The sequence below is a fragment of the Lepidochelys olivacea genome (genome assembly GCF_965140295.1).
Source record: "Lepidochelys olivacea isolate rLepOli2 genome assembly, chromosome: 10".
NCBI classification, from domain to species: Eukaryota; Metazoa; Chordata; order Testudines; family Cheloniidae; genus Lepidochelys; species Lepidochelys olivacea.
The window spans coordinates 45,433,807-45,721,578 of record NC_140420.1 but is presented as its reverse complement, the minus strand read 5'-3'; the positions used below and the strand labels follow the sequence as shown (position 1 = coordinate 45,721,578).

The 287,772-nt window shown below is 50.5% G+C and overlaps 3 protein-coding genes across 5 annotated transcripts; 1 reads left to right on the top strand and 2 right to left on the bottom strand.

The window, feature by feature from the left end:
• Positions 1 to 27,964: 27,964 nt before the first annotated feature.
• OAZ2 (ornithine decarboxylase antizyme 2) lies at positions 27,965 to 56,222 on the top strand (the record flags this gene model as incomplete). The annotated part of the gene is given in 6 exon segments (XM_084640357.1): positions 27,965 to 28,308; positions 38,382 to 38,457; positions 38,459 to 38,530; positions 49,409 to 49,584; positions 51,862 to 51,947; positions 54,523 to 56,222. Coding segments are annotated over 6 exon segments (888 nt in total). The 3' UTR covers positions 54,657 to 56,222.
• Positions 56,223 to 70,578: 14,356 nt separating this feature from the next.
• On the bottom strand, positions 70,579 to 191,973 carry ZNF609 (zinc finger protein 609). Of its 3 annotated transcripts, none has more exons than XM_084641166.1 (10): positions 191,800 to 191,973; positions 171,389 to 172,267; positions 106,705 to 106,930; positions 85,752 to 85,839; positions 82,102 to 84,454; positions 77,634 to 78,000; positions 76,666 to 76,841; positions 75,279 to 75,495; positions 74,625 to 74,703; positions 70,579 to 74,161 (listed from the first exon to the last, which is right to left on the bottom strand). In XM_084641166.1, exons 2-9 carry the CDS (start codon positions 172,133 to 172,135, stop codon positions 74,630 to 74,632), a joined length of 4,248 nt encoding a protein of 1,415 aa, XP_084497292.1. In that variant the 5' UTR covers positions 172,136 to 172,267; positions 191,800 to 191,973; the 3' UTR covers positions 70,579 to 74,161; positions 74,625 to 74,629. The 3 variants fall into 3 exon arrangements, with proteins under 3 accessions (XP_084497292.1, XP_084497294.1, XP_084497293.1); XM_084641168.1 differs by lacking the exon at positions 191,800 to 191,973 and adding an exon at positions 177,759 to 177,930; XM_084641167.1 differs by lacking the exon at positions 191,800 to 191,973 and adding an exon at positions 173,072 to 173,598.
• Positions 191,974 to 233,090: 41,117 nt separating this feature from the next.
• Positions 233,091 to 284,454, bottom strand: TRIP4 (thyroid hormone receptor interactor 4). Its single transcript, XM_084641453.1, has 13 exons — positions 284,047 to 284,454; positions 281,383 to 281,549; positions 281,007 to 281,143; positions 272,153 to 272,383; positions 269,969 to 270,047; positions 267,292 to 267,421; positions 264,237 to 264,452; positions 262,599 to 262,725; positions 261,020 to 261,207; positions 259,967 to 260,091; positions 258,480 to 258,571; positions 240,235 to 240,337; positions 233,091 to 233,346 (listed from the first exon to the last, which is right to left on the bottom strand). The coding sequence occupies exons 1-13, from the start codon at positions 284,130 to 284,132 to the stop codon at positions 233,279 to 233,281; spliced, it is 1,749 nt and encodes a 582-aa protein (XP_084497579.1). The 5' UTR covers positions 284,133 to 284,454; the 3' UTR covers positions 233,091 to 233,278.
• Positions 284,455 to 287,772: the final 3,318 nt, after the last annotated feature.

Below are 287,772 nucleotides of genomic sequence, written 5' to 3'. Positions count from 1 at the left end.
GATGCTACTGCAGCGGCTATTGAAGACAAAACAATGCAGCATTTCAGCCAGCGTGGTAACCCAAACAGTGTCATTTCAGACAATGGACCCCAGTTTACTTACAGTGACTGTGCAATTTACCTGCCAATGAGAATTCAGTCATGTCATATCATCACCATATCACATCAAATGATCATGCCAAATGGATAGTTAAAATCATTAAGGGTATATCTGCACAGCATCTTGGGGGAGGGAGGGGTAGTTTCCAGCTTGGGTAGACATACCCACACTAGCTCTGCGTGAGCTAGCACCTAAAAATAGCAGTGTGGTCGTGGCAGCATGGGTGGTGGCTCAGTCTAGCTGTTGAGTACAATCCTACTCAACCCCCTGGGTACATACTTGGGTGGCTAATCTATCCCGCTGCGACCACACTGCTATTTTTAGATCCTAGCTTAAACAGACTGAGCATGTGTATGTCTTCCTGAGCAGGGAATTACACCTCCAGCTGCTGCATAGACGTACCCTAAGCCTCAAAGCTGCAAAAAGCAAAGAAAATATGTGGCAAGCCACGCTGGAATGGACAAAGCCTCCCACAGAATTCCTTAATAGCAGCCTTGATGTCGAGGCACACGCATGGTGTGGTGCCTACAGCCCCAGTATTGCTACAGCCAGCTGTGATGGAAGTTGTAGCAGACAAAAAGGAAGAAAGATGTGTAAAGTCCAAGGCTTACTATGGCCAACAAGCTAAAGACCTCCCAGCACTACAACCTGGAGACGCTGTAGGCATCTAACTGTTTTCTCAGGACAAATCACGCACTTGGAGGCAAACTACATGACCAGATAAGCCCTCATTATTCTAATGTAGCAATGGATGGGGTTATGTCTCATTGAAACTGCAAATGCACTTGCTCACTATGAACACAAGACAAAAACATGGTTGTGGAGGACCTCCACTGAGAATTGATCAGCAAGATATTTGGAAAGTACATGGGCCAAAGAGATACTGATATAGATGGGAACAGACTCTCAAAACACCACCCCATCAGCAGAACCAAGGGCCAGGTGGTCTTCTGTGGTCACGAGAGTCTCTCTCGCTACTACGTCAAACTGCCTGCCAGGAATACACGATATTAGCTAAAACATGAAAGTGGGGAAAAAACAAAACCCAGAGGAAAAGATCTCAGTTGCCAAGCAAGTTAAGAAAAAAGTCAATTTAAAAAAAAAGAGTTGGTGTTAAGTTACATCTATGATGAGATGGACCCTAAGGGAGTGTAACAGAATGTTAATGATGGAAGCCTTTGAGGGAATTCATGTTTAATTTTGCTTTCTCAAATAAATGTGTGAAAAGGGATTGGCAGACGACAGAACAAGGAGCAATGGTCTCAAGTCGCAGTGGGGAAGGTCTAGGTTGGATATTAGGAAACACTATTTCACTGGGAGGGTGGTGAAGCACTGGAATGGGTTCCCTAGGGAGGTGGTGGAATCTCCATCTGTAGAGGTTTTTAAGGTCAGGCTTGACAAAGCCCTGGCTGGGATGATTTAGTTGGGATCGGTCCTGCTTCGAGCAGGGGGTTGGACTAGATGACCGCCTGAGGTCTCTTCCAACCCTGATATTCTATGATTCCATATGATTCTATGTTACAATAGATCAGTGGGGAGCGGGGAGGGAACACCACACTTCCAGCCCTGCTCTGCCCCCAGCCCAGCTCTGCCTTTATTCCCTCCCCACTTCCAAAACCAGCTCTGCCTCTAGCCCTAGCTCCTCCCCCCATCCCCAGTTCCGCCCCCAGCTCCGCCTTCCGCCCAAGCTCGGGTGCTGAGGAAGCCCTGGCTGTGCAGTAACGGGGGAGGTGGGGGTGGACAGATTCTGTTACTGGTAGGCCAGGGGCACGACTGGAAAAGTCTGAGCACCACTGCAATAGGTAACAACTTCCAGGGGGTGCTGTAGTATGATGGTTTGCTTATGTCTAGGGCATTTCAAACTGTTCAGACTGCATCCCCCTTTTCAAATAACATAGACTACAGCATCCCCCTATCTGAGATAGGGTCACAACATACCTATGAAAAGAGGGGGAAAAGGTCTGTAAGGGATAATGCAGTGCGTTATCCACCATTGCAAGCTGTCGTAAATATAAAGGGAAGGGTAAACACCTTTAAAATCCCACCTGGCCAGAGGAAAAACCCTTTCATCTGTAAAGGGTTAAGAAGCTAGGATAAGCTCGCTGGCACCTGACCAAAATGACCAATGAGGAGACAAGATACTTTCAAAGCTGGAGGGGGAGAGAAACAAAGGCTCTGTGGGTGTGTGTGTGTGATGCTTTTACTGGGAACAGAACAGGAATGGAGTCTTAGAACTTAGTAAGTAATCTAGCTAGATATGCGTTAGATTCTGATTTCTTTAAATGGCTGAGAAAATAAGCTGTGCTGAATGGAATGGAGATTCCTGTTTTTGTGTCTTTTTGTAACTTAAGGTTTTGCCTAGAGGGATTCTCTATGTTTTGAATCTAATTATCCTGGAAGGTATTTACCATCCTGATTTTACAGAGGTGATTCTTTTACTTTTTCTTCTATTAAAATTCTTCTTTTAAGAACCTTATTGCTTTTTCATTGTTCTTAAGATCCAAGGGATTGGGTCTGTGTTCACCTATGCAAATTGGTGAGGATTTTTATCAAGCCTTCCCCAGGAAAGGGGGTGTAGGGTTTGGGGAGGATTTTAGAGGGAAAGACATTTCCACGCAAGCTCTTTCCCGGTTATATATCTGTTAGACGTTTGGTGGTAGCAGCGATAAAGTCCAAGGGAAAAAGGTAAAATAGTTTGTACCTTGAGGAAGTTTTAACCTAAGCTGGTAAAACCTTAGGGGGTTTTCATGCAGGTCCCCACCTCTGTACCCTAGAGTTCAGAGTGGGGAAGGAACCTTGATGCAAGCGTTTTCCCCCATACCCCTGACAAGAGCTCAGTCTGAAAACCATTGGCCTAGGGTAACAGCTAGGAACTGAGGCCCAGCTAGTCACAGGTATTTGGGCACCAACTTCCGCCGATTTCACTGGCACTCACTCCATTTCAACTGGAGTTGGTGCCTAAACACCTCTGAGACCCCTCGAGAACTCTGCCTTTGGGAAGTGTCTGAGTGAGGTCGGCACACGTGGGGGAAGGACTCATGCCTGAATGTCGCGCTGCCTTGGCTTTCTCTCTGGCTAGGCTCAAACGCTGAAGCCCAGAAGCTAAGCAGTTCTCACTGTGCTGTCTGCTGTGCACTGAGCCTCTGACACACAGCCCTGCCACTCCGAGGGCGGCACACACTGTAGGTTAGGAAGCAAAGGTCTCCAACGTCTGTGCCACTCTGCCCAGTGTAGTCCCGGTCTGTGTCTCCCCCTGGGGACCTCTGATCCAGCCTGTGCTACATTTCACCTCTGCTCGCTCACTCCAGAGGGTTGTCTCTCCAGCTGGAGATGGTGTTGTGATCAGAGGGTTTAAGCTTGAGGAGGGAAGGGGGGGTATTTATTTATTTGAGCCATTTGGCCCTGGTGTCCATCGTGGCAAATATTCATAGGGTTCTGACCCCTGGACAGGCTTCCAAACAGGGTGTGAACTGGGGAACTGACCTCAGAGCGATGGCATCCTAGTGGGGGGGAAATGCTCCTCTTGCCATTCTTTAAATGAAATGTGCCCATGTGGCTGTGTGAGCTGTGTGTGTGTGGCGGTGTGTGTGTGTGCGTGGTGTGTGTGCCATGTGTGGCGGTGTGTGTGTGTGGTGTGTGTGCCATGTGTGGCGGTGTGTGTGTGCATGGTGGTTCTGTGTGTGTGTGTGTGTACGTGTGGTGGCTATGTGTGCATGGTGGTTCTGTGTGTGTGTGTGCAGTTGCTGTATGTGCGGGGGGGGTGCACGCGGGGTGTGTGTGTCTCTGCGTATGTGCATGGTGGCTCAGTGTGTGTGTGTGTGTGTGCACGCATGCGGTGGCTTTGTGTGTGTGTGTGTGTGTGTTCGTCCTGGGCTCCCAGCATTGTTTCTCACTTCCTCGCCCTCCCAATGCTGGGGCGGGCGGAAGGCAAATGCGACGGGGAGGGAGTGGGAAGGGACGGCTGTGTGCTGACTTTGCTCATGCTGCTGCAGAGAGCTCCTTGTTCAGCGTTGGTTCCCACGACCTGCTGCACTTCCTGTCGCTCGCTGGCCTTGCCAGGCCTTTGGCGAAGGCTTCCGGAAGTGTTGGGGGTGGGGAGGGGGCAGCGTTTCAATCCTTTTGGAACAAGCAACAGCCCCGTCCAAGAGCCGGCTCTGCAGTGGGAAAAGCCTGTGTGCGGAGTTCTCTCCGGCGAGGTGCCCGAGCCACTTGCCGAGCCGTGGCAGCTGGGATGAGCGCCAAGACATCTGGAGGCAGGTTCCGCTTCAGCCCCTCTGATTGTTCTGCTCCACCCCTTCTGCTAACTTAGAGCAAGAGCACCCCAGGCAGTGCGTGGCCAGAGTTGCAGGCCCTGCGGAGGGATCCCAGAGCCCTGTGCCCCTTGGCAGTCTCTGTATTACAGGAGCCAAGGGGAGTCTTCGAAGGAGTCTCAGAGAGAATCTCGCTGCAGGTCTTCTGCCCCTGCCGGCTAATGCGCAGGCAGGGCGTACGCACAGGAATATGCCCTGGTGACAGCAGGTGCTGCGGCATCTTCCCCAGCCCTGTGCTGTTAGCAGCACTCATCCGAAGGAGGAGAGCAGGGCCCCATCGAATTGCTTGTGGGGAAAACAGGAGGGAGGTGTTGGATCTCCAAGCATCCTGGGGATGGGTGAGTTTGTTGCCGGCTAGTGGCTGGCTGCAGCCTACCCTGAAGATAGAAGTGGAGATCACCCTGCAGCAGACGGAGGAGAGGCCTGTGTTTCCATGGGCACGTGAGTGTGTTCTTGGTGTCTATAGCGCAACGACACCAGCATCAGCAGCAGACAGTGCCTCTGCTGAGCAGCCGAGGAGGCTTGGGGCTGGTCAGAGCACAGGCAATACATGCGACCCCTGGGCCCCACACTGACTCCGCAACACACACCCTCCTGCAGCAATGCCCGGCCTGATTACCTGCTCCATTCACTCCAGTCTCCTCCTGCATCCCTCCGTGCTCCCTCCGCACTACCGCCCCATTCCTCCTCATGCATCACGTACCTCAGACTTCCCTCTCCCACAGCTGATCACTCTTGTTGCTGTGCTGCCCGTGGTACCGGAGGGCTGCGCGCACACACCTGGCTCTGGTTCCCCAGACAGACGAGCGGTGTGTTTAGTACTGTGGGAATGCTCTGGCAAGGCCAATGGGGCCTGATCTTCTGTTCCATTGTGCTCTGTAGGCCTGGGGAGAGCACAGTGCCCTGCTCCAACCCATCCCTTTCTTGAGGCGGCTCCCTGTTCCCCACCAGGAGCACAGTTCTGGCAGATGGAGAGCATTCTCAAGACAGCCCAGGTCCAGCGCACTGAGCACCAGGATTCTGGTAGCCATGGGGGCCAGGGCCATGGCTGGAACACTGGGCAGATGTGCTCACAATGGCTCTTGTTGCTCAGCAGGTGCCTGGGAGGCCACGTTCTGAGCTAGCCGGGGTATTCGCCAGGCCTGTGTTTGCACCCAGGTACAGTGTGTCCATTCAGCCTGGAAGGCAGGAATACATGTGTGACATTGCACTCCATATGCTTTATGAAAATATGCTTATGAATATGACATAACTGGAATATGCTTTACGCTAAATACCCCTTGTATGGTATCATTAGAATCATAGAATATCAGGGTTGGAAGGGACCCCAGAAGGTCATCTAGTCCAACCCCCTGCTCGAAGCAGGACCAATTCCCAGTTAAATCATCCCAGCCAGGGCTTTGTCAAGCCTGACCTTAAAAACCTCTAAGGAAGGAGATTCTACCACCTCCCTAGGTAACGCATTCCAGTGTTTCACCACCCTCTTAGTGAAAAAGTTTTTCCTAATATCCAATCTAGACCTCCCCCACTGCAACTTGAAAGCTTGTAATCAACTGAGTGTGGTCATCCTATTTGTTTGCATGTATTATTTCTATGTCTGGAGTTAGGAGAATAAGATATAAACTTGTATCACTGGTATAAACATATTAAGTGGAAGCCATTAAGGTGCTCCAGAAACAGTTGTAAATGGCCTTAATTACTTGAAAGCCTTCCTGTATACCTGTGGGCCAGCCCATGGGGCATGGAAACTAGGGGTCTTACAGTGACATGTGGCCATGCCACCTGATAATGAAATCCATCTTAAATCTGGTACTTTTCAATTTAGAAGGATGGGTGGGGACCCAGAGAGACAAAAGATTCCCACCTTGTGCCAAAGCTATGAAAGCGGGTGGAGCAGGACAAAAGGGGCTGCCAGTCATGAGAAAAGCCCAGCTTACCACCTGAGATGTCTGCTGGAACTAACAAGGACTGTACCAGGGGAAAGGATTGGGCTCAGACTAGGAAGGCATCTAGTCTGTGAAAGAAGCTCATTGGAACATTTTTGAGGGTGAGATATTAACTGTAATCAGTTTCTTAATGTGTTAGGCTTAGACCTGAGTGTTTTTGCTGTATGTTGGATAGTGACTTACTTTGTTCTGTCTGTTATTACTTGAAACCACTTAAATCCTACTTTTTATACTTAATAAAATCATTTTGTTTATTAATAAACCCAGAGAAAGGATTAATACCTGGGGGAACAAACAGCTATACATATCTCTCTATCAGTGTTATAGAGGGTGGACAATTTATGAGTTTACCCTGTATAAACTTTATATAGAGTAAAATGGATTTCTTTGGGGTTTGGATTCCATTGGCAGATGGGTGTTTGGGTGCTGGAGACAGGTAACCTGCTGAGCTGTTTTTGGTTAAGTCTTCAGCTTTGGGGGTGTGGCCCAGACCTGGGTCTGTGTTGCAGCAGACTAGCGTGTCTTGCTCAACATGGCAGGGTTCTGGAGTCCTAAGCTGGCAGGGAAAATGGGCTCAGAGGTAATTTCAGCACATCAGGTGACAGTCCCAAGAGGGTCTCTGTGACCTTATCCCATCACAACATGCATCACTGAGGCCAAACCCAGACCAAATTCTCTTTGGGCCGCCTGAGTGGTGCAAAGAAGCCAAACTCCATTTTAGACTCCAGCACTATATGTATATTTCCAATAGCAAGGCACTCATGCTAAATAACAGCCCCTGAGCACTGGCTCTAAGCTTAGTCCAAGAATAACACCTCTGTTCAGCTCAGAAATTTGCCCCTGCAGTCTGTCTGCTCATTCCGCAGGACCAGAAAGGTTACTGGGAGAAGAGGGAGGTTACTAGTGGGACCATGGTGAGTACATTAGAAATAGAGCATGCCATGACAGCTAAGGATCTCACCAAGCCCTACAGACATTGTTGAATTAAGCTTCCTCGCATCCCTGTGAGTTAGAGGAGAGGTCTGTAGGAAGAGAGGTTGAAAAGTCAGGAACTGTTTCATTTAGAGAGGAGGCAAATAAGAGGAAGCATGCTAGAGGAAATAAGGACGGGGCAGAGAAGGTAGATTGGGGACATCTCCTCACCCTGTCTCATAACACAACAGTGAAACTGAAAGGCAGTGCGCCTAACACTACTAACGGGAAATCCTTTTTACACAAGGCATGATTAGCCGGCGGAACTCACTGCCACAAGACAGCACTGAGGCCAAGAGCTAAGTCCAGTTCCAGAAAGGATTGGACATTGATATGGGTAATGAGAATAAGACTAAGAAACGAGGAGGGATGTAAACCATCCCCCATTAGAGCCTCAGCTTAGTGAGAAAGTGTCCCCGTGGGCAGGTTATGCTATGATTATCCAGTGAAGGGTCCTCCCACCTTCCTTGGGGGCATCTAGTGCTGGACCCTATCAGAGACAGAAGACTGGCCCAGAGGGACCCTGCTCTGATCCAGTCCAGCAGTGGTATGGTTCTGTCTCCCAGCTGTTTGGAACAACTTACCCAGGGTCATAATGGAGTCTCCATCACTGACAATTTTTTAAATCAGGATTCGATGTTTTTCTAAAAGATAGTCCCCCCGAATTACTGTGGGGCAGGTCTCTGGCCTGTGCTGTACAGGACATCAGACTAGGTAAGCGCAATGGTCCCTTCTGCCCTTAGGATCTACAGATCTATCACCCCATCTTACAGATGGAGAAATCAAGCCAGTGGTTAAGTGACTCAGCGGAGAGGCCCAGGACTGAGTGGGCCCAGGGATTTGAATTCACCTCTCCTGTGCCCTCTTGTGGCCCCGGCCAGCAGGGCCATCCCTAGGGGGTGTGGGGCCCAGGACATAGGCGCCAAGTTTCTAAGCTACTAGGGGGTGCTCCCCCCCGGCTCTGCCCAGGCCCTGCCCCCATTCCACCCATTCCCCCAAGGACCCCTGCTTCTTCCCACTCCCTCCCCACCCAGTTCCACCCCCTTTCCTGAGTGTGCTGCACCCTCGCTCCTTTCCCCTCCCGCCAGCACCTCCTGACACAGCAAAACATCTGATCCATGGCAGGCAGTAGACGCTGAGAGGGAGGGGGAGGCGCTGATCAGCAGGGCCTGCCAGCAGGCAGGAGACACTAGGGGGCAGGGGGAGGTTCTGATAGGTGGGCTCCTTGCCCCCACCTCCCCACCTGCAGCTTGCCTCCCTATTTGCCTCCTTGCCCTGTTTGCCTCCTCACCCTGCTCACCTGCCTCACGTCCCTGCCCACCTCCTCATGATTTTATTGCAGGGCCCCCAAAGCACGGGGGCCCCCAAAGAGCAGGGCCTGGAGTGGTTGCCCCGATTCGCCTTACCCAAGGGACGGCTCTTCCAGCCAGTATCCAGCAGGCAGGATACACCGGCACTGCAGCAAGGCTGCAGGGAGGCTCCCCAGAGATGGCCATTCAGCACCTTTGGCCAGTGCAGAATCCGCTGGGAATGGGGAAAGCACGCTCTTCTGGATGCAGGCCCAGCCACAGCCCCAACCAGTGGGTTAGGTCAGTGTCCCTGACACAGCCTTCTGCTCCTTGCGCTGGTGTGTGCCTTTCCTTGCCCCTCACTCCATGCTTGCTCCTGCTTGAGCAGCACCCAGAGTTCATGGCTGTCACACACGATACACAAGCTGCAGTGACAGCTACATGCTGACAAAAACTTGTCAGGCAAAACACCTCCCCGAGGCGGCACTTCCAGAGCTGGCAAGCCTGCTGATGCAGGGACCATGTAACACTCTCTGCTTGCCTTGCAGCCTCCACTGCGATTGGCTGTGGGGGTGTCAGTTGCTAGGAGACAGGCTTGGTTGTATCTCTCCAGAACTGGTGGACAGTATCAGTGACATGTTCAGCTATTATAAATAAGCTGTGGGAAGGCTGGGGAGAGATGCTCTCAGGTTGATTCTCTTTGGAGTTGCTCTGTCCAAAGCTGGGCTGACCACTCACTGGCTCTAAACTGCTGTTATAACATTTTCTTTGCAAAGCACCTCCCAGGCCAGGATGCCCAAGTATTTTTTACAGATCCTAACTTAGCTTCATAGCATGCTGGGATGGGGTAAGTATCACAACAAAAGCCCTTGGCCACCAAGGAGCTTCACCACAACATGCTTGTGATGGGGTGTTTACCCCACATGTGCCCGGAAAGGGTTAAGGCAGAGTGAGGGGGGCTAATGAACCCAACAAGCCACAGCTGAGGGGAATCAGGTGGCCAAGCAATCCCCTGAGGGAGCCAAGCTGAGGAGGAACCATCTGGGCTGGGACTAAAAAGACAGGAAATTAGCAGCAGAAGGGGCTGCTGGAAAAGGCTGCAATCACTGCTTGGGAGAAGGGAGGTGCATTTGGGCTGGCAAACCCTGAGGGGGATTGCGAGCTAAGAAGGTAGGACAGGGCTCAGGGGAAGGCAATGAAGTCTAGGAGGGAATAGACCTTGACTGCTGGCTGGAGGGTCCCTGAGCAAGAACCTGGAACAGAGGGTGGGCCTGGGTTCCCCTGCCAGCCACTGAGGGAGTGGCACCAGAAGGGTAGTGAAAAGGAAGACTGCCTAGGACTGCTGGCTTTATCATGAGCAATCCTTGGCTGTTGTCTTAAAATTACTCCAGCCATTATTACTGGCTTTGGAAAGTATCTACCAAGATGGGATGGATCTAAGTAGTGAGGCTGGTGGATTACTTTTGCTACTACGTTCAGAGAAGACTATTGCCATTCTCTCTCTTGTAAGTCTACTGTTGAAACCACTTGGATCATTAAACAATGTCATCCAGGCATCTGCTACAACAGTAGTAGATCTTTCTCCAGCAATAGAAGCTACATTTGGATCAGAGAGCTATCCATTGAAAAAGTACTGGAAGAAGCAAAGACTTCAGTCCAGAAGTTGACTAATGAAGGCATTTATATTGAATCCTTAAGTGAAGAGGATAAGAAGTGTTTGTTAAGACAACTGAAAAAGTACAGACTTGATTCTTAAAAATCTACAACAGTGATTTTTAGATTCTACTCAGCCTCTATGTAGCTTTTACAGATCCCTGTCCTATAAAACACCGACAGCTGAGTGGAGTGAGGCACTACCAGCAATGGGGCTGCCATGTGCTCAGGACAGAATAGAGAATTTGAACACAGAGTGGAATATCCTATGACGAATGAAGATTTGACTTCAACTTCTTTTTTATCATCACTAGTGGCTTGAACAGATCTTTGTGTTTATGTTTCCTGGGATGAAAGATGTAGGAATTCATCTCTTGCTACTCCCAGTCACAACAGCTACAGTTGAGCGTTCTTTTTCATCATTGAATAGAATTTTGTGTTCTGAAAGAAGTCGCCTTCTGCCTGATCATGTGAATGAACTAATGAGCATATCAGTTGAAGGAATGGAAGTACCAGACACACGAGAAGCCACCGAAGATGAATGCATTGCATTCAAGAAGTTCATTAACAGAGTTGTGCAAAATTTTAACAAGAAACCAAGAAGGATGTAGATGCAGTGCTTCATAGAAGGCTTGAGTAGCCAACTTTAATTGGTGTGATGATTTTAAAACATGAGTTAATCTCATAAAATAGTCAAACATTTTTCAGTTTTTACTATTGTGCCATACAGCCAACCATCACCCTCACGGTCTCACCCCTCATCGGACCTAAACCCCCCCATTTCAATTCCTGGGGAGAACACTGGTTCCCCTACAATCCACTGGGGAAGTGGCACAGTCAGGGCAGTAGATTTGGAAGCCACCTGGGATGGTTCATTCTGTGGGACTTTGTGGAAAGCACACAGTGACCTGGCCTGAGGGCCAAGCCATGAAGAGAGAGCGCCCTGAGTCGCGCAGGGGGAGGGGTGGCAGGGTGCACAAACAAGTGACAGAAGTGGGTGTCTGACATGGAAGGAGCTAATCCCTAGAGCAGACAGGAGGAAGTGCCGTGGCAGTGAGAGTACCCCATGACAAACGACCATACTGGGTCAGACCAATTGTCCATCTAGCCCAGTGGACGGTGCCAGAGGCTTCAGAGGGAATGAACAGAACAGAGCAATTTCAAGTGATCCATCCCCTGTTGTCCAATCCCAGCTTCTGACAGTCAGAGACCTAGCCCTGGTCTACACTAGGACTTTAGGTCGAATTTAGCAGCGTTAAATTGATGTAAACCTGCACCTGTCCACACGATGAAGCCCTTTATTTCGACTTAAAGGGCTCTTAAAATCGATTTCCTTACTCCACCCCTGACAAGTGGATTAGCGCTTAAATCAGCCTTGCAGGGTCGCATTTGGGGTACTGTGGACACAATTCAATGGTATTGGCCTCCGGGAGCTATCCCAGAGTGCTCCATTGTGACTGCTCTGGACAGCACTCTCAACTCAGACGCACGATTGTTTGCCGTTGCTCTGATGCAGGGAGGGGTGACTGACAACACGGCTTACAGGGTTGGCTTACAGGGAGCTAAAATCAACAAAGGGGGTGGCTTTACATCAAGGAGTATTTCAGGCAGGACTTCACGGCGGGTTCCAATAAGAAATGGTGCACCTAAGTTATTGTTCTTATTGGAACAAGGAGGTTAGTCTGGCCTCTGATTGATACATGGCTAGATTTACCTCACTGCACCTTCTCCGTGAGTGACTGCAGTTTGACCTAGAGGAATGAAGTCCCCTAGACGGGGGGTGGGGGGGGTTGCAAATGAGTACTAAACAAATCTGGTCTATTTCTTGTTTTGATCCACTCCATCTATCTTTTACATCTTTGGCTGGCAGCAGACGGTGCAGAAGGACTGCATGCCAGCCTCATCTCATGGCTGCTCGGCAGAAGATGGTGCAATAGGACTGCTAGCAATCCGTATCACCTGCCTGCTCACCATAAGATGGTTCAATAGGACTGACTGTTGGACTAAAGAGAATGACTTGATCAAGTCACTCCAAATTTAGTCCCTGCGCCCAAGTCTGCCCAGGCGCTCCTGATCGACCTCACACAGGCGACCAGGAGCACCTCGGACAGGACGATGACGGCTACCAGTCCTTTGCACCGTCTGCTGCCACAAGGCAATGGGTTGCTGCTGCTGTGTAGCAATGCAGTACCGCATCTGCCAGCACCCAGGAGACATACGGTGACAGTGAGCTGAGCGGGCTCCATGCTTGCTGTGGTATGGCATCTGCACAGGTAACTCAGGAAAAAAGGCGCGAAACGATTGCCTGCCCTTGCTTTCACAGAGGGAGGGAGGGAACGGGGGCCTGACGATATGTACCCAGAACCACCCGTGACAATGTTTTAGCCCCATCAGGCATTGGGATCTCAACCCAGAATTCCAATGGGCAGTGGAGACTGCAGGAACTGTGCGATAGCTACCCACAGTGCAACACTCCGGAAGTCGACTCTAGCCTCGGTACTGTGGAAGCACTCTGCCGAGTTAATGCACTTAGAGCATTTTCTGTGGGGACACACACACTCGAATATATAAAACCGATTTCTAAAAAACAGACTTCTATAAATTCGACCTAATTTCGTAGTGTAGACATACCCTTAGAGACGCCCAGAGCCTGGGGTTACATCCCTGACTGTCTTGGCTAATAGCTGTTAATGGACCTATCCTCCAGGAACTTATCTACCTCTTCTTTGAAACCCAGTTGTACTTTTGACCTTCACAACAACCCCTGGCAACTAGTTCCACAGGTTGACTGTGTGTTGTGTGAGGTACATCCTTAAACCTGCTGCCTATTAATTTCATGGGTGGTTCCTAGTTGTTTTAGGTGAAGGGGTAAAGAACACATCCTTAGTCACTTTCTCCGCACCAGTCAGGATTGTATAGACCTCTGTCGTATCCCCTCTTCCTCCTCCCTTTTCTAAGCTGAACAGTCCCAGTCTTTTTAATCGCTCCTTCTATGGAAGCTGTTCCATCCCCTCATCATTTTTGTTGCCCTTCTCTACACCTTTTCCAGTGCTGTCATAAATATAAAGGGAAGGGTAAACCCCTTTAAAATCCCTCCTGGCCAGAGGAAAAATCCTCTCACCTGTTAAGGGTTAAGAAGCTAGGATAACCTCACTGGCACCTGACCAAAATGACCAATGAGGGGACAAGATACTTTCAAAAGCTGGGAGGAGGGAGAAAAACAAAGGGTCTGTGTCTGTCTGTGTGATGCTTTTGCCAAGGACAGAACAGGAATGGAGTCTTAGAACTTAGTAAATAATCTAGCTAGGTATGTATTAGATTATGATTTCTTTAAATGGCTGAGAAAATAGCTGTGCTGAATAGAATGAATATTCCTGTTTGTGTGTCTTTTTTGTAACTTAAGGTTTTGCCTAGAGGGATTCTCTATGTTCTGAATCTAATTACCCTGTAAGATATCTACCATCCTGATTTTACAGAGGTGATTCTTTTTACTGTTTCTTCTATTAAAATGTTTCTTTTCAAGAACTGAATGCTTTTTTCATTGTTCTAAGATCCAAGGGTTTGAGTCTGTGGTCACCTATGCAAATTGGTGAGGATTTTTACCAAACCTTCCCCAGGAAGTGGGGTGCAAGGGTTGGGAGGATTTTGGGGGGAAAGACGTTTCCAAACAACATTTTCCCAATACACCCAGATAAACGTTTGGTGGTGGCAGTGGAAGTCCAAGGGTAAAACAGTTTGTACCTTGGGGAAGTTTTAACCTAAGCTGGTAAAAGTAAGTTTAGGAGGTTTTCATACAGGTCCCCACATCTGTACCCTAGAGTTCAGAGTGGGGAAGGAACCTTGACAAGTGCTATTATCTTTTTCAAGATGTGGTGACTAGAACTGCACTCAGTATTCAATGTGTGAGCGTACCACGGATTTATATAGTAGCATTATAATATTTTCTGTTTTATTATCTATCACTTTCCTAATGGTTCCTAACATTCTGTTAGCTTTTTTGACTGCTGCTGCACATTGAGCAGATGTTTTCAGAGAACTATCCACAATGACTGAGAGTTTTCATGAATGGTAACAGATAATTTAGAGCCCATCATTTTGTATGTATAGCTGGAATTATTTTTTCCAATGTGAATTACTTTGCACTTAATGAATTTCATCTGCCATTTTGTTGTCCAGTCACCCAGTTTTGTGAGATCCCTTTGTAACTCTTTGCAGTCAGCTTTGGACTTAATTATCTTGAGTAATTTTGTACTGTCTCCAAATTTGCCACCTCACCTTTTCCAGATCATGAATGATTATGTTGAAGAGCATTCATCCTAGTACTGACCCTTTTGGGACACCACTATTTATCTCTGTCCACTGTGATAACTGACTACTTATTCCTACCCTTGGTTTCCTATCTTTGAACCACTTAGTGATCCTTGAGAGGACCTTCCCTCTTATCCCATGACTCCTTACTCTGCTTAAGAGCCTTTGGTGAGGGACTTTCTGAAAGTCCAAGTAAACTATAGCCACTGGAGCACTCTCGTCCACACACACTCAAAGAACTCTAATAGATTGGTGAGATGTGATTTCCCTTTACAAAAGCCAAGCTGACTCTTCTCCTACAAATTGTGTTATTCTCTGTGTCCGACAATTCTGTTCTTTACTATAGTTTCATCCAATTTGCCTAGTACTGAAGTTAGGCTTGAATCACTAAGGGCCAAATCCGAGCTCCTCTTGCTCACATTCAGTCATATCTTACTCCCCGGGCAGTCCTACTGACTTCAGTGAAGTGAAGTGCTACTCAAGGGTGTCGGCATCCAGCTCATGGTGTCTTCAAGGAAATTTCATTGGGGATACATGGAATCCTGAAGCAAAATGAATAGGCTTATCGAATCAATTTGCCATGGAATCAAGTCCTGTGCTTCCATGTATGTCCACTGTATAATAGTGGATGAAACATTCTGACTCCCTGCTCTCCCTCCCAGCGTACCTCTGGGCTTGAATGACACTGCAGATCTCTGCTTTTTTTTTTTTACTAAGATTAAGTACCACTCATACAGAAGAGTGAAATAATGTCCCTTCTCTACACTGCAGAACGAAGAAGCTATTCTGTATCTCTTGCATCCTTCCTGTATTCCTTCTCTACCTGCCTCCTGATTCTAGGCTTCTAAAGCATTTTTTATTAACTCTACTTAACTCAGAGCTCGATATATATTGAAACAAAACTTTTGTTACTCAATTTTCCTCTGACTATTCATTCAAATACAGCAGGCTTTTGACTTAGTGCATTCATTAGATCTGTGCTTGCAGGGCTTAATGTCTGATTCACAAATCCTGAAAAATCTCTAATTTTCTTTAAATATGGGTGAATTAAAGCTCATGAAAGTTCGATATTTGATTCCTAGCTTCATGTAGTTCTGTCAGTGAACCTTCAGAGCCATACATATAACCAACATGAGTGACGATACACAGCTCTACTGAAATCCTCAGAGCTAATTGAGGTTGTTAATCTAATGCTGATTAATTGGAAATACTGAATTTGTGCACCATCCGCAGTGTAGTAATACTTTGCAGTTCCTTAGCACTCTTCATTTTCAAGGGCCTGTATGGACAGTAACTAATTACCCTCACGAGACAGGTAAGCATCATTATCCTGTTTTTTCCATATGGGGAAACTGAGGCACACAGGTTACGTGACCTGTTGAGCACCACACAGTGATCCAGGAACAAAGCTGGTATACGATCTCTGGAGCTCCCAGTTCCCAGTGATGAGTGCTATAGATCAGACCATGCTTTCCTTTGTGTACAGTTAGTCCACCCTCAATTAGGGTGTCTCTTGTCTTGTATATCTGTGACAAAGACATACCCAGGCAGGTATATTATCCTTATGTCTGACCAACTTCTCAATAGCTCACTGAAATGGATCATCTGTGGTCTCTGCCCAAAGCTAAGAACTAGATGACTGTTGTGATTATTGCAAGATGTTTGTAGGTGTAAGGGCACTGTTGGCCCCTTACTGAAATTTAGTGGAGTTTTTTGGTTGGCTAGCTCCCAGTACCAAAAGAAAGGGGAAGGGTCAATGGGAAATCAGGACCCTGAGACTGACAGTCCCCAGTAGCAATGGGGAGAGGCCAATGCTCCAGGTCAGCCGGATTGACAGGGCAGGTAGGCTAATGAGAGAGTCAGGAGGCCAGGATGGGTCCCGTCCTCCTTGTGAGCTGGAATTGCCTGGAACAGAGGGCCCGAGCACAGGAGAGAGCAGGGGTCTGTGCTAAACTGGGGAGCCAGGCCATGCTGGCCAGAGAGAACCACAGAAGCAGCCCAGGGAGAAGGTCAGTGCTGGGAGCAGTCCAGGGAGCAGACCTGTGCTGGGAGCAGAGCTGCAGCAACCAGAGCCAGAGGGGCCAGAGGAGCAGCCCAGGGGGCTGGAGGCAGAGGAGCAGCAGTGCCGAGGCAGAGTGGAGCTGGGGCTGGAGCAGTTTGGAGCTAGGTGTGATGAGCAGCTGGGGAGAGTGAGAGGGACCTTGAGTGGTGGGCTGAGTGCAGGGAGACGCCCCCAGCCAAGATGCCCCTTGCCTTGCAGACTGAACTGGAAGAGGGATCATAACCCGACAGAGGCTGCGGGGGCGATGCTGGGAAGAAGGGTCCTGCCACCTAGAGCCTGAAGGCATGTGGCCACTGCCAGAGCAAGTGTCCTACCTGCAGCAATTCTGCAGCACAGCCAGGGCCTGAGCAGGAGGCCTGGGACATGTGGGGGACAGACTGTGAACTGCCCTGACATTCCAGTGATGGCCGGTTGCGATGTCCCCGTGCCACAGAACAGGGTGACGGGTTTTCCTTTAACCTTTCCCATTCTTTTCCTTATTTTTTTTTTCAAATTGATTGGTCTTTAATAAATTGTATTTGCTTTGAACTCTAGGCAATGATCAGTGGGTCAGGGACGTGTCCAGAGTGGAGAGAGTACCCCAGAGTGGGGATACCCTAGCCCCTGCCCTAATTGACCACGATAAGGTTCGGGGTTGAGCACCCCAGGAATCCTGGGCCAAGCCTTGTTGGGGTTATGAGGACTCTGCCACACAGGAGAGTGGAAGGGGAGTCCTTGAGGTCAGGCAGGTCTCCGGGTAAAGGGAGTGGCAACGAGGATTCAGATCATTTCACTAGCCAATTCCACTGGGTAATTTATAAGTCAGAAAAGTTCCCCACAGTAGCGGGACCATTCTCCCGCTTACATAAGGGAAATGATTTAAGAGCTATGTGAAATATAGAGTATTAGGCAGCAAACCTGTTGAAGTGACACTGGTCACCTGAGGCTAGGCAGGATCTAGGAGCTAACTCAATCAACACAGAACAATATACACCAGTGGAGACAGCACTTGGTTTACCATCTGGACCAGGTGGAGCCTTGAGCATTTACACAGACAACCGAAGCCCACAAGAGCTCTCTGAAGGACTTGTTAATAAGTGTCAGAGTAGCAGCCGTGTTAGTCTGTTTCCGCAAAAGGAAAAGGAGTACTTGATCCGATGAAGTGAGCTGTAGCTCACGAAAGCTTAAGCTCAAACAAATTTGTTAGTCTCTAAGGTGCCACAAGTCCTCCTGTTCTTTTTGTTAATAAGTGTAGGCTCTAGTTTATGGTTGTTTTTTTCTTTTACCTGTAACCTGACATAAGCAGGGTCTGAATGTGCTCTCCCTTGACATCTAGAGATGTGTTTACCTTGGCATAGACATGCCTACTTTGCCTAGGTGCACAGCATGATGGAGTAGCTTTGCCCAAATGATCACTTTTGGCTGGGGTTGGATTGTTAGTCATTTCATTACTGGGTGCAGAGTAGTAAAGTGTCACCCTTGTGTGACTAAAGAAAGGGCAGCAGAACTGTGCTTGGCATTCCCTGATTGAGGGGGGTCACACTCAGCTGAACTGCACTTGCTAAGCAGAGGGTAGGGGTGTCAAAGCTCAGTGGAGATGAGGGTGGGAACAGGTGTTTTTTGCCCAGCGGCATGGGCTCTGCCTAAGGGCCCTAGGCACCATTGACACCCCTCCCTCCTCCATTTAAGGACAGACCTGATTAAGACTCACTGAAGAGTCTTTTGTTGTGGGCACATGTAAGAGGCTGGGGGAGGCTAAGCCTCCCCCAAAAAAGGCTGGCCATGCAGGAGGGCAAATGCCCCAGAAGCAGCACAGGTCACCTTCTTTTGGCGGCGCACTGACCCGCTGCCTTTGGAGCGCCAGAAGCGAACCTTAGAAATGGGGGGTCTCGGCCTCTTCCCAAGCGGCCCTGCCCCTCCTGCCACGGAGAGGAATGGGCAGGCCTCGGGGGAAGAGGCGGAGAAAGATGGTCAAGGGCAGGGCCTCGGGGGGCGGAGAGGGGAAACCACAGTCCAAGCACCGGTGGCCCCTCACCCCTGGGGAGCTTCTGGGGCTCATGCGTAAGCCTCCGAAACTGAAGACTTATGCTCCGCCTACGGTTGTGGATCAGTAGAGCTGAAATCATGGATTCAGTGCTAAACCGTAGGCCTGTTTATGGGACAGTGTCTCTGGTGAACGAGACTGCCCACCCTGCACTAGCTGTGAGGCTCCCCCTCAACCACTGAAATCACCGAGAACTGAGATTGCTGAGAATTGTGATGCGTGGTGGGATCTCAAGACCTCCTAGAGGCTGCAGTAGAGAGACTGGTGGTGGAGTGAGCAGCCAGCAGCAGAGTGAACAGTGTGGCAGCAGCAACTGAGGCATTGCTCGGGGCCTTTCCTCACCCACCCGGGGTGGGAGGTGAACTCACGCAAACGCATCTCTGACCTCTGGGTCATTGCTGAACAAGGACAGCAACTGTGAGTGGGGTGCGGTGGAAAGAGGGGGGAGCGGTGTCCTTATTTGTTGGACTTTCACACCACAAGGGGTGAGAGTGAGCAAAGGACACTGCCCAGAATACTCTGGGCTGGGTGTTTTGCTCATGGTCATGTTTTCAAATCATGCTTGTGTTTTCCCAAATTAATGTTGTGTTCCTTTCCTCTTTTATTAAAAGTTTTCTTTTCCACACACAGACTCAGTGTTTGCGAGTGAGGAAGTGTTGCCTCTTAAAGGCACTTGGGGTGGTGTGTAATTTTCCCAGATTACTGGGTGGCAGCTCGAGCCGGTTCTGTGTTGTGTTGACAAAAGGGAACCCCGAGATATTGAACCCAGCCCTCATTGCTGCCGACTCCACTTGGCAAAAGGGTTACGCTTATGTTTCCAAATGCTTTTACTTGCTTTTCTTTAAATCTTTCTTTCAAGCGCTGTTTGAAAATTCTTCAGTTTAGTTTTACTATAGCCCTGGCTAAGTGCCTTGTGCTCAGGAGAGTTAAAGTAAAACCAGTGGGGTGTTTTTATGGAGGCAGCAGATAGGTGCAGGCTGCGGATGTCTCGGAGATCAGGGCCTGAATACCGGAGTGTACTGAAATGGGGTATGGAAATTGCTAGCCTACAGGCTCGGGGAGCCCAGAGCAGAGCGCTTGTGTTACCAGCAGCTGGTAGTTGGGGAAGGTTTCCCCTGGAGGACACAGGCAAGAGGGCCCAGAGCAAATGCATTCAGAATAGCCAGTAGCTAGCCCTACTACATCAATGGCAGGGAAAGGCATGACAGACATATCCAGGAAGTATATTACCCTGCGTCCTACCATCTTCTACATATTGCATCAAAGGGGATCTCTGCCAAAAGCTAAGAACTAGCTGTTTGTCATGGTTATCGTGAGATGTTTGTACAAGAAAGAGTTTGAGACATGGAAAATGTTGAGTATTGGCTGCAGAACTGTTGACTCTTCACCTGAGGCAAGGCGGGATCCGCTTGGGTGTATATATACTCCGCACCAGCAAGGAAGGGGTTAAAGAGCAGCTGTGGGTGGGAGGTGCCTCACCCCTCCACATCTGCAAAACATGCCAGGACTGGAGGAGAAGTTAAATGGTGGAAACTCAGCTCAGATGGGAGCAGCCCTGGGAAGGGAGCAGGCTGTTGTGCTTCCTAGTGAGAGAGGCTGACAGCTAGTCAAGCACAGCCCCTGCCCTCACAGACCAGGAACACAGAGCCCCAGGCTAAGAAGGTGTGACTCTTTCTCAGGACACCCAGGATTTTGAGTCACTTTATAACCCCTCCCCTTCCTCAGCGAGAGAAAGACCTGCTTGTGCTAAACTGGGTGTCAGCTCCCGGGAACGCCAGTCTGTTAGCCACCCAGACAATCAACCTGCAAAGCAAAGTAAAGGTTAACTTTAGATGCACCCCAAACCCCATTGAAGAGTGTTGCCCTGTAGAATCCAGCCCCTATCACAGGACACTCACCAAAACTACCACGTTTGCTACTTCCAAAGAGACAGTGTACACAAGAGCCTGCTTGGTTCAGCTGAGGAGTCACACTTTACTTCCTCTAACATCAGTGAGATTAATTTATAATAAAATCAAGAATAAGTTAATTAACAAGGAACAGAGATGGAAGTGATACCAAGTAAGGATAGTGGAAACAAAATTGATTACAAATACACCCAAAGTATAACATATGTGACAAAGCTCTGTCCTTGCCTCCCTGGGTCCCGCGTTTCCTGGAGGATTTCACTAGCCTCAGAGGCTCACTGTGACCCTGCACGTAACCCTTCTCTCTCTAGAGACAAGGGTCACAGTCTACTGAGCCATTTTCATCATAAGCCAGTGAGGGAGATGAGGAGAAGTTATCCTTCCTTTCACAGTCTCTGTTGTCTCCCAGTCTCCATGATTAATCAGGGGGCAAAGGTTGGGGGGGGAGCCCGGGCCCACCCTCTACTCCGGGCTCCAGCCCAGGGACCCTAATAGTATCAGCTGTGGTAGCTGACCTTTTAGAAACATGACATATACAATTCCCTGGGCTACTTCCCCCACAGCAGCCCTCACTTCCTCAAGCTCCACTTCACCCTTACCTCAGGGCCTCCTTCCTTGTGCCTGATATGGTGTGTATTACTCAGCCTCTCCAACAGCACAACTTCCTCCCACAGCTCCTGACGTGCACACCCTCCTGACTGACTGGGAGGCTTTTAACTAGTTTCAGCCAGCCCCTGATTGGCTTCAGGTGTCCCAATCAACCTAGCCTTCTCTCTGCCTTCTGGAAAGTTCTTAATTGGCCCCAAGTGTCTTAATTGACCTGGAGCAGCTGCCATTTCACTTATCCTGGTACCAGGGATTTGTTTAGCCTGGAGCTAATATATCTATCTCCCACTACTTTTCCATAGCCATCTGGCCTTGCCCCATCACACATGCTTCTAAGAGCAGGTCAGAGGCCTTGGCTAAAGCAGTTCCTCATGCCCAAAGTCTATCTGCAGAACTTGCTTGTTTTCAGTTATAACCAGGATACATAATGGCCATGAATCACTCCCCTCCGCCAAGAGTGCTCCTCAGTGACATCAATAACAAAATATCTTCTTACTTCTCCTTATATTCCCCCAAACTGATTGCTTTGACCTCAGAGACAAGACAACCCCCTTGTGGTTTTAGTCTTTGATGTCTTCCCATGCCAATTTCACATCCCGCCCGCTCCTGTCAACCTGGCTTTTCCTACTGACTTGCGTACAAATGCAGCTCCCATTATGGTTTGGCTTTTACGATGCTAGATTTACATCGGAGACCTATGCAGACAGGTAAATCAACATTCCTTTGTCTAGAACAAACTTGTTTTCATCTCTGCCTGGTCACATGCTTTCAATATATTTTTAGTAAATACATTTAACTTCTTAATGATCACCCGTGCATACACCACCCAACACTTACAGTGACCATGTGATATAAACTTCTATTTGATTCTTCACATGACCTTCTGACAGGCAAATACCATGACTGCAATGCGTTAGATTTAATGAGTTTGTCAGGCCTGATAGGCCTTGCTGACACAGAGTAGTGACCCGCCAGTGGGTCTCTGTGCCGTAGAAGGGGAATGAGATTGAGACTTGTACTGGAAACTAGTGAACTCTGAAGGGGACTGTGATACGTCCAAGGCCCTCGGAAGTAAGAGAGGCACCATCGTGACTGAACCTGTCTATGGGTTTTTTCATGCTTTTATTTAACCTTGGTTTGCTGGCTGCGTGGACTGTTTTGTTTTCTTCACCTGGGACCTTGAGAGGGGAAGAAACAGTCAGGAGGCCATGACTGGAGAGTTGAGTGTCAATTTGCTAGGATGCATAGGCACCGACTTTCTAATTTCCCCAGGGGTGCTCCACCCCACCTCTGCCCCAGGCCCTGCCTCTTCCTGCCCCGTTCCTCCCCCAAGTTCACACTGCCCTTCTCTGGCTATTTCTGCCCCCACTTCTCCCCTCCCTCCCTCCCCCCCCCCCCGTGCCTCCTGCACACCCCTGAATAGCTGACCACCAGCAGGCTGGAGGTGCTGGGGGGAAGGGGGAGGAGCTGATCTGTGGGGCCCACTGGGGGGGAGCGGGAGAGCTGATTGGTGGGGCCCGCTGGCAGGGAGGGGGAGGAGCTGATCGGTGGGGCCCGCTGGGGGGGGAGCGGGAGAGCTGATTGGTGGGGCCGCCGGTGGGTTCTGAGCACCCACTATTTTTTTCCAATGGGTACTCCAGCCCTGGCACACCCACGGAAACAGCATCTATGCTGTTAACAGGATGGAGATAATTGAACCCACATGTTTGCACTCCACACATCTCCTAAAGGGGGCACACTGCCAAGGACAGATTTGTGACATGGTGTCTCAGGGACAGCTCCATCAATGTTGAGAACAATGGACATCCGTGGAGACAGCACTTGATTTACTATCTGGACCAGGTGGAGACTGGGGCATTTACAAAGATAAACCCCAGAAGAGCTCTTTGAAGAGTGGGGCTCCCTGCGCTAAGAAACAATAAACTGTAGCTGTATAAGAGCAGAAGAAACAGCCCAAGAGAAGAAACTCTGCCAGCGGTGGGGTGGGGTGTCATAAAAGGTGGATCCTAGCTCTTTAAACTGGACCCTCACTGCAAAGACTGAACTGTGGATGAGAGAGACCTTATTAGACAGGAAAGGAATTTGTTAATAAATGTAGGTTATAGTTTGTGTTTTATGTTTTTCCTTTACCTGTAACCTTACGTTTCCAAATGCTTTTACTTGAATCTTTTTCTCAAGCTCTGTAAAATAAACTTGAATTTGGTTTTACAATAGCTCTGTCTAAGTGCCTTGTGCTCAGGAGAATGTTAAACTAAGTTAAAACCAGTGGGGTGTTTTTAGAGAGGCAGCAGATTGGTGCCCGCTGTGGATGTCCAGGAGATAAGGGCACCCAAGTGTAACTAAGTGGGGTGTGGAAATTGCTAACAGGAAACAATGGGGCTCACAGATGGCTTGTGTTGCTAGCACCGGGTAGTTGGGAAAGGTTTTCCCTGGAGGCCACAAAGCTCTCGCACACTGTAAGCAGGTGGCAGCAATTCATCCCGGACACCTCAAATAACCCCCCAAAGTGTCACAATATCACCATCACAGACACAACGAGGGGATTGCTGCTGGGTGGGACTATTAGAGACTGCACCACTGTGGGACATGGTGCTAATGACTGGATTAGTACTGGGCAGAGCACCAGGGGCCCGGGCCACTGCTTGGTGGGATGTGTGATGTGGAGAAATCCAAACCTACAAGTTTTATCTCCTAAAACCCAATTTATAAATAAGCTTTCCCTTTCACTTCCAAGCAGTTAACAGCAGCAACCCTCGTTTTCCCCTGCTCAGTCTGGGAACTGGGACTTTCCACATGAAAGGGAACATGGGACTTTCCACATGAAAGGGAACATACCCAGACTCCTACCTCTCAACACACACACACACAAGGACTTGCTGCTGCGGCTGTGTCTCTAGATGCATTCCCTACTTGTCTCTCTCTAAGGGACTAATCCAAAGCCCTGGAAATCAACAGACAGCCCCCCCTGATTTCAGCAGGCTGTGGGGCTAGCCCTGAGAGCCCTGGTACTAACAGCTCTTCTCAGCAGACCAGAACCAGCCAGCAGCTCCCAGTCAGCACAGCCCATGACTTCCACCACCAACAGCCCTGACTGCTGCTCCCAGCTGCCACAGCTCCTACCATTTCCAGTACACCTTCCCTTCCCCTGCTAATGGGGCATTAGTCCAGTCACTCCCTTGCAGTCTGAACACAAGCTCAAAGGGAAAGACTGTTGCTTTTCCCATTTTGTCCTTTATGTCTCTGGAGCCACCTAGCTCCAGTGTGAACACTTGTCCAGAAGGAACTAGCCTGGAGAGTGTTTCACCACTGCGCCAAATCTGTCCCCACTCTGGAGTCTCGAAAAGATGCTCCCCCTGACCCTGTTGGGTGGCTGATGAGAAATGAGTTGACTACCCCAGCCCCCTAAACAGTGTCAGATGGGAACGTCTTGCCGATATGCCCCTTCCCAGTCCCCTGAACCAGCCAGCCTCTCTCATCATCCCATACATCTCCCCATCTAAGGGTTTTATACTGCTGTCATCCCTGCAGCATCTGGGCACCTTCCATGTAAAATCAGTAGCAAAGTCCCTTGTGAACTTCATGGAGTCTCCTGTCCTGCTCAGTATGCTGAACCAGTCTGAGCTGGTGCATCGCCCTGTGGGTGCTACACGCCCAGCACCTGGGCGCACAGCAGATTTCCTGTGCTGTTTAGTTGGGTTTGTTTTTCTAGGTTCGTTTACATGGTTTCTTTTGTTGTCCTTTTTGGCCCTTGTTTCTAGGACGGGGATAGGCTCCTCTGATGGGAAAGGGGAACACAGATCTAAAGCAGAGACTCCAAGCCTCTCTCAGGAATTGCTTGGCACATCTGCCTTTTGGGCTGACCCCTCCCATCACTGCCCTTCTCTAGCACCTCCCAGCTGAGGATCTTAAAGCACTAATGAATCTTCCCAACTGCCACCTGTGAGGGAGAGGCATGTCATCCCCTTTTTACTTATAGGGAAGCTGAAGTCCAGAGAAATGAAGTAACCTCAAGGTCAGAAATATCAAATCAATGGCAAAGACAGTAATAGAACCTTGGCATACCTGGTCCCAGTCCCTTTCTCTAAACAGAGCACCCAGGATGCGTGAGTCTCATTCTTCTGCTCTACTCCCTGGAACACACTCCTGTCCAGAGCATGGAACAGCCCAAAAGGCCTGACTCCCATGTTTCTGCTCTAACAACTAGACCATGTGCTCCCTCTCCCCCTCTTTCAAAGCAACCATGCACATGTCCTTCTAAGCCAGTTTCTGAGAGGCAGCTGGTAAAACCCCCTGAGAACTACAACTAGAAAAGAGACAGCATGCCTAGTGTGCTTCCCTTGGCCTGGATAGGAACACGGAGTGACATGCGGTAAAGCCCTTTTCTCATGGGGATACAAAAATAATACCCAGTACATTCCAGCTTCCCCAATAACAATCAGCGTGAGAAGCAGGCACCGTGGGAAAGGCTCTGTTTGTTTTTCCTGAGTATTATAAATAGCATTCCGGCTGCAGACATGACATTAAATGAGGAGGAAGCGGGGAGGGCCATAATGGGCTCTGTTTGAAGTAGGACTCTGATTAGATTTCAACTTCCTGCACAGTTGCTGGTCACTTCCTGCTGGGTGAATGCAAAAGTGCTGCTGGGGAGGAGCCAGCAGGTCCCAGGCCCAGCAGTCAGCTATGGGAACCTGGAGTCCTTTGGGAGCAGTACAGTAGATATTGTCTGAGTTGTCACGTGCTCTGAGCACTTGGGAGTCTATTTGATTCCCATCTCCGCTACTGCCTTGCTTTGTGATTTTGGGATAGCAACAGGGTTGGATACTTTCCATCTTCTGAAGGTGGACCACTTCAATACTCATGAAGGCATCTCTGCTTCTACCGCATCATAGTTCTGCTGCCAAGGTCTGTACCTCTGACTTCAGCACCACCTCTGCATCAAGAACCTTTCTCTGAAATCCCACAAGATTCAGTTTAGGCCTTTTCCAGTTTGCTTGTTACCTTTTGTCTGGGTCACCATTAACTTTATAATTATTACCCAGGTTACATTAATGGTCCTCAGTTGTACATAATATATATACATAAGCTGTAAGAATGGGGTTAACACCCCCTCCCCACACACACACACAAATTTAAAAAAACATTATGGTTGCAAAGTCAAGCACTCCTAAATTAGGAAATGCCAAAATGAAGGCTGCCCATGCAACATTATTTCAGTCCCCTGTTGCATTACGATAGTCATTAATTACATGATCACATATTGTTTTCCACAGACCCCTACATCACTAGCACACAGGATGTTTGGTGCTCACTCAATGAGTAGCTGTTCAATATTTTATTTTCGCCTCATAATCCAATACGTGGCCCAATGCATCATTTACTGCACTCTATTCAAACCGTGCACTGAATGCAAAAGTAGTGATCTATCCTGGGCTTTTCTATGGCATGCATGACTATAGCATATGAGTGCTTTGCAAACATTAGTGAATTTATTTTCACACAAAGGCTAGAAAGCTTACTCTTGATTTTAAACAAAAGCTGTGATTCGCACTCAATCTCTTCTTTCCAGCATCTGGGATTTGAAGAAAAGATGCAAATATGGTGAGAGTCTTGGGACTTGGTAACACTCAAATCTTATTGCTTTAGGTCCTGTACCTGCAATTGAATCCCCATAAACTGCATGGGTCTGCTGGGGTAGAGCAGCTTGCAGCTTACAAAATACTCCAGCTCAACCAGAAGTTCTATGCTTGATGCAGGAGTCTGGGTGAGGTTCTCTGGACCATGTTATGCTAGGGGCCAGACTAGAAGATGATCACTATACTCACTTCTGGGCTGAAAATTGATGAATCAGTTTCTTAGCTTGTGTGAAAGCCTAGCTCACAGTTGCGCTGGCAGCCCAAATTCTGTCATCGATTAGAGTAAAAAACCAGGATAGGAAGCAGACAGGTTCACCAGAGCTCAGCACAAATCATTAAGGGCTGAACACCTGTCAGAGAGGCCCCAAGTGCTATCTGTGGGGCACACACCAGCCACAAATAGAAAATATGTGGTCTATAACTTTTACTCATCTCTTCAAATACTAGAAAGCTGGAACAAAGCAGAGAAAAGGTGCTCCAACAGCTAGGATGTTAGTCTGGCCGTCAGAAGTCCTGGGTCAGCTTCTTTGTTCTGCAACAGGCTTCTTGTGCAACCTAGGGCAAGTCACTTGCTGTCTCTGGAGCTCAGTTCTCCATCTGTACAAGGGGGATAGGAGCAGTGCCCTACCTCACAGGTGTTGAGAAGTGCTCAAAACCCATAGTAATGGGGGCAGACAGTTGGTCATATAGGTAGGTCACATCTGCAAGCCTGGCCCTGGACCGCATCATTGCCTGTGCTTTAGATATTTGGCGTTCTTAAGCCCCAGCTCCTGGAGTCACGTTATCACATGAGCATCTCTCAGCTGCCATTGGTTACAAAGTGCCTAGCCCTGGTGATTCTGCAGCAACACGTGAAGCCACAAACCCTGAGGGCTCGTATCCCCGCAGGCAGCTCACGGCACCCCGCAAACATTGGTTTTGCAGCCTCACTGGGAAAAAGCCAGCCTGGGGGTTCGGGCCTGCGCTGGGTGCTCACGCACCAGAGCTACACCCCCGGGCGGGCACGGTGGCGCAGGGCGCGCGCGCGCACACCCCGACTCCGCCCCTCGCCCTCGCTGCTGACACTGGCTGAACTCCCCCACAGCGCGCAGCAGCCCGGGGAGCTCGGCGCGTGCGCAGCACACGGAAAAGATGGACGAGGGGGCGGAGCGCAGCGATGCCTTTGTTTAGGCCGCGGTTTCCCAGGCGCCCCGGCGGCGGGGGCGGGGCCAGGCGGCGGGGGGGCGTGGTCGCGGCGCCGCGCGGCTCAGTCGGAGCTCGGCGCTCGGAGCGGGAGGAGCTGGCGTGCGGCCTGTGCGCGGAGCGGCCCGAGACCCAGCGCGAGCACACAGCAGCCCGGCACGTCGGCCGGCCCCACAGGAGGAGGAGGAGCCGCCGCACAGAGCCCGCGCCGCGCGGAGCCGCCGAGGATGATAAACACGCAGGACAGGTACCGGCCGCGGGCGCCCTGCGGGACAGGCCCGGGCCCTCCGCGCCAGCTCGGGGGGTTCCCGGGCTCTGGTAACCCCGGTGGGGCCTGCGCCGGGGAGCGCCGGCCCGGCGGAGGAAGCAGCGGGCCCGGGGAGCCCGCCTGTGCAGCGTGACACCTCCTCGGGGTGCGGGCTCGCAGCGGGGGCCGGACTGGGCCTGCTAGAGCTGAGGGGCCGGAGCCCGGGCTTGCCATTGGGCCGCGGTGCGAAGGGCCGCCTTTCCGAGCCCTGACATCGAGGGGGCGTTTTAGGGGTGGGTTTGCTCGCGAGGTGGATCTGGCTTGGGGGAGCCCAGGTTGGGAAGTGTACCCGGCGCTCGGCCTCTCGGTGGGGCTTGGAATTGGTGCCATCAAACTGAATCGTGCCCCGGTTTTGAAAGAGGCGTTAGAGAGACTCGCCTTTCCCCCAAGCAAAGCGTGAACTCTTTCGGGTTGAGGTTTGGGAAGGGGCTAGCAGGAACGCCGCTCGAATGGCCTGTCTGTGGGGGCCGGCTTATCGCTTTCACTGGAAACCAAACGTCACAGGCGCTTTTAAACATATACTGGATATTTGGCAAAACAGGAAGGCTTTTTGTTTCTGAATGTTCCCCTCAAGTAATTCTTAGCTGTTACCTAAGCTGAATGCTGAGTCGGCAGTATTAAGGGGATCTCACCTTTTTGCTGCCTCTGACTGCAAACTGATAATAAAGTGTCACTAATTTACATCTTAGGAAAATGATCTGACTACAATTCAATACCCTGCTTTTTGGTAAAATCAGAGTAGACTCCCGGAAGCAGCTGAGCATTCCAATAAAAAAGGACAACTTCTCCTTGTTTTTCTGATACAGACTAACACAGCTACCACTCTGAAACCTGTCACCATACTAAACTAAAGTGTTCTGCAGTATTAGTATGTATTCTTCCATTACATTGGGGGGGGGGGCTGGATAAGTGGTTTCTAAACATAAAAAAGTGTAATAAAACCAAAATGACTTTGTATATGAGACTTCTCATCACAGGGCTTTTGGAAAAAACCCTGAAGGCCTTTAAGTGTTACGTAAACAATAAAGTAATTCCATCCAGGGACCTAGAAATCAGGTCAGCAGTGAGGTGGTGATCTTTGCTTGCATCCACTAGAATTAGACATGAACAATTAGTCTAGCTTTTGAGTGTTCACAAAGTGAAATAATTAATTGTAAGTCTTTTATTTTCAGTCATATGTAAGGCATGAGAAATGTCATGTTGTTGTTCACACATTTTTAAAGGCTTGTTCCTTAGTGTTTCTTAATGTCTCGCATTCCTTTTAAACTTAACTCAAAAAATTTAACACAGTAATTTACCTATATAGTCATCCTGCTTATACATTATCTGTCCTGAAGATATAACCCAGTTCAAGGGATTATAAAAACTACATCTAGAAAAGATTTATAGGGCCATATTTTCAAAGTCATGCCCAGGCAATTTACGTTTGTGTGCCAGGCTAATGTGCCCATGCACGTCAGGTTACTTGTGTATGCAGTGTTACTGTAGTCGTGTTGGTCCCAGGATTTTAGAGACAAGGTGAGTGAGGTAATATCTTTTATTGGACCAACTTCTGTTGGTGAGAGAGACGAGCTCTTTGTCAGCTCCAAATCTTGTCTCTCACCAACAGAAGTTGGTCCAATAAAAGACATTACCTCACCCAATTTGTGTCTCTGAGATATATGTGTGCAAGTTAATATGCCTAAATCTGAAATTCTGATCTGGTAGGTGATCCTGTCCACTCCTTACAGAAGCAGAATTTACCCTTCAGTAATTTTCTTATGAGAGCTGTTTCTTACAGCTGAATGACTTAGTCTCTGTAATATCTAGAAACAGGTGTTTACTAATGTGAAGCTGATAGTGATAAGTGGAAAACAAAATGATGTATCCACTATTTAACACTTTCCCTTAGTCTTTCCTGTTTTTCAAAAATTGATCTTCCATTAGGTGAACATCCTTTATAAAACTACCGTATAGTATTCTTTTTGTATCCTGAGACTTGAATCTCTGGATTTCTTGTTAAACCTCAGTCACCTTAAAATGCTTTTGTGGTATTGTCTGTCATGGGGTGGGCATTGTGGATCACCAGAGAGGGTATTCCTGTTTCCTGGGAGCATCTTATGTGTATGAGAAAAAAGGGAAGTGTTCAAACCTTTCACTAATGGTGATTGCTTATGTTGATGTGGGAAAAGTGGAGGCTTCCCACAGAGGCATTAATGTGACACAGGAATGAGTTTTACTTCTGCCCAACACAGTGTGTACAGTGAGTTGACTGTCATATGACTCTCCCCTGGCAAGTAATGAAAACTAGAGAGTATTAAGCCTTTGGTAGTCTTAAAAAAAGAGCTGATGTTAAAAAAACACAGCTTTACAAAACAGAATTAGGGCTGCTTCAGAGTAGGCAATTCTTTCCTCTGCAAATTTGGGATAAACTTATTTTATGCATGGATTATTCCTGCATGTTAGGTGAGAACATATGGAGAATACAGTGTATGTATATTTCAACCAGTGGTTTTAGTGAGATGATACAATTAACTTTCACACTTGAATGATATACAGGGTACTGCATGTCCCTAGAAAAGGCTGTCATTTTTCTGGTCATATTGCATTCTAAACTAGATATGAAATGGTGTTGTTTTATTTTGTTTTTTAAACTAATTCTCTTTTATGCAGTTTTTTTCCACTTCTGGTGTGAAGATTATAATGCAGATCTAGGCATTATCTTTTAGTTAGCAATTCTTGTTGACCTAGTTAAATTTTACTTGTTAGTTGGTGAATAAAGCTGAAACTCAGAGCAATTCTTAACTTCTGAAGGAGCTTCTAAAGAGAAGCAATTTTCAAGCCTCATTTGTAGAGCCCTGTGCCACAGATTTGCAGGGCTCTACTCATCCAGTGAATAAAGATTGATCGTATTGTCAGCTGACAAAAGTTCATAATCAGTAGTGATACATTTGCCCAACCATATCTTCAAGAGTAGTGGTTTCTTTTTCAGCAAGGATATTTTATTGCTTGGATCGGTTGATAGTTTTGAGTCCTGAATAAACTGTGTATTGGTTCTTAAGATTATCAGAATTGTGCAGACAATAACAGGGACTGGAGGATGCATCTGACTTATTTTCTGTGTCATGTGTTTTGAAGAGACATTCTATGAACATGGTATATCTTTTTAATATTTAGAGACAAATAAGACACTTTATGAACTGACTTAAGTTAGTCCGTTACTCAACCCTGTCGTCTTTGTTAGGAGCGTGTTCAAAAATGAACACTCCCATATCTACTCAGAACCTGTTATGTGCAGTTTAAAAGAAATCTCCATGGTTAATTCTACCATAGTGATGTGGGAATTGAAATGGAATCTTTTCCATTTTGAAATCCATGTGAGATATATATATATATATTATACATTCCAGAGCCAAACAGATATCTTGGTGATGGCCATGGATTAGAAAGCAACTTAGCCCTGGTCTACACTACGAGTTTAGGTTGAATTTAGCAGTGTTAGATGATTTAACCCTGCATCCATCCACACGACACAGCCATTTTTGTTGACTTAAAGGGATCTTAAAATCGATTTCTATACTCCTCCCTGACAAGGGGATTAGCGCTGAAATTGACATCCCTGGGTCGAATTTGGGGTAGTGTGGATGCAATTCGACAGTATTGGCCATTGTGACCACTCTGTACAGCACTTTCAACTCAGATGCATTAGCCAGGTACACAGGAAAAGCCCCAGAAACTTTTGAATTTCATTTCCTGTTTGTCCAGCGTGGCGAGCTCATCAGCACAGGTGACCATACAGTTCCAGAATAGCAAAAGAGCTCCAGCATGGACCGAATGGGAGGTACTGAATCTAATCGCTGTATGGGGAGACGAATCCATGCTATCAGAACTCCGTTCCAAAAGATGAAATGCCAATATATTTGCCAAAATCTCCAAGGGCATGATGGACAGAGGCTACAACAGGGACCCACAACAGGGACCCGCAGCAGTGCTGTGTGAAAATTAAGGAGCTCAGGCAAGCCTACCAAAGAGGCAAACGGTCGCTCCGGATCACAGCCCCAGACATGCTGCCTGTATAACTGCCCGCCCTCTACCCAAGTTCTATAGCCTCCTCACCCAGATGCCCAAGAACGTGGGGTGGGGGGCCTCTGGGCACTCAACCACTCCACCCCAGAGGACTCACCAAGCAACAGAAGGCTGGCATTCAATAAGTTTTGAAGTGTAGTGTGGCCTTGTCCTTCCCTCCTCTCCTCATCCACCACCCCACCCGTTGCTTCCCTCCTCCCCCACCCCTCCTGGGCTACCTTGGCAGTTATTCCCCTATTTGTGTGATTGAATTAATAAAGAATGCATGATTTTGAAACAACAATGACTTTATTGCCTCTGCAAGTGGTGATCGAAGGGGGGAGTGCAGTTGGCTTACAGGGAAGTAGCGTGAACGCAGTTGGCTTACAGAGAAGTAGCGTGAACCAAGTGGGCGGGTTTTCATCAAGGAGAAACAAACAGAACTGTCACACGGTAGCCTGGCCAGTCATGAAACTGGTTTTCAAAGCTTCTCTGATGCGCAGTGTGCCCTGCTGTGCTCTTCTAATCATCCTGGTGTCTGGCTGCGTGTAATCAGCGGCCAGGTGATTTGCCTCAACCTCCCACCCCGCCATAAACGTCTCCCCCTTACTCCCTCAGATATTGTGGAGCACACAGCAAGCAGCGATAACAATGGGAATATTGGTTTCGCTGAGGTCTAACAGAGTCAGTAAACTGCGCCAGCATGCTTTTAAACGTACAAATGCACATTCTACCACCATTCTGCTCTTGTGCGGCCTGTAGTTGAACAGCTCCTGACTACTGTCCAGGGTGCCTTTGTATGGCTTCATGAGCCACGGCATTAAGGAGTAGGCTGGGTCCCCAAGGATAACTGTAGGCATTTCAACATCCCCAACAGTTATTTTCTGGTCTGAGAAGTAAGTCCCTTCCTGCAGCTGTTCAAACAGACCAGAGTTCCTGAAGATGCGAGCGTCATGTACCTTTCCCAGTCATCCCACGATGATGTCAGTGGAACATCCCTTGTGATCCACCAGTGCTTGCAACACCATTGAAAAGTACCCCTGCTGCCAAGGTGGTCTGGTCCCAAGGTAGGGATATGCGTTCTGTCTATCATCCCACCACAGTTAGGGAATCCCATTGCAGCAAGGCCATCCACTATGACCTGCACATTTCCCAGAGTCACTACCCTTGATAGCAGCAGCTCAGTGATTGCGTTGGCTACTTGGATCACAGCAGCCCCCACAGTCAATTTGCCCACTCCAAATTGATTCCAGAGGGCTATCGACACTTGCTTCTGAACTGTGAGGGCTGCTTTCATCTTGGTGGTATTGCACTTCAGGGCAGGGAAAAGCAAGTCACGAAGTTTCATGGAAGTGCCCTTACGCATGCGAAAGTTTCACAGCCACTGGGAATCATCCTAGACCCACAACACTATGTGGTCCCACCAGTCTGTGCTTGTTTCCCGGGCCCGGAATCGGCGTTCTGTGGCATGAGCCTGCCCCATTGCCACCAGGATGTCCAAATTGTCGGGGCCCATGCTTTGAGAGAAGTCTGTGTCCATGTTCTCATCACTCTCATCACCGCGCTGCCGTCGCCTCCTTTTGTAGGTTCTGGTCCTGCATACACTGCAGGATAATGCACGTGGTGTTTACAATGCTCATAACTGCCGTGGTGATCTGAGTGGGCTCCATGCTTGCCATGGTATGGCATCTGCAGGAGAGCAGAGTTGCCGTGGAGGCGGTGGCTAAAGACGGGTGCCCCAAGAATAGATATTTATAGAGAGCGACAAGAGGATCTGCGAGGTGGATTCATGAGAGCAGAGTTGCAGTGGAAGCTGTGTATGACGACGGTTAGCATCACCCAGGAGGACCAGAACGGATCCCCCAAGCTGCAGGAGAGCAGAGTTGCAGCGGAAGCGGTGGGTGACGATGGTTAGCAGACCTACTGCACCATCTACTGCCAGCAGCACCCGGGACATAACAGCGACAGCATCACTGAGTTGAGCGGGCTGCACGCTTGCCGTGGTATGGCCTCTGCACGGAAAGAGGGCGTGAAACGATTGTCTGCCGTTGCTTTCATGGTGGGGAAGGCGGCTGACATACCCAAAACCACCCGCAACAATGTTTTTGCTGCATCAGGCATTGGGAGCTTAACTCAGAATTCCAGTGGGCGGTGGAGACTGCGAGAACTGTGAGATAGCTACCCACAGTGCACTGCTCCGTAAGTCAATGCTAGCCCCAGTAGTGAGGACACACTCCGCTGACTTAATGCACTTAGTGTGGACATATGCAACTGATTGTATAAAACAGATTTCTAAAAATCGACTTCCATAATATCAACCTAATTTCGTAGTGTAGACATACCCTTAGGCACGTATGCTTCTGGTGCAATGGATCCCTAGACACACTGTGGAGTTGACTCAGTCTGGGATCAGGAGTTGATGAACTCTCACACCAAATGCCTCCCTGTTGTCCAGGCCAAAGAAGCTTGGGGGAGACTGGTAGCCAAAATGCCAGTGGGACAGTAATTTGGGATATCTAAAGGTTTAGCAGGATAAAATGATGTCCACTACACACAATGCACGCTTGAAAATAGCTCATATTTGGCATGGGACTTAACACAAGGAAGTTTATACTTAAGAGTTAGAGAATACATGATGTATGCTTTTTAGACAATCTAGTGTCTTTATTTATTGACCTAAAGCCTTTTAACTAAAAAACAACTGTATGTTGTAACTGAAGGAGTGCAGCTTTTTACCAAAAAAAGAGCTAGCACCAGGAAAAGAGAAGGAGAAAGGCAGAAGCAATAGAGAAGAGGATAATCTTCATAGTGTACAGTAAATGAATGCAAAGGGGAAATGTGAGAGGTTTAAGTAGTATATAAAAACATTGTTGATCATAAGTGCCAGGAGCAAGACTGTATGTTTCTCAGATGGTTTGAGGCTAAGATTTATATACCGTTCCTTCCAAGGCTGCCATTGGTACAGATTTGTGAAAGTGGGCAGATACTTCTTAATCTGCTCCTTCCACATCTACTTCCCCTACAAGGAGAGCTGAGTTGCCCCATAGTACTAACTCTGCATGTAGCATGAGGTACAGCTTTTGGACCCTGGCTAGATTGGTTTGGGTCTTTTTCTGGGGGCATAAATAGAGAGGATGGAGGGTGGCAGTAGTATGCAGGTCCAAGGAAACATAGCAATGGAAGAGGTCTAATAAACTGCTGTTCTGTAAACACTTTGGCTGAGCTTTCTGGGTCCAAGCTGTGGATGCTAGTGAAGGGCCTGGCATAGCATAAAGGATTCATAATACAGCTTATGGTTAGGAAGTATGACTATCCCCTGTATAATAAATTCCACACTTACCAAGAAAAATGAAATTAGGAAATGTTTCATGTGAGCTACTTTAGGTGAAAATATTTGGTTTTCATCACTTCGCTTCATTATTCAGCTTTTTGAAGCAATGATCATGACTTGAATGGGGAGTTCTCAGTGCTGCGCTGTTCACTGGTGTGTGTGTGTGTGTGTGTGTGTGTTTGGGAGGGGTAACAAAGCTGTCAACAGCTTTCTTTGTGGGAGGGAATGGGTGATGCACTGCAAAGCGTCTTGTCATGCAGCTCTATGCCATTAGCCACTAGAGAGGGGTGACAACCAATCGATTGCTCTGGTGATGTGGGTCATGAGGAAGGACCAGGTTTAATACAAAACGCAACTGGGCATGTGTGTAGAGGAGCCTGCCATACGTCACTGCTTTTTATCTAGTACCAGACAGTCTGTTGAAAGGGAGTAATGCCCCTTCAGAATAGTGCCAAAGCATGTTGTATGTTAGAATATTTGAAATGGCAGAGGGGAAGAAGATTTAAATTCTGCAGTATTGTAGTAGTACTGTAGCTAGAGTGTTTCAGTCTGTATTTTGCCAGAGTGTTTACAGTTGCCTTCACAAGTTAAAATTTGGCTCTTTTGTAAACGTTTCATCAGTCACTTGGTATTCAAACAATCCCCTTTCATGCAAACAAACTGGTTTGGGCAGCCCTGATGTAGAGGATCATTCAGGACTCAATCCTTGAAAACTTAAATGATTCTTGCATAGCACAGAGGGGGAAAAAAGTTCTGGAAAACATTACTTTACAACTAGATTAATCTGTACAAAAAGTGTACAAAAGGTGCAGGAGTACCTGCTGTAAACTTAGGATCTTTAATGTGGATGCTGCTTTTTGCGTTTTTAATGTGTTGTGTTCCTTACTGACTGTCCCTCTCTGAGAGCTACTTAGAACACCATTGTTTTAAGTGGAACTATGAAGGTGGTATTTATATAATCGTATATATAATATATAAACCTCATACTGAGGTTTTTCATAACAGGAATCGTAAAGAATGACCACCTGCTTCTTTCCATGGTTTCTGCAGGTTTTGTTAGTGTAATGTTGCTAAGCAGTGTCCCAGTAAAAGGAGCTATTACAGTGCTAGTGAAAGAACCAACGCTCCAGAAGTAAAATAGTTTCCCTCATTGACTTGCTAGAGGTCTTGGAATATCAGGTGGAGTGTAAAAGAGACTTAGGCTATGTCTGTGTATTACAGCTTATGTCGTTCAGGGGTGTGACTGAACCACCCCTCTGAGCGACATAAGTTACAGTGACATAAGTGCTGGTGTGGATAGCGCTATGTTGGCGGTAGCAAGGGCTGGAGTAGTTAAGCTGATGGGAAAGTGCTCTCCTGTCGGTTTAGGCCAGGGATCTCAAACTCAGATCACCAGGAGGGCCACATGAGGACTAGTATGTTGGCCCAAGGACAGCATCACTGACCTATGCTGCCCCCACTCCACCCATTCCATGAGGCTCCGCCCCTTCCCCAAATCACCACCTCTTCTCCGCCTCCTTCCCTGAGCGTGTGGCTCCCCGCTCCTCCCCCATCCTTCCTGGCAAGTGCTAAGCGGCAGGAAGCACCAGAAGGTAGGCAGAGGAGCGCAGACGCGACGCGCTGTGGGGGAAAGGGAGGTGGCGGGAGAGGGGAGCTTGGCGGCTGCCAGAAATAACTCGGAGGACGCAGGGAGCTTGGCAGGCCGCAGCAAATAACTCCGCGGGCCATGTGTTTGAGACCCCTGGCTTAGGCCATGCCTATACATGCTGTGATGTTGTAGCGTGTCCGGTGAAGACGCTCTATGGCGACAGGAAGAGAGCTCTCTCGTTGGAATAATAAAACCACCTCCACAAATGACAGTAGCTAAGTTGACAGGAGATGCTCTCCTGCTAATATTCACGCTCCGAAATGCGACATAAGTTATGCCAATATAAGCTTTAGTGTAGACATAGCCTTAGAGCAGCTACACAAAGTTTACAGCAGCACAGCTGCATTGGTGCAGGTGCACCGTTGTAAACTTCGTAGTATAGCCATGCCCTTAGTCTTTGCTTCAGTGACCCTCTGGCTATGTATTAAAGCATGAACTGTAAGGGAAGCTTTCTTAACCCAAGTAAGCTTCTGAATTCTCTACTCTCTCTTGTGCTCGCCCCACAAGAAATCAACAACATTTAGGGCACAAGTGCATGTGGAAAACTTTGTAAGTATCCTTCAGCCTGACATTGGATCTCACATGAGGCTTTATTGGAATATGAAAATGTCAACATCTTAAACATTTTATAGTGCACTTATGCTGTTTTGAGAATTAGCGCCCTCGTTCCTCCTCCTTCTTTGAAAATGTGAAATTTAAACCTCCCTGTTCTAGATCCTATTTATTTGTAGGTGTTTGTTTATAGAAAATGTGTACTCATGTGGTCCTGCCTTTCCAGCCATCTGCTATTGGCAGTTTTCCAAACCTCCCTTATTGGTGGGAGGATGCTGAGCACACTCCCAACTTTTACAAGAAGCCCCTCCTCAGTTTCAAATAACACTACAGTTTTTCTGATAAAACAGAGCTCAGGTATCTTTGATTTACACATCCAAGTGCTAGAAACATGAAATTTGTCAGTGACGTTCTATCACGAGTGTTCTCGAATTGTCATTTGGAGTCTTGACAGCTGAACCACTAAACATTTGCTAATATAACTTTGTGCTGTTCTTTCTCTTTTGCAGTAGTATTTTACCTTTGAGTAACAGTCCCCAGCTACCATGCTCCAGGCACATTGTTCCAGGGCCTCTGTGGTGCTCCTGATGCCCCTCACCCACTGTCGAAGATCCCCGGTGGGCGAGGGTGTGGCAGGGATCCTTCTCTGATATATAAGGTGAGCCTGACTCAATATGTAGAGAACGAATTGCCTGTTTGTTTTTTTATAACTGAGAGCTCTGTGTTCTCCTGTGCACTTAAAGAAATGCTACTGTTTTGTTATAAGCAATGCTCAGACTGGGGGGCTGGGGCTGCCTTACTACTTCTAGGGGCCACCCTATTTCCGATTTAATCAAAGGTGCGGGGGGGGTACTGTTTTGGCCCTTCTCCCTGTGCAGCCAGGAGCAGGGCGTGGTGCTGCAGAGAGATCAGCAGGTGCCCCTGCCTCATGGCAGCAGGAGCTGGGGCACCACAAGGGGATGGTCTGGAAAGAGACTGGGAGGCTTTCCTGGGTGATCAGGGCCCCGGTGCCACCACTCTGTTTGCAGGAGATCCCCCCGCACACAAAGCAGGTCCTGCTGCCCAGGCTCAGTGCTTCACTGGGGTCTCTCAGGCTCCAACGCTCTCCTCTAGAGAAGCCCCTTCGTCCTGGCAGGAAGCGAGAGGTGCGGTCCAGCACCCTGGCCAGCTGCTTGGCAGAAATCAGAGTAAGCCTGCCGAGTCCTGTCCCAACCGCTCCTCTGGCCATGGGCTGTGAAGAGATGGGAAAGGGGGATGGGTGCAATTGCACAAGCCAGGAACCCTACAAGAGGGAAAGAGCAGAAAACGGGAGCTGCTACCACAGCAGATGAGGGGGGCAAAGGTCAAATCCTGTCCCTTTTAGGAGCTACACATTGGGAGAAGCATGGGTGGAGTGGGGAATCGAAGTGGAATGGAGAATCCATAGACAGAGCTTGGGGAGCTAGGAGCAGTTGGGTGGGTGCAGAGCCTTGGGAAGTCAAGGGCAGTAGGTGAGGTCAAAAGTCAGATGGGATGTAAGTGGTAGTGGCAGGTAGAAGGGATTTTGGTTGGCGCAGAAGGGGGAGTTATGATTGTGGGAAGAGGGCGGGGCAGAAGGTTGGCAGTAACAGGTAGGGGTGATGGTGGAGTTAGGGGTAGGGCAGTTTGGGGTGGAGGAACGGCAGTTGAGGTTAGGAGAAGAGGCAGGGCAGAAAGCAGGGGATGGTGAAGGCAGAGGGGGAAAGGCAGTCTTGTGCAGCTGAGTTTGGCTTGGCAGTGCAGAGGATGCCAGCACAGGAGCAGGCCAAGGAATACCCTGGCATCTCACTTGCTGTGGCATCCAGCACCATCCATTAATGACTACCCTACTTCTTTCCATTATAATTCAAGCACTGGTTATAAGGTAACTAGACTAGATAAATAAGGTAAGACCCTTAAACTTAAGTGACACTGCCAAGTTAATCAAGTAGAAACACTGGCCTGAATGCGGTTTTGTTTAAAGAAAAAAATACCACCTACTAATTGAGAAATAAGTGAGTTCTCCATGCTGGTCTGCTTTGAATAATTAACTCACCAATACTATTCCCAGAGCTCTGTGTTCCTTGGGGTATCCATGAGGCTGGTGTGTAAACACATGAAGTAACTTTCTAAACATCTTCTGAACAATAGGAAGTAGGGACCAAAAAGATAAAATGCTAAACCGGAGTGGCTGACAGTCTTACAGGTTAGACAGGAATGCTGTGTCCTAGAGATTACTGATGATAGCAGTATGGAAGGGTGCGGGCTGCTTCCCCACTTTCAACCCCTACCATAGGTATTGTTTGAAATGTATATAGGAGGAGAACGCATAGTAAAATGCCTTCAGCTGGAGCTTTTGTTTTAAAGCAATTTCGGAACCATTAGCGATTCTCTCCAAGAACTCATGGAGGACGGTCTAGGTCCCAGAATACTAGAGAAGGTTGCACATAGTTCCTTTTTTAAGAATGGGAACAAGGAGGACCTGGGGAATTATAAATCAGTCAGCCTAACTTCAGTACCTGGAAAAAGTTATTAAACAATCAATTTGTAACATTTAGAGGATAATAGGGTTATAAGGAATAGCCAACATGGATTTGTCAAGAGTAAATCATGCCAAACCAACCTAATTTCCTTCTTTGACAGGGTTACTGGCCTAGTGGATGGGGGGAAGCAGTAGATGTGATATATCTTGATTTTAGTTAGGCTTTTGACCCAGTCCCACATGACATTCTCATAAGCAAACTAAGGAATTGTGGTCTAGATTTAATTACTATAAGGTAGGTGCACTACTGCTTGGAAAGACCATACTCACAGTATGCTACCAAATTGGGGGATAATATCTAGTGGGGTCCCTCAGGGGGCAGTCGTGGGTCTGGTACTAGTCAGAGGTTTCATTATTGCCTTAGATAATGAAGTGGAGAGTGTGCTTAGAAAGTCTGCAGATGACAGTGAGCTGGGAGGAGTTACAGGCACTTCGGAGGACAGGATTAGAATTCAAAAGGACCCTGATGAATTGGTCTGAAATCAGCAAGATGGAAATTCAGTAAAAACAAGTGCAAAGTACAGTACTTGGAAACAAAGAATCAAATGCGCAACTACAAATTGGGAAATACTCGCTAGGTTGTAGTACTGCTGAAAAGGACGTGGGTGTTATAGTGGGCCACAAATTGAATGGGTCAGCAATGTGTTACAGTTGTGAAAAAGGCTAATATCATTCTGGCATGTATTAACAAGAGTGTTCAATGCAAGACATAGGAGGTAGCTGTCCCACTGTACTCAGCACTGGTGAGGCCTCAAATGAAGTACTGTGTCCAGTGGAAAGATGTGGACTAATTGGAGATAGGTCAGGTTTTCTAAACTTTTTATCATTTTTGTTGCTCTCTTCTGGACTATCGAGAGAGGCTGAAAAAACTGGGCATGTTTAGTCTTGAGAAAAGCGTACCAAGGTGGGACCCAATAAGCCTTTAAATATGTTAAGGACTGTTATAAAGAGGAGTGTAAACAATTGTTCTCCATGTCCACTGAAAGTAGGACAGGAAGTAATGGGCTTCATCTGCAGCAAGCAAGATTTTTAGGTTAGATACGAGGGAAAATTTTTGAATAATAAGAATAGTTAAATCCTGGATTAGGCTCCCAAAGGGGATTGTGGAATCCCCTTCACTGGAAGTTTCTAAACAGGATAGACAAAACCCAGTCAAGGATGGTCTAGGTTTACAATACATGGTCCTGCCTCAGTATAGGGGACTGAACTTTATGACCTCTCAAGGTCCCGTCCAGCCATAAATCCGTCTGTACCTTTCTTTGTTTTTTGCCCTCAGTTCTGTTTTTTTCCCTTCAGCTTCCAGCCATTGAGAATTGTCTGTCTCTTCCTACAAAGTCCATCAGTAGCACACTCCTTAATAGTTTAATGGGGTTATCTTTGAGTGACAAATGTTTCTCCTTCATGGGATAATCTGCCACAAGACCTCTCCCATCAGCCCAAGGAGTAAGGATCTGTTAGTGATTGGAACCCTGATGGCATGTTGTGCCTACCAATTCAGAAATGTTTGATTTGTCCTTTGTGCTAGACAGATATTTAACTGTGCACTCTTTAGGCAACATCTACTTTGACTGGGGGGGTGGGAGGGAATAGGCCCTGTAGCGTCACAGTCACAAAAATATCCTGCTGGAATCTTTGAGAGTATAAGACACTTCAGTCATTTTATCTGACCTATTTTGGGGATGACTTTTCTTTTAATTTGAGCACAGTGAACTTTTTAGTTTTTTCTTTTTTGTTCTGGCAGGAGGAGTTTTTTGTGGTTTAAACACTGTGCTGTGCTATAAATGTCAGCTTTGGTACGCTATATAGCCCTTTGGTACTTGCAGAGAAGGCAACATAATCCTTGCTAGGATTATTAATCCAGTGGTATGAGTGATTCCTGTGGGCCATGTCTATTGCAGCTACCTTTAAATAGTTAACATAAGAGTAACAGTTGATATCAGTTTGGAGAGAGGAAGAGAAAAATGGTAGGGCATCAGTAGTGGACTTTGGAGGAATTCTTGAGTCACCTAGAAAACAATGGGTAGAGATCGGGGGCTCTGAAGAGCGTTCACTTCGCCAACCTCATTGTCATTCATTCACTAATCTGACTCAAGTTTTTTTGTGTATTCCACTGACACAATCACTTGGAATGAAGTCCCCTCTGGAGAAGACACTTTTGAAAAATATAATGGCTTTGGGGGGCCTCTCGTTTAGAATTGCTCTCGCCTACCACTGACACTGAAAAGATTTCCAGCAGGGGTGTTGGCATTAATTGCTGTCTAAGAATACAGTGTCCCAAATAACATAAAAACCGGCATACTGGGTCAGACCAAAGGGCCATCTAGCCCAGGATCCTGTCTTCCGACAGTGGCCAATGCCAGGTGCCCAGAAGGAATGAACAGAACAGGTAATCATCAAGTGATTCATCATCCCCTGTTGCCCAATCCCAGCTTCTGGCGAACAGAGGCTAGGGACATCATTCCTGCCCATCCTGGCTAATCAATGGACCTATCCTCCATGAACTTACCTAGTTCTTTTTTGAACTGTGTTATGGTCTTGGCCTTCACGACATCCTCTGGCAAAGAGTTCCACAGGTTGACTGCATTGTGTGGAAAAAATACTTCCTTTTGTTTGTTTTAAACTTGCTCCCTATTAATTTCATTTGGTGACCCCTAGTTCTTGTACCTGTATTAAGTTTAATTCCTTGGGTGCTGTTGGCAAAAATCCATTTAATCTTTGCCCCTATGGGTTGTCACAGGGCCTCCATTGAAAGCAAGTAATTCCTTATTAACATAATTTATTCCAGTATGGCACCTGGTTTGGTGCAAAGCAGCTGTAAATGAAATGTTAACTTCTGATCCTGGGCATCTGTTCCTTAGAATCTGTCTCCCTCCCTCCCCCCCCCCCCCCATTTGAGACTAGAATATTAAACACATGGTATTTGTTTCCAGCAGTATTATAAATTGAACGGGTTGGGTTGCCTTTCTTTATTGCCATTTTTTATGTTAAGAAACTTAAAAGATTCAGCTCTTCAATTAAGAGAGCTTTACTGCACAACATAGTCTGTGGTCAGAGCTGGTATTGTATTGCAGACAGGGACTTGTGCTGAAGTACGTGCTCTGGGTGGGTAAACTTGGCAGGAGGCTGCGGGTGCTGTACATGCCAAGAGGAAACTGCACACATGGGGTTCTCAAGTCATTTGGCTCTGGTGGATCATAACATCCTTTTTCCCCAATAAACTGTCAGTACACATGGTCCTTCCTGCTGTTCCTCTTGGATTAATTAAGAAATATAACCAGATTAGATGTCTCGTGCACAGTAAATTTTCACTAAAATGGAAATTTGTCCTTGAGCGTCTAATCTGAGAGATTTAGTTCAAGACTGTAATAACATGAGGTAAAGGTTTTGTCTTTAAAAACGTCACTATCTTGACACCTTCTCCTCTAACGCTCATTTGCATGTATCCTGCTGAGTTGACCTGAAACCAAACTTTAGGTCATAAATAGAACTTCTTTGAGCAGATTTCAGAAGTCTCCTGATCTGCTTCCCATTCCTGGAAACCGACTTTTCTTCCCGACTCCATGTTTTTGAGCTGGGGAGATAGTGGTTTAATTGTATTTCAATATACATCGATAAAGAAACAGCCACCTGAGAGAGGGCTTGTATAAAACTTGTTTCCCCCAATTGTTTGGGAATTAGGCCCAAGGTTAATCCATGTAGTTACGCTGCTCTATTGTCATAACCTGGCCCAGTTTATTCCAATAGAGTGTGGGGATAGGGGTTCTTTGGCAGGAAAGAAACTTAAGTAGCTGTGATGAGGTTTGGGGGGAGGGAGAACCCTCACACATGCATATCTACTCCGAGCAGAAAGGACAGGACAGATACGGGCAGCTTTTCCCCTATCCTGTAACACTCTGCCATCCTTTCTGTGTAGATGCATATATAGACCTCCCTTTTCAATCTGTCAGTCCCAGCCCACTGCTTTCTCCCTTCCTGGTCCTAGTTTTTTGCCTTCTGAAACATTCTGTGTCGTCTTCTTTTTTTTAATCTCACCCTCAAGCATAACAGTGGAAACAGAAGATCTTCCTGAAACTAAGGCCCTTTCTGCGCTACAGAAACAAGAGCACCATGAAAGTACTGTGTATACCTCCTATTGAGGAATCTGATTGGCTAGTATGCATAGAGCCAAACAGTTTTAATGATCTCTTTTTAAAAATACACTTCTGTAGCTCAGGATTATCCTTGGGCTAAGGCATGACTTTTAAAACTGACTCTGTCCCAGCTGTTATAACCTGGCTTGGCCACAACAGCTGTTACCCCCAGTAGTTTTGTTAAGGTTGATGGTTTGAAGCTATAGTAAATACAGTGAGTGTGCGGAACCATGCAAGCTCCCTTCATACCTAATGAATAAACCTGTTCCCCACAGGAAAAGTCAACCCATTTTTCAGCACTGCTATTCTGTGTTTTGTGCGTTCAGAACAGATGGCAACTTCTCTTGCTCAAGTTAGCAAACCCAAAACAGTCTGATTAGATGTGAGAGGCTACCTAATCCAGCATTGGACATTATAAACAAGTACAATCCTCTGAGTTTTAATAGAATCAAACACCGGTGATCTGATCTTAATACCATCTTAGAGCAGAAGCTGACTAGTCAGGATGTAAACTTGAGGCTGACACTCCTCAAATCCATCTGTAAACAAAGGCTCAGTGCAGTTGCGTTATAGCTGTAGCATCCACCTTACTGTAACACTTAGGCCTGGGCCATTCTTTGGTTGAAACTGTGCTAGCAAGACATCTGAACGGTGGCTAGCACAGGCATGCTGAGGAATGCAGACAGTTTTTTTTTCTGGCAACTGTTAAAACTTGGCTACCGGGGAGATTAGTCTGAACCATAGTTTGGCTTCCGTAGTTATGTGGAGGTGGAGAATATCCCAGTCCTCGTTGGTTCTAAACTATATTAGCACTTAAAATTGGTTGTCAACCGCATAGTTGCCACTGTAATGTGGGCTTATTGGCTAGAATAGATGCATGCTACTCATAATACTTTTTTTTTTATAATGGCTGTTTTCACAAGATGGTGTTCGTCTGTAGCAGTGTTCCTGTTGCATTGCCGTGTGCGCTGTATTAGGTCTGGCTAATAGAATAAAATGAATCAGCAGCAGGTGGGAGTTCTAGTACTGATTTGGTGAAGTAATCTGACATTTTAAAAATAAGATTTCAGCATAAATTATGATATTGGCAGTGGGTTTTTTCACTTCAAGTTACATCTTCCGAGAACTATGCGCTTTGTTGATTGACTGAATGGTCTCGAAGTTTGCTTTTCTAACTCTACACTATCATCCATTGATACCATCAGGGAGTGAGGGGGCATAAGTCTGTATGGGAGTCTTTTTTTTTTTTTTTTCCCCTTCCCCTCCCCCTCCTCCTTCCGTGATTCAGCAGCAGATTTATCCCTAGAGTCTGCCCCCTAAATTAGAAGTTGGCTGCAGATTCTAAATGCTTTTCCAGATGAGATTTTAGCCATTGGGGTTGCACAGATAATATCCATCAGTCACGTTTGCAATGTTTTTGTCTTCCTGAGCCTGTAACTGGACAAACTGAAGCAATAACCCTGAGAGCTGTGAGTGGCACTATTTGTCTCCAAGGATTGTTGACTCAGAAACCTAATGATGACTTCAGTGCCATCCTATTTTAAAGCTGATTATTTAGAAAAGTGCGGCTACAGTGGTTATCTGACAGTTGGGTTGAAGAAGTGATTAGGGTTGGGGACCATGGAGCAGCTGGTTGCTGTTGAGAGTTGCTGGGTGGGAACGGAGTTGAATTCCCATTTAAAAAACAAACTGAATATCCGATCTCCTCCTGTGCGCAAGGGAGATGAGAAAGATACCTTCCCGAATTCCCCAATATTCCTCTGTCTCCTGGGTGCTTAAAATAGCTTCACTAGCTGAGAATGCTTTTTACCTTCTACCCTTGGCCAGGACCATTCCTTGTGGTTGTGGGACCTCTCCAGGGTAATCCATGCCTTGTCACTGCCAGACTGGATCACTATCATGTGCTCCAGATGGTGCTGTGCACTAACATGAATCCATCAGCTGCTTGCTTTCTTGATGGTGCTTGAAAACCGCATGTGACGCCTGTATTCCATAATCAACACAGCTTCCCGTTAATGTTTGGGTACAGTACAGTGTTGGTTTTAAGCCATTTAGGGTTATACAGGTTAAGTCCCTCAGAGACCATCTCTTACGTGAGGAGAATCAGTTGAGAGCAGCTGAGGCACTTGGGTGGAGTCAGCTGGCTTAGTTGGGAGGGTTCTTGAGACAGTTTGGAGAGGAGGGTCTTTCAGAACCCAAATTTGCTGACCATTCAATCATGTCGCAAAACTAGCGCTTTCCCCCAGTCTTTTGCTAGGAAAGTATTAGGTGGGGTGACAGCTTGGGAGGATTTCCTACTTTGCAGACTGCTTCCAATTTTTTTATTAAATGTTGTTCATGTGTACATGCTTCAGGTGGGAACACTTTCAAAATAAATTTCATTAAATAAAACCCCAAACAGATGCCCATCTCTTCCCAGTGGCCAAAGCCCCAGCTGCCCCTCTGCTCACTTGTCAAAACTCCAGCTTCCCCACTGATTTCTAGCGCATCTGCATTGTCCACACGAAGCAACTGTTTGAAGCTGAGAATGCAAGGCAGAGTAAAACCGAAGACTCAAAGCGAGTTTTTGAAGTTAGTATCAAAATAACCTGAGGACTAGTGGAAGTGATTAATATAATCATTACATATGTAACTCAGTAAAAAATCCACTTTTGACCCACTACCACCAGGAGTTTCAGTGTGCTGTAGAAAGCAGCACTGCTGTGTTGTAGAACCTCACTGATGAACGTGAGTCCAACGTGCTGTAGGGTGAACAGAACCTGCCATTGAAACATTCCTCTTCATAAAAGCCTTTCTTTCTTGTAAGGGGTGGTATCACAAATGTTCTTCCCAGGCATGCTACCTTCTGGTTGAGGAGTGCTGGATGCTGTTTCCTTCTAGCCAGTCAGTTCTCCTGGATCAGCTAGCAGGAGTCTTTTAGCAATGCAGTGTTCCCAGGCCTTGCCATAGCCTCACTTTCAAAACTGATGCTGTCTTTCTACTTGTTGGCATCTCTGACTTCATTAGTCTTGGATGACTTAAGCTGTTCTTGGTGTTTCCCCAGAGATTTTTCTTAAGCAAAATCCAAAGAAAGCAATACTGTCATCTCTTTCATGCTACAGTAACTATAACTGTAATAGAGAGGAACCATGAATGTCAATTTTCAGCCGCAGGAAAGTCCTTAAGACAAATAGGCCATTAATAATTAAAATTCTGTTATTCATTTTGTTTACAACTGTAACTGGCAGCTGATATATTTGAAATGGCATCTTTTTGGACATACATTTGAAATGTAGAATGCATCCAAATAGTGTTTCTGACCTGACATCTTTGTCAGTGAGACGTCACTAAACATGAGTTCTGATAGCCTGCCTTTCATTACCACTTCAGTTCAATTTGACTGCTAAAGACTTCTGTCTGCTGTTTAATACTCATTTGATGCCTCCTGCTTTGGCAGTAAGTTCTGGGAAATGCTCTTGAGTTCATTCACTCATGTTTTATGCAAGAACATGAATTCAGAGAACCCCAACAAAGAGAGACCACCAGATCCATGTGCACTGGAATTGGCTAGTGGCTGCAATAGCTTCAGATTTAGGAGCTGTAAATCTGACTTTGGGCAAATGCTTTGGAATGCCATTAGGCACAGAACTGGTCAGACCTTAGTGGATACCCTGTACTACTAAGTGAGTATTGGAACTGAAGACAGCTGTGTTCTCTGGGACATAGTTAATTGTACAGATTGGTCAGTGTAACCTGTTGTGGAATGAAATGGCGTTACTGCTGTTCACGCATGTAATTCTGAACACGTGGTATCAGCAAAACAAGTTATAATTGAACTGGAGGGAATTTGAATGAGGAAACTTGAGTTCTCTTTACGGTGATCGTTATGGTATGACAACACACTGTCTACTCTAGGATCAGACAATGTTTTAAAAAAAAAAACACCCTAAAAATAGTGGATTTTTAGTTGCATGTTCTTTACCTATTTATAGGCGTCAGTTGCCAAAGTGACTGTTTTGTATCTGTTTGAGTTTTTAATTATTCTTTCCTAATTAAAATTTCACGTTTTACTTCGCATTTCTTAGGAGTAGAAAAAACCCTTTATTAAATGTTCATCTTTCTGAAGTTCATATTTTAGGCTAGATTGAAAATAGAATATTCTACAAAAGCATTGGATAGGTGTTTTTAGGCTTTAAAGTGTCTAGGAGAGCTTTAAACATAGCTAAAGTATTGATCTCTCGTATGTTTGATTGGTCATGGTCTGGGCACACGCAATCATAGCTAATACAACTTTTCAGTGGAAGACTCGAATCTTCTAGCAAATTCTCTGTAGTTAGGACTAAGCACATGTTTACCAAGGAGTTTGGCAAATTAATTAACTTACTTACACTGTGCTAGATGAATGTAGATCCTTAGAACTCTTTGGCCTTAATGTCTCAATGTGACTAGTAATCCTGGGTGTCTGTTCTCACAGGTGGGTACTAGCATGTCAGGCCTTTATTTTTAGAGTTAAAGGGAGTGGTGAAGTCTTGTGGGGGGGGGAAGGAATCCTGTCTGGAAAGAATTTGGAGCCAAACAGTTTTAGTATTTTGTTCTTTGTTCTGTAGCAATTTGTAAAATTTAAGCAAGACCCATTCAGTCAGTTCCAAAAAAGCATTTCTATTTTAGTTCATTATAAATGTTAATTTAAAATTGCACTAACACAAATTTTCAAATCAGGCTATGGCTTGTAAAACTGTTCTAAATCATAGGTATTTTTTCCTAAATGGAACCCCACAGGTGGCACCGACATTACCTAGTGTTGAAGGACATTGAAATAACTGAATTTATTTTAGTAGCTCAGACTGTATTTCACTCTTCCTTTTTTTCCCCCCATCAAAATCTGAAGGACGAGAAGCTCACTGTTAACCAAGATGTCCCAGTGCATGAAGGGAAACCTCACATTGTCCACTTCCAGTACAAGATTACGGAAGTGAAGATCTCCTCCTGGGATGCAGTGCTTTCCAATCAGAGCCTTTTTGTGGAAATCCCTGATGGCTTATTAGCTGACGGGAGCAAAGAAGGGTAAGATCCTAAAGCTGTGTGAGTGCCATATGCAGGGTTAACTGCCTGTGGAAGAAGGTATGGCTTGTAGCCAATGTGACATGGGGGATTGCTTTGACAGGATAAAGGGGGAAGGGATTTATTCTATACCTCCATTCTTAGATTGTAAATATAAATATTCCATTATTCCCTTCTACACCAAAGCTTCCGTATTTTTGTGGTTCTGTGTGTATTTTTTTTCTTCCCCCCTGGGGATCAAGAGACATTTGCCCTTCTCCTTTTTAGCATAAGAATTCAAATAGTGTAAAGGGTCAACGTGATTATTTGGTACATAGTATTTCCCATTCCAGGTCAGACCAGTAGTGATCTTGCTCTGGTAATCTGCCTCTAGCAAGGGCTGGTGACTAAATGCTTATGGAGAAGGGGTTATCTCCTCAAATTTTTCTCTTGACCAATTAGACAAGCTTTTGGGGGTGAGCATTTTTATTTCCCTACAGATAATTACATTGTTCCAAAGCATAATTTTCCTTTGTCATCAGTTTGAGTTAGCCTGCTCTTAGTGGAGCTGTCTGTTCTCCTGTAGCCATCCCAGAACCCTTTAAAGTATCTCTGAACTCTGAGATCCCATAACTTCATGTTGAAGTGGACAACACAGATTAATTATAAATGTTGTGTGTAAATTTCATTGGGCCCTTATCAGGCAACATGTCAGGATCTCCCTTTCACCTCTATATCCTTCCATAGTCATTTGCCTTTCCACTTCTTTTGTTTGATCCCAAATGTAGATTTGTGTGCCTTTAAAAATTTGATCCAACTTCATATGGTACCTAAATATGTTGGTACACACGCTAGCAGAATATTCAGTGTACACCTGCACTGTACTTCATATTGCACAAACAGGATCTGGAGAAATCCTTGTATTTTTCTGTAGTTCATAAATATTCCAGCTCTCCCAACTCCCCCAGGCACTGATTCTTCTCTGAGGGTATTTGTCTGCCCAAGTCACCACAATTTCGTAACAGATTATTTTTAGTTAGGTAAAATAAGCCTTGGAAGTTATAATTAAAATCGATGATTATCATATTAACAAAATCCCTTCCAATCCCTAGGTGTTCTCCAATCTTGCTGGCTGCTGTTTAATTAGGTCTTGAAATTCCTATTAGTAAATGTTCTTGTGGTACTGTACTCAAGTCTCAGGTCAGTGACTGGTGGTAGAGCCCAGACTAAACTGATCAGTGGGGTGTGGTACTTGGGATCAGTGCAATTTATGTTTTACTAGTTGGTAGAAAATATTTCAGATGTTTTCTGCCACCTCGCCATGATGCATTGATGGAAAATTGCATCATGAGCAGGAGACCTGTTCTGTGAAACAATATGCAAAAATTCTCACTGGCTCACCTAGGCAATTTTTCCTCTTTGCCTCCTTCCCTTCCTCCCCCCTCCTTTTTTATAAGGGAAACGTAACAAATCATTTAAAGGTTAAGTGGGGCACAGGTTAGATCAATAGCATTTTATGAACTGTTGCTTCTGAAATACGGAGCTCTTGGTTACCAACCATTTCTCTGCCAGCTCAGACTAAAGGCATGTCTGAACCATGTCAGCATGTCTGTGCTGGCAAACCCTCGTAGCATAGAGGCAGCCTACACCGGACAGAAGGCTTTTCCTGTTGGTGTAGAAACACCAGTTCCATGAATGAAGTTAGCTATGTCCTCTTCCATGGACACAGCTGTGTCCACCGGGGATGGGCAGGGCGGGATTGGCATAGCTGCATCAGTCAGGGGCTGGCTTTTTTTCACCCCTCTGACTGAGGTACCTTTGCTGATGCAACTTTTCAATGTAGATCAGGCCTACCTCCCAGACTTCAGCAGTTGTTATGGTGGGACAGATATCCATGCCTAGCGCACTGGCATGAATGTGGGAGAGCTCACCCTGTCTAGTGCCAAGGAAATTCTTGAACACTTTCCTCATGTGCAATGAAACGGCTGGAAGACTCACTCAGTGACTCATATATTATTAACGTGTATTACTGTGGTGACTAGTTATGGCTCAGGACCCCATTAAGCTAGGGGCAATAAAACAACAAAAAGACAGGCCCTGCCTCAACAGGGCTTTGTTGCAAGATTTCTTCCTCCAGTGTTAACCAAAGTGCATAATTCCCATGTGTCAGTGTGGATGCATCTCTTGTGCCTCAGAACACCTTAGCAATTCCTCCTCATAAGTCAGGCTGACAGCGCCCAGCCACTTCCTTGGGACTGATCGCTTGGTGTAACTAATGTGCCCTTTCCTCCTCCCTGACAGATTGCTAGCGCTGTTGGAATTTGCTGAAGAGAAAATGAAAGCAAACTACGTCTTTATTTGCTTCAGAAAAAGTAGAGAAGACAGAGGTGAGAACTTTCGCCTCTGTGTGGTTTTTTCCTCCCTCAGAATAGAGTGAAGCAGCTGTTGCTCTGCAGAGTACTGTCCTTTGCAGGGCTTCACCAGGCCACTTCCGCCGGTAGGAAGTTTCCTGTTTTGATCTCTGCACAACAAGCACTGTCATAATTAGCTTTCTTGCAAATTACTTGCCCAGTCAGAAATTATTTTGGTTGACTTATATGAATGCCTGATTATTGCTTGTAAAGAAGGGATATTGGACGTCTCTGTGGCTGGATGTCCAAAGTAACTTGCATCAGTAGGAATTGAGCTGTTGGACAGTAAGGCTGCCATGCAGAGAAGTGCCCTTTCCCTACTACTTCAGTAGCAATGCAGGATCTCTAATATCTTTAGTCAGGACTCATTTAATGTTTCCTCTCAGCAAGAAATGAAACTGCAAGGTTCACATGATTTGTAGTGGGGTGGCTGTCCTACCCCACGGGGGAACTAAAACACTTTTAGTGATGGTTGCGCCTGGCTCTGTGCCCTGGTGTTGATCCCTTTCATCGTTTCTGAGCAGATGTTTGACCAGTTGATCTCCCAGCACTTCTGTTTTCTTCCAGACCTGTGGGTAATACTTATCCTGCCTGTAGGTGCTCATGACTTAAGAGGGATATGCTAGTATCTAAAGATAGATGTATCAGATAGGTGATTAGAACAAGGAAGCCTGAGGGAATTTATGGCAAAGCACAAGGTTATGAATAAGCCAGTATTAAATTTGACAAGATGTGAGTGAATATCTGGTAATCAAACAACCTTGTGATGGTAGAAGTGATTAATAGATGCAACAAAATTCTTCTTACGGATCTAATGTTAGCCCTCTGCTTCTCAAAAAAAGGATTATTCTGTGTCTTCATGCATCACTGTTTTATCTTCAGATCGGTAGGAGCTCCTCACTTGCACTAAACACAGGAAAATATTTTTAAAAATCGGTTAGCTGGACAGTGTCTTTCTGGAAGTGAGAAATTTTTGTTCTCATGAATAGAAAGCTGGCAGCACACTTGAGTTACCCACTGTGGCAGCCAGTAATAGCTGGTTTCTGGGAGATGTGTACAAAGGCAACTAAAATTACTTTACCTTGCAGTGAAATTTCTTACCTGCTGCTGAAACAATTGACTGTCAGTGTTCAAACCCTTTCTTCCTCATGATCTGGAGCTCACATTCCAGTTGCTAAATACTTCAGTACACAGAACAAATCTGCCACAATGAGTGGACACTTCCTTGTTCTCTTCCCCTCTCCCTTCTAGCACTGGCTGCCATCATTAGTCCCTAACTGCTACTGAGTGAGTGTGACCTTCATCATCTGGGCCCAAAGGCTTTCACCATGGTCAAGCCCACCAAGTGTGTGTTAAGTGCCCACATCCCCGCAAGAATGCTGTTGGCTGGTTAAGCTTATTTTTATGTAATCCTTTGGCACTGACAGTTCATGCCATTGCTCCCCAGCTCAAATTTGCATCTGCCAGGGAAGATGTATTCAGACTCCCAATTAAGTCTAGTCTACAAATAATATTGTACCTAGTGGTGTGGAGTGAGTCCACAATAGTGTCTTACAGGCAGCTGGAAGAAGCAAGTTAGACACAAGTTGGGTGGGGTAACAGAAGCTGATCCAATAAAATATATTACCTCACCACCTTGTCTCTTTGTTACCCTGGGAACAACATGACTACAACAACACTGCACACCTGAATTTGTTAGCATTGAATGTGTGGCTTACAAAGTCCACAACGGATGTTGGGAGGCTTGTCCTTGTTACATATTAAGTATGTGAGATAAAATGATCAGGGACTGACCCAATGCCCCTTCTGCAGAGGATAAAAGGATTTCTTGTACGACACCCACTGCTTTCATAGGTGATGTAAGAAGGTCACACTTTGTTAGGGTGTATACTACACTTTACAGATTCTACCAATAGATGTAGGATGGTCTTGTGTCTAAGAGCACTGGACTTGGAGCTCTGGGGAATTTGTGACTGCCATAGACTCTGTGTAACCTTGAGCAAGTCACTTAATCTTCCTGGGCCTCACTTGCCCATCTGTAAATGTTTCTCACAGCATCCCTGGGAGATAAGGGCTAGTTCATTGTGAGGTGCTTAGGTGCTGCTGTGATTTTTACCAATCTTCCTATTTGGTGTCCACATTTTCTGCAACTGTGTATTGCATTGGCATCTAGAGGCCCCAGTCAGGATCCTGGCCTTGTTGTGCTAAGCACTGTACACTCGGACAGTCCCTGCCTCAATGAGCTCTAGACAAGATACCCAAAGGAGTGGAGGAAGCAGGGGGAGGGAAATGGAGATACAGCATAAAGAACAGACAAGATACAGGTGAAGAAAAAGACATAGGGAAAGGACAAGGTAACCACGAATCTTTGAGTTTAAAAGGTCAGCCCACCTAAAACTTCCTTTTTTGATGTGCAGTGCAGCCCTGAAAATGTGGAGTTTGCCCATGTGCATATTGATTCCCCACCTGGACTTTGTGCTGGGGAATACAGCTAACAAGGCATTTCATTCCTGAGGTTAACAGTATCTCTCTCTTCCCTCCCCTTGGGTAGCTCCACTTCTGAAGACATTCAGTTTCTTGGGCTTTGAGATTGTGAGGCCTGGCCACCCCTGCGTTCCATCGCAACCCGACGTGATGTTCATGGTGTACTCTCTGGATCAGAACTCTTCCTCTGATGAAGAATAGCCCCTGTGGAGTACGACAGCGTGACCTGAAGATGCTTTTGAGAGGAGAAGGGGTTAAATCTCCTTTCATGCGGAAAGGGAAAACAAGCTTCTGTTGGACTGAAACTGCATTTCTCATTGTTAGATTGGCCTGTATATCCTCAGAGTTGACTTTTCATTGAAATGTGTTACATAGAGAACTATATATCTATATCTATATATATACACACACACACGTAATCTCCAAATAGTAAATGGAAGATGTTTATGAACTGACATAGAAGCTCTTTAAATACAGTTGTGTGGTATACTTGTTAGCCTAGCAGTGCCTCATGCTTGGGCTGTGAATGGAAGCCTGGCATGCCAGGGGGAACGCCGTGGCTAGAAGCAGTATCAGTTTCTTGACGTTTTCAATCAGTGTTTTTTTTTTTTTTTTTCCTGATCACCGGATGTGTGGCACACATTTTAAAGACTTGTCTATTTTTATGTTCACTCAGACTCTTAAATGTAAGGCATGTTTTGGGTGTAGACACACAGAAGGGATGTGCTTGAGTTAACTCTTAATGACACTACATTTAAAACCTTATATGTTTCTGCACTGGGGTAACCAATGCTATATACAGCTTACCCCAGCTTGCTCTTCCAGCTTTGGTTTAAGCAGTCTTACTCTGTTCAAGGTCAGCACTGCGCTATGGCAGCATTCAACAAAGGAGCATTCAGGTTACCTTTACCCAGCGGGTGCTTTATTTTAGAAGAAGAGCCTTTGCCTAGGCCTCTGGCAGTGTTGCAGTGGTACTCTCCCTAAATTGAATAAAAGGAGCATTGGAGCACTACCTCTGGTTCAGGTGAGCTCTTTGGCTGCTCGTGTGTTAGTTGTGTGGAGCGGTTGGGAGTCCTTAGGAAAGGTGTGAGCTATCCTGGTCTGAATGTGGGTCACTGGCTTTAAAGTCTCTGGTGAGACTGGTTAAGGAGGCTTTAGTTTTTAATTCATCACTTCCTTCATGATCTTCCTCATCTCAAAGCAGAGGTCCATGCCTCTGTTACCAGCTCCACAGAGAGGCCCTTGGAGACTTCAAACGCTGCTGAGACAGGCTCTGTATCAAACCCCAAAGGGAGCGGAATGCAGCACAGCAGGACCAGGATGGTGAAGGAGACTCCATCTGTACTGCCTTCCTCCTCAGATCTATTCTGCAATTCTCCCTCCCTGTGACTGTCAGTGGGGATGGGACAGGATGGGAGGAGGGTGGAACTGCTGGCTGTCGTTTGTGTCTTTCTGCATCACTTCTAATATTCGAGAAAAGAGTTAAGCTCTTCTGTTGATGCCATTTGGTTTTAATCTTTCTTTGACTGCTACATGAGAAATATATATTTATAAATCCTCCATTGGGGATGCATTGTGAGCTCTCTTGCTGACCTGGCTGCCTTATCCATTGCATTGTCCTTGTATGCTTTGTTCTGCTTTCATGTTTATGTGGAGGATGTTGTCTGAAAGCTGAAGCCATTCCATAGACTTTCATAGTCACTGTTTATTTTGGGGAGGGGTTGGGTCACATGTTGTTAGTGTGTGAATAAATGATTTTAAAGTTGGCGTCTGTCTCCCTCATTCCCCTCCCCCCAAGATGGAAGTATTTGGTTGCTGGCTTGGATGTCCAAGCCTCCCATGGCAGGGTGTGGATTGACTGAGTTTCAGTATTGACAAGGGATAGGGGATACTTCCACATATCTCTATAATGTAGCCAGGGCTGAGCTGAATATGAGACTTTTGAAAGGTATTTAACCATCATCCTCTAATCTATATTTTACAGTAAAATGGTTCTGTTTAGTCTGGTCTTATGAGATTTCCTTCCAGGGCAACTTACAAAGCTGTGAAATAGTCCCATCAAGACAGTGGTAGGAGCTGCAAAACTAAACTCACTGAAATATACTGAAGAGACTAACCTTGCACTGTCCCTGTTAAGACTGACTGGCTGATCTCCTGGATGAGCAGGCAGAGCAGTTTAATATGTAGTGGAATTCCCTGCTGTATGTATTGGCACACCAACAATGTATTTGTCTTGCAGATTTTCTTGAGTAATGAGATTGGAGAGAAATCTGCAAAACCTAAAATTCTCCAATGTTAAAAGTATCTTACATTTATTCATATAGCGTGAGATGTGGCAGCTTTTTAAATGTTGTTGTTTTTCGTGCTACTTAGATGGTTTTCTCTAAATCTTGATAACATTGCTTGGTAACTTCCTATGCAAAGTTATATTGTGATGGATGGGTGTCACCCAACAATTAGGTGTGAATAGTGCAGCATCCAAGTTTGGAGCAGTTAGCAGTGATGTTTGGCCATGTGTGATTGTTCTAATATTACCTTCAAAGAGCTGGAAGATAAACTGCACCTTAAGGCCTTGTCTCCTCTGACTTTTGTTGACAAAAGTTAAGCTGACACTCAAAAAACAGTATAATTCTGTCGCTTGTGCATGTTCACACAACCCTCCTTTTGTCAGCAGAGTGCTTTCACAGTTGGTGCTCTAGCATTGACAGTGAGAGCAGTGCATTGTGGGTAGCTATCCCACTGTGCTACTTACCCCCTTCTGAAGCTAGGAAGGTGGAGTGGATCACAGTCCATCATGGGTTTGGACTCTGTCCCATGATGCAGTTCTTTCCATCCCAGCATTCCATGGACTTCCACCTGTGTTTTGCAACATTTTTCAATGTGCCTCTCTTTACTGTGCACATACCATCTCTGTCTGAAAGGCTGAATCCCGCATTGCTGTCTACTGTTGTGGTCACTGTTATCAGCACATTGCGGTTGGTCATGCAGTCTATAATGAGCTCTGAATCTGAATAGGAATCAGAGTTACCTTACCTGCTGTGTGCAATGGAAAGAAACAACCCTAGGTTACTTTTAGCATTCACTGAGCAGTTGCATACAGTAGACCATCGCTTTTGGGCTTGGGAAACTAACAATGAGTGGTGGGATTGGATCACTATGCAAGTCTGGGATGATGAGCAGTGCCTGCAGAAGTTTGGGATATAGAAAGCCACCTTCCAGGAACTGTACACAGCACAAGGACACCAAAATGAGAGCTGCCTTCTCCGTGGAGAAGTGTGTGGCGATCACTGTGTGGAAGCTGGCGACTGCAGACTGCTACTGGTCGGTTGTAAATCAGTTTGGAGTTGGGAGGTTGACTATTGGGGCTGCATTAACGTAAGTGTGCAGAGCCATTAATCGCATCCTGCTATGAAGGACTGTGACTCTTGGCTATGTGCATGAGATAGTGAATGGCTTTGCAGCAGTGGGATTCCCTAAGTGCGGAGGGGTGATAGATTGCATGTGTATTCCAATTTTGGCCTTGGACCATCTTGTGATGGAGTACATCAATAGAATGGAGTACTTCTCTATGATATTGCAAGTGTTTGTGGATCACTGTAGCCATTTCACTGATCTCAGTGTGGGGTGATCCGGAAAGATGCATGCCGAACGCATCTTCAGGAGCACTGACCTGTACAGAAAGCTCCAAGCAGGAACTTTCTTTCCAGACCAGAAGATTCCAGTGGGGGATGTTGAAATGCCCATAGTGATCCTGGAAGATCCAGCATATCCCTTAATCACATAGCTCATGAAGCCTTACACAGGAAACCTGGATAGCAGCAAGGAGCGATTCAACAATAGGCTGAGCAGGTGCAGAATGACCAGAGAATGTGCCTTTGGCAGATTAAAAACACACTGGCGCTGTCTTTATGGCAAGTTAGACCTAAATGAGGAAAATATTCCTATGGTCATAGCAGCCTGGTGCGTGCTCCATAATATTTTGTGAGGCTAAATGTGAAAAGTTTTCCCTAGGGTGGATTGCCTGGCTGCCGAATCTGAGCAGCCAGATATGAGGGCTATTTGAGGGGGGCACAGTGTGGGGGAGGGGGGCTATTCAAATCAGGGATGCTTTGAGGCAGCATTTTGACAATGCGCATCAGTCATGTGTCTATCTGTACAGCACTCTGCCATGCTTCGTTAACTTCCATGCCTTGCATGGAAATTGTGGTGATTCCTGACCGGGATTTGAAGTCAGCAAATGATCCACTATGTATGTACCATGGAGCTGAGCAGCTGCATAAGTAAGTTGACTGGGAAGGAGGACTCAGAGTAGAATCCAGGGGAAAAGGGGTAGAGTTGTGGAGACCTCCCATTCTCACAGCAGCCTGGAGATGTGCGGGGCAGTGAGGAAGATGGCCGCCTTCCTTCCAGTAACTGGTAGGTGTTTGACCCTTGCCATACCTCCTAGCCAGAGGCTGAGGTAAAACATGGAGCTGCTAAGCAGGGTCTTGAAGAACTCCTTTCACACAATGGTGGCAGAAGACTTGATTTGAGGGTTGCTCCCGGACAGTCCCATGGACCAAACCTCTTCTATCTGTCTTCTGCTTGCTCCTTTGGAAAAGGTGTCTGATAAAATGCCCACATCCTAGGGGAAATGGGTGTGTGTAATGGGCTAAACTAGAAAAGTCCAGTAGAAATTAGGGAATGTAGATGGGGAGAAATCATGAGAGGAGGTAGAGAACACACTGTGGGGAAAGAGAAGAGAGTGATGACAACATAGGGAAAGATCTATTAGAGAAGAAAACATAGAAAAACAGCAGGGAGGGAAAGCTGGAGTCTGTTCTCTCTTTCGCTCCCCGCCCCCATGCAAAGGAATAAATCTGCAGGCATTCACCCTGATTAGTAGGCTTTAATCCTCAGGCCAGTGGTGATTCAGTACCTTCTTTTTCCAGCTTTCAAGCCAAGAGAAATAATGGTTCCCTGCAGCTTGGGCTCAATGTGCCTTATTTCTAAGCTGCTATCAAAACATGATCTGGGTCGTAGAGGCTGCAGCATGGTTTCCCCAACCTTTGTATTGTGACAATTCAATAGTAACTGGCTCTAAACCAAGAGCTTTCAGGGCTGGACAGCTCAGCTGAAAGCCATGGACTGAGGGCACCTCTCATGCAGGGAATAGGGGGGTAGTGGTTGTGGGGTGCTGTTTTAGAGGTGTGCCTAAGCCCACTGGGCTTTGGGAAAATTCAAACTGGGAAAATTCGGTGGCTCAGGTCCATCAGACTTCCCTGGCCTGGGTTGTTAGGCAAGGCAAAACATGCTTTTGTATCTGGCAGCTTTGAATCACCTTGTGACAAACAAGACCAGAAACTGGGGTTGCTTGTAAAATCACACAGAGCTGGAAGGATGGATGGGCTGCTAGATTCCACGATCGGCTTCCTCAGGGTCAAGCTGCTTGACTTCCCTGCATGTAAAGTTCTGGCTGTTGATTGACTGGCACATGCCACCTGAGGCTGAAATAAGAACTAGCTTCTGCTACCTTGCAAACACTACTGCATGGTGGTGATGCCTGGGGGTGCCCTGCCTGCAGTATCCCTGCCCAGCGGCAGCCAGCAGGAACATCTAGCAGCATCACTAGACAAAGATCACATCTTGTCTGTTTACTGTGGAGGGAAGTGTAAGGAGGCAGTTTAATGTTCAGTGAAGTCCTGTGGCCTGTATCATACTAGGGGCAGGGGGCTGGTCAGACTACATGATTGCAGTGGTCCTTTTTGACCTTGGAATCTATGAATACTCTGCATCTTTGCACAGCAGTAGCTTGCCCAGTGAGCAGTCAGTAACTTGAGCAGGCATGCAACAGCCTGCTGGAGCTCAGGTTGTAAAGCTGTCTGGGGTTCAGTATTCATAACTTGCTGAAAGTGTCCCTAGTTCCCCCTCACTGTCAGAATTTGACTGACTTCAAAATGTAGCGTAAATAAAGCTTTTGGAGGGAGGTGGGGTTGGTTGGTTGAGCATTCAGCGGGGGGAAATTTTCCCCCTCATTTAAAAAAAAAATTGACTTTGGCCTGGAGCTAGGCTTTAGAGGATCAGTGCATGGCCCTTGTTGGGAGGAAATGACTGAGGACAGTACATTAGAGGGTTTGCAGAAATTGCACCACTGTGTTTTTGGAGCTTAGCAAAGTAAAGTAGTCTTTCTAAGGAATGATGCTGTGCAAAGGGGAGCTCATTTACCTGTGCATTTAGCTGCGCCATCCTCTGAATAGTTACAAACTAGCCGTGGGGAGCATTTCAGCTCATGCAGCTAAACTCCAGCTTAAACCCCTGCAGTAGGAGGAAAATGAAGTTCTGTCTACAGGAGCTTGGCCCCTCTGCACTGAGCTGTGTAGGCAGAATATGTGCAGGTTTCATAACTCCTACTCCCGTCCTACATCCTTGCTAGCACTTGGTGTGGTTGTATCAAGCCTGGAAACAGCTGCTGTGGCTTTATTCCTCCATGCCACAGCCCTGGATGAAACAAGGGACATGGAATTCATACACTATTTAAGAACCTTACACCTAAAGCAGGATTTTTGGACAAATTAAAGAGCAACTTTGTCCCCTTGTGCATATACATTACCATGTTGCATGTAAGGAAAGGGTTATATACTAGCTTCTCAATATAGTACTTCATAGTCTTTCTGCAAGCTGAAGGTAAATACAAAGCAGCTTGTAACTCATTAGGCTTACTGAATCAGCATGACTGTGACAATAGGTCATGGTTAACAGCTGCTCTCAGGGGTAAGGAGCCGTACCCCTGCTGGCTGCTATTGGAATGGGGTGTTGGAACATAAATGGCAAGAACTTCTCACCTCAGTGAGTGTCAGGCACTTGGTCTGTATCCAGCAATGCAGCCATTCCAAAGGTGCATTTCATGGTAGGAGGTGCTTCATGAAGCTAGCTTAGCTGTTCACATAGGCTATGCACAGCACAGCCTTGGGCTACAATGCAGGCCCACTAACGAGGCCAGTAACCTAGTTGTGAATTTAGATGACCTGTATGAAAGGGAGTTTAGCGCTGCTGCTTTTCAAAAACTGGCAGTAGGGTGGCACTATAGATAACTTGTACCCTGGGACTGGCCTGTCTTACGTACTACTGGAAGACTGCATCAGGAGCCCCCTCTCCTGTAAAGGGTAGAAGTTTCCTGCCTTCACCTTTCCAATTTAAATTGAAGCTAAATTTGGCCAAATCCTAATTGCATTTACAGTAACAATCTGTGGAGCAGCTACAGCCCAGCTAAAGGGTCTGTGCTTGGTGTCATCTCCCATGGTGCATGCCATCTTTGGCTGCTGAATAACTCCAGAAAGTGCTTGTGATTAACAGTGAGGTGTCTTCCACTGTCCACCAGGCTATGGAGTTGTCTGGAGCTTCTCCCCTCCTTGGCCCATGTGCGCTGATGCTAGACTCTGTGGAATACAGCTACAGGCGTTCAGCCCTCAAAACTACTCCAAACCCATCAGCTCTCTGAGAGCAAAACACATAAAGAGACTGTTGCTGCAGTACACAACGGTTCATGGCTCACCACGCTCCAGTCAAAACAGGCTTTCAACTGAATCGGCTCTTGCCCTTCTAACCGCGGATAGTTCCATAGCTACAGGGCTGTTTAAAGAGGTCCCAGGTATCGTGTTACAATGCAGAAACACATCTCCTCTCCCTGTTCCCATTGTCCTATTCAAAAAATAGCAGGACTGTGAGCACTCCAGCTTCCAACACCCAGAAATCTCATGCTCAGGGAGGGTGAGGGCTTGGCTGGAGTAAGGGGGTTGGTGCTGATATAACTGACTACAGCGAGAGCTGTCCCGAAGGGAGAGAGATTGCAAGAGGGTGATAGCTTTCATGAGCTACAGCTCACTTCATCGGATGCTGTAGCTCACGAAAGGGCTCAAATTAATGCTCAAATCAATTTGTTAGTCTCTAAGGTGCCCCAAGGCCTCCTCCTCTTTTTGCGGATACAGACTAACACGGCTGTTACTCTGAAACTGTTATGTCTACACTGCGCTCCTTAACTCAGCAGAGCTGAGCTGCTGCAGCCGTGCCATTGTAGGGGGCGTTGAGTGGCTGCTCTTTCCTGGGGAAGAGAGCTCTCCCGGGGACAAAATAAAACCACTTCCACCCAGGGGCGGTAGCTTTGTCGCCAGGCGAGCCGGCTTCTCGTCTCCCACCAGTTGACAAGTGATTTGGTGAAAAGGGGGTCAGCAAAAAAAAACCCAAAAACCCTCAAGTGTTAAATGGTTGAACTAACCAGCCTTTCCTTTCCATGCCCCAGGCTGCACTTGGAGTGCATCAAGGAGGGGGAGTTGGGGGTGGGGACTAGGAGAATTAGACACCCACTTCCTGCTCAGTGGTGATAGGGTTTGGAGACCTAACTCCAGTGAGCCCCTTGAAAATTCCAGTCTACAGCTGTTTTTTCTAGGGAGTATCAAATTCACACTATGCTTGTTAAAGTGACAAGGCAGCACGAATGACAGGAGACCAGCACAGGGGAGAAAAGTATTTTCCTTCCCTATCTATGCTGGTTTCGGGCGGTGGAGGAGTTTTTTTTCTCCCCTTACCACGCATTGCTTGTGCACTGGTCATGCTGGTAGCCAAAGTCCTGGCAAAACTCTGCGGTGGCAGGTCTGCTGAGCCTCCTGGGCCCATATTGGCCCCAATCGTATCAGGGGGAGTCTGGTCTCCAGATCATCTCCCAGCACCACCACACTTCACGGCAGGCCTGTGAGGGTGGTTCCTCTGCTATCTCCCAAAAGGCTCTATGCCTCCAAGCGAAAAAGACTGCCTATGGATTCAAGCCGGCCTGAGTTACCTTTCCCCTGAGTGTCTCACTGCAGCCAGCAGCTATTCTAGGGGAACAGAAACAGGTGAAAGGCAGACCAGGGCCACTGCAGCCCCTGGGTGGGGCTTGAAATGTATTAAAGTCCCCCCTGTGCCTTGAGCTATTTGGGCTCCTTGTGAAGCATGCAGTGAAGGGAGTCTCGGTCTTTCCAGGGACGACTGTTTTTCTAGCGAGGGTGACTTTTGCTCACAGAGCTAGTGAGTTTCAGGCTATAGTGACTGATCCACCATGCACCTGGCTCTGTGAGGCCTCCGCTGAGAAGCCTGGGAGTATGTTAGTTCCACCGCTGTGAGCCTGTTGGCATCCTGACGGCACTGCCCCTGCCCGTGCCCCAGGGGCTATTTAGGGCCACTAGTTAAAGCCCTCAGAACAGCCCTCACTCACTGGCCTGTGCTGACACCAATCTGTGGGGCAGCACTGCTCCTAAGGGGATGTTGGCATGCCTTAGCGTCCTCCAGCGTCTGGCAGTGAAAGAGCTATGGGAGTTGTGCCTGATTAGCACTGAGGGACATCAGGCACCAGACTCAGACTCCTGCAAGGTGGGACCTTCAGAGAAATGGCCTGTCCAGTGGAAAACCTCCCCTTGCAGAGTCCTTCACCTCATCAGCACATCACGGGGAGGTAGACTGGGCCAGGAGTGTCAGGTCCTGAAGCTGCAGGGAAGGCAGTCCTGTGCAGAAGTTGAGGGCTGAGTGGCTGCCGTTAGTGTGTGCAGGAACAGGACTGCTTGTCCTAGCCAGTAACAACTGCCGGGAAAACAGGAGCTCGTTGATCCCGTGTGGCTTTAATCCGCCTCCCACTGCTCAAACCAAGGTGCTTATTGCAACAGCACTTCATCTTCTACTGCCTCTTCCTCTGCTGCAGCTTGGGTCCTTCTCCTCACACCCCAGGCTCACTCAGGATTGCTGAGCTTCCCTCTGGTTGGGTCCTGGTGGGGTTCTTGGGTAGGCAGTACACGAGCTGCTAGGGTGAACTAGTAGGAACAACAGCAGCCAAACTTTGGTCACCTAAAGCTCCATGATGAAATCCCAGGTCCACGATCACTCCAAACCGTCCTGGCTACAGGACCTGTGGCGTGGAGTCCTGAATCCAGCTGCTCCTCGCCCACCTGGTGCAGTGGCTCCTGAGGGTCTGTGAAAAGTGCCGACGGGGTTCAGTTGTGATAGTTCCCAGCTGGGAAGTGGTGTCGTGCGTGAGGAGCTTGCTTTCTGCATGTATTCCTCTGTGTGCTGAGCCTAACCTCTCGGAAGCATGGGGTGGGTGCTTCTCTTTAATGGCACTAGCTCTACCATGGTACTGGGCGTTAGATGCTAATATCTCGCTGGACCTGGTGCACATCTATCTGGCTGCACCCCTAGCTGTGACCAGGCGCTCTGGGGGGGAGAGGGCTGGCACACCCCTGCTGCCCCCACGGGGGCATGAGCAGCAAAGATACAGGAATAAAGGGCAGTGGCAGAGTTAAGTCACAATAACCCTGCCTGTCCTCCTCCCCCAGCACTCCTGGGGAGCGGCTACCAATTGGAGGCCGCACGGCTAGAGCCGCGCTGCCAGCCCGCCAGGCGATCCCCTCCCGTACCCCAGGGAGTGACACCTCCAGCTCGCCAGCAAGGGGCGAGGGCAAGGTGCCCAGCCTACAGCACACAGGGGCGAGGGGGGTGCAGAGGCTCAGAGATGCTGCCAAAGGGGCACTGTGGGGGGAGCCCTGAGGGCACAGCGAGGAGAACATGCAGAGTGAAGCCTCTAGTCCTCTGGCACAGACTCGACCCTCACCCTCTGTGTTGGGCTGTGATGAAACCATTCTCGGGTGCCCTTCTCCCTGCCCGCTGGCTTGGCACACTGGATGGGGGCTGGGCAGGAACACCCCAGGACTGCTCTGACCAGGCTGGTGCTTCCACAGCTGCCCAGAGTGGCCAACTGGCCGGTTTTTCCATTGTCTTGCTGGCTGCAACGTTCCCTTTGTCCCCACCTGTAAGCCATGTGCATGCATTGAGGGGGAGGGGGCGCAAGGGGGCACCCAGCAATCATGTCAGGACCATGCACAGGTCACATGGCTGGGAGCCCTGCCCTGCAGCACCCTGGTCTTGCCCCTCAACATGCTGAAACCATCCTCCAGCCTGCTCCGTGGTTCCCTTCAGCAGGAGCACCCGGGGTGCTGCCTGCTGGGAGCTGACCCCCAACTCCAGCAGGGCAGGGCTTGGATGCCCCTGTGAAGTATGGCATAAGCACAGGCCCTCCCTCCCAGTGCTGCAATGGCGCCAGCTGAACCGGAGTGAGAAGCACAGAGGGTGTCCGGGGCTGTGCGCCACGGACAGATGTAGGCGGGTGGGCGAGCGGCTGGCCTCAGCCCGTTACGCAATTCTAGGTAAGCGCCTTAATTACTCTATGTCCTCTTCCATGGATGAGCCGCAGCCAGTGCTATCCCTTTAACGGGATTGCCAGCCCACTAAGCCTTGCTGCAGACGTCACCAAACCCTCTTAACCTTTGCACTCCTGCCTGGCGGAGTCCTGCCTGTGCTCTGGGTCAGCAGGGGCTGGACAGCACGTTGGGCCGTGGGCCGGCCAGTCACTGAGCAGAGCCACAGGGCCCTGGATGGCACCCGGCGTCGCTGACTGGGTAGGAGGCAGAGCCCATGTGATTACAGGTCCATGCACCACTCACCCTACCGCATGGCGGGGGAGGGAGCCTAGAGACGCAGGGAAAATAGTGGCACCAGGGTGGGCATCTGAACTGGGGCACAAACCAAGCGGCCCAGGGCGGGTCTGTGCATCCTCCACCTCCCCACAGCATGTTGGGCCCAACACCTGGCAAAGCATGAGGGTGGAGGATGGGCCGGAGGGGCGCTCAGACCAGGGCCGCAATGGGACCTGGGCACATGAGCACTGCGACATGCCTGGGGCAGGTGCTCAACTTCCATCACACCTATGGTTCGTCTCCCAGCCTGCCCTGCCAATGGCCCCCGTGCTCAGCCCCGCCGGGAGTGGCCTCACTGGCAGAAAAGGGCTGCAACGGCATGGCTGTCGTCCGCCCCACCAGCCCTAGGTCTTCAGCGGACTTGGCAAGGGGGCCCAGTGGCCTGACCCTGGACCACAGGGAGCAACTCTACCTGGCTCCCAGCACCCAGGATTTATTTGTCTCCCAAAAGCCCCCGGGGACTGACTGAGGGACCTGAGGACAGATGGTGGCAGGGACCATTTTGCCAGGCCCTTTCCAGCCCAGCCCCAGGGCACGGTGCCCGCACTGCACCGGGCTGGGCCACAGGCCATGTGGCAGCAGTGGGAGGCGGCCAGAGCGGGGACACAGTGTCCACGAAGCAGCAGAGTGCTAATAGCAACCCCCAGCCCTGCGGCAAAGCAGGACATGGCCCCCCTCCCTGCTCCATGGCACAGTTCATGTGTAGCTCCCCAGCCCCTACGGGCTCACAGCTGAAACTACGCCCTGACGTACCGTTCTAGGAGGGTTATGGGTGAAAAGGGATTTTTTTCTATAGCTGCATGCACCCGTTCCGGAGGCCCCAGCCATTGCAAAGCTGGCCCATCAGCCCAGCGCCAGCCCACACGCCTCCCACCCCCCCCCCCCGGCGTGCCAAGTAATTGTGGGCAGCTTCAGCAGGTCAGATTCACCGGGCCCTACACGGCACCTGCTGCTCGAACTGCCCACATGCCCCATCTGCACTTCTGGTGCCCCCCCACCCCAGTCCTGACTGCTTGGGCCCTTAGCCCCATGGAGCAGGGCAAAGGGCCTGCACTGGGATCCACGGTGCTCTGCCTTGTGGGGAAAGGTGCAGAGGAAGAGAGACCTGCAGGCAGGGCCTGGCCCTGGTGGTACACTTCATGCTAGGTGCAGGGACATAATGGACTCGGAGCGAACACTGGGAAACGCCACAGTTCACAGCTGCACAATTACCACATGTGGCCCCTTGCATGAGCTGGCGGGCCGGTCATTCCGCTCAGCCAGCGTTTCGCTGCAGGCGTTTACACGGGCCTCGGGTACACTTAGGTCGCGGTCAGTGACGGTTTTTTCTTTACAGACCAGCTAGACCTGATGTTTTGTTTGGTTTTTTTAAATTAAAGCTGAGATTCTGATGCAAATGCCATGATCAGACCAGCTGGGTGAGGTCAGAGCCTTTACTGGCCCAACGCCTGCTGGTGACAGGGCCTAGCCTCCGAGGGACACAGCTCGTGCTCAGGTCGGGAAGCCGTGGCACATGAAAGCTTGGCAATGTCCCCAGCAGAAGCTGGGCCAATAAAGGCTGTTACCTCCCCCACCCACCCAGCCCTAGGCTGTCCGGGACTCCAGGGCTCCAGCACCCCCATGCTTGCGGCATGGCAGAACGCACAGGGGTACACACAGACCAGCGCATGTAGCTCTCATACCTCTAGCACCATGGTGCTGACCTCCCGTGGTCCCAGCCCCAATGACACTGGCCCCCCTGGGCCCCAACTGCTGCCTTGGTTTCTGTGAGCTGAAAGCCCTCCCAGCGCTACGCAGGGACATGGGCCCCTGGAGCAATTTAATGCTTTAGAAATGAAATGCCAAGCTAAGGGATCTGGGCAGCTATTAGGGCAAGAATGCCATGTGTTTGCCAAACTACGCTCAATAAACCCTTGAACCTGGGCCAGACCAGCTGCTTCCAGTCCTACAGTTTCAGCTGGGCTTCCAGTCTAAATCTCTGCAAAATTACCAGCGGGTAGGGGTTGGAGGGATGAGTAGCCGAACCTCTCACCTGCTTCAGTGGGAGGCCCAGCTGTGCAGCAGGCTCATTGCAGTCAGATACCCAATTCCCGTCACAGGTAGCTGTTAAAAAGAAGCTGGTCCAACCCAGAGGTGGCTGCATTTTGTGGTGCAGGGAGCACTTCCTGTGTACAAGCGTGCGGTTTATTGAGAGGCCTTGCTACCGCAGTCGCCACCAAGCGAGCTAGCTTTAGGCAAGCTATGCTCTATTGTCTCCTTGACTAAGGTAAGAGAAGGGCATGACTTGTCCCAACTGACAGACCTAAGATCTCCTGCCTCCCAGCTCTGTGCCTGTCTGTCAGCCCGTCCCTGGGGATTGCTGGCTGGAGGGGCCACCAGCATTTATCTGCAGGGAGATAGCTTGCATAATCTGCAAACACACCTTTGTATGTCCCCCAACCCCTTCACCTGAAAACCCCTCTAACAGGCCATTTGCAGCACTTGCCACAAGTTCCTCTCCTCCCACTCCATCCTGGAGCCCCTCACCCTGGCCTCTAGCCTCTCCACTCTGTGGAAAGAACTCTCCCTGAGGCTACTGATAGCTCTAGTCCAGCCTCTTGCTCCTTGCCCTCTGTGGCAGGGGAGAGACTCGCTCATACCCCCCCCCCCCACGACATTGCCCTCCCTGGCTCCTGTCACTCTTGGTTCTCCTTGCTCTACAAACTCTCCCCCCCCCCCCCCCGCCCCACCCTCTTGCAGGTTCCTCATCTGCTCTCCTGCGGGGTCCTCTTCTCGCTGCAGCCTCTTCCCCCATCCAGCCCTACATCCGAACTTGGCCCCATGTCCCATCCTGCCTGCCTCACCGTCAGCATGGCCCAAGCCCATCTGCAGGTCTCTCCTACTCCCCATCCCACTCTGTCATTGCCAGAGCCCTCATCTGCCTTGTGCTCAGGCCCATATCAGGTGGGCGGCCTGCAGCACCCTCCCTTACCCCATGCGACAGTCAAATCCAGCTCCTTTTGCCACAAGGGTCCAGTGTGCAGCTTCCAGATGGTAAATACTCCAGCCTGTGTTACTGCAGCCTCCCCACCAGCCCCAGAGCCTGTGCTTGGTACAAGGCACGGCAGTCACCTCCCTGCCCCATTGATCTGATCACTTCACCCCCGTCCCTGGCTCCCTGCTCACACCTCATTATGCTCAGCTCCACAGCCCTATGTACGCCCCCAGCCCCTGTTCTGCCAGCACTACCAGCCCTTCCCCGTTTCAGCTGCTTCATTCTGCCCACAGTGACCCGGGCGTCTCCGTCCAGGCCCCCCCAGTCCATGGACCCTCCTCCCTAGTCATGCTCGGCCACTCCCCTCTGCTCCTGAGAGCCCTCCTGGAGCCCCTCGGCTCCTCCAGCCACCAGAGACAATGTGGATATGTTCCCCCCCCCTCCCCTTACTGATAGTGATGGAGTGAAAGGAAGGGGAAGCACAGGACCCCATGGTGCTAAAAGCAGAGGGGAGCTGTCCCTGGCTCGGCTACACTGTGCCCCCTCCATGAGGGCAGAGGTTTAGCACTGGGCAGGTTCTGGGCCAGCTTTCAGACTTCTCAGATCCCCCAGCCCTGCTTTCTGCTTCTCTTGCTCCAGCCACATTCCCAGCCAACACCCCTTCCACGCCCCAAGCCAAGGACACAGAACTAACACCTCAGCACATGGAGCTGTAGCAGATGGGTCAATTCGAGCTGTACCCAGGGCCCTCCAGGCTTGGACAGGGGAGTGGGATCAAAACCTGTCCATGTTCCAAACCTGCTGTAAGACCACTTCCCTTTAGGCATCTCTGTCCCCACTCAGATCCAGCCCTGCTCTGCCTCTGCCCGGAAGGGCCGGCCACAGCCTCCTCAGGGAGCAGCTGAAGCCCTTGAGAATCCGGCTGTTCTTCTGAATTCACATGGCCCAGCCCTTCTCTTCCACACAGGCCCCCTTCCGGCTAGGCAGAAGGGTGCTCAAATGGAAGTTACAAGAGCAGCACGTTCTGCACCCATTCCCCCCGTCTCCTTCTGTTTCACACCTCTGCGTGACCAGGACTGACTGAGAGCGGAGTTCCAGCTGGGGTCTGCAGGTCAAGGGCTCTCAGGCTCCTTTGCTGTTGCCTGAGAGCCTGCCATGCTTGTCCTAGGCAGGTGGGCAACGGTCCTTGGAAATGAGTGGTGCCTCCGGAATCCGCCAGGCACATTCTGCTCGTGCCGTGCTGGACGTGGGGCCAGGCACATTTTCTTAGGAGCAGCCCGGCTCTGCCGCCATGCAGGGGTGATTAGCTTGGTCACACGACCCCTTTGGAACGTGGGGATCCTGCCAGGAACGTCCAGCTGAGGCAAGGTCCCTGCCCGCCTCGCAAGCCCAAAGCCATGGGGCTCCTGGTTTCAGCCTTGCCTATGGTCACCTGCAGGAGGCGCACTGCTGGCAGGTCTGGTTGTGAGCATGGGGCAACAGCCAGGGGATGGGGGGCAGGTTTTGCTACAAACAGCAAATGTCACCCAAGCTCTGTGGGAGTGCGGTGGACAGGGGAGAGCGGGGATGGGCAGAAAGAAAAAGCAACCCTCGTATATTTGTGATTGTCTCTTAAAAAGATTTATTCTCTCTCCTTGCCTGACTGGCCCCGGGCAGGGAGAGTGCAGGTTGTGTATATATATATTTATATATATATATATAAAAAACAAGGAGCTTGGTAATAATGTACACTTTACAGAAGGGCAGAATCAGGAAGACTGAAATTAAACCCAACACAGCAACTCCAACGGAAACAAGAGCTAGAACATCAACGTCCCGCTGGGCCCCCTGCTCACAGTGCTCCGGCGTGGGGGAGTAACTCCGAACAGACGCTGCTACAAGGGACAGGACTGCAGCGTGCTACCCAGCCAACCACCCCCCTCCCCTGCAGCAGGAGCCCACCAGGAACATTGAAACTGTCAAACCCCAAACTACGGGTTACACCGCAGCTTTAATTACCACCTATGGGCAGGCGGAAGCCAAGTGGCACTTCCGAAAGGGGGGCTGGGAAACCCTTTGCCCACAATGGTTGGCAGCAGCTGGGCACAGGGCGCTGAATTGTCCCCGCAGCTCAAACCCTCCCATTTTCAACATGCCAGAGCCCTCTCTGCCAGCCCCACCGCCGAGCAGCTGGGCCAGGGGCTGGCACTGCCCAGCCCCAGGTGTGCCTTGGCCCGGCAAGGCTGCCTGATGGTCTCCCAGCTGCCAGAGCCAAGGTGCCAGGCAGCTGGGGAGCAGGCTGGCGATGCCACCCCAAGGTACCAGGAAGAGACCAACCCCCAGCCCCACCATAAGGAACCTGAAGCCATCTGACCCCCTCGTTGGTACCAACACACACAAATAGGTCCCCGCCCCCCGCTGGGAATTGGGCTCCATGGGGCCCAGGTGGCTCTGCATGTCACTTCATGCCAGCAGCTTGGGAGACCCTTGCCCAGCCACAGGCAGAGCGAAAGGCTCGGCCCAAGACTCCCCGAGGGATGGGGCTCTGCCTCCTATGTCCCCCAGGCAGGCAGTTCCCACCCTCGAAGCCAATCCGAACATCCCTATCCTACCAGGCCCTAGGAAACCCACCTAGGCCCCATGCCATTACACCAGACAGGTGACCAGAGGGCAGCTGCTCTGGGTGGTGGCAAGTGGATTCTCTGCTCTGGCCGCAGCTGAGCTGTGTGTGTCCTGGAGGTGCTGGGGGGCACCGCAGCATTTCCCAGCCTCCTACTCCCGAGAACCCTGGGAAAGACCGCCCCACCCTCGGCCCTTTGGCTGAGCCCTGCGGGAGATGAGGGAGGCTAGGCTGGCCCCTCCCATGCAGCAGACAGAGCCTGGCTGTAAGCGGAGCAAGCACCCGGGTTCCTTTGACAGACAAAAGGAAAAGGTTAAAAGAATCAGTCCAATGAAGGGCGGCTGCGGGAGGGGGCAGGGCTGCGCGGACACACTGCCTTCATTGGACACCAGGGCCGACACACTCAACAGTGGCTCCTCTTTGATTGCACACGGGGGGAGGGGGGGCTCCTCCCACAGGGAAAGAAACAAAAACCAAAACAACAGCTTTCAAACAATTCCTTTTTACAGTATGTACAGCGCCCGCGGGCGGCGCACAGCCCGGGACAACGGCGACACACAGCTCGCCAGACACTGCACAGCGCAGAGCCAGAACGCCCAGCGGCTCTGGGCCAGGCTGGGGGTGAGCCAACAGCGGGGAGCGAGCCAGCCCCTGCTCTGCTGGGGGACCTCCCACGCCTCGACGGGTGGAAATAGGCCGGCGGGGATCAGCTTCGAGTGGCTGCTAACTCCTGGAGATCAGCCCCTCGCGGCAGCACCTGAGCTGTGCAGCAGCACCATGCTGCCCGTAGGCCAGGGAGCGGTCCTTACAGCACATCAGCAAGGCCAGCTGAGGGGGGAGGGCAAGGACCAGTTCAGCTAATGGAGCCTGGCAAAGCATGAACAGTCCTACAGCTACTGCCTACGTCCATGGGGTGGGGGGGTTCACAGCACACACACCCCGGCTCCCTCCCGCCCAGAGGCCGGGGGACGCGCCCAGCCGCGTCAGACACACTGCTCCACGCTCTCACCTCCCACGCCCCTCACAGCTCAGAAATCCGAAATTAAAAACCCACCAAATGAACTGGAGTTTGGCGCGCCCAAGGCAGAGGCCCCTGCAGCAGCCGGGCAGAGATGCAGGGGCCACCACCGGCTGCTTCCCTAGCCCAGAGCAGACCCGCCCCCCATCTGCACAGACTGGCCAGCCTCCGGAGGAGACAACTCCATCCAGGGTTGGAAGAGCTTCCCGTCCCCCCAGCCCCAGGTGCGGTGCCGAGAGCAGGCCTAGCACGCCCCCGCCAGTGCTCGCACGCGTGCACTGACGACTATGCAAACGTGGGGGGCCCTAGGTCTGTGCAGGGAGGAACGGCCACGCAGCCGGTCAACCCTGCAGGTGGAGCGGGGGGGCAGAACGCTCACAGGACTCAGAGGGAGAGCCCACCCAAGGGCCTTGTTTGTGACAAACTGGGGTTAGCCTGAGCCATGGCAACCCATGCCCCCTGCCAGCAGGGAAGGCGGGGCGGGGGGATGGCAGCTGCCAGTGCAGCGGGTCTGAGGAAGATGAGTGGATAGGAGGCAGAAGAGACAGGGCTGGCAGGGGCACTGGGAGCCTGAGGGGAAAACCCCTAGCAGCAGAGCACCCGGAGGGGGCAGAACAGATTCTTAGCCGGTGACTCCTGTTCACCCCACAGCTGGACTAGTCTGGGCACCCAGCACCTCTCTGCGCTGCCTGAACACTGACAAACCTGCTTAATACAGGGCATGGCACTGTGGGCACCGGCCGAGTACACAGCTGAAGTGTGAACCCGCCACCCGCTGCACTGATAAGCCCCCTCCTCCCCTGTGCTGCACTGACGCCCCCCCAGGCTGCACTGACGCACTCTCACCCCCCGCTGCACTGACATGTGCTCTCTTCCCCATGCTGCAGATGCTACTTGTCCCCCACTGTGCACCGAGCCCACCCCCACACTGCACTGACATGTCCATGGGCACGCGCGCTCGCTCGCTCACCAGAGACACGCACCCGTCCCGCTGCACCGAACCATCCACCCACGCTCCTCGCTGGTACCTGATCAGCACTACTACAAATGAAAAGAGACCTAAACTTTCTTCCCTGGGACTGCGACTCTGGGTCCAGGCAACTCGACTGTAGCGATCTGGGCTGCACTCCCATGGAGCCAAGTGCAGCTGGCGGGAGGGCTGCGTGCTGAGCAGGCCCGGCTGGTGCTCCCTCCCCACCCCGTGTCCTGTGCTGCTCAGACCCTCGCGAAGCAGTGACCTCCAAAGGGACACTGAATCAAATCCACCGGAAACCCTCGGTGCTTCCATTGCCTCTTCATATGCACCAGGCAGGCAGGTCGCTTCCCTTCCCAGGGACGGTGGGCAGTAGAATAAATATTCCTGTAGGTTCCAGCTCCCCGGCTCACAAGGAAAGGGGCGTGGAGGGGGCGGGGACCCGCGTGTCCCATCGGGAAGAGGAAAGTCTGCCTCAGATTAGGGCAGGAACGTCAAACAGAACAATTAACACCATTCAACTGATGTCTAATGGAATTTCCAGCGCTTCCTCATGTGAGCCAGTCACATGACTTGGTACAGACCCCTTTATCCAATCACAGCGCGTCCTGCCAGAAAAATCAAAGCAGAAATCACTCCGGTGCCCATGCTGCTACATCCACCAAGGGGCGCCCCAGCCGCAGGAACCAGGACACGGTTCTTCCTCCTTCCCTTCTCCTGTGGCAGCTGCAGTGTCCCAGGACCCAGAGGGGTGGGCAAAGCAAACAGCCGCTGCTCACACAGGCCCTGTAACAGTGTTTACTTAGCAGTCGGGAACAGCTGTCCAGGGAACTCTCAGGCGGGGCTAGCAGGGGCCGTGGGTCGGGAGTGAGGGGCACCGGCAGAGCAAAGGACCTAGGACAGCCCCTGCCCACACTTTGCCTGGTTCTACCCCCCTGCCCCGCCCCTCTGATTTGGAGGCTCCACTGCGATGTTATGTTTGTCCAGAGGCTGGAGGCTCTCCCCCCGCTCCCATGCCCTGGGCCTTTCTCTCCCCACACCCCCTTTGCAGGCGTGGCGCAGCAGCCTTACCATTCTCACCTCCTGGGAGGCGGATACAAGGAGGGAGCGGAGCCCTGCTGGCTGGCCACGATGGCTGTCGAAGAGAGACCTGCAGCGAGAAGAAGAGCCAGAAGGTGACCTGGTGCCTACAGCGGTGCCATGGGAAGGTGGCAGCTCTGGGACGGTGCCAGGGGGGGAGCTGGCAGCTCAGCCACCCTCCCGTCATCGCCACTTGCTCTGAACTGTGCTTGAGGATGGGGACGGCTCTGGGGCGGAGCAGAGAGCAGCCCCCTGCCTGCTTCAGCCCTGGGCTGGCAGGGCCCCGCACTAGGAGCTATTCACCATGTGCATCCAGGGGAGGTCTGTGCTACTGCATTCCCCAGCTCAATGTCAGCCCCATGCGCTGCTTCACGGAGATCAACCAGGCGGGGGCGCTCTCCCACTGCTTCTATCTGCATACCCCACTGCCCTAGCTGCAGCTCCACTCAGCCATGCCCACTAACACCCACTGCCCCACCCCGGTATTCCCAGCTTTCCATCCTCCCTCCAGCCCATCTCGTCTCCGGGCTCCACCCCGGGGCAGACATGCCGGCTTGCCTCCCCATCCCGCTGGGAGCCGCGCCGCAACTCCAGTCCAGCAGGGGCTGCCCATGCCACCGCACGAGACGGACAGGCTGCTCTCACCTGTTGCATAGGGCAGGTTGTACTGGGCTGGCAGCAGAGAGTACCCCAGGTGGTGGTGGTGGTGGTGTGTTGACATCAGGCGTTGGGAAGGGGAGGTCCGGGGCCGATCTACGCTCCTCTCTCCACCTGCTGCTCCCCCAACGCTGCTGCAGCCTCCACCCCCAGCTACCACCCCGCAGCCGCCACGCTCCCTCTCTTGAGACGCCTTCTCGCTGATCTGGAGAGGAGAGCACAGACCCCGGTGAGGAGGGCAGGGGAACCCAGACCGGGGAAGCCGGCAGCGGCAGGACTCCCGGCCAGTGAGATCAGAAGGGCCGGCACAGCGGACAGGGCACCCTGGGGGAGACGATTCCAACCAGCCATGCTGGAGCAGCCAATGCTGAGTCCAGGGCCAAAAGCACGGCCAAGCCGGCAGCCAAACCCCTCTCCAGGGCTCTCCCTGACAATGTGGCCAGGCTCAGCCAGCTCACTCAACCCGGGGCACGGCCTGGCCCATGCCGCGTCAGGGAGACCCCCCACACAAGGACTCATTTGGGGCACTTCTCTCAAAGATCCCGCTGCGCTGCCAGGGGGCACTGGGGGCTGCCAGTCCACTGGGCACTTGTCTCAGCAGAGCCCAGTGTTTTGGCCCAACAGAGACAATTCTACTCTTCCCCAAAAGAGCCCCCTACTCAAGCACAGTATTCTCCACTTCCTGTCCGACAGGTTCATGCCACGGGCTGTGCAGTGAGGTGGGTGGCTCCCCCCAGTGGCAGGGGAAGGGGTTGCAGGTGGGCCATATAGCGCCATGGCAAAGGCACATTTGGCAGGTTGCACTAATGCAGCTCCCACCTGCCCTCCATTCACCGGTTGGCTTGTAGGCCCCAGCAAGCCCGTCCCTAGGAGGTAAATGACTCCAACCCGCAGCCCCTGTGGGACAAGTCGCGGGAGAAGCCTCTGGCCTGCGCTGCACCAAAGGAACGTCTCCCCGTGTCTTCCAGGAGGAATCCACAAACCTGGGCATTCCCAGGGACTCCCAGCCCCAGGCCCAGCCTCCTCCAGGGCCAGAGGGGAAGCCATGCCTGGTGGTTAGTGCACGGCACAAAGTAGCCCCGTCACTGACTAACTAGGTGACCTGGGCCTTGGTTTCCGCCCTGCAGGCTGGGGTTACGGCCCAGGGTGCCAGAGGCCAGCACATGCAGCGCTGGGGTCCCAGGCTTTCCAGGGGTCCCCCGTGGCGTGTCTGGGACAGGCTGTGCCAGAGTAACTCCCCATAAGCACCCCCCACAGCTGGGCCAGGAGTAAGCACTGAATGGGGGTCTCACTCTCAGGGCAGCTGCAGGCAGAAGCGCTTGGACCCCTGTTCCCATCAGGCCCCCAGCCCAGGGAAGCCCCGTCCCACCCTCACCGTGGGAGACTTGCTCTTGTAGTGGCTGGCATGCTGCTGCAGGATGTCCAGGGCCTTGGACTCTGAGCTGGGTTTGCAGCTCACGCTGGGGCTGGCTCGCGCCTTGTCACCGTCCTCACTCCCAGAGGCCTTGCTGCCATATGGGGAGAAGGAATAGCTGGAGGGCAGGTAGGATCCTGTGGGGGAGAGGCCAGTCAGAGCCTGGGGGAGGGAACGCCAGCACCAGCCCCCCCACAGGCCTCCCACCCCCAGGCTGTCTGCTGGGCAGGGCGCTCCTGCCATCTGAGCTCAGGCTGACAGCAGCACGCGGCACTGCGCCAAGGCAGAGAATCAGGCACACGGGCTCAGCAGAGACGCTCCCCCAGGCCACCTGTAACTAGGACCATGAGCCAGCATGGCCCTCCTGCGCCCAGGGATGTCTGCCCACCCAGCTAGTGGGCCGGCTGACAGCTGGAGGACCAGCCTGCAGCCCCTGCCCTGCAGCACATGCGGTGCTACCGAGGGCTGCTGCACCATCACTCTGCCACCCTGCTACTGGGGCTGGGCCAAGGACTCCCTGGAGAAGGGCCGAAGCCCGTCCTGCGCCAGCATTCACTTCTGCAGCCATTCCAGCCAGATGCAATCCGCCTCTTCCCGCCCTGCCCTGAGCTGCCGGTCTGTTCCTGCGCACGGGGAGCAGCAGCTGTCGGGAGCCCTGCCAAGCTCAGCCGTTGGGGACCTCCCAGAGGCACCAGTCTGAGGCTGTGGTGGCTGGTTTATTGTGGTGGGACTGCAGTACAAGCACCACTCAGCTCGCTGCACCCTGCCCCTCAATGGTTGACTCAGGCCCCGAGACACACGCCCAGGGCAGGGGAGGAGACGCAAGCCTCCCCCATGGGGTGAGCTCTCCCCGGCCTGCTGCCTAATCTACTCCTCTGGCTGGGCCTGGGGCCAGCCGGTAGCCCCCAGCCCAGCGGCTGCGCCCATACCTGGGTAGTTCTGCATCATGACGGTTGGCATGCCCCGGTAGCTGGGGTGGTTGGGGTCGTACGACTGGCTGTAGGAGTAGCCGTGCATGTAGGGGATGTAGGACTGATGCTGGGTGAGGGGCGAAGACACGGGGACGTGGACGCTGGGTCTGGGGTCTTTCCCCACCATGCGGGACTCCTCGGGGGACGTCAGTTTGCATTCAGAGCTTGTGCTCTCCTTCCCATCCTCCTTAGGGCCGGCCTCTTTGCTTCGGCTCCTTTCTTCCTTCAACTTCCTGTCCCTCTCCTCTTTCCACCTCTCGTCCTCGCTCTTGAGCTCCGAGTACTTGGCAGGATAAACATAGGTCCACATCCTGGGCTCCGCTTCCTGCGTCAACCAAAGAGCTCGTCAGAGTCACTGCATCCCAGCGCTGCACCGTGCGGCCGTGGCCCCGGCATTCGCCACCATGCTGCTCCCCCGGGTGAGCCAGACGGCAACGGGCACCGCAGGCTGCGGGCCAGACGGTGACTAGGGAAGGTGGCTGTGGCCTCTCCGAGCCAGCGTCTCCCCCCACTCCCAGCAAAGCGCTTTGCCACTCACACTACCATCAGCAAAATGACAGGCCTGGCACCAAGGGCACCCACAGCTCCCTCTCACTTCAAGAGCCACTGACCCACCACGGAGGGTGGGCATCCAATGCTCTCCCCCCACAACATGTCCGGTGCCTGCTGGCCTGAAAAGTGATAGGAGCCTTAAAGGGCAAGGGAGCAGAAGGTGAGGCAGAAGAGGGGAGCGGAGAGTGGGCGTGGAAGGAGAATGCCCCACCAGCCTTGTCCGTCTCCCCCAGAGGGCAGATGACTCTGACGGCTTCTCTCCAGTCCCATGTCCCAATTCCGACCTCACCAGCCCTTTGGGGCTCAGGTGGCCAGCGTAGCATGCAGCCCCGCAGGGAACCCGGCCGTTCCTGCCCTGGCACTAGTCTGTTGGCACCCGTGGCCCCCAGCCCATCCTCAGGGACCGCACAGGTTTGCTTTGCTGATCCAGCTAGCAGTTCCCATGGTCCTTGGCCAGCTGCTTTTCCGATGTAAATCCAGCTGGGACCAAGCTTGTGGCAACAATTCAAATCAGAGGGGAGTGAACATAAGAACGGCCATACAGGGTCAGACGAAAGTCCATCTAGCCCAGTATCCTGTCTTCTGACAGTGGCCAATGCCAGGTGCCCCAGAAGGAGTGAACAGAACAGGTAATCATCCAGTGATCCATCCCATCGCCAATTCCCAGCTTCTGGCAAACAGAGGCTAGGGACACCATCCCTGCCCATCCTGGCTAATAGCCATTGATGGACCTATCCTCTGTAAACTTATCTAGTTCTTTTCTGAGAACTGTTACAGTCTTGGCCTTTACAACATCCTCTGGCAAAGAGTTCCACAGGTTGACTGTGTGTTGTGTGAAGAAATATTTCCTTTAGTTTGTTTTAAACCTGCTGCCCATTAATTTCATTTGGTGACCCCTAGTTCTTGTGTTATGAGGAGGAGTAAATAACACTTCCTTATTTACTTTCTCCACACCAGTCATGCTATTATAAACCTATATTATATTCCCCTTTAGTCATCTCTTTTCCAAGCTGAAGAGTTCCAGTCTTGTTAATCTCTCCTCATATGGAAGCTGTTCTATGCCCCTAATCATTTTTGTTGCCCCTTTCTGAACCTTTTCCAATTTCAATATATCTTTTTTGAGATGGGGTGACCACATCTGCATGCAATATTCAAGGTGTGGGTGTACCATGGATTTATATAGAAGCCATATGATATTTTCTGTCTTATTATCTACCCCTTTTTCCTAATGATTCGCAACATCCTGTTTGCTTTTTTGACTGCCGCTGCATATTGAATGGATGTTTTCAGAGAACTATCCACAATGACTCCAAGATCTCTTTCTTGAGTGGTAACAGCTAATTTAGACCCCATCATTTTATATGTAGAATTGGGATTATGTTTTCCAATGTGCATTACTTTGCATTTATCAACATTGAATTTCATGTGCCATTTTCTTGCCCAGTACCCAGTTTTGTGAGATCCCTTTGTAACTCTTTGCAATCTGTTTTGGACTTAACTATCTTGATTAGTTTTGTATCATCTCCAAATTTTGCCACCTCACTATTTACCCCTTTTTCCAGATCATTTATGACTATGTTGACAGCCCTTGCCCCAATACAGAGCCCTGTGGGACACCCCTATTTAACTCTCTCCATTGTGAAAACTAACCAGGTATTCCTACCCTTCATTTCCTGTCTTTTAACCAGCTACTGATCGGCGAGAGGACCTTCCCTCTTATCCCATGACAGCTTATTTTGCTTAAGAGCATTTGGTGAGGGACCTTGTCAAAAGCTTCTGAAAATATAAGTACACTATTTCTACTGGATCACCCTTGTCCACATGCTTGTTGACCCCCTCAAAGAATTTTAGGAGATTGGTGAGGTATGATTTCCCCTTACAAAAACCACGTTGTTCTTTACTGTAGTTTCAATCAATTTGCCCAGTACTGAAGTTAGGCTTACTGGCCTGTAACTGCCGGGGTCACCTCTGGAGCCCTTTTTTAAAAATTACTGTCACATTAGCTATCCTCCAATCATCTGGTACAGATACTGATTTAAGTGATAGGTTATATACCAAAGTGAGCAGTTCGGTAATTTCACATTTGAGTTCCTTTAGAACTCTTGGGTGAATACCATCTGGTCCTGGTGACTTATCTCTGTTTAATTTATCAATTTGTTCCAAAACCTCCTCTATTGGCACTTCAATCTGGGACAGTTCCTCAGTTTTGTTACCTAAAAATAAAGGCTCAGGTGTGGTAATCTCCTTCACATCCTCAGCTGTGAAGATCAACGCAAAGAGAATTCATTTAGTTTCTCTGCAATGCCCTTATCGTCCTTGAGTGCTCCTTTAGATCTTGATCGTCCAGTGGCCCCACTGGTTGTTTAGCAGGCTTCTTGCTTCTGATATACTTAAAAACATTTTTGCTGTTACTTTTTGAGTCTTTGGCTAGCTGTTCTTCAAATTCTTTTTGGCCTTCCTAATTATATTTTTACACTTCATTTGCCAGAGTTTATGCTCCTTTCTATTTTCCTCACTAGGATTTACTTTCCACTTTTTAAAGGATGCCTTTTTGCCTCTCACTGCTTCTTTTACTTTGTAGCTTAGCCACAATGGCACTTTTTTGGTTCTTTTACTATGCTTTTTAATTTGGGGTATACATTTAAGTTGAGCCTCTATTATGGGGTCTTTAAAAAGTTTCCATGCAGCTTGCAAGGATTTCACATTTGGCACTGTACCTTTTAATTTCTGTTTCACTAACTTCCTCATTTTTGTGTAGTTCCCCTTTCTGAATTAAATGCTACAGTGCTGGGCCACTGTGGTGTTTTCCCCGCCACAGGGATGTTAAATTTAATTATTTTATGGTCACTATTACCAAGCTGTCCAGCTATATTCACCTCTTGGACCGGATCCTGTGCTTCACTTATGACTAAATCAAGAACTGCCTCTCCTCTTGTGGGTTCAAGGACTAGCTGCTCCAAGAAGCAGTCATTTAAGGTGTCAAGAAATTTTATCTCTGCATCCCGTCCTGAGGTGACATGTACCCAGTCAATATGAGGATAGTTGAAATCCCCCATGATTACTGAGTTTTTTGATTTTATAGCCTCTCTAATCTCCCTGAGCATTTCATAGTCACTATCACCACCCTGGTCAGGTGGTCGGTAACATATCCCTTCTGCTATATTCTTATTATTCAAGCATGAAATTACTATCCATAGAGATTCTATGGTACAGTTTGGTTCATTTCAGATTTTTACTTCATTTGACTCTGCGTTTTCTTTCATATATAGTGCCACTCCCCCACCAGCACGACCTGTTCTGTCCTTCCAATATATCTTGTACCCTGGTGTTACCGTGTCCCATTGATTATCCTCAATCCACCAAGTTTATGCGATGCCTATTATATCAATATCCCCATTTAATATGAGGCACTCTAGTTCACCCATCTTATAGTTTAGACTTCTAGCAACTGTATATAAGCACATTTGTATATAAGCACACCTTACTTTTTAGCTGCCTGCCATTACATGATGTAATTGAATGGGACTTTCATTTGACTGGTTCTCATCAGATCCTACCCTTTCCAGCAGGGGAGGCAAGTGGCAGAGGAGGTTCAACCCCACCAAACAGCCTGAAAGCCAGGGAGAGGGGAGATACGGCCCCCATGGCCTGGCAGGGGAGGGGCCCCAGTCAGGCAGCTGCCCCCCACTGCATTGTGATGAGCTCCCTTCCTTCCTCGCCTGAGAGACAAGCTGCTGCAGGGAGGGGCCGTGGTATGGAGGATATGGAACGGAAGCACTGCCCTGGCCATCCGTGCCCTAACCCCTCTGCCCATCACTCCACCCCCTGCCAGCATCTTGCTGCCCTCAGTGTGTCCCCAGGCGGCAGCGTTTACCTGTCTGTACCACAGGACGGGGTCCACCTCTGCCTGCCTGCCGCACTCCGCGCCCGCTTTCGACTCTGCCGTCTCCTTCCCCAGGTGGCTGGCCTCGGCCAGCTTCACCTTGAGTCCCTCGGCCACCTGGCTGGGGACCTTGGAGGAGTCCTCCAGCTTGGGGATGATCACTGACTTGGCCATGTCAGCAGCCCCCGGCTCCTTGGCCTTGCTCAGCCCCGATTTCACCAGGTCCGTAAGGCTAGGGGCTTTTGTGAGCGTGGGAGGGACGGACGGCTTCTGCTTCCAGTCCTCCTTGAGGGCTGCCTCCCTCTCCTTCAGGCCCAGCTCTGCTTTCTTCTCCAGCCCGCGGGGCTGCTGCTGCTCCAGGCTCTGCCTTTGCTTCTGCTGCTCCTCGTACTGTTGCCGGTAGGCCGGGCTGGTGCTCAGCAGGTGGGCATGGTAGCCTTGCTCGCTGTAGCCGTAGGGGGGCACGTAGGCGTACTGGTTGTAGTAGAGGGACTGCATGTACATGTTGGGGCGCTGCTGGATGACCGAGGGCTGCTGGCTGGAGCTGCTGAGCTCCACCTTCTTCTCCTCGCAGCCTTCGCTCTTCACCTTCACCTCCGGGCTCTCTTGCTCCTCGTCCTTCTTCATCTTCAAGGGCTGGCTCTCCACGGCAGCTTGGCTGCTGGGGTTCATGGGCCCAGGGCTTGACTGGGGGTAGCCCGGGGAATAGTACGCTTCAAAGCCTTGGTAGTAGGGGGAGTCCTTGCTCTGCGCCTGGGGAGGGAAAAGCGCTTTCTTTGCGCCTTCCTTGCCCAGCTGCTCAGGGTCCTTGGCTTTCATGCTCTCCAGCAGCTTGCCCTCCCCATCCTCCCCCGCATCCGAGATGTCCGAATAGGCCGGGCTGTTGGTTTTCACTGAGCCCGCCTCCGCCCCGTTCTGGGTAACCACGTGCAGCGGGGTCATGGGCTGAGCTGGGGCGGTGGCAGCAGCATTCTCCAGCCTGCTGGCGCCCCCAATGGACGGGCTCGGTGCGTTGTCCGTGAAACTGTAGATCTTATCTGCCTCAGCCTTGATGCTGGCGAGCCGGCTCTGGTGCGGGTCAGACGAACCATTCAGGAGGCCCTCCCCTTTGGTCCCGAGCTCCCCAGATTCCCCTCGGAAGGGACTTTTGCCCTCCTCCACTCGGCAGACTTTTCCAGGAGTCAGGGGGTTTTCGACCTCTTTGGATTCCTTCTTCTTCTTGTCCTTCTTCTTCTTGTCCTTGGAAGGAGTCAGGGCGGGGTTGACCGTGAAGGGCTCCCCCATGACCGTGGGCTTTGGCTGGATGGGCTTGAGCTGGGGGCTGCTGGGCATGGCCTGGACTACGGTGGCAGTCAAGGCGGCAGAAGAGCCGGGGCTGGCTGCGGTGAAGGTGGCCGTCTGGAAGGTGTAGATCTGCTGTGGGGGAATAGCAGGAGCAATGGGTCTGGCGGACTTTAAGCTCTTGGAAGGGAGCTTGTCTGGCTTAGCACCAGCTGGCTTCTTGCACTTCTCCTTGTCAAGGCATCTCTTCTCTAGCGACTCAAAGCCATCGTTGCTTGTCTCGTCCGCCATCGAGGGGCCATCTTCGGAGCCGTCGTTGGACAGGGCTCCGGGGTCCACGTCACCTTCTCCGCCCAGCTTCTTCTTGCAGGGGGCCTTGGTGCTGAACTTGCTGGACGGGGAGGGGCTGTGAGGCTCCAGCAGCCGCACCTTGGGCGTGGCCGATCGGGCCGGCGAGAGGGAGCCCTTTTGGGAGCCGTTGCAGCTGCCGACGTCGGTGTGAAGGGGCGGCTCCTCGCCGCACTCGCTGTCCCCGTCCGCCTCCGGCTTGCTGTCGTCGTCCGTGTGTGCGTGGGCCTGGTGGTACTTCAGCCCGTTAATGTGCTTGTACTTCTTGTTACAATTGGGGTGAGGGCAGTCGATGAGGATGGGGGAGGGGCAGTTCCTGTCCAGGCCCACAGGTTCTACCTTGACCCCGGCTGGGGGTGCGGCAGCCGAGCCCATCGAGTTGGTGCGGATGCGCTTGCTGCCCTTGGAGTCCTCCGAGCTCGAGTTGAGCTCCATGTCAGAAAGGGGCTTGCTTTTCCGCTTGGTCACTGACGAGGGGCTGGCTTTCACATCCTCGGCAGTGCCACCGGGTGGGGGGCGGTGATCCGAGGAGGTCTGGCTCCCTCGGCGCCCTTTGCTGCTGGCCCCCGCCCGTGTCTTGCTACTGTTGCTGGTCCCTTTGCTGTCCGAGGCAGCGGCCGTCTCGTTCACCGGCGTGTTGCTGTTCGGGCGCATGCGCTTGCCTCTGCCCCGGCCGTTCCGCATCTCCAGGTCGCTGGTGGGAGAGTCGCAGAACCTGGGGAGGAAACCACACACGGTCAGGACCAGCCGGAGCTCGGCATGCAGGACGGCACACAAGAACACACCAGTGCCATGACCAGAGCGGGGGGCATCCTGTGTCAGGAGCTCGGTCTCTGCTCAGCGCAGTCACCCTGGAGGCTCCCCCTGTACCCCACAATGCCCCGTGCTCCCTGCAAAGGAGGCTTACAGTACATGGGCGGGGGGGAGCTGAGATGGGGGAACAACCACACACAGGTCAACGGGCTGCCGGCTCCCACCCTTGGGGTCTGCAGTGCAACCAGCACCAGCAAGGACAGCTTGGGAGCCAGCCCCGGGGGAGTGGAGATACCTGGCCCATGTGACACCAGACAATCACTTGGCTCAGACAGGGAGCAATGAAACAGGAAGGAAACCAGGTAGGGGAATGGAAGGGCTCCCCCATTTACTGACCCCCATCGAGGACAGTCAGACACAGCTGACTCTGAGGCCCACCCCCAAGCCCAAGGCAACATGGGCACTGGTGAGTGACAGGAGATGCTCTAAGAATGATGCCTGGCTTAGCACTGCCCGTCCCAGCCAGGCCAGGAGGGGATGGACACACTCCTGGCCTGGTATAGCTGAGCCAGTGACCCCTCTTCTGACAGACGGTCCCCGGCCCTCACACACAGGGCTGTCTATCCCCAGCTCCTCCACTCAGGCCATCAAGGCTGAAAGTCCACAGCAGGGAGGCCAGGCAGTGAGTGAGGGCCCGGGCACTTGGGGAAACCCTTGGTTCCCAGCCTCCCTGCTGAGAAACATTGGGCATGTATGTCACTTACCTACCACCCTGTCTCCCCCTGAAACCCAGTGGGACTACAGGGGGAAAAGCAACCCCCAGAGCGGGCCTCTGAGCTTTCCCCAAAATGGCTAGCAGAGCTGTGTTGCTGCTACTCACAGAGCACTTCCAAGGGGGGGTCAGACCACCCCACGTGCGTGATGGAGGGGCCTCCCCAGTGCCCAGCTCTGCCTGCCGGGGGACAGGGCCCCTCAGGAACAGGTTGAATGGCTTGAGCCAACCCTAGCTTCAGTGGTCCAGAGACAGAAGAGGAAACCTCTGTTCTTGTCCCCGAAATGGTGGCAGAGGTGGGGCCAGCTGAAAGGAGAAGTCCTGGCCCACGCTCACTGTCTGTCTGCCTGAAGGCCCTGCAGACAGGCTGGGATGGAGACCCATGCACACTGCAGCTCCAGAGCCCTTCTGGGGAGCCCAGAGAGATGCGAGCACACTCTACAGTTGAGAGGCCCTGGACCGGCCTCTGAGCCTCCCGAACGCTTACCTGGGGGGCGCCCAGTCATGCTGCGTGCAATCCAGCAGCGTACCCACATATGTCTTGTTCCTCCAGGTCACGTTAACCACCAACATACCTGTAAGGCAAGGAGACAGGGTCACCCTCAGCACCACTGGGAACCGGGGTTACACGCTGCGGGGTCCGGGGCAAACAGCTCCACAACCACCACGGGCCTGGCTGCGCTTTGGGTGGGAGCTGGGATCAACACAGAGCCAGGGCCCAGCTCTGCCCCGCCCACAGCCATGACCAGTGAGTGCCCTGCTGCTCCAAGGCTGCTTGGCAGCAGTGCAGTGGGCAAGGCGCCCAACGGGGCACTCGCCTTGGTGCTTGGGCCCACCCCAGGCTTTTCAACAGCAGAGAGCAGGGAGGGGAGCAGGTGGCCTGCTGGAGAGGGGCCTCAGCTGCACCACCAGTGAAGTTAGCTCAAGGGCCCACCCACTTCCCGCCCTGCCCTGGAGCTGTGATGGCAAAGCCTAGGGGCCGCAGGTGGCTGAGAGCAGAGCTGACGACTCAGGGAGGAGGCGACCCCACCAAAGGGATGAGACCCCATAGGGAGGTGGGGCAGGAGATATACACAAAATGAGCAGGGTCTCATCCTGGGGAGGGAGCAGAGCCCAGAGAAGCAATTGGCTCAGCATGAGTGTGGTGGTGACACAGGACTGCAGTGCAGCTCCTGAGCCTACTGGCCCCCGCTCAAGGCCCCACAACTAGGAACACACTGACTCCTCCTCCCCACACCCGACAAACCACACCAGAGCCGTCAGCAGGTTGGTGCCACCATTGTGCAGCCCAAGGGGTACAGCGCTAGACAGGCACACACCATCTTAGCACAACTCCCACTATATACAGGGTGCTTCTGAAAGTCCCAGCTCCCGGAGACATGGGAATACACAAGAATCTCAGCAGACTAGCCCTGCGGCAGAGGAGCAAAGATAGGAAGTGACCCCCTAATAGCTTAGACACCAGAAGGCAAAGAGGAAGACCCAACGTTTGTTATTTTTAAACGTCTCCTGGTTGTTGCTCTCTCGGGGCTGGCGCCACCGTGTGAATGGTTGAGGGAGTGAAAGGAAGAGGGATATTGTGAACAGCTGGTGAACGCAGTCTTCTGGCCACTAGGTATCATGCTCTGCCACCAAATTCAGCGGAGGGTCAGCTTCCCATCCTTAGCTGCAGTTCATTGTGTGCCATGGGCTGCCCCTAAACCAGGCCAGGTCAGCAGTGCTGGCTGGACCGAGCCCATCACATGGGCACAGTGTGACCACACTGGCCACAGAAGGTTTTCATGAGCCCTTCTGTTTCAAAGGCAGCCAAGGCAGGGAGGTCCCCACTGGGTGACAGTCCTGCACCTCTGGGCTGCCTGGCCCCAGCTCCAGAGGGACTCTCCAGCTATAAAATGGAGATACCTACTTCAGAGGGTGATGGGGAGGCTTAAGCACTGGAAAGTGCTCAGCCCCCCTTGGCTAAAAGGGGCTGTACAAGGTAGGGTGACCAGATAGCAAGTGTGAAAAATCAGGATGGGCGGAGGGGAGGGGGTAATTGGCGCCTATATGAGACAAAGCCCCAAATATTGGGACTTTCCATATAAAATTGGGACATCTGGTCACCCTAATAGAAGGCAGTGCAGAGCCAGCAGGAGAAGGAAATACTGTGGGATGCAAGAGCTGCCCAGCCTTTGCTGCAGATTGCCAGCACTCCGCTCAGTCACCTTCCAATCTCTCCCCGCATGCTGCATTAGGGCAGCTAGCTTCACTCCCAGCCTGGAGTCCACTCCAGCTATCCCACCTTCTCAGGTCTCTTGTGGCCAGCAGGCTGCAAGTCCCTCTATAAGAAAGCAATTACACTACATAATCTGGGGCCATTAGCAGAGAGAACTCAAGTGGATATTTCCTCCCAGCAATGGCCTGCTCCGATTACTGCATAACTAATTTGAACAGGAGCAGAGTCCATTGAACGGAGCGCATTTATCTGCACAAGGTAGAACTTGGGAGATAGAAATCTCATTTACAAGGGCACATGAATGCAGCTAGATATATAGCCACACAGTATCAGAAGATGAATGGAGCTTGGCGAGTCCTGAACAGCTGTGCCTGGAGCACATTTATAAATCTTGGTCCGTATTTCCCTTGCTGTAATGTGCCGGTAGACAGCTGAGAAATACTATGTGAATCAAGGGACATTCACATAGCTGAGACCCAAAATACAGGCTTTATTTTAGCTGGGAAAGGAAAGAGCTAAAGTCCGAGCCCAGGAACAGAAAGGACTCCAGGGTTGGAGGTGCAATAGGAAAAGCCATTTTTTAGTTTTCTTTCAAACCTTTCCCACATCACGCTGGCAACGCAAGCAGCAGCAGGTGGAGGAAAGATCTGCATAAGGGATTCAACTTCCGAGTTCAGTGACCGGTTCTGCCATCAATTCCTGCATGACACCTCTGACCATCGCCCAGCAAACGGAATAGGGACCTCCCCACCTTCCAGGAGAACTGCCAGGGTGTGCTGGTTAGCCACTGAGGCACTCTGATACTAGAAGGACATGAGCCAGGGAAAAGCCTATAAACTAGACAACGAACAGCACAGCGCTAACACAGGGGTTCTCCACATGAGGCCTAAAACCACTCTACCTTGCCCATCCTGCTCAATGGAAGAGGGATCCATACTCGATGGAAAAGGAGGGGTATTAGGGGGTCCCTCAATGTTCAAAGCCACCCTGGTGAGGTCTGAGAGTCATGCAGTGAAACTGATTAGAAAGAGGGAGTGAAACTGCCCAGCTGAGTTTCCCAGCCCCGCGGCCAAACGCAAGAGTAAAGTGTGTAAGTGGGGAACCGCACATGGGAAGCCCATGTTCATTATCAAAGTCTTGGGCTAGTGGCCCAAGGATGGAGATTAGAACCACCATTTTCAGCCGCTCACTGGCCCCTAACCTGTTCATTGTTACAGGGTTACGCCAAGAAACACTTCAGTGTCCCTGCCTTATATGTATGATTTCAACCCCTGGCCCCTCTGTGGGCCGAGAGCCTCAGCATGGCTGCCTGGATCTGTGACCCCTAAGCACAGGAGGAAGGACAGAGCCCGGGCACAGAGCTTGGGGCCTAAATCCCATAGGCATCCCCTTTACCACAATCAGCATGTGGAGACTCATAGGGAGTCCTGCTTTCAGCCCCCTCGTGTGACAAGCTCCTGATGCCATGTTAACGAGCCCTTCGTGACACCGGAAGTGTCTTTAGAGAAGTGGAGGCAGCTGGAGGTAGGGCTGAGGGGGAATGACCTCTAGCACTGTCACAGTTACAGGGATCTCCTTTTGCTGGTCTGGAATTCAAGGGTGTGCTCACTGCAGCCTTCCAGCTCTCCTCTCATCAGCCAGGGAACTGAACGCCCCTCTGAGCCAGGATCAGCTACTCTCTGCCTCCCACCCCAACAGGTCCCTAAGGAGGAGCCGGCATTCAGCACACGCCAGCTCAAGAGCTCTTTGAAGAAAACATGCCCCTTACTGCCTAAGCACTGGCTTCCTGCTCCGCTCTCCTGTGGAACGTCAGAAGTTAATTGTGTGACAAGACGCCAGGGGCTCCTCACATCCCTGCGCTGGCTGGTGTGTGGATTAGGAAGGACATTCTGGCAGCTTTCCCGCTGCCATGATCACAGGGGAGAGATGAGAGCTGAAGCAAGCCAGAGCCCTCAGCAGCGGCTGCAACCGCCCCTTTTCCCTCCACAAAGGCACCCTCTCAGAGGGCTACCATTAACCCTTCTCACACACACTGCCCTACATTTAATCCACTGCACCCAGCTGCACAAAACTTACCCTACTCCTCCAGTGGCAACCAGCTGGGACAATGTAAACCCCAGGGATGACTCGTTAGCAGCATCCAACCCATAGGCCCCATGGCACGAGAGCTCAGCGTGCATGCTGAACCAGTGCCATCAATCCCGCCCTGCCTTCCACACTAACTCACAGCACAGCGCCATGGCAAAGCGTCACTGAGGTTACTTCGTTAGGTTCCCTCGAGCCAGCAGATAACGAGGGCAGTGTCCCTGGGGCCCCATGGGGCAGTCTGATTGCAGTTGGCAGTTTGGGACTCACGTGCCCCCAGCCATCACAGCTCTCAATTGCCCTCTCCTGGGCGTTAACGTCTCCAGCGTAATCCTCCAAGAAGACGGGCTGCTCAGGCAAAGCAAGGCTCAGCAAAGGCAGGATGCAAATCCACATGCCACCATCCACCATGGGATGAGGGCAAGAGCAGCCGGGGAGCCATTCCCCGGCAGCCCACCCCAGGGGGATGCTGGGGCTCACAGGAGCTCTGAGGTGTTTGTTGGTGTTTCTAAGGGAGACAGGAGTGGGAACATGCCAGTGGGGTGTGGGAATTCCAGACCACCTCCTGTCCCCTCCAGAGTGCCTGGAGTGGGCCCAGTTGGGAGGGAGGGGAAAATCAGCCCAATAAGAGCAGCTCAGGGGGAAGCCAATGCAGGGGCCCAGGCCACGAGTGCCAGAACAGTGCTCCCTGCACACTGATGCAGAGGAACGGTGCTTGAGGGGGGGGTTACAGAACTGAGACCTCCCCCCACTGGCTCCTGGACATGGAGGGTAGGTTCAGGGCAATGCCCCGGGAAAGCAGCAGAACGAGGCCAGCCCAGCACTGCAGTCCCTACTCGGGGAGTAAGTGCTCCTTCCACTGATCAGACTCTGGGCTCAGAGGCCCCCTCCTCCTGAATGGGGTGGGAAGGAGCAGAGGAAGGTCTGCTGGGGCCCCACAGCACAGGCCTTGTGGAGCAGAGACTGAGTGGCAGTTCCCTCCCGCAGCCTGCAGAGAGCAGCAAGTCCCCTCCCACAGCACACATCCTGACTTGGGCAGGGGGTGTCAGGACATTGCCTTGCCCTGACAACAGGAGAAACTGGCTACAGGCCTCCAGCTTGTTCCTCTGCTCCAAGTGCGGCGGCCAGGGCCAGCTGTGGAGCCAGCACGGCCACTCCAAAGGTAGTGCGTGCAGGGGGTGGGAACCCCCTCTAGCGCCCCCCCAGAGACCAGCACAGTTCCCTGCTCATGCACTGATGGCACAGTGGAGCCCTGTCCATGCAATGGAGAGAGACAGTGACGCACACGACCATGCAGGCAGGAGGTGTGGACCTGCCCTGGACATGACACTGGCCTTGGGGAACGGAGCTATTCTGCTCTGGGTGGCTCACGCAGGCCTCTCCCCCTCCACCCCAAGGGCTCCAATTTCACCCTGCCCTGGGGCCCTGCCTGGCTCTCCCCTTTGATTTGTCCACCCCGTTCTCAGAATCTCGCTGCCTGTCTGGTCCTCATGGCGTCATCTCACCCTACTCCAGTCACACAGGGCTGCTGGCTGCTGCTCCCTGCCCCCTCCCTTTGCCCCCCCGCCCACTATGCTGCCCTCTCTCTTTGTCCTGTCTGCCCCGCTCCTCAGAGTCGTTCCACACCCTGGACCACACCCTCTTTAGTGTGAACTAGAGCCATCTGTAGCGCTGCTCCAGGCTGAGGCCAGAGTCATCGGAGAGCCTCATGACATTCAAGTGGCTCTCCCTGGGGATGACTGGGCCAGAGGAGCAGAGCTCCCTCCTCATAGCTCTGAAGGTGCCCTGCCCATGCAGTGGGAGAGCTGCCGGCCCCTTGTGAACAGGTGTAGCAGTGAGCCCTAGGAGCCTTCATTGATGATCAAGAGGGCAAGGGCTCAGTCTCTGCAGGAGACGGGGACAGTCTCACACGGCGTTTCAGGGAAGCCATTTGTTCACCCATACAGATGGAGGCCTGGCCACAGCTGCAAGGAAAATGAACCCACAGAGATGTTGCTTTGGTTTCCTAGGCCCTCCCCTACATAGGGGGTGTAAGCTACACCTGAGCCGATTTGTGAGTGGAATAAGGCCAGCCACAGCATTCCCCGCCCCAATCCAGCTGCAGACAAGAACATAGGGCAGGTCACAGGAACAGCGAACCTGGCTGCTGACTAGTCTGTACGTGCTCGCCTCCTGCTCAGTGGTTGGGGAGCGCAGGTGAAAAGGTGTCTGTGGTAACCCAAAGCCCTCCCAGCTGTTTGCCAGAGAACGGCAGCAGAGAGAGAGGAAGTGTCACACTGCTCTCCTTTCCCCCACGGCACGCCCATCACTGCACCCCCCGTCTCCGCACAAGAGGCTCCCCGGGCCTAGGCTGGGTGCAGAGCAGTCACTGCACATGCTTGTGCAGTCAACGCCTCCCTGCCACAAACCTGGGCACGGCCCCTTGGCTCCCTGCCCTCGGAAGCGGCTGCATCCCCTTCCCCACTTCGACCCAGCCTCCCTCATGCTCCAGGAGGCAGAGAACTCAAATGTCAAGTCAGGCTGACAGCATCTCAAGTGGGTTCCAATTCATGACTCTGCCTCCTCTTTACTCCAGATCAGTGCTTTTCTGTGGACTCCAGGACAAGAAGCCCATGAGGCCAGGCAGGGAACAGAAGGTAAAGGCTGTGTGGTCACTGAGTCGAAGTCTACATTCAGTGGCAGCTGTCCTCCAAGCTGCTCTTCTTTAGCATCACAGGGATGGCTGCATCACGCTTGAATTACAGGGGATGCTCCTGCTTTCACAGGCATCTATTTGACACCTGTTCGCCTCTTCCTGAGGTCACAGAACCACTCCCTGGAATGAACACCACCAGCCAAAGCCATCTTGCTTAAAGTGTTCAGAGCTTACAGAGCTGGGGTTCCCAGATGCTAAGTGCTAATGCTGGTGCCAGGAGAGGGGAGGGGAGGGGAAGGTTGTGTCTGTCAGGAGAATGAAACGCCAGAACAAAGGGAAATGGACAGACCCCTGTCTAGGATCTGCTTAGAAAATAAGGCATTGATTCTAGGGCAAGCTTCTCCCTCGGGGGAGACAAAAGCAGCAGAACAAGGCAAGTCTGCAAGAAAAAGTGTAAATGGCAGCTCCAAGTGGTGTAACAACACTGGGCATTTCTCCTGCATCTTCCCCAGACCTCAAACAGCAAGTTATCTCCAATCTGCCGCTGGGAAACGGAGGTACTGAGAGGGGCAGTGAAATGCTGACGCTCACCCAATGAGGCAGTGGCAGAGCTAGGAGATTTACAGTCTCTTCCTGACTCCCAGTCCTGTGCTCGGACCTCCCAGGCCCAATCTGCCCCTGTCGGGGGGGGCACTTCTGTGAAGCATCTCATGACCACTTTTGGTTCGCGACCTGATAAAGAGGGGCTGTCGGCAGTTTGCATCCTTCCACCCATGCACACCTGGAGCACAGGAGAAACAACCTGCACAAACGAAATCACCATGCTGGGGGCTGGGGGCTGCGTACCCAGGCCCCGCTCCAGCCCAAAGGCAGGCTACATTTCAGCCCTGAAGGAAGTGCCTCATGTTTTCTGCTGAGCTATGTTTTGCATCCACCTTCTCTGACACAAGTGCCTGTGTACTATGACATCATGCTCCCCGGGGCCAGGCGGCAGCTCCAGCGGCACCTGCTCCCCAGGGAGGGAGATAGCGCGGGGCTGCCAAACCCAGCAAACTGGACCTCCTGGAACTTCCATTAAGTTATGGAACAAAAATAGAGCACTCCTGCGATTCGTCTGTTACATTCCCAACCTGCACCGGCTGGGATTTATTAGCAATGACGTCAGAGGTTTCCCAGGCAACCCGCACATACACTCGAGAGAGCCTCTGGCCATCGAAACAGCAGAACTCGTGTTCCATGGGGCATGGTGCCCGCATGGCAGGAAAAGCCAAGTACTCACACTGTGGGCCCCCCCCAGCACTGGTATGTCTCAGGCAAGGCTGGTTTAAGGCCGGTGCTGGCAGCATGACAGACACAGGGCTGGGCTCTCACCCTCCACCCAGGGTGCCCAGAGCATGGCCTGATGAGGCCTGTACTTGTGCCAAGGATCAGAGTGCAGATCTAGGAGTGCTGCCTGCAGAGCTCACCCTTTGTTCTCTCTTGGCCCTGTTTTAGCTTCACTGCCCTGAACTCAGCCAACAAGCAGCCGCTAGGCAGCTACCGGGGGAGATACCGACCCATGCAGTTAGGGCCACTTACACAAGGTGGCTGGAGGTGCAAAAGTGTGCTTGGGCTTCAGGCCAGCTGCCAATGTGGTCCCGGCATCGGAGTCTGAGCAACCTGCTCTGGAGGGTACCTCAGTGCAGCCTCCTGCCCAGCTAGGGGCAGCTATGCCGCCAGCTCCGCAGCTGCCAACAGCCCCTTGTAACACAGACACCCTGTGCAGGAGGCAGGACACCCGCTAGCTAGAAGCATACAGAGCAGCTGTGACAATGCGGGTGCTCTCTGGTAATGAACGAATGTTGCCCCTGGATCGGTCGGCAGCACGGGGGGTGGGGGAGGGGTGGTCTGTCTGTATCACATGGGAACGGTTCTGTCACCCAAGGGGGCTGACAGGAGTAAAGCCTGCCCACCCAAGGAAAGGGAGAGGAGGCCCGTACTCACTGAGACTGACCGGGCGCATAGCCATCATGGCTCGAGCCTGGCTGGCCCCCAAATTTTGAGCGAGGTGGGCCAGAGAGAGAACCAGGCAGAGACCCAAAAAGCCAGGGGATGTGGACTTGTGACAGCAATGCACACTGGCTCGATTCTGTTCCTGTAGCCAATCTCCCATATCTTGTGGGGAAAGCAGATTAGACATGGTTAAATATGCAGGTTGGCTGGCAGTTGTTTTAAAATCCTTGGGTGTTTGTTTTCTCTCTCTCTCTGATGCTTTGCTACAACCTAGCAAATAAAACTCCTTTGTTTTCAGCAGGTTGTCGGCCACCATCACTAGTCAGAGGTGCCCAAACTCCACTGGGCCTGCAGGGTGTGCAGTCTGTGCAGTCAGGTCCTGGCGTGAGCGGCAGAACCAGAGACTCAGACAGGTCTGGGATAGAGGCCAAACACCCAAGGGTGCGTTCAGGGAGACCAGAACAGAGCAGAGACACAGCTATTCCTGTAACCATGACAGCAGCTCAGAGAGATCAAGGCAATGCCCGTGTCCTTGCTGAGCACAGAGGGGCAGGGAGTTTACAGGGCAGAATTAAGCAATTGAAGGGCCTTAGAGTGAGTGACATCCTGTGTGCAGTAGAGATGGGCCTGACTCAAGCAACTGGAGAGGAGACAGAGATGGGGCAGAAGGTGTGGGGGCAGGGCCTGGTGGGAAGTGAGGGCAGAGGATGGGGTGAGATGATAGGTGAGTGGAGGAGGCCGGGGGTGAGTCAGGGAGAGAGGAGAGATGGAGAGAACACCTACAGCACACAGCTGCTGCCCATCTGGCAAGGTGGAAGCTGGCACCACTTGTCTTTTCCTCCTGGGATCTATATGCAGGGGCCCCACCAGCATGGCCTGCATTTAACAAGCCAGGTGCAGAGCCCTCTCCCCGCTTGGTTGGTCAGGGGAGGCAGTGTAGATTAAGAGAGGCAGCGGCTTCGTTTATAATCCTAGAAGAAAGCTTGCTAATTAGAGCTGGGCTCCAGCACCCAGCGAGACGAGCGCTGACAGTTGAATTTGCCTCAATGCCCGCCTGGAAAATTGTTCCATTTGCCTGCAATGATCTTTGAGAGCAGAACTGATCTCTCGTCACCTGAGTCTGGGCCTGGGGTTGCAGATTTCTGGGTGTGAGATGACAGTGATGGATCAGCCCTGGGGGACGGCTCTCACTTAGCATAGCCATCATTTTACAACTTGCAAACAGTAACTGTCTGAATGGGCCCATGGCTTTGATAGCTTGCTGGACCAGGACCAGAGGGAGTGGGCCCTGGGTTCATGTTCATTCAGGGGCTAGCTGCTTGGCTTCTCTTATTTCCAGTTTTGCTCCAAGTCTCAGGCCATGGAAGTGTCTGAATGGGAAGTGAAAAGGAGAAACCAGCAGCATCAGTCCTGCGTGCTTGTAGGAGCCTCCACCCCCAGGACTTCCCCTGAACTCCAGGACCAAGGGATATGCAGGTACACAGGCTAAAGACACCCTCCCGAGGAATTTGGTCTGAGGCAGCGAGACTTAGGGGCCAGGCCAGCTTGATTCTAGTCACCATGACACTCCCCTTCTCTGCGTCAGAGGATGGAGGGGGATTTCTAAGTAAGATCAATACAGAGTGAAGCAAGTACTCGATTTGTCACCAGTTGACCCAGAAAAGACCAATCTCGTGATTCTCCGGAAAGCCACGTAACCCAAACCAACCCTCACTATTTCACACACACAAACACAGATGACCCTGGCCCCACAGTACAGTCACCGCAAGCTTAGGAAGGGCTGTAAAACCTTCCAGAGAAAGCTGTCCAGGCATCCTGTGCTACTGCATCCATTAGCCTCTCTAGAGAGCTCCTGCTGCCAGCTGAGAGCATCTGGCAGCCCAGGCTGGCATCTGGGTATGAGATCTAGGGCCTAGGAAATAGCAGAGCACCCTACAATATATGTGTGAAGACATACACCCCACCTAAGAAGGAGCCCTCCCACTGGGGCACTGAATTCCAACTCAAGAACCTTGGGTTCTGTACCAGCTCTGCCATGGCCGACTGGGTGAGCTGGTGAACGTCCCTTCCTCTCTACACCTCCATCCCCTCCTCCCAGCTGCACAGTGTCTATTTAGGGTGTTCGCTCTTTAGGGAGCCCTGTCTCTTACTCTAGGTTTGCACAGCACCTAGCACAACGGGCCTGGAGCTCAGCTGGGGCCTTGGTGCCACTGTACCACCACTAACAAACAGGAGAGTCTCCTGGGCTAACCACTAGCCCGAGAAAGGAAAGAGGTGGCTGCTCGCCCCACCTCGGTCACAGGCTGGCGTGCTCTGCCCATCCCAAAGAACATGAGACACACTCAGGTGCCCACAACCTCAGCACTAACCAGAATCAGAAGGAAAGAGCAATCAAGGCCAGCACTCAGGACCTGTGAACGCCCACAGAGGAGAGCCAGAGACCCCACAACAGCAGTAACCCAGCACAGCCAGCCGCTTCTCAAGCCCACTGAGGGGAGGGGCTCTGCGGTTATTTCTTCAGTGGGTCTCAAGAAAACCCAAGTTCAAATCCACCCCTCTAGAGCCCTTCTAGCCCCTCACCTGCCTGGAGAGACAGCTTAGACCAGGTCCTCACTGGGCCCCTTTGCTGGGACATCAACGCTGGTCACATTGGGAGCTCATGTTCAGTGGGATCTTTTTCCCCCAGATCTTTTTCAGAGTCCCTGCTTCCCAGGACAGAGTCCCCATCCAGTCAGTCTGTGTCCCAGATGTTGTACTGAGATGCATATGGTTTGCCTGCGCCCTGGTTAGCAAATGATCCAGGTCACTCAGTGACTAGTCACTTCATTATTTACCACTCCCCCAGTGTGTAGGTCACACACAAACTTTATCAGTGATGATCTCCGGGTTTTTTCCAGGTCACTGATAAAGATGTTAAACAGCATTGGGCCAAGCTCTGATCCCCGTGGGACCTCCTGGAAAGGAGTCCCTTTCTCCACACATGCCTGCCCAGGCAAGAGGTCTCCCATGTCCCTCTGCCATTCTTCAAGCCCACAAATCAGGCCTTTAATACCAGGCAGATCTGAAAGGTTGCAAGAGCCTCCCTTCTGCAGGGAAACCCCTTACCGACCCCTGCAGCTAGTCATCATGGGGCCAGGGGGCTCAGAAGTCAGCTTCCCTGCTGAGGAGCCGCCTGCACAGGCTGTTCTCTGGTGCCCAACCCTTGGGAGCTCCATCTCACCACCGCTGGCGAAGGGCATGTGTGCCCTGCGCAGCTGAGCCAGTGCTGGAATCCGGACAGTGCATGCCAAGCACCAGTTCAGAAGGTGGGATTGAACCTCACTTCAAGGAGCACTCGGCTCAGCCACACGCCTGCCTAGTGCAGACAGCCATGGTGAGGACAAGTCGGGGCTAGAGGAAGGCTCGGGGAAGGACAAACAAGCCACTCATCCCTGCCAGGGGCGAGGCTGAACTGCTCCATCCTGAGGAAGGGATTTACCCATTCAGAGCACTGTGCCTGAAGCCACCTCCATTGCCACCCACAGCGAGAACCTTCTGCTTCTCGCAGCCCTGCAGGCAGGGCAGAGAGCAGCAGCATGATGCGGCCCAGCAGGCTCCAAATGGCTGTGTCAGCTCCCATCCCACAGCAGCCGACCCAGTCTAGGTGGGAGCAGAGAGGAACCCAGCGTGGCTTAGCTGAGTCCCCAGCCTGGCAAGCTCACTGGAAAAGCACGGGACAACAGCTTAAGGAACCCAGGGCAACAGTTTAGGGCCACGAATCTTCCTGTAAGATACCCAGTAAACGTAATCCAATGCTTAGCAGTTAACAGAGGGGACCTGGACTCCTGGGTTCTGTTCCTCACTGGCTGGGTGACTCTCAAGAAGTCCCTCCCCCAGCTCTGTGCTTCATTTCCCCTGCCTTGATCCATCTCCCCTTCGGACAGCACAGCTCCTCAGAGAGCAAGTGCTGCATCTCTGCTGGACCGCGGGATTAGAATGGGGATGCCATGCTGGGCCTCGAATGCAGCAGCTCCCACTCCATGCTCGCCACTTTCCAAACACAGAGGGAGATGCTCCCAGGCCCTGCAAAGCTCCCAAAACCAAAAAACAGAGCAAGGCTGAGGGTAGGCCCACCACACAGATTGTGTGATACGGGGGAAGGTGAGGACAGGCACATGGCTAGTTTGTGTTCACAATTACCACGCCTTGCTGCACAACTCTCAGCTCATTCTCCCTCTCCTCGGTCTCCCACACCAGTTGTGTGCCCCTCTTGGCCCCTCTCTCCACAGACAGGAGCTGGCCAGGTGAGACACGTGATGGAGCCAGCTGGTACCTTGTAGGCACTGCAGAAGCAGGTCTCCCAGGGGGATCTAAGTGAGGGGAATGGAATCCAGGCCAGCTCAGAGAGGTGTGCCATGCATAGGATGCAACAGGCAAGAAAGCACAGAGACAGACAACTGGGGGAGGGGATAAGTTGAGGCTGCCATCACTAGCAGAGTGGGTGGGTAGGAGGCAATACTAGGAGATGCGGGGCAGCAGTACGCTGAGCCTGGAAGGCTCCAAGACACTAGTTTGATGCAGTGGAGAAAGGGAAGCCAGTGAGGCTGGACAGCCATGTCAGACCAAGGAGTGGGAAGGTGCTCGGAGGAGCCGTGTTCTGTACTGAGGGGGAAGGGTGCGTGTCTGGGCAGAGAGGAGGTGGGGGTACAGAAGAACAACACATGTTTTTACACATCCTTGCAATTTGCTCTGAGCAAGGGTTCCGCAGCTTTTCACAGCTCCCTGCAAGCAGCTGTGTTCCTGACTGCACCGGCCTGCGCTGCTGGTCCCTAAAGCTCTCTGCCCTGCCACCAGAGCCCCCGGAAGAGCAGCAGCACGGATTCAAACCTGGGTCCCAGGTGTACTGCTGGAGCCACCTCCGTTCTAATATCAACAGAACTGCGACCTACAATAAATGGGGGGCCAAGGGAGAAGGCAATGCCCTCTACATCCCTCCCTGAGCAGCCCCAACCCTGCCCCTCAGAACAAACAGATCAGGGGAGAGAGCTCTTAAGTCTCCTTTGTGCAGCAGCTGCTGTTGCCATGCGGTGAGCCTCGTTGCTATGAAGGTTTGCATGTCAGACAATGGCTTGTTTTGGCTCAAAATGAAGCTGCTATTGGCTGAGGTGTTTCCACGGCAAGTCGCCATGGCACTGGGATGGGGAATTGCAGGAGTTGGCTTGGTCATGCCCATCACATCCAGGTAAGTGGGGCCAGGAGGCTCTGCCCAGCTGGCGCACTCCACTCCAGGTGAAGTTAATTAAAGCAAGAGGGAAAGGAAACCCAGCAGCTAATGAGGCAGCAAGCAGAGCACTGCTTTCCAGTATAATTAGATCTGTTAATAGCTCCAGCAAATCGGAATCACACCTAACAGAATTAGGGAAACTGCCAAGACAGCTGCTCCCATGAAAGGCATTTAACACAACACATTCCCAGGGCGAGCGAGAAAGGCAGGGAGGGGCAGCAGCCACTCAAAGAGGGGTCGCCCAGACTTGAGTGGCCCGGGAAGTACAACCACTGCCATACAGCAGGGAGCAGAGTGCTGCATCACACAAAGCTAAAATCACAAGGATGAAACAAAGCCAAAAGTTTCCAAGTTTCCAGTAAACTAGGGCCATTCAGTGGCCTGATCTAGGCCCTACTTTGCTTTGCCAGGCATTTGTTTCCTTCTAGCTCTTTCAGAGGGCTCCTGGGGCCCGCTCTCCTACAGCATGATGGCTGTGTCTGCCAGTGCTGGTTGGAGGGGAAGGCTGAATGTCTAAACATCAGTTGTGAAACCTTCCGAGCCCCTGCAACCCCAGGGTCACCTTCTAGCAGGGGCTGACACCAACTTTTACCCTTCTGGGCTGATACAGGAGTTCCATAAGTGCTTAAAAGCAGCCTCTTGACTCCACAGGACAGGGAGAGGCAATGCCCTCCCTTGGAAGGGGAGGCTGCTCTAGCCAAAACATCCCCTCCTCCTTCCATTGTTGTGTGCCTGATGTTGTCCTTCCCAGAGGTGGCCAAGGCAGGCGGGTATCATCCGCCCAGTGCCAGTGATCCTTTGGGCTGCATGGTGCTACAGAAAGTCTGTTCCAGCCACGAGTTCACGCACACAGCCCCCAGACAGTTCGGTGGCAGGCTGCAGACACAGTCCCCAGGAAAGGAAGGAGGAAGTTATGTGACTGGATGAGCCCCAATTACCTCTGCCTGGTTGGCACAATAGGATGTCAAGCAGCTAGGACTGGGAGAGATGAACATGTGGGTGGGAGCTTTGAGCGTGCAGGAAGGCCTATGTTGGAGTGATTACTGAGTATGGGCATGTCTGACGCAAAGCCAGTTGGCCAGGGACTTGTCACACACCAGGTCAGGGCCTTCCACCCATCTCTCATTCCATGGGAGCACAGTATGGCCCTGTCTCACACTGGGGCCTGGACTAAGGCGGAGTCTACACTCCAAACTGCATCGACCTAATCCCGGGGGTAGACGGTGCTATGCAGATGGGAGGACTCTCCCGTCAGCGTAGGTAGCATCTTCACGAAGTGCTACAGCAACCCAGCTGCAGCGCTGCAAGTGTAGACAAGCCCTGAGACTCCTTTGAGAAAGGCGTGGGTCAGAATCCACAAGCGTACAGTGCTGGGAACTCACGACAGCTTCTTCAGGAAGACTGGAGTGAACTCAGAGCAAACGATGTCTGTAGCTGCTATGGGAAGAAGACATCTGGCTGCGTCCCCCCAAGTACAGAAGCAGCCTGCAGTGATCCTGCTAGGAGCTTCTCTCCACCTCTGTCTCGGGTTTAAATGCCTGAAACAGCCTTAGTATCACTCACTGGACGTCAGCAGAGGCCATCTCTCCCCAGACTAACTGCTTAGCTTTCTGTCCTGTGCCTAGTTAGACTAGTCTTTATCCAGCATAAAACAGCCCACACACATACAAATCTATCAACCTCACTCAGGGAACAGCGCAAGGAAGCTGGAAACACCAGTTCATATGTTGCAACAAACCCCTCTCCCTGCAACAGAGCCATGTAGCTGACATCACGCACTTCCTGCAATCAGCTAACTGTGGGGCTGATATTTTAAGCCAGGCACTGTAGCTTCAGACATTCAGTAAAAGCACCGCCCCCCGCAGTGGCTACTGGGAGTTAAGCACAGGTGCTACTGCTACTTCCCAAGCAGGGAAGTGAACTGCCAACGAGGGAGAGTCCTGCTTGGGCAGGGCTAGGGGCAGCATCAGCGCAGATGGACTGAAGAGGAGACACCAAACACAGAGCAGGGGAGGGAGGTGGAGAAAAATTAATCAAGCAAATAAAAAGGGGGAGAGAGAGAGAGGTGCTGCCCAATCCACCAGCAGGGAGCAAGAGCTCCCTCTACCCACTGGGGACATCTAGGGTCACGGAACAGTCACTTGAGAGGCATGCGGTGCATTTTGCAAGCCTTGGCCACACACATCACGTAAGCAAGGTGTGTGCCGTAATCCTACAGCAGTGCTGTAAGCAGTGCCCCTATACCAGAGGTGGGCAAACTATGGCCCGCGGGACCGTCCTACCCGGCCCTTGAGCTCCCGGCCAGGGAGGTTAGCCCTCAGCCCCTCCCCTGCTGTCCCCATCCACCACAGCCTCAGCTCACCCTGCTGCTCTGAGAGGCATGGTAAAGGGGTGGGGAGGGGGTTGGATAAGGGGCAGGGAGTCCCAGGGGGCAGTCATGGGACAGTGAGCAGGGGGAGGTTGGATAGGTGTGGGAGTCCCAAGGGGCCTGTCAGGGGGCGGGGGTATGGATAGGGGTCAGTGTCCCAGGGGGCGGGGGGCCGATTAGGGGTGTGGGGGGTCCTGGGAGGGGACAAGGAAGGGGGGGGTTGGATGGATCGGGGGTTCTGGGAGGGGGGCAGTCAGGGGGCAGGAAGTGGGAGGGGGTGGATAGGATGTGGGGGACAGGCTGTTTGGGGAGGCACAACCTTCCCTACCCAGCCCTCCATACAGTTTCGGAACCCCGATGTGACCTTCAGGCCAAAGAGTTTGCCCACCCCTGCCCTACACCCTTTCACTGTGGGCAGGGGCAAGGAGACAGAAGTGGAGTGGGTGTGTTCTTAGGGAGAGCTTCATCCAAAGAGGTTTGAGTCAGCTCTTATACTAAGTCCGCTAGTTACAGGACAGGAGCACTGCACTGAAGACTGGGACTGGCCAGTGGAGACAACAGGACTTGAGCCCTGAATACCGGGTACACAGTCCTCGCAGCAAAGCCATCGCTCCTGACAGCAGGAGCCAGGCTGAGAAGGATCTTTGCACGAGTTCATTGAATTACTGCAGACTAAAAATAGCGAAGCAGCAGGAATCGCAGAATGCCTCCAAGGCAAGATCTGAAACAATACTTGCCAAAAAAGGGATAATGTGGAAGGACAGGCAGACAGGCTGCAGAACTGCACAGACTGGAGAGGCATGGAAGAGAGGGGGGGTGAAAAAGAAATACCAGGCACTGAGGCTAACGGAGTTGTTTAAGCCTGAATCAGAGAGGACTAGAAATTAGTGCAGTGGAAAGTGGCCGCCATGCCTCAACTAATTCCTGTATGGAGCAGGCGGCCTGCTGCAGCAGCTGTCTCTGAGAGCTGTGTGTAGCAATCAGGCTTGAACACTTTTACCAGACACCAGGTAAATTCCTACCAGGCTGCTGCCCTTGGATCCTGCTCAAGTAGTCCATCTTGCTAACAGATGTCTGATAAAGTTCCGCTCCTCTGATTCCTGGAAGAATTCAGGAGCTTTCATCTGTCCCTTCTCCACCCCAAAGCCTCTTAACTATTCATGGGGCAGGGTGGTTTAATCTCACTCAACCTCCTGGCTGCTGCTGTGAAGCTGGTGGTCTCCCTACTTATCCCTGCTTCCAGACTCTTTTTATATTCCCCTCCCCTGTGAATAGCTCCAGAGCTGCCTCTGCTCACAGCTTTCCTGACACAAGACTGGGAGATCCAATTTGTCAGTTTCATGGTTCCTCACAGGACTCTCAACAGCAGCAGCCGATTAACCAGTCTTGTCAGCTTCATGCTGCTGTAGCCTGGGGAAAGCTTTGAGAAGCAGCAGAGACACTGTCTGCAGACTCAGGAACTCTCTCCATCAGGACACACTAGAATGGTTTTCTTTACTAGTATCCCTAATTTCTCTCTTTTCTACAAAAGCTTACACTTGGCAGAAATCGATGGCCTTTGGCTTCCCACTTGCCACTGGTGAGTGGGTTTTTCAAGCCCTGCTTGGCCCTGATCTGAATGAAGAGTCCATCTCGAGTGAGGGGCTGACAATAGGGCTGGCACAGATGCCTGCTCCTCTATAGGAACTAGGAATGTAAATATTGGTAAAAAAAGTTAATTGGTTAAGTTATTAAAATTATATTGTTTAGCTGGTTAACCGTAAACCAAGGTCCCTGCAACCAGCCCAGTGCGGCAGGGGCTGGGGCTGAGGTCCCTCTGGCTGGCTGGCCTGGCGCAGTCAGGGCTGCTCCAGCTGGCCAGCCCTGCATGGCCGGGGCTGGGGGCCCTCCAGCTGGCATGGGGCTGCCGGGGTCAATGGTTAAGGTTGGTTAACGGTAAACCTAATGCTTACTAGTTAACCAGACAACCATTTCACCTTTTGCATCTCTAATAGGAACCAGGAGCTTGACTTTGGGACTCTAGGGGGAGGGTCACAATCCTACAGGCAGACAGGAAATAAGTTTGGGGCAGTTGAGGGGGAAGAGATCTTACACACAGTGCAGCCAAGCTGCTTTTCTTCCAGCCCTTGCAGGCACAGCCGGCTTGTCTGAAATGTGAGGCACTGACTGCAGCATAGATACGTGGGACCAAAGCGACAGAGTCCATGCGTGGGGACCAGGCAGTGGCTCACAGACTCCTGGAGTAGACTGGAGGGAAGCGAAGGCTGTTTGCTAAGTCTGCGTCACAGAGCGAGACCTTGGCAGGCAGCTGATTGGACACTCAACAGAGACTAGTGCTTTAAAACTACCCCAAGAGCAGGGCTCATCAGCATAAAGCCCTATGTTTTCCTCCAGTTCTCCCCAATCCAATCCTAGGAGCACAGAGTGGAAAGGGCAGCCAGCAGCATGGCTGGCTCACACACCCTCAGTGAGTTTCAGCTATGCCACAGGCTGACAGCTGCAAGCACAGACTTCCACCAGCACACGCCGACTTCCACAATCCAGGCCCCAATACCTGCTTCCTCCTCCCCACCGGCAACGCTAGCTGAGAAAGGAGGAATCCCCCAGGGTTTTTGCAACATACTTGCTCCCTCCTTCCTCAGGTACACCAGGGAAAGCCACTTCCAATTCCTTGCTGGCCACGAATCTGATGAAAGTTTCCAACCACACAACTGAGCAGAGAGCAATGGAGGGGACGGAGCGGCATGGAACAGCCGGTTTCCTGCCTTACCGCTCTGGCCAGACCCCACTGGGACACAGGCTCTAAGGTGACACCCCAGAAAGCTCCCCCTCTCCCAACTGCTTCAGGTCTCGCTCTCATCCCAGTGGGAATATGCTCCATTCTCACAGCTGCACTGTTGTAGCTGCACCGTTTGGCCACGGGCCAATCACATATTTAAAAAATGGTAGGGGAGTTGTGCCCAACCCATGATCTTTACACAGTACTGAGGGCTGCACAGAACTGGTTTTGCCCATGTATCATTTTATGTACTGGAGACCTACACAAAGCAACGAACTCCAGCAAAATTACACACAAGCTGTAGATATGGTTTATAACCTCTGCTTGCAACACTGCAACAAGCAACCTCTGGCTGAATGACAGCAGCGTACCCCTGCCTATGGAGATTTAAGTTTAAGTTGAGCTGTAATGATCATCTGAGCCAATAAAGGGAGTTTCTGTACTAGCAATCACAAGAGCACAGTGTGTGCCCCTGCCACTTCTCCCCGTCCCCAACACACATTAGTGAAGGAGGAGCAGACGCAGGGGTGTCCATTTCTAGGAATGAGCTTCTCTGAGGCGTCGGATTGTCACCAAGTGCTCCCCCCACCCCTCTGGGTTCTGTTCCCACGTCCCAGTTCCAGCTGGGACCAGACGTGCCACATGAAAGGGTATTCTCCTGGTACCTCCAGCCTCCCAGGAAGCAGGAGACAGTTGGAGTCTCATAGGGAAGGATGGTCTTCTGTACTCTCCAACCCAATTTTGAAGCCTGAGGAGTTTCTGACCAGGAGCCACATTCTGGTGCTTCCTTCAGTAACTAGCTGTGTGACATTCACCCAATGTTCATTTTGTGGGTGTTCACACGAATGGCCCCTGTATTTCATGAACTACAAGGCCACTTTCAAAAAGGCAAATCCAGAATGTCCCGGGCCAAGCAAATACAAGGGAAACACAGCAGTGGGCTATCTACTTCCAGATCTTTTCAATACACTGACCCTGGAAAAGTAATCCCCAGCACTGCAGTTCAGAGGGAGTCAGGAAAAGGGCAGGTACCTTAGGACTGGCTCCTGTGCACACAGGTAGTAATTCTAGACTAGGAATAGATCACAACGAGAAGGTGGTGCCAATCCCATCACTCAGCCAGCCTGGCACCTGGCCTGGGGAGAACGCACACCCTGGTCTCACAAGGTCTGCTTGCCCAAACCCACTCCCTTGGCTTGCCAGTAGCTCTCCTCCCTAAGCACCTCTGCATTGCCTTTAGAGCACCCTCCTTGCCCCATTAAACAATGGCAGCTGCGGGGAAGCTGAACTTACCCACAGCACTGCCAGGATGCCGTGCACACACTGCTCTGGCCCATGCTCACCACGCAGCCTCCAGATTTACGAACTCCTACAGAGGCAGTTAAAGGGGCACACAGCGCTGTGGAGAGAGCTCATGACGATGACTGGTCTCAACTTCAGGGACGAGCACAGGTTTGTGCCTCTCATACCTCGAGAGATCTGTGTCCTGAGCTCTCTAAATAACCTGAGACAGAGGTGCTGGCAGGGGTCCAATGGCAGCTAAACCTCATCAACCCTCACAAACTCCGAACACAAAGCCAGGCTTTGTGCCCAAGACCAGATCAGCACCCATCAGAAAAAGGCTCCTTTGGCCTGGGACCCTGATCTCCTCTAGGGCCTGTTGTGAGAGCTCGACTGGATCAGTTACTTAGCAAGAGCCTCCTGCTACCTCGCTGGTTACGTGTGCCCTTGGGAGAGATTAACAAACATGAACAAACCTCAGTTTGGAAACGGGGAGAGCCTGGTGCGCTCCCTTCTTTATCTGCTTTAATTCATGTGACAACAGCATTACTGGGTGCTGGGTGTTTCCATCCTGTCTGGGCTATGGGCTAACTTGTTACTGGATTTGCTGTATAGATTCACACTTTGAAGTGACCCTTGAGACATGCCCTCTGAACCCCTCCCATCCCAGCTACAGTCCTCCAAGAATATCCCACCCCTCTTAGGCCTGGAAGGGTAATGCTGGGGATGGGGCAGCGTGCACACCTGGCAATGAATACAACGGTATGACAAACAACAATCCAACTGTGGAAGAGGACAGACAAGCTCTCCAAAGGCACTTACCATCTTCCGTCTCCTGCCAGACGATGCCCTCCAGGTTGACGCTGGTGCCGGGTTCACAAGGGCCCAGACACTCCGGCTCGGTAGCCAATGCCACATCGCAGGTGTTCACCCCCACAGAGCGAGTGCGTACCATGATCTGCTCGCATGGTGATGAGATGTCATTATTGACAACGGGGACCAGGAGATGCAAGGGCAAAACTGCAGGCGTGGAGACTGGAGACTCCATCTGCGGGGAAGGAGAAATACACCAGTGACCATTGGGGAGAGCACCGAGGAGAAAGCAAACACCAGCAAGGCCCTCCCGCTTTCCTGGAGAACACAAATCAGGGCGCCCCCCTCCTGCCACTGTCCCATTTGGCCTATTTGCTCAGAGCAGGTTCACAGCCCATCCAGCCTCCATCAGAGGAGTAGGATTTAATAAGTCTTTTCCAGCCCTGATATGCCTATAAACTATGGCTCACTGCAAGAACAGCATTTTACAAACAGAGTCTAGGCCCCACCCTTGTTCCTCAGCTGGAGACCTCCTGGACCTCAGCCCTGCCAGAGAGGCTCTGGCTGGGCTGCTTTCAACAACAAAAAGTCTTTCCAGAACAGGATCCCCAGTCTCCCGTAGCCAGTCAGTCAATCTACCTGGAGACGGATCTGGTTTGGCTATTGCCTGAACATCAACACCCGGAAAAGCAGCCCTGGATCTGATGGAAGGAATCACAGATTTCTGCCAGACTGGCTGGGGCAGGGCAGGAGAGGCAGCTGGCACCCTTCAGATACCTGTTCCATCCCAATGGCCTCTCCCCAGCTTTACCCCAGACCAGATAGACCCCCAGCAACCTCCCTGCCTGTTTAGAGACTAACCCCTACACCTCTGCTTTCCATGCACCAGAGCCCTGGGATGACGCAGGGGGTCTCTCATGATGAAGAGGAAACCCAGCCATCTTGCTTTTCTTGCACATGAAAGTCACTTCCTCAGTGCCAGAGCTGGGGTAGGTCTGCATGGAAAGCAGAGAAGTCAGCTGAACTGGGTGGAGCACAGACAAACCCTGTGGCCATCGCCACCCCCATCCCCAGCTCAGTAAACCAGGCTCACAGCCACTCGGCTATGCAAGCAGCCTGCTCAGATGGCTGAGCAGATTAGAAAGTCACCCCAGCTGATGCTCTATGGTCCAGCACCATGTGACAGAGGAGAAAAGCCAAAGGGCTGGTTCATTTCAGAGCCCTGTCCAGACTGCCAGTCAATGGAATGCTTTGGTATACAGCCTGTGTCTCCAGTGCCCAGACAGCGTAGCTCATTTTCTCACCCTCCACCAGCTAAAGCAGCCTTCCCACCCACACTGAATCAGACCCCCAACCATACCCTTGCAATGGGGATTTGCAGCACTACTCATGCTGGCTGGTCGGGCTGTGCTCTGACCTCCTCCCCAGGAGTAGGGTTTCTGATCTTGATAAGATGCTGAGCAGCAAAAAGCAGCAGCAGACACTAAGAAAACCACCCCCGTGTAAGTCACCAGCAAGCTCACAAACTGCAACACAAGTCATTCTGGGAGTCGGGACAGACCTCCACAGCATCCAGCAGTGAGCTAGCCAGGACATGCCTCTGCAAGCCTGCTGCTTGGCACAGCCCTGGAGCTAGAACCATGGGAAGCTTGGCGGCCTGCTGTCCTCAGCCCCAGAGAGGCAGGAAGCGGAGGTCTCCAAGCTGCTTGCCAGGAGGTGCCCTGCCTGCTGGGGATGGCCCTACTGGCATTTCCAACTGTAAAGTCATCGCTATTTGTGGCACTCAACTGTCAACAGCCACAAAATGTTCAGACTCCCATTGAGACAAATTCTGGTCCCTGAACAGCTGCCAAAACATTATCCTTAGCTGCCTGTTGTGACAGCGACCTCTGCTAAGCCTGCCTTTTTACGAAACCGTTAGCTGGAGTGCAAGACCACACACTGAACCTCGGCTGCCAAATCAGGCCCAGCCTCACTCCACACAACCTCTGCTGTGGGGCCTGAGTTCCCCCATCTTCCCACACCCAAGCCCCACGTCAGGGACATTTGCAACTCCATTAGCAACCAGCACGCTGAACAGGGGAGGGGGCCAAGCTTCCTACCACCGATGCTGGAGAAGCAGGAGGCAAAGGGGTGTTCTAAGGCAGTGGGAAGCACCATGGTAAAATGTAGTAGTTTGCCACATGCTGGCAGAAGCTGGGTGGATGGATTTGCCATTGCCCATGTTACCAAAGCAGACAGGGCAAAGTGCCGCTGGCCTGCAGTTAGCTCCTTGTCCTCCTCTCCTCTGGACAGCCCATCGAAGCGAATCCAGTGTGATAAGCATTAAAGACAGCCCCAAGGTTTCCTCCGCAGTGACTGAGTTACAGTCTCTCCCCACTCAGCGGCAGAGCCTGCATGCTGTTTCTTCTGTGGGCTTTTCCTGACAGCAGGCCTGGCTTTCTGCTGACAGCACCAAATCCCTCAGGATCCAGATCCTTGGCCTTCATTTCTGAGGCAACCCTTTGGAGAGACTGCCACACCTTGCACTTGTGCTGTCCAAGCCCCTTTTGGAGCTGCCCATGGCCTGTTCTCCCTGAAGGATCAGAGAAGAAAGAATTTTGCCTTCCACATACTTCCTCTGCCCAAGACGGGGCGCGGATCCTCACCAGGGCAGATACGAGCCACATGTGCAGAAGGGGGCCTCACTAGGCACCTCAGCAAATCCCATGTAAACAATGAGTCCCTGGGAACCGCTAGGGCCCAAGAAAGCAAACAGCTCCAGAAAACCCCTCTCCCTGAGCAAACCCCTAGCACAAGCAAAGAGACTGCCTTCAACTCCCATCCATTTACAAATTAACGCCAGTCCCCTGCAGTGAAATAGCTGGAGAGGAACCATGTGCAATTGACACAACTTGGCTGATGGCAGCAGGACTAGCAGAAATGGAGCGTCAGGTGGGGAAGCATTCAGCCCCGAGTATCATTTGCTAGTCAGCGCTGGGAGCAGTGGCTGATCGCTTGTTTGTGTGGCAGAGGAAAGGAAGGGCACCTGTGGGTTTTGAAACCGTTCAGCTTCCTTCCACTTTGCAACACAAACCACAGTGCAGCAGAGGCGTGTTTAATTACAGTTCCAGCTCTGCTAATTATCGTTTGGGCACATTTGTAATCTGCGTTATGCCACAGTGCATAATAAGCAGTTCACTGAGACCCATCTAATAAGCAAGGCGGCTTTATGGGATTTCATATTTCACTCTGCACTGGAACCAATGAAGCCTTATTTATCAGCTGTCTGTCCGGAGAAAAGGGAAACCAGGAGGAGCAACAACTTTAGATAAGGGGGGAGAGAGAGAGAGAGAGAGAAAGAGAAAGAGAAAAAACCTCAAAGGCAAAGGAGAGAGAGTACAACACCTCCCCCCAGCAGACAGATTGGCAGACAGGTAGCCAGGTCCTGGGAAGACTTGGAACGGAGCTGAGAAGTGGGCCAGTGGTCGAGACAGATCAATCCCTGAATTCACCTAACACCTGTGTTTTATCTCCCAGTGATGGGGCTTTTCATCCTGCTTCTTTTATCGAGCCCAACACAAGGTGAGAGGCTTGGTCTGCTGGTCACTGCACAAGCTGCAGGCGGACAGCCTGTGAACAAAGACTGATCTGCGAAAGGAAGAAGCCAGGGACTCATTAGTCTCACCATGGGAAGTAATTACAGTGTCCTCCTCCTAAGCACAGCGATGCCACTGGCCATGAATCTCCTCCCAGGCTCAGAGCCACATACAGCTGGAGCCAGCCCTACTGTGAGCGGCAAGCAGCAGTCCGTGTAAAGCCAGGGCTGAGAGCTTCTCTCCCCTTCAGCTAGTCGCATCAAACCCCCACCACAGGGCCAGCACTTCAGCACCAGCCAGTCTGGTTCTAGAAGCAGATGTTGAGGCAGGGAGACTTGCAGCAGGAATTATGCTCATTAGGTAGCGCTCCAACACGCACACCCCTTAAGCAACCACTTTAAAGCCCCCTCCAGACACCTGGCAGTTTTGAGTGAGGATGCAGACAGCAGACCTTGCAGGTCCTTTAAGGCAGGCTTCACGGCATGTGACTCACATCCGGCTTCAGTTCCTAGCTCAGCCACAGATTCCCCGTGTGACCTCAGGCAAACCATGTAACATTGCCTGTCTCAGTTCCCCTTTGTACAGCGAGGCTACTACTACCTTGCCTGCTGGGGGTCCTGAGGCTAAAGCTATTAACGTCTGTGGCGGAATGACTGCTCTCCCGGGGGCGAGGCACTAGACAGCCCCGGGTAATAGCTGTGCAGCATACGTTTCACTGCCCAGTGCATGTCAGAGAGTGGTAGAGTCTGTATCTGTCCAGCAGCTGCAATGAAGAACCCACTTTGTGTTTATCACACCAGAGCCCTGTCTCTTCTCCAACATCAGGGACGCACACTCTGGTGACTAAGATAAGAATCTAACACAGCTAACCCAGAAAACCACACAAAGGCTGCTGGATGGGGAAAACAAGAAAGAAAATGCAGCCCCAAGAAGCTGCAAGGATCACAGAGAGATCTTAGAACAGGACTGGGGAATTAAGGAGTGATCTTGAAACCTTTCTCCGGCAGCAGGCTTAGAGCTCAGAGCTGACATGCTGCTGGAAACATGCTACCAGTGCAAAGTGGTGGTGTTTCTGGTGCCTTGCTCACCCCACACAGACAACACGCCAAACCCCTCTGCAAGGGGAACTCCCAGCCAGGTGCTGACATGGGGAGGGCCAGACACCTCTGGACTTGCACAGAAGTCAGCTGTCTGACATCCTGAGCCCATGCCAAGATGCCTCCAGCAGCCATGCTACCATGTGGTGTCTTGAAGATAATTCACATTAAAGGGCCAGCACATCTTAATCAGTACACAGAGCAGCAGTTAGTTAAACCTAGAGAAACAGAGATACATGGTACAAAAATCAAATAGAATTGGCATCAAGGCTGGATTATAACCCCTGACCCCGACATCACATGGATCCAGACAGAAACCACCAAGCCAATTTTGGAAATTTCTTGATAGCATCAGACATTAAAGTAACACCAGAAAGTGAGCTGTGTGACTGCACTTTTCAGGGCAACAGGTCTGAGACATCTGACGCTGGAGATGATTAAGCAGTGGCAGTGAAGAAACTTGGGCCATGTCTACACCAGAAACATAGGTAGTGTTAACACACTAGCATACCCAGAGTTTAGCACATTTTCAAATGAGATAGCTGGTTGTGGTCAGCACTACACCAGCTAACATGTTAACCCCCTGGCTACACTGGTGTGTCAAACCTGTTAGGTAAAAGGAGCTAGCTAACACATTTCTAAACATGATCTACCTTCCTCATCGACAGAGAGCCTCAGAGAATCCTCCAACTTCAAGAAGAGCATTGAACATGGCAAGAGCCAAGTGAGACACTTCACACTAACCACTACTAGCTAGCCAACATCTGCAAGTCTCCTAACACGGACAGGGCCAGAACGAAGATCTGAGATTGTCCTAAACTGTACAGGATTACTTAGTATTTGTATTTAGCACCCAGGAGCCCCAGGCATGGACAAGGACTTCACTGTGCTAGATGCTGTACAAACACAGAACAAAGAGACAGTCCTTGCTACAAAGAGCTTACGGACTAAGTATTAGAAAAGAGACAGCAGCTGGATAGAGACAGACGGACCAGGGAATCCAAGGAAACAATGGGACAGTGTTGTCTAAACAGACCAGACAGACACAGGGTAGGGGAGGGTGGAACACACAAGCACAGTGAACAATGGAATGGTGGCAAACATCACTGTACCTCCACAATCTTTGTTTTGGGTGGGCGTAGTGAGGAGGGGATCAGCCACATGCAAAGAAAAGATCAGGGCGCCACGGAGCCAAGGAAAAGGAGAGGAGCAGTAGGTGTGCAGTGACACTCAGGTGAAGAGTCTGGAAGTGGGAGGTTTAGGGCAAGCAGCTTGTCAGCACAGAGAACACAGTGCGGCTTTGAGACACCCGCTGCCCGTGCTGCTGGAGTGTCAGACCCACAAGCATGAGGCATCGATAACATGCCACAATCCATCAATACAATGCAAGCTGCAATTCAAAAGGCAGTAAGTCAGGCTACAGATGCAGGCTCTCTCCAGGCAGGAGGCTGGAACTGCCATCATCCCACCCATCACCAGGAGGGACAGCCATCCGGTCCTGCCAGAGCAGCAATCTGCAGCAAGGCCAGCTACTTGCACACCGCTGCCTCTCACAACATAGAGCACCCCTCGTCTCCCCCCCCGAACCCTGAGGTTCCAGATAACATGGTGCTCTATGGAGAACACAGTCTCTCCAGACCACATGCCTGAACAAGTGCACTGCTTCAGATACACAATCTGGGAGACTGAACTCACCATATGACCCATTCCAGGCCCAGCAGCCCACGTGTATATAATGCACAGCGCATATGCTCCAACCCACAGAAGCTTGGAATATTTGCCACTTCCCCACCAGGTGCTGATTCAGGAGTCAGTGTCAGTGTTCAGGATGACAATGCCTAGAAGCAGCTTAAACCATAGCTCAGCAAGACAGCCCCTCTACGGAATCCCAACATCATCACATGTAATGGCCCAGACTGAATGAGCATCACTAAAACAGTGTTTTTACTGTGCATGGCACTGCTGAATCTTGACTCAGAGATGAGAGGGCCTCAGCGCTCGCATCCCTTCACACTGTCAGAGGAGTTTCAAACATCTCCAGACATGTGGCAATTACCACTGACCAACTGCTCCAGTGATACCCAGACCGAGGCACTCTGAGGCTTCCACTCTGAGCTCACATGCCATCAGGCACATGGACTCCTCCATAGACCCCGTGGATATCGCCAACCATGAGAACTTCAGAGCCCAGAGAGTCACACTGTGTGGCAATATGCATCTCCCACACACTGCTGTCTTCTGGGAGGTTGCAGCTCCACCCACTGTGGATGGCATCGTCAGTAACCTCAAATGGGAACCAGAGCCTACTCCAAGCCTGAACTCCATATTGCTTATCAACAACGTGAAGATATCTCATGATATTGTCAATGCACGTTGGTCTTCAGCATTCAGAAGACTCAATGCTGACACCTGTTCCGCTGCCTATGTGCTCCAGAGCACACTCTAGCAGGTTCTGCCAGGCAGCCCTGGAATCAGACCCCAGGGACAACATCTGACACACTTGGGAGGCACATGACAGATCATTCAAAGCAGTATTTAAAAGACTCCAGGAGAAGAACCTCACCCTACATGGAGCTAAATGTGAGTTCCATAAATCCTCATTACTGTTTTCTGGCTACATCTTTTCTGCAGCTTGAATAGCACCAGATCCTAACAAGAAAGCAGCCAACCAAAGCTTGTCAGCACCACAGAATGCCAGTGAAGTACAGAGTCTTCTGGGAGTGCTCATGCACACTTCACTCCTGACTATACAGCAGTGGTGCAATCACTGCAGAACTCACCGCGGAGGCAGGCTAACCTGTGGCCCTGGGAAGCCGTGCATGCAGAGGCTGTTAAATCTCACGGACTGATTGACAAGTGTAATGTTCTATTTTGACCCAGCCAAAAACAGCAATATCATCACTGATGCTAATCCTGTTGGGGCACCATGGCACAGAAGAATGCAGTGACTTGTCCCACCTGCAGAGGTGCTTAGTGCCAGCAGAGTTCTGACACATGGATATTTAGAGAGAAAAGAGCTCTCACTATTAGCCAGAGCTGTGAACACTTTCACCTGTGCCTTCATGGAGCCCTATGCACCACGAGCACAGATCACAAGCCTCCTGCACATATATTTTACATCCCCAGATCTATACCATCTGCACACACTGAATGCTGGGACTTCAGCCACACAAGTTCTGCATGATCCACAAGGACAGGAAACCCTGCTGACTACATGATGGCGGAGGTGATACCTGGAAAACTATTCTAAACTATTGTTTTAGAATTACAAGTTTCTCCTCCCTCCCCAAATGCAAGATCTTCTCAGTAAATTCCAGCTTAAGTATAAAGCCAGAAACCTTAAATATAATTATCACGACCAAAAGAGTTTATCATTTACTTGCTATAAGAATGGAGACGCTTCAGTGCTGTGAATTACTGTCATCATTTTCTGAGTAGTAGAGACCTAGAGGGACTGCCCTTCGAGGAGAGACCAAAGAGGTAGATCTGCTTAGTTCAGAGAGAAGATGAATAAGAAGGAACATAGAAGTTATACAAGATAATGAAGGGCACAGAAAAGGTAGATCGGGTGTTTCTGTTTACCGTCTCTCAATACACAAGCAATGGGACATTCAATGAAAAGGAAAGGAAGTGTTTTTAAAAATTCCTCTTATTTTAAACACACCTAAAACACATCATTAACCTGCGGAACTCACTGCCACAAGACAACCATGAGCCTAGAACTTAGCAAGATTCCAAAAAGGATCAGACATTCCTATGGACCCCAAAAGCATGCATAGTTCTGATGTTAGGCAGGAGTTTTTAAATGTTCCAAGTATGCAAGGCATATCCTTACTGTGCTACATCTGTAACGAGCAATGCTGGAGCTCCACTGCAGTTTTTAAAAACTGGACTGAACAGCAACAAAGCCTGTTAACAGAGAGTCTGTAATGGCTGCAGATTTCACTGTGGCTGCTCCGAAATCGAATCATAGTTTCCGTAGTAAGAAGCAGTAAACACCAGAGCAAGGAAGAGTCAGAGAAAAAGTGCCATTTTTATGCCAATACCTCCACAAATGGAGCGAAGTTCAATACTGCTCTCCAGATGAATACGATAGACATAAGAACACAACATCTGATCCACTCCGCTCAATGCGTGCCGGTAACTAGCTCCAGCACTGCAACCACAGAACCCAGGGCTCTTGCTCCAGCTCCTGCCATGTTCTGCTCCAAGTGCATTGAGCAGGGAGGAGAAGTGAACACAGGAAGGGGGAGCAGTCAGGATTTCTTTCCCAGCAGGTAGAGCATAAGCAGTGTTCGTGCCAGCTCTAAATTCCTTAGCGTGCTGTAATGGAGAAGCTAAGCTCACCAATCCAGATGGTTACGATTTGCACTGCACCTGGGAACCTGGCTGTTTCCCTTACAAACAGAGGGAGGGAGGAAGAAAAACCTTATCACAGAACCTAGGCTCAGCCTCTGCCTCCCTGCTCCTGCGTCTGTTCTTGTGGCACAGGCTTTGCTGGATGAAGTCTGCCCACTGTGCTTGTCACTGCCTGTTCTCACCCCAGAATCCCTCAGACTGCTTAAGATTCACAGCATCTCCCATCAACAAGGCCATTAACTCTGCAGCTGATGGATGATGATAGGGCCCTGCCTGCAAGAGGCAGCTTGTATTTCCCATCCCCCACGGGGCTGACAACTCCTCATATCCTCTGCCTTTTTCAGAGGGAAGCTCAAGAATTAGCTCACCAGCTTTTGAAGAGTTTGGGAAAGGTCTTTCCCCCGCTCCATTCATTTCCCCAGCTCTATCCCCTAGCCCCACCCACTGCTGAGCTCACTCTGCTGTGCCCTGGGTCCTTCTTTCTACAACCCCCTGCCCTTGTTTACTCTGCATAAGGGAGTCATAACCCTCCACTTCACCCAGCTAGTACTGGTGCGAGCCCAGACAGCACTGCCTGCTGGCTGTAGCTACACACACCACTACCCATACCCAGACAGGCCACCTGCAGAGGAGGGGTCAGTCTCCAAGATGTCTCTACAGAGACAGCCCACAAGAAGGGCCATTAGTGCTGTGTCTATGGTCCTGGTGAATTTGGTGACTTGCACATCTGTTCACTGGGAGCTCATCTGAGAGCCCCAGCTCACCTCTGGAGACAAGATCTCTAAGTGATCAGCTGCAACGGACAGTTATCGCACACCTGGAGCCCTGTTCTGCCAACCTGTGCAGAGCAACCCCTTCCAAGCATGTCAGGAGCAGCAGGAGTGGATGAGATCTTAGGACAGACTTAGCTTTTCACACAAACAACCTTAGTAACAAAAAGAAACAGCTTGCAATTAGCATGTAGCATTCTGGTCCTAGGATCTCAAAGGACTTTAGACGAGGGAATGGGATTATCCCCTTATACAGATGGGAGAACTGAGGCAAAGAGGAAGTTGCCGCAGGTCACACAGCAAGACAGAGGCAGTCAGGAATAGAACACAGGACTCCCAACTCTCAGGCCTCTACGATAACCGTTACACAACACAGCCACCCATTCTACAGACAGAATTCTCTCTGTGCATGTCCCAGGAAAAGGCAGCTGCTTGACTGTACTGTGCAGATGCAGCTGGCCAAATCTGCTTCACACACACAGGAAGTTACTCTCAAAGAAACCTACTCTTACTCCATGAGGAAACAGCTCCACATTCCCAAGGGAAAGCAGAGTCCCTCCACCACCCCAAGATGACAGTCTTGGATGACAATCCAAGCCCCTCTTACAAGCTCTATACCATGAGCAGCGCAACACAAGACCAGGGGAAAATAGGCTCACCAGAACCCAATGTACTTAGCCATCAGAAGCAGCAAGACATTTCAGGAGGCTGGGATCAGACCTTGGAAAACCTGCCCTAGCAGCAACAGCAGGAAATGAGGCAACCACAAAAGCCAAAGCCTTCCCTAGCAATTCCACAACATGCCATCTCACTTGTGTGCGTGAGCGTCACACTGTCCTGGCGAGGGATCACGCCACAGGACTGCTGTGCTGGTTGGTTGCAACTGGGAACAGCGCCATGGTCACACTGGGGGACACATCTGTTAACTACAACCCAACCAGTGCGCAACTGGCAGGAGCGGGTGTTTGAACTTCCTGTGGGCAGCAGTGCTGAATGGCTGCTGCCAAGGGTCCAATCCTGGAGTCAGTGGAAAGACTTTTTGACTGGATCAGGAATCAAATGCTTCTAAATCAGTGACAGCTACATCCCTGCTTCACCTCAGACAGCACTCAGCAGCCTGGCAAGGTGACCCCTTGCTGCCCAGCAGGGAAGCTGCTTCAACAGCTTCACAGCATTTCTCCATCTTGCCAGCCAAGTCTCACAGAAGCCCTGGCCATGACCATAACCACATGGACTTGGAAGCTCTTCTTCAAGCGCATGTGCTGGGTTCGAGTTTCACTGGAGCTTTCCCTTGAGGGTGTGTAGCAGATGTGAACAGAGGATGTGAACAGCCACCCCCGCCACCAATGATTCCTCTTAATTTGGGATCTAACAATTATCCCTTGCCAGAATCAACTCCAGGAGCTGAAGACAGGGAAGACCTACCCAATCCTCCAGGTATCAGCCCCTGTCCAGTGCTGGATTGTGCCTGCAGCCCTACACTGCCTGTCTCTCTCGCTTTGTTCCAAGCCCCCCTGGGGAGGGGCTCCAGCTCCTTCCGTGGGGAGACCATCCCCACAGCAGGCAGATTTGCCTGATATAGAGTCTACATTTCTCCATTGTATCCTGTTGCTCCTCGTTCCAGCCCCTTTGTACCACCGAGTGATTTCTCTTGCCCCTAGCTGAAGAACACCAGAGCCCTTCAAACCTGCAAGAAGGGGAGGGGGGAAGGGCCATCGCCTACCTACGAGCAGCCTCTGAAAGATCACAGGAAATAGCCTGGCAAAGGCAGCAGAACCCCCTGAGCAGCTCAGTATTTAACACAGGCAGCGAATTCTACTCTAGCTGCTGGTCTGTGATTGGTCAGTGAGGTGGCAATATGACAGATCCCACCCAGTACTACACTACCTGTCCTTGGACACAGTGTCTAGGACACACCAACGTGAAAGTGCCCATCCTCTGGGGTGGTTTCCAGCACGCAGACACACCTTCTAATGGATGGGGGTAGGGGTGTGAGCAGAGAGGTTCAGAGACTTCCTAGAAGTTACACATTCCATTAAAGAGACAGGCTAGGATTAAGGTAAGAACACAGGGCTGGGGACCAGAAGATCTGGGTTCTATCCCTGCCTCTGACACTGACTCACTATCCCAGGCTAGACTAGGAAGTTCACAAATGTGTTTAAACATAACAATGTTTTCAAACAACAAAACCTTTACATCTTGTGCAGACAGGGCTTAATACTCCTAAAAATACTGGTTGGTCCTAGTTGACTATGCTCCCCTAGGGACCAGCTAACATGTTTTTAAATGGTGCTAAACCCTGTCTACACTAAGAGCAAAGCGAATCTCCTATATCCCTAGTTTAGTTGCTGTTACCTTCAGAAAGTCACTTCCCCTTTCTGGGCTGGAAAGTCAAGACCAGTTCCTCCCCTGCATTGTAGACAGGCTCAACTCACTGCTTGCAATGCTTTGAGAACACCAGATGACAGACTCTGTCGAGGCACAAACTCTTCCCTAGAGTAAGGGCCTGCAATAAAGCCAGGGACAGAACCCATGGTAGTAATGCTCATGCCATGTCACCAGCTCAAGCCATCAGGCCACCATCACCCTAAAAATAGAAGGGATCTCCTGCCAGGCGAGAGAGGAAGCTGAGAATAGCAGCAGGAGTGGGGAAGTAAGAGCAGGTCTTCCCTACTCAAGCAGGTAGTGATCGATCTCTCAGGGATCGATCTCCGAACATGCTCCCTGTTGACTCTGGAACTCCAGCTTGCAAGAGGCGGAAGTGGAGTCGACGGGGGAGCTGCAGCAGTTGACTCGCCACTGTCCTCATGGCCAGGTAAGTTGACCTAAGATACGCCGACTTCAGCTACACTATTTGCGTAGCTGAAGTTGCATATCTTAGGTTGATTCCCCCCCCACCCCCGGCAGTGTAGACCAGGGCTAAGAGCATCCACCCAGGGAGTTAATCAGGAAGAACTCCCCATGCAGACACACACCCTCAGTGAAGCAGACAGTCAGTTGATGGGCTGGTGAAGAACTCACGTTGCTCTGAGGAGAGTTTTAACAAGGGACTGTTTCTGATGGGAGACAGGAGCACCTCTCCCTGGTGCCAGGGGCCATCAAGACTCTGATCTGCTGCCGGGGGTTTCCCTTGCTTATCAAATTAAAATGCGAAGGATTCTGCTCCAATGTAGCCACGAACTGCAATGGAAAGATACCTCCTGCCATCCCAGCAAGGAGGCTGTGCCCTGGTGCTTTGGCCACGTGGGGACACTGGAGGCAGAGCAGGCCTATTAGCGGACACAGGGCACCGCTGCTGGTTACTGTGGTTACCTGCTCCATTGCGTATTCTGGGAGCTCTCTGACTTTCCCTTACTACTGTGTGGCTGCAGCAGCAAGGGGGCAAAGTAGACTCAACCCAGCACTGCTGCTCCTAGAGTCACTCAGGTTTGGCAACGGGGGAGGAGTCCCACGCAGGCACACGCACTGCACACCACTAAAGGAAGAAGCTCTTGAAACAAAGGTCTCGACTCCATGCCATCTACGATGCAGTGCTGCGAGCATCAATGCAGGGCTACCCAACATGTAGACTCCAAGACCCGGGCTCCCTTGGACTCATCCTTCACGGTGCTGAGCACCTCCCATTGACAAGGGAGCAAGCACATACCCTTGAAGTGCAAAGAGACACTGTAAAACTGTTCCCTCCTTCTCAGCCCTGCACAGCCAGTCTGCTATCACTTCTGCTGGAGCCTACTTCCGCTTGTGTAGCCACAGCAGGACCGCTTGGTAAACTCTGATCAGTTACACTCATGCAAGCCCCTGCCGGCTCTCTAGTCTCCCCAACACCCACCCTGCCCCCTCTGATCTCCTCAGCCATCCAACACGCAACTTAGATCATCCCCATCGCCTGCTGCTCCGACCACACCTCTCCACTTCTTACATGCCTCCACTGGCTCCCCATTCAAATCTACCACACTGAAGTTTCTCTCCTCAGCTTCAAGGTCCCCCTCAACATGCCAACTGCTTGCCCTGGTTGTGTAACCAGCCCATACTTCCTCCACACACGCCATGCGCCAGCCTCACTTGCTCTTTCGTCAGTGTCTCACACCATCACCTGCACTTTCATCCCCGCTGCTCTGGTGTGTGGCTGAGCCCTCATGGGCTGAACCCCTGCTCTGACTGTGGTAACAGATTCTGTCTCCTCTCTCTACCCTCCCCATCTCTCCCCAGCTGGAGGGGGCACTCCCCCACCTGCTTCAGGAGTACCGGGCCATGCAGGCTGAGCTGGAGCTGTGGGAGTCCCAGGGCAGAGTGGAATGCGCCATGCCTGCCACTGGTGACAGGCAACACCAAGGGACTTCAGCCACCCCCTACCAGCATCCCCAGGGGTTGGAGGCCAGGGGGAGCTAGCTTATGGTAAGAGGGGAACATGGAGCTTTGGCTTGATTTGGGGGGGTATGAGGTCAGGGCTTTTGTCCCTGGCTCTGCAAGGGAAGGGGTGCTGGGCATCAATGGGGTACACTGCTTTGTGGGAGGCGGGGTGGAACCTGCCCTCAAGCCACAGCCTGGAAGGGGAAAGACACACCTGTGAGTACTGGCCCCCTGCTGGTATGTATTGTTCATATGTCTGTAATAATGAAATTAATAACATTCCTCCAGAAGCATTAATAGTGGGCCACAGGGCTTAGCGCAGCTGCATGGGGGGCCTCTGGAAAAAAACATCTGGAACTCCCTGCTCTAGATAATTTTATAAGCACCTTCTAGCCTATGTCTCCAGCTCCAAACTGACTGCTCCTGCAATGGCTTCAGTAGTTTTGGGATCTTACAGAAAGTTAGGGGTGGGTTTCCAGAGGGTGTTTGATCCTTCCACTTGTACTGATCCAGCCTCTCTCATCTACACCATGCTGGATGGGTGCTAATGCCCTGTGGTCACCAACGGAAATGGCTAAGAATTCAAAGCTTGTTACCAGCCAAACTAGAGATAAACCCAAACCTCAAGATCAGGCATCCAGATGGCCTAGACAGTCCCTGCATTGCTGAAACCTTGCAAGGTCACTAGAACTGTAAGCTCTTCATGGACACTCTCTTATTCCATGTTTGTACCACGCTTAGCACCAACCCCTAGCAACTGCTCTAACACAAATGGTGAACAACAATTTTGGTCATCAAGCTAACTCCAGAAGCAGCAGGCACGGACTGTCACCAGGAACTGGGGTCCCTCTGACCTGGAGGGACAAGCTGCATTTCCCGACAGGACTCACTATCTCCTTTAGGCAGATCAATTGGTCAGCAAGTGAAAAAATGCTGGTAATCCTGTAACTCCCAGGAGGCTGGGAGGAAAGCAGTTAATCTCTGTTTTAAGGAGGAGGATAATACGCTTGAATAGAAAGTTAAAGCCCGATCCCCTTACACTCTGTAAGTGCTTCCACGATGACCTCAGTTAAAGAGCTAACAGGCAAACACACAGAGCTGCTCTTCCCCAGGAGCAGCCTTCCTGCCATGATTAAAGCATCCTGCACAAATCCCCTCCTAAGCCCTGCTCAGAAAGCACCGCCCCTCTGGCAGATACCTTGCTCTGGGCTCTGCTCACCTTCCAGCAGTCAGTAAGAGCACAGCACCCTTCTAAGTATAGGCAGGATTATAAAAGGCTATAGGCTGGCTCTTTGGAGATGAAGAGTCCAAAACTGAACTGCAAATCTCCATCAGGATTAACAGGGTATAAAGGACACACAGGCAAACGTATATAACTCCTAGACCAGGGGAGGGCTTGCTGGAAGTTCTGTTCTCACAGACAGCTCTGGGTCCCATTATCGTACAGAGAACATGTGACAACCCTCTCTCTCTCTGCCCTGATCCGCCTGCTCCAACACACACAGGCTGCTCAGCACAGCTGGTTCATCCTAGCATTGCTCGGCTAGTGGAAGAAGAGGGCATTAACTGGGGGCTTTACAAGTTCTGAGCATTTACAGCTACAAGGCACCAAACAAAGGAGGGTCCCTTCTGCTGCAGGACACTCCATTCCCTAGGCCTCAGAGTCCGAGCCACAACTGCAAAGCGCTGTCTGTACAGCTATTTCTAGAGCACGACCATGAGCCTCACTAGCCCGAGTCTGTCGACCTAAGTTCCCTGTAAGCTGCACAGCCGTGCAGAAGCCTAATTAGTACCACGAAAGCGCTCAGGGAACCTACCTGAAGCCAGACCCGGCCATATCTGCCACGGCGGCCGGGGGAGGGGTGGGCCAAACACAATCCCGCCAGACCTGCCATGGCAGCTGGGGGAGGGGCGACCCGAACGGGGGTGCTGCTGCAGGGGTAGAGAGAGCTGAGGGAGTCCTCTCTTCCCGTTGTAGCTCCAGAGCACCCCTCTGCATCCCAAGCCCCTCATCCCCAGCCCCACCTTAGAGCCCGCACCCTGAGCCAGAGCCCTTAGCCCCTGCACCCAACCCTCTGCCCCAGCCCAGACAGGAGACGGGATTAAGGCGAATGTTGAGCAGCAGCACATTGGCATGCATGGGGAGAGGTATCACATGGGGCAACACAGGAGTTGGGGCTAGGGACAATCATACTTATTGTTTGCATTCCTGATCTGAAAGGGGGAGTAAACTGTACGTCAATGACATCTGCAGGTGATGCTACACCCCAGCCCTGGGCTGTACACCGACTCCTTTGTGCAGCACCACAAGTGCAAAGCAGCCCCCAAGCATCTCCCTTGCCAAGGGGGATCCTCAGCTAGCACAGAGCTGCTGGCAGTAGCTCTAACGCCAGGGAAGAGACTATGGGCTTGAATTTACAGCGCTGCAACTTTCTCCCTCAGGGGTGTGAAAAAACACACCCCTGAGCGCAGCAAGTTTCAGCGCTGTAAAGCACCAGTGTAGACAGTGTTCCAGCGCTGGGAGCTACGCCCCTCGTGGAGGTGGGGTTTTTTAAGATCGCTGGGAGAGCTCTCTCCCAGCGCTCTGCCGCGACCACACAAGCTACGTTAAAGCGCTCCTGCTTTAGCGTTGCCAGTGTAGACTAGCCCTATGCCTAGCACTTCCCCGTGCCTTAACCCTCCTCTCTGCCAGCCCACGACAAACCACTGAGGCTGCAGGCAGCTGGCCTGAGTTAGAGCAGTTTGCACCAGGCAACTGGACCAGAGCAGAGAGGCCCCAGGATCAGGGATGACAAAGAGTACCACTGTGTGCTTCACCCAGCCTCAGCCAAGCCAATCACTCCTCAACCGCAATTTGATCGGCGAAGATTTGCCAACAGTGACAGAGTCTATTGAAACCTAGAGTGACCGGGATCAAGGCCAGGAAATAACAGGATGTTCTGTCTAAACCACTCACTAACATCTGAGGGGAAATAGACTGAATGGGTGGGAATAACCTAGAAAGCAACACTGTCGGGACAGACCGGGGAGGAGGCCAATGTAATCTGAGCAGCACAGCACAGAACAAGCAGTCTTGCTCCGGAAGGTTCTCAGGAGATCGCACTTGCATTCAGTTCTGGACCCATTACCTAAAATATTGACAAATTCGAAGGAGTTCAGAGAAGAGGAACAAAGATAATAAGGATGCTGAAGAGATTGACTTAGAAGCGAAGATGAAAGGAGATAAATATGGATAACTTTGGTTAAGCAACAGTTAAGTGGGGATGTGATCCTAACCTATACCACAGGAAGGATGTAAACACCAGAGGGGAGAGGGAATTATTTAGGATGATGCGAGCAGGAGCTAAAATAGGAGAAATGGGGTGGAATTAAGAAAGGGAGCATTTCAGAAGGAAGTTAGGCAAAACTTCATGGCCGTGCAATCTGCTGGGCCAAGGAATAGCCCCCGTCACCTGATCATTTATAGAGAACAATGCACAAATCCTAAAATACACCAGCAGAATGGTCTTACTTGTATCTTGGGGCTTCTCTGCCCCTCCAGCCCCCATCACAGCAGCTGAGCATCTCACAGGCACTAATGAATTTGTCCTCACCCTCCCTGTGAGACAGGGAAAGATTATTACTGGAGGGAGAACTGAGTGATCATGTGATTTACCCAAACTCATGCACAGGGCTCGGAATTGATCCTGGAATCCTGAGTCTCTGTCTGCCAGCTTTTCTGCAAGACCATTCTCTGCTGGAACGCTCTGAGAGTTTCAGTGTTACATCATAACCATGATCCAGAACCCCATCGAAATTGCTTTTGTGTATCACAGTAAAGCAATATGCCTTTGGGGTTGGACATGGGGAGCATAAACCCCAAGCAGAGGAGGACAAAAGAAAATCCCTCACCTGACGTAGTATTTTACTTTACAAAGCAGGGCTGTTTAGCAGGGTATTTTAAATACGGCTTCCCCACTGAAGAAATCTGATAGCCCTTGGCTAAAACAATCTGTATTTAAGGGTTTGTAGACTGGTGGCTTTAGGGCATCAGGTGCCAAGTACCGGTGCTCATCACTGATGCCTCTTAGAATGGATAGAAAAACATTAACAAAAAAACATTTAAAATAAATCCTCATGAACAAAGCTGTGTCTCCCGGGTCACCTGGCAGAGACCCTGTGACATGACAACCACGAGGGGAAACTTGGCTTTAATGGGCAACAGGAGATCCCCTGATATCCGCGTTCAGCCTGACAGCTTAGACAGCGAAGCATCCTCCCCACACAGACACCGTGTGTGAAACCCACACTACAGATCTATAAGTAGATTAGAGAAATTTCCTCTGGGTCCTGTGCACAAAGAATTCTTAATACACTGTGCAGGTGCAGCATGAACATACCGAAAGGTATTTTACACACACACACACACACCCCATATACATATATGGCTAGGAACGAGGAGATAGATAATTTCTGAGCTGCAGGGAGACGTGTGTATTTCAGATATGATAAGCGGTGAAGGCATTTCAGATCTATTTATCCCTCAGGCGAGAGACGACATCTTCCCTCCATCTATCAAATATTAAAGAGCCCAATTTTGGTATGATATGCACGTTCCAGTCCTTGCAGGCTGCGTATTTGGAGGCTGCCCGCTTGCTCTCTTATCTCTTCCTCTCCGTAGGTTCTGCTCAAGTTGCAAAGCGAGATTCTATTGGTTTCCCGTCAGAAAGCCAGCTCTGTCTGATTGACTGGGAGATTAGGGAAGGAGGGTGAGCAAGAAATAAACTGCATCACATGATGTACTGGGGAGTCCTGTGCATACCCCACACAAGTGTGGCTTCAAGATACGGCGCACACACACAGCTAAGAGCAACTGTGTTCTAAGCGCAAGCAGAGGGCTGGGATTCAAGATAGCTGTGTTCTTCTCCAACCAACTCACTACTTCTCTCAGGCAGTACCCTGTACCTGGAATAGCCTCCCTGACACTTTGCACATTACACCCCCCTCTCTCTCATATCCCTTGAGACACGCCTTCCAGCCAGCACTCCAGCAGCTCCGTCCCTCGTCCAGACTCTGCTCAGGAATGTATGTTTTTTTAAAAAGGAACATGATTTTTACACACCAATTAGCACATCTTGGGATCACACTTCATCCACCCCCACCATGCCTGAGCTAATACACTGATCTCCTCAGGCAGACATGTGTCCACAGGAGTCAGGTGGAGGGTGTGAGGTGCATACATTTTCAAATAAAATGACCAGAGACGAAGGGAGAAGGGGGCCATACAGCTGTAGATTGCTGCACTCACAGCAGCATTCGGATAGCAAGCCAGCTGGTTTGGCATTCTGCTTTGGCTGCTGTCTGCCAAAGGTGGAAGGTTTGCAGTGCTGCAGGATGAGCGATTTGGGTAGGAAGTTCTGCCATTATCTTTGAAAACTTGTGACGAACGGAAGAAGTCCCAGATGACTGGAAAAAGGCTAATGTAGTGCCAATCTTTAAAAAAGGGAAGAAGGAGGATCCTGGGAACTACAAGCCAGTCAGCCTCACCTCAAGTCCCCGGAAAAATCATGGAGCAGGTCCTCAAAGAATCAATCCTGAAGCACTTACATGAGAGGAAAGTGATCAGGAACAGTCAGCATGGATTCACCAAGGGAAGGTCATGCCTGACTAATCTAATCGCCTTCTATGATGAGATTACTGGTTCTGTGGATGAAGGGAAAGCAGTGGATGTATTGTTTCTTGACTTTAGCAAAGCTTTTGACATGGTCTCCCACAGTATTCTTGTCAGCAAGTTAAAGAAGAATGGGCTGGATGAATGCACTATAAGGTGGGTAGAAAGTTGGCTAGATTGTCAGGCTCAACGGGTAGTGATCAATGGCTCCATGTCTGGTTGGCAGCCGGTGTCAAGTGGAGTGCCCCAGGGGTCGGTCTTGGGGCCGGTTTTGTTCAATATCTTCACAAATGATCTGGAGGATGGTGTGGATTGCACTCTCAGCAAATTTGCGGATGATACTAAACTGGGAGGAGTGGTAGATACGCTGGAGGGCAGGGATAGGATACAGAGGGACCTAGACAAATTGGAGGATTGGGCCAAAAGAAATCTGATGAGGTTCAATAAGGATAAGTGCAGGGTCCTGCATTTAGGACGGAAGAACCCAATGCACAGCTACAGACTAGGGACCAAATGGCTAGGCAGCAGTTCTGCGGAAAAGGACCTAGGGGTGACAGTGGACGAGAAGCTGGATATGAGTCAGCAGTATGCCCTTGTTGCCAAGAAGGCCAATGGCATTTTGGGATGTATAAGTAGGGGCATAGCGAGCAGATCGAGGGACGTGATCGTCCCCCTCTATTCGACATTGGTGAGGCCTCTTCTGGAGTACTGTGTCCAGTTTTGGGCCCCACACTACAAGAAGGATGTGGATAAATTGGAGAGAGTCCAGCGAAGGGCAACAAAAATGATTAGGGGTCTGGAACACATGACTTATGAGGAGAGGCTGAGGGAACTGGGATTGTTTAGTCTGCAGAAGAGAAGAATGAGGGGGGATTTGATAGCTGCTTTCAACTACCTGAGAGGTGGTTCCAGAGAGGATGGTTCTAGACTATTCTCAGTGGTAGAAGAGGACAGGACAAGGAGTAATGGTCTCAAGTTGCAGTGGGGGAGGTTTAGGTTGGATATTAGGAAAAACTTTTTCACTAGGAGGGTGGTGAAGCACTGGAATGCGTTACCTAGAGAGGTGGTAGAATCTCCTTCCTTAGAAGTTTTTAAGGTCAGGCTTGACAAAGCCCTGGCTGGGATGATTTAATTGGGGATTGGTCCTGCTTTGAGCAGGGGGTTGGACTAGATGACCTCCTGAGGTCCCTTCCAACCCTGATATTCTATGATTCTGTGATTTTCTTCAGGGTGGAGGGTTGGATGGTTTTTTTTACTTGAATCAGATCAATGTGCCTCTGTCCCCCATGCTCATAGGACAGCACCTCCTACCTCCTGTTACAAGACACGTGCTCACACACTGCACATACTCTCTGCCTACAACTGCAGCTGGCTGCTGCCTGCATTCAACATTTTCATTCTTTTGTGTACATGAACTAGGACAGGGGTGGGCAAACTTTTTGGCCCGAGGGCCACATCGAGGTTGTGAAACAGTACGGAAGGCTAGGTAGGGAAGGCTGTGCCTCCCCAAACAGCCTGGTCCCTGCCCCCTTTCCGCCCCCTCCCACTTCCTGCCCCCCCTGGGATCTCCTGCTCCTTATCCAACCCCTCCCTCCCCCCACCCCCTTACCAGGCCACTCAGAGCAGCAGGACAGGCTTACTGGAAAGCCTGGGAGGTGGGCAGGCACAAGCTGGGCTGCCTTAGCGGTGGCGTGGCTGTGGGGGAGGGAGGACAGTGGGGGAGGGACCAGGGGCTAGCCTCCCCGGCAGGGAGCTCAGGGGCCGGGCAGGACGGTCCCGCAGCCTTAGTTTGCCCACCTCTGAACTAGGAGGCTGTTCCCCCACAGCAACAGAACATCATCTTGTGGAAGATAGTGTCCTCTTTGCCTTTAACCCCAGCCCAGGTGCTCAGAGCTTGGGGGGAGTCTCAAGGCCTGCATCCTACACATGTTGCCATACCTCTGGACCCAGAGCCCCAGACTACCTTTAAATCAACAGACAGAAGTCACAAGAGACTTGACCACCAGAGCCTAAGCTGAGACCAGCAAACTCATATCATGTAACATCAGTTTGGCTTTAAATCTTAGACTCAGGAGGTGAGAGCCAAGTGTCTGGCCCAGGCTCTCCATTTTTCCTTTCAGATCAAATCCCTCTTGGTGCCTCCAGAGTAGCTGACAGGGCAGGCAAGCCATGATATGTTCAGCAGGACTCCACAGGTTTCACTTAGCTGCCCTGGCTGAAGAGCTCTGTGCAGGCAGAAGGTTACAAACAGGAACACAGGTTTTGCCAGGCCCCAGCACTAAGGGAGGTGGGGTTTGATATGCTGCTTTGCAATGAACACTCCTACGGTACCAATCTATTTAGCAAACCCCCAATCAATAATTATAGCTTTGCCTGGAGCTGTGGTATTAAACACAGCCAATCTGTAGCACACAGAACACAAATTATAATGCAGGGCAAGACACCTTCCCTCGCACTTGGACTTTTGCAGATCCGAGAGTCAGGCCCCCAGTGTTCCTCCTGGCAAAGGGCTCTCCTTTACCTGCCCTGCCAGCAATACTGGGCACAAAAATATCACCAAGCATGGTGCTTGTGCCTAGGCACTGCAGAGAGATCCCAGGAGCAGGGAACTAAACACTGCTCAGCACTCAAGGAGGTCTCACTAGTCCAGCCAACTCAGTGGGTTAATGCTAACAATTGACAGCTACCAATAGTCCAACTAGCCCAACTGTGCAGAATCAATTGCTAATAGGGAAGCTGAATGTCAGTGTGGAAATAAATTAGCTAGAGCAAAGGCAGGCTGTAGCTCTCACCCTATCAAGGGCCTGTTATCTGCAGACTGCCTACTCAACCAGACTGCGGGGAAGAGCGGAGATCAGGGGGATGCATTTCTAGCAGGTCTAAGGGGAGAGAACAGACTTGAGATTAAAAGCACAGGCCTTTTAAGCAGGCACAGTGCCTTGCTGTCTGCGCGCTGTAAATCAATGGATTAAATCCTAGAGTAGTTGCTTTGCAAAATTCTCCAGGCTGCTCTTTTCAAGGGACCCAGTTTAAGTCGCTTATCTAGATGGACTAGCCACAAATAAAGGTGGGCAATTGAACAGCTTCCATTAATACCTACACAACTAAGAGTTTGAGTTTGGTTCCAGCCAAATCAAAGTTTCCTACAGCTTTTCACCCCCTAATCCAGGGTTTCTCCACCTGTATATTGGGACACCCAAAGGACAATCATGGGTCACAGAATGTAAACAAACATTTCAAAATGAGAGCTCTTCTACTTTCACACTGAGCTGAAGCCTAACCCTTAACACCCAATTTTAACGAGACAGGAAGTAGTTGCCATCAAAGAATCAGTATTTACCAGTCATTACACAGAGATCTCTGACACGCTGAACAGGAAATACCACGCAGTGGTACCCACAATAGTACAGCTACTTCCTATTTTAACTAGAGGGAATCAGCGTAGATACTCCCGCAGACAAAAAGAGCTGCTACATGCCGTCCTGAACAGCAGCCACAGCACCTTGGAAGACAAGCACAGGGGCTGTACATATGCATTCAGACAGCACGTGTAATGGATGTGGAAGAGGGTGCACCAATAGTGATGCTGCTGACAGTCAAACCAAAAAGGGAATGTGGCTGTGTTCTAAGGAACTTCACCAAGCGAGTTTCTAACGATCACTCCCTAAAATAAGACAAGGACTCTGCTACATTAATAACCAATAAGTCTGACACTTCCCCCAGCACCCCATTGAGCTGTTTTTCAATGTTAATTTTTCCCAGTTGAAACCTGAATATTCATTTCACATCTAACTAAGCACCTTTACACCAAAAATATCATCTCTTTTCCAACGTAGCAGGAAGCAGCAGTCCCATTGTTAGACAAGACGGCCAGACAAAGATACACAGATAGTCTTTTGAGTGCAAGGGAACAGACCGCTGGACAAACAGCCCTGTAGAGGGTGAGCCTCCCCTCAAGTGCAATAGGTTTCACAGGCTGAGCTGATTTGAATGAACGTGGCCTGAGGGGTAAATGTATGAGACCCTACCCTACCAAACATTGCTCTGCATGTAAAATCAGCTGCAATTCATCTATCCCTGGCCAGTTATAAACCCAGCTCCAAGGTGTCAAACGGAAGCCTGACAAGCCCTCCCACTACTAGTATAAAACACGTTCCCTGCTGCACACACTGATCGGCCAGGTGCTGTTCTCCTTACCAGAGACCTACTGCATTCAGCTCACACTGCTTAATTCAGATTAAGCCCAAAGGTACACAGAGACGCCAGGAGGCTGCACCGAGTATGTCCACGTAGCACGTCTGTGAGCACCTAGCCCTGAATCTGGGCACGTCTGCTCTTGGAGCACTCTGCTCCAAATCCAATTCTGTGGGGTAAACACAAGGGCTCTTGGCACAGCCAGGAAGTACCAGGAGGATGCACTGCAAGTACCCCACACAGGCTGGCAGAACTATCTCAGTGTCAGAGAGGTGAGAGCAACTTGCTGGATTGCTGAAGCACCCCACTGCACACAGAAGCAGCCCCCCGCAGAGACTGCCAGCTCTGCACACAGCTGCTCTCCACTGACACAAGAAGCTTTTCAGAGAGAGAAAGTCAACAAGGAGCAAATGTTGGGTTTAATTACCTGCTGGTTGTGTGTTTTCTCCTGCAGCTTCCCTCCTGCCACATGCGCACTCCAGATACCTGTGCTCAGTTCAGTTTGGCTTTCCTCCCTTAATGAGAGGTGTGGAGGGAAGGGTCAGAGAGACAGTACTGGCTCTCCAGGGCTTTCCAAGCTAATTGTCGCTCCACAGATAATTAAACCTGTAGACTCACCCTGAAACACTGAGGGCTCAGAGCTAGCAACAGAGGCTGCAGCAAGGAATTCAGTCCTGCCTGAATGATGGACTAGCCCTTACAATTCAGGCAAAGCCTAATTGCCCCGCACTTCCATGTGCCCTGCAAGGGAGTAAGCACCTGGAATCTGTTTAATGCACATGCTCTGACCTAGCACCTGCCTTCCTGAGGTGAGCTGCAGAGTTCACTGCTGGGTTAATCTCTTCCTTTCTCTTATTAATAGGCAGCAGATTTAAAACAAACAGAAGGCAGTACTTCTTCACACAACACACAGTCAACCTGTGGAACTCCTTGCCAGAGGATGTTGTGAAGGCAAAGACTATAACAGGGTTCAAAAAAGAACTAGGTAAGTTCATGGAGGATAGGTCCACCAATGGCTATTAGTATCTATAGCCTCTGTCTGGCAGAAGCCGGGAATGGGCAACTGGGGATGGATCACTTGATGATTACCTGTTCCGTTCATGCGCTCTGGGGCACTTTCGGAAGACAGGATACTGGGCTAGATGGACCTTTGGTCTGACCCAGTATGGCCGTTCTTATGTTTGCCAGGTGGCCCATTCCCAACTGGCACACTGGGGTTTAGAGCCATCCTTCCTTGGAGGTGGGAAAGGCTCCATGCCCCTGCCAGGGACCCCCTATTTCCTCATTTCGTACCCCTCGTACATAAGACCTTAGCCCTGTGACTGCCACCAGCAGACAAAGCTCTATATTGAAACCTCCCAGCCCAGAGCATCTCCATCCCCAGGAAGGCCAGGGAATTTATTCCCAAGAACAGAATCAGTTTTACAGAACTTGTCCAAGAGGCTATGTGGAAGATTAGGCCTTGTCTACACAGGCCTCACAGCGCAGTGCTGCAACTATGCTTCAGTGTGGCTCTAGATCAGGGGACTAGGCTAGAACCAGGCTGAGTCACCATCTTCCAGCACCACGCTCACCAGTCCACCTGGATCCAAAGTCTCAGCCCAGTTTAAAACACACCTAAGCAGAGCTGGAAAGTTCTGGTCCCTTCTCACAAAGTAGCATAGCAGTGCTCTCCGGGAACCAACCACCCCAAGCCTGCAGAACCCCGGCCTCAGAGCAAGTGCTCTGAACCAACACTCCGGCCTGCCTTTTAGGCAATGGGTTACAGCCTGGGTAGTTAGTCTGTAAGCTTTTCTATGGGACTCGAGATTGCAGCACCAGAGTATGTAGAGGGTGCCTATAAAGTGGTTTGGCTGGGAGATTTTCTATTGTTGCTCAGTGGCATAATCCCCCTGTCCCATCTATAAACCTCTGGAGTAACAGTATGGGACACTCCATCCATAGATAAACTCACTGCCCTAGAACTAAACAAGCAGCTATATTACCTTGCTTCGTGGGCAACTCTGAGACCCACATACATGTTTATTGTCCTTTGATCCCTACTGAGGGCCTGGCTTGGTCCATTGTGGTTTCTGTGACTGGTCTTCTTTGGACTCCAGTCTTAATACTTTTGACTGGCTCTGGGATAATTCCATCATTGAATACTTCCCTCTGTGAGCTTCCTCCAAACAATGTCATTTACAAAAGCTTTTTCAAGCCTAGAGATCTCAGAATACCCCAGACAACTGGGACAGGCCAGTGGTTGCAGAACCCTACCAGCAACCCGCCCCCCTCCCCGTGTTTAGTCGAAGCTAGGGCTCCTCTGTGCTAGGCACAGGCCAGTGTCACACCCTGTCGGGGAGGACAGCCCACTGCAATCTGGGCAGTGCCCCTCCCCAGTCAGAATCAAGCACTGAAGATCCCCTTACACCCCCGGCAGATGCCCTGACAGAGCACTCCGAGCCCTCTGGGCAAAGGCACCAAGGACCAAATCCAGCTCTTCAGTTTGGCAGTGCAGATCACTGACCACTAAGCCAGCCAGAAAACGTATTCTTTTAACTGGGTAGCTCTACCAGGCACACGCATAAGACTGTGCAGCACCCCGGTGTAGAAAGGCCTTTGGCTAACGCTCCTGGAGGTGGCTGGCACTGATAAAGGTGTAACATTTCTGCCTCGTAGCCCTGGTGCAAACATACTGCCCCTCCACCCCCAGCCCCACACAGCTGACCAAATCAGAGCTTGCATTTCTCTAGCCCCTTCAGAGGATCACCTGCTTGCAGCACACTAATGAAGTCATCTCTGGGTAGAGGATAGCAGCCAGCCCACACCATAGCAGGATGTTTCGGACAGGAAACCTTCCTCCAGAAGTGCTCTGGGATCTTTAATACCCCTACAAATCAGACAGGACCTTTATTACCAAAGGTCTCCTCTCCAAGGCCCACACTGTAAGCTTCATGGGTATGTTTCTCTATCCAGAAGCGTGAAGGGCAAGGACCCTGCCAGGAGCTGAAGCTGTGGCTCCAGGCACTTGAACTTTAAACCTCTCTCGGACCATAAAGCAATCACCTTTGGCTAAAGATCACCAGGGTGCCAGCAGCATACAGGATGGCATGAGCCCTGCCCTAGGGAGTTTAGAATCTGACAGGCACTTATCATATGAGCCACAGACACTGAACACAAGAGGCTGACGACACTCATGAGCGTGCTAAGTGCCTGCATCCTGGGGGCAAGCTCCAGTGGGCTCACCCTGCATGGGGACCCAGGGTGAAGATGGTCTAAGCTCAAACCCTGTTCTCCACTGGCTTCCCTGGCCTCGCTTCACAGGGGAGGAAACTGGAGCACAGGATAGGTCTGGAGTAGGGAGTTCAACAGCCAAACCTTTCAATGGAAGAGGCAGCAGGGTTTGTTTAACTGAAAATCCACAGGAGGCACAGAGTCTGGATTAAGATAGAAAGGCACAAAGACTGCCAAGAGGTAGTTCCATCCCACCAGGCAGCTTGCTGGGATGAGAGCCAGTTTGCACCAGACGGTGCTTGGCTACACAAGGGACTTGAGCCTGCACTGACAACGGTTGCCAGCAATGAACTGCCTTGCCCCCAGCCCACGTGGAGTTGAAGGCCATTCAGAGTGGGGTTTTCAAAAGTGCTCAGCACTGGTCTAACCCTGAAGCCAACGGGAGCGGAATGCTTTTGAAAAACCCACCCCTCGCTGCTAGTGCAAACAAGACAAACCCGTTCTCGGCACTGGCACAGAAGAGACTGCCAGCGTCCCAAGGCTTCAGTCACGCTCTCTGGAACAGCACGAAGAACACCTTCAACTGGTAGATGGTTTGCAGCACCTCGCGGCTGGGGGTTGATGGTGATTGTCAGGGATGGGTCATTGCCCTGCTGTAGAAACGGACTAAGGGTTGGTCTACACTAGAAAATTAGGTCAGTTTAGTGACATCAGTCAGGAGTGTGAAAATTCCACACACCTGAATGACGTAGTTAAACTGAACTAAGTCCCCCGTAGGCAGAATTCTTCCAGCGACCTAGTCACTGCCTCTCCACGCTGATAGGAGAACCCCTTCCATCAACCTAGGTAGGGGCCACACTGAAGTGCTGCAGTGTTTTAAGTGTAGACATACCCTAAGTCAGAGGTCCCCAAACTGTGGGGCACTCCCGTGTAGGGGACATTCAAGGGGGGGCACAGCGAGTGCCACCAAGCCCTGCTCTGCTGCCAGCTCTTCTCCAGTCTCCCCCCCCAGCCACGGCCTACAACCGTGGCCCAGCCACAGCTTCCGCCTCCCACCCCAGCTCTGGCCCCAGCCCTGCCCTCAGACCACAGATCCACTCCTGGCCCCGGCCCTTCCTCCCAGCCTTGGCCCCATTACCATTACTTCTGTCCGTGCCTCACCCACACTAGGGAGCCACAATCCCACTCCTGGTTCCCAACCAAGGCTCTGGGAGGGGCGCGGACAGAGGCAAATGGAGGCACGAAATGAAAAGTTTGGGGACCACTGCCCTAAGAGAAAGCAGCTCTATCCAGCCCACAAGGGAAGGGATATTCTGTGGTGGGGTATTCCCACTTTCCTACTGCACCCTCCCTGCCCCTCATCCATCATGGCTTCAGAGAGAGGCTTAGTGGCTAAGAGTACTGTTCTGCTGATTAAAAAGGACCCATCGACACTAGATAGTAACAAATGCATGTATAGATTTACTAATGGGCTGCTTTGTCTGCATTGCTGTGGCTGTATTGGATATAGGTTCTGAAGCAGATTTAGCAGGCTTCTTGTCTGTCATTACTCACAAGCAGGATGGATGAAAAGTCATGACTTTTAAAAAAAATCATTTGTATTTAAATCAGATTTAAATTCAATTAAATACATTTCTTTTTTTAAATAAACCTATTTACAATTAAACTTAAAATAATGATGACCTATGTTAAGCCCTAAATTTAATATCTATGAACATAACTGAAATTAAATTTAATTTAATATTCAAGTAGTAAATGTTTGCTGCTGAAGTTTTAAGTAACATCAAGCCACAGAACTGGTTGAAGTCACTGGTTAAGCACCTAGAACCAGAGTTTGTTGAAAGGCTAACCCAGCTTTTGACAGCAGTAGCCTCTTCTGCAGGTGCAGAGAAGAACATTTTCTTCATCTCAGTCAGTATATTCAACTAGCTCAGTTCAATGACTAACTCATTCAAAGTTAAGAAACCAGCTGGAAGTTGAAAAAGCAGAAAAGCTTTTCTTCCTCTTCTAATCTGTGACTAAAAACTAGGTGAGAGAGGATGAGATCTACCAGTTCTAAAATCTTGAAGGACATGACGACCAGAAACAATCAGTTCAATTCACTAACTACAAATAATACTTGCTTAGTTTTTAACTGCAAAGCAAATTTTGATATTTTTTCCTCTTATAAAAAGAAAAGGAGTACTTGTGGCACCTTAGAGACTAACAAATTTATTTGAGCATAAGCTGTCGTGAGCTACAGCTCACTTCATCGGATGTAGCTCACAAAAGCTTATGCTCAAATAAATTTGTTAGTCTCTAAGGTGCCACAAGTACTCCTTTTCTTTTTTGCAAATACAGACTAACACGGCTGGTACTCTGAAACTTTTCCTCTTATGTATCTGACATATTTAAGGTAATTTTATTTAACAATTTTAAAATGCTGGTTCCAATTTCCAACCAAATGCAACATGAGACACATCATGGGTAAAAAATTTGTCATCCTCATCTAATATACAAGTGCATCATTCAGTATTTTCTAACATGACAAAGTAAAGATTAAGAATCTGAAAAAAAAATTTGTTCAGCTATATAATTGCTTAAATATATTTATATAGATACAGAACATCGTCCTGACTAGCAGAGAGTCCCAGATCAGACCAGCTAATAAGAAACACTCTCTCTTTAGAAAAATAAAGTCCAAAAGTAAAACAGGATTAAAATTGATTATTTAATTCAAGGTTTCCTGCTTGTTGATTTAAATTACTAATTTAAATCAATCCACCCTGCTCATAACTATTTCGAAGCTAGTGCGAAGCACACACGCAAAAACCTGTCAATGCATTGTTCTGGGGAGAGATCTGAACATTACGGGCATTTCCTATGTTTGACAGGACATGTGATCCAGTGGTTAGAGCACAGGGAGTCGGGCAACCTGAGTTCTGTTCTCAGCTCTGACAGTGACTGTGTGATCTCAGAGTAGTCATTTCACTGCAGTGTCCAACCTCCCATGGTGGCTACAAGCTTCAGTCACCTGTGTGAAAAGCATGCCAAGATCCTTCTGTGAGTGGGGCCAAAGCAATTATTTATCCCACGTCCTGAAGCCTGCCAAGCACTTCACAACACTTGTAGAGCCAGACCCTGCCCCAACAAGCGTAGTCTAAATCCCACATGGTCCAACAAGGCCACTCAGTAACCCTTGAGCACATCTTCATGGGTCAGTCCTTCTGTGTCCACTTCCGCCCTTCCTGTAGGTCAGAGGGCAGAAGTAGGCTTGAGGAGACGTTTAAGGATAGTGAGGGAGGTGCACAGGGTTTGAGAGGGCATTCCAGGCCTGGGGGCAGCACAGAAGGAGATGCAGAGACACCTGTGATAGAGGGTGTCAAGGCAGTGGTCATTACGAGCGAATGGGTGAACAAGCATGACAGGACACCAGGTCCAAGATGCAGGCAAAGGCTGTGATGCAGGGCCTCTGAGGCAGAGACAAGACACCTGCACCTAAAGTGCCTGACTCAAGGGGGGGAGGCTGACACGGCTGAAGTGATGGCAAGATCAATGAGTTTGGACTGGGAGTGGGGGAGTTAGAGTAAACCTGAGAGGAGATGGCTGCAGCATCACGGCAGTGATAAGTGGGGGCCACAGGATGAGGGGCTAGAGGGGAGTGGAGGATATTGAGGGGCAAGTGTCATTCTGCACATACTCAGCCTGTAGTTGAAGCACTCCTTGTTGCTGTCCAGGTGGCTGGTGTACAGCTTCACAAGTCATGGGGGCAAGCGGGAGGCTGGGTCTCCCACGATCACGACTGGCATTTCAGCATTCCCAGTGGTAATCCGCCGGTCGGGAAAGAAAGTCCCTGCTTGCAGCTTTCTGAACAGTCCTGTGTTTTTAAAGATGAGCGCATCATGCACCGTTGCTGACCAGCCCACGCTGATGTCAGTAAAGCGTTTCCAGTGATCTACCAGTGCTTGCTCTGTGGCAAGATGGTTTGATGCTAACGTTGGGATATGCGTGCCATCTATGACCCCACCACAGTTCAGGAACCCCCTCGCTGCAAAGCCATCCACCATGTACTGCACATTGCCCAGAGTTACAGTCCTGCGTAGCAGCAGGCGATTAATGGCCCTGCACACTTGCATCCCAACAGCCCCGGTGGTGGCCTTCCCAACTCCAAGTTGATGCTGACTGACTGGTACCAATCTGGCATTTGCAAGTTTCCACAGTGCAATCGCCACTCACTTCTCCACTGTCAGTGTGGCTCTCGGGGCTGGGCTGAGCTCAGCACACAGATCCAGGAACTTGGCCTTCCGCATCCAAAAGTTCTGCCACTACTCGTCATCCCAAGCCTGCATTATGATGCGATCCCACCAGTTAGTGCTTGTTTCTCGGGCCCAGAACCGGTCCTCCACAGCCTGCAGCTGCTCTGTGAATGCCACCAACAACTTTGAATTGTTTTTTTCTACGTCCCACAATCTACCCTCCAAGGAATCACCATGTTACCAGCGGCTCCTCTTCCGGCTCTGCAACTACTGCGTGATCAGGCACTCTGGGCTCGCAACGCTCATCACAATGGTGAAGAGCTGTGCAGGATCCAGGCTTCTGTCACAGATGGCAGACAGCAAGGAGGGACGTGAGGGTTTGCAGAGATTTTGAAAAGAGGCGTGAAATACGATGGGATGCAGACGAAATTATGGGATGCAGAACAGTGCATTGTGGGAAGTTGAACCCATGCTCCCAGTCACCCCTGCATGACTCATTTTGGCTCTACGAGGCATTGCAAAAACTTCCCAAAACACCCAGCACTGGATGGGGGTGAGTTGCACAGTGGGATAGCTACCCACAGTGCACTGCTCTCAGCATCGATACAAGCTCTCCTGGTGAAGACGTGCACTGACAACACAAGAAACATACTGTGCATATAGAAGTAATGCAATAAATGCGGCAGCTGTATGCCGATGTAATTTAGGTTGACAATTTGGTAGTGTAGACATGGCTTAAGTTTCCCAGACCTAAGGAAGAGCTCTGAATAGCTCAAAAGCTTGTCTCTCTCACCAACAGAAGTTGGTCCAATAAAAAATATTATCTCTCCCACCCTGTGTCTCTGTATCCTGGGACCCACGTGGCTACAACCACCACAGTGGACAGGAGCCAATGGGGCGTTGGATGACAGTGACATGAAGAGGGAGGGGAATTCAGAAGGGGAGAGGTGAGATGCAATAACCTAATGCTGCCAACTCACTACCTCTGCTGACCACCTGTAAGCACAGGGTGGGAGGAGGTACTTCCCTGAGATCGAGGCTATGGATGGGGAGAGCCAGGCTTCCAGCAGGGGGAGGAGCAAGAGAGGAAGTCTGAACTATGGTAAGCTTGCTAGAGATAGAGCAGGTACTGCAGGGGGAGTAGGGCAGGAGAAGAAGGGGGGAAAGGTTGCAAGGTGTGGGGTGTGTGGCCAGATCGGGGGGGGAGGGGGAGATGTGCAGAGGCAGGGATATAATGCAGTGATGGGATGTAGACTGGCAGGGGGAAGAGAAAAGTCTACTTCGCCAGGCAGGAGCAGCTTCCCTATTCCCATATAGAAAGGGGAAATAAAACTGGCTACCTGACACCTGCACTGGCCTCTCCACAGCCACAGCCTGTGCTGGCCTCTGTGCCAGCAGCCTCCGCAGTTGCCTTTCTGGGAGCTTAATAAGATGGGGTGCTCTTCTTGTAGACTGGAGTATCCTATGGTTCCTGCCTTTCACTCTCCTTTCTTGGAAAGGCAGACCAAGACTCACCAGGTGTCCAGCTTGGGCTGCTATCCGACTGATACCAAGCCTCGCAAGATCTCCTATCAGCTATCAAGTGACCCTGCTCAAAGTGGCTGCAAGACACACTCCGCTGAAGCACAAGGGAAAAGCCCCAGGCCTCAGTTCTGTTGGAGAGGCAGTGACCCATGCAAGGCCGTGACACAAATGAAACAGGGAGGTTAAAGGAAGCTGTGTAGCAGCCTGCAATACAAAATCCACAATGCAGTCACTGCCACTCCAGGCCTGGAAAGCTTTACTCCCTGCCCTTCCAGCAGTCAGAGCAACTGGCCTCAAGCGTCTCTCCCTCTGGCCAAAAGCTCACCTAGCCCTGGCAGGCACTCACTTCCCTCGGGGACGGGAGACCAGCAACCGCCCTGTTCACAGCCCTTGAACTCCCCAGCCCACGCAGCATTGAACCCAATTTGCAGCTGCGCCAGCACGAGCAGCATTTCCAGCACTGTGGTTTCATAGTAGCACTGAAGACACCAGAGCCTCGTCTACACTAGTGCAGATGCCACTTCTGGCACCAGGGCTGGAAGACAGGAAGGAGGTTGGTAGCACAGACATGTACCTAATGACACGCTGGGGCTGTCCTACCTGGCTACAGGCCTACTCTTCCCCGGGCAAAGTGGAGTCTGAGGGCCTCTTGCATCGCCACAGGCCTTCCTCCATCTGGGCCCCTCCACCCAGGGCGACAGGATGAATCACGCCCAGGCTTATGTCCACTTCGCACTCGGCGCTTGTTACATGTACACATCCCACTCTGGAAGCTCAGCCCGGTCCGGGTCTCTCCCAGGAGCTGTGTTAGAATACAGACACCACCTGTGCCGGCGCACTGAGATCCCACCCTCCCCCTTGCCTCCAGACGCAGGAGGGGCACAAAACTAGCACGCCCTTGGACACTGGCTGGAGTCCAGCTAGATACTCCCACTGCTGCCTGCTTTGGAGGTGGGGTAAGGACCACCCTTCCTCTGGCCAGGAGAAAGCCTCATGATTCAGGAGCTGCAGGCCAGATACTCCACCTTCCCGCTCCTCTCCACCGCATCGCAGATCACTAACACGCACTGTGCCAGAGGCTCGGTCCTGTGGCCTGTACTGCTGCAGCTCAAGAGGGATCAGGACACAGCACGTTCAACCCAGGCACACAAGGAGCAGGGCTCAGCCACAGGTTTCCCCACCCCCTCCAGAGAATAAGCTGCTCTGCCATTCCTCACAGGAAGATGAAAAGCCTAGAGGGGGGACGTGACAGGAGAGCTCAGAGGCTGCAGACACAGCTTGTTTTAATTGCATCAGCAATCACGAAGCAATTAATGGAAGAGAGAGGGAGGAGGGACAGGGCACCAGGGCAGAGAGAAAGGGACACAAGCAAGGCAGGAGAAACAATTTACTCTCTCCCCAAGGACAGCAGCAGCAGCAGCTGCTGCTGGACAGAGCAACACCCGCTGCACCTGAACTCCCAGAGCATTTCCAGCGCAACATCAAGAGCACCAGGAGTGGCTCCTCCTCCTCCTGCTTAGAGCCATCAACCCCCAACCCTCCTCCCACAGAAACCTATCGAGCGGGACTCTCAGAAGCACCGGAGGCAAGTGGGGCACAACCCCCAGCAGCGAGGCACGGCAAGTCTGCTCAGACTGACCCTTCCACTCACAGGAAACAGCATCTTCACACACACTCACACTCACCAAGCAATTAGCAATGCCCAGGTCAGGCAGGGACAGCCTGCGGAGAAAGCTGGGAACAAAGCCTCCTGCTGCTATGCAACCAAGAATGAGCCTGGCCTGCCTCTTTCACAAACAATCACAGGCCAAACACAGCAGCTACCTTTACCCTGGACTCCCAAAGGTCTTCAGCACAACAGCTCCACCCCCAGGGCCAGGATTTCAGGCATTCGCCCCGGGCCCAGGTGTACCGCCTCCCCTTCAGCTGTGCAGGCTCGAGCATGCCACGCAGCTGGGGCCACTCCAAGCCCCAGCCTCTCAGTGGCTCTAGAGAATGGGGGACCTGGATGACTAACTTCTGTCCAGGGGGCTTGGCCCAGAGCCCCTCTGCTATGTCTCACAGTGGAGCTGCAGGCACTCAACAAGACATGCACTTGAGGCCGCCAGGTTTGAAGGCTCTGGCCTGCGTCTGGAATGGCCTTGGAGGAAAGAAAAGGAGCACTAGTGGCACCTTAGAGACTAACCAATTTATTTGAGCATGAGCTTTCGTGAGCTACAGCATCCGATGAAGTGAGCTGTAGCTCACGAAAGCTTATGCTCAAATAAATTGGTTAGTCTCTAAGGTGCCACTAGTACTCCTTTTCTTTCTGCGAATACAGACTAACACGGCTGCTACTCTGAAACGTGGAGGAAAGGTGCTGCAATCCTAGTGATTAAAGCCCAGCATGTTACTCTGTATAAGAGCTGACAGATCTTGGTGAGGGGCTGCAATTCCCACGGCTGAGCTCACACCACAAGGAGTTGCATGGCCAGAGCTCACTCTGGAAGCTGTTGTGAGAGGAGAAGATGGAATGCAGTACCAGTTTCTGATTGGATACAGCCTCTGTGGGGGCCAAACCATCCAATAGGTTCCTGGCATCGCTAACCACGAAGGAAAAGCCTTCTCACAGCAGCAGTGACAGCTGGAGAGAAAACCTTAAAAGAAGGGAAATCACACAGTAACTGCATGTCAGATTCCCAGCAGGAAGAGCCAGGCGGAAGGAAGTCAGACACAGATGAGGGAAACATTTGTGTAATTGTCCAACAGCTGGCTTGCTGTGTCCTCAGCTAACCCTCCCCCTCATGGCTAAGTGACTCCTCACTCCAGCACTACACAGCTTCCCTCCCCAGCAAAGCCAAGTCTCTCTGCAGTGGTGTTCCCATGCCCCAGCCTAGTGCAGGCAGCCTCACTTCCTGACCTTCAGGGTGACTCTGGTACAAAAGCACTGACAGTCCTTGCTCTGACCTCTGTTGGTGAGAGACAGGCTTTGGAGCTACACAGAGAAGAGCTCCATGGTCCAATAAAAGGCAGACCCTCACTCGCCTTCTCTTACTTATGCCCTGAGACTGGCATGGCTACTCTTGCTCTGTTTAGGTTGTGTGGGTGCCTGGGACGCTCAGGGCCTGACTGCACCCCCTCCCCACAAATCCCACAGGAGTGCAATCAGCAACATAAACTGGCTTTCAACTCATTCACAGGCCTGTCAAGATGAAGGGGAAGTCAAAGCTGCTACATCTCCATTCGATTTAGGTATTGCAAGCATGTATGCTCCTATATTAACACTGGGAGACGGCACATGCCATATTTACACCACTCCACCTGCTCAGCCTGGCTCACTGATTATTTCCACACTGCCCTCAGTGGTAAGCACAGAAAGCTAAGGTACCCAAGTGTAACACTGGACTCTCCTTAATTCCTTCAGACCTAGCAGTTCACAGCAACGGTGCACACATGGTACATGGAGCCTCGTGGAGCCCGCTAAACATTGGGCCCCAGCCCATTCCTGCTGGAGTCAATGGCGAAGCTTGCACTGACCTCAGAGGAAGTAGGCTCAGGACCACTGAAAGCAGCTAGGCACTAGGCCCATGGCAAGCTTCTGAGAAGTGCCCCAATCTGTCTGGATCAGGAAGTGGCCTGTTAAAAGCCCGAGCTCAGCTATGCTGCAGGTGAGGGTTGTTTCCCTAGAAGCCTGCAGGGACAGCCTGACTGGCAACCGTAAAGGAGCTGCCAGGTCATTTTACTCCCTTGATTTCCCTGTTTCAGGAGTGGGAAAACACACTTAGCTTGTAGTGTTCCCAATCATCCCACCTCCAGCCTTCCAGATCCGTCCCAGCTGGGTCACTGCCTACCACTGCAGAATGACTGAGCTCAGAACCAACCCAGTGCTGAGGCGGTAGTTCAGGGAGCTCAGATTTCCCAAAGCTAAGCACTAGGGAAGAGCTACCACCACCAGCATAGCTACACTGAAACCGCCACCAAACATCCTCAGCAGCCCCTTCCCCTCTCATTTATGGAGCATCATACGGTTTGTTTAACCGATCGCGATTCACCTCTACTAAGCTATTGATTCTGGTTGGGTCACTGGCCCTGTTGAGCTCTGGAGGAGTTCCCCAATTCTTCTCGGTGGTGCCATCAAGCAAGACACTTGTACTCTCCCAGGGAGACAGGGCAGCCAGGCCAGGGGGATGAGGGTTTACTACAGTCCCCACTTTCTAACGTTCTAGAAACCCATTGACAATCTGTGCCTCCTTCCAACCAGTCAAGAGTCTCCAAGTTCCTGTCCAATGCAGAAAGTCGGAGGACCCCAGGCAGCCTCCAGATGGGTGGGGATTTATCCAGGACATTTCCAACAGGCTACAAACAATCCTAACATAAGCATGTAGGCCCTGGCTATGCTGGAGCGACCCTCCCTTCTCCACCTCATGGGTATCCATGTTCACTTACCACCTGCTTTTTCCCCACTCTCCCCCTTTGCTGTACCAAATCCTAGGGTATGAACCTTCATCTCCTCACATCCACCTCAGTCCACTGCTCCTCACTTCTACAAAGCCCCTCCAGAAGCTCTCCCCTCTATTCACCCCACTGCCCCCTCAAAGACAGACCAGGCTTCAGAAGGACCTCAATGGTCCCTCAGTTCTTACCCTCCTGCTCAGACTCTCTTGGAGGTGGGTTTCACTTCAATGAGGTGGGCTCCCTCCATGAGGCTGGGTATTTTATTGCTCCGTACAGGGCCCTGAGCACCTTGGCAAGCCCCCTACAAACTGTGGCTTTACACCCCCGGGAAGCAGCAGGCTCTATGGCTGGAGCAGAGACTAGAAGTCAGGGCTGTCATGACACACCTTGGTAAATAACTCCAGCTTCCTGTGGTTCAGTGTCCAGTAGGGACAATAATGCTCCAGCACCTTTGCAAAGGGCGCTGAAATCCTTGGATGAGAGGCCCCAGGAGATCACAATGTTATTATTACACTGAGAGCAGCAGGGTGATGATTTGTGAGGAAGACGTGCCAGCCCAGGTCATATATTGATAGGTGGGCTGCGAGCCAGGCTGATTATCTGTCACACGCCACGAGATCCATGCCAACGGCAGAGCTGCACCAACGAGCCAAGATCAGCCAGCTCTTTTGCGGAAGAGCAGCGATGCACAAAGTTAGCTTTATTCAGCCTTTGCCTGCCTGTGGCAGGTGAGCAAGCCTGACATTCTGCATTAACAAAGTCACCCAGGGAGGCTACTCCACATTCGCCCTCCTTGCCAGGAGAGAGGATGTCTAATGGGAATTCCAGAGCCACTCCTCGGCCCCACCTGGCCTCCATGCAGGCAGAGAGTGCTTACAGAGCCCAGAGCAGTCACCTCAAGCCCGAGCGACACCTGGCTCACCACTAACAGCAGCACTGCCCTCGCAGCCTAAGCAGGCTGCTCTAGGGACTGCTCCATTGGATGCCACCTCACCCTGCCCTCAGCTGAACGACTGGCACCAGGAGAGCCGCCTTATGGGCATTGCTGTCACGCAGCCAGGCAAGGAACCAAGCAGCAGCATACCTGGTGTGAAGAGCAGACACTTAGCTCAACCCTCAAAGGGGGGCATGGGACACGTATTACTAAGGTGCCCATCATGCAGGGGACAGTAACAGACATAATAAAAATCCACCTTCCAGCTACTAACAGAGTCAGCAGGGCAGTATTTACACCTCTGCAGCACTTTTAGTCAACAAATCGGTAGTGTGCAAAAAAAAACGGTCAGCTGCTTTCCCAAACTTCCCCCTCCTGATCCCTCTTCACATGCCCTCTCCCTAGCTCTCATGAACAGCTGGAGCGGGGAGGGACTGGGGCTTAGTGTTTCCTTTCAAATCTTGTTTGATCTGTTGGACAACTGCCAAGGAAAGATGACAAACTATCCATCCATCTCAGTCAATGGCTACTGAACAAAGCAATCTTGGTTTAGAGAGCACTGGCTTGCAGAGTTGGGCTCCACTAATGGTGCTGGTAACATCTAAAGGGTGGGGGAGGCATCCATGAAGGCCACTCCAGGAGCTTCCTAGCCAGCATACGATGCCAGTAGCTTCTTCACATGTGAAGTGTGCTGTACATCTGGCTACTCTCACAACTGGATGTAGGGAGCAGTCATCCAGGTGATGCCTCTGCTGAGTGGATCATGCTGCCTTGCTGGGCAGAACAGACACACCATGAGCAGCAGCAGCAATGCGAGCTTCTCCCTTCAATCTCTGCAATAGTGAGCTCTGAGGCTTCCAGAAAGGGTGGGACTTCAGCCCTATTTAACCATTGTTAGGAATCTCTTTCATAGAATCGTAGAATATCAGGGTTGGAAGGGACCTCAGGAGGTCATCTTGTCCAACCCCCTGCTCAAAGCAGGACCAATCCCAATTTTTGCCCCAGATCCCTAAATGGCCCCCTCAAAGATTGAACTCACAACCCTGGGTTTAGCAGGCCAATGCTCAAACCACTGAGCTAGCCTTTCCCTTCTACTTGGAAGAGTGAGGTGCTCGGGTAACTTGTCCTTAGGCAATAAGGAGCCTGCATCTCTCTTCATGTGGCACATTGCCCTGGGCCATACTGCAACGGACCAACCCTTCACACCCAGCTCTGCCAAGATGGCCTGGAGCAAGGCTCAAGTGCTGGCAGGAACGGGGACCAAGAGCTGAACAAAACCTGGGTCTTGTGAGCCAGGCTCCCTTCCCGCAGAGGGCTTGCCGTGCCAGAAGTTTAAGAAAGGGTTTGTTTGCTGACAGCTTAAAGGATTTAAGGGAGGGATTAGCTTTGGCTTTGCTGATGAGAAAACTGTGGGCGAACCCTGACAGTGACCCACGCACTTGGGGAGAAGCTGTGGGGGATGGGAGAGAACCAAAAACAACAAGAACCGAAATGCACTGCATGCTATGCACATGGAAAGCACATGGCCAGTAACTCAACCAGAGGGGCAACTCTCTGAGGTGCTAACAGCCTTCATTTACTGGCCAGTGACTGCCACAGCAGCCTGCTGGGCAGAGTCCCCACCCTCCTGGGCAGTGCTGGGATACGACTGTAGCGGGTTGTATACAGAGTGACACAGATGTGTCAGGGCACTGGACAGGCAAGAGAAACAAGGTCCTTGCCCTGGGGAGCTTAGAACTGAGCTTGTAAACACCAACAAAACCAGCAACAGAGCAGAGCGCAGGCAGGGGGGATCGGGCTGGGGGGGATCCTGGTTTGCAGGGGCGGATGGCTTTAGGTTTATTTCTTGTTAGTTACATTTTATAGTTCTCCCTTCTGGCAGTTTCCTCTGATCAAAGAGGGGATTACATTTGTCCCCCCTTGCCCAGGGCCAGGCTACCAAGAACTAGGCTGCCCAAAGTGTTAGTAAACGCACTAAGATCCAGGACACAACATTTGCAGCAATGTCAGCTAAACCACGGACACGGGCTCCAGCCTCCAGCTCACATTCTGAAGCAGATCTCCTGCCAGCGAGGATGTCCCCCACTCAGTCCCACGGAGAGGAGCATGCAATTGGCCTGGTGTATTTTGGGGGCTCACCTTCCTCAGAAGCACAAGATACTGGCCACTGCCAGAAGCAGGGGACTGGGCTGGGTGATCCGTCTGACCCAGCACATGGGGGGCCAGGGCCAACATAAAACCAGATGGACCAATAATCTAATTGGGCATGGCAGAGTCTATGGACTGGGAAGGGATGCCATCTCCAGAGTCAGTGGCTGAGCCATCTGCTGGTGGCAGAGACCTAACCATTCTCCAGGTGTTGGGGCAGAACAGGATAGCCCCTCAGAAGATGGCACATCCACACTGCTTGTTTTGGAGAGCATGGGGACACTGCTGGGTATGAAGCTCTGAGTTTTATGTGCTACTTTAATACCTATCAGTACTGATACAGATTAACGGTTTACTGGGGATTACTGAACACAAACCCATAGGCAGCAGGGGTCGGGGGCAGGCAGGAAAGGGGTGCATGTCGGAATCTTTCTATTGCACTGCAGGGGTCCCAAGAGAGAACAGCTGGGAAGGCAGCTCTCCACAGCAAACTGCATCCTTGAAACCCACAGCCCCTGCTCCTGTTCCCATTACAACCAGTTTGGGCTTCCCAGTAGTAAAATGAAATGGATCAACTGCCAGAGGCTCCCATGGAATTCCCTGGGTCACACCCCAGAAACACCAGGGGCAGTCTAGAAATACCACAGTGGCCCTGGGCATGCACAGAGGGTGCTCTGGGACCCCAGGCAGGGAGAGAGCTCACCAAACCCTTCCACTGACACTGGAAGAAAGTTTTCCAGCTCCCAGGAGGGCAAAATCAAATACTGACCAATGCCCAGGGGGCTGTTACGAGAGAATCCCTAGTGCCTGGGGCAGGGCTGTGGGGGAGAATGGAGTTCCTGTACACTGGGCTTCTAGCTGCTGATGGGCAAGGGTGGGTCACATACAAGGCTGGGCAAGCTCCTTGCGCCTTCCCTCTTCTAGGCCCAACCACTCCGTCCAGGCCTGTGCTTTCCCAACTAGCCAAGAGCCACCAGGCAGAGGAGACTCTGTGGAGGTGGAATTCCTGCAGTGGGGAAGAACAGCTCCCCTTTGGGAGGGGTGCTGAAGAGGAGAAAGGAACCCTGATCAATTCAGTCTGGAAACAGGAAGCGAGAGAGAAGATTGGAATTACTCCAAGACAAAACGACCCACTTCAGTTATTCACCCAGTTACAATCGGGCTCTCAAATGTAGGTAACAAGAGAACAGGGTTATCACAAGCCTCTCTGTAGCTGTGCTTAATTCACCACATGCAGCCTTCCCACAGAGCAGCATCTGGTGAGCAGAGCCTGGGAAGGAATCTACCAACATGGCGGCTGGTGGCAAAGCACCCCGTTTGTCTGCTCTCCAGTGGCATTTGCAGGGAGACAGAGCTCTCCTTGTGGGTCTCAGGTGACATGCTCTGGTCATCAGTGCAACCAAGATTTTAATCCATCCTCACTAGTCAGGAGAAATAGGATTTGGTCTCCCAGTGCTGCCAATTTGCATCTAATAGAAGCAGTTTTCCCTAGTCCTTCCTCACTGATGTGTGTGGGAATGGATGCCCATCCTGCATTTCTCTGAGATACCAAGAGGTGACAGTAACTGGCACTGAGGGCCATGTAATCTGGAGACCTGCTGCTGGATGACTCACTTCCAGTCAGCAGGCATTTAGAAGGTAACGCACATTGTTGCAGATGGGAGTGGGGGAGAGCAATCTACGGGCTACACGCAGCCTGTAAAACTCTGCCTAGCCCAAGACTATCCTCATCTTTACAGTGTCATTCTAATCTGCAAGTCGCCAGTATTTATTGTCTCAGTCACTTACACATCCAATCTGTTCACTTTACAAGGAAAAATACGCATACTCCCTCTGGGCTTTGAGAGCCACATGGGGTTCTCTCTGTCCGGTAGAGTATCTCCAGTAACAGAGGTGCTGCACACTACAACAGATCCCCAGTGAGATCTGTGCAACCCCTGAGTCATCACTGGGCTTGCAAAAACACACACCATTGGCACTTGATGCAAAAGAGGGAATCGAATCCAGCTGCTCCAGTCTCAGCTGTGCTAGCTCTGCAGGGCTAACAGGAACAACAAGCAATAAACATTTCATTTTTGGCCACTAAAGGGCAACCAGAAAAGACAGACATGGGGAGCAGATCTACAGAGTAAGATGGAACCATTCTGACAACCACCCTTCAGAGTCAAGCTGAATGTGGAGAGAGGCAGCATACAGACTACAAGGTCCAGCATGCAGTGCTCCACAGTGACTTTAACACTTTGCCCCTCAGATCAAAATGGAGCACAGCATGTTGGGACTTGTAGTTCCCATGGGGTGCATCTCAAAGACAGGGGTATAGAATCATAGAATCATAGAATATCAGGGTTGGAAGGGACCTCAGGAGGTCATCTAGTCCAACCCCCTGCTCAAAGCAGGACCAATCCCCAATTTTTGCCCCGATCCCTAAATGGCCCCCTCAGGGATTGAACTCACAACCCTGGATTTAGCAGGCCAGTGCTCAAACCACTGTTGAAGGCAGTCTCACTCTTGCCTGGCAAGGTGAAAATGGAGTCCTTCTGATAGGCAAATGCTGGGCACCTCTGCTTTAGAAGCTACCTCCTTCAGGGAAGATTAACTTTACGAAGTCCCAGCCTGTAAACTGTCCAGTAGCTACCAAACAATGGACACAAAAGCCTGCCTGTCTGGGCTGATGAACAGTGTACATATACAAGAGACTTCTCCCCCAGTTGGGAGAGACAGTGTCTGTCTCTGAGGGAGGCAGGAGAGGGGAGCAGAACTTTGTACAGCTGATACAGATACTTTGTACACAGTATAGTCATATACCTCTGTGTAACAGATATAGAAGATGAAGCAGTGTCTCAAAAGCTGAAATATTTTAATCTAAAAACTGCAAAAAGCCCTAATGAGCATGCTAAACAGGTATCTGAATTTCACTCCAGGAAAAATAAACAGCATTTACCTCATTAGTCAGGGCCGTCCCTAGACATTGTGGTGCCCTACGCAGCCCCCACACTGGAGGGAGCAGGGTGTGGGTGGGGGACACCTGCGCCCAAGGTCTGTGGGGGGCAGGAGCAGGCTTGAGGGGCGGGGGAAAAACCGCCCCACAGCAGGAGCCAGCAGAGCAGAGTGGGTTGGAGCCGGATCGCTCCACTTCCCACCACCCGGTGAGCGCAGGGCGCGCCCGACTCCTGCTGCAGTACCCCGGAACGTAACTCTGGGAAAAGGGTGGAGTGGAGGCGGGGTGGGGTGGGGGCACAGCAGGGGCGGGGGTTTGGGGAAGAGGCAGGGTGGGGGCAGCTTTCCTGGCTGGCTCAATCAGCCAGGGGATCAGGCTGGCCGCTGAAGCAGCACGCAGCTGCGTAGGGTACCAGGACATTTGGGGCAATTTGGTGCCCCAAATTTCCTCATGCTATATGCAGCTGCGTAGTTTACATATGGGTAAGGATGGCCCTGCCACCAGTAACAAGCCAACTATGGAAAACTCCACTGGGCACTGGAACAGCTTTCCTTCCAGTGGTAATAAATTTTACATTAAAGCTGCATCACTTCCCAATTCCAGTACAGATCAATTTGCTTCTGGAAAATCCTGCCCCAAAACAAACAGATCAGATAGGGGCTCCCCTTTAACCTGTTCTATGATCCAGCTGGAAACCCCAAACAATCCATATGGTGAGGCTACCCATTCTGCTCCCCACCTCTTCCAAACCTCTTTCCCCAGTGCACGGCATACAGGACCCTCTCCTTGTGAGGGCTGCGTTTCAGCCTGCAGCTATCCCATAAGGGAGCACTGCCAGCTTCTCTAGCTCGCTGGCGCCCATGTCGGATGTGCTCCGCTGCTGGGGCGCACACCGGGGCTTTTCAGACGCATCATTTAACAAGCCAGTCTAAAGGCCTTTCCAAGAATTACCACTTCTGAAGTGAGGAGTGAATACCCTGGGCTAGGGCTGGAAACTCCACTTGCCCACTGCAGGCAAGAAGTATCCCTGGGTGAGCACCAACCCGCTCCACAGAAGCTAAGCTTTCAATCCTTACGGAAAAATTCCATTCCTAGTCCTTATGGCTGCAAAGAAATCCTCCCAAAAGGGAACCTTCAGTGCTGCCTTCACGGATGACCAAGGTGTTTTTTTCCATGGGATAACTAATACTTGTTAGCTGTCCCACTGTCAAAATGGAGTGGAGACAAGGTTGCAGTTTTACTGCAAGGTAAGCTAGGCGATGGTCAACACAGGTGGGGGAGAGCAGAGCAAACCTCACCTTTCTACCCTGCAGTGAACACTACAAGGGTCTGGTCTCTGCTTCAGATTTTAACGTATATCAATTCTCATGCTGCAAACATGCACCCGTGGGGCAGTGAAGACAAAGCCTGAGCCTGCAAGCTTGCAGATCTACTGTCCTTGCTGCTGCTCATAGGCTTCCCCCCAAGCTGCAGCAGAGAGAAAACTCACAGTCTTATTAGTTTTCTCTTTTTCCACCCAGGGGACAGCCATGAAACTGACAAGAATCAGTTCAATTTCACTCTGCCTCAGTTTGGGAAATCTCTGCACAGGCCCAGAGGCAGGTGCTGAGCCTCTAATCTCAGGAAGTGGACCCAAAAATCAGAGGCTGGGAGAGGGAGAAAACGAACACAGAAGACCACACACATCCCCATCACTAGCACCCTCGCCCAGGAGACTCTGGGGAGGGAGCACTCTACTGACATTGTTTAGGAGGGGGAGCGCTGTGCTGCAAAATGAAACTTACAAGAATCTCTCACTTCTGCAGGTCCCAATACTGAGGCGCATCAAGAGTGAAAGAGGCCACACATTCCTGTAAGCTCAACAGGACTGCTCCTGTAGAATTAGGAACATGAGCCAGGGAGAAGGACCACAAAAGTCACAGCATGAGAAAGAGTGGGAATAAGGAAAAGCCAGGTGGGAGAGATGAGAGCTTCCACTCTGCACAATCAGAGGGACAGACAGCTCCCTTCCCTAACTCCAGAAGGCAGAATCGGGGCAGGATTCAGTGAAGCTCCTCCCCCTGGCAGCTAAGAGTGAATGAGAGAGGAAAGGCAGACGCTTCCCCTGACAGCAGTTGGGGAAAGGAAGAGAAGATTCCTTGCAGCAACAGGGCAGGGGTTCTACAGTCAGCAGCCAAAGAAGGCAGAGAGGTACCTCAGCCATCTGGCAGACACGGCACACTCACAAAACAGAGACGCAGATTAGGGTCCAGGCATAGTGTCCTTGTGGGCAGCTTCATGCACCCCATGCAAGAGCCCCTGTGTGTGTGTGGTGGCAGGCAGCAGCATTAATGGCCTTCTCACTAGGCCCTGCTATAGACCCCACACGTTCTCCTGGCTAGTGCTGTGTTTACTAGTTCAAGCCCTGCCCCACATTGCAGTAGGGCTTTGCTAGGGAAGAGACATTTCCATGTTAGAACTGTTAACACGCTAGGGATCCCCTGGATGCCAGTGCCACCTGACTACGCTTGCTGGCCCTGCCTCATGTTGCCCAGCTGTACGGGGCTGGCTGTGAATCTCACCCAGGTTCCATCTCCTCCCATCTGATCACGCCACCAACTCCCATTGCGGCAGGCTGCTCTCCCACACCTCTCTCCACACTTCCCACAGCTCCCTTCACACAGTGCCTCACACCAGACTTGCACTGGGTTCTCTAGCTCAGAGTAGGCTCCGCACGTGCGAGATTATCCCTGAGTTTGTAACCAGCTAGTGACTCTGCGCTCCTCTCACCCCATGCTCGGTAACCATAGCAGCTAGCAGCACTTGCCCTGGAACCAGACTAACACTTCTGTGCAGCACAGATGGACCCCCTACTGGTGCCTGTGTGCCCAGCTTGGCTGGTCCTTTCTCCCAGGCCTCCGTGCAGCAGGATAATCCGCAGCGCTGCTGCACAAGGTGCCCTCACAGTGCTCTGTTTGCTCCTAAGGCTCTAGAACACAGCTGTCCAGATTTTCCCACCGTGCACTGATCCATGCAGCTGGGCAGCATGAGGGCGTGGGCACACAAATGCTACTCATCCACAGTTGTGTTATGATTAAAGCTGCTGCAGACACAGTTTATCAGAGTCTCATTCCCGGTCTGCATGCTGCACAATAGCTCCATGTGATACGGCAACCACTCTTGGTTTCCCGCCCTGATGATTTTGCAATGAGGTACCACGCTGTATCCATTTTCTGCTCACAGCCACCTGAAAGAGCCACATGCTGTGTCATCTGCTCGCACCATCGCCAATGATCTAAGAAAGGGGTAACTACAGCACTGTGCACAGATTTCTACAATAGGACCTGGCCCCTCACCTTTACTATGGAGGTGTAGTTTCCTAAGCATATAGGTCCTAAGGTCCCAGCATATAATGTTCCTCCTTGTTCTGAGCAGGACCCTGCAAGGTAATGAGGCCAGAAACAGGGAACAACTGAGGATTGGATTCTCTTCCCACGTACTCACCAGATATCACTGAGTGCAGGATTCTGAAGTCAAGTTGGACACCTGCTGTGCCTATCTGCATCTTCTTACCAAGAGTGCTCCTGCGGCTTTGTGTCTGAGCACTAGGGAAGAAACTACAGGCCTTACCTTAGATATCCCATGCACTGGTTTGCATTCTAGTTAGCAGGATTACATAAAGGATTAGATTTATGAACATTCACATTAGATAAGTATAAGGGGCATGAACCCTCAGCCTCTAGGCCATATCTCAACCACTATACGAATAGAGAATTCCAGGTAATTCCTTAAATGTCCAGCATTAGCACTGCCCTCTGAAGCTCGGTTCTGATCACTATTATGGAAGACAAATTCTGGACTAGACAGGCCCTGGGGTAACTTGATGTGGCAATTTCCCTGCCTCTGTGTAAAGGAACTACTGTATATAGCGCAAGGCTGAAGAGGCCAGGAAAGAGTCAAGCTCCCCATAGCAGTTCTAAGTCTGCCCCCTTGGCATACGGCATGGAGAAAGTACTTGACTTCACGAGCACAAAACATGTAGGAAGAACGCATGCTACACACCTATATGTCTAGTTCAGTAAAAAGTGCAGTTCCTTTCCATTGCACTGTACTTGCCAAGCGCAGTCAAGCCTAAAGCTGTGAGATCTTGTAGTGAAAATCCTGCTGAAAGGCACACAAGGAAGGGATCAGAGAAATTAAGGCTGTCTGTGGTCAGCTTAACTCTGCATTTCCTGACTTCAGAGAGGCTGCAAGCAAAACCTTACTGCTGGTTTTTTTGCATACAATTTACTTTAAAGATAAGTAAGGGAAACACCATTGCAGCCATCACTATACCCTCTCACTGCCCCAGAACTACACCAGTTACACATTGTGTCAGCTACTCCGTGTTTTAACTCATCATGGAACCCAAGTCTCATTGTCCTCATTCAGCAAAAAGCAACTCATTGCATGTAGATGGTAAGATGAACATCAAGGTATATTACCAGGCTGCAGCCTGCTGACCTCTTTTAAAATCAGATCAAGCCTACTGAGGCTTGGTCTACACAAAGAAGTTAGGTGGACCCAGCTACATTGCTCAGGAGCGTGAAAGCGACACAGTTAAGCCAACCCCTGGAGTAGACCGCACTAGATCACCAGACGAATTCTTCTCTCAACCTAGCTCCCAGTTCTCAGGGAGGTAGATTACCTATGCCAACAGGAGAACCGCTTCTGTTGGCGTAGGTAGTGTCTGCACTGCAGCGCCAACGCTCTAATATTTCAAGCCCTGAGCCGCCTTCTTTCAAATATTCAGCCACTGCCCTTTCAATAGTAACTTACTGAGACTTCTTTGACTAGTATACGGTCACCTAACTAAGCATTTTTTATATGCAAGAGTCTTTGCATATGTTATACAGCTTGCTTTATATTTTCATAAGCCCCAGCGCAGATGCCAAGTTGGAAAGTTAAGGACGGATGCTATCTTCGGGGTTTATACTTCTGCCCATCATTATAGTAGCTGAGCACCTTACAGGAAAAGGTACTGAGCAGAGATCAGTTAGCAAAGGTTTCTTTGGCATATAGGAGCAGTCCCCACTCCCTTACCCCTCTCCTGGGTGAAGAGGCATTTAGAGAAGGAATCCCATTTTGGTACATCAATAAGAGACTGTACAGGCAGACTCAGAAGGCTATTAGCAAATGCCCACAACTTATCCTCCCCTACCCTGCCTCCCAAACAGTGCAAAGCCCACACTCCTGAACTAGGCTTCTGTCTCTGATTTCTAGCTGGCAGCCAGTCTCCACTGCTCTGGAAAAAGGCTTGTTTTCTTGTTTCTATCACATGACGAGCAGGGGAAGGAACACTAACTTAATCAGATTAACATGCCAGAAGCTGAAATCCCACCCATCCAATCACTTAAAGCCCAGGCCCTGACACCGCTTTCTGAACTTCCTTTCATCCGCAATCTAAGTCAGTCATGTGAAGTCTGCCTGTCAGAGGCTTTCTTGGATTTCCTTAAATTCTTCTGCCAAGTTTTGATTAAAATCCTCCTAAGTAGTTTTTCCTTTATTTGATTTCCTAGAAACTGAGAAATGCTGCATTTCAGAGATCAGATATCAGCACTGAGTGGGAGATTTAATAACCAAACACAGGCTGGGCATCTGTGTCTCCCATGCGCATGCTTATTAGGACAAACGGCAAATGGAAAGAGATTCTCTTTCTGTCTCCCTTAATAGACCATCAATTCCCCAGACAGACAGTTCTTAATGGCCCCGTTGGTAATGATTCCTCCAATCCCTGGCCTATCAACACACCCTAAGATATCTCCCTGGGTACTGCCTCCTGCCAGACTTAGAATGGGGGTGACGTGTGATAAGGAAGATTACAAGACCTCAGTTCTGATACTGCTGCGTGCGTATGTTCAGGAAGCTATCAAGCCCTTTGTGATATTGGAACATGCTGTGTAATGCTCATCACAACCAAAGTGCTCCCCCAGCACACCACATCCTCTGTGCCATGATCAAACACCGCCAGCGAAGTGAAGCCTGGGCAGGACTGAGCCTGGTTGAATGATGCAGTCACAAATGCAAGTACAGCCCCAGGATGAGGAGGCAGTTTCCCTGCCTGAGAACACACCCTTGGTTCCCCTTCTACTAGCTCAGGATCCTAGTTCAATTGGAGCATCTTTGGCAGATGCTCACCATTTTACCAGAGCCTAGAGACGGATCATGCTGAGACACACTGCTTAGTTCTTGCAGGCCCTTCCTCTCCATTCAGAGTCTTCCCAGGCTGTGGAGCACTGGTTTCCCAATGCTCAGCAGCCTAAAGAACATACTCACTTAATACCTACCCTACACCCCAAAATATCCAGAGGGCCAAAGGGAAGAGGAACTCCACCGCCAAGAAGCAGCGTCCAAGAGGACCAGTACTTCTCGCCAGGCAAACACGCAGGACAGTAGTCCGCTGCAGCCTTAACGGCAGCTTTCACCATGATGCCATGGTAAGCCTGAAAGCCAGACTCCATCTCCAGGCTGCCTTGGATCCTCACCAAGGGACAAATCCTGAAGCGCTTTCTCAGGCAGGAGCACTTTTTCAGACAGGAGCGGGCATTTCCTGCTAGTGAGTTGGGATGTGGGAACAACTTGATAGAAAGGCTGAATGACAGAACCGTCAGCAGAAGGATCCAGCGGCTTCTCTGTTCCCAGGGTGTTTGGCTGCAGGGATCGGAGCAGCCCAAAGACACTAATGAGACGAGGGTGCTTCCCCTGCAAGTGTTTGACATGTTCCTCTTCTGCTCCAATCTCTCACATGGGCTGGCATCTTCACTACAGAGGCCTCTGCAGAGACTTGCACCCAGACATCGCAGCACTCCAAGAAGATTTATATCCCTCAATGGAAGGAGGGCAATGGGACCCTGCACGAGCATCACTGTAACTGCGCCAGCCTCTGCAGCTATACAACCACACCCAACCCCAGCTGCACCAGGCAGTCCTTGCCAGAGCAGAGGCAATCCAGGATTCTCAAATCCTTACCCGAAAGACACTACCAGAGCGCAAGCGGTCAGCGACCCTGTCCATCTCACAGAGTGCAGCAAACAGGGCTGGAGATGGGCGGTGCTGAGTTCTGATCCCAGCTTGGCCTTGCACCTCGTGTGCCCAGAGACAAGTCAGCTCACCTCTGTCTTGTCACTTTCCACCGCTGTCTGAGGAGCACCCCAAGAGAGAACTGCTGAGCACGGCTGACAACAGGGCTTGCAATCATTAAATGATTATCACAGGCATAGCAACCAGCACAGAGAGGGAGTGACTTATGCCAGGTCACCCAGTGAGTCTGGGACATAGTCAGGACCCCTGCTGGCCAGAAGCCAAACCTGCAAACACCACAGGTACTGTCAAAAGCAGGATCTCATCCCTGAAGCACAGACACAGAGATGACTGCAGAGAGCAGCCCCTTCGTGCCCCAGAACAGAGCCGACACTCCCCAGGGCCAGGCATTCCAGCTCTCAGTGCTGGCAGTCACAGGCCAGTGATGCTGGTTACAGCAGGGTTACATAGAAAACGCTGGTTTCTTTCAGTGCTTGAGGCCTCCCCACCCCGCCCCGGAGATGCAGCGGCTCAACCCAGCTCCCTGGCCCTGTGGGCAGAGTGGAATATTAACAGCCAGCCCTGGAAAGGCCATGAAACATTACATACCTCAGCAGTTCCTGGACCTTGAAATGGTAATGCTAAGCAAAGCAGCAGCCTTCCTGTTAGCACACTTCTGGGCCCCAGGATATATATACAGTTCCCTTCCTCCCTCCGAGCCACAGACCAGCCAACAGCCCTTTAAACACTACAACACCCTTCTACTTACAAGGCACCCTATAGATCTGCCTGTCTCCTCGCAGCCAGGACGTGAGAGACATCACTGGCACATGCCAGCTCATTTCTGAGTCAGCTACCACCTCAAAGAGTGCCTTGGCATGCAGCCAGTCCTCTCCCTATAGGAACCTTTCAGACTTCCAAACAGATCTTCCCTATGCCTCCTAACAGGCCAAGCCTGGTCCAGCCTTCCCCTATCTCAAGGCTAGGGCCTGGATCACAGTCTCCAACCTGCTTTCCCCCTTCTCGCTCTCTCCCACCCCTCCACCCTCAGTTAGTCAACCAAGTGACAGGAACAGTTACAAAAATAACACCTCCTTCTCCCGTCCTCTTTTACACAGACGCTCGGGAACATGCACAGCACAGGCTCTTCCAGCACTGGGTCCACACGGCAGAGGGCGTGGAGACCCCCAAGGGGCTGTTGTGCAGATCAGGATGAGGAGTGGAGTTCACTGCACCTCCCAAAGCTAACGTGCTCTCGGCTCTAACTTCCAGCATGTCCCTGGAAGCTCTGATAACGAGTCCTTTCCAGGACCCAGACCCAGGGAGCAAGCGACCCTTTACCAACACAGGGATACAACACAGTTCCTGGCCACTGGAGCTGGGGTGAGAGGGGCAGCTGATAAAGCCGTTCAGCCACAATCCGAGTTCCCTACCACCTCCTCTCATTGAAGAGTCAGCAGGAGAGATCTCCCTGCTCTGCCCCATCTGGGGGCACACTTTACACCCAGACTGTTTTGCTGAGGCAAAGCCAAAAGACACAGCTTCCCAGCCACCCCAGCAGCCAAGGCGCTATGCAGAGGAGATTAGCCTGAGAAAGGCGACCAGCCACAAACAAGCCACCCAGTTCACTCCAGAGCAAGCCATAGCCAAGGGTGCCACAAGGGGGAGGCGCTGCTCCCGAAAGAGGGGAAGGCAGCTCACCGGAGTAAGAATAACTGGAGCAGGCCCTGCACTAGGAGGAAGCAGGGAGATAGGAGAACCCTGCTTGTGATGGGGAAAGGTGGGAGGAAGAACTTTCTGACCAGCCATGCACCAAGGAGAGAACCATGCAGCACTAAGTTCCCACTGGCTTAGAAAGCAGTCACAAGCAGCTCCATGGCCAAGTGCAGCAGGAAGGGGGAGGAAGCGGAGAGCCCTTCTGGTCAGCTCAGCAGTCCCTGGGAACTCTGGGAGGGACATGGGAATACAGAAGCCAGCCAAGAACTAAACACACAGGAACCAACTGCACAAGGCAAATCTATCTGCAACGGCAGAGTCAGGCCCTCTCACAGCTCCATGCACCCCACCCACACCCCCAGAGACCACAGAAGCCAATACAAACATCAATCCACCAAAAGCCAAACACAATCCCTTCCAAAGCAAACACTCTTGCAACGGCTTCTGCCTCTTCCTCAACAGGGGCCCTAACAGGCAAGTCCCCGTGGAAGAGGAGAGCTTTTCTAGGCACTAGTTCCTGTGATGGATATTGTGCCGTGCCACCCATGCCGTTATTCCATCTCTTGAGGCAGCTCCACTCCAAGCTCCCCCCATGCAGCAAGGCCATCCCCAGGGTGCTGCTACCACAGAAACGGGCAAGAGGCCCCAACTCAGCACTGCAACCTCCCTACCAGAGAGTACCCTCCCCTCCACCCCTTGAGGGACCTGGCACAGCTCTTCTCCCCACCACCACTACAGCCACACCCAGCTGTCACGGGGTCTCCTATACCTCTCCTGCCTCCTTCCCAGCTGTGCTCCACGCACCAACCTTTCTCCAGACATGGAAGGGGCTTGTGGCCTTCTCCTTCCCCTAGTAAAGAGTCCAGGTCCACCTTCCCCTCCCCACCAGGCTCTCCCACAGCACCTCTTCACTGGTGTCTGGGGATGAGAGGCCTGGAGCGAAAGATCCATAGAATTGCATTAGTACAAGCCTGGCAAACACCTGGAATCAGGGGACACAGTAGGCTTTGTACTTGCAGTGAGCCTGGAGAAAGAGGAGCCTGGCCCAAAAAGGAACCAGCCTCAGAGGATGAAAGGACAGATAAGTATCTCCTGGGTAAGGAAGGGGTTTCTCCTTCCAACATGACCCACTGGAGAGTCCCCTTTCTGTGAAGTGGGATCCAGGTGGCAGCTTCCCCCATCCCCAAAAATGAGCTGGGATCTACTCTAGCATGGCTGCTCTGGTGTTCGAGAATTGGTTCCTCTCACCCACCAAGTCAATATGGGGTGGCCACTTTCTGACACAGTCCCTCAGACCTGCTTGGTGTTTGGGAGGAGGCACAGTCCTTTCCAAAGCCAGCATCAGAGACCTGCTCTGTCAGCAAGCATGAGGTAAGCCACCCACTCCCACCAGCAAACATACCACTCCTCTGAAGTACCTGGTCTCCAACACCGGAGACGGCAGAGTCCCAAGAGGCATTGTACATTACGCTGCTGTTCCACCCTCCCAGACATACACAGTAAGTCACTCTGTTGAATGGAGAACGCAGGAAAGTAGTATGTTCCCATGGCCCAGTGGCGGGAGTAGCTCTGTGTTAGAGCATGGGAAGACAGGAGTCTGTTCCCTGGAATAAGCGAGTGTTTAACAGGAAGCAAAGAAGCCTCCCCCATTCTACACACCTTGTCACAGCCTCACAAACACTCAGGTGCTGTTTGATTATAGGTCATCAGATCACAAGTTCCCCAAACCAGCACCACTCTTTATGTTGCAACCCAGCCTGGCAACAATGGCCCAAACAGAATCACAGCCCTTCCATCGGCTCAGCTGAGAACAAGAAAGGTGAACCAGCATGCTCATTGCACCCAATGGTGAGGCTGTCGCTGAAATGACATCAAACTTGCTCCATTAGTAAGTGTGGGAACTACTCCAAGGTCCCTGAGGAGCACGGCTCCAGGAGCAGATTTGGTCACTGGCAGATGAGACCTGGCATACTCCTCCTGCTCCCCCGCAGGACTGTAAGATCAACCTGTCTCATTCTGAAGTCTTTTGGGGTTCCCAGTGCTGGAGGGATGGGAGGGGCTGACTGCATTAGGGAAACAGTCAGATAGATGTGCCCTGCATGGTATGGGGTCCTTAAGCAAACACACAGCCACCACCAGACTGGAAGTAAAGCAAAGAACACTGAGGGGCCATTCAGCCTCACAATCTGACCCACCTCCAACAGTCCCCACTGGCTGGGAAATCTCCCTTGAAGTGGAGAGTCAGAGGCTGGGTCACACGCGAGGAAGCTGGACCCTTCGTTCAAATCTCTAATCACAACTCCTCCAGGGAGCTGCAGAGCATGCAAATGGTGCAGATTTACAGCTGCCCCAAGGAGAGGAAGCAGCTTGGAACCAGAGCGTAAACTTAGTCACAAGGAGCTTTTACGCCTCTTTTATCCTCCTCTCCATTGCATGCATCATTCCACTCTCCCTCTTGGCAAACACTGATCCCTTTTCTCAGCATTGCCAGTTAGCTTTGTTCTCTGCGCCAGCACCCTCAAGGGCATCCTCAAATCCCTGTTCCCAGAGGGGTGCAGGCTGCTGCTCCAGCAAAGGCAGCCCCATACTGCAGGGGCTGACAACAGTTTAACTGAGTACAGCAGTAAAGAATAAATGCGTATTAAGATGAGCTGGTCCTTTAACTTACCCTTCCCCATGCGCATACTGCCAGCCCATTCCCAATTGCACAACTGGGAAATTAACAGGAGAGATGCAATTTTCCCTGCCTTCCTTGCTTATAAAACTCCAGAGGTGGGATCTGCTGAAATCCGCAGCCTGCCACATCCAGAGGTTTAAAAGCAGTACATAGAAATAACCTCTCAGTGGGAGCCAAAAATCAAAGCCTAACCCCATGGTTTTAAGTGAGCAAGTCCAATTTCCTCCTTTGTAGCTCCTGACACATGTTGGCTGCATGCCGCTTTCTTCCCTTGTTCCTGCACCAGAAGGCTCTGCACTGCAGGTCAGGGGATGATAAGGAAATGAACAGTGTAATTTCCAAGGCCTCCAAACACGGCCCTGTCAGCAGCTCTGGAGGTAGCTTACTCAACCGTGGTTAGAAGAGGGAAACCACAGTGAGAGGAGCTGGGACGAGCCAGCAGCTGCTGATACATGTTCCCCAACGCCTCCCGGAAACCTTTGGCCCTGCCTGCCTGGCCAGATTGGCTGGGTTTGTGAAAGCCGTTCCAACCGCCATTCCCTGAGAAGAGAGCAGAGATCTACACAAAGCAGAGAGTGGGAAATGGCTCAGACTGAAAAATCTTGGTCCCCAGTCCCCAGAAGCACAGCCCCACTCCCCAAGCACAGCTCAAGGGACAAAAACAGCCTGGGGAACTCAAAATAGGGCTTTCACTCCTACCAGGGAGGCCATCACATTTGTCTACATTTTTGGTAGATCAGACCTATCACTTAATAACCCATCAGCAGGGTGAGCAAGCTCCCCCAACCACCACCAGTAGCTCCAAGCCCACAGGCATAACTAAGAAACCCCAAATGTCTATAAGGCCAATCTCCTCTCCCCCTGGGGACAAAGATGCACTCCCAAGTCATCATGAGAACAGATCTTCTGGGCGCAAGCATGTGCCCTTAAGCCATTGTGAACAAGCATCCCGCAGCCAAAGGGGACTGCCCTTCAGCCACAACAAACCGACTGTGACATGCCAGTGCACACGTCCAATGTGGGGAAATATTCAAGAGAGTTGAGGTTCAAGTTTCCAAGGGGTTTGTTAAACTGAGAGCTGCATGTGTCCCCTAACAGAGCAGCCCGTGAGTCACTGCCCATCACGTGACAAGGCTGCTTGTGCCAACAGGTTTCAAAGTCTCAGTCAACATTATGAGCAGGGGGTACCTCATTCAAACTGCTGGTGGATGCTGGCAAGAGAGCATCCCAAACTCAAAGGGCGCACTCCATCCTCCACTCGGGGTTTCTGCAGGAGACTCAGCACACAGCCTGATTCAATGCAGGCCGAGCTACAAATTCCCTAACTTTAATCTGCTTAACCTGGTCCCTCAAAGGTACACCGGACCCTTGCTAGAACACAGGATTTGGGATCCATGCCAAGTACCGCGTTATAGCAGGGACCGCGTTAAAATGAAATTACTGTATACAGTAAATATCACATCCATAAAGTACAGAAAACCTTAGAAAATAAACTACTTGAAGGAAACAATAAATGAAAAAAAATGCTGCTTTATTAGAGATTTAATGTCGACATTACAATAAATTAGTCTAGTTTTGCTTTAAAAAGTCAGTGAGTTGCGTTTGCTTCTTGCTCCTGCGCCGCTACCACTTAGCAAACTGCAAAAGGCTACGCAGCTGCGTAATTTTTATAGGCTCAACGTCTTGCGCCTCAAACCATCTCAAAGCAGTCTCTAAGCCAGCTATGGTTGCAGCTGACGTTGGAACGACGTCCACTTCATCTTCCTCTTCTTCTTCCACGGCGAAGGCCGATTCTTCAGCTTCTGGAATGTTGTTTGGTCGTACTGCCTGAAGAATTTGGTCATCCGTTACACTTTCAGCAACGGGACAAAATTTTTCTGCTTCATCGTCGCCTCTTATCCAGGACTCGGTATTTAGTGGCAGAACAGTTACCCCGAGCCCAGACAGTTGCTGGCACAGCTTCTGCATCCACTCCATGTCTGTTCTTCCAACTTCCTCCTCTGTAAATCCCAAGAAGTCAAATTCCTCGTCAGACTATGATCTGCTTTCTTCATTTTCTTCTAGGAGCGGGTGGCCAAACGACTCCCTCAGTCCCACCATCCAACATCGGTTCATCGTTTCAGCATGTGATAAATTCCAGGAATCGCCGCCCATGTAAAAGAAGTCTTTTATAGTCAACTTCTTCAGAAAATCAGTGACAGACAACTCGCCTTCTATCACTTGTCGTACCAAGTTCCATCGATAGCTTCATCAAGTGGCTGGATTTTGAAAGTCGTGTTTTTAGGTAAGTATTCAACCCGTATTTTACCATTACAGGTTCTGAGTCTTTCGGCCGGAGGATGCGCTGGACAGTTGTCTAGCAAAAGAATGGCCTTTTCTTCTAAGTGTTTTGCCCACAAATGCTTTCGCACAGAAGGGACAAATTAGGTGAAGAACCATTGTTCAAAAATCTCTCGCCATCCAGGAATTTTTAGAGTTTTTGTACGAAAACGGCAGGCAATTCACATTTATGTGATGAAAGCACCGAGGTATGCGAGACTTTCCAATGCACAATGGTTTTAATTTATGCTTGCCTGTTGCATTCACACAAAACAAAGTAAGGCGATCTTTTGCCTGTTTATATCCTTCTTTCTTACGTTCATCTGTTCTGACAGCCAGGGTTTTATCGGGCAACATTTTATAATAAATTCCTGTTTCATCTGCATTGTAAACCTGTTCCTCCAAGTAACCCTCTGCCTGTAAAATTTCCCTCAGCTTCGAAGGGTACGATTGTGCTGCCGTGGCGTCAGCAGACTGTTTTTCTCCCGAAACTGCAATCTGCGAGATTCTGTGTCTTTTCTGAAATCGCCATAGCCAACCCGAACTCGCCTTAAAATTGCTGAATTTGCCATTAAGTTCCAGGTCAAATTTTTCCACTTGCATAGCTATAAGCGAACCAGAGATCGGAATGCCTTTCTGCTGTTCTTGCACAAACCACGTGGACACTGCAGAATCAAGATCGGCATCATTCACTAAAGAGGCTCGTTTTCTTTGAAACCCATGCTTTTCATCCAGGTTATGAATGTAAATTCCGAGCTTGTCAGCATTCTTTAGCCATCCACGAAAGGTGGACTCATTAATGCCAATATCACGGCTAATCTTTGCCTGGGTTTCGCCATTTCTAAGTTGTTCGATAGCGTCCAATTTCTCCTGCACCGAGTAAGCCTTCCTTTTGCCCAACATTTTTGACATCTTTCTAAAGATTAATACTGTACCTGTAAATTTGTATTCATTACATCTGTATGGCGTTCTAGGCCTAGAGCAATCGTCTTAGGGCTTGTCTACAGTACCGCAGGGGGTCGATCTAAGATATGCATATTCAGCTTGAATAGCTGACGCTCTCCCGTCAACTGCACTTGCGCTCCTCATTCTGGTGGAGTACTAGAGTCGACAGGAGAGTGCTCAGCGGTTGATTTATCATGTCTATACTCAAAAGAATTGTACTGTCAGTACTTAAATTTGGGATCCATGGCTGCGACTGCGTTATAATTCGAATTCGAATTATATAGACGCGCATTCTAGCGAGGGTCCGGTGCATATTAACGAGCACGGGGCAGTCATGCTTTGTTCTGTTTTTGTCTTAGTTTTGCATTACACAGGGCAATTTGCAAAGCACGTAGAAAAACTCAAGATTCCAAAGCCAAAAGGACCATTGTGATGACCTAGTCGGACCTCCTGTATAGAACAAGCCAGAGAACTTCCTCTAAATAATTTTTAGGGACCATCTTTTAGCAAAAGAGCCAAGTCTTGATTTAAAAATTGCCAGTGATAGAGAATTCACCATGACCCTTGGTAAATTGTTCCAGTGGTTAACTACTCATTTCCAGTTTGAATTTGAATTCAACTTCCAGCCACTGGATCATGTTAGACCTTTCTCTGCTAGACTAAGAGCCCATTGTAAAATATTTGCTCCCCATGTGCGTACTTACAGACTGTGATGAAGTCACCCCTTCACCTTCTCTTTGCTACACTAAATAGATTGAACTCTCAGTCTATCACTATCAGGCAGGTTTTCCAATCCTTTAATCGTTCTCCTGTCTCTTCTCTGAATCCTCTCCAATTTATCAAAATCCTTCTTGAATTGTGGACACCACAACTGGACACAGGATTCCAGCGGCGGTTGCACCAGTGCCAAATACAGAGGTACAATAACCTCTCTGCTCCTACTCAAGGTTTCCCCATTTATGCATCCCAGGATCACATTAGCCCTTTTGGCCACAGTGTCATGCTGGGAGCTCATGTTCAGCAGCTTATCCACCATGACCCCAAAATCTTTTTCAGAGTCCCTGCTTCTTAGGAGAGAGCTCCCATACTGCAAGTGTGGCCTGCAGTCTCTGTTCCCAGATGTATACATTTGGCTCTATTCAAATGCATATTGTTTGCTTGTGCACAGTTTACCAAACGATCCAGACTGCTCTGTATCAGTGACCTGTCCTCTTTATTATTTACCACTCCTCCAATTTGTGTGTCATTTGCCAACTTTATCAGCGCTGATTTCAGGTTTTCTTCCAGTTCAGTGATAAATGTTCAATAGCATAGGGCCAAGAACTGATCTCTGCAGGACCCCAACAGAAAAACATCCACTCGATGATGATTTCCTGTTTACAGTTACATTTTGAAACCTATCAGCCAGTTTTTAGTCCATTTAACGTATGCCATATTAATTTTATATCAGTGTAATTTTTTAATCAGAATGTCATGCGATACCAAGTGAAATGCCTTGGAGAAGTTAAGTATATCACATCAACGATATACTGCAGCATTGTTACTAAGTAAATTCAGAGCTAGATGGACTGAGCAAGACCAGAGCATGGCTAACAGCCCTTAGAAATGCTCTTTTAATATAAAGATGCCTCAGGAACAAGAAGCTAAACATGAGTGCATTCCGGAGCGCTTTCTGGAATCCACAGGATATGCAACCAGCCCAGCTAGCTATAGAGTACCCACAAAGACACAGCAGCCTCCAGGACTCAGAGCAGAACAGACACAGATGAGGAGCCGCAGCCTAGTACTCGGCAGGATAGAGAACCCATTTGCTTCTTTTGTTACCAGCCTGGTTCTCCGGGGAGCGGTGGGGATCGGAGCAGAGAAGCCATTTGAACCATCCCAAACTCAAGTGCAGTTCAGAGGAATAACTAGCCCACCACACGCAGTGGAACATCAAGTCCTGCCGGTGACATACAGACGGGGAGGGGGAGTTGGCTGGAACAGGGAACCTGGAAACTCTTATTGAGAGGTATTTGACTGCTACGCTGCTTTCCTGCCACTGCTGTCAGCTAGTGAAGGAGAGCAGGGCAGGTCTCAAGGGCACCAGGAGACACCTAGAGGATGGTGAGTAGTTGAAGACTGCTGATATATAGCAGCAGAAAGGGCCAAGGCAGGAGTGGCCTTCACCTGCTGATAGGATGAGCTGAGGGACCACCAGACACAACTCCACAGCCTTCTGCACTATGCTGCTTCCTTGGAAGTGATTAGCGGTGCTTCTCTGATCTGATCATGGGAGTTAAAGCACCAGCAGTCCATGTTGCTAACAAAACCGGTACCAACGGTGGGAATTTTTAGGGGAGGAAGTCTGGAAAAGAGACTAGGATTTGGGATTCTCGCTCTTTTCCAGTCTCTGTCAGTCCCTGTCCACATTAGAGCTCATGCAATATTTTCAATCGGGTCCAGCAAGCTCAGTGGTGACCGAGCTGCATCTGCATCCACACTTGGCACCTTCTGACAAATGTACGAGACACCATGCTATGGATTTCTGGGGCAAGAGCTTATCTACAGAAACATTTCTGTGAGCAGCGCTGCTAATATCTATGCTACATCCTCCTTTAAAATGGCTACTCCTGGCAGTGTAGACAGGAACAAAGCTTTACAGCTGTGTTCAGGATCCACCTTTTCTGCCTGTGTGTATATTTTAGAAGGAAAAGCTGCCTGTATCAGAGCAGCTGCCTGCGACCGCCAGTTCAACGAACAGAAGTCCTGGTGCAGACTGAGCATGGCTCAAGAAGCCTGCTCCAAGCTAGCTTCTTAACACCACTGCAGCTAACCATCTAATGCTAATATTGCCAGCCCATTCCCAACTGCACAACTGGGAAATTCACCCAACAGAGATACGTCCCCTCCCGTGCACCCCTGCTAGCTGTTCCTGGAAGATGGGCACTCAGCTTCCCACCCCAGCCCCTGAACATGGAAGAGCCCCATGCCGGCAAGAGGGAATCGTGTGATGGCACTGCTGAGCCTCAGCCATGTGTTCAAATGGCTGACGTATTATAGGCCTTGCCTACTCCAGCTTCTCCCACACTGTAAGATTTCCCCATCCCTTCAGTACCAGTAATGTGGGAACCCTGCGGGGAGAAGGCTAGTGCAGATGCCACCTGAGCACTGACAGCATGGGGCTCACCTGTGGGGGGGGGCACATCCATCTGCAGCTCCCTAACCACAGGCCTTGAAGGGAAGGGTGATGAGCCCCCGCCCTGCACCTATACACACACCACACACAATATGGAGAGGGGTTTTCTCTAGCGCTGACTTCCCGGTCGCTGATGTTTGCCTTTTCTTCGGTTGCAGCAGCATCACATCTGGCCACTCATCCTGCTCAACAAGCTCTCAATCAAAACAAAGCCGGGGCAGCAGCCCAGAGCTCGGAGGCGCTTTTGTTTAATGCTCAATATCCCCTCCCTCTCCATCCCCCGCGCCAAGAAGGGAGCAGAAGGAAGGAGGCAGCTCCAGAGGGCTGTGCTGACAATGGCAGCAGGCAGCATCTGCCGGGGTGCGCCTCACCCTCCCATTTGGGCTCCGTGCAGACAGAACAGCGAGCTCTGCACTGGAGCAGCCGCCAGCCACGGCAGCAGGGGCAGAGAGAAAGTGGCAAGGGGCTGCCATGGATAGAGCGATGAGCAAAGGGAGGGCAGAGGGAGCAGCGCCACACAGACATCCATCATTCACTGTCCTTCCCAGCCCCCAGCCCAGCACAGGGAGCCATCCCCAGTGACTGGGGGGCAGCTCACCCGGCAAACAACCCCTCAGAGCCTGCAGGCCATTTCTCACTGTGCACAGCCATTCTGTAAACCCTCTCCCCAAGAACAACCATGTTTTTCCCAAGCTGCCCAGGCCTCCCCAGGAACTCTGGCTGTTGCCCAGGCAGAGCACACCATAACAGCACACCATACCCCAACCCTGTCTGGGCTGTGCACATTCAGGCCCCTCCTTTACAGGAGAAAAAACAAAGGTCCCACATTGATGGCTCGTGGGGACACACGGGACGCTGGGAGAGCACCCCTGGGCCCATTTGATCTTGCACAGTGTGCAATATAACATTCCCAAGCCTGCCCCTGCCATGCAGGGAGCTGCACAGGGGTCCGGCAGGAACACATACCCGTTACTGCTACACACCCTCCCCCCTCAGTCAGTTCTGCTCTCCACTCGGTCTCCACAGAGTCTGACACCGATTTGGAACAAGCCCTTTTACTGCAAAACTTTGCAGCTTTTGAGGACACCAGTTCCTGAGGCCCTGCTAATCCATTGCAGGCACGCTCCCTTCTCTCAGGAGAAGTCCCCCTCTCATGTTCTTCCCATACTGCCTGCAGCCCTCTTTTCAAGGCCTTCATTGCCCATAGGACCCCCAGCCCTAGCCTTCCCCCACAGAACATGAGCCTCACCCCTGGGACCATTGCACCTGGTCCACAAGCCATGGCACCACTCCCTGGGGCTGGCGCGTGAAGTGTGTGGTTTATATGATCTATCTGCAACATGTTCAGTTTCTTCCACTGGATGTTCAGTGCCAGCACAAGCCCAGTGGTGGTGCACAGGCTTGACCTCCACCACAGCAAGTGCTTGTGTGCGGCCATGTACAGTTTATGGGTGTACTAGAGGGTTGCAGCAGTGATGGTAATGTCCAAATTGTCTAGTGCAGACAAGCATCTAGAGCCAGGTCTTGGAATGGTCTTATGCCTCCAAGGAGCTGTATCAGCTCATCCTGCACTCTGCAGCAGAGATCTTGCATCCGATGAAGTGAGCTGTAGCTCACGAAAGCTTATGCTCAAATAAATTGGTTAGTCTCTAAGGTGCCACAAGTACTCCTTTTCTTTTTGCGAATACAGACTAACACGGCTGTTACCCTGAAACCTGCAAGGACAAGGCCACTCGTGAGCTAAACTACTTGCACATGGCAGCCAAAGGAAGCAGCTTTCCCACTGGTGTCACAGCTATATAAGATTATACGAGCAGGACCAAGATAGCAGGATCATGGAGCTGCGCAGGAAGAAAGCCCGCCATTTTCCACAGCCCCGCTTTGTGGCCGGATTAGCTCCAGAGCCAGACGTGTTTGTTGCCAGGAGCAGTAACAGAATCTTAGCACCCAAGGCTGATCTGAAAGAGGAGGGGGTAGTTTGTGAGCAATACCCACTCACCCCCAGCACAGCCGTGCCAGCTCACCCATGACAATCCCTACAAGCTGCCAAAGGGATAGGACAATATGAAATAGCATTTAACATGGAAAACTGCCCACAGCCACAGACATATTGATGCCCACACGCTGACAATGACAACAGGTACCACTAGGCCAATGTACAAACTGCAGGCCTGGGTAGAGGGAGAACAAGGCCCCATCACCCCACCCGGCATTGCAGGGACAGGAGCAGGACAGCTCCAGCTTCTCTGCCACACCCTGGGAAAGATTCTATACTTATTAACTCTTATATATGGACATTGTCTCCCTTGCTACAACTGATGTAATTATAGAGAAATCAATTTATACATCAGCTGCTGGGACCAGCTCAACACAGGGTGAGCCTGCACAGAGCGAGCCTGCACAGAGCACCCCCAGCCAATCGGGCAGCTTAGAGAGCCAGTCCGTTTGCCCTGCTCAGCTGGGAGCTACAGGAAGAATGGAGAGCGCAGGGCCTGACACCCAAACACCGCAAGCCAAAGCCACCACAAGCTGGCATACCTTGTTACCAATTAACCAAGCTCATCCGGGGGAGGATCAGAGCAGCACAGCACCCACGTGGTACCATCAGCAGCAGAGCTCACTTAGCTCCAGACCTCAACTGCAGCCATTTTCAGAGAACAGCTCTCCAGGATCACAGGCTCTGGTGCGTTCAGGTATGCAGTTCGTGGCTGTTGAGGATTGCTGTGGAGCTAGGAGCTCAAGCCACCTTCAGCCCTGCCCACAAAGGGGGAAGCAAAGAGTTGTATCCCCTTCTCATTGACAAAACACAAACTACGTCCCCTGGCTTCCTCAGCTTGCCGCAAAGTACACCAAACCTTGACTGTCAGGAACAATCCTACACAGGACCAGTGGATGGTAAGATGCTCTTCCCTCATCTCAAACACTCATGACTCAAAGCTGTGGACTGGGGATCTGGAGAGGCCCATCTCCCAGAGGCTAAGGAAGGACAGTTCTTTACTGTACAGTCCATCTTAAAGAGGCCAGAACTGGGTTCCACCCCTGGCCCAGGGAGCCATTTCATGGCCCAACGCATCTTGCTGGAAAGCAGCTTGCCCAAGATACAGCCTACGTTTTGCTGTTCTCAGGTCCATCCCGTTACAACTCACCAGAACCTAGTGCAGCACACACAGCAAGTCCTATTCATTCTAGAGGCCACTGGAAGCAACTGCCTCCATCTCCTGCTGCTGAAGGGGAGTAGTCCCACTGCAGCCTACTCCTGGCAAAGCATTAGGGGCAGAACGTGTACAGAGCACCGCTCCACTGAAATGGGGAGCAGACATGGGGCTGCATACACCGCCTACTCTCCACAGCAGTGTCCCTCCACCCCTCCTGACTAGCAACTCGCCTGCCTCTTACCTTCTCTGCTTTGACCTTTTTTGGCTGCCGGCACTCACTTTCCCCATCCTCCATCTCCGATTTAACTCCCAAAGGATTGAGCGCAGCTCCCGTGTCGATAGCTATACTCCCGAGCTGCTCGGCTGCAGCAGGTTCTGGTCCTTGGCCTGCATCGTACTGTCCCACCCTCACAGCCAGGGCGAGAGGCTGGAGCACGCTGGGCTCCTTCTCTGATGGAGCCCCCACACCCTCACTCCTTTCCTTCTTGCTCTTGGATGAGCTGCCCTCCTTCTCCTTTTTGGAGCTAGCCACGCTGCGAGATGCCTTGGCCGACTTCTCAGTGCCCTTTGGGATGACAGCAGCCACCAGGCCACCCGAACTGGCGCCATCCCCAGAACGTCCCTGAACCTCCTTCTTGCCGCTGGCCCCATCGCCAGGAGTGAACAGAGAGGTTCCTTGGGCCGGCTTGCCACTGTCCTTGCCACTCTTGCTCCTCTTGGATTTGGACTTGCCCTCCTTGCCCTGAGGGCCCGGCACCGGAGTCACAAACTTGATGTTATCAGGCAGTGTGGCCACGGCGTTGGGCGCCGGCAGCCCCACCTCTTTGGAGCCTGACATTTCCAGTTTCTGCTGGTCCTTCTCCAAGTCAGCGTCCAGGTCAATGATGAGGTTCCCTACTCCAATGTCCCACTCATCCCCACTGTCGTACGTCTCAACAGGGTTTGCGTCCACTCCTTTCCCTCCGGAAGCTCCGCTGCTCAAGGACATCTTAGAGTTCACAGCCCACCTCAAAGTTCTAGGCTCTTCCCTGCCTCCACGCCTTCTGGATCCCAGGCAGCAGCTGCAGCTATGTCCTCAGGCCTCCAGTGGTCAGGGTCTGTCCAGGTGACGGCATCATCGCTGAAAGGGAGAGCAAGAACAGGTGTTACACGGAGCAGCACGGGGAAGCCTGTTTGAGTGATCTTCCTAGAACAGGCATATGCACCTTCACCACTACAGGGGCCCAACAGGTACCTGTGCACCACCACAGACACATGGATCCTGAACTCCCCGCAACCTCTCTCTCTCTCTCTCTCTCTCTCTCACACACACACACACACAACCACAGACACACTGAGCCTGAACTCTACACACACACACACAGGCTGTCTCTCACTCACACACACCACCACAGAGCCTGAACCCACACACACGCTGTCTCTCTCTTTCTCACTCACACACACCCCACCACCACCAGTCAGGCAAAGTCTGAACCCCCCACCCTCTCTCTCTCACACACACGCACGCGCAGTCTCACACAACACATTGCCCCACCACAGATACAGGAAGCCTGAATTTCCTCCCCCCGCACACACACACACACACGCTGTCACTCACTCACACACACACACACACACAAACCAGACACAGGGAGCTGAACTCGCCCTCACACACGCTATCTCTCTCTTACACACACACACACAAAATGACAGAAGCAGGGGCCTGTGCTCTATTAGCAGCCCATGGGAGCCCATAGGCACAGCTGCCCACCCCTACCTTGTTTCACCCCCAAAGGAACACTCACACAAACATACACAATTTTAGACACTGAAGTTGACCGGAGCCCACTGCCTGGGTGGGGAACAATCTGCAACACCCCATCCCTCTAGCCCCCACCACAGACAGACACTGCCTGGGAAAAGTGACCTGCTACATGAAACTCACCAGCCTGCCCTCTGGCTGACACAGCCCCATCACGCCATCCTGCTGGCCCCTTGCAGGGTCCAACGCGGGGCTCTTCGGAAGAGGCCCTAGCACCCTGGCTGTCCCCGTGGCAGCCGCTATCTGGCACCGCTCCCTCAATCGATACAGGCTCCGGCAGATCACAGCTCTCAGCTTCAACAAGACATTACTCTCTCGCTCCCTGCTTGCCACTTCCCTCTGAATTACTGAGCACTCCCTGCACGCAGGGAGGCAGACCCTTCCCCCCTGTTCCCACCAGGGGTAGGGTTTAGGGGCCTTGATCGGAGCAGTGCGCCCCACACACACTGTGCAGCATGAGACCAGAGTCACCTACCAGGGAAGTTTAGTGCCCTGATGGGAATCTGACATCTAGCCTCAGAATGAGCACAGTGTTAAAGCCAGGTGAGAGCCATCGGGATCAGCCAGAGGGCAAACAGCAGGGACTAGCTTTCTGTCCCCAGAGCTCACCTCCAATCTCCAGTGACAGATCACAACCTGTCGGCTCACTTTAGAGCTCCCACACTTGAAAGCCACCACACAATACCCAGCACAACTGACTGATGAGGAGAGACCCAAGGCCGGAAGGGGAGTGGGGGCTTCCAGGTCAGGACTGAAGGGCATTGGCAGAACTGCAGCAGAGGTAGGGGGAGCTCAGGGCTGGAATAGCAGTGGGATTGCAGGTCAGGACTGAGGGGCATGGGAAGCGCTGCATAGGAGCCCAGGGCTGAAATCAGGTCTGAGGGGTGCTGGCAGCACGGCATGCAGGAAGCTGTCACTGTACATGCCCACGCTCTGCTGCCCCCCAGTCAGACCTAGCATTCTCTCTCTCATCCCTAGAACTCCCTAAAGCCAGGGCAGACACTCAGACCTCTGTACTGCACATTTCCCTGGAAGCAATTGTGTAGCATGGGGAGAAGAAGCCCCAGAGTCACTCATGGAAAGTAGCTAGTGGCAATTGCATTACCAGACATAATTAACACATGAAACAGCATTCTTCCCAGCAGCCAGGCTCTCAGCCCCAACAAACCCCTCTCCAGGCTCTCCTGAGAAACCCTTGGCCGCCCCTCTCAATGCGGCTGCTCTCAAGTGCCATTGTCCTCCTCCTGCTGCTGAGCACACGGCCCACAGATTCACAGTATTATTTCTGAGCAACACTCCAAAAGCAGGTGACTTAAAAAAATACATTCTCTTTTAAACCCTAGCAGGCAGGAGCCTGGAAAGTGGCTTCGTGGTGCGTTTTCAGAGACACAAACACTGTAAAAATGCCAAGGATTCTTTCATTAGACGGGCTGCAGCAGCCAGACCATTTTCCATCTGCTCCCCACAGCATCCCTGGCTCTGTACACCTAATAATCCACTCTCTGACAGGTCATTACAGAGATTTTTAACCCCAGGAGCCAGGGGCTAACACACGAGCTGGAAATGAAAAGCACTGACCTCTTATTTCAATGGCAGAGAAAGTGCAGAATCAGGAGAACGCTGCATGCAGCATTGGAGTCACTAACAGCTTTCAAAAGCCGCCATGTGTGTTCCTCCCTCCCTCTTCCCTTGCCCCAGCGCCCCCACCCCCTCCGGTAATCCACTTCCCAGCTTGGAGCGTGCACAACAGTCAGCATCCTCAGCTCTAATCCACCAGCTGCTCAGGTCTACCTGCCTCTCTAGAGCCACTTTCCGGGTCCATCCCTGCCAGATAGTGCCATTTGTGCTTTGTTCCTCCAGCTGAGATCACAAACAGGCTGCTCCCTGCACAGATCAGCTTGGGGGAGGGACGGAAATGTGCAATGATCAATTCACCTCACTCCCCGCAGCCTCCCTCCAAAACAAGGAGAACCTCTTCACATCCAAAACAGCACAAAACCTCCCTGCCAGCCCCCAGCCCCAGCTCCTGGCTGCTACAGGCGCCACGTGCAGAGAATCGCCTTTGTACTGCCACCCCTTGGCAATTTCTTTGTCCAGATGCACAAGGCCAATCATGAGTTTGACTGCCCAAGCTCTTAGGCCACAAAGGCCCCTCGTGGGGGTGGGATCAGCCCAAGGACTGGGGGCACGGTATCCCACAAGGGCACTTCAGAGATAACAAATATAGTAACAGACCTTTGCCCAAAAGCCTCCATTCCTCCCACATGCAGACCGCACATGCAGAGCAAGGTTTTGCTGGGTAACAATGGCTATGGGACACTATTGGTGAAATACAGACCAGCCTCCCCAACAGCGTGCCCAAAATTTACCCTACACCAATGGCCTCTTAAACAGTTTGTCTGGACTCCAAGGGATTGCACCTGATTCACGTCCAACAGACCACATAGTAGCTGTCCCCCCCTCCTTTTGATACTAAGGTGCAGCCTGTAAAAACTACTAGTCCCAGCACGCAACACTCCATGTTGATGCGAGGGTAAGGCCATGTAACCAAGAGAGAGCATTGCATGCTGGGACCTACAGTTCACATGGCCATGTTACAATAAGGACAAAGCATACACAATTCCATAGCTTGCGCTTTGCTCTTGGCCACTATGATGGGATCAGAGAGCTTCCTGCCTGATTCATTTCTATGCCCTCTCAACTGTATTTTTAAAGGAAAAACAGATGAGATGGAACAGGGCTTTGGCCTAGACCCGAGCAAAGAGGCCCAGCATCCGTAAACAGTCCTCGAACTCCCACCCCACCAAACAGAAAAGGGGTCCTGGAAGTCCACTAAGTCCCCAGAGAAAGCAGCCAGAGGGATGAGAAAAGGTTTGGAAAGTAAGAGATATGGAGAAAAAGTTTGGAAAGTAAGAGCCTGTAGAGGAGATGCAAAAGGAGACAGGGGGTTAGAGTGCGCCATGGACAGGACAAGCAGGGACAGGCTGAAACTGCAGCAGGGAATATCGTGGAGGCAAAGTAGGAAAAGCAAAGCAACTCCAAGTGCTATCCAGGCAAGGGCCCCGCTGAAAGGGAGATAGAGACACCTCCCTCACTCGAGAAAATCTCCCCCAGCAGCCATCAGCAGGGATGTTTTAGAGCCACTGCGGGTAGGGGGGTGGGGCCAGCAACTAGACAACCTACTTCCACCCCAGGGGAGCAATTCAGCCTCAGATCCCTTTATGCTATCCTGCACCACCATCTCTTACGTACACAGAATGACTTGACAGCTAAACTAAAGCAGCCCTCTCCATCTCAGCACGATCATTCAGTCCTAATCCCCCCCCCCAATTTCTACCCTTCAGGTTCCAACTTAACCTTAGCCATCAGATGGTAAGTGATTTGGTCCCACTCCAACAGAGCAACCCACAGATGAAGAGCTGCCAGCTCAGCGATGTGGCTTCCCAGCCTAAGAAGAGTATCACAGATTCAGCGCAGAGCTGGAATGAACACACATGCAGCCCCCAAAGGGTCAGGCGCTCAGTGAGACTCACAGCAGCCAAGCAACTAGGAGCCATGGGAGATTTTTCTATGGCAGCCTGCAAAAGCGGATGAGCTGGTGCCCAGCAGGGGCAGGTCTGCCCACATGAAAATGCTCTTTTTCAAGCTACACTACTCAACTCACACTGTGCCCTCTGCCTCACCCATGCAACCCAAGGGACGCCGTGAGATTGTACTAGTGTAACTGAAGGCAGGACTTCTCCCCCAGCACAGAGAAAGAAGAGAAAACCCCTGTAAACAAGACAAAGCAGAGAATTTCACGGGGCGCTGATCATGTCCACCCCTCACACTGTGCTGGCTGATAACTAAACCAGAGGATATAGGGAATTTCCAGCACACACATCAGGAGACACTAACACAGCCTGGCCCTGTGGACACCTTTACAGACATAGAGAATGCATCCTGTGCAGACTACAGATCCTGGCTACAACACAGGCTCTGAGGCAGAGCAAGCAGTGCATGCTGGGACCTATACTCATCACAGGCTGCACCTCCATACTCAGGAAGACTCTCATTATACTTGATTCACTGATGCCCATTATGCACAGCTCTCTGGTTCCTGGCAAGTTTCCCCCTCAGGGTACCCATCAGAAACTCTGCCTCCTCTGGGAGAAGGATAAGAGACATAAGGAAATCACAGAACCACAGAAAGCAGAGAAGAGGCTTATGCAGTTACATCTAGTCTTCCCCTCACCTCCTCCCATTGCAGGCTTGATCCCTACACAACAGAAAAGGCATGCGGTCACCTGTGAGGCTGGAAACCTGCCAACAAGGCATTTTAAGAGAGGGCCTGAAGCAGAGGTTCTTCAGGGAGACAGTTATCCAACGGGGGAATGCTGCACACACACAGTACCAGACATAAATAATTCAGCTCCATTTGGTGCTGGAACCTCCACAATCCACATCTATGCACTGGGAAGGAGCCAATGCATTAGAGACAAACCGGAAAGTTCACTTTCTGAGCTAACAGCCACTGGCAAACACACCTAGAGAAAGCTATTCAAACAGATAGAGAGCATTTCAAACACATCAGCGCCAGACGGAGACCTAGGAAACCACATTAGCCAGGGCTCTTTGTGCTGGAACACACCCCAGCGGATCCTCTGCAAATCCAAGGAGCCTGCATTCCTTCTGAGCTGTTGTAGTGGAGCAAGAGGCAGAAAAGCCTAAACAGGGAATGATTTAACGCCCAAGGGTGACAAAAACCAGGAGCAAGCTATTCCGCTGGCAGCAAGTCAGTCAGCCCACACATAAAGAGACTGTCTCCTACCCATGTGCTCGAATCTGCAGCGCTCCGGGATTAGCCTCTGGTGGCTTCCAGACATGACTGACTGCAATTTTCACCCTGATTAACTTTCAGGAATGCCTGCAACAAGGAACAGTAAAGACGACGGGAAATCTCTTGTGCGAGGTGTTTCCTCTGGCCAGACGGCTGCCACTCTACAGCAGACCAAAGTGGAGGAGGGTTTCAAATAACTGCTCGCCCTCACTGGGCCCAGTCCAAGACAGCAAACACACCCATCTGCTCCAGAGCAGCCCCCAGTGATAGGAGTGGGAGGCAATCCCAGCACTGGTTGGAGGGAGGAGTGGAATCAGAAGAGCAAAATCTCAGTCAGAACGAAGTAGGAACTGCTGCTCGCTGCACGGAACAACTACCCACCCCATCCAGCCCCACGGGTGCCCAGTTTTCCAAGCGGGACAATGCAGAAATGTGAGAGGATGCTGTACTGCAGGCCCTTTCTCCCGCCATCTAGTGCTGGCAGCCAGCCTACAGCTTTCCCCATATGCTGCCTCCACACAAGATCCTTTTTTGTTTCCTTTTACGACTAAAGAAACTCAAGAGGGGACTCGCCTTCCTTTCCAGAGCTGCAGTGCTAGCTCTCTGCTCTCGACTCCTAATGCTACCTCTGTAATCCCCCAGCCTGGCTTGTTTGGGTTGGATTTTTTTTTTTTAAGTAACTCCCATGTCGTTTTTGTAGATTTTTTTTATGATGTTCTTTTCTCCCTGCCCCCTCTCTCCAGCGATGAAAAAAATGTTGAACAAGAGCCAGCTGGCACGCACAAGAGGAGACTGAGAAATCTGCACAAAGGAGCTTCCTCACTCACTTGCTGCTTTCAGATCAAGAACAGTGCAGGGGAGGGAGTTCTGCTCTCCCCCACACATCAGTCTGGCTGGTGCAGACAAAGGAGATTTACCATGACACCCCTGCGAGCTGCCACCCAACTAGCGTAGGTTTCCTGTATCACATTCACACAGTGGGTGTTCAAGATGTTCCAAAACACGCTGAAGTCCAGGTTTCAAAACACGCTGTTAACTCTGGAATTAAGCACGATTTGAAGGGGAAGCTAACAGGTCACTTGCTTTTTCTCATGATGCAGAAGACCAGGGGCCACCAAAGTCTGCCCAACCAAGGGCCACACTGGCAACCTGCCAGGAGCAAGAAGGCTGAACCCACTTTGAATAAAATGGAGCCACCCTTCTCTTTTAATATGGAGGTTCACCTGCATGAAAACTACAGCTCCCAGCATGCAATGCAGCCGGATCCTTTGGCAAGAAGTACAACAATGCATGCTAGGACCTGTCTTTTCCATAGGCTGCACCTTTGTATTAGAAGAGGAATCTGACCTTGGATGGCATTTGGATCATAGGCCATTCTTGGATCTGCTTTGTAACACTGGGAGATCCTGAAATGAAAGGCACTACAGAAGTGCAGAATATGGCATTACTGTCTCTCTCCACCTCTGGTTATAAGCAGGCCTTTAACAAGGAGCAGCAGATAACTGGAAGCAATTGGAGGTGTGGGGGGAGATAAAGACTAGCACAGTCATTCTGAGAAGACCTTGTCTACATGTGGATCACTAGGCTGCTTTGGGGAGGAAACCACAGCCAAGTCCACACTGATGTCAGCTGGAAGTTTTAACTTACAGCTCCCCTGAACATCAACTAGTGTTTTACATACACAAACAAAAAAATTAATGCAACTTTCAGCTGAGAAATTCAGCATTAAATCAGAAAATACAGAGTTAAGGTTAAAAACTCAACCCTGAGTCTGCCTCCCAGGCTTATAAAACTTTGAAATACAGCCTTTCCTGACAGCCCATGTTCAATTACATCCATACAAAGAGGAATTTCCTACTAAACACCAAATACAGTAACATACAGTCTATACATCCTTCAGACCTGGCCTGATTTCAGAACCAGTCCGGTCTAAGCTTCAGAAAAAACTTAGTCAGATTATTTTAAAACTCTATGCTTGTTTTTATTACTTTACTTAACGCCAATGTCAAATAGACATTGGGGAGAGAGACTTTCTTGCTTAAAGATTGCAACATACATCCCCGCCCCCCTCATCCCTTCAGTTAAGGTCCAAGAACTCCCAATATATAACCCCCAAGAAATCCTCCAGCAAAACAAAGGAAGACCAGTGTTGACATTGCTGATATTTCTGAGGTAAGAACTAAAGCAGGAGTTAAAAACCCACACATATACCCTACCCCTTCAGGCCTTCTTTATTTATTAGGAAGTAGCAAAAACTGGCACAAAAACTTTTCTTTTAACCCTCAGCAGGTCACTCCATGTTGCCTTTAACCTGAGTTCATGGCAAAGAATTTCCTTTTTTTAACAAACAAACAAAAAGTTGGTACTGGAATTTACAGCTCTTTAGATTTGCAATTATTTGGCTTTGATTTCACCTAAGCCCGGGAATTTTTGACCAAAGCATCCTGCGTACGGAACAAAATACACTTCTCAAGCCTTACCTGGCAATCTGTGTGGTAGAAGACCAGAGTTTTGAATCTCACATGTATTTAACACCTAGCTAAACTTCTTTTAACTACTTGGCACTAACTAATTTTATTCTCCAGCAGAATTTATGCTAATATTGACACAACTGAGCAAGAATCATCCTCATACATGATATTTAGATTTAATCAATTTTACAGCAGATGTTCCAATTAATCAGGCATCAAATATTGAATTAATTATATTATATACTTTATATCTATACAGTACCACCTCAGTAGCCTGGAGGATGGAGGATGAGAGCCAAACAGTATAAAGAACAACAACACTGGGGCAAACATCTGCTCTTAATAAAAGCATCATAAGCTCCAATATCCACAAAGAGGGGCATCCATTTAAAATATCATGTCTGAAAAGTGTTAGTCTTTAAGGTGCCATCGGACTCCTCGCTGTTTAAATGCAACACAGATTACCTGTAGGAGAACAAAGGGTTGAGCCAACCTGGCTAGATTTGACGCTATGGCTCCAAAGAAGTGGAAGGAGAATATTTCAAACCCTGCATTCAGAAGGCCACTATGCTACATCCTCCAGGAGAGCCTAAAAACTCCATCTCTACTCTCGTGAACATTTCATTTTCTTTCTAAATCAGTTTTTAGCTGAAAGAAGTGCTCCTTCCAAATACTGCCCCCTCTCACCTCTTCCCAAGATTCCCTGCTCCCCTTGTAGTTCTAGTGAAGGCAGCAAAGCAAGGAGGGATGTGCCCATTTGCAGAGATGGCTAAGGACATCTCTCTAGTACTGTCCATTTCCAAAATGCTGTTCAAACTCTAACTGCTTACTGCCCGCAGACCGCCCCGCACTGGTAAACACCATCATGAGTTTACAGCTAGGAAGACATGCAGGCACAGACGTTAAGTGACATGCCCTCTGTCACATTGCAAGCCAGTGTCAAAACCAGAACAGAAGTCTCTCGGCTGCTGGGGCCATGCCTAACCCAGAGTGCCTCCAAAGCAACCCCGAACTACATGCAGCTCACTGGCCCTAGTGTCAGGGGAGACACAAGAGACGGTCAACCCCTCACCTTGTGCAATGCAGGGTGGGATTTGGGGGAACCTCATGCTGGATGCTGCTGCAACACTGACCCTCTCCACTAACGCTGGCTCACTAGTACCCATGGCAAGACAACTGGTCCTTTCCTGTTGCGATGTGACCTGTGCTTCCCGTGTGCAGACACCCCAAGCTACCAAACAAGACACCTAGTGTCAGCTTAGCATTAAACAAGAGGGCCAACGGTATGCCTGCAACCAAAGTCAGCAGGTACTGTATTAATGGCTCCCTTTCGCAGTGGGAGAGCCACACAGGCTAACTAGCAGTGTGAGCTAGAGGTGGATCCGGCAGACCTAGTACACAGGAGAGCTGTGATCTAACCCCATTCTGACAGTCACTAGCCTGTCACCCTGGAAAAGTCACTTCCCTTCTCAGGCCTCGGTTTTCCTGCCTGTCAAACGGAGATGCGTGATAGCTCTCAACCTCAGGGCATGGCTACACTGGAAACTTCAAAGTGCTGTTGCAGCAGCGCTTTGAGGTGCGAGTGTAGTCACGCATGAGTGCTGGGAGAGCTCTCTCAGAGCTCCTGGTAATCCACCTCCACGAGGGGATTAGCTCCCAGCGCTCGGAGCCTGTTTACACTCGCTCTTTAAAGCGCTCTGACTTGCTGCGCTCAGGGGGAGTCATTTTTCACACCCCTGAGCTAGCAAGTTAGGGTGCTATAAAATGTAAGTGTAACCAAACCCCCAGAGGGAGCTGTGAGGATTACTGAGGCCAGTCAGGAGCAAGTGATCATAGACTGCAGGTGACCATACCTCTAGACAACATGGCCTCTGGCAGGGCACTGCCTCCTCATCTGGGAGAAATTATACACTGGCCCCAATGTCCTGCAGTGGATTTTGCCAGACTTTTAAAGTCCCTGCCAGTTTATCATGGTAAAGCACTTTAAGAGCAGCCTTGAGGTTCAAAGCCCCAAAGCTGCAATTAAGCTAAAACACAAACTTCCTCTGCCCCCTCGCCCAACCCCCTGCAATGCCTCTAGGCCTTAGCTCAGACAAAGAAACCTCACAGAGAAGCCCAATGACAATGGGTGAAGAGGTTTTCAGGGTGGAGGACTACTGAGCCAGTTTCCTTCCCACAGGGCTTGGTTCTTAAATCCAACACTCAACCCATGCTATGAACTTTTACCATGGCTGTACTTTAAATATTGTGTCTGCACACCTGATGGCTAACACCTTGTGAGCCATCATGGCAACCCTAGCAAGAGGCCTAGGCTTGTATATGGACATCTAGCTGTAACTCTGTTTTTCCATGTAGACCAGTGTCCTCTTGCCATGCCTGTCCTCTGTACCTCATTTGGCTGGTCTTCCTTTATAACTATGAGAACCAAGAAAATGCCCCCAAGTGCCCTGCCCACATGCTGCCCTGCGTGCCCGCCTTCTGAGCGCTCTATCCCCACACAAGCACAATGGGGCAGCCCAGAGGTTCTCAACCTTTTTCTCTCTGAGCTCCCCCAACCCCAACATGCTATAAAAATTCCATGGTTCACCTGGGCCACAACAACTGGTTTTCTGCACATCCAGTAGATTAAAAGCCAGGCTCAGTGCTAGGGGTAGCAAACAGGGCAACTGCCCGGGACCCATGCTACCGGGGGTTCCGCAAAGCTAAGTTGCTCAGGTTTTGGTTTTGGCTTTGGCTTTCCGCCTTGGGCGGCAGGGCTCGGGCTTCAGCTTTCTACCCTGGGCCCCAGCGAGATTAAAGAGGCTAGGACTTTTCAGCTTGGAAAAGAGGAGACTAAGGGGGGATATGATAGAGGTTTCTAAAATCATGAGTGGTGTGGAGAAAGTGAATAAGGAAAAGTTATTTACTTGTTCCCATATATAAGAACTAGGGGCCACCAAATGAAATTAATGGGCAGCAGGTTTAAACAAATAAAAGGAAGTTCTTCACTCAGCGCACAGTCAATCTGTGGAACTCCTTGCCAGAGGAAGTTGTGAAGGCTAGGACTATAACAGGGTTTAAAAGAGAACTGGATAAATTCATGGAGGTTAAGTCCATTAATGGCTATTAGCCAGGATGGGTAAGAAATGGTGTCCCTAGCCTCTGTTTGTCAGAGGGTGGAGATGGATGGCAGGACAGAGATCACTTGATCATTACCCGTTAGGTTCACTCCCTCTGGAGAACCTGGCCATTGGCCACCGTCAGTAGACAGGATACTGGGCTGGATGGACCTTTGGTCTGACCCAGTATGGCCGTTCTTATGTTCTTAACGCCAGCTCTGCTCTCTGATTTATTTTGGCAGACTCCTTGAAAGCTGCTCGCAGCAAGGGGGCCCCAGACTCCTGGTTGAGAACCACTGGGATAGCCCCCGGGGTACTTTATGTGCGTGCCCTCCAGGCACTCTATCCTCTGCTCAACCACAATGAGATGGATAGCTGCCCAGGTTTTCCCAACACATACTGATACAAGCAGAGTTAGATAGTGTGGTAGGTGCAGACACACAGATACAGCAGTGATGGCACAAAAGCTGCTGTGTGAACACAAACTAGACAATGTTAACTTGTAACCTGTTACGGTGACTGACTCTATACTAGAAAAGTTAGTACCCATATTACAGGAACTGCCAGCAATAGTGCAGATGCACTAATGTAAACAGGGTTTAGGCATCGTACTACGGTGTCATGAAAACCTGCTCGCTAAGCTGTCTGTAACATATTTTTAGCTCAAATGCCTTCTACATGGTTACAAAGCCACTGTTAAGAGCTGCATTATGGACTCAGCCTGAACGACACCTAAGAAACAAGCCCCAAATTTGGGCAAGCTCACTCAACTGGGACCGGGCAGTTGTGTATCAGTGAAGTTTTTGGTAAGCACATATGGGACAAGACTCACTTTTCATTCTCTCTCACACAGACAAAATGTCTGTTAGAAAAACTGAATTGGTGTAAATGCATTGATTTAAAATCAATCTAGTTGCACTGTTTGAAAGAGTCACAAGTCAATGAGAAAGGGAAGTGTGATAAATGGGATCAGAGGTGATCCCCAGAATCCCAAGCAAGTGGATGGGGGAAACAAAAGCTCCAGAGAGATAATAAAAGACCACATGAAGCCAGTGGGCACAAGTGACAGTGCTGAAGCTGGCAATGTTCTGGGAGAAAGAGCTCTCAGTTTTTCCCTGCTCATCTAATGACATCAAGACATCTGGACAAACAAATGCCATAATTTAAGGATTCACATACTTTACAGTTCAACTTTGCCCTGGCTGGTATTGGAGCAGGAAGGGGACGAACTGGGTGTAACCGAATGTTCCCACCTTTGATTTATGGGATTCTTCAGGCAAATAGCAAGATTACCATGAAAAACAGCCTTGGCAAGATCTAGGGCTTGCTTCAAGCTGGCTGTGCTCTGAGATTCCAGTTCAGCTCCTGCTGCCTGAGGGAGAGAAGGGGGAAGGAAGACAAAAGGGGTGGGGGAGATGGATCTGGGCAGTGATTATAATAGCTGCAGTAATTAGAGTGTTTCCAAGTGGCTACTGGAGTTGTTCCCCAAGCAGATGACTCCAAAGGGGTTGGGGGAAGGGAGGGCCCAGGATAAAGCAAGCATGCCTCAGTGAGCACCACATTCAGGGAGAAAGCAGCTTGGGGTCAGCACGGGCACTTGCTCTACCGCACTGACTGGCGGGAAGGGAAACATGACAGGGGAAGTTTATTTCTAACTTCAAAAACTCATCACCAAATTCAGGGAGAATAACTGGACTGATCAAAATGAGTCATGTGACTGGCAAAGTAATGGCTTCCAGCCACGAATCTGCTTTGATCCCAACATCAGGGAGTCAAGTAGCACAGGCCAAGTACAGTGCAGCACAAAAAGCCCCAGACTCCCTTGGGAGTGACCTCTCCACGGCCCTGATGGCCTACCCCTCACAATAGGTCACAGGATTGCCTGTCTGCCTGTCTTGCTCCCAGGCCTTTCAATCTAGCAGATAGGCAGAATTCTAGGCCTCCTTAGGGAGACCACAAATGCGCAGCACTGGCAGCCTCAAATGCTTTAGCAGAAGAGGAAAACGTCTCCGATTCCAAAAATGAAGGGGCTGCCACTTCATCTTCTAATGCCCTTAATTCCCCTCATTCAATAACCAATTAGTGCACCTTGGCTAAAGCTAGCAAGGGCTTTATCTGCAGGAGTAGAATGTATATTACCTGCACTCATGATCTCTCTTGTTGTCAAGCATCAGCCCAGGAGCAGTTTGGGAGAGGCCAATCAGACTGCAAGGCGAGGTCTACAGACAGGGAGGAACAAATCCTAGTCCAGGGAATACTAGACGACAAAACCCCTTCAGCGATTTTTTTTAGGGAGGGATAATAAATAGGTGTATTTTATAGATTAATAAAGCACATTTGAAAAGCCATGATATACATCAGAACCTGGCTAATTCACACTAATGACCCATTAAAAGTTACACAATTTTGTGAATTAGCAAGTACGTAAAGGAATACAATAAAAAGCAAGGATAATGCATCGAAATGTACTTTGCTCATTTATTTTGTTAGCTGTAGTTCCACTTTAATTACTCGTGGTGATACTACAAATGCTAGGAAAGGTTCTATGTTAGGTTTTGCAAAAATAATGAAATCTTGCTAACAAGAAATTTCACTACAGTATTTGTTACTAAATCTTTGTGGAGAAACCAACAATTCTTGTTCAGATTAGCAAAATTCTACTCTACAGCAGTATTCACAGTAGCACTATGTAATGCCCCATTTTCATTCATTTGAAAGTTTGCAAAGGACTGTTCTTGTGAGACTAAAACTGCCTATTCTTTTCGTCTCATCAGAGAAATAAGATTCTGAGATAGTTTTGCATAAAATCCTTCCATGCTCCTAAATTACCCAAGCAGGAAAATATCTCATTTTTAAAAACAAAAAAGATAAACACATTACACACACTCATGCTACACAGGTGGTCAGTTTTCAATAAGAACCACATCGCTGTATGCGCACAAAGACAAAATAACTAAATTACAAAGTTAGAGGTGACAAAAGCACTGTATAAAATGTATTAAAGTTTCCAGCCACTTAACAGCACAGATGTATTGTCCCAGATAGAAGTAATGTACACCACTGGTTGTACTTAAAATCTGATGTTGCAAAATCATCCACATCTCTGCCGTGCTGTAGGCAGGGAAGGCACAAAGAGTCCTTTGCGGTTTTTTCCCCCAAATAAAAAAAAGAAATAAAATGCAAAAAACTTAGCAATTTAAAACACAAAAGTCAAGATTCTCAGGCATGAACCTTGACTCATCCACAAATACTATTTTCAAGTATTGCTTAGACCTGGGTGCAGAACATAATACACAGTATATGCATGCAGCTAAGTTAACTTTGCTTTTGGCAACTGAACTTCCTGGCTCCTTTGTGTTCAGATCTGAAACCTTAACGCTGCTTTAGCTTTTTGCAATGTGTACTCCTTTCTGGACATGCAAGCAGCATGATACTTAGATATCTACATTAAATGTGCATAAACATATCAGTAAAACAGGAAGGCCATACATTACAACAGTGGCCTGGTGGTAAAGGAACAAGAGTGGGAGTCAGGGCTCCTGATCCTACATGCATCTGTGGGAATAAGAGGAGAGCAGCAGAGGGGAACTTGGCTGCATTTGTAGTAACAAGCTCTTAGGGGCACTAAATATGGGAGTGGAGGAATGGATCAAAGGTTAGGAAAACATCAGTCCGTAACTTCCAGTGAATCCCCAAAGAGATGCCTGAAATCTCCCCTTGACCTGGGAGTTCCCATGTAATCTACAAATTTATAAAGGAAACACTGATCAGCCAAACTAGGGACAACAGCCACACAAAGATTTTCTGTGTAAGGATTTCAGCCGAATACCCTCCACTGCAGCCAAGCATTCACCTTGCTCAGCCCCAGGCCTCCGGCACCACCGCTCTGCAGGTCAGCCAAAGCGGGTGCGTCTGTGTGTACAAGCAACTGCTCCCAGCAAAACCCTCACCAGCAGGCCTCACCTCCCTTTGTCACTGAACAGGCATGTGGTCTGCGCAGTGTAAACATGTGCCCATAATTTTCTCTGGGCAGGGCTGTTTCTAATGCCAGATAATCCAACCACAATGAGGACAGGGGCATAAAAGCCTTAAAGGAAGCAACTGTGCACACACTCCATGTGTTGCATCCCAGAAACAGTGCACCTGGAACCATAAATACCATCTTATTTACATAACACTCAGTAGCAGAGGGACAAAGAGACTTAATACAGTGTATTTAATATTCCTATTACACTAGTGCCCAGAGACGCCAATCAGCATCAGAGACCCATTGTGCTAGGCACTGTGCAAACACACAATGAGACATAGTCCCTGCCCTAAAGAATTTACAGAAATCCTGGCTCAAGTCTGCCAAAGTGCAAGGTCAAAAGAGACATAAATTGGCTCTGCTCTGTCTGGTTCCCTGATTAACATTTGCTCAGAAGCACAGTGGGCAACCCAAAGCACCTGGTGTGTCACAGTTACACACAACAACTGAACCCAAAACACACAACTACAGCCCTCATATCACCCCAGGAGACCTGTCTCCGCTCTACACGTAGGGACAGAATGCCATTCTTAGCGGTCACACCTGTATCACTCACCAATGAGTAACACAACGTACAGCTCCACACCAGCCCAACAACAGAGCTCAGTTATTGCAGGGTTGCCCATAAGTAAGTACTTCCTTAGTGGTAGGTTTTCAGGAGGGAGGGGTATTAAAAGGGAAAAGAGCACTGCAGCATACAGAGAATTTGGTCAAAAGCACCTTGGACACTGAAAGCATATTCTTGGGCAAAACTGGACCAAATTAAATTTCATCTATCTCAACAGAGTAACATTAAAATTTCCAGTGTACTGGTTGGACAGCATACTCCGATATGTTGCTATCACCCCTCACCCAGAAGAGAGATGCGCATAGAGAGAATAAATCAGATTCTTAATGAACACTGCCCTTACCTCTCAAAGTTCATTTATTGCATTCACTTTGTTAGGCTAGATTACTGGCTGTTTATACTTCACTACTAGGTGTTTCTGCCTAGTCTTTCATAAAAAAAACATATTTTTAGGTAGATTAATGATTGAAGAGCAATAAATACATCAAAGACAGAGTGGGTTTCTCCCCGGAGCCAGGAAGTATAGGAAAATGAGTACATCACACACACATCCAATATTCAGGCTGAGAAGCCTGAGGGGACCTGCTATCTGGTGATCCCATGAGAGGAGTGGTCCCTTTTGCTATATTCACAACTGCTGCTGCCCTTGTCTGGGACATTAATCCACACTGCAGCACAGGCCCCATCTCGCGACACCGCCTGCAAAGAGCAGTGTTTATTTCCTAAATGAATGGAAGAGCAATACGAAGGTGCACATGTGTAAGATAGACATATCTATGCGTGCTCATATATATAGCATGTAAGACTGAATAAAGAGCAGTTCAAATAACAGTCACATAAAGATGTGTATCCAAGATGCAAACAAACAACAGAAAGTATCCAGCTTGGGATATTCCCGATGTGGCCTGGCTAAACTCCAGTCCAGGTCATTACAGCCTGCCTGCTGATTTCCTCTGGTGGTTTTTAACTGATGCAGCATTCTTGTCCTAAACTGTTGGAAAGCAATGTTGTGCAATCCTAAACAGCTGTTTTCCACCCCAGAGGTGGCAGTATTTCAAGGGTGTACATGGGTCACTTCCCACATCTTATACCCAACCACAGAGATTTTGGGAGGCAAATGAATGTCTGAGGATGGAAGAGGGGAGAAAATGGTGAAGCATTACTTTTACAAAAATGCTCTCATTCCGAAGCAGGTAACATTTTGCTTTTAAATCACACTACAAGAAAGCTAATCAATAAATAAGTGGACTGGATTTTTCAAGTACTGTGAGCAAACAAAGAGCTAGAACCATTCAGCATAACCCTGTGCCAGAGTCACTGTACAGAGCATAGAAACAGGTTTACATAAATTCATCCAGATGGGCAAGACTATGGAAGGGAATCTCCTGTTCCCCACAGTGCTCTATTCCCATTGCAGGGCTGGCCACACAACAGCCAGCTGTGCAGAGCAGATGATTCAGCACAGACACTGTCATCCTTACTCTTCGGGGGGCGGAGAGGAAGCATGCCCATGAGATGTTCATTGTCCCTTACAAAAAAATGGTGTACAATCTCTCAACCCGTGGCAATGGCCTGCCTGGTACAGGGACAAAATGGCCTCCTGGGAGACTCCCCAGAAGGAGCAGAGCCAACTCTCAAACACAAGACTTGAACCCGTGACCTTCCCTGTGTATACAATGGGCAGGCAAGAGAGCCTGGATTTATCTCAGGAGCAACAGTTCTCACCCCTCTGCCTCAGTCAGATAAAATCAGACCAATTACTGTGGGCACCCAGCACAGCCAGTTTGTTCCTCACCACAGCCCAAACTGGTGTCACCCAGAGACATGTGCCATTTCTCCTGCAGTCGAGGAATGAAAATAACCCCCACTTGGGAGCCGGCCCCAGAGCAGCCAAGATAAACCCTGCATGGGTTACATTCCAGTCCCAACTCTTCCTCTAACCAGGAACCATGCTCCCTTTGAAAAAGAGACCAGACAACTGAAGTCAAACAGATTCACCCTCTCAGTCCAATTCTAGGCACCTACCACTCACAGCATTCCCCTGCCCACTTCCAGATGGAGGCCATGCAGGGTAAGCTGATCCTGTGGCCCAGCATGCTCTTGGAGAGGGCTTCCGAACAACATCACCAGGGCTCCAAGGATAGTTACTTGCACTTCTCTGAACAGCCTAGCAGTGATAGCAGAGGATCAAGGAACGCGATCAAACGTGCCTTTAATTAAGGATAGTTAAGGTGATCTGAAGTGCCTTGCCTAAGATCGTGACCCATAGATGCCACTGCCTCTGGCGCCCATGAAAGACAGTGTTCGGAGAGGTTTCAGAGTAGCAGCCGTGTTAGTCTGTATCCGCAAAAAGAAAAGGAGGACTTGTGACACCTTAGAGACTAACACATTTATTTGAGCATAAGCTTTCATGAGCTACAGCTCACTTTATCAGATGCATTCAGTGGAAAATACAGTGGGGAGATTTATGGAAAGATTTCTTCCCACATTGACTGTTTGCATTTCAGTGAAGAGTCTCTTGGAGGATTTAATTCTCTGTGATCTGTGCTGAGAAAATCCCCCAGGAGGGCTTTGTCCTTTTACCCTCTATGAGCCCAACACTGGGGACCTGAAACTGCTGTGGGCTGCTGCCTGTCTCTTTCTCACACACCCCTACAACACACACACACACACACACACACACACACGGGTCAGATGTTCTTCCTCCTCGTCAGGCACAAGCCCAAGGGGAGAGAAGGAAATCAGTCATCAGAAAGCACAGTGATCGAACCCACATTGCAAATAAAGGAAATGTAGAAAGCCGCGGTGCCAGCACAATGCCCGGAGACTAGGAAGGAGCCTGCCGGGAGACAGGTTGGCATAGGGCACCACAAACCTCCCCAAGGGACACTTCACTTGTTTCCCCAAGTTCTTAATTCCTGTCAGCGTGAGGAGAGGGGTGAAGAACATGGGTGAGGAAGGGAACACTAACCCCGCTGCGGCCTGACTGCTGTGATTTGAGATCACTCTCCCAACCAACCTGCCACTCGTGTCTGCCCTCATCCCTTCCCGGTTCCCCTAAGCCACCTGCTCCAGCCTCCTCTCCAGCCCAAGCGACCACATGCCTAACACTTGGTGCTGAACATCCCATGCCCCATATCCAGCCAGGACACGGCACCCAGCCTCTAGCTAAAGATCTGTCCTTGTGCCTCCTCCCCGTCTGCCCTGGTCCTGCCCCACATCACCCACCTCTGTGACCCCTCAGACCCTAGCACCCCATTACATCCGCAGCACAGCGCACCCCTGTGATCCCGCAGGCCCCGCTGCCCCCAGCCCAGCCACCAAGACCACACTGAGACCTGCAAGCAACAACAGACACAAGGGGAGAGAGGTCCTAAGCCTCCCCTCCGCCCCCCCGCCGACTCACCGGGGGGGAGGGGGTCACGCTCCGGGCCCCCCCTCCCCCCGCCGACTCACCGGGGGGGAGGGGGTCACGCTCCGGGCCCCCCCTCCCCCCGCCGACTCACCGGGGGGGAGGGGGTCACGCTCCGGGCCCCCCCTCCCCCCGCCGACTCACCGGGGGGGAGGGGGTCACGCTCCGGGCCCCCGCTCCCCCCGCCGACTCACCGGGGGGGAGGGGGTCACGCTCCGGGCCCCCCCTCCCCCCGCCGACTCACCGGGGGGGAGGGGGTCACGCTCCGGGCCCCCCCTCCTCCCGCCGACTCACCGGGGGGGAGGGGGTCACGCTCCGGGCCCCCCCTCCTCCCGCCGACTCACCGGGGGGGAGGGGGTCACGCTCCGGGCCCCCCCGCCGACTCACCGGGGGGGAGGGGGTCACGCTCCGGGAGCCCCTCCCCCCGCCAGGCCCCGCGGCCGATCCCGGACTCACCCGGCTCCGGTCCCGTCCCGGGCGCTCCCCTAAGTCTCCTCCATGGAGCCGCCGGGCTCCCAGCGCCGCCGGCTACGGGCCCGGGGCCGCCGCCATCCCGCCGCGCCGCGCTCAGTGCAGGCCGCTCCGCGCCTCCGGCCGGGGGCTCTCAGCGGCCGCCGCGCTCCGGGCTCGGCTCAGCGCGCACGGGGCGGGGGACCCGGAGCGCGGAGCCCGGATCCGGAGCCGCCGTGACTCACTGAGCCGGGCGGAGCGAAAACCCGGCGCGCGGGGTCCCCGCGCAGACAGACCGCCCTCGGGCGCCGGCGGGGAGCACGGAGGCAGAGGAGGACGAGGAGCCCCAGAGGGGCAAACCCGGAACACTGACCCAGACTGGGATCCGCCCCAGAGATCGGGATCCCACAGGACAGGGGAGAGGGAAACCCAGAGCACACGGAGCCAAGCCCTGGGAGACAGGCAGAGGTACAAACCCTCTGACAAGCATGAACCTCAGCAGGAAGGGCTCCAGAGAGTCCACACAGACATGGGGGACGCCGCTGCTGAGCTAGAAAGGGAAATCCAGACCGGGGGCGTAGCCTCCGGGGGGCTGGCCCATGCACTTAGCATCCAGGCCCACCCAAATCTGAGCAGGGCGTAATGCTACCACAGCAGCCGGGCTGGAGTGTCAGTCGGACACTGAACTCCAGGAGGGAGCTAGGCACCCGCCCTTCAGAAAACTATGCTCCGGCAGCTCTGCCTTGCCATTTTCTGAGCCACCCTATGCATGAGCCCAGCTTGGCAGGTGAAGCCCTGTGTCTGGGGGCACCAGGGCTAGGAAGAGGGCATGGCATCAGGGGAAAAGCTAAGCTAGCACAGTCTGGCATTGCCCCTCCACCCGAAAGTCATGGCTCACCCAAATTTCCACTCCTAGCTACACCACTGATTCAGACCAAGCCAAGAAAACTACGACAGGGTGGAAAGGCTGGGGTCTGGTGGAAAAGGCAAGGCGAGAGACCCCCGCATTCAAGTGCCAATTTAGCCTCACAGTTCTTGTGTGATCTGGAGCAAGTTACTTAGGGCAGGTCTACACTAGCGCTTACTTCAATATAACTTAAATCAATCAGGAGTGTGGAAAAGCCACCACCCTGAGTTACATAAATTACACGCACCTAAGTGCCTGTGTGGACAGTGCTATAACCGCGGGAGAGCATCAGAGCTACTCAGGGAGCTGGAGTAATCATGCCTACAGGAGAGCTCTCTCTCCCGTTGCCATAGAGCATTTGCATTAGCAGCGCCGCTGTAACGATTCTAGTGTATACCTATCCTTAATCTACACTTAATCTAAATAACAAGAAGTTCTCTGAAGGAAATCAGCATCTCCAGTCCATTAGAATTAGTTGAAGGACTCAACAAAGCAGAGGATACAGAAGAGCTAGTGGATCTTATTTGGACTTCCGAAAAGCTTCTGATAGAGTTCCTCAGAAGAGGCTACTAAGGAAATTAAGTAGTCCTGGGGAAGCGGTGTAGTTCTGTCACAGATTGTAAACTAATTACAAGAGAGAACAAAGAAGAACAAAGCAATCTTTATGCAGGTGATTCACAAATCACTACTCAGGACCTGCCTTCCTTCATCCAAACCAAAATCATGGTCTGTCTCCTTTTCATAGCACAAGAACCAGGGATCACCACATGACATTAATAGGCAGCAGGTTTAAAACAAACAAAAGGAAGTACTTCTTCACACAACAGACAGTCAACCTTGGAACTCTTTGCCAAAGGATGTTGTAAAGGCCAAGACTATAACAGTTCTCAAAAAAGAACTAGATAAATTCATAGAAAATAGGTCCATCAATAGCTATTAAGCAGGATGGGCAGAGATGGTGTCCCTATCCTCTGTTTGCCAGAAGCTGGGGATGGGTGACAGGGAATGGATCACTTGAAGATTACCTGTTCTGTTCATTCCTTCTGGAGCACCTGGCATTGGCCACTGTACTGAGGTAGATGGACCTTTGGTCTGACCCAGTGTGACCGCTCTTGTTCTTATGTCTTTTCCACATGAATATCCAGTCACCCACTGAAACTTAACATGCCCAGAACCAATCTCCTGATCTTCCTCTAAACCCACCCATCCTCTGTGTCGTCCACCATCCTCCATGTCACTCAGGATGCTTCATCTTTGACTCATCCATTTCTTTTGACCCACGCATCCAGGCCATGTTTAAACCATGCTGCTTCTTCCAGCGTAACATCACCAAGATCCAACCTTTCCTCTGTGCCCATTCTGCCAAAATCCTTGGCCAAGCTCTGATCATCTTGGGTATTGCAGCTCCTTGTTCCAGACTCATCTAAGTACTCCCAGTTCGCCCCCATAAAGTTCATTCTAAATGCTACCACCAAGATAATCTTTCTAGTCCATTGCCTTGACTGTGTCACTCCCTCTTCATGTTATCTCTCAGTTTGGCCCTTGCTTTTGAAGCCCTTCTCAATTTAGCCCCCAAAAATTCAAACTGGAAATACAATGCAAATTTTTAGCAGTGACTGAGAGTAATTAAGCATTGGAGCAGATTATACATTATCTAGGAATGTAGTGGTGATGTAATAAATTCTAGGAATATAGTCAATTCTCCATCACTTGAAGTCTTTAAATCAAATAATATATAAGATTTTTAATCCATAGAACTCAAAGCACATAACAAAGGAAGTCAGTATCATTTTACAGATGGGGAAACTGAGGCATGGAGAGTTGAAGTGACTTGTCCAAAGTACCTCAGCAGCAGATCCAGACATAACACCCAGGTCTCCTATGTCCAACTTCTATTCTCTAGTTACTAGGCCACATTGTCTCCCTCAAAATTGGGAGTCTTTCTGAAACACATGCTCTAGTTCAACCACAGATTATTTGTCTTGCTGCAGGAATTAGTGGTGACATTCTCTGTGTCAGAAATCATAATAGGGATCATCATGCCTAATTGTCAGAGCCGTGCCAGTTGGTCCTAGTGGTCAGAGCCAGGAGTCCAGAGCAGGATTGGAGCGAGATCTGAGTGAGAGCAAGGCTGGAACAGGACTAGGAACCGGGCAAGAGCAAGGCCAGAGCAGGCTAAGGCTTGGGGCATCTGTTACTACTACCAGGCCAGAGAGAATTCCAAAAGCTAGAATTACATTAAGCAGAGTGAGCTACTCCTGTGAGGCTTAAATACCTGCCCTGAAAATCACCAGACCAGTTCCTGGTTTGTGGATTGGCTGTAGCACAGGAGTGACTTATCACTTTACATTCTGGCTGCATAATGCAAGATCAGAGGTGGGCAAACTTTTTGGCCCAAGGGGCACATCTGGGTGGGGAAATTGCATGCAGGGCCATGAATGTAGGGCTGGGGCAGGAGATTGGAGTGTGGAATATGGGAGGGGGTGCAGTGTGCAGGAAGGGGCTCAGGGCAAGGGGTTGGGGCAGAGGAGGGGTGCAGAGTGTGGGAGGGGGCTTGAGGCAGGGGGTTGGGGTGCAGGAGGGGTGCAGGGTGCAGCAGGGCGCTCAGGGCAGCGCGTTGGGCTGCAGGAGGGGTGTGCGGTGCAGCAGGGGGCTCAGGGCAGGGGGTTGGGGTGCAGGAGAAGTGTGGCAGGGAGCTCAGGGCAGGGGGTTGGGGTGCGGGGTGCAGGAGGGGTTCAGGGTGCAGACTCCAGCCCAATACCACTTACCTGGAGCAGCTCCAGGGTGGCAGCAGCATGCACCAGGGCCAGGGCAGGCTCCCTGCCTGCCCTGGCCCCACGCTGCTCCTGGAAGCAGCCAGCACCACATCCCTGCGGCCCCTGGGAGATGGGGGCAGAAGGCTTCCCACACTGCCCTAGCCTGTGGGTACCTCCCCCGAAGCTCCCTTTGGCCGCGGTGGGGAGCTGTGGGGGGCAGTGCCTGCCGGCAAGGGCAGCACACGGAGCCCTCTGTCTCCCCCCACTCACACACACACTCCAGGGGCTGCAGGGACACGGTGCCAGCTGCTTCTAGGAATGGTGCAGGGCCACAGGGGGCCTGTGGGGCCCTGATGGGCCGGATCCAGCCCATGGGCTGTAGTTTGCCCACCCCTGTACAAGATGCCAGATTAGATGGTTATAATGATCCCTTCTGGCCTTAAAACCTCTTAATGTAATTTGATGGCATGTACTCACTTTCACTAGTTTTCAGTTCTGCTCACCCTATCTCAAAATTATAAATATGGCAGAAATGTAAAGAGCTTGGGGTAGGCAACAACACTGATGACACATGAAAAGATGTCCCCTGTGTGAAAAAAACCAGAAAGATTAGGACTATTTTGATGGGAGAAGATAAATAAGAAGTGAAATTATAGTTGCCCATAAAATGATGACTAGAGAAGGCAAACGGGGCACTTCCATTTATCTTTTCTCATAATACAAGAACTAAGATAAATTCAATTAAGTGAAGAGGCAAAAATTTAAGACTGTTAAGGGGAAAGACATTTTTTATACAACACAATTAATCTGTGGAACTCACTGCCACAGTAAGACAAAGAGCTTGTTAGACACTTATATGGCTAGTGAGAACATTCAAAGTCAGTTTGGATGGGATCAAATATTATAAGGGATATAAACCTTCCTGTTTAGGGCCTAAGCCAACTAGGGGCTGAAGGGCTTAGTAGTTTTTCCTTATGAGTGGACTATTCTCCAATTACACATTACAAGGATTCTGACACCTTTCCCAGGAGCAGCTGGTATTGGATGCTGTCAGAGACCAGAACACCAGACTCCATGGACCCTGGTCTGAACTAGTATGGCCATTCCTATTACATTAGTCACATACATAGAGTGAAAACTCCAATCACGGAGCCAGCATGATCAGCACACAGCTCATGGAAGAGGTGTGCCTTGTCCATGGATTGGGAATCCTGGCACCAGGAGAGGGGAAGTTCCAGAGCACTAAGTCCAGTGGCAGGCTCTCAAGCCACCTGCTGCATAAGGATACCAGAGTATCTGTGAGGCCCTGCTCAGCAGCGTACAACTGCCTCACCCTAGTATGTGCTTCCTTGTGGGTTACTATAATGCCATGTGCACCCCCACACAAGGCAAAGCAGGTTAAAATCCATCAATTAACCTTATATGGTGCACCTGGAGGAGACCCAAGGATCAATACAGCCTAATGAAAAAAGAAGTTCAGCTGTGTAGAGCAGGTTGGGCCTGTATAAAGGGATGAAGCTGAGACCAGAAGGGGGTTACCAAAAGCAGGTAAAAGACTTGGGTAGAAAGGAAAGTTTAGAAATAATTAAAATCCTTAGTCAGGGGAAATGAAATGAAACGAAACTATAGCTGGATAGTTGTCTCTCCAGTTGTGGATTTGGAATTATACAATAAAACAAAGGGAAGAGCAGAACCATCAAACAGGACAACTAAGATTTATGAATTTATAAATGGCAATCTATAATGACCGCTCTAGCAAGACTAACGCAGGTAGAGTGGGACTGGCCTTTCATCTCTCTAGCTCGAATTAAGAGATCTATGAAACTGTCTGGTTTTGTGGCCATTCTGACAGCTGACTTGATGGGTATATTGTTGGCATTAACCTGCATAAGGAAAGTAAGCCCAACTATGACTGCCGTCCTATCTGACTCCTTATCAGGTATAATGATGATTAGAAAGGGCACCTCAGAAAGCAGGAATGACTTAGTCAATGAAATATAGTAGTTAACTACAGAGAGAGTACAATTAGGTATACGTGTCATAATAGTGTGGATTCTGGTGCACGCCAGGATACCAGGCAATGAAATGGCAGATATAGCAGCAAAAAAATGCCTTAAAAAATGAGGAAGCTGCTATAAAGATTCTACCAAGTAAACAGGACTTCAAAGGTTTGGTTAAGAGATAATCTAAGATGGAATGGCAAGAACTATGGACCAAAGAGAAAAAAGGACAAAGTCTACAAAATATGTCTTACACTTGAGCATAGTGGTACACTTAATAGAAGAAGCGAAGTAACTCTATTTAGAGGGCTAACAGGTCACTGTGACCTGAATAGTAACTAGTATTTACTAAACAAACACAAATATGGGTTATGATATACATGTAAATCCAAGAAGCAGTTGAGCATCTGCTGTTGCAATGGAGGGAGAATTACAACACAGAAAGGACTCTTTATGAAGAACTGAGACTACTCAAGGTGAAAGGACAGTGTCTGAAAGGGTTGGTGAGGGCACCAGGGAAGTGGGGTAGCATTAAGAAAGCATTAGTGCACTTTATTCTCTCACCCAGCCTTCAAATAGATTTTTTTTGTTTATGTGAATACTGTGGCAAGTGCTGGTCATAGCTTTACATGCTAAGACTGCTGTGCCATAAAATGACTGGCAAAGAAAGGAGGGAGTTACAGGGGAAGTATTCTGCAGTCACTCCCTGGGAGGACAGAGGTTTGTTGGGGGTTACAGAGTTTGGAAGGAGTCAAAGAAGGAAGGTAGGCTACAGTTAGTCCATGGGAGGAAGGCGTTTGTGCTGGTAAACCCAGAGTGCAGAAGATAGAGAAAGGAAATAGGAATGAGTACAGGGAAATAGCGAAGGGTCTGGGAGCAAGCAGTCCACGGTTGCTGGACACAGGGTCCTGGGCTGGAACCCGCAGTAGTGGGCAGACCCAGGTTCCCTACCAGCCACTGGGAAAGTGGCGCAGGACCTGAACTTGGCCCAGAAAACTGCCTGGAAGAGCATGTGGACAACGGATCCAGTGGGACTCTGATACCCCAGAGGAGGAGGATTGTAGAGCAACCTGGCTGGAGCACTGAGAGTCCTGGAGAGTGAAGGGGGACAGCCTGAAAGGGGTGTCAGGCCTGAAAGAAGCTAATCCCAGATATGGCCACTAGCAGGTACCCTCACAGGGGGTGAAGCCCTGTAGAGAAACCTGTCAGAGGGAGGACACAGCAGTAGCTACAGGAGGGGTGGGCTGCCTGTGGGCCTGATCCAGCCTGCAGGATTACCACCCCATGATGCTGTGGGCCCTACGCTACTCCCGGAAGCAGTGGGCACTGCATCCCCTGTGGGAGGGTGGGCAGAGCGCTCTACACACTGCCCTTGCCTGCAGGCACCGCCCCCCATAGCTCCCATTGGCCAGGAACGGAGAACCGCGGCCAATGGGAGCTCCAGGGGAGGTACCCAGGCAGCACACGGAGCACTCTGCCCCCCGACCCAGGGGCGGCAGGGACGTGGTGTGTGCCGCTGCCACCCTGGAGCCATTCCAGGTAAGTGGTGTCTGACCAGAGCCTGCACCTTGAACCCCTCCTTCATCCCACACCCCAAATCCCTGCCCTGAGCTCCCTGCCATACCCCTCCTGTCCCGAGCCCCCTCCTGCACTCCTCCCTGCACCCCTGCCCTGAGCCCCCTCCCGCACTCTGTACCCCCTTCTGCACTCCAACCCCCTTCCCTGTGCCCCCTCGTACACTCCACACCCCTCCTCTGCCCCAACCCCTTGCCCTGAGCCCCTTCTTGCACACTGCACCCCCTCCCACACCCCAATCCCCTATCCAGCCCTACATTCATGGCCCTGCATGCAATTTCCCCACCCAGATGTGACCCTCGGGCCAACAAGTTTGCCCACCCATGAGCTACAGCATCACCTGCAAGCCTCCTTAACAAGCTAAGGGTGATTGGGCAGGTCTGCCAGCTGTTTCTGAGACAAAAGGGGGCTGGGCTCCTCCCCTCACCATGGACTGGGAGCTGCTGGAATCCATCCTCCATCCCTGAGGACTATGCAGAGTAGGGGGAGGAGAATCCCAGGGGCTGATTGGTGGAAAGGCCTGAGGAGGGAAGGGGCCAGCCCAGAGAATCCCGCCCTGGGGTCTGCCCCCTGAGTGCCCCACTTTGGGCACTGATTCCACTATGGCTGTCAGAGCTGTGCACCTGGCCTGGCTCCCCAGGTGCTGCGCTTGCATTATCTCGTGCCAGCAAAGAGCTGGGGCAGGGCGTTGCCAGGCCTGGGGGAGAAGGGAGCGTTGCACACAGCCTACCTGTGCACCCTGGAGCATGGGCACTCATGGCCCGGCACAAAGATGAAAACCTGGAGAGCGAATCCCTCCCAAAGTCAGCAGGCCTTTGTCCCAGGAAGGGCCTTACTCCGCCCAGGCTGAAGAGCAGTGAATGGAGAGAGAACTGCCGTGCTAGGGCCAGGACTCAGCCACCCACCCAGGGAGAATCCCTGCAGCTCAGCACACTGGCGGCCTTCGAAGGGCTGCAGTATTCAGAGCCTAGCGCAGTGCAACCTGTGCACGGAAAGAGCCAGACTCGGAGCCTGGAGTTTTACGCTGGGGATCTGGAGCTGCCAGCCGAAGACAGACAGACAAAATGTGGTGCTGGGGTGGTCGTATTAGGGGATCATGCTCTTCCCAGCCTGTATCAGCATAGCTCATTGCATACCCAGGGGCTCCTTGCAGCCCTCCATTCCCCACAAACTCACTGTAAGCCACACTACTAGCCTCCTCTGTTTCAGGGACTCCCTGCAGCTCTCCCCAGTATCCCCACTGCTGGACATTGTGTCTGCCCCATTCTCCACTCCCATACCAGGGTCCCCTGTTCTCCCCCCATACTAGCATCTCTGTGTACACCCTCATTCTTATTTCCCCACGCCCTCCTCCTCTTCAGTGGCCTGGCCTCTCCCTGCCCCATTCTAGTGTCTTCCATTCTGCCCCTCATGCCAGGAGCTCTTTGTCCCCCATTTACCCGCAGCAGGGGCTCTATGCAAATCCTCTTTGCCCCCTTCCCCCCATTCCCACCTCCCCCCCAGGCAAGAGGCTCTGTGTGCCCACCTTCCCCCTGTACCAGAGTCCCTCAATCTCTTCCCTCCCCCATTCTGGGAATTCTGCGTCCCTACCCCCCACCCTCATACCAGGGTCCTCCATTCTCTCCTCACATTCCAGGGGCTGTGGACGCTTCCCCTTTCTCCCTCCCTGCCATTGCTCTTCTATCTGTTTGGGAGGAAAGTCAGTCAGGGTGTCAATATGTTAAGCTAGTGGGAGGATAAGCAGAGCTGAGCAAGGGTATTGTTGTGGTGGTGTTAATGGTTCTTTGATCTATAGCCAATTGCAGAGATAGTAAAGTCTGTGGTTGCGCAGTGTCTCCGTTCCTCCTCCATTTCCCCCCTTTCAGTTTTCCGCTTTCCCCCCCAAATCAATTGAGTTCTGACCATTGATGCCTCGAACATTTCCTGAAATTTTGGAATTGATTGGATGCAGTGTTCAAATGTTATCGCATCACAGAGAAATGCTGTCAGGTTGAATGTAAGGACTTTAGAAACTTGGCCAACTAGGATTAGAGTTGCCTCTGCAGGGGAAGGAGGGCAATAATGGGGTCTCGGTTCACTCAGAGATGAGCAAAGCATGCTGAACCCCCAGTTAGCACAGCTCTGCCTACCAGCAGAGAAGGACACCCCAGCACCTGAACCTAGAACCACTTGCCTGCAGAGAGAGAGAGGGAAAGCCAGAGGGAGAAGCAGACAGTAAATTGGGACCCGTTCACCTGCACAGAGAGGCACAAATTCTAGAAATCCAAAGCCTGGATTAGGATCCAGAGACAGAGAAGGAAACCCTGGAGCGTGATACTGGAATTGGAGCCTCCTGCTTCCATTTAAGAAAAGACAAACCAAATCCAGTCATCATAGCTCAGTGCCAGAATCAGTCTCTGTCAGCCAATGCCTGGGAGAAGATGCTCAGATACCAGAGTGATGGGCTAATCCAGAGATGCCACACGTACAGAGCAGATCCTAACTCAGGACCTGTGTGCCCCTTCGTTGCTGCTGAATTGTTTTCCCTCCCCTGCATGGGGAAACAAGGCTGTTGAACTGGTCTCACAATGCTCGTCATGTTTTACTTCCCTGCAAATGGACACAGACCCTGATCCAGATACTAGACTCCTTTCTCTAGGTCTCACCCCTCTGAGCTGGTGGTGGGCTGCTCTGGATCCTAGGGATCCACACAGAGGATAAAGGACCTGCTGCTACTACTATCAACTATGTAGTTCAAGTAGTAGAGGCCTGAGGGTGTTGGTACTGAAGGGCTGGGGTTCTTAGCCTAGCTCCCCCTCAGCCTACCTCATGTAGTATTTCCACCATGGCTGAGGCAGGTTTCATGCTAATTTCACTGGCAACAAGAAATCACTTAAACTACCCACCGCACTGATGGTGCTGCTGTGATCTAACCTGGCTGCTGTATTCTCTGCCTGCCTGCAACTGCTTCCTGACCCTGTCTGGGTGCAAGGTGGGGCCCGCAGTCTGTGGGGCTCAGAGCATTTACATTTCTTGCTGAAGCTTTAACTCTTTGGAGCCTTTGCAATTTTTTTCTAAATGCCTGGTTGAACCCAGCAATTGAACATGTCATCACAGTATCCTCAGGACTCAGCTTTCTTGGATGCGCAGCAGCCTTCTGCAAAGTGCTTTTAGACATGGCCACCCCCTTTAACAGCCTGTTCAGTCTCTTTCACCCAGTCTGAAACCAAACCAATCCAGGAAGTTTTTTGTTCTTTCAGTGTATCTGCTCTCACTTCACTCCTCACTCCTAGCTGCTCATTTCCTTTCTCAGGTACTTTTTAACAGGTTTACAATTCACATAAAATGTTTCCACTTTGTGTGATAGCTGAACGTCAATTAGGTGACTTTTTTTTTTTCCATTCACGGTAGCTTGTTCCGGCTAGAGACCAACTTGTCATAGTCTAACAGCCTGTACTTTAACTGTGGGAAATGTCTTCTGCCTGATCTCTTTGCCATGGTCAGTTATTTGTCATGATTTGGTCATTTCCCATAGCTGGTAATCCCATAGGTACGTGGCTGTTACGTAGAAAGACTCTTCTATACTGCAGTGGTGTGTTATTGTTTATGGATAATTTTTATTGTGGTAGCACCTAGGAACACACAATAAAAAGGCAAATTATAAGCCCTTTGAGCAGGGACAAAGTATAAGAAAGAGGTAATGGTAGAGACAAGCAGACAGGGGAGCCCCAGGAAATGAGACAATATTGGGCCGTGATCTTAGCACTCTGGCTCCCAAGTGGTTGTCAGGGTTTTTGTTGGCCTCTTGTCAAAGGAGAGACTGAAGGAGGGCAATGAGGTGGGTTTGCAGATGTTCATTCCTTATTGGCTCTGGCTCAGGAGACACAACATATGAGAGAAGGTACAAAGGTGTGGGTCTGCCGCTGACTAGAGCTAAGTGTTAGAACTGGTCAGAAAATGGAGGGTTTTTCCCCTGGAAAATATATTTTTCAGTTAAAATTCAAATATCAAAAACTTTCAGCCAACCCCCCATGCCACCCCCAACCACTCTGTTCTGATTTGGAAACACTGCTGTGTCCTTCACGCTCCCATTCTCTGTGATGAGCCAGGCTCTCTGGTCAAACGACGTCTCCAATAGTGCACCAAAGTCTCCTTTCTTGGAGAAGGGTGTCATGGGAAGCGTAGTCTGGCCTGAGAGCCTGGCTCTTAGAGGCAACTATCGGGAACGTGCAGGTAAGGAGTAGTTGTTTTCTCCATCCGTTATTTTGTGTTATTGGTGGAAGGTTTACTCCTTAGCTGCCTCTCTCTCCCGCTTGTTCCAGAGCAGTGGCTATCAACCTTTCCAGACTACTGCACCCCTTTCACGAGTCTGATTTGTCTTGTGCGCTCCCAAGTTACGCCTCACTTAAAAACTACTTGTTTAGAAAATCAGACATAAAACTACAAAAGTGTCACAGTACACTAGTACTGAAAAATGGCTTACTTTCTCATTTCTACTATAGAATTATAAAATAAATCAACTGGAATATAACTACTTTACTTACATTTCAGTGTACAGTAGATAGAGAGGTATAAACAAGTCATTGGCTGTATGAAATTTTAGTTTGTACTGACTTCACTGGTGTTTTTCATATAGCCTGTTGTAAAACTAGGCAAATCTCTGGATGAGTTGATGTACCCCTTGGAAGACCTCTGTGTACTCCATGTTGAGAACCACTGTTCCAGAGGATCCAGTTATGTGTCATCACTCTTGACAGTGTGTCTGCAATTACTAGGCAAGACCTTGGCTGGAACTTCAGGGCCATATCATGCTTTCAGAGTAATTGAAGTTTTAAGTGTTGCTTCCTCAAGTCCTTTCACGTGATTACAATCAGTGGCTTATGGTCAATTTTATCCTTGAAGCTAGACCATAGAGAAAGTTATGAAACTCTATACAGCCATATGCAAGGCCCTACTGTCTCTCATTCACTTTGCATATGCCTCTTCTTTTCTCTGCCTCAGACTCTTGCAGCATCCGTACCTAGGCAGCCATTCAGTCCCACATCTGTGACGCAGCAGAGAGCAGGAAGTATTGACCTGGGAATGTTGCAGGGGAGTTTTACTGGGACTGTCTGCACTGGGGATGAGAGACTTTCCTTGAGGGAAGATACCTGAGCATGTAACATGAGAGCCCAGGAGAGGGGTTGGGGCCTGGTGACACCTTCTGCCTGGGAAACTGGACAAAGGCTGGAGGAGGAACCAGGGGGAGAGGGTGCGAGACGGCTGGAGGGAGTTTCAGTTTGGAGCTGGCTGGGGAAACAGAGGGAGCCCCTGGACTGGGGTCTAAGCTCCCTGCCCCCCAGAAGAACTTGACTGAGGGGTCCTGGTTGTACCTACAAGCTCTGTTTGGGACTGTGTTCCTGTCATCCAATAAACCTTCCGTTTTACTGGCTGGCTGAGAGTCACAGTGAATCGCAGGAAGTGGGGGTGGAGGGCCCTGACTCCCCCACACTCTGTGACAACTGGTGGTAATGGTGGGATCTACTGCACCCTGTGGATGGTGCTTCCTGCAGTAAGTGACTGGAGAGCAGTAAAACGAAGGGGAATTGATGGGGACCAGCTATGCTGAAGATTCAGAGAGGAGCAGTTTTGGGGGGACGGAGGAGCTATGCTTAACCCCTAAGAGTATGTGACCAGCGAGAAGGACTGTTGCAATAACGGGGTCCCCCTGGGGACTGTGGTGAGCAGACTTGGGGCAGAGGTGGTGACCTGGAGAAGGGTTGGCATACTAGGCGTTCCTCCTGGAAACTGTGGGGAGCTGTGAGCACACACGCCTGCGAGTGGCCAACAGGAAAATGTATAACCATCACCTTAAGGGCGACCTGGTCGAGCTGTGCAGGCAGAGGGGGCTGCACATTGGGTAGCTCACCAAAGAACAGATGATTGCCCAGCTGGAGGAGGAGGATCACTCGGATGAACCGATCCCTGTCTCTGAGGGGAGCAGCCCGGCAAATACAAGGTGTGCACCAGTGTCTGTCCCAGCTGGGAGGGGTCAGACTGCTACCAAGGGCATCCCGAGACCCCTCCTTCCTATGCCTATGGTAGGGCTGGAAGGAGCCCAGTGAATACCAAGGGCACTGTGACCCCTGCAGCCAGCAGGGGATCCTCCCAGCAGAGCTCCCCATCCCTGGAGCTGAGGTGGCTGGAATGGGAGAGGGAGCTATAACAGAGAGCTGGAAGATCATGAAAAGCAGCAACAGCATGAGCTGGAGGAGCAAGAAGAATGGGAAAAGCAGCGGCAGCATTAGCTGGAGTTGGTAAGGCTGAGCTTTGACAAGTGTATCCTGGCCCAGTGTAAGGAGCGGGAGGACATAGATGACTTCCTGAATGCTTTTGAGAATGCCTGTGAGCTGCACAGGGTTGACCCAGCAGACAGACTCTGGTTTCTCACCCCCTTACTGGACCCCAAAGCCATGGCAATATACAGCCAAATGGAAAGGGAGGAGGCAGGGGACTACGAACTATTCAAAAAGGCCTTGCTATGTGAGTTTGGGCTGACTCCCAAGATGTACTGGGAAAGGTTCCGAAGTCAGCGTAAAACCCCTTAGGTCACATATCTACAACTGGCCATCCGAATGCAGGGATATGCCCACAAGTGGGCAGATGGATCCCGGACGAAGGAGGACCTGCTTGACCTAATTGTACTGGAGCAACTGTATGATCAGTGCCCATCCGACCTGAGGCTATGGTTGGAGGACAAAAAGCCAGGGAACCCGAGACGCGCAGGGCAGCTGGTCGACAAGTTTGTGAAGAGCCTGTCAAGGAGTGGCAGGGAGGAGCCCCAAAGGAACAGGCCCACCATGATGCAGAGAGTCACCATGGGACCTCCCAAAGGGGGAATATGGAGAACCCCTTCCCAAGGGGAATATCCAGCATCAGGACCAACTGACCAGCTCATGTCAACAGGACATGAGCTGCTATTACTGTGGCCAGAGAGGCCACATACGGACCCAGTGCCCCAAGCTCAAGGACAGACTGAGCAGACCGAACCCACACAGGGTTAACTGGGTAGAGACACAGCCAGACAAGGGGCAGGCTTCCCAGGGAAGCGGGGCTGACAGCTTTCTGACTGCTCAGGAGGGAGGAGTTTCTCAGACCAGCTCCTCTGGAGGGCTGGATGCTCCAGACTCAAGGCTCTCCGTTTACAGGGTGGCAAGTGCCTTGTTTCCCTGGAGGTGCCTGGGAGGAAGGTCAATGGATACGGGCACAGAGGTGACGCTGGCCCAGCCCAAGGTGGTGGCTCCAGATCGGTGATGCCCAACACCTACTTGATCCTGACAGGGGTGAGTGGGACCCCATTCAAGGTGCCTGTGGCGAGGGTACATCTGAAATGGGGGGCCAAGGAGGGCCCCAAGAATGTGGGAGCGCACCACCATTTGCCCACTGAAGTGTTGATGGGGGGGACCTAGAGGACTGGCCAAGTAAGCCCCAGAATGCCCTGGTCGTGACCCATAGCCAGAGCCGGTGAAGGGCACTGCACCCTAACCTTGGGAAGGGTACCTTACCAGAGGTGCAGGACCCTACCCTGGTGGGGAGGGAGTGCCCAGGGACAAGGCTCAGGGAGGCTGCAGCTTCAAACCCAGCCGGCGAGAGAGAGCAGGTCTCCATTCCTTCCCTAGCTGCTGAGTTCCAGGCTGAGTTGCAGAAAGATCCTTTCTTGCAGAAGCTAAGGGACCTGGCCGACCTCAGTGCGGTACAGAGCATAGGGAGAGGTTGCCAGGAGAGGTTCCTGTGGGAGAAGGGGTTCTTCTACCAAGTATGGGCTCCCCCAGGGGAAATGGAGTCATGGGGGATCAGGAGGCAGCTGGTGGTCCCACAGAAATATCACCGCAAGCTACTGTACCTGGCCCATGACATCCCTCTCACAGGGCACCAGGGAATCCAGCGCACCAGGCAGAGGCTGCTACAGAACTTTTACTGGCCTGGGGTCTTTACCACTGTCCAATAGTATTGCCGATCCTGTGACCCCGTCAGAGGGTGGGGAAGGCCCGGGACAAGGGGAAAGCGGCTTTGAGACCTTTGCCCATCATAGAGGAGCCTTTCCAGAAGGTGGCTATGGACATAGTGGGACCTCTCAGCAAGACGACCTGGTCGGGGAAGAAATACATTCTGGTGGTGGTAGATTTTGCCACCCACTACCCCGAGGCAGTGCCCTTATCATCCATTGAAGCAGACACCATGGCAGAAGCACTGATGACCATTTTCAGCCAAGCGGGGTTCCCCAAAGAAGTCTTGATGGACCAAGGATCCAACTTCATGTCAGCCTTGCTCCAGTGTTTGTGGGAGAAATATGGAGTCCGGCACAGCTGGGCCTCAGCATACCACACCAATCCAACGGGCTGGTGGAGAGGTTCAACAGAACGCTAAAGATGATGCTGAAAACCTTTATGAACCAGCACCTGCAGGATTGGGACAAGTACTTATCTCACCTGCTGTTTGCGTACAGGGAAGTACCCCAGGAGTCTACCACGTTTTCGCCTTTCAAACTGTTATATGGAAGGAGGGTAAGGGGGCCCCTGGACCTGATGAGAGATGAATGGGAGGGGAAGGCCACTCCCGATGGAGAATCAGTGGTGGAGTATGTCTTAACCTTCCGAGAAAGACTTGCTGAGCTCATGGGCCTGGCCAAGAAGAATCTGGCCAGAGCCCAGAGGAAGCAGAAAGTCTGGTATGACCACATGGCATGGGCCCACGCCTAAGCCACTGGGGATCAGGTGATGGTTCTCATCCCAGTGAGAAAAAACAAACTACAGGCCACTTGGGAAGGCCCTTTTAAGATGGTCAAGCAATTAAATGAGGTAAACTATGTGGTGGAGCTGTCTAACCGGGCTCATCACCACCGGGTGTACCATGTGAATATGATGAAACCATATTATGATAGAGGGAATGTGGTGTTGGCTGTGTGTGGACATTGGGAGGAGCAGGGAGATGACCTTTTAGTAGATCTATTCCCTGAGACAGGAGCTGGTTCCTCCCAGGAAACAATTCCTCTCCCTGATCGGCTAACCCCTGCCCAGCAAGCTGAGATCAGAGCTGTATCTGTAACGATAACTGTTTTCCACCCACCCTGGACTCACTAATCTGACTGTTCACTGGGTGCAAACAGGATTGTACCCACCGATAAGATGCTCCCCCTTCCGAGTCACAGGGAAAACTGCTCAGGACCTGGAAAAAGAGGTCAGGGACATGCTGGCTTTGGGGGTGATCCAGCCATCTTTCAGCCCTTGGGCCTCGCTGGTGGTGCTGGTCCCCAAAAAGGACAGGTCGATCCCGTTCTGTGTGGACTTTCGGAAGCTCAGTGCCATCACTGTATCTGATGCCTACCCCATGCCCAGGCCTGACGAGCTCCTAGACAAGCTGGGAGGAGCTCGCTACCTTACCACTATGGATCTTACAAAGGGCTACTGGCAAGTGCCACTGGATGCAGATGCCAGGCTGAAATCGGCCTTTATCACTCCTCTGGGGCTCTATGAGTTCCTGATCCTGCCTTTCTGCCTCAAAGGAGCACTGGCCACCTTCCAGCGCTTGGTGGATCAGCTACTGAGGGGGATGGAGAGTTTTGCCGTGGCAAATATTGATGACATCTGTGTCTTAAGCCAGACCTGGGAGGACCATGTGTCTCAGCTTAGAAAAGTGCTGAACCAACTCCAGGAGGCTGGTCTGGTCATAAAAGCGGAGAAGTGCAAGGTGGGGATGGCTGAAGTATCCTACCTGGGCCACCGGGTGGGGAGCAGCTGCCTAAAGCCAGAACCAGCCAAAGTGGAGGTGATCAGAGACTGGACCGCTCCCCAAACTAAAAAGCAGGTCCAACCCTTTATTGGGATGGCGGGGTATTATCGAAGATTTGTGCCCCACTTTAGCGCCATAGCTATGCAAGAAGGGGAAGCCAGACAAGGTGGTCTGGACTGAGCAGTGCCAGAAGGCTCTGGCAAACCCAGACTTTGACAAGCCCTTTATGGTGTTCACCAATGACCCACACACAGGGCTGGGGGCAGTGTTAACGCAGGAGGATAAAAAGGGGGAGAGACATGGCATTGTGTACTTGAGCAAGAATCTGCTACCCCGGGAGCAAAACTATGCAGCCATCGAGAAGGAATGCCTGGCCATGGTGTGGGCCCTTAGGAAGCTAGAGCCATATCTATTTGGTCAACACTTGACCGTGTACACTGACCACTCTCCCCTGACCTGGCTACAGCAGATGAAAGGAGCCAATGCCAAGCACCTGAGGTGGAGCCTGCTCCTGCAGGATTATGATATGGACGTGGTCCATGTGAAGGGAAGTGCCAACATGATAGCAGATGCGTTGTCCCAGAGAGGGGGCCTTGAACTTCCCCAGGTCACTGGTCAGAGTGACCCTGCTCAGTTCAGTCTAGAAGTGGGGAGAGATGTGACGCAGCAGGGAGCGGGAAGTATTGACCTGGGAATGTTGCAGGGGAGTTTTACTGGGACTGTCTGCATTAGGGATGGAAAAGGAGTACTTGTGGTACCTTAGAGACTAACCAATTTATTTGAGCATAAGCTTTCGTGAGCTACAGCTCACTTCCCTTGAGGGAAGATACCTGAGCATGTAACATGAGAGCCCAGGAGGGGGGTTGGGGCCCGGTGACACCTTCTGCCCAGGAAACTGGACAAAGGCTGGAGGAGGAACCAGGGGGAGAGGGTGCGAGACGGCTGGAGGGAGTTTCAGTTTGGAGCTGGCTGGGGAAACAGAGGGAGCCCCTGGACTGGGATCTAAGCTCCCTGCTCCCCAGAAGGACTTGACTGAGGGGTCCTGGTTGTACCTACAAGCTCTGTTTGGGACTGTGTTCCTGTCGTCCAATAAACCTTCCGTTTTACTGGCTGGCTGAGAGTCATGGTGAATTGCAGGAAGTGGGGGTGCAGGGCCCGGACTCCCCCACACTCCGTGACAACATCCCTGTAGCAATGCAGCTTTCAGCCCTTTCCGAAGTGTCTGTGGAAAATCTGATCACTTCAGTGGGTCAAAGATGTGCAGCAGTGGTGTTGATGACAGTACACGGTTCAGCTCCGTGAGCTCTTATGTTCTGGTATCTATGCCCATTCTGGTTATTTGTGAAGGAGTTTTCTTAGAGTTGTTTGAGCAGCACAGGGAGTGGGAATTTGCTGCTGATTCAACATGCCTGCAGTCTTTGAGTTTCTTTATCTTTGGGGCTCTGCAATGTTTGCTATTGCTTGACCTGGAGCCCTAGTCTACACTACAAACGTATGTTGGTATAACTGCATCCACACCCCTGAGTGACGCAGGTATACTGACCCAAGTCCCAGTGTAGACAGAGGGCTTCTCCCATCAACCTAGCTACCGCCTGTCAGGGAGGTAGAGTACCTACACCCACGGGAGAAGCTCTCCCATCAGTGTAAATAGCGTCTTCACTAAACACTACAGCTTTGCCACTGCAGTGCTGGAGGTGTAGGCAAGCCCTTAGAATCATGAGGCCCTGAGAGATCAATTTCCCCCTAAGTAGGTGATTTCAGTCGTTTGAAATTGACAATTGACCTTGTTTAGTTTCTCCTTGATGTTCTCAGCCACTCCACAAATTTCCCTGCTGCTCTGTAGTAGTGCTGCCCCAGGCTAAATCAGCAACGCGCACCGTCACTCCCGTGAGAGGTTCTCGTGGTTGGGCCCTTGTGTGTGGAGGTACTTCAAGGGCTGAATGTACTCTGAGAAGCATCTGACAGTGTACATCTGGGATCTCTCGGTGTCTGAAGGAATCTGCCAAACCCTGCCCAGACATCTGACTTGCTGAAGAACCTCGCTCCTGCCTTCTCAGCAAACACACACTTCCAAGTGGAAATGTTCCCTGCCTACGTTCTTGTTCAATTCCTTGGGGCCCGTACAAAGTCCCCACTTCAGTTCCTGAGGAATGGGAGACCCAACTGACAGGCTTCCTTCTCAACATGGTGCTGTCTGCAATCACGCCCTGCAGCTCCCCCACTATGTTCAAGTGTATGGAACATTTCTGATGGGGAAACAGGCTCCGTGGCTCCATCACTGAATCTGGTATGACACCAGGGGCTGCCTCTCTCGTGGGAACCCTTCTTCATGGGATTTGAGTTTACTTCCAGCATTGTTATTCTGATGACCATCTATGGCAAACATCCTCTTACTAGACCATGTTTAAACCCAAGTCTATCTGCTTTCCTCATGGTGCTACCTACTGCCAGCTCTTGCTTCACTGTTTGCGTTGTACCTTGGTGACAGTCTGCCCTTGCCCAGGAAGGACTGCAGTTTGTTTTCCCCTGGAGGATTTCAAGACAGAGACTTTTTGAGCTCTTTGCAGTTTCACCTGTACTCCTTTTTCTCTGACACAAGGCAGCAATTGGGGCATATTGTTATTAGCCATTCTTTTGAGTTGGCAGCTGTGTTTCTGAACACATCTCTTGAGGAATCCACCTCTTCCAGCCATATTTAACCCATACAGCCCCCTGCTTGATCTTCACATTTTTGCAAGGTTTACACATTTGTGCACAAGCAAGATTCTTTCTATGCTTGTGTCCCAGCTTCACTGATCATAGAATCATAGAATATCAGGGTTGGAAGGGACCTCAGGAGGTCATCTAGTCCAACCCCCAGCTCAGAGCAGGACCAATCCCCAATAAAATCATCCCAGCCAGGGCTTTGTCAAGCCTGACCTTAAAAACTTCTAAGGAAGGAGATTCCACCACCTCCCTAGGTAACGCATTCCAGTGTTTCACCACCCTCCTAGTGAAAAAGTTTTTCCTAATATCCAACCTAAACCTCCCCCACTGCAAATTGAGACCATTACTCCTTGTCCTGTCCTCTTCTACCACTGAGAATAGTCTAGAACCATCCTCTCTGGAACCACCTCTCAGGTAGTTGAAAGCAGCTATCAAATCCCCCCTCATTCTTCTCTTCTGTAGACTAAACAATCCCAGTTCCCTCAGCCTCTTCTCATAAGTCATGTGTTCCAGACCCCTAATCATTTTTGTTGCCCTTCGCTGGACTCTCTCCAATTTATCCACATCCTTCTTGTAGTGTGGGGCCCAAAACTGGACACAGTACTCCAGATGAGGCCTCACCAATGTCGAATAGAGGGGGACGATCACGTCCCTCGATCTGCTCGCTATGCCCCTACTTATACATCCCAAAATGCCATTGGCCTTCTTGGCAACAAGGGCACACTGCTGACTCATATCCAGCTTCTCGTCCACTGTCACCCCTAGGTCCTTTTCCGCAGAACTGCTGCCTAGCCATTCGGTCCCTAGTCTGTAGCTGTGCATTGGGTTCTTCCGTCCTAAATGCAGGACCCTGCACTTATCCTTATTGAACCTCATCAGATTTCTTTTGGCCCAATCCTCCAATTTGTCTAGGTCCCTCTGTATCCTATCCCTGCCCTCCAGCGTATCTACCACTCCTCCCAGTTTAGTGTCATCTGCAAACTTGCTGAGGGTGCAATCCTCACCATCCTCCAGATCATTTATGTAGACATTGAACAAAACCGGACCCAGGACCAACCCCTGGGGCACTCCACTTGACACCAGCTGCCAACTAGACATGGAGCCATTGATCACTACCCGTTGAGCCCGACAATCTAGCCAACTTTCTACCCACCTTATAGTGCATTCATCCAGCCCATACTTCTTTAACTTGCTGACAAGAATACTGTGGGAGACCATGTCAAAAGCTTTGCTAAAGTCAAGAAACAATACATCCACTGCTTTCCCTTCATCCACAGAACCAGTAATCTCATCATAGAAGGCGATTAGATTAGTCAGGCATGACCTTCCCTTGGTGAATCCATGCTGACTGTTCCTGATCACTTTCCTCTCATGTAAGTGCTTCAGGATTGATTCTTTGAGGACCTGCACGAAGAGAGGGAAGAGCATCTTTGTGAGCAGGCTGGCTAACCTAGTGAGGAGGGCTTTAAACTAGGTTCACCGGGGGAAGGAGACCAAAGCCCTGAGATAAGTGGGAAAGCAGGATACCGGGAGGAAGCACAGGCAGGAATGTCTGTGAGGGGAGGGCTCCTGCCTCACACTGAGAATGAGGGGCAATCAGCAGGTTATCTCAAGTGCTTATATACGAATGCACAACGCCTTGGAAACAAGCAGGGAGAACTGGAGGTCCTGGTGATGTCAAGGAGTTATGACTTGATTGGAATAACAGAGACTTGGTGGGATAACTCACATGACTGGAGTACTGTCATGGATGGTTATAAACTGTTCAGGAAGGACAGGCAGGGCAGAAAAGGTGGGGGAGTAGCACTGTATGTAAGGGAGCAGTATGACTGCTCAGAGCTCCGGTACGAAACTGCAGAAAAACCTGAGTGTCTCTGGATTAAGTTTAGAAGTGTGAGCAACAAGAGTGATGTAGTGGTGGGAGTCTGCTATAGACCACCGGACCAGGGGGATGAGGTGGATGAGGCTTTCTTCCGGCAGCTCGCAGAAGCTACTAGATCGCACGCCCTGGTTCTCATGGGTGACTTTAATTTTCCTGATATCTTCTGGGAGAGCAATACAGCGGTGCATAGACAATCCAGGAAGTTTTTGGAAAGCGTAGGGGACAATTTCCTGGTGCAAGTGCTAGAGGAGCCAACTAGGGGGAGAGCTTTTCTTGACCTGCTGCTCACAAACCGGGAAGAATTAGAGGGGGAAGCAAAAGTGGATGGGAATCTGGGAGGCAGTGACCATGAGTTGGTTGAGTTCAGGATCCTGACACAGGGAAGAAAGGTAAGCAGCAGGATACAGACCCTGGACTTCAGAAAAGCAGACTTCGACTCCCTCAGGGAACGGATGGGTAGGATCCCCGGGGGATGAAGGGGAAAGATGTCCAGGAGAGCTGGCTGTATTTCAAGGAATCCCTGTTGAGGTTACAGGGACAAACCATCCCGATGTGTCGAAAGAATAGTAAATATGGCAGGCGACCAGCTGGGCTTAACGGTGAAATCCTAGCGGATCTTAAACATAAAAAAGAAGCTTACAAGAAGTGGAAGATTGGACATATGACCAGGGAAGAGTATAAAAATATTGCTCGGGCATGTAGGAATGAAATCAGGAGGGCCAAATCGCACCTGGAGCTGCAGCTAGCGAGAGATGTCAAGAGTAACAAGAAGGGTTTCTTCAGGTATGTTGGCAACAAGAAAAAAGCCAAGGAAAGTGTGGGCCCCTTAATGAATGAGGGAGGCAACCTAGTGACAGAGGATGTGGAAAAAGCTAATGTACTCAATGCTTTTGTACACTGATGCCTGACTTTGCTTGTGCTAAACAATCTTTTCCACCTTGCATTTAGCTGTGAAGCTTGGGGTACCTTTACCAGACCTGAAGAAGAGCTCTGTGTGGCTCGAAAGCTTCTCTCTCTAATCAACAGAAGTTGGTCAAATAACAGATGTTACCTCACCCACCTTGTTTCTAATATCCTGAGACTAACATGGCTACAACTACACTGCACATATGGCCTTGTCTGTGTCATTCACCTTTTGATTTTCTGTAAACTGTCCCCTTCCTTGTTTAACTCTGGTGTTTACAGATGTGTGCTCTGGGCCTCTCTCTAGGGCCTTTAAGCGTGTTTCTGTGTCATTCTTTTGCTTGCTAAATGCCTGTTGCCTTCTCTGGGTCCCTGCATAGCCTTTCATATGCGTCTGTATTGCTGCAGCCCAGAGCTGTTTGGCTTTTAAGGTAGGAGTCATTTAATATGTCAGAGTCACAAGTTATTTTTGTTCCTCTCCCAGCCCCTTCTTCCTGGGTCCTTCTCTATGAAATGTGTCTTTCCCAGGTACCATTCCTTTCTAAGGACACAGTGATCCTCAAACCACTCCATTACTCCTCAGAACAGTGTGTGTTTCATACACCCATTGCTCTAACAGCTGTCGCCACCAAGCAAGCCCACTCTTTAGCTTCCCTTCCATGGCCCCAGCCCCTAGGGCTTTCCTGTAGCATTAGAGCAGCTCCTCCCAGTAACGGAGGAGCCAACTGGCCCTCAGCCCCTTTCCCTCCCAGCCTCTGGTCCCGAACTGCCAGGGCACCTTCCCCGGGCCATGTTCCATCCCCTTTCCTGTTGCAGGAGAAATGCCTTTTGTGTTCCACCCATCCCCTAACATGTTCTCCTGGCTGCCTGGGCAGCCACAGCGAGGATCAGCCCACGCTCGCTGTGAATGCCATCCTACCTGCGATGGCTGCATGGCACACAGCAAAGGCACAGCTCTGTCACCAGAACGCTGCCCCAGCTGTGGAACCAGCAAGCTGGATGCTTGGGACGGGGCAACTCTGCGCATGCTGCAGGAGGCAGTAAGAAGCTGCTGACCCCAGGCAAATGCTAACTGGGGCCAGTAATATAACTTCCCTGGGAAAGTGGGGATAACGTACAGGGGCTTTTGCTTCCAAAGCACCTCTACCAGTAGCCAAAGGAGAATCTCCTTGAACCTTTACATAGGCTAGATTCAAGGCCACAAGGGACCATTGTGATCATCTAGGCTGACCTCCTAACACGGGGGGCCACTGAACTTCCCCCAGATAATTCCCAGAGCAGATCTTTTAGACAAACATCCAAGCCTCATTTAAAAATTGTCAGTGATGGAGAATCCACCATAACCTTTGATAAGTTGTGCCAATGGTTAAATTACTCTCACTGTTAAAAATGTACGCATTATTTCCAATTGGAATTTGTCTAACTTCAGCTTCCACCCATTGGACTGTGTGATACTAGGAGAACCGTAGCTAGTAAGTCCCACTGAAACACAATTGCTTTTCCAAGTTGAGATGCAGGCTAACATCGTTAGCTAAATTTAGTAGGTGGAGCTAATGCCTGCACATAGTTGAGTTTATTTCAGCCTTCGCTAGCTTGTCTTAACTAAGCCTGACCTTTCCCCTCGTCTAGAAAAAGCCTTAAATGACAACAGTAGAGGGACCATAACTCATACATGAAAAGTTCTGAGTCGATCCAGGAGACTGAAGGGACACAACAGTCCCACGAGCCAGTTCAACTCCACTAGCCCCAGTAGTGAATTCCAACCGCTCGTGATACCCTGCTAGAGCATTATTTCCTCTTAAGCCATCCCGGTTGTTTTGGCGAGCGCTTCCTTGTTTTGCTATCACAGCTCAGGATGGACGGAGGCTGCTCCAGGGTATGTCTCAACTAGGAAAGAGGGTATTTGATTTTTCTTATTAATCAAGTTACAAGGGTAGGTTTCTCCCTACCCGCTGGTGGCATTACGTTTAGCACCTAGTCTGGATGCAGTTTAACACTAGAATCAATCCCCACCAGCTACAAGGCTTGTAAGATTAGATTAGGCCTTTCTGAAACAAAACAAAAAAGCCCACACACAGTGTCACACGTACAATCACGCCCACCCCTCCCCGCGTTAGACACCCCTGCTGGCCAGCTCTGCCCCAGGCGTTGGCCTGTAGAAATCCACCCTCTTACTCTTCTTTCTTTCTGAATGGGCAGGACCCAGTTTCAGGACTCAAAGCACAGGGCAGTTTACACCTGTACAAAGCAGGAGCCAGTCTGGCAGCACTTCGCACTCCCTCTGTGTGCGTGGAATGACAAGGTGCAGTCGATGCCCTCTCTATCCTGCTCCCCTTTCCCAGGCCTTGAACCCCCCAGCCCACGGGCAGGATCTGGGCATGAGGGGGACACATGGAACTTAAAATTGGCATGACATCCACAAAGAGGAGCCAATGGCCAGCTGCTCCCCAGCCCCCATCTGCCACTGATCACGTGTGCTCATGATCTCCTCTAGCTCTCTGGGACACCTAGACCCAGGCTGAGATGGGTCCCCCGCACCATGATTCTTGTTCCCTTAGTTAATGTCATTTCAGATTTGGGAGATCCCCTAGGTAGGTGCGGCTTTTCTGAGTCCTCATGTGGATCCTCACTGACTCTCCTGGCTTCACTACCGTCACTTCCTTACTCTGCTCTGTTCCTTTTTCATCACTGAATTGGGAGCTGCAGACTCCTTGTTAGGCCCCATCTTATCCACCTTCCAGGGCCCAACACAGGCTTGTTCCCTCTATGGGTGTGTCTATTCTGCAACTGGACACCCATGGCTGGACCCATGTCAGCAGGCTCGGGTTAAGGGGCTGTTTAATTGTCCTGTCCTTTGTGGCTCCAACTGCAGCCAGGGCTCTGGGACCCTCCCACCTCACAGGGTCCAAGAGTCTGGACTCCAGTTTGTCTTTCCCCTAGCCCTCAGGGCTCCTTTGGGTGCTCCCAGCTCCTTTCCCAGCAGCCACTCCCAGGCCTTCCTGCCTGGAGTCTTTTCTCCCAGGTCTCCTACACCTGCCTCCTTGCTCTCTGCAGTCCTCTACAGCCTTCTCCCGGTGCCACTGTCTGTTGTCCCCAAGGATGTCACTACCTAGGCCCTTCCCTGAGTTATATGACCCCTTTTCCCCTCCTGGGGAGGCAAGTTAAATATGTAACAGGTGGGGCTGAGACCCATCACCCCTTAAAGGGCCAGCCACCCTGTGGCATTTCTGAGGATCCAGGCTTTGGCCAGGCTGATGTTACAAGTCCAAGCTGATGACAGGGCTTGCCTAGCGTCTCGGGGCAGGCTTTGCCTAAAATGACATACTGATTGTCCAGAGGAATAGAGCACCACAGAGCTACAGCCATAAATATCCTCCGAAGTACAAGTGCAGCGCTATTACCTGGGGTGTGAGTCATTGCAGAGCTCACCCAAACAACGGGGAAGGAGGTACAACATTAATGCAGGGCAAGCCATGTGGGGTCTCATTTATGTAAGACTGATGAAGTTCTTGGAAGGCCATAAATCTCCCCTGGATATAAAGTTGTTCTAAAGATAACATGCTGCTGTGGGTTAGCACGTTTCCCTCTGGCTTAAGGAGCTTTATTTATTGTATAATTGGATGGAAAAATCTAAACAGAAATCAGCCCAGTAAATCCTTGCCCAGATGAGAAAGGGTTGGTCTCCTCAGCCAGGGACTGCTCTGGGTTAATACAAGGAAAGGTTTGGGCTCCGGGAATTCAGAATCCCCATCTGTGCCCGCAGAGAGGGAACATGTGCATACGCACGTGCACACTTCAGGTGGGCTGTTAATGGTGATTTAACGTCTATGTTACAGTGGCACCCAGGGAACGGGGACCCACAGTGCTGGCAAAGACAGAGTATCCCTGCCGCAAGGAGCTGACTCCTAAGGAGCTTACAGTCCAGGCTAGGATACAAGCTGTTTTTAAAAAAATTAGCTAATGCTTGTGAAAATTCTAGCATAGACAGGGCAAGTTGTATTTGAAAGTGTGTTAACCGATCGAGGAGAGCCCTAGGTTCCCACCTGGGGGTGGGGCTCCCCCCGCTGAACTGAAGTATTATGATGATTTGTATCGTGGTACGGCCGAGAAGCCCTAGTCATGAACCAGGACCCCATTGTGCTAAGGAAGAGTGTACAATCTAAGTACAAGGTGTTAACCTGTGTCCTTACTCGGGAACAGGTCAAGGTGATTTAACATGTTTTAACTCCCCCTCACCTACCGTTGGCCACTGTCCCTACTCTAAACAAACCCAAAGAACGGTTCTCCAGAACCTGCGTCTACTTCGCTCCAACCCGGCATGCGTCCAGACCACTCTGCACATACCAGTCATGTGACGTCTGTGAAAGTCACTGCTGTGAAATGCAGGCAGTATGGCTAATTCAGCAGATGTGCAGTGGAGAGAGATTAGTATCAGCACAGAGTGTTAGTGAAAATATGATGGCACCAATAGTGCATTTATGGTTGCAGTTAGATAGTTGCCTCATCCCCTGACTTGCACCTAGCAAAGGCTTTAAGGAAAATACAAAGTACCGGGGCGCTAGTAACATTATTAAAGTGCAGAGCGGGGAGTCTGTGCTGCATCTCTAAGGCTAATTCCCCACAGTCCTCCCTGGGCTGCTCTGGAGAAATGGAAAGCCCCCCCCTCCCCGGTATTTGAAGAGAGTGCTTGGGGTTTGAAGGAGTTCGGGAAGCATCCTGGGGCTGCCATAGGGGCCCCAGCACTGCTTTGAGTCTGCACAGCCCTACATGATGCAGCGCTAGTCCCGACATGCCAGAGCTTGAGAAGGGGTCCCTTCTGATCCCCAGGGCCTGCACAGCAGCAATCCTCCCTCTGCTAGAGCCAGGGCTTTTACTGGTCCTCTGTGCTGTTCAGCCCTCTGTTCAGCCCTAGTAAAGGGGCCAGAACTGGCGTGATGATCCCACTCCCATGGGAACGTAACGTGTAAAGCACCAAAAGAGTACAAAGAACTGAGAGCCACTGCAAGACAATGGGAACGACATTGCAGGAAGTTACACACGTATGGAACAGTGTGGAAGAGCTGGTGTGACTTTACATTGTATTATTTGGGACACAGACCATATAATTAGCCTGCAGTGTGATGCATACGTATAAGGGGCAGAGTTAAGGTTGAATGTGCTGCCTTAACTTTGGCATTTCTGTAACCTGAGCAGCCTCATCACTCCCTGCTATTAAATTATATATTATAATATATTCCAGGTTTTTTTTAAATCCATGTTAACTGCTGTAGTTAAGGTAATATAGTAGTTTCCATTTTAACCTCTGTTTTCCACCACTCATAACTTTCTGAAACCTTCCCCTTTTGGTGTTAGTCATCCTGGCTTGGTCTCTGCTCCAAGAGGAATGCAAAGTTCAAGCAAAATGGTTCTGCTGTTAGTGAATGCAAAGTGAGTGGAGTGAAAAAATACCCTTGACACTTTCCCTGTTATAAAAATTATTTTTGCAACCTTTTTAAAGTCTGTCCTGCCACTGAGCATGGGAAGGCAAGATTTGGTGCTTCCTTGCTGCAGAGGAAACTGGCTTGACTGTCACTGTTGTATAAGCCCTTAGAAATCACATACCTAGTGTTGCCAACTCTCATGAGTCTCCTAATATGTGTTGTGTTTCTTGGAGTCATGGGATTCCATGAGAATCATAACTTGCATGGGAAGGAAAAAGTAAATTTCTGGCTTTTGTGGTTGCAGAGAAAAGCTTTAGAGGTGAACTCTGAAGACCAAGACCCCATCATGTCAACAAAAAGCACCACAGACATATTACTGTTTACAATCTCATGGTTTTTAAGCCAATCTCATGAGCTTTGGCTGCTGCGGATGAGTCACACCTAGGGTTGTCAACCCTCCAGGAGTCTCCCAGAATTCGCATTGATTTCCCGGTGACTATCGAAAGCAATCCGGGAGATTTTAAAAGGATATTTTAAGAAAATGACATTACATCATGTTAGGGAAAAAAAATCTCCCAGAATAGCTTCAGTCAGAGTTGGCAACCCTACACCCCATACTCAGCATGCACAATGGAGGTTTTCTCACCAAGTCTGCAAAGTGCAGAGTGAAGGATGTCATCACTGCACAAGTCAGGTACGTAGTGAAAGGTCCAAGCAGCTACATTGCTGGCACTGAGCAGGGCTAGCAGGAGAAAAGGCTCCTGCAGATCTTGTGCAGTGCAAAGGGGCTGCCCTAAGGTGTTTGTATAATATCAAAGGAAGCCCAGGCACACAGGCCTATACATCTTCCCTATATCGCCCCAAGGGAACCTAATGGGGAACCAGCAGCAAACAAGAATACCCAGTACTCAGACAAAACAGGGGTGGGGGTGAAAGCCCCAGCTCTTTCTATGGGGATTTCAGAGTAACAGCCGTGTTAGTCTGTATTCGCAAAAAGAAAAGGAGTACTTGTGGCACCTTAGAGACTAACCAATTTATTTGAGCATAAGCTTTCGTGAGCTACAGCTCACTTCATCGGATACTCAAATAAATTGGTTAGTCTCTAAGGTGCCACAAGTCCTCCTTTTCTTTCTATGGGGATTGTAAAGAGCCAGAGCTGTGCACAATTCAGCTGCTAAGAGGTAACCCACTGCTGCCACCTGGCTGGGGCATGAGGCACCTGGATGAATTCCCTGTTTGCAGTGAGTCTCATGCAGAGGGAGCATAAACCAGGATCTCTGGGTTGGCAGATTAAACACCCTGGGGGACACTTGCTGGCAGATGGATCTTGGCCCAGAAGGGGGCAGGCCAGACAGAAGGACGGCATTGTCAAAGCTTGCCCTGTCTGATAACGGAGAAGGGCGCTATCACCCCAGCAAACAATTCTACCTGCAGAATTCCATGAGAGGCAGTGATGGGTGGTAGTTATAACAGGGAGTCAGGACAGTTGGGGGGTCTATTTATAGCTTTGCTAGTGACTTGCTAGGTGACCTTGGGCAAGTCACTTCAGTTGCCTGTGTCTCAGTTTCCCCATATATAACGTGGGATGATAACTCTCACTCACCCCCTCGTGGGGAGCTGTGACAGTTGGGTCAGTGCTTTGAGATCCATGTGCCAAAGGCACTAGAGGAGGGCAAAGGGGAGGTATGTCACCAACAAGTGCTGGTTGCTTTTGTCCAGCGATGCTATGAAGCATCAGGTTTGGATAGTGCTGCATCCCAGGAGTCCATATGGTGTGTCACGTACACACTCAGTGAAGAGTGTCCCAGGGTCCCACTCACCACAAAGGCACCTGCTCCTGGTTGCTCCGGGGATCAGCTCCACTCATGTCCAACATCCCCTGCTGCTGCTCGTTTGCACACCCTGCTGCCTCTTTCTCTGCCACTCAGGTTGCCCTCTGCAGCTTGGCCCTCCTGCCAAGTCATCCTCATCTTCCCCTTCCAGGATGGCAAAGTCCCACTGGATGACTGTGCTAGGCAGTCTGCTGCTCCACTGCCCGGTCTGTACCACTTCCCCAGTGACTGGTAGGGGAACCTGGGCCTGGCCACTACTCCAGGTTCCAGCCTAGGGACCCTACAACCAGCAGCCATGGTCTGCACTGTCCCAAGCCTGGCTGCTGGTCCCCTGGCTACTTGTACTTCACTTCTATCAGGTTCTTTGCCACTATCCTCCTTTGGGTATCCCCTTTCGCCAAGGCCAGGGCCGCAAGTCATCGTTCCTCCTCTCCCTTTCCACAGCTAGAGACTGGCTGCAGCCCCTTCTGCTTCCCTCTCCCTGGCTTCATTGTAGCCCTGCCTGCTTCTTCTTAGCTGGGCTCCATCCCTGGCCAGGGGTTGCTTATCCAGCCTCATTCCCCTCTAGTGTGGCCTATTGAGTTAATTGGTCCCCTTCACAAGGCTGGTGTGTGGTAAACAGAGGATAAGGGAGTGGCACGCACAGGCTCTGTTACAGCTAGGCCTGTGCGTGCGCTGGGGGTCAGTGCATCTGTGGGGAGTTCCCCAGAACAACACCCTTCTGTTCTGGTTTCTGAAAAGGGCGATTGTCCTGGGCTGGGGCCTTGATTTTTCTCCCCCCCCTCCCCACTTTAAATGAAAACAGCCGTTTTCTGGTGGAAGTGGCTGTTCAGTCAGTGAGGCGTTTTCCCTCCGCAGTCGTTGGGGCTGGCTTTGCTCTCTGGGCATTGGCACCCTCTCCCTGGAGAGGAGCCGGCTCTGGTGGGTTGCTCCCCCTCCAAATGGTCAAGGCCCCCTTGGCCTTCTCTGTCCCCTGTGTAGGTGAAGCAGCCAGCTCCAGCTGGTGCACTGCCCTGGGGTCAGCTGTTTGCAGCCAGCTGTGCTTGGCAGTAGCCAGTGCAACAGCCCCATGCCCCACTCAGCTCAGTGCCTAGGGGGAATCTGGCTGGGCAGTAGGGGCTGAGCTGCTCAGGTCCAATCAGAACCAAATTCTGCCCAACTCCCCAGCCTTTCCCTCGCCCTTTCTCCAGGAGGCCACTGGCCTCGTGCTCTCACACAGGGCTAGCTTTTCCTCCCCAACTCAGCGTGTCCTCCCAATGCATCGCTCCCCCGTGCTGGTTCTTGGCTCAAGGGGAGGCCAAGCCCATCAGGAATGCAGGCCAGGAGAGGACTGGTCCTAGCAGGACAGGACTCAGGCCAGGCACTGCTCTTGTAACCCGGGGTGGGATGGGGTAGATGTTACTGCTAAAATGATCAGCAGTGAAATAATTGACAATCCATTCAGTTGTCATCATTAGGCATCAGAGTTAACAAAAGCAGTGTCCCATTGAGATGACTGGGAGCCATCTCTCAGAGTTATTGGGACAAATCCATCCCTGGTGTAATGCCACTGGGTGCCTTAGATGAGTCTGGGGGGTGGGCTGTGCTGACCTGTGTGCAGACTCACAGAGGCAACGCTGCATTGGACCATGCTCGGAAGGTGCTTGCAAGTCAAAGCTGGAATGTAACTTTGTTTCTTTTAATGAAATCTTAATTTCAATAGCCACTGCTGGGCTTCCCCAGTGCTACATGCCAGCCAGCCCCACCCTGCAATGCAGACAGCCACTGGGCCATGCTGCTTGCTAGGAGCTCCTCTGCCAGCCCCCAGGACCTGATGACTATATCTCAGTTTGCATCCATCCCGATGTGACCGGTGCCATCACTACTCCATCCATCACACGCGCTGGGGGAGGGGGATGCTAGCCAGGAGCAGCCCCTCCTCTGTGAATCATCACCTGGCTGTGGAAGAAGGATGGTGGAGAGGTCTTCCCCACTCAGTTGCATCTAAAGAGGGGCTGTGTGGCTTTACCTACACTTTACCTTCACAATGGTACAACATTTGTGTGTAAATAAGCCCTTAATTGCTTTTACAATTCCCAGCTGGCTTTGGGGCATGGAGTGGGGCTAATTTACATGTATTGCTATGAGCAGAGGTGGATGGCACCAGTGTCCCAGCTTGAGTCTAGCCCAGGAAAATAGGGTCTGAAAGTTGTTTTCCTTTGAGGGCTTTTTTGCAGTCGAGGTGTGATGAGTTGTTAGGTCCCTGCCAGGCTGGGCCTGCTATAGTATTGCTAACCACATGCATTCAAAAATCTTCAGTTGGGCCTTAAAAACCAGGTGATTTGTTTTTTAATGAATCAGTGCTGGGTTCTCATTCTTTGTCATCTGATTTCTGAGCCTTCAGGTTGCACTTGGCTCACATTTTCAGCCTCTTCTCCACAACCAGCAGGAGTAGAAACTTGAAGCTGAGTTTCTTGTGGCCTCATGTAACTGCAGAAGCTGGGACCCAGGCTCCTGAGCCCTGTGGTAAAATCACAACTGAGCGCATGTGTGTTCAGCGGTAAAGAGCTCCCTGCCCAGAGCTGTCAGTCTGACACTAACTTCACACTGAAGTGAAAAGTGAGACATCTATGCCTGAGGACTGTCCCATTCCTGGGGGCCCCGCAGCGTCAAGGCTAAAGCCCCTCAGCTCTCACTAAAATATTATGCTTTTAGCCCTCACAGTTACAAAGAAAACTCTGAAAATGTGAATGGCACATGACTGACACAGCCATATCTGCCTGAGTCTGAAGAGAGTCTGAATCAGTGACTCCCAAAGGGGTGAGCCACGCCCCCCGCCCCTCCCCACATCTCAGAGGAGTGTTAGCTCAGAAACATAAATGCCACTTCTTAAAAGTCAACATTGTCCATTTCAGGGTAGCTCATGTTCGTTAATGTGCTGATCCCACCACCCAACTGGCCGGATGAAAGGCAAGTGTCCTGAAGAGGCTCCCAGGACAACGGAACATCGCACACCAGAGAGCGGCTGCCCTGGCAGAGCTGAGCTGCCCGCTCATTTGAGGTCTGTCGACATGGCAGCTGGCAGCGAGCTTCCCAGCCCAGGTAGCCAGACTCATGCTAGCAGGGCTCACACTAGAGCACTTACAGGAGCAGCTCAGGCAGAGGCTCAGGCTAGTCCCCTGAGGTGAAGCCCACCCTACCCACTGGCTCTGAGCTTGGGTGACTTGCCTGAGCCACGGCTGCTGCCACAAAGTGCACAGAGCTATTCTGAGCACGCTAGTGTGAGCTCAGCTCCCCAAGACTCTCTACACAGGCTGGGAGGCTTGCTGGGAGGATAGCCACTCGGCAAGGGCATGGGGCTGAGATGCAAAGCATTCCCTCCCCCCATACTTGGGGCCCCTGACCCAGCTCCCAAGCCATGTTTTTAGCGGACTATTTGGTACACAACACGTGGGCTACAGTAGAACTTTCTCCCTGGACCACCTCCCGTTCTAACCCAGAGCCTCCAACCCTCCCCAGACTAAGCCCTTGGCTGTGCCAGCCAATGCCCTGCCCCAGTCCCCTGTGCCCATTGCTGGGGCAGGCAGAGATCAGTGCCACGCTGACACTCCTGGCAGGGCGAGCAGAGGGTGGGAAGGGTGGCTGGGTTTTCACTGGCAGGGGGAGCTGCTGCAGGGAAGGGAGCAGCCCGGCAGGCTCCTTCTCAAACCCAGGCCACGGGGAAAGGCAGCACAGTGCCAGGGCTGAGAACAATCACTAGCTGTCCAAGTGCGCAATGGAGTGAGGTGACCTAGCGGGAGGGAAGACAGGATCTCAGCAGGGCCAGGGAGATCAGAGCTGCCGAGTAAGCACCTGCAGCCGTGTGCGCAGCAGGAGTAATTTATAGGCTGATCTCCTGCAAACCTCCCCTGCTCAGCTCGTTTTCTCCCAGGATGTGGTGGCAGCGGGGCTCGCTCGTGCTCTCACAGCAGCACTAGCAATAAAGGGTCCCTGAACAGGTGGAGGAGAAAGCGAGTGCTGGGCCAGCAGCAAGGCACGGGCAGACACAGCGGGGGGCGTGGGGGTGGGGCTGTGTGCTCCCTCCGCAGGCTCCCAGGGCAGGCTGGTCTCCCTCCTGCCCCGTCAGTGGCTCCAGCCGCAGCCCTAGAAAGGCCCAGGGACAGGTCCTCCATGTAGTGCCCACCTTGGGGCCGAGCCAGTCACCCACCAGGCTGCACTCCATGCACCAGAGCCCTGGGCAAAACCAGTCATTCTGCCAGAGACACGCAAATACCGAGAGAGAGAGACAGACAGACACACAGGCAGACAGAGGCAGAGACACACTTTTGGGGGAAGGCAAACAGACGCATAGAGGCAGACACACATGGGGCAACCCAGTTCTCCCAGAACAAGCTGTTTGACTCCATCCTAGGCAGCAGATTCCCAGATTCCAAGGCTGGAAGGGACTATTGTGCTCCCCGATATAACAGAGGCCAGAGAACTGCCCCACAATAATGTCTGGAGCACGTGGCAGCAGGCTTTGCCATCATCACTGAGTCACCATCTCTCCCCTCCAGGTGGGATGTACTGTAAGACGCCCTTTGTGCATCTACCACATGACCTGGCCAAATCACCAGAGCCACCTCTGTCTTCTGGAGGCCACAGAGTGCTGAGCTGTGTGACGCAGCCCAGACACAGTGACAGGGCCTTTCCCCAGGGACTCCACCTTGCCATGGGATGGCTTGTGTGCTCTGAGGACCCTATGCCACTGGAGGTGTAACTCTTGGTAGGGCCATGCAGGCCAGACAGGGTGGAGAGCAGGAGCCAGGCTAACAGCTGCCCCCACCAGGCCGCTTGGCATGGTACTGAGTCAGGCTAACAACCTGGCCACACAAAAATGAACCCACCCAAAAGCAAGCCGAGTCTGTCACTATCTGCGGACACACGCGCATTCGGGGGAAACTGACACACGCTTGCCTGCAGGCAGGTAGGGCTGCACAGCCAGACCTGGAGAGGAGGACAGAGACACACTGACAGACTCACACAGACACCCCCGCCACACACCGGGCTCTGCTGCAGTAAGTACCAGGCCAGATGTGTGCAGCCTCGCTGCTCTGCCCCGGCAGCTGTGTTGCTCTGCTCTCGTACAGTTGCCTCCCACGGAGCCGCGCTGCAGGCTGGAGCCGGGGGGTGACAGGGATGCCAAAGGGAGCAGACGGTGCTGCCAGTTCTCGCCGAGCCCTGCGTAATCCTGTGCACACAGTAGCGCTCCCTGAGCTGGCTTCATTCACCGCTGTGAAGTGGATTCATCACCCTTGGCCTTTCCTCGGATTCATCCGCTCTCCGCAGAGACCCGCCGGCTCCAGCCAGGACGTGGGCACTTCAACTCGGAGCAGGCAGGCAGCACTCAGAGCGCCCATCTCCCTGGCAGATGGGCTGGACTGACAGAGTGATGCCGACAGCTTCAGCCTATACACTGAGCTGGGACAGCAGCCCTGCGGAGAGGGCACTCCAGTGCAAGGCCCCATTGGGCCAGGCCCCCTCAGCTGGCCGACACGTGGCCTGCGGGTGCGCGTGTGTATGTGGCAATGCCTCTTTTCTTCATGTGTGTTTTGCTAAATAGTGGGTGCCCTGGAAAAATGGAACCACAGATGTCGTGGTGACAGGGTGCAGCGGGTTCCAGCGCCCAAGGGGTTAACTCCACTGCCCTGCTTCTGCAAAGGGCCTGCTCAGTGCCCCAGAAACAAGGCCAAGGAGATGAGCGCAGGGAGATTTTAAACGTGCAGGCTGGGTGACGGCGGAGCAATCTGGGGGTGACATTTGTGGTGCCAAGGCTCCATTCAAAGGCCTGCTAGACCTATGCGGCCCTCTCCAATGCACTTTCAATGCTGGTGAGGTGCAGGATGGCTTGCTGGGGGTATAGGGATCAGGCAGAGGAGCGATAGCTGTGCAGGTTGGTGGACCGTGTGTCTGGTTCAAACAGAAGGCCCCTTCTCTGCTCTAGTCCAAGCCACGGAGTACTGCACAGCCCATGTGTGTTGATGCCCCTTGGGTGCAACACCTGGGGGCTCAGTGCCAGCCCAATGGGACCAGCCTGCTCCCCCTTGAGGAGGGGACTCATCTCTCCCTGACGTGTCTGGTCAAACATGGCCAGTCCCCCCCAAGACCCCACACACACCATGGCTGAGTTCTCCAATTGTGAGCCCCAGCTCAGACTCGCCACAGGACCACTGGGAGACAGCTGGGAAGAAAACAATTTCCCACCTTCTTGGGGCTCCTGAATGACCTGGCTTCTTGCCAGCCTTCCCCAAGGGGAGGTGTCCAGGTACGAGAAATCAGTGCCTCCCTGGTTACATGGGGGAGGCAAGGCAAGGCAATTGGAAGATACTCATAGCACCCAAGGGCTGCTGTAGCCTCAGCCAGAGGGGTTACTCAGTCTCACTGGACTGTTATCCCTGCTGACCCCGGAGGCAGAGCAGGGGCCCCCAGGGAAGGTGAGCCCCCCAGGAGAGCAAGGAGGTGGAACTCAGCAGCCTGATACAAACAAGGGAAGTAGATGGCCTCAGGCATCACACTCTCCTCTCCTCCCCGCCCCCAGCACACACTGTGCTCTGGTTGCTAGTACTTCAGTTTGCCAAAGTTTTGGAGCATCACCTTCGCGCTGCAGCCCCTTCCCACAGCCCTTCTCCCTCAGTGCAGTCTCTCCCTGGGGCTGGCAGTGTATTTTGTGCTGGCCATCTGTGAAGTCTGTAAGTTTTGGGGGAAACACTGGCTCCTCTTCTACGTCTTATGCAGCACCATGCACAAGACCAGCACTTCAACAGCAACTGCTGGCAGCCACGAGGCAATTTGGATGGGGAGACAATTTGGTTTAGTGGGTGGGGCCCTGGCCTGGGTTCAATTCCTGGCTGTTGCATTAGACCTGCTGGGTGAGCCTGGTCAAGCCACTTTCCTGCTCTGTGTTTCAGTTTCCCCACCTGTAAAGCCATTTGACATCTATAGCTGGAAAGCACTAGAAGATCAAGGGTTGTTAGTGGACTGTGCCCCCCACAGTCTAACCTGCTCCAGGGAGTCAGTCTAGGACCTTGGGTTAATTTCACATCACAGGGGCTCCTTGATCTTCCTGTCCCAGGGGTGTTTCTTACAGGGGCTGGTGCCAGGCTCACGGCTCAGCAGTGCCTGATATCTGCTCCCTCTCACTTTGGCTTGGCCTTTCTTCGCCACCGCACCCAAAGGACTTTCACCCCCAACCCCCTCTCTCAAGCACTGGCTTGTAATGTCAAAGGCCAGTGGGGTGAGGGACTTCTGGCAGCAGGAAATGGGCATGCGCCAGCCAGAGAGGTTGCATCTATTGCAATCGCACAGTAGCTGGTCAATGCAATAAGAAGGGGCAAGCAGCCTATGCGGCCTCAGAAAGCTGCCACCCAGCTGGGAGCTAGTCCCTGTGGCTGTGAGATAACAGTGGGGCCCAGAGGCCAGGCAGGTGTATGGGTATTCCAGTGGTGCCCAGAAGGAGTTAGAAGTAGCAGTAGGTACTACTAGGGGGTAGGTCGGGGACTGGAAGTCATGTGACCTACAGCCATCTTGAGCTCTGCCACTGTGATCTTAGACACATCACCTTTGGTTTCTGGGCATTTTCCTCTCATCCTGTCGCTTGAAACTGTAAGTGTTTGAGGCCAGGGACCTGCTGCATATCGGCGCAGGGCCTGGCACAAGGAGTTGCTGATCACAGCTGGGGTTGTCTAAATGCTAGTGCACTGCAACTCCCACACCACCACCAGTAACATAAAGAAGGCAAAGGCACTTTATTCGCTATAGGGTCTTTCATACAAACTGGAGCCAAGCTGGCTTCAGACAAGATCATGTGCGTTGTAAAACATGGGGAAATGAAGGACATCATGAATAAATTAACTTGTGGGGGGGCTTCGATAGGGCATGAGGGGTGCCTTGCAGGGCAGATTTGAAACAAGGGGGAGAGCTGCTATGGCTGCGCACTCAAGGAGGCTGCCCCGGAGAACAGCAGAGGAGAAGGCTCTTGCATGGCTGAGACTAGAGAAGGGATGGGGGTGGGGGGAGATAGCAGCCAAGTGAGTGGGTGCAGGAGGGAGATAGGGAAAATTCAGTCCTGGAGATGGAAAGATCCTGATCTCCTATTAGCCCAGCTCCCTGGGGCAGCGGACGGCTGTGACTAAGGCGAGCAAATCCAGGAAGAGATCCAAGGAACACTCCATGTCCTGCTCTGATTTGTTCCCGTGCCTCTGCTGGCTCCAGGCTGGGGGCGCTGAGTGGGGCAGAGCAGAAGCTGGCCCCAAGAGGTTATTCTCACCTGGATCTCCACAGACCCAGGGGAGCTGTGTGAGAACAGGCTGCAGGTGGCACACGGCTCTGTACGTATGGGGAGAAGGGGGGCCAGCATCCAACACACAGCCCAAGAGGGGCCTGGGGACGGGAAGGGCTGGGAATCTTGGCTCCATTCCCCGAGTACCTTTCAGCCTTTGCAGTAAATAGTGCCCAGTTCTGCTCTAACTTCCTGCACTAGGCTGGATGGCGTGGCTTGGCACGTATATTACCTGCCTAGACAAGGCTCACTTCCCTCAGCATCGAAATTCAGCCACCACTCAGGAGCTGGGCTGCACCACAGACCTGGGGGTACCAGATGGGAGCGAGAGCATAGGCTGCTTGCATGGAAAAACCATGAGCAGCACCCCCACCCCAAGGCAGCACCCCCAAACCTCATGCCAGCCTTGGCTCCCTTTCTGCCCTCACCAAGGAGCTGGGGATGGGCAGGCAGGCTGTGCTGTGGGGGAACTCGCTGGCTGCCAGGTAACACTCAGTCGGCTGCGGGTGCAGCACTGGTGGGGGTTGTGTGTGAGGCTGGTGAAGTACAGATGGGACCAGGTGCCCGCCCCAGATGGGGGTGGGGGAATCAGGGCAGAGCACTGTCTCCTAGAGGAGTTTGCACAGTCCTGTAGGGCAATAGTGGGGCAGGGGCAGGTCAGATCCTTGCTATGGGATGGACACGCCCAAGGGATGGTCAAGAGGCCAGCACAGACTGAGGCCCAAGGCAGGGGCCCCATGTCCACCCTGGACACAAGCTGGCCCCTGTCAGTGCCTTGGGGAGCCCAGGGCTTCACGGGGTGCAAACCGGCCTGTCCACACTTCACGCCAGAACCGCGGCCCATGCCCATCACTATTCCAGTGCAGCTGAGGCCGCAGGCTAGAGGGCAGGCTGGCTCCCCTTGGTTTGTGAGATCCCTTGCTGGCCCATTGAGCCTTCCCACACCCCTGAGTGGGGCACTAGCCCCACTTTACAAATAGGAAAGCAGAGGCACCCAGAGACCACATGACCTGCCCAAGCTAGAGCCAGGGATAGGGGCCAGAGCCCAGCACAGCCAGCGGGGAGGCGATTTGCCACCTTTACCGCTAGACTCAAGGACTCATAAATGGCAAGCACAGCGGGAAGCAGCATAGGCCAGAGCAGCAGCGGGGCCTGCTTGGCGGCTCCCCATGGAGTCATGCTGCATCCCCGAATAGCCTCCCAGAGTTCTTCACCAACGCTTGAGCTGCTCAGCACGTAGTCCACTGGGGGCTGGTCTAGGCCTGTTCTGGAAGCACCACACCACCTCGTGAGAGCTGTATTAACCACATACACCCAGAGAGTCAGTGCAGGGCACTGCAGGGCACCAGATCTCCTGCACCTACCACCAGAGCAGTCTATATCTCAGCCAGTACAGGTGAGTCTCTCCTCCTTTCACAGGCCCATCAGCTGTCTATCCCCAATCACTACAGAGCAACTGCCTCTCAACCCCTCTGATCCACCCCTCCACCTCCAGCTCAGATCTCTGCAGTCCCTGGAGATGCTTGGCTTAATCTTAGAGCACAGATACTTTGGGGCAGGCAGCAGGTGAGGTTTGGGCAGCATCCAGCAAACCGGGGCCCTGACTGGAGTGGAGGCCATAGCTGCCTCTGGAGGAGAAACAGTTACCAAGAAAGCAGTTAGCATGAGGGTGCAGGGCTGCCAGGTCGGGAGGAAGGGCTTGGGGCCAACGTCCAGCTGGAGGGATTTTACCAATGGGTGAGCAAGGCCAGGATGGGAAGGGGGAATTTCACAGGCTGGGCAGGACCAGCTGCGGAAGGAAGGGAGAAACGCCCCCGTTTTTCCCCATCCTAGGGAATAGCAGCTTCCCTGCAGTAACCTCAGAGCCAGCTCCAGGCAGAGCAGAGCTTGGACACCTTGGCTGAGATCTACATGTACTTGACTCCACAACAACCAGACACAGAAGCTCAGACACAGAGTGACACACACAACACAAACCCAGCAAAGGATGAGCCAGGAGATGGCGCCGAGGCTGAGGATGGCATTTGCATGTCGCCTGAGCTAATTCCCTTCTAGCTGAGACTGCCTATGGCTCCGGCTGTTCACCTCCCAAATACTGAAGTGATGCGCTGGGCCTTCTGCTGAGAATGCTCCAAGCCCTCCTGGCTCCCGGTGTGTTGTGGTAACAGACAAACAGAGCAGCAGGATCAGGGCAACTTAACCATTATCCGCATAATGAACTGAATGCATCTGAACCTTGGGACTCTGGCGCTCCTCCTGGGGGATTTGCCGCTCTGCCCAGCGTGGCGATGTGAAGTGACATCGCTCCGGGTTAGCGCTGTCGTCGTTGGAATGTGGGGGGGGGGGGAAGTTCGGCTGGGAATCAGTAACACTTAGGCCGTGTTGAAAAGGCGCCAGGAGCAACGCAGCACGGCAGGCACACAGCCCAGTGAGCACCAACGCACAGAGGCATGTCACTACACAGAGATGCTGAATATGAAGGATTAAAGACAGGGAGAATCAATCTTACTCCTAACACAGGGGGCGGTTTTTTTCCAAGTCATGCATGCAGCTACTGGAGGCGAGCCAGCTCTCACGGGCAGGCAGCTGGTTGGAATAAAAGCAGAGCAGAGACTGAAGGCTGGCCAGCTGCTGAAGACGCCAAAAGCTGCTACTAATCGCTCAGGGGAGCAGCCTCGCAAATAAAGCTCTGAGCAAGAGGGGGCAGAGCAGCGAGTTCACCTTTCCCCTCCCACAGCTCCTCCTCTGGTCTGCGCTCGGCAGAGGCAGGGATGGGGCTCGGGGAAGGGGCCCGGCCCGGCTTTATGACATTCAGCCCCATCCTACTTTGCTCCTTTTTGACCAGTATGTCTCCTGCTATAAGAGAGCGCACTGCATGCCAGGGCGGCGTTGGGCAGCTCCAGCAGGAACTGCTGCCAAAGCCTCTCTGTGAGCAGCTGCAGCACAACTCCTGAGAGCCTGGTGCTGTGACGTGCCTGACCCGCTCTGGCCAATGGACCTGGAGTCACAGTCTCTCATCCCCTAGCTGCCCAGGGAGCGGAGACTGACACCGCCAGGGCTGAGCCAGCTCGGAGCTGCTGGCTGACGTTGGCCTGTTTCCGAATCCTCTGACCCAGTCCGGGGCGTGCTTTGAGTGCCATGCCCCAGCAGACGGAGCCAGATGCCAGCACTCCGTTGAGCTTGCCATCAGACCAGCCTCTGCAGCCAAAGCTCCAGAGGTCTTTTAAGACCCAGGATTTCACCCGGAAACTCCAAGCTGCCAGACTGACTGGGTTCTGTGCACGTAGAGAGCGAGGCACAAGGCTCTCCTCGTTTAATGGCCTTGGAATACAACAGTCAAATTTTAACAACGCTCTCCTCTCCGTCCCCCTGGAAGCACCTGCCTTTCAGAACCTTCCACCTCCTCTCTGCTCCCAGGCAGGGGAAGAGCAGCTGGGCTGGGCTCCTGGTGGGTGGGGAGTTCAAACAATCTCCTTCTGCTTCATTAACCCCTTCTTTGCTCCCTGATGAATCTTTGAATCCAGTTTCCCTGTAGAGGGGGGGAGAAAGGGAAAAAAAACAACAGAACATCTCATCACTTTATTTTTAAGCATCATTTGCAATGCAAATCAGCTGGAGGCAGCGAGGTCTCCTAGTTAGTGTGTTCCTGTCACATTCAATTATCCTGCTTCAGAAGCCAGGCATTTCCAAACTCATCGCTTCGCTCTGCAGGCGTGACACAGAGAGAGGGGAGGCACTGTGCACCACGCAGAAAAGAAATCCTGGGGGGGGTTTCAGCAAAGAGGAGAGGAAATTAACATCCATTGCTCCTGCCGCTGCTGGGAAGAAACAGATCGTGCTGCTCACTGGTGTGACATGACATGTTTTAAGGAAACACTCGTACCCAGGTATCTTCTCCAAACTCTGTGCAGGAGAGACATCCCTGTGTGCTGGCCCAGTGGCCCCGTCAGAGCAGAGCCCCTGCTGAATGAGGGCAGTGACCTGAAGAAGCAGAGCAGAGCAGACTGGAGCCCTGCATGACTGCCCTACTGCCAAGTGGGAGAGGTCAGAGTTTGAAGCCTGCAGGGCTCCCAAGTGTAAAGCCCAGCCAAGGGGCCTCTCTGGGCTGCAGCCAGAATGGACTAATGGGAAGCACATCTCTAGCATGCCCCGCCTCCCTCCTGGGAGCAGAGCGGGCCAGCAATTGTGAACAAGCAGGCTCACAGACAGCTGCACCCCGCTGGCAGCAGCAGGACCCAGAGCCAACACTGCCTTCCTTGGGCTTTGCTGGCAGACGGGCTACGGCCCTGACAGAGGCTCTACCATGATTCCCAGCCTGCCAGGCACTGTGCTTCCAGCTTCCCTTCCCCAGCATGAAGGCAGGGGCAGGCCATTAACAAACCTGATCCAGTAACTGAAGCACAGACCCTATTCAGGCCAAGGGCTCATGCAGAGGCACTGGGGGGGAGCAAGCTGGAGCCCAGAGTGCAGGGGCAAATGTTTGCCTCCCTGGGTCATGCCCATCCCCCTCTTTCCCCTTACTTTCAATCCACGTCTTCCCTTCCATGTCACTCTCTCCAAAGCAATGCATGTGGCAAGGGCTGGTTTCCCTCCTGCCATGGAGGCCCTTGTTTGGAGGTGAGGGGAGGGTGCCCACTGCAAATTTACAGTGGTACACAAATGGGTCGGTACATCATCACATATCACACTGACAGCCCCGCCCAGGGCAGTGCCCTGAGACCCTTCCACGACCTGGGGCACCACCACCAGTTAGGATAATCCCATATGGTCTCAATCTCTGCCCTAGCTTTCTAGGGGAGGCGCACTTAGCTCCACCGCCCGCCCACCCACCATGCAACAGCGGGAGAGAAACAGGGAGCCCTCCTAAGCTGCCGTGCTCACTCCAGAGAGGGCCACGGGGTTGATGGCTCTACGTATCTTCTTTGATCCCTGTCAGACTGATGGAGGATGCACGACATCATCCCAGCCTGAATGGCAACCGTTCTCTCACTCCCCAGCACTGACTGGCTCCTCTGAATGAGCATTGCTTCCCCCTGCTGACCAGCCAGCTTCAGCGCTGGGCGACAACAGCGCCTCCGAACAAGGCCATGCTGTCTACCCCAGGCCCCCTCCTCCCTGGTCCCAGGACTGCACCACCCCTCGCACTAACATTCATCTCACCGTGTAGAGTCACAACCCCGCCCCGCAGGGTTCTGCATGGTGGCGGGTCCCACCCTTTGCAAATACAGAGCTTGTCTTTGGCTTTTATAGCTGCTGTACACATTCTCCGCTGCCATTTGTATTCCTTAATCAATGTGCTGCAGAGCCCCTGACCATTGCTCCACAGACAGAGCAATTCGTCAGGGGGAAGCAGCCTGCACTGATCTCAGCTCTGTCACAGCACAAGCTGACTTTAAACACGCTCATCCATAACCAGCAGTAACTCATTAGCACCATCCGTGGGGTCAGCTCCGTCTGCCTGCAGACACAAGCGGCTGTCCCAGCGGTGCTCCGACTGGCAGAACTGAGCATGCCCACTGTGGTTCAGAGGCGCGGCACAAAGGCGCAGGTGCTTGTGGCTGCCTCTAGAGGGAGCTCTAAGCAGCATGGAGATGTCAGGCAGTTCTACCAGCCTGTCTGCGAGCAGCTAAGGGCTTCTAGCTAGGACAGGTGCTATTGAAGACTGGTAGATAAAGGGCAGTTACCTGGTCGAATAGCAACTGCAGGCATGAGCGCCCTTAAAAGCAAAGAAACAAACCCTGCCCTGGAGTGCAAGGAACACAACAGGCAGAACTGCACTGGGAGAGGGGCTGGGGAACAGGCCAAGGAGCCAGAGCTGACATGCACTCCACTCTCCGGGTTACTCCATCTCCCTTCTGGGGGTTAATCAAGGTACCATCCCAGGACACGTATGATACTGTTCCAGGCAACAAGGGCATGTCCACTGGGAAATGGGACCATACACGGCCAGCTGTGTCTCCCCCTGGAAGAGCCGTGCTGCTGCAGCTGAGCTACACCTCAACAGTGGGGGCTCTCTCGGGCCGGGGCAGCTGCCCACATTTCATAGAATCATAGAATATCAGGGTTGGAAGGGACCTCAGGAGGTCATCTAGTCCAACCCCCTGCTCAAAGCAGGACCAATCCCCAACTAAATCATCCCAGCCAGGACTTTGTCAAGCCTGACCTTAAAAATATCTAAGGAAGGAGATTCCGCCACCTCCCTAGGTAACGCATTCCAGTGTTACACCACCCTCCTAGTGAAAAAGTTTTTCCTAATATCCAACCTAAACCTCCCCCACTGCAACTTGAGACCATTACTCCTTGTTCTGTCATCAGCTACCACTGAGAACAGTCTAGATCCATCCTCTTTGGAACCACCTCTCAGGTAGTTGAAAGCAGCTATTAAATCCCCCCTCATTCTTCTCTTCTGCAGACTAAACAATCCCAGTTCCCTCAGCCTCTCCTCATAAGTTATGTGTTCCAGTCCCCTAATCATTTTTGTTGCCCTCCGCTGGACGTTTTCCAATTTTTCTACATCCTTCTTGTAGTGTGGGGCCCAAAACTGGACACAGTACTCCAGATGAGGCCTCACCAATGTCGAATAGAGGGGAACGATCACGTCCCTCGATCTGCTGGCAATGCCCCTACATCCCAAAATGCCATTGGCCTTCTTGGCAACAAGGGCACACTGTTGACTCATATCCAGCTTCTCGTCCACTGTAACCCCTAGGTCCTTTTCTGCAGAACTGCTGCCAAGCCATTTGGTCCCTAGTCTGTAGCGGTGCATGGGGTTCTTCCGTCCTAAGTGCATTTCCATGTGTTTAGCTATTAACATTTCAGGGCTAGCTCCAAAACACAGCAAGCTGCTTGGGTTTGTGCTGGAGTGGCTGGTGAAGTTCCCCTCGCCCCAGAGATAAATCCTGCGCCTGCCCAAGGAACAATGGTGTCTTGGGCTAACTGGCCTACTAATTCCAGCGCAAAGCAGCGAGAACCTACATGCATGGCTACCATGAGAGGTCTTGTTCACACCAGGCAGCTTTGCTCAGAACCTCCCACCGATAATGGGAGGAATCAAATCCCAGAGGCTTCCTCCTCCTGCCTCTCTCTCAGGTCACCCTAAATCTCCCTGAAGTTGGCTTCCCCTCCTTTGGCCTAGGTTCTGGGCTAAGTCTGGTTGTCTGGCCAGTCCTCTGCGACAATCTACACTCCAGCAGAAGCTTTCCGGGAATAGGGATGCACGGACTTTTCTGCAAAAAGGAATTTGCAAAAAGGTGTCAGCAGCTGATGGTAGTATCCAGCACGCAGATCACCTCTGCCAGGGTTTGCAGCCATCACCGGAGCCAGAAGCAAGGTGAAACCATGCTTGGGAAATTGGAGTGGCCATGGGCTGGGAGGATCTACTGCTGCAGGGAATCTGCACTGCCCTCATTCTCCTTCTGGTGACAGGCCACATCTAACAGCTGTCCCAGCCCTAGAGTCACCTCTGGCTGAAAGGAAAGTGTGATTAGCCACCACACGTCTCAGCAGTTGTGAGCTCACAGTGGCCGGACTGCCCAGTAGCCTCCCATGTCAGACCAGCGTGTTACCGAACGGAGGGCTCCTCACAGAGGAAGAACGGCAGTGAAGCTACAAACTTAGCTACACGCTTCCATCTCACATGGCCAAGAGCTCTGCCAAGCCTGGAACATCTTGGCTTCACATTTGGCACCAACTTCATTTACTAGTCTCAAGTGCAACTGCTTCTCCTTATCTCCAGAAACCAGGCTGATAAGAAAACACCCAGCACTATCAGCTAGTTAAAAAATTGTCAGCCAGTGGGTAACCTGCAGCGAGGACAGAGATAAGCACAAGTCAAAGGTGAATAGCGAAGAACAGGCACCAGGAGTCCGGTTCTCTCAAAACTTGATCAAGTCATTAAATGCCTTTCTATCTCACATTCCAGAATCCACGGAATGCCCCACATGCAACCTCTGCTGTCTGAACCCCAAAGCTTCCTGGACAGCTGCGTTCTACTGGAATGTCCGACCAACAGGGGGAAACTCGTGAATGCAGGCAGCAGGACTTCTACTGGAGCTGGGCCTAGACTGTGGAACTCACTGCCACAAGAGTTAAGGATGAGCACAGGCCTCCTACACTCAAAACTAAGAGAAAATGTGTTTCTCCAACTCAGCTTTCCTTCAGTGAGTTTTGCCCACACCGCCTGCCCAAGCACACACAAGCAATGGAGCTATTTCCTCTCCAATCTGGGGATGGAGAGAGATTGCTATTGCTATTTGTATCCCCCTGGGAGGCACTTAGACACCACAGTGATCAGGATCAGATCTCTACACGGATTAGACGGAGCCTTTCCTGCACAAGCCCCATTTCTGTTTGATCAAACTAGGGTCTCGTTTCCAGGGAGAATGCTTCCAGGCATTTGGGTCCCTGGCTGAGTGAGGTTTACAGGAGACCCTGTAGCAAGTCAGTGTGCTCAGGTGAGGATGCTAAAGTGACCCGTACTCAGGGCCTTGTTTTAAGGCTCATGAGGCGTTATGCTTTTGAGGTTGATTGTATCCGATCTGAAGCGTGCCTCTGTTATGACAGTGCATTACTGTGGTGAAAGCTCAAAGGTTCTCTACTCCTTCCCACACTTGTCACCAATATCATCTGCCTGGCCCGGAATGACTGTCTCCCCGCTGAAGGGGAACATGAATCACGGCTGCTGCTGCTCTGCTTTACCCTGATGACAGATCCTGTGCAGAAGGAGTCAGGGAAGGCAAAGCCAGCAGTGGGAGTGGGACACTCAGACACCCTCAAGCCCAGCTGGCGTCCTTCCAGTCTGTTAAACTGCTCCCTTCTCAAGCAGGAAACTGTCACAACACAAAGGACACGATGTGGCAGCTGGCATTTGTATGTGGAGATGCAGTCAGCCCCTGCCCACACTGCACAGAGCACATCAGCATTCCACTCAGCCACTGCACCCTGCAGCCTCCTTGCCAGAGGTGGCTTGATGGAGGGAGGTGCGGGGAATGTGGGCAGAGAATGAATCAGAGAGGGGAAGGGTTGGACAGGCTTGGGGTCAGGCAGCTGATGCCAAAATAAATCACACTTGTAAGGATGTTCCAGCAACACAAAAAGCCCCTGTTACAAACAGCTCCTTTCACTCCCACATACATCCACCAGAATTGCTGCTCAAGGAGTTAGAGCACTCACCTTCCACATGAGGATGCCGGTGCCCGTAAAAGGAAATAAACCAAACAAAGCCACTTTGCCCCCTGGAAACATGCGGTGGGGGAGAACGGTCCGCATACAGCCAATGAAAGGCAGACTAAAGCCACAGGGAGGGAAACGTTCCTCTCAATCAATGGAGAGAGAAAAGACTCCAGACTGTACGTCAGAGGAGGTTAACTAGTCCCTAGAAACCCTGCTGCTTCTGAGTCTAACTACTCCCAGTGAAACACACTGCAAATTCGAAAGAAGACCTAGTGATCAGCTAGCGAAACAAAGAGCAGAGACTAGTTTTGCTTATGCTGATCTGAGCCTGTCAAATTAATTTTTCACATCCCCTGGAACCATGTGTGGTCCCTTCCCAAGGCTGGGAAGTGGGGATGATGCTAATAAGGCCAGAGCTGACTGCAGGATCCCCAACTGCTGCACCCCTTTTCCATTCTCTTTACAGGGATGGGCAGTAATAACCAGCAGCTGCGAATGGTTGGTTGCTCATAAAAGGGACTTACAACACTAGCAAGCATAGAGTGGACAGATGCTCTGCAGCGTCCCTCACAGCTCTGCCAAGATAGTTCGGCCTAGACCTGCACCCTCTTGCTATTTCACTCCTGGGTGTCCCATACTGATAGCCAGTCAAGCCAAACTGGGTGGCAATTTTGTGATGCAGACAAGTGTCTACTAGGGACTAGCCTAAGACCCATCTAAGCCATGTTCTCTTTTAATGGCAAGTTGAGACTTGAATCGAGGTCTGTGAAGGTGGAAGAGGAGTGCTATTATCCCTGTACCAGTGAGACACCATTCCCTTCATGCACATGGCTAGCATGGTGGGATCTGTAAGTTTGCTACTTGTCCTATTTGAAGGGATGCTTTTGGCTACAAAGGTTTATCATCGAATCAAACAACCTGGCATCCTCAGCCATGCGCCATGTGGTCGTGCCAAAAACAGATCAACTGCAAACATGTGTTTCCTACTTCCATGTGATGAGTCTTAAGCCTCTAGGAGCCTTAGCAAGGGAAAGGGAGAAGTCATGTGTTTTCAAGGAAGCAACGGCTGGGGATAAGGGAACTGAAGAGGAAGCTACTACAGATGTGTTTGCATTATTAAACAAACACCTATGGATCAAAGCCTGTGAACAGCTACACAGAATGCAAGCACAGCTGGAGGACAAAAACTGACAATAGCCTGCCAGAAAGGGAGAGAGGGGTGTGTCTGTGGGGTGCCATGACTTACAGATTTTGGGTTTTCCTTTCATGGGAAACTTCACGATCATCTCCTGGGGATTAGTGCAGACATAGACGAACGGAGACGCAGACTCCTGGCTCAACTCAGGATACTGAAAAGAACAAACACAAACTGCCTTAGACAAACTGCAGCGGGTGCGAGAGCAGCTCTAGATTCAAAAAGAGCACAGCGGGCAGGAACATTTGTGTGGCATGAGAAGGTAATTCAGAATTTAAGGGCTTGTCTAAACACATTGGTTGCACCAACTTAAATAGGTTTAAAAACTACACTAGGGGCAAACCCTGGGTGGCTCTGATATCAGCTGGGCTTGCGTCTGATAAACGCCAGCTTTGGCAGATAAGAGTTGAATCCATTCACAAAGTTTAACCTGTTTAACTGAATCGCTTTTATCACTACTATTCAATCAGACCTATTCTTGCTGTAGAATGGACCCGTCTTGAGAACCTTCTGCTTCTGAGGAGTTGTTGACAGAATCTTGCTGGTATATGTAATGGTTTGCTGAACCCATCAAATGACAAGACCCCTCTTCCAAGGAGTTTATTCTAACTCCAGGTATGTGACTGCAGCATGTGTAGACATACATGAGTCAGCTTTGATCTAGATAGCCACGGCAGCATGGCTTAGCTGCTTCAGTCCATATCCACGGTCCCAGGAAGACTTGTGCAGCCCATGTTGCTGCAGATTCACTACTACTGTTCTTGGAGCCAGCTAGATCAAAGCTAGCTTGGGTATGTCTACACATGCTGCAGTCACCCCTCTGACTGCAGTGCAGACATACCGTCAGACATACCGTCAGACTAATGTGACACTAGGAGCAGGTCTGCAGTTTAAAGAGGAGCCAGCACCCAGATGCAGTTGGGGAGAAGAACTGTTTTCTCCTTTTGAAATCCAGGGCATCTTCTGGAAGGAACTTATGTAAAGCAACTTCACTGCAATGAAAACATCTGGGGAATTTGTACAGGAAACACAGTCAACAGAGCTCTTCTCTTGCTAGCCAAAAAGGAAGGATTCACCAAGAAAGGGAATGCACTGAAGCTCTGTCTGGACGCAACTAGTCTAGTTGCACTGATGTTCAGAAGGTGTGTTTAAGTTCCTAGATGAGTAAAAACTAACACACACGGAGACATCTGCAGTTACAAGTTGGTAGGATACAGTCTCAAGGGTTACCAATCCTCAAGCTTCAGGACTGAAAAGACTGAAAAGCCCATTACCAAATATTTGTTTCCCATGTAGGTACTTACAGAGTGTGATAAAGTCACTCCTTAACTTTCTGTTGGTTAAACTAAATAGATTGAGCTCCTTGAATCCATCACTATAAGGCAGGTTTTCTAATCCTTTAATCATTTTTTTGGCTCTTCTCTGAACCCTTTCCAGTTTATCCACATCCTTGTTGAATTGTTGACACCAGAACTGGACACAGGATTCCAGCATCAGTGCCAACTACAGGGGTAAAATAACCTCTCTAATGCTAGACTGCTAGAGAAAGTATAGTCTGTTCATGGGCTTCCATAACTGTACATGTACACAAACGCACATGCACACGCGGCATTCCAACAGTAATCAACACCCATCCTTAAACCTCACCTTGTGTGCTCTTCCCACATCCCCCAGTAGGGCCGTTATGGCAGCATGGAGGTTACAAAACTCAAAGGCGTGAGACTGCCCTTGACAATTCACTGGCTCAAGGGCTTTGGTTTTCCTTGCATTGACTCTGAAAAGGGCAGTGTTTTGTTGAAACATAACCTTTTGCCAGCAGGAATTTTTGCAGGCATGAGAACTTAGGCAAAGCTTCCCTCTCATCTGATTGGTTCTACCTCCCGTGACTGTGAGATTTCCCTCTGTGGAATTCCGAGGTCCGTTTGCCAGTTCAGCAGCAGTTGTATCTGCCTTGTTCATTACGATGCCCTGTTCTCTCAGCCATGCTGATGTCCCATTAGTTGCACACTGTCAAGCTGGGCTATTAGTGTGCGTTCTGGATGGAAGAAGAGGTGCTCAGGCCACATCAGTGGGCAGCATGGTGTGAAGCAGCACACAGGAATGGTGTAAAGGCTTCCTGAGCCTGAATCCATTCGGGAGAGTTGTGGATGAGGCATCAATAGAGCTTTGTCGATCTGTGTACTGGGCCCAGCTCAGTTGATTTATACCAACACAGTGTACAGACCTGAGGCTCTGAGAAAAGTGCCAATGTAGTCCCCAACTGTGCAATGGTTGGGGGCACCCCACTGTTCACCAATTACATTTGTGATCAGAGAACTAGTAAAGCTAATAAGTTACCTAAGTGAACCCTGATTCTTACTGGATGTTTTAGATTGCAACCAAATTACGAGACCAGTCAGACTGGAGAGAGACACCAATGACTGAAGTGGCAATTTAGAAATGCACTTGAGCAAAATTGAGAAGGCTATTTGCTAAATCTGGTGGACCCAAGGCATGAATGATCACCTACTCTGCTGGATCACCACTCCTAGGGACATAAACATCTTTGGAGCAGCTAACATCAACTAACTGAAGCCCCTCATTATTGCTATTTGAGCAAGCATGTTGTCCTCTCTCCACCTCTTGGGCTATCTGTAGCCTGACCTGGGGGCACGCAATATAACTGATATATGTCTGTATTCTTTTGACTCGGCATTTGTACCAATCGGGTCATGATGCATGATGCTCTGTAGTCAGAACTGCTATCTCACCAGATACTATGGAATCTTGTGGGTGCAGTGGCCCTCCCCTACTTCTACAACTTCATCTGTCCTTCCTGAATAATTCAGATCCCAAGTACTAGAGAATCCCATTTATATATATCCTGCCACGCTTCTGAGTTGTCTCTTCTACCGCCGAGCATTCTAGCTCCCCTACTTTTGCTTTTCAGCTTGCGCTGTCTGACAGAGATGCTGGCAGTAGAACACAAAGGTACAGTTTTCAGAAGTGCATAAGTGAGTTAGGAGCAAAAGTCCCATTTCCCCCCCCAGAAGTGACTTAGGCACTTTAGGAACCTAACTCACACTGACTTTCAATGGGACTGAGGTTTCTAAGTGCTAGTCACCTTTGGAAATTTTTACCCTTTGCTTAGTTATATGTAACTTCTTTATCTGACCCCGTTACCTTTCTTGGATTGTACGTCTGAGCCCTCCTGCCACTTCGCTGAGGCAACTGGAATGTCTCTCCTCTCCACTATGAGTGGACTCAAACACAGCGAATAGCAAACCCCAAACAAAAAGAAAAGGAGTACTTGTGGCACCTTAGAGACTAACCAATTTATTTGAGCATAAGCTTTCGTGAGCTACAGCTCACTTCATCGGATGCATACTGTGGAAAGTACAGAAGATCTTTTTATACACACAAAGCATGAAAAAATGGGTGTTTACCACTACAAAAGGTTCTCTCTCCCCCCACCCCACTCTCCTGTTGGTAATAGCTTATCTAAAGTGATCACTCTCCTTACAATGTGTATGATAATCAAGTTGGGCCATTTCCAGCACAAATCCAGGGTTTAACAAGAACGTCGGGGGGGAGGGGGGGGAGGAAAAAACAAGGGGAAATAGGTTACCTTGCATAATGACTTAGCCACTCCCAATCTCTATTCAAGCTTAAGTTAATTGTATCCAATTTGCAAATGAATTCCAATTCAACAGTCTCTCGCTGGAGTCTGGTTTTGAAGTTTTTTTGTTGTAATATCGCAACTTTCATGTCTGTAATCGCGTGACCAGAGAGATTGAAGTGTTAACATTCATAAACCAGTCGGAGAACACTTCAGTCTCTCTGGTCACGCGATTACAGACATGAAAGTTGCGATATTACAACAAAAAAACTTCAAAACCAGACTCCAGCGAGAGACTGTTGAATTGGAATTCATTTGCAAATTGGATACAATTAACTTAAGCTTGAATAGAGATTGGGAGTGGCTAAGTCATTATGCAAGGTAACCTATTTCCCCTTGTTTTTTCCTACCCCCCCCCCCCCGACGTTCTTGTTAAACCCTGGATTTGTGCTGGAAATGGCCCAACTTGATTATCATACACATTGTAAGGAGAGTGATCACTTTAGATAAGCTATTACCAGCAGGAGAGTGGGGTGGGGGGAGAGAAAACCTTTTGTAGTGGTAAACACCCATTTTTTCATGCTTTGTGTGTATAAAAAGATCTTCTATACTTTCCACAGTATGCATCCGATGAAGTGAACTGTAGCTCACAAAGCTCATGCTCAAATAAATTGGTTAGTCTCTAAGGTGCCACAAGTCCTCCTTTTCTTTTTGCGAATACAGACTAACACGGCTGTTACTCTGAAACCCCAAACATGAACTAGGACTAGATGAGCACAGCCACTCGCACAGAAGCCAGGAATTCCTGGCTCATTCCACCACACCAGAAAGATCCAAACCCCAGTCTAAACAAGAGCACTGGGGGGACCTGAGTTTGTTACTAGGAGGAATTAAGGAGATCCTTTTCTCCTGCTAAACAAACAGACAGAGCTTGAGGCTAAATGCAGCATTTCAGTACCAGCTGGAAGTCAGCTATCTAGTCAGCTCCACAGAAGGCAGGCTGCCTACAGCTCCCACACTCCCTATGGATTCAGAAGTCCGAACACACAGCAGGTGGCTATCAGCCACTCCACACAACCAAAACAATCAGGATGGAATCCACCACACTGAATGTTTCCACCTCTTTGCTATTGACCTCTCCCCAGCATGCAGTGACCAGCCTGTTCCATGGGGTGCCATTTTCATCCAGTCAAATTTAACTGAACGACAATTTTCTGCACTTTATCTTAATTCAGGGGAGCAGTGGAAACCCTGAAAGAGGCCAGGAAGGGGAGGAACTGAGAGCAATAGCTGTAGCTAGGGGGTGTGCAGATTACCCCAGAGATGCTTGGACATAACACATTTGGCAATAAACACTGGGTCAGATACTCTTGGCCTACTCTGCTCCCTCATGCAGTTTAGCAGCATAAAGGAAGCAAAGACTGACTGCACCACTTAAGCTGGGATTCCCCTGGCACAGGAATTGCCAGCAGGCATAGATTGATGCCACTGGCTCCTATGCCACTCTTCCTGTAGCCCACCTGAGAGGAGGCACAACTGGAGCACACTGCACTCCAGCTATTTTCAGCAGGAGGATGATTCCCAGGGGACTATTACTAACCGGGAGAGTTCAGAGTAGCCCCTCACAGCTCCCTCTCTCTGCTGCACCCAGCACAAACTGGATACAATAGACGACCTAGCCCATTCAGATTTTTTCCCATCTCCTTCTCATACTAGAATATTTGAATTTTCATATTATTTTACAGAGGATATTCCTGCTCCCTCATCCCATTTCTCCTTGTATTCCCCCACCCCCACTTCCCCACCTCCAGCTGATTACCATTCCAGCGCAGGAGGGCTGGACACAGCTCCTTGGAAGCCTGTAAACCATTACCATGTCATTAGCCTGAATAGGGCTCTCCCTATCCCCACCTCCAAGTCCCTGGCTCTACAGTGCTGAGTTTGCCTGTCTGAAAGGTGTCACACACCAAGCTGGGCAGAACTGAAACAACCAAGGATAAGAAAAGTGCTAGGAGAGCACAGATCACTCAGGCTGCGTCTGGACTGCCACTTTCAGCGCTAAAACTTTAGTCGTTCAGGGGTGTGGAAAACCCACCGCCCTGAGCCACAAAAATTTTAGTGCTGAAAAGTGCCAGGACAGACAGCGCTTCCGCTCCCAGCGACAAAGCTACCACCCCTCGTTTGGGCTGGTTATTTCTTATTGCGGAGCGCGCTCTCTCTCGGCGATAGGGCGCGTCTACACTGCCCGCGGCACAGCGCTGTCGCAGCCACGCTGTAAGGTGGGCAGTGTAGACGCACCCTGAGAGAGACCTGGTGTGGCTGAATCCTATCAGAAAACAGAGGCACAACTCATGATGGAGCAGAGGTCCCAGAGAACAAAGCAGGGAGCAAAACCTTTCCCAAGGAGTTTTACTAGTGACCTTTCAGGCTATTCTTTTGGTCTGACTGAGGTCTTCAGACAGGAAAGCAGAAGGAAATAAACAAATGCCCCAGAAAAGACCAAGGTATAAAAATAATGTGTTAATAAGCCTAGTTCTTTTCTTGTCCCTGTCTTAAAGAAAGGCCGGCCTACAGAGCTCTGCAGTGCAGCCTGCCACCTTTAATATGGAGCTGTACAGGTCCCATGCTGATTGAATCAAGGTGGAGAAAACTGCACACGGGGACCTGCAGTCTCTGAGAGCAGCTGCCATCTCTTCTATCCCATGGATGTTAGGGGTGGTCCTCAGACTCCTGGTAAGGTGCCAAAGCAGCCAGTTTGAGTGCCCTGGGGTACCAGAGAAAGGTGGGCATACAGAGGGGATAGGGGCTAATGATGGAAACAGCTGAATGGCATTGACAGCTTTCCTTATCAGGGCCCAGAATGAGAAACAAACCTAAACTTTGTCACCCGCTGCTGATCCAGGCGGCCATCTTGAGGTCTGGGCTTCATCTCCCCTCAGTGCTTCAAAATAAAAGAGGCTACGCCAGAAAGCAAGGCTGTCTGGAAGGAATAAAGGCCAGCGGAGCCCATGTGCTAACATCAGAGCTGGGTTATTTCTCCCCATGAAATCTAGTTCAAAAACGTCTTGGCAGTGATTCAGCCACTCGGAAAGAGCATAGGGCTGCTGCGGCGGGGCCTGTGTGTCAATAAATCAGCCATCTGTGGCAGGCAGAAACACCCCATACTCTGTGCTGCCTGCTCCAAGAGTTAGAGCGAGAAGCCACTTGGCTGTCCCCACGTCAGGAGGCTGGGAAGCAAAGCGTTCCCTGCGAGAGGAATGCGAGGGCTGAATGGCGTGCTTGTGACCGAGGACAGCTGGGGGAGGTTTGGGGAGCATGCTTGGCCAGCGGGCAACTTACTTCACCCAGTTTTCAGTGAGATTTGTGGGAAAGGCGGATCCACTCTTTTTTCATGCCTCATAAGCTTCATCGCTGTCAGACTAACATAACAGGTAATTAACTACTAAAGAGCCGTTTTCGCCTCCTCTCCTGAGGGAAATTGCTCACCATCCAGCTAGAAAATGTTGCTGTAGCGGTTTCCAAAAGAGAAAAAAAATTCTCAGCAGTTTCTGGCAAGGAGCATGGGAGCCGCAGCCAAACAGCGGCATTTATGCCAGCACTTGTAACCTGCTCTCCAACCCCACTACAAATGTGACCAATGGCTGAGAGGCAGCCTAAGCAACTAGAGACCAGTAAAATTACACCAATACTTATCTAGACCCCTTGCTTTTTTGTACTCCAAAAGGCCAGGACTGGGGCAAAAACACACAGGCAGCAAGCAACAACTTCAGTACAATCTAGTGGGTAGCATGGGAGATCCCAGATCTATTGCTAGCTGTGCCACTGTGCAACCTTCCCCACCTCTGAAACCCAGAGCCATTTGTCAGTGTTCATAAGCCACTTTGAGAGCATCTGATGAAAAACAGAGAAAGGCGAAGTGTTGGTCTAGTGATGGAGCAGCTTGGCTTCTGGGGGCCATTCCAGGGAAGGGATCTGGACTTGGAAATGCCCAGTTTTAAATGAGAAATGTTATCTGTATGGGCGGCGTTCATCTGGCGTTGATTGTTACTCTCCAGGGCAGGGTTTCCACCATGCAAAATAATGGTGCTAGAACAACAACAGGGCAAACAGGAAACAAAAGTTCCAACGATCATCCATTTTTTGTGTGTGTCAATGTCCTTTTGCAAGATCAAGCTTCAACTTTAAAGCATCATTTTCAGAATAACCCTCTCTAGCTGTTAGCTGCAGGGCCTGGAAGCAGGAGAATGCCAGATGCTTCTTATCCCAAACAACCCCTACACAGAATGCTAGATTTTTCAGATTATTCCTTAGGTAAATCATACAGCATAGCCAGGTTCCTGTTCCAGGCACTGCACGTGAGTGTAGCATCCTGTTCCTGGCCAGTCACAGTCTCCAACGTTGCTTTTCTCCGGGATCTTGAAAATCCCCTGTCCTTGAAACTGTCTTCAGGAGGCTCAAGGGAAGCTCTAGTCTGAAAAGCAAAGCTAAGAATGGCCTCTTGGGGTTCCGTTATCATCTCACTGGCTTCACAGAGGAAATGTGATTTACCAGTCAAAAGGTGTGTTTCTCTGACTGCAAGTGCTGTGAAGTCTGCCTGGGCTCAGAGAAGTGCTAGAATCATTCTGGCTCATACCTAAGCACCAGTAATCAAGATTCTGTCCACCAGACTGTTCCCTCAGCCACACCAAGGTCTTCCACAGGGTTGCCCAGGTGTAACTGAAGGCAGAATTTGACCCAGCAGCTGGAACTCAATGACCGATCTAAGAAAAGGAGTACTTGTGGCACCTTAAAGACTAACCAATTTATTTTGAGCATAAGCTTTCGTGAGCTACAGCTCACTTCATCAGATGCATGATCTGTTCACAGTGCCTGGGCCAGACTTGGCACTGCAGGGCTTCAGGGGGTTTTTAAACCAAAGGGAAAACCCTTTGGCTCAGAAAGTCAGCAGCCCTGGTGCCGAACACACACTGAGAGCAGGTCTGTCGGTAAGGGTGCTGCCATTTTTAGTCACTTTCCATGACACCTTGGGCAAGAACTTCACCTCTCCTTGCCTCAGTTTCCCACCTTTGTAAAGTACTGGATTGAAGGAGCTAGGTGAGTGCAAACTGTTACACCTGAGACACTGGTTTCTCTCACAACACACTGGGGGATACTGGAACTTTGCATCTTCAGAGATGTTCTCTGCTCTGATTGCTGTTCCATCCATCACTATCTTCTCTAATTTCTCACTTCCACAGAGAGTCTATTGATTACGATGAGCAGAGAGCTTCCCCGATCCGTAGGAGGGGAGGCCAAACTTCAATGCCAAGTTTACTAGCCCAGAAACAAAGTATCCAGTATTCTTGCCAGAGATCTGGACTCTTATCACTGATGCCCCATTTACCACCTCTTTGGGATCGAGAACCCAGATAACTGTCCAAAGCCACTGCATTAGCCATATGGCTGATGGGAGGGGAAGTGCTTCGGTGCAGTGCTGAGGCAGGCTGGGCTAGAAAGCAGCTAATCAGTGATATTCCACTCAGGACTGGCAGAAGGAAAAGGAAGATTACAAAACAACAACAAAAGCTGCCAGCCAAACTTTCGTTTGAAAGCCTGTTCGGTCTAGACTGCAACAAGTGAGGAAGGAACAGCTCAGAACCACAGCTGCTAATGGTTATGGATTTGGCAATCAAAATGTCTTTGCTAAAAAAAGTTAACTGCCTTACCACTGAGGTTACAAACCACAGCCTTGATGCATTGTTGCAGTCAGCATCCTCCCTGCTGTTTTTGAGAGCTTACATCTGCTGCTGGCGGATCATATGCTGGCAAGCGGCACCAGCTCCTTTCATGGGGCCGCACAAGGAGCTTTGCTAGGCTGCCTTCATTTCCCCTTCTTCCCACAACTATGCCCTTCAGGTATCGCTTTTTTTCTCTGCCTGCTTGTGCAGTATTCCGTTATTCCGGAGCACAATCAGATCCACACGCAGGAGGGAGGATAGGCGTGGGACACTGCTGCATTCTCTCCAGGATGGCCTTTTCCAGTCAAGCACCACTGCTTTCCTGGGGTGCTCTCTGCATCAGAGTTCCCAGCCCAGATCTACACCACAACCTGTAGCTTGGTTGTGTAAGGTGCAGGGGGAAGTAATTATGATTTAATAGGAATGGGGCTTCAAAAGGTAGATGAACATTTAAACTAGTTGAACGGCATTTGATTTTAAAATGCTGAACAGACCCACACTGCTCAGTTCTCAGAAGGCTTGGAGGATGCAAGGGTGCCAGAAAACCTGGAATGTGAGCCGTCCTCCTCTGCTTTCCTAATTCCCAAGCTCACCACTGCCAAGTGATCAAGTGCCACTTAAGCCTTCAACATCTCTATTCCCTACCTGGAAAAACACCTGCCCGCAGTGAGCCAAGCAAGCTACATTTGAATGGGTTCGACACATTTGCTGGATGACTGATGACCAACAGGAGAAACTGGGTGGAACTGGAAAAACATTCACCAGTATGAAGGCCAAAAGGTACATTTCACATGTTTTCTTGTTCCATGCCATCCTCTCTTATGGCCAGACAAAAGGCGGGAGCAGGAAGAAAACAGGACTGGAATGGTGGGGGAAAGAGTGCTTGCTTCTACATTAGCAACTCATGGTAGCATTGTGGGAGTGTTTCTCTCAGCAGAATAAAGTCCTTTTATAAATGACTACTAAGGAATTAATAATTCACATTCCAACAACCACGTTAGGAAAGGGTTAAGGAAAAAAGCAATTGCAGAGTCCAGCTAACGCCATAAACAATCACACCCATTACTTACAAAATTTTTGCACCTTTAAGAAAAAGACCCCTTGGCTAGAAATTAACAATTAATGTATCCACCCAACTCCTTGCTCTGGTAAACTTCATCACTCACGATCACTCAACCCACCCAGCCTTGGGTTTGACCCCTAACGTTGCTCTGTAATGAAAGCAAATTGTTAGATGCATGCTGTTTGTTTTCGATATTGTTGATTAAATTATATCCGAGTCCACCAATTCTCAGAGTGGGATGTACTGGTGGAATCCAGATATTTTTATAAATGGATTTGGAAAGACTGACCTGTTTTGGGTTACGAAATGTATTAAGTACATGGTGATGAAGGCTTATAGAAGTACATGTAGTCCTTGCACATCTGTATTTGAACTATATTAACTGTGTTGAATAACAGCTAAAATATTCCTCTCTCCCTCACACACACACAATCATTTTTCACTTCTGGGCAATTCCCGAGCCTTTTAAATCCATGTCACTGAACAGAGTTTACTTTTTGGGCCCAGTCTTTAGCAGGACCTTATAGCAGGCCGGCAGTGTTTGCCTGAAACAACCCAACATCCCACCTGCTGTGGAATGCTAAGAGGGTTCTCATCATACAAGTGTAGGACTGCAAGGGACCTCGAGAGGTTATCTAATCCAGTCCCCTGCACTCAAGGCAGGACTATGTAATAAGTAGACCATTCCTGACAGGTGTTTATCTAACCTGTTCTTAAAAACCTCCAATGATGGAGGTTCCACAACCTCCCTAGGCAATTTGTTCCAGTGCTTAACCACCCTGACAGTTAGGAAGTTTTTCCTAATGTGCAACCTACACCTCCCTCATGGCAGATTCTTGTCCAATCCTAAGAGGTTAAGGAGAACAATTTTTCTCCCTCTTCCTTGTAACAATCTTTTATTTACTTGAAAACTGTTAAGTCCCCCCTCAGTCTTCTCTTCTCCAAACTAAACACACCCAATTTTTTCAATCTTCCCTCATAGGTCATGTTTTCTAGACCTTTAATCATTTTGTTGCTCTTCTCTGGACTTTCTCCAATTTGTCCACATCTTTCCTGCAATGTGGCATCCAGAACTGGACACAATACTCCAGCGGAGGCCACATCAGCGCAGAGTAGAGCAAAAGAACTACTTCTCGTGTCTTGCTTCAACACTCCTGTTAATATATCCCAGCATGATGTCCACGTTTTTTCCCGACACCGTTACATTGTTCACTCATATTTAGCTTGCGACCCACTATAACTCCCAGATCCCTTTCCACAGTACTCATTCCTAGGCAGTCGTTTCCCATTTTGTATGTATGCAACTGATTGTTTCTTCCGGAATGGAGTACTCCACATTTGTCCTTATTGAATTTCATCCAATTTATGTCACATCATTTTTCCAGATCATTTTGAATTTTAATCCTATCCTCCAAAGCACTTGCAAACCCTCCCAGCTTGGTATCATCAACAAACTTGTGAAGTTTAATGATTCACTAGAGCAGATGGTTCATTACCCCACTCTGGAATAAGGGAGCTGGGACTTATTCTCTAGAAATTGAAGATCGAGGGTGAGGGCTGAGCAGTCTGGAGGGAAGAACTCTAGAAGCACCGAAGTCTAGGAAGGTTTGAATTGAATTTTGTTACCTTATCTTTACTGTCAGTATTAGTAAAATCAAATACCAAGAAGGAGCTGAGTTTCAACTCTCCATAGAGCGTGGACTGTGTTTGAGAGCAAAGTTAAGTCCCGAACCACTGACTAGCTTGCTAAAATAGTAGCAAAGGCTAAATCTACAATCACCATTAATTAAGTCATATGCTTCAGCTTTAGCCTCAGTTCTTCCCCAGGGTCTCTGAAACCAGAGAAGAGGGCATGCTAGCCTCTATCAAATGCTGTAATACTAACATTCAGTTCCTTTTGGCATGCTAATGTGTTCCTAAATTAATCATCAACTGGCAATTTCTCCTGCATTTTAACAGATTGAGCAGTAAATTTTTTATAACTGCTGGCTTATGCTGGGAAGCTAGAGTATCAGAACAAGCTCTTCTGAAAACTAGAGAGCTTTGGATAAGGAAAAATTCTAAAGGCCCTGGAGAACTAAAATCCAAATTAACTGTATTCCTAATTTGCTCTGCTTTGTCACAAATAAGCAAGACCCTGGAGGAGGACTCTCTTGCCTGAAAACTATACTGAGAAATCTCAAACAGGAGGGCTGGTATAAACATACTCTTTGCAACATCTGTAGGTCTCTGCAAGCCAGAATTAGACCTTATTCAACCTGATCTGGAATTAGATTACACGTGATCAATCCAGGTTTAGACATTGCTAATTTTGTGGGCCCCTGAGTTAGAAGGGCATGGATGCTGGCTACAATTGTTAGCTGTGGCATAGATACATTACTTTCTGCACCAGGCTAGTCAAGTTCCAAACAAATCTCAAATCCTTGTGGAGACCTTTTAATGGTAGACATGTGCAACTTGGCAGACTCTCATCAGGAAGTAGAAGGTGTTAACTGCCACAGTGAGAAACAACGTCATTACTCCATCTTCAAAACACAGATCACCCGAGATGTGAGATGGAATTCCTACCCCCACAGAAAGTACACGCACACCAACAGACAGATGTTCTCACATGTGGATTGCCACTGCCTCTCACACATAACCCTCTTGTTTGAACCCTGTGTCAGGAAACTTTTACAGTCAGAAACTGAAACATGAGAGGGTCTTTGCAGCTCCCCCAGGATAACTCCTCTGAAATGTTGCCAAATCTCACAATTTTATCATGAGGCTCACAGTATTTGGTGTTCTTAAAGACCCAGCCCTTGGGATCAGATAACTGAATGAGAATCTCAGTTTTCTTTTAAAAAAAAGGGGGGTGGGGGAAATGACATTCATGGTTACAGAGAAAAGCTTGAAACATGAGTTGAGTGTACCCTAAAGGCTCAAAACCCAGAAGGCAAATAAAATTTCCAAACTGACTGGTGGTTTTTTTTTTTTTTTTAATCTGATGATTTCTGAATACTTGGGATTGGCAATACTGCATCAGTGGGACTTTTACTTTGGACTTTTAGAATAAAATACTTAGGACTTGCACTCATTTTATATTCACATGTTCCGGAGATGCTTTGTGCAGTAAATTATTTACATCTTTACATATCTGTATCGTTTCACTATTTTATACTGTATACTTCAGTTACTGTGTTCCTGTGTTTTTCTCCCTTTGATTTCTTGTTCAGGGGCTGATTATTAGCATGTATTGGGACTGGTCTACACTACTGCTTAAGTCAACCTAACTTACGTCGCTCAAGGGTGTGAAAAAGACACCCCCCTAAGCGACACAAGTTACAGTGACCTAAGCGATGTCCACACCGGCACTACGTCAGTGGAAGACGCTCTGCCGCTGATATAGCTTCCGCCTCTCGTGGAGCTGGAGTAATTATGCCGAAGAGAGAACGCTCTACCGTTAGTATAGCACGTCTTCACCAGATGTGCTACAGCAGCACAGCTGCACCGGTGCAGCTGTGCGGATGTAGTGCTCTAGTGTAGACTTGCCCTTAGTCTCTCATCTGTAAACATTCCGAAGAATGTTATCTTCTGGATCCTAAGTACAGCAAGACCTATTTATTGTATTCCTGCATGGGATATTCATTGTTTCTTGTATTCCTGGCACCCTAGTATTTTGGGGGCACTAGGTTCAAACTCAGTGGAGTGGGAAAAGTAAAGCCTGCTGAAAAGGCCCACTTGCCCTTCAGGCACAAAAATTTAGCAAAGCCCCCTTACACAGATTTAAAGTGGCAGGTGATTTTTCACTCACATGTGAAAAATAAATTCCTAATTTCTTTCCAGCATCATCTTGTATTTAATACCAAGGTTTGACATCTATCTGTAGTCACCCACTTTCAAAACCATTTAGAAATACTTAAATACCTGATATGAAAATGCTTTTTGGTAATTAAAATAAAAGCTGCTTTAGATCTCAGATCATCAACAGAATATGAATAGACCTCAGTGCATTAATTGTAAATCATCTGGTTCTTTATTTCCCTGCCAAGGCCTGCCTGTAGCATTCTGTGTTTCCCCAGTTACAACAGATGAGCTCACTAACACCTAACACGGGAAAAGGAAGGCTGCTCTCTGCTCTGCTTGAGGTGTTGGTGAGGTCAGCCTGGAGCAGGGAAAAGCAGCTCCTTAACTCAGCTCTTGGCAGGTCACAATTAGCACAGCTAAGTGCAACAAAGGGACCATTTGAAGTTGAATTTCCATTTTTTGAGGCACCCATTAATGAAAGCAAGTGAACCCAGAATACACTCCAAGAAGATGGGAGATCTGTCAGCACAGCCCAGACGTTCAGAGTTAAGCCTGCCACATCTCAGGCTGTCTGAGCAGCAGAGCAGACTGGTAACCAGGCTGAGTGATGGGAGGAGTTATAGCTTCACTCTACTGTTGCCAGTGCAATTCAAACCATTCATGTCAGGTGGATGTTGTATCTGATGATAATAACCCTTTGTATTCCGATCCAAGGATCACAAGGAATGACATCAGCCTCGCACCACTTCTGCCAGGGAAGGAGTACTCCATCTTACAGATGGAGAAACAGGCACAGAGAGGTTAAGTGACTTGCCCATGTTCACACAGAAAATCAGTAGCACAGCTGGGCTTAGAGCCCATGTCACCTGATTGCAGGTCTGTGGTGATTTTAGCCTCAAGACCACCTTTCTTCCCCCAAACCCCCCTAAGCCGCCGGGCATGCCATTAACACAGGGCCCAATCCTGCAACTCTTCCTCATACAGTTAGTCCTTAATCATGCAAATTGCTGCACTGAAATCAATGCAACCAGTCATGCAAAAACTACACCTTAGTAAGGGCTGAAAGATTGGACCCACAGCAGTGATCTGAACATACAAGTTCACAGTATACATACAGTAAGTCTTCAAATTAACAACTAATAAAGAATACACCAATTAGACTGTGAGATCTCTGAGGTAGGGACCACCTCTGCCCGTCTGTTTGCTCAGCACATCGGGGCCTCATTCTGATTTAGCCTTCTGAGCAAATCTGTAATCTAAATATTAAAGGATGATGAGGAGTGAAAAACAGCAGCAGGGTGTCATGGAAATTAAAAGCTGGGTTTTACTAAACTTCATTAATACCTGACAGAGGAAGCAAACAGCAAGGAAAGAGAAACACCTTTGCCTACAGAAAAGATTAGACACAAGTAAAAACAAACATGTTTGATCTTGAAAAAAACACGGCCTCCATCACCAGGCAATGTGCACACTGGACACTTATTTAATTTTCAAACCATCATCCACTGATGTGGTCACATGGGATCTGTGTAATTACTCAATTTCCTGGAAATGTGAAAGACGTATCAAATGGGAGCTGAGGGGGTGGGGGGCAGATAATCAAAGGAGAATGTTTGAGAAGAAGTCTAGCATGTCTTGCTCTCATGGAGGGATCTCTGCTGCCAGGTTTGCACTGTTTAACTTACTGTATTGTCAGGTTTTAAAACATTTTCATTGGCTTTCTCCTATGATACAAATACAAGTGTTCAGAAGACTAGGTGCTCCACCCTGCTTATCCTGAAGCCAACAGGGATTTGTCTGCACTAGGAAAGGAACCCATTGCAATAGCTGGCTTCTGTATCAGGTGCTGCTAAAACTGTGTTGAAAATAGATGAGAGTAGACAAAACCACATCACATGCAGCAGCGGTTCAGAAAACAGGACTGAGCCCTGCTCCCAACAAGGTTCAATTCTGGTTTCTGAACGAGTGCTGAACATGGGTCGGTCCTGTCTACATACTAGGGATGTAAAATGTTAACCTGCCTTAACAGTTAACCCCTGGACCGGCCCACCAACCCTAGCGACCCCACACCAGCTGGCCCGCCAACCCCAGTGTCCCTGCACCGGCCAGCACCGTCCAGAGCAGCCCCAGCCATGCTGGCCGGCCCTTTAATCAGTTAACCGTTTAAACAAAATATTTTTAATCGTTTAAATGGTTAACTTTCTAAACAAGATTTACATCCCTACTATATAGACTCAGGGTTAAACTGTTTTCACTCTGATTCAACTACACTCATTATTGACAAGAGGCAACAACATCCTCATCACTAATTTAACTGGGAGCACATTCATATTAAATTCTAGCCAATACATATGGGGCAAAATACCAAACCCACAAACAGTAACTCCTGGATAGCATTAATTCTGAAAGCGACAGCAAATTAGAGAGGATATACATTTACAATGCAGTATGGTAACAGAAAAAAGCCAGTGTGATTTTGGGCTGGACATGTAAAGGTAACATAGTACTGAGAGGAGAGGAAAGGAAATTATACAGCTCTGGCGAGACTGCTCCTGGAATAATGTGTTCAATTCTAGTGCCTCAACAAAACAGAAAGATGACAGCAAACTGGAAGGAATTGTAAGACAGCAACAGAACTGATTAAGAGTCTGAAGGGCTTGATCTATGAGGAGAGATTAAAGGCTAATTACATACAGCTTGTGTTAACAAAAACTAGGGAAGCGCTATGACAACTGTCTACATGTACCTACAGGGAATAACCACCAAGAAAGAAGAGGAATTTTCCAGGGCATTTCCCAGGGGGTGGAACTAGGAGTGATGGGATTCAATTAAAAAAAGAAAACATATAGGCTGGAGATCAGGACATATCTCCTATCAATGCAACTGATTAGACTGGTGGAAGTTTCCCAAGGGCAGCTGGGAAAGGAAAAAGGCCGGTGTTTGAAACTAGACTGCAACGGGCATTGGATAATATAGTGTATGGAACAATCGTGCTCTGGCCCCAGGGGATGGAGGTGATGATCTAATTGGTCTACTCCCTTCTTCACTTCCTGGGATTCTGTAACTCTAGGCAGGCTGCACGGTCATGACATTAAGTGGCCTTTCTGATACCTTGGTCCCAAGGCGCCCTCTGCTGTTCAGGTTCTAACAGTCCTGTCCCAATTCTAAAAGCCAAACAGATGACAGGGAAAAGAAAAATCCCATCCAGTTCAGTATGTCGCCTTTATCTCTAGTCCCCAGCCACCACTCTTCCTTCTTCTGCTTGGTGCTGCGGGGAGGAAAGGGGAGAGCTCTCCCTCATGTGAAATGATGTCACACTGATCAGCTGCTTCTTCATAGCCCAAAGGAAACTCATCGCTATGGTATGTTCTGCTTTAACCAGAGCATTGTTCTCCTGGACAGCCACTTTATCAGCTTCTCTCCCAAAGAATCCACTTAACCTATGGATAGGGACTGGCAGTGACTGCTGCTTAACTGTGATAGCATTCACATAAATTCCTCTTAATAGGGACCAGTCAAGGAAATAAATGGTGTTTAATCAGATGTCACCTGGTGTGAAGTTTAAGCTCCTAGCTCTTAATACAGCTGGTGCCAAACAGAAGCTGAAATGCAATGAGTATAGCTTTAACCCAGGACAGCAGTGCTTCTCATACAGCGGTTTGCAGAGTGTCAGCAGGTGTGCAAATGAGCCACATCTGTCACAACAACCTTCTTGGCACCAGGAAAGCCAAGAACACCTTTCAGCATTAGTTCCCCTGAACCAGTGTTGACTGGATTAAACAGAGACAATAAGAATAATGTAGACCTGACAAAACTACTTCCAAAGCCATACTGGAGACTGACTTCCACCAGCATTCCATCATGCTCCCAGCAGCAGCAAACCCTGTTTTGTCTCGTCTGTACCAGCACTTAGACCACTTTCCACACTGGTCCAGAGGAAACTCTTGCTGAAATGTGTTCTCTTCCCAGTGCACACAAGAGTAGTGGTCTCCTCATCTTAATTTAAATCCTTTCTTCAGTGTTCTCCTTACTTTCCCATGGATCAATGTACAGATACGAGTCAGGGTAGCTTGAAGGCAAGCAGGTAGACAGTTAAAAAGTCAGCTCAGAGAGGCTGGTTTTCCTCACTCACCTGCTCCTTGAATTGTTCTTGTGACAGACAATCAGCCAAGTCCACACAACCCAGGAGGCACCCAGAAGGATAATCTCTGGGAAATTCCACATCTGCGCCAAGAGAAAGAAAAGGATTGAAAAAACACACACTCATTGTGATCGTCCCATTTCTCAGTAAGCTCTTAACTGGAAACACGCTCATTTGCTCATCTCTCCCGCTCAAACTTTTTGAGGCACAAGAAAATTTAGTGTTTATTTTCTGTAATTCCTTTCGTATTTAGGGACACACGGTACACAGCTTAGGAAACATGGTCTTGGAGAACTGGCTTAAGCCAGACAGATGATGGTAAAGACAAAGACTGTGCATGGCTATGCCAACACATCTCCATCTTGCCCTGCTACACCTCTGTTGTAATGTACCTGGGCTCCCAATACACTCAGTCCATGCACCTCGATCCTGATATTCACCACCCACATTATTCCAATCCTGAGCCAGCCCTTTAGCAGAAACTGCCGATGAGCACACTACAGTGCTTTAGATCATGTGGTGCTTTGGAGATGGAGGCAACTGTCAACTGCCAGCTGAGCCAAAGTGACCTTAATAAAAATAAAATCTAGCTCCTGTAAACACCTTCCGTTTGTAGATCTCAAAGCACTTTACAAAGGAGGTCAATATCATTAACCTCATTTTACAGATAGGGAAACTGAGGCACAAAGCAGGTAAGTGACTTACCCAAGGTCACCCAGCCAAGAATAGAACCCAGGTCTCCTGAATCCCAGTCCAGTACTCCAGCTACTGGGCCATGCTGCTTTAAAAGCAAACACGCACAAAAATCCAAGATGGCCTGAAATTTGGGGCTCTCATTCCTAGCGAGGGATGGCAGCATCATGTTTTTGTGCATCTCTCCCCTGTTGTGGCTTTTTAGGGAACAGTATGGCCGATGCACAGTGAATGCACAGTTCCTTGCTCTGGTGAGGCAGGAAGAAATCCCTAGGCATATTTGGGCTGACTAATATCCAGAGGTGCTGCACCAAGAGGCGACATCTCCTTGGCCATGCAGCCTGGACCAGGCTGATGTCTCAGGCTCACCTAGCCTCACAAAAGAGAGAGATCTGCATGCTAATCTGCAGCTTTTTATTCCTGGCCTCCAGGAGGCCAGAACATATGATAGCATTTGAACTTCAGAGCACCAGCTCCTTCGTACATTCACATGCAACGACTTATTGCCTGAACCAAGAACGAAGAGGCATTGCTGCTAGGAGGTATTGTCAAAGTAAGATGCAATTCACTAGTGCTCATAGCTTCTGACTAGCCAAGAGGACAGAGTTGATCTGCTTCATGACTCCCTTCTGGCTGAAGAAATGCAGAAAGGAAGAGGGGAATTGAAAGGAGAAAGGAAGGTTAATGAGAGAAGCAGCAATAACTGCCCAAGAGTGCCTGCTTCCTGCCTCTGCTCATTACACGACTCAAGGTACCAAAATCAGAGACCCAATAGTGAGGTTCACCTTCCCGGAGCAGCATTCTGTAGGTGGCCTCTAGCTCAGAGATTTCTTGAGGGGATGGTCTTTTAGCAGTAGCTGCTATCCACAGCCGCCCTCTGTGGGATGTGTACCAGGTCCTGCCCTCCACCCTAGAGAGAACAGAAGAGGATGCAGAACTGACATGCCAGCTGAGATCCCACATGGCCCAGTCTTCAATGGAACATTTCACCCTGTGATTCCTGTTACCAAGCTTTGCCCTGGGAAAGGACATTTTCCTCTTCAGTGAGGAGGGCTGTTAGTGAGAAGACTTCTGGAGCCAGTGAATCTCATCAAGCAACTTATTTACATGGTTTAGTCACTCTACTCTGACTTTTCAATACCCAGAAATCAAGACTCTGTATTCCTAGGAGCTAGGCAGTGGTCAGTATGCAATCTAATGGGCAACATGGCCCACAAACGTAGACAAAGCAGTCAGCATCTGCCCTTTTCTTTAGGTGCAGCTCCCAGAGACTATGGGAACAGGATGAAAGGCTCCACCTTTATCAGAGTGGCTGGCTTGCAGCATTCCCAGGCTGCTCAGATCCAGGAGCAGGGTAAGATGGGATCTGAAGTCTCTACAGCCTGAGGAACTGATAAGTCTGCTTTTCAGAATTAAAAGTCATCTCCTCAGAAACTTCAGAGAAAAAAAAAATCTACAGAAATTCAGGGATTTCCCAAGACACCCCAATTACACTGGAACAGGGAGACAGCAGCTGATTTGTCTGGAAAACTGCCTTGTAAAGGGGAAGCTTGTCTAGTAACGTCTTCTGGCCCTCCCTGGGGAACCCTGCTCCTAGGCATGGAGCACCGCGATGCTGCAGGTTATCTATCAAGGAATTTGTAGATAGCAAAATAGCAAAATACTGGAGTATTTTCAGGCCTTTGTTAATTATCGTCATAAAGAAGCTGACTCTTTCCAGTCTGCTCAGTTCCGAACTCAACAGCATGCTCGGATGAAGAAGTGCAGCTCCCTGTTTGTACATATCCTGCCCAAACATTTCCCTCAGGGAAATCACAGTTCCATGTCTTTATTTTTACCTTTTGATTCCTTTTACCAGCAAAGAAGCCCAAGGCTGGTGCATGCTGAGACACCAGCCATCATCTGAGATCTCCTGTAATTCTCGATCCTGAATCCGTAACCTGTTCCTTTCGGAGGCAGACTCATGCCCAGTTTCTGCAGAATGGGCAGTTTTTCTGTGCAGGAGCAAGCCAGTCTGGTCTACCCACTTCAGCATGTTCAAAACAAACACATAACAGAAGGTTTAACTCGGTCCAAATCACTAAGTTTTTTCTTTACTTAAGAACAACAGTGCAGAAGGCACCATGGCCTAGCCCTCCTGCTGGATTAGATCTTTGGCCCACTGTATCAGAACCCTGCTCTTACCATTCTCTGGCTACTGCTGGGTAAGCCAGACTTGAACCCGAAGGGGGGGGGGGGGGGGGGAAGAGAGAATCTAACCTGGGATGGTGCCAGTGTAGCCCAGAGCAAGGTGTGAGTCAGGTGGCCACCTTTGTCATGCCCCCGAGAGAGACCACAAGCCAAGCATACAAAGAGTGCAGACCACTCATCAAATGGAGCACTGCATGCCAAAGCCTGGAGTCTCTGCATGCCACACCCTGGTAGCAGTCAAAGCAAGGGAAACTGTAATCTGCTCTATGTAACCCTCACATTGGCTGCCCTTGAACTAAATGGCAGATTTAAAGAGTAGAACTATCAACCGACATTGTCCCACAGCATAGACGGCACATACATAGTGTGTTCACAACTGAGCAACACCCAGTTGGCAGCACCTGCACTGGGAAGAGTTTAAGGGAGGCCAAAGGGATTGTTCAGACAACCAGCTGACACAGCATCCTCCCCCTCCTCGTGGACTGCCATATGGGATATTGGCATTCAGAGCCAGCCTTCGGATGCAGCCACAGACCCCTTCTGGGTGCACAAACAGTACTCATGGCCACTTATCACATGCCTTTTCCTCTTGAGAGGGAATGAGGAAAAACAACCAGCTATAGCCCAAGAGCTCCCACAACTCTTGAAAAATACCTGGATGTAGAAAAACAGTTAAGGGGAGGCAGGAGAGGCACAGACCCTGGTATGAAGACAGGGAGGGGTTTAAATTGCATTATCTGGCATGGCCTGTCACAGGCTAAGAATAAGCGTATATTCATGCTTGGAAGTGTCTGAGCAGAAATGCACGGTGCACAGGAACCAAAGAAAGACAAGAGGGGACACTAGCAAGTGGAGAGCGTGACCAAGGGGGCACAACTGAAATCTGGCAGGCAGATCCTTATAAAGGGAATTTTAAAAGGGAAACTCCTTTAGACTGAATGTCAGGAAACCTTCCCAAGAGCGAGATGCATCAGGCTGAGAAAGGGGGAGGAAACCCACTGCTCTGAGTTAAATATGCCACTGGCAAAAATTCTGCCCAGGCCGAGAGTTTGGGATGGACTAGCCCACCTAGCTGGCCGTGTCCATCTCTCACTCAGATGATCCTAATCCCACAGAGGAGGCTGGGGGACAGGGAAGAGATGCCATCAACACATGGGAAGTTACAATCCTTGGGCGCATGTCTCTTGGCAGCCACTGCTCGGGGAGGAATCAGAAATTGGCACTAACCAAGGGGGCAGGCTGGAGAAGGTGGGGATTCACCAGAAGCCCAGAGCTCACTTCAGACTTCCCCTGGGGTCTCCTCGATGGCTTGCTCAGTGTGCCACAGTTAATGGCATCAATTGTCTCATCCAACCTGCAAGGACACACAAACCACGTTAATACCCCCCGGCCTCCTGTCCCAGAAGCACTTCCTGTCATTTCTCCCAGCCAGGCTGCTCCCCCTGCTGCCTCCCTCCCTCCGATAGTCGGGCTCCTGCAGACACTCAAGGCATGTTTGCTGTAGATATACAGCTGTACTGCTCTGTGTTCTCCCAGGGAGCTACTGGCCCAGAACACTCACAAACGTGCCAGCTAAGGACAGTTCTGCCTGTAAGTCAGACAGAGTGCAAAATTCAGCAGGGATAGTCAGTACTGAGAGCATGGCCCTGCACAGCACAGGGTAGCCCTGTAAAACTGGCATCCAGATCACCCCATGTCATTAATGATCCCAGGACACTGGTCACAAAGCAAGACTATCTAAAGGGACCCCGTTTATCTGGCACCCCGTAGTATCTGAGCTTCAACAGCCCTGTGAGATGGGGATGATGGCACATCTTAATTTTACAGATGGGAAACTGAGGCACGGACACTCTAAGGGCAGGTCTTCACTACCCACTGGTTCGGCGGGTAGTGATCGATCCTCGAATGCACTCCTCGTCGACTCCAGAACTCCAGCTTGCGAGAGGCGGAAGCGGAGTCGAAGGGGGAGCAGCAGCGGTCGACTCACCGCCATCTTCACAGCCAGGTAAGTTGACCTAAGATATACCGACTTCAGCTACGCTATTCACGTAGCTGAAGTTGTGTATCTTAGGTCCACCCCCCACTTCTAGTGTAGACCAGGGCTAAGTGACTTGCCCAAGGTCACACAAGAAGTCTGTGGCACAGCAGAGACTTAAACAGTCCCAGGCTTGTGTCCAAGCCACTAGACTAGCCTTCTGAGAGCCACAGTGGCCTGGCCAAACCCTAATGTGGGCAACTCCATTTGGAATGTGGTATTCGTCACTCCACCTCCTAAAAGCTGGGGGGCAGTTCTGTACACATAGAATGGCTGCCATGTTCCACCCCAGAGGATGCTGAATTTCATTTGTAGGGGAAGTGATCCCGTTACAGTGAGTCTGGAAGATGCCCAGGTATGCAAAGCTCTACAGAACATCAAGTTATTATATTGTTGCTTCCTTTTTGCCTCTTCTTTATTCCTAGGCATATTTGCACACAAGCAGATTTTTGCTCCTTAGGAGTGTAATCTGCTCCTGAAGCACAAACCCCTAAACTCTCTGTGCTGTCATGACTACAGCAGATGTCTGCAACACCACAGACAGAGGGATGAGATTGTGAACAGGGAAATAAGCAGCAGGAGCAAATCGGTTGCTAAAGAGCTCAGGATCCTGTTTGTCTCAAACAATGAGATACAGGGAGAAGCACAGAACGTTCTAACCAAGTGGCAGGGCTGCCTCTCAAGAGAATGGGCTCCGCAGTTTGTCGTCTGTTGCTATTGATGGTAGCTCAGCTGCCTCGCTAACAATCACAGATAGCGTTTCTCCTCTCTCTGCTCTCTGGAGCGTACTCTGCTCCCTGCCAGCTCGGTGGCTGATGCCACCTACTCACTTGCTGTGATATTCAGCCATGCTGTCCTGCTCCTCCAGGATCTGCCTGCCAGCAAAGTCGATGGTGATTTTCCTGGCAAGTCGAGAAGCGTGGCGCAGCTCTCGCAGCTCCTCCTCTCTCTTCTGCAGTGCCTCACGCTCTTGTTTGGACAGCCACTGGTTGGAGTCTGTAGCAAAGTAATCCGACTCGTCATCGATGACTTGAGTACGGCGCACGCTGGTGAGAGACAGCGACAGAGAAAAAGCAGAGTGGTACCAGGTACGACAGCAAACAGCCCCAGACATACCTGGAAACATCACATCAGTCATGCAGCCACCCCTCCCCATGCTCCCACGACCCCCTTGTGGTCTCTGGAGAACATGGCTTGTCAGTAACATGAAGCCAGATGCATGAAATTTTGCCCTTTTGAGGACCATGCTGACAACCTGTCAGGAACTCGAGGGAATAAAACGGAAAGAGAGCACAACTACTTCCATCTTAAATACGGAGGAGAACCTGTGGAGACTACACACAACAGCAAGCCCTGGACGCAGCTCTCATGGATTGAGACAGGGCATTATTGTTGTAGTGGCATGAATGTAGTAGAGTGTGATTTGTTCCCTACAGTGTCCTTTACAGATCCCCAAAATCCGCCCCCACTCATGCCCTTCCTAGGTTAAGGCCCCCTTTCCCTTGTAAGCCCCGTTCTTCTGGCTGAAAGGGACTGAACAGTTTTCTTTTCCCCATTTCCACCCCAAGGTAGAGAGCACTGAGGCCAAAGCACCAGCAAACCTCGCAGACCTAACAGGGGATGAGAGACCAGACAGGGAATTAAGCCCAAGGCTCCTGCAGAGCCCTGCCAACAGACCACCCAGCTGGCCCCTGGCCTCAACACAGTGCTTGAAAAATTCACTCAGTATGAGACTTCTTCCACCTGGCGACTGCGATCACGTCTCAAAGGGCAAGGATAGTGAGGCGTTTATCCATTGCAGAATGCAGTCTGTCAACCCAAAACTACTTGTGAATTTCACACATGCCACTGGGCTATGGAAGATTCTGGGGCTGGGCTCTCTCAATCTCTCCAGCTGAAGCTGTTCCACTTTTTCAGTAAAAGAAACCAGGAGTGGCCATGGGGCTGAAGCCAGCGTCTGTCCCCCCGCAAAAAAGCCGAGAACAGCTTGGGGCTGAAGACAGCATCCCTCCTCCCCCCGAAGCTGGGAGCAGGTGTGGGGCTGAAGCTGGGAACCCCAGTGGCCCCTCACGCCCCCACAGCTGAAGCTGGGAGCAGCGTGAGACTGAAGCCCCCAGACCTGGGGCTCCCTGCGGGCAGAAGCCCTGAGTCCATGGGCAGAGTTGTGGGGGCATAAGGGTGTTGTCCCCCCCACCAAACTGCAGTGACTTACCCAGAGTGGGGCAGTCCACCCCCCCCCCCCAACACAGAAAGCAAGGTGTCCTGCTGAGGTGAGTCACGGGGTGGAGGTGGCGCTCTCTCCCTGGACCCCACTGCGTGGAGCTGGCCCAAGCCCTGCCAACTCTTGCCCCCTCCAAAACAGAAGTCAAACTACACCTATGCCCAAGGGTCCCCACCCTTGGCCCAGAGCCCTGAATCCCCCCACCTACCCCCATTGGGCCCTGGCATTTTTATAGCATGTTGAGAGGGGGCTCAAAAAGAAAAAGGTTGAGAGCCCCTGGTTTAGAGTCCCCAGCACGGAGTTCCCACAGCTGCTGCAAGATGAGTGCCGTCAGAACAGACTCAAACATCAGCAGTAGCTGAAAGGCATGTAAGGTGTGTGGTTATGCAGCAAGATGGTCATCTCAGCAGGAGAATTTTCACACCATTGCCTTTGCAAAGTTCCCATGGTTTTCCTTTAAAAGTGAATTGTCGGGGGGAGAGAAACGGGCTTGAGTCTTTCCGCGCCGCCGCCCACCCAACAACAGCAGCAAAAGTTTGTTCTTCTTGTTTTTATATCAGAAATTCAAGTCTTGTCTGCCCTGGAACACCCTGTGGTGACCGGGAGAACGAATGAAACTAGATCACAAGAGAGTGAAAGTGGCAGCCATTGAGAGGGGAAGGGAATTTTACTCTCGCTGTTTAAAACTCTGTTTTTGCTATCATCTATTGAACTCCAGCGGCTACGGCGCATGGGGAAGAAAGGGTGTGTCTGTTAAAGATTCATCACCGCTGGCCTACAGCTAACTTGTAAGAGCTCACAATACACATCCTCGGAGACCCCCAAGAAAGCCACACCAGAAAAGACCAGACTTGAAATTCCTGATCACTGCAAGATAGTAAAAAAACTACTTAAAAACAACCACCCCACCTCATTTCAGGCCTTCTTAACACATCAGCAGAAAAAAAGAGGAAAATACCAATTTTTTTAAATGTCCTTTGCTGGTCACCTTTAAATGACATTCTCCATTTAGAGAGACAATCTGTTCAGAGGGAAAAAACATCAGGAAAAGAAGAGGGACAAGCACAAAATTTAGCACCACAACAAAGACTGTAGCTCAAAACAAGAACCATCAATGGGCCAAAGAGAAATTCCAGTGAGAGTCAGGGAATCTCGGCACATTTCATGTGACTGATCCAGCCAGCTGATGTACCACTTCCCTACCAATCTCAAGTCCAACAGCCCCAGAGGAACCATGTTTTCCAGCAGAAATACTGTTCTCAGCAGTATACAATACTGGTGTGACCACCTGCCGGCTGGTCAGTGGCCAATATGAAATGTACTGAGGCATTCAGTGCAATTCCTAGTGGACAAACCTACTACAATGGGTTCGCTTGCTGGAAGTCTCACCTGAGAGGTTAGGACTGGATGAGTCACAGAGACTAGACTCCCGTTCCCCACTACAGGGCCTCCATCTGGGGCAGGAGGCACCAGCTTGCCATACCACTGCCTGGACCACTCCCATCTTGTGATATTTTCTCTATGATTGTGATCCCCCCTATAAATTCAGGTTTAATAGATTTGCAGCCAAGGCAGTTTTGGAAGGGATGGAATGCTGATACTATTTAGATCAAAAGTGACTCTGGCCTGGAGGATGGTTTGTGCTATTTCAGCAAGCACCATACCTCATTCTGTCAAATTCCAGCAACTTGTCTTTGTGTTTCACGGCCATCTCCAGACCTGTCTTAAGCTGAGCTTCCTGACGAGGCAGCAGGTCCTTGCTGAGGATCTCCATCTGCCCAGAACTCTCAGTACCTGGGATACACAGACACAAATCATGATCAGGTTCTTGGGGATGGGCTATCAGTTTAAACACTGCTCCTGCTGCAGCTGGGCACAGAGATACTCCCAAGAACATGTGACATTATAGGAAACTGAAGAGGTCACTTGTCCAAAAGTCCGGCACTTTTAAAATTGTCCTAACCCCCACCTCCCTGCTTCCCCTCTTCCATGTTCTCCTCTCATCCTCCTTTCTCCAGCAACAAATTAAGTGCTCAGATACCATGGTGATGGGCCTGGGATAAAAATCTAGACAGAAACCATTTACCCTCGCTGCTCCAGTCACCTTCCCCAGTAACTTAGTTGTTTAGTTTCTATGGGAAGTAATTCTTCCTGTGTTCCCCCACTTCCCCTTATTTCCCTCAATTTTTGATTATGTCCCCTAATTCAAGCCCTTCTCTGGAAGCCCTGATTGTTCTCCTATTCTGTTCCTACTGAAAAGGGATTTCCAAAACCCTGACTGTAGAGTTCTTTGCCGCAATATGCTGCTTGTTATTTTATTTTCTGATCCTCCGATTTCTCTTTTCTCCTACTCCCCACACCTTTCAACATGCAACACCCCCCCCATCCTCCTCTTCCTCCTCCATCTAGCTGGCATTGTTTGATTGCCCCCCTGTGTCTTACACTGACTGTCCTCTGTCCCCATGCTCAGCCCCACAGATGTCTGTCCCTCATTAGCTATTTTGATTGGACCTCTCCACCTGAATCTTGCATGAGCCTTGTTTTCCAGTGGGATTGAAATCCAAAAGGCCTGGTAGAGTGACATGCGTTTCCAAAGTGGGTGATTTGAGAGGTGTGTGACACCTGAGTGTCAAGCCTGCCTTATGGGCTGAACATACTCAACCATTAACAGGACAGGAAAGCAGGGAGGAGATTGCAGCAGCAGCCAGCCAGGGGAAGCAAGCACAGTTCCTGAACCAGCCAGTGGGATTTTCCTCGCCATTTCCTCTTCAGGAATATCTCTCTTCTATTAGGGCCTACTCCAAAGCCTGGTAAGTCAATGGAAAGATTCCCATTGGCTTCAATGGGCTTTGCATCAGGCCCTTAGCAGATCCAGAAGCTTGGGGTCATTTCTCCTCTATGGCTGGACACTGGGAGCAGGTTTCATATTGATGGATATTTTACTCCTGTGTGTGTGGCTCTCTGTAACAGCCAGACACAAATCTGAAGAACTAGCTCAAGCACTGTAAATACTTAGGGATTTAGATTCTTCCCTGCTCGCAGGATGCTAATGAAAGCCTTGGTCCTGTGACAAGGACAGCCACACTCCAAGCAAGGTCTAGTGGCACTTGCAGGGAGAGGGGCAGAGCTGAGCCCTGAAGATGCCAAGTCAGAAGGCTCGTTCCATTGACATTTGTAAAGGAAACTAGGCTAGAGCCCCCCCAGATGAAATGGAGTTCAGCTCCTGTTCCTCTCCACCCACACCAGCAGCACTGTCTGAAATCAAATACGCAGCAATCAAGACAGGGAGATACTGAAAACACCTTTTCAGCAAGCTGGGGCGCTGCTACTTAGCCCAGCTCCTGCACCTCAGTCACTAGGAAGAGGAGCCTACACTGAGACCATAGAAGACTAGATTCCAGGCTCTAACCAGAGGACCTGGAAATCCAGATGTTTCAGCAAAATTAATGTAGACGGCCCCAGAATCCATAGGATTTCACTAGGGGGTTAAGTGTTGTTAGCTTTGCTTCTCCTCTTGGTCCTGTTCCTACATTTACCACCTCAGAAAAGTGTCAGACACAAAATTGTTCCAAAATATTAATATCATCTGCTTCCACAGAAACCTCACAAGTCCCACTGCTGTAATCCCAGTCCCCAGCAGCAGACACTCTACATGGGACTTTTATTCTAATTTTTAAGGACTGCTGCAAGTGCCTCATTTCCACAAATAATTCCAGGCTGTCTAATGGCCAGCCTCGGTGCTTTGCAGTCAGTGCATCATGCATTGCCACTCAAGAAATTCAGACGCTACACCCAGACCTGGTCTCCCCTGGCTAGTGCCTGGGAACCATGCAGAAGGGGAAGCACAACATGCTGGGCAAGAAACAGGACTGATGAGCTCCAGTGAGATTCTCATCCAGCCCTCCAAGGCCAAAGAATGCTGTCACAGGACTGCAGTGGCTTGGATACATTTTGGAGAGCTTTGGTCATCTTCTCCAGGGAGTTCAAATTCTGTAGAAAGCGTCCAGAGGCAGTCCCTGAATCTTTGGGAACTTTCCCACACACAGTTTTCTAGAGCCCCTCACTATAACCAGAAGGAACAGATCTATACTGCTAAGAGACAAAAAAGATTTAGGCGATGAAGTGAGCTGTAGCTCACGAAAGCTCATGCTCAAATAAATTGGTTAGTCTCTAAGGTGCCACAAGTACTCCTTTTCTTTTTGCGAATACAGACTAACACGGCTGTTACTCTGAAACCAGTGAAAACATAGGCATAGGCTCTAGTCTAATGTAACAGTAGAGCAGAGGTGGAACGGTGTATAACTTTCTGGATTAACTGCATTACACATGATTGCTACCAACCTGCCATGAGCTTCTTCAGCAGCTTCTGGCTCTTGTTTGAGTCACGCTGCAGAATGTCCTGCTCTTCATTCGTGCACACCTAAAAGACAACAAGAAGATCAAGGCTAAGAGTGATATTTAGCACCTGATAGCCTCAAAGCCATTGACAAAAGTTAAGGGTGAGCTGTAAAGGATAATGAAAAGCGGGTCCACACGATTTCACCAGGGTCCACAGGCCATGGACCCTTCTGCATCTTCACTGTGTATGGAAAGAAGACCTTGATCTCTGCTCATTTTTTTCATCTTAGGTTTCAGAGTAACAGCCGTGTTAGACTGTATTCGCAAAAAGAAAAGGAGTACTTGTGGCACCTTAAGTGAGCTGTAGCTCACGAAAGCTTATGCTCAAATAAATTGGTTGGTCTCTAAGGTGCCACAAGTACTCTTTTCTTTTTTATCTTAGACATCTCAGCAACACCAAGACTGGTTTTTTCTGTTCTTTTGCTGAAGGATTTCAGGGATGTGTGGTTCTCTCACAACTTCATTAAAGAGGTGGGTGGCATTTAACAAAGGCATTCTTTTCTCTCAGGTGGTTACTAGGCACTGGAGTTAAACAGATATTTAAAATACTCTGATTAAAACTTCTCTCTCCTCTCACCTATTCAGCTTTCACTCTCTTGTGAAGTCAATTGTACTGGCTTTCCAGTCACTACACTGTCCGAGGGAGACAAAAAGTTCAAGGGTTTTTGTTGTTCTTTTAAACAAAATTCATCATAACATTGTGGGGAATAAAAGGTCGGACACCGATTCCCCCCCCCGGCTACCTTTAAAATGCCTTCATTTTGGTTGTTTTAAATAACATATTTAACTCCATTTTGTAGAGAACTCTCAGGAGAAAGGAACTCTCTGTTAAAGGTCTAACCCTCCCGCCATTTTCCCTTCAGATAAGCAGACAGAATGCACAATATGCTGTGAGACTCCCGAGAATTCTTTCCTGCAAAACAAAGGTAGGCCCAATTTGACATTTTTCATATTCCTAAGGTAAAAATAAATTTAAAAATCCTTTTAAAAAAATGACACGTATGCACAGCCTGCCATAACCACCTTTCAGGGCCTCATTCATCACAAAACAGAAAAAAAGGGCCCAACCCCAATTTTTATTTTACTTTTCTTTATAGAGCTCTTTTAATTAATTAATTCCCACCCACCCTAAGGAGTCAGAGCGCATCAGTCCATTTTATAAATGGGGAAACTGAGGGCCAGGAAAATGAAAACGCAACTCGTGTCCTCCTGTGGAAAAACACACATGAGCTTGAATGGCAAAGAAAATCTGATCACATAAAATCCTATTTGGGAGGCACCTTCTGATCTGACCCTGTATTGTCTCCCAGCCCTTCCGGAATGCAAAGATCATTAAAAAAAATTCTAAATATAGGAATGGAATGGTCATTTCTGCTCCAGACTCTTTATACTGGGTTAAAGGGCCGAAGTAGCATAAATACCCTGGTTCCAGCTGGAAAAGATTTCCCTCCAGTGCAAGCACTGTGGAGGACCCCACTGCAAGCTCCAGCAGGCAAAGGGAGTGTGCCAGGGGGTTCCAGTGCTGTGGCCCACAGGGAAGCCCCAGGAGGCTGCCATAATTTAGGTAATTTAGAGCTCTGTAAATTATGTCAGCAGCCTCTCCAGCCCTTGGAGTCACCCAAATTCAGAAGGGTGAACAGATGGCTTAAAGCCACCTTACTCCCCCTGTGCTGCAAGTTGGGTGCAACACAGACTCTCACCCTACAGCCTTAGCGAGGATCCAGGTTCTAAAGCAGTGGTTCTCAAACTTTTGTACTGGTGACCCCTTTCACACAGCAAGCGTCTGAGTGCGACCCCACCCCCCTTATAAATTAAAAACACTTAAATATATTTAACACCATTATAAATGCTGGAGGCAAAGTGGAGTTTGGGGTGGAGGCTGACAGCTCGTGACCCCCCCGTAGTAACTTCACAGCCCCCTGAGGGGTCCCAACCCCCAGTTTGAGAACCCTTGTTCTTAAGGGACTTTGATCGGAGCAGGCCAATTCGGAAGGGGGGAAGAACTTTGCTAATTTACAGGAAAGATAAGAAACTAGTGGGGCTAATTCAGCCACATGCCATCTCCAAGACCCAAGCACGAAAGACTGCAGTTAAGTATGGCAGATAGAAAAAAGCAGCGTTACATACCAGTGTACTACAAAATAAGCAGGGGCCGGAGCCCTCCTGTTCGCAGACAATACGGCCACAGGTCAAACAGTTATTGATGAGTTTGTGCTTCTGGCCCAGGCACTCACAGGAGTGGCGTCCAGGGATCAGGACTGCCAGTTTGTCCTGACCCTCCTTGGTGTACAGGTTGACGAATTTGGCCTTTTTCTTGGAGGTACTGCTGACGCTGCCACCACTGCCCATCTCTTGTGCCTAATTTAGAAAGAGCAAACAGTGAATTTAATCTGCATTCTCACTGCAACACAAACATCAGAAAGAAACAGGAGCCCTTTAAACAAAGAATGGGGATAAACAGCCAGATAGATACCTGGCCAGCTTGAGTGAAAGTGGGACCAGACTCCAAATTCAAACCAGGATGATATCACTGAACAGAAGCAAGCCTCAGAAAAGGTCAGCACCATTTACATGAAAGGAGGACTGCTCAGCTTCGTGTTCTCTCTTTGCAAACTGGAATTGCCTGGGTTCTATGTGCCGGAGAGAAAGTTCTTGGATTCTGCGACCAAGAGCCTACATTAGGTTTTGTTAAATCAAACAAAAACTATAGAAAATCAGACCAGCAATCCAAAGCCCAGCCAACACCTTGGTGCAAGACACAATGCTAGTGCTGAACAAGGTGGGCAAATGGTATAGCATGGTAAATCCACATTCCTGACACATCTATAAAGTAATCTATGCACCTAAACGCAGATGGAAATCACAAACACCTGAGAGAGAAGAGACCTTTTAGCTCACACAGATTATGTATTAATTATATTGATCAGTTATGAATTCCCAGTAATCACTCAATTGACAGGTTCTTGTCCCAAGATCAGGCCAAGTATTATTATAATTACTGTTCAGTTAGGAATCCTGATGTGCACAGTTGCAACACTCACACTTTAGGAACCCTTCTGTATTTACAAATAGTTTATTAATACATTTAGCAAAGTCACCAACACGCTAACCCAGCAAGGTAGATAGATATGATACAGAACATACCTCTGAACATCAACATACACTATCCCTTGCAGAACAACCTGAAATGTTACCCAATATCTTCCTCATCACCAGTAGCCATCATTCTGGCACCTCCCAATGGCTACCTCTCTCTCTCCTCCTGCCCACAGGCTGGATACAACTTTTATAATATGTTACACTGATATCACTATGCCTAATGCCTATTCAGTAGGGGTTTCTCCCCTCTTCCTTACTTGTATTTCCTCACACTACTAAAGTTGAGGTGTCTTTCTTCTGTAGGTTAGTATATTAATGATCTCAACTTACCACATACGTCAATTCATTACCATGGCACTCTTGTGGTCAGACCGCTGCGGATGTTCTATCCAAAAGAAGGCATTCGCTCATGTTCCTGTGGTTGGCTGGTGTTGTTATGGGCAAAATTCCCCTTTACACACTCTATTTCCAGTTCCCCAGAACATAGGGGTGATCACTAGACTATTTATCTGTGCCAAAGTTCATAGGCTTCAAGCCCTATGCTACATGCTGAAACCAATGTCTTACAGAACACAGGCCTGTAGGTTTCTTACTGCTGAACAAATCAATGCTAAAGTGAGCACTATGGGCTACACATCTAATCCACAGCCCACCTCTCCCACCTGAGAAGGATTTCTCTATGCAGTGTATATTCTTTGGCAATTTGACATACTGTAATTTATTATTGTTCTCATCTGAGGCACATTAGCAAGATTGGCACGTTACTTTTGATGTTTGTCTCTCTCAGGTGCATACTTTGTCTTATGCCGAGGTGACTCTGATGATAGATGGGACAGGATACCATGGATGATGGCTGCATGAGTGGCTGGTCAGTGGAATTCTCAATCTTTTCCCTCAAGTCCTCTTTCACCTTGAGCACTGAAATGAGTTCTCGCTTCCTTCAAGTCTCTAGCAGGCATTGTATAGGTAATGTTTCTGATAAAGTTTGCCTCTCAGTTATAGATTCCAAGGCCCTCACATCATGGAACACAGAAATTGCTATAGTGGAACCAAACGTATCTCTAGCCTAATGTTACTTCTCTGATAACGGCCAACACCAGATGCTTTGAAGGAGGGTATAAACTTACAATAATGTGTCTTCGTGTGCAACACCATCCCCTGAGCCGAGGGGGAGGCAGGTTTTCCTGATCCCAGCTGATAAGCAACTCATGGGTTGAAGCCTGAGGATCGATCACCCTTATTTTATCCTCACAATTGTCACTCCAGATTCTAGTCATATTCAAACAGTGAATCTAGTCTCTGCCTGTTGTTTATCATCTGTGATATGCTTGAAAATCTTCTTTTGGTGCTGGACAGTTTCCCTCTGCCTCTATTCTTCCTAGTCTCTCCTAGACTTGGGGGAAGGGCCATTTCTAAGAATCCCTCCTCAGTACGGCCTGGCTCTATCACAGATGTAACACTTCACTGGCTCTGCTAACTGTATGTTGTTAACAGATCACTCCAACTTCCTGAACTTCACCCCAGCTATTGTTGGTTCTAGGTTCCCAGGTCTCCATTGTTGCTTCTGTCTCAGATGGCGCCAGGTAACAGCATCAGGACACCTTCTCTCATGTCTCTTCCTTTTCCTGTCTCTGTTGCGTACAATGTTCTGACTCACTCCTCGTTTCAATGGTGCTGTGACTCTGGTTTAGGGTTTAATGATGGGTGCTTCCTCCATCACCCCTGCTCTGTCCAATCAGCGCTATTTCCACAACCAGGCCAGAGCTCTGCTTTTATTAACAAGAATGAAAAGAGACACAGTGACCTCAGTTTGCAGGCCTTGCCAGAGGTTTCTCAGCACCTTAATTAGGGTAACAGAGAAAACTCTAAGGAAATAGCTGAAACCTCCTAAGCCTGTTTAACCCCTTCATTTCCAAAACAAAGTCCATATTCCTTTCCCTTTCAGACGATTTAAACTTTAAAGGTGTTTTCAGCATTTTAAAGTATCCCCATAGGAAAACCTCTATTTATATTAAATAGTAAAACAGGGATGGCCAAAGTGCAACCCATAAAACTCTACAATTTGGCCTGTGGCAACTCTCACTTTCAGCATTCAGCTGTAACCCCTGGGGACTACATGTCCCAGCATGCAATGTTCCATCTTGAGCCAAAGGACTCAAATCAAGAACAATGCATACTAGGACCCTTATTTTTTTGCAGGTTGCTCCATCACATTAAAGAGAACAATGGCTGCAACCTGCTCTATTTGATACAAAGTTATGGCTCCTATTCTACACCTGGACTGTGGCATAGGTTAACTGCTCAGGCCCCTGGTAAGCTGCCTATAAGTCTCCAAGTTAGATGCCCTGTGCTAGAAGCAAAGCCCAAAGAATGAATCTGGAAAACTGTACAAGATGACAGCAAAGATTCTCATTTCCTTAATGTGTACCCTGAGAGAGAGAGAGAACTATGGAACTGAAAGAGAAGGTGTTAGTGTGCATCCCAGTGGTGGGGAGCTAATGCTTGGAGACTAGGATTGTGTCGGTTATGAACAATGTCCTAACTTCAGATTTCCTGCTTTGTAGGTTTGCATTTCAGTGTATTTCCATTTTGGAGACATATGCATGGGCAGCCTTAACTCTAACAGAACAAAGTTTTGTTTGCAAGTTTCCTAGGTTGGTTTTAAATGTAGGAGGCTAAGGACGCAGGGCTAGAGATGAGCTGCTAGGCTGGAAATGGGGGCTAGGCTGGGGCATAGGTGCTATGAAGCCAGTTAAATAATCAGATCTCCTCCAAACTTTGCAGGCCAGTGGAGAAAGCTTTAACCAATGCTTCAGCTTCCTCTGTCTGGCACTCAAAGCTTTTCAAGTGAAGCAGCAGGAGCCGGAAAAGCTTTGAGTGCACACTAAAGCTTTCGCCAGAGCAAATATAAAGCTTTAAACCAAGCAGATGTGACTGTTTCACCAGCACGCCAGTTTCTTAGCCCTGCACCTGGACCAATACCCTACCAAGGCCCTCAGTCTTCTCCATCCCCTGCTTTAAGCAGACACCTTCCATTGCTCACTATCTATTTTCATGTGTCCACTGCCCCATCCAGTCACCTCATAAAACAAAGCACTGTCCACACTGGCAAGTTTCTGCACAGTAAAGCAGCTTTCTGCGTTGTAACTCCTGAGGTATAAAAAGCCACCTCAACGAGAGGTGTAGTGCTTTCTGCACCAGGGATATGGCGCTGCAGGGCCAGTGTAGACACCGTGGCGATTACAGCACTGCAATTGGCCTCTGGGAGGTGTCCCACGATGCCTGTTCTCACCTCTCTGGTCATCAGTTTGAACTCTAGTACTCTGTCCTCAGGTGATCAACCGTCATCCCCACCTCGTACATTCTTTGCAAATTTGAAAGTCCCCTTCCTGTTTGCTCGGTGATGCGTGCAGTGATCTCAGCGCATCTTTCCAGATGGCCATGCCTGCTCCATGCACCAGGCGATCCCCCGCTTGGAGCAATGCTGAGCTGCTGGACCTCATCAGCATTTGGGGAGAGGAGGCTGTGCAGTCCCAACTGCGCTCCAGCCATAGGAATGATGATACCTATGGACAGATTTCACGATGCATGATAGAAAGGGGCCATGACTGGGACACACTGCAGTGCAGGGTCAAAGTGAAGGAGCTGCGGAACGCCTACCACAAGGCACACGAGGCAAACCGCCACCCCGGTGCTGCACCCACGAGCTGCCGGTTCTACAAAGAGCTGGACGCGATACTCAGTGGTGACCCCACCTCCGCTGCGAAGACCCTGTGGAAACTTTGTTGGCTTGCATGCCAGTCAAGAGTGGACCGAGCCAGAGAAGGAAATCTTGGATGAGGATGTGGAGGAGAAGGGGGACCCAGAGGCAGACATGCGTTCAGCCAGGACCTCTTTTCTACTCTGGAGAAGGCTAGCCGGTCACAGCTGTCGGATGTTGGCGAAGCGCAAACAGGAGAGGAGGCCCCTGGTAAGTGGATTTGATTTTGGGAATTGCTGAGGCGAGTTGTCAGTGGCAGGAGGGCTGCAGAAAGCAGGCTTGTCTCTGTATGATGCAAGTACCACCACATGCCTAGTCTGAGTGGCAGAACAGGCTGTTGATTGCCTGAGATCTCCAGGAATCTCTCATGGAGATACTGGGCAATCTGTTGCTGCAGGATCCTCGGCAGAGCTGCTTTGTTTCTTGCCCCATTAACGGTAACTTTCCCGCACCATCATGCCATCACTTGTGCGGGACCATTGCCGCACACAGGTGAGCTGCATAAGGGCCAGAGCGGAAGCCTTGGAGAAAACCCTCCCTTGTTTCCCTGCTCACCCTCAGCAGCAAGGTATCTTCCATAATGGTCAGATCCTGTGAATAACGTGGGGACAGGAATGATTATCAGGCCCCTCCTACAGTAATGGGTTTCCCCCAGAGCCACGTGCCCAGTGTACAGCAGGGTCCGGGGAGAGTGATTTACCCTGTCCCTGCGGCTACTCACCATTTTGGCCGTCTTGTGGCTCATTGTGCTTGCCTGGGGTTAGTGACAGGTGTGTGAATACTGGCTGTGTTTTAAATCACTGAATCAGTGTTCTCTGTGTTGCAAACAATACTGCTTCTGTAAAATGTTGCGTTTAAACTTCACAGAGATAACCTTGGGAGCCCAGCTTCCCTCTTTGTTATCGGTGGCTGAATGGCTGCGCAGAATTAGAAAGCGGCCATGAAGAACTAAGGAGGACTTTCTGCGTGAAGTTATGATGCACTCCGCAGCTGAGAAAAAGGAACTGAAGGAGTGGTGGGACAGCGAGAAGAGGGACCTAACGGAGAATGTGGCATGCCAGAATGAAGCCACAGAGCAGCTCTTGAACGTTATGGAGTGCCAAGCAGACATGTTCCAGGCGATACTCACATTGCAAGCTGAGCAGCTCCGCACCCTCCCTCCCCTGCAGCCACTGTCACACAACTCTTTCCCATGCACCCCCCAGACACCACCAACAGACTCTTATCAACCTCCTGGCTCCAGTCTTTACCCATGGCATTCCACTCCTGCCCCATCACAGTCCAGCACTGTGGACTCCCACCACCCACTGCACTCAACACCCATCCCTCTGCGGTTTGGCCCTGCTGAAGTACAGTACCTGCTGCATTGTACTACAAAGGAGAAGGTTGGATACGATCCCTGGACATACACAAATCTTTAGCCATCCTGGGATCCACCTCCTCCCGCATCCCCCTCAGTGCTGATGGGACATTTTGTTTGACTCTCCCCTCTGGCTGTTGTTTTTTAATAAAATAATTGTGTTGGTTTGAAAGCAATCTTTATTCTGTTAAGTGAAAGCAAACAGATCTGTGCAAGGCGACAGGTAATTTTCTTAAACCTTCATAGTGCATCGTCTGCACCAATCACAACGACTTCCTACCATTACAAGCACTGCACTCCTGAGCATAGCAACAAATGTTACTAACTTTCAGTTTCAAATTGCTGCCTCACGGCATCCCTGATCCTTATGGCTCCACACTGCGCCCCTCAAATAGTCCTGTTCTCTGGCTGTTCAAACTCAGCCTCCAGGTGCTGAGCCTCTGCAGTCCAGCCCCGAGTGAAGCTTTCACCCTTCCCCTCACAAATATTATGGAGCGTACAGCATGCAGCTATAAGCATAGGAATATTGTCATCAGCCAGGTCCAGCTTCCCATATAGGCAGTGCCAGCGGGCTTTTAAACTGCCAAAAGCACACTCAACAGTCATTCTGCACTTGCTCAGCCTGTTGTTGAACTGCTCCTTGCTGCTGTCAAGTTGCCCCGTGTATGGCTTCATAAGCCACGGCATTAAGGGGTAGGCGGGGTCTCCCAGAATCACAATGGGCATTTCGACTTCCCCTGCGGTGATCTTCTGGTCCGGGAAGAAAGTCCCTGCTTGCAGCTTCTTGAACAGGCCAGTGTTCCGAAAGATGCATGCGCCATGCACTTTTCCGGACCAGTCCGCGTTAATGTCCGTGAAACACCCATGGTGATCCACAAGCGCCTGGAGAACCATTGAGAAATATCCCTTGCAATTAATGAACTCGGTGCCTAGGTGGCCTGGTGCCAGAATTGGACTGTGTGTGCCATCTATCGCCCCTCCGCAGTTAGGGAAGCCCATTTGTGCAAAGCCATCCACAGTGTCACGCACATTTCCCAGAATCATTGTCTTTCGGAGCAGGATGCAATTAATGACCCTGCACACTTCCCTCAACACGAGTCCAATGGTCGACCTTCCCACTCTGATCTGGTTAGCTACCGATCGATAGCAGTCTGGAGTAGCCAGCTTCCACTGTGCAATCACCACATGCTCCTCCAGTGCAGGTCAGCTCTCATTCTCGTGTCCTTGCGCTGCAGGCTGGGGCGAGCTCATCACACAGTCCCATGAATGTGGCTTTCCTCATGTGAAAGTTCTGTAGCCACTGCTCATCATCCCAGGCGTGCATGACGATGTGATCCCACCATTCAGTGCTTGTTTCCCGAGCCCAAAAGCAGCGTTCCACTGTGGTCAGCACCTCCATGAATGCCACAAGCAATCTCATGTTGTAGCTATTTCGCGTGGTGTGATCAATGTCGCACGCCTCTTGCCTTTGTAATTTAAGGAATAACTCCACTGCCATTCATGATGTGTTGGTCAGGACGAGCAGCATACTGGTCAACAGTTCAGGATCCATTCCTGTAGACCAAAGAGGCAGAGCGTGCAGTACACTAACCGTTGAAAGATGGCACCAAATCTGGACAGAAGCACAGGGATTGCTGGGATGCAAAGAAATGCATCACAGGGCATTGGGAATGGACCCATGATACCCCGCAACCCCATCCGTCTTCCCACAATTCCTAGTGGCAGAAGAGGAAGAGATGCACCGCTCCAAATACCGCTGCAAGTGCCACAAGTGTGAACATGCTATTGTGCAGGCAGCTGACAGTGTGAACACCCAACAGCGGTTTCCCTTCAGCACTCTCTGAGCAGCGCTGCAACTCCCAGCACTGTAACTGCCACTGTAGACATACCCTTAGACTAGATCTAAGACACATGCTACTTTTTCCATTTCAACATTAGCTGTGTATTCATTAACACTGCCAGGCACAATCATTTATGTTGCTTCTGGGGATTGATATCTTCACTGTCTGTTACATATATTAATCCAAGCTTTCATTTTTAAAAAAAAATTATGTCTCTTGTCCCCAGGGTTGTGCAGAGAAACTTGAAAATATAAACAGAGTATAAGCCAATGGAGTGCTGTGAGCAAGAGTCTGCGGAGAGCCTGAAACAACAGTTCTAAAATGTGTGACCTGCCCCATTCATTCCAGTGGGACTATTTACTCTAAGGGCTAGTCTACACTGGCAGCGCTTTCATGTGGCTTGTGCGGTCGTGGCAGAGCACTGGGAGAGAGGTCTCCCAGCACTCTAAAAACACTACCCCCATGAGGGGCATAGCTCCCAGCGCTGGTGCACTGTCTACAGTTGCGCTTTACAGCGCTCAAACTTCCTGTGCTCAGGGGGGTGTTTTTTCACACCCCTGAGCGCGAAAGTTGCAGCACTGTAAAGTGTCAGTGTAGACAAGCCCGAAAACTTGCTGGAGATTTCTGCTAAAGTGATCAGCCCTGAAGGTCTGCTTTCTGCGCTCTGTTAGATCTGCTACCCTAGTCCAAAGTGGTATTGCTCCATGCCATGTTACACGCAGTTGTTTAGTAAAGACTGTCCCATGCTAGCAGTGCTAATGAGTCCCCAGAACAGTTACATCTGTTCACACAGTTAGCTCCTATTGCTGGAAGTCAGTTGCGGCTTGCACAAAGCCATCTATTTCCTTCTGCTCCTCTGTGAGACCCATTTGCTCTGCATTCCACAGTTGCCACTCTGCCCTGGCTGCCAGGCACACTCACCTTGGCCAGATCAAGGGGTGTTTTTACTTCCTCTGCAGGCAGATTGGGCTCAGCATACAGAGATGTTTCTTGCTTGTTCCTTCCTTTGCGCCTCCCCCTCTTGCCTTGGTCTCCAGCCCGATGCACATCTGAAATCTCTAAAGGGTTGTGCAAAGAGAGAGGAAGGTGTGTTAGCCAGCAGCAGTGAATATTGCTGACCTCTTGGGGAGAGTGATCACTTGGCTTTAAACCTTCAAAATGGGCAGAAAGGGAGATCCAGAACTAGCTGCAGAAGATGCTTCGTGGCCCTACAAGCATCTGCTGATCAAGTAATTAAGACAAGTTTTGGTTACTTTTGATACTTTCATCCTACCACCCACCCTCTACTCTGACCCACCATCTCTTTTTCTATATATTGGCAAAGGGTCGGAAGCCGTCTGAGAGGACTTTCTCCATCGGGTTACCAGCTCTTCTATAAATCGACTTTTCTTCCCATCTGTTCCCTGGATGAGGTCAATTACATACTCTCGGATCTCCTCCTCATTTTCAATTGACAAGATGTACCTGGAAGGGGACAAAAAGAAGAAAACTGATAACATGAGTATATTTTCCAAGAGACAGGCAACACCAAAGCTAACCTCAACTTTCCCTCCACACTCTTTGAATCAAGTTACTTCAGCGAGCATGGGAGAGAAGACGTTACAAAAAAGGCCCAAGAGGAAGACAAATATCTGAGGAAGATACGCTTGGAAAAATCCCTTGTTATTTCTGGACCAGTGAAAAAACGGGAAGGTCAGATACCTTTCCAACCCACCCCCTCCCCACCAACAATGACAACTGCACTCTTCCTACTACCAAAGGAAATTAAAACCACACTGGGATTCCTGCTCACTCCATACTCTCTAATATCGAACCACAAATGAAGTCCAAGACAATCTCATGGGTTTAAATATTATTGAAATAAATATTTCCTCCTTCTACTTGTCTACAAACATCAAAATCTTTTGTCCTTCTCTTTCACCTTCGAATGGAAGAATATCAAAGCACTTTACAAACAAACACCCCTTCCCAAATACATGGCAGATGGAGTTAATCCTGATCTATTTCACAGAGAGGTTACCTAATATGCCAAAGACAATGCAGGAAATCATCAGAGCCAGGAATACAAAAACCCAGGGCTAACAACTACTTCATAACCTATACACACACAACACATCAAAACTAGATTGCCCACATAGAACAGACTGGACCTTCACTTTAAAAGTGACTGATGAAAGTGGCGAGGGGCGGGGGAGGTTGTGCCCATGTTTGTTTCTTTATACTGCATAACAAAGGCCTGAAACATTTTACACATACTGGAGAATTTCCTGAGGGTCCCAAAGAGGTAGACTGAGAGCATGCCAGTCCTTCAGGTGCAGGAGTCCTGATTTTCTTCCAACTGTTTGTACCATAGTAGTTGAGTTACACAGGTGTTGAACAATAAACAAAATTTTAAACAATGTGAATTATCTGTCCTTTGCAAATCAAGTTGCACTTGCTTGGTATCTGCAGTATCATAAGCCCATTAATTCTCTAATCACTCATAGTGTCTTCCAGGAAAAACAAGAATTTTGAATGTAAAAGAAAGCAGCTGGAGCGGGAGGAGACAAAAAAAAAAAACAACAAAACCCCACCAACCTTTCAGATTATCTTTATCCATAATAAAGAAGCAAAAGAAGAGCACAAACCCAGTTTTTCCTTTGCACTAGCCTTACAGGGCTCATCCAAAGATGCACAAACAGTAAACTGCACAGGAGCTGCACTTGGAAGGCTGAAGGGCTAAATGAGCTCTGCTAGGAATCAGATACAACTAAGCCATTCCCGGTCCTGAGACACCCAGTGTCGCATTTAGAGGCTCGTCCTAGTAGGTTACAAAGTTACCTCTGGATTTGGACAAGGACTTCAGGTGAGGAAATACCAGCATGATTAAAATGGTCTCTCCCTTGGAAAAGGATACAAATCCACTTCATAATGTCTATATGAGAAAGACTGCAGGTGTGATGGGAGAGAATAACTGGCACATTGATACTATAGGGAGAGAGACTATACATGGGTTTTCACAGCACAATTAGCTCGAGTTAGCATACTCAAGTTTACTGCACTCGAGTACCTATCGAGGGACTACAGTTGAATGCCTGCTTGGTGTGGTGCTCTGTCCCTCTTTGGTAGCACTAGACCAGGGGTGGCCAACCTGAGCCTGAGAAGGAGCCAGAATTTACCAATGTACATTGCCAAAGAACCACAGTAATACATCAGCAGCCCGGTCAATCAGCGCCTCCCCCTCCCTCCCCGCCATAGGCGCCGACTCCGTGGGTGCTCCAGGGCTGGAGCACCCGCAGGGAAAAATTAGTGGGTGCTCTGATTAACCAAAAACCTGAGCCAATAAAAGAAAAAATGGAAAAGAGCAAAGACTCCTTTTCGCAAGAAAAGCTCCCTCTCTTCAACATCCAGGTGTTGTGGGAAGCTTTAGGCCCATGAACAGTGCAAAACAGATGTATGTAGTAGAGTAGTTCCTGGCTCCCGGAGCTCCCAGGGACCAGAGAGTCAGAGGGGGAAGTCCCATCAGGGACCATCCAGGCCACCCCAATCCACACTGGGCGGGGGCCCAAGTGGGGTCAATTGAGCCCTACAGCAGGATTTGTAGAGCTGCAACCTGACCAGTCCAATCTGAGTCGGTCCTTGTCTCTTACCACTCTCCCCCCACCAACGACCCGAGCCTCTCCCTTCCCCTACCGACTCTCATCCCCTCCCCTCCCGCCATCTGCCCGAGCCTCTCCCTTCCCCTACCGACTCTCATCCCCTCCCCTCCCGCCATCTGCCCGAGCCTCTCCCTTCCCCTACCGACTCTCATCCCCTCCCCTCCCGCCATCTGCCCGAGCCTCTCCCTTCCCCTACCGACTCTCATCCCCTCCCCTCCCGCCATCTGCCCGAGCCTCTCCCTTCCCCTACCGACTCTCATCCCCTCCCCTCCCACCATCTGCCCGAGCCTCTCCCTTCCCCCGCGCCGCGCCGCGCCGCGCACCCCACGATTTCCTCGCTGACATCCAGCCCGAAGTCGCCGCGCAGCTGCTGGATGCACCAGGCCAGGAGCGCCCCGGCAGCGGCCATCTCGGCCCGGGGAAGGGCGATCTGGGCGCCCCGCCGGCGGCTCGGTGCAGCACTTCCGGCCCGCCGGGCAACACGGGCCGCGGCGCGGGGTTCCGCCGCCTCGCTGCGCCCAGCCTGAGCCAGGCCGCGGCAGCCGCGGAGGGGCAGGGCCTGAGGCGTCCCGGCGGGGGAAGCGGCCGGAGGGTGGTGCCCCCCTGGGCCCGGACGGGAGCACTGGCACCAGCGCGGCCTGGGCCGGATCCTTCACACAAAGGCCTGGAGCGAGGCGGGGGCGCGCCGGGCCGCTCAGCCCCGTAGGGGGTCCTGGGGACAGTCCTCCCCTGAGCCGGGGCGGGGCCTGCACTGGGAGGGGGCGGGGCCTACACTCGCGGGGGGAGGAGGGTAGGTCTGCAATGGCTGCGGGGCTGGGGGGGAGGTGATGGACTGCATTGTCTGGGGGTTGCCAGGTGGGGGCCAGTACTGGCTAAGGGTGGGGGAGGTGGTGACCGTGGAGGGTGGTATGAAAAGCAGGATAGCTTAGCAAAATAGCCTCGTGTGGAGTCCACATTAGGCTTTAGCTTCACTGCAAAAGTGCCGTTTTATACTGAGGTGACTAACTCGAGGGAGCATATTGCTGTAAAATCCTGGTGGAGACACGGTACAGGTTTTTCCAACCAGGCAGCTAATCTAGTTCAACACTGTACCCCTGACCTGGGGTTTATTTTGACTAGATTCATTGAGGTACAAACTACAGCCCTTGTCTCTGCTAGGATTTTACACTGAGATCCTATCTCAAGTTAGTAAAAACACTTTTTTCTGCAATGAAAAAAGGTGGCTGGCAGGAAGATAAGGACTTGGACTGGAGCTGTCAGTTGAGTACAGGTCAAATGTGCAGGAAATGGCAAAGGGAGAGAGTAGGTTTTATTTGTTTTGTTTTGTTTCTGGCCAAGAGGGAGGTGAGTGAGACAAGTGGCAGCATTCTATCGAGTGCAGGTGGGTTACAGCAACTAGATAAGTTTCAGAGCAACTAGATAAGTCTTTCATTAGTGGTATTAGTACTGAGTTCCTAGAAATATGCCCACCAAAGAAGAGAGGATTCTTGAGAGCCTAAGAAGGGTAGGAAGTGAAGGCTAGTTTCCCCCTCTGTGACAGAACTCATAGGCTCAGTGACAAACAGTAACAATCATAAACATACACCAAGCACCACAAAATTAATAGGTGCATTGACAGTGTTATATTCATAGTTATACACCAACGACCACACAATTCCTAATAGGCGCCAAAACTGCAAGATCAGATTGAGCACGGTACACCATAATGCATTACTGTGGCTCACTGTTAACATGCACTTTCAAGGCTTCCTTCCCTCAGCCGTATAGCTCCGCATTGAGGTCTTCAAACACCCCTGGTGTCTGGCTGTTCAAACTCAACAGACAGCCCCTTCACCTAGGCAGCAGTTTCCCCCCTTTTGCCTCACAGACCGTATGCAGAACGCAGCTGGAGGCTATAACCACTGGAAAATTTTCCCCTCTTTGCCTCACACACTCTATGCAGAACGCAACTGGAGGCTATAACCACTGGAAATTTTTTCCCACAGAGATCTAATCTTGTGAGTAAACAATGCCATCCTCCCGTCAGTCTACCAAAAAAGTACATTCAACTGTCATTCTGCAGCTCCTGAGCTGGTAGTTGAATCTTTCCTGGATGCTCTTGAGAGGGCTGGTTTATGGCTTTGTGATCCAGGGGAAGTAGGGGTAAGCTGAGTACCCGAGGATCACTACTGGCATTTCTACATCACCAATGGTAAGCCATCTGTCAGGAAAGAAAGTCCCTGCTTGCAGCTTTCTAAATAATATAGTGTTCTGAAAGATACAAGTGTGATGCTGGCAGACCAGGTGCCAATTCAGATCAAAGCCTCTAGGCCTCAGCCAAACACTGACAAATACACAGGACACTACTAGGTTGGCAAAGTTACAGCGCCGGCAGTTAAAGCGCCACTCAGAGAGTGCAGAAGGAAAACCACTGTTGTGTGTTCACATTGACAGCTGCCTGTGCAATAGCGTATTCACACTTGCGGCACTTGCAGCCCTATTTGGAGCGGTGCACTCTGGGCAGCTATTGCACAGAGCACCTGTCATAACCATACAGCTAAGGGTAGCCTAGAATTCCTCCTTACCTGTAAGGGGTTAAAAAGCTCAAATAACCAGGTTGGCACCTGACCAAAAGGACCAATGGGGAAAGAAGATACTTTCAAATCTGGGGCGGGGGAGGCTTTGTTTGTGCTCTTTGTTTAGTGGGTTCTGTCTTGGGATTGAGAGGGCCAGGCAGAAATCCATCTCCTCCAAACAATCCTGAACAAGTCCCTTATGTTACAAAAATAGTAAGTAAAGCCAGGCAAGGTGGGTTAGGTTATCTTTTGTTTTAGCTTGTTAATCCTCCCTTTGCTAAAGGGAGGTTTATTCCTGTTTTTTGTAACTTTGAAATTAAGCCTAGAGGGAGTTTCTCTGTGTTTTTGAATCTTTTGTTACCCTGTAAAGTTTCTTTCCATCCTGATTTTACAAAAGTGATTCTTTTACCTTTTCTTTAAATAAAATTCTTCTTCTAAGAACCTGATTGATTTTCAGTGTCCTAAAGACCCAGGGGTTTGGGTCTGTGCTCACTTTATAACCAATTGGTTAGGATATTATTCTCAAGCCTCCCCAGGAAAGGAGGTGTAAGGGCTTGGTGGAATATTTTGGGGGAATAGGAACTCCAAGTGGCCCTTTCCCTGAACCTTTGTCTAAATCACTTGGTGGTAACAGCATACCGTCCATCCAAGGACAAATACAGATTTGTGCCTTGGGGAAGTTTTAACCTCAGCTGGGATAAAGAAGCTTAGGGGGTCTTTCATGCAGGTCCCCACATCTGTATCCCAGAGTTCAGAGTGGGGAGGGAACCCTAACAGCACCTCTTTCTCTTTTGTTGCTAAGACTTGTGGGAAGGCAGAGGGGGTCACGGGGCATCCTAGGTCCAGTTCCAATGCCTCATGATGCATTGCTTCACATCCAAGCAGTCCCTGTGCTTCCATCCGCATTTGGCACCATCTTTCAACCGTTTGTGTACTGCATGTTCTGCCTCTTTCAGGCTACAGGAATTAATCCTGAACTGCTGACTGGTATGCTGCTCTCTCTAACCAACAGGACACAAGTGGCAGTGGAGTTATTACTTAAACTACAAAAGCAAGAGGAGTGCGACATTGATCTCACCATGCGAAGTAGCTATGACATGAGATTGCTTGTAGCATTCACAGAGGTGCTGACCACAATGGAACACCACTTTTGGGCTCAGGAAACAAGCACTGAGTGGTGGGATCACATGGTCATACATGCCTCGGATGACGAGCAGCGGCTGCAGAACTTTCGCATGAGGAAAGCCACATTCATGGGACTGTGTGATGAGCTCGCCCCAGCCCTGCAGCACAAGGACATGAGAATGAGAGCTGCCCTGCCAGTGGAAGAGCGCATGGCGATTGCACAGTGGAAGCTGGCTATTCCAGACTGCTATAGATCGGTTGCTAACCAGTTCAGAGTGGGAAACTCGACCATTGGACTTGTGTTGCGGGAAGTGTGCAGGGCCATTAATCACATCCTGCTCTGAAAGACCTTGACTCTGGGCAACATGC

Coding starts and splice junctions, on each gene's coding strand:
- TRIP4 (XM_084641453.1), bottom strand. CDS start 284,132: ATGGCCGCTGCCGGGGCGCTCCTGGCCTGGTGCATCCAGCAGCTGCGC. Junction 270,048..272,152: donor GCTTATTTTGTAGTACACTG/GTATGTAACGCT, acceptor GTTGTCTTTTAG/GTGTGCACGAATGAAGAGCA. Junction 258,572..259,966: donor CAGAATGCTGCTCCGGGAAG/GTGAACCTCACT, acceptor CTCTTGGCGCAG/ATGTGGAATTTCCCAGAGAT.
- ZNF609 (XM_084641166.1), bottom strand. CDS start 172,135: ATGTCCTTGAGCAGCGGAGCTTCCGGAGGGAAAGGAGTGGACGCAAAC. Junction 106,931..171,388: donor AAAAGGTCAAAGCAGAGAAG/GTAAGAGGCAGG, acceptor CCTTCCCCGCAG/ATGGAGTCTCCAGTCTCCAC. Junction 76,842..77,633: donor CATGATGCAGAACTACCCAG/GTATGGGCGCAG, acceptor TCTCCCCCACAG/GATCCTACCTGCCCTCCAGC.